This window comes from Monodelphis domestica, chromosome 3, assembly GCF_027887165.1.
Source record: "Monodelphis domestica isolate mMonDom1 chromosome 3, mMonDom1.pri, whole genome shotgun sequence".
NCBI lineage: Eukaryota > Metazoa > Chordata > Mammalia > Didelphimorphia > Didelphidae > Monodelphis > Monodelphis domestica.
The window spans coordinates 467,046,160-467,334,517 of record NC_077229.1 but is presented as its reverse complement, the minus strand read 5'-3'; the positions used below and the strand labels follow the sequence as shown (position 1 = coordinate 467,334,517).

Sequence of the window (288,358 nt, the reverse complement as noted above, 5' to 3'; positions counted from 1 at the left end):
AAATCTTTTGGTTTCCCTCCATGCATGTTCTTTGGCCAAACCCTTCTCCTTATGAGAAAAGAGAAAACAAACAAACAAAACCCAATCTACTCATGAAAAAGGGAGATATAAGTTCTTTGGAAAGAATCAATAATAGAGACTTAAACCTTCTAGAGTGTATAAATGATATAATGAACTGCACAGATTTTTCTAACATGAAGTATTATTAAGTAAGCAAAATACAATGGAAAAAATGAGGTGAAAATCCAGGATATTCCTGAAAACTTCTATCTGTCCCTTACCCAACCTCAAATTTATACACACACACACACACACACACACACACACACACACACACACACACACACATATACATGCACTCCACCATTACAGCAGCTGCCACAGTTAAACATTTCTGCTGTTTTTGTCTTGGTTGTCTAGACTATTTATATTAATCAAATTCAAGAAATGATCACCAATATCACCACTTTAGATTGCCCAGTCTAACTCATGAGTGGGTCATTTTTTTTTCATCTAATCATTCTCCTGATTAAAAAATCATAAAATATAAAGCTGGAAAAAACCTACTACTTACTTTGTGGAAAAATAAAATTTCAATCACTTTGAGCAAGGACCCATGTCTTATTTTTCCTTATCATTTATTACCCTCAGTATTTTGCTCCATACCTTGCACATGAAACAAAACCCCAGTTTAATAGAGAATTGCAGAAAATTAGAGTCACCTCACAGTGAGACATGGAAGAATCAATGACAAAAAAAAAGACAATTTCAAAACAAAAGTACTGAGGGAATTACTTGAATAAAAAAAGAAAATTAGAATTTGATTAACACAGTTGGATGGGACTTTAAAATATGGTCTTACACCATGTGTATTTTCTTCATAATTTGAAGGAATTGTTTAAAAGCATAGGATTTTAAGCTATAAGGGATCATTTAATCCAACCCCTTCATTTTAAAGATGTTAAATGACCTTGCTAATGTCACAAGATTAGTGAGTTGCAGAGACAAAATTAGAATCCAGGTCATCAAATGGCAAACCAAGGTCTTCTTTCACTAATTCCACAAGAAGGTTTCTCATATATTTAAATAGCTTTCTTAGAGTAAAATACATATTATTCTCACCTTCAGGCCAGAACCTCCATTTCACATGAGAAAATAAATGTTTCTTGCACACACAAGGAAAAGTAATGGCTCTGATCCTGATCCCTAGATCCCCCACCTTGGAGGAGAAGGGAAGAGTAAGTGATTTGATCCCTTTGACTCCCTCATTTTAGATATGTGGACACTGAAACCCTGAGAGATTTGTCTAGCAAGGTCCAGGCATAATTAGTAGTAGAGCTAAAACAAGAATCCACTTCTGATCTCCAATCCAACTGACTTTCTCTTATTGATTAATTTACTGATATCAGGGATTTGGAAACTATGTCCTAGAGGCTGTAGGGCTATTGTGCTCTCCATTCCCATCATTACTCATGGCTGCTTTGGTGTCATGCCATATCCTACACTCCTAATGCCAATTGTCAATAGGATAGAAGAAGAAAACCATGGTAGCCTTATTAGATAATAAGGAGGATAGCTAGCATTTGTTCTGGGATTTGTGTGTTTCGCTTGTCTTTAATCTATAGAGATAGAAGATAAAGACTAGATTTGTGATTCCACTGGTATAGGGAACTACTATTGAATATATTCCTTGGACCAATACAAGTTGGTCCCTTCTCTGAAACTTCCAGTTTCTGAGAGCTGCCTACAGCACAGAAAGGTAAATGGTTTGCTTAGGGTCACACAAACTAGGGCAGAGGCAGTCCTTAGACCCAGGTCTTCTTGGCTCTGAAGCCAGATGCTTCTGGCCATGTGTCCATTCTTCATTTATAATTAACGAATTTTCAAGATAGGAGGTACAAGAGACCATCATATAATCCTAGCACTGTTTTAAAACTTTATTTAAATTTATTAGTGACTTAAACTTTTAGGACTCGCATAATAGATCTGATAGATAGGATCTATCACCATTAAAACACCATTTAAAAGCAAATTCAACTTTCTTAAAACCAATCAGGACTTCAGTTCTGTTAGTGATAAGGTGTGAGTTTTCAGTTGATTTACTGAAAAGGGGCAGTAATCATTTCACTAGCACAGGGTATTCCCAAGCAAGTAGACTTTTATTTTTACTAATAATTCAGGTTTGTACTTTATACCTACACAAATTTGGTTTGTTAGAGCACTGGGATGACTGTCTGGAGTCACACCTTAGAGAGCCAGGACTATGAGGACATAGACTCTAGGTGATCACCCTAATGCAAATATTCATAATATGGAAATAGGTCTTGATCAACTACACATGTAAAACCCAGTGGAATTGCCCATTGGCTATAGGGTAGGGGGAGGAGGGGAGAGAAAGTACATGAATGGAAAAATGTTCTAAATTAATTAAATAAAATATTTCAAATAAAAAAAATAATGTTTGAATTTCCACTTTTGTTAAGGGGGAGAGAGAGAGAGAGAGAGACAGAGAGAGACAGAGAGAGACAGAGAGAGACAGAGAGAGAGAGAGAGAGACAGAGAGAGAGTGTGTCAGGACTGGCCAGAAGTGGGATTTGAACTCAGGACTTATTGATTTCAAAGCTAGTTCTCATTCTCTGATACCACACAGTCTCTCTGTTATCAGATGTAACTCCTACAAAGAGGATCGGAATTGTGAATAATTGTATAGAGTAGTTGCTCTAACATTTATTTGCCAACAAATTTCATTTACCAATTGTTAAAAAAAATCTATAAACTAAAAAATAAATATATTAAAATATTTACATGTTTTTAGAACTGAAAGCACAGAGAGACTTTATGAAGATTCTCTGGGTAGTGTGCCTTGGGGTATGTGGAAAGAAATAACATCTACCCCCGCCCCCAGTTGAGCTACATTCGATTTTACTTCCCAGTAATAAAACTGTCCTTGAAACTTCATTCGGCCATGGGTCTAAAGCTCGGGGCCCTGGCATTTAGGAGGGTTGCCATTTACGTAAGGACAAAAGGCAAATCAAGAAGCTGTGGGTTCCTCGTTTTTGACGCAACCTTTCTGATCAATGCCACTAGGGCAAATTCAGAGGCAAGGGGAACTCTTCCCAAATGAGTAAGTCACTTAAACATGCAAACTCAGTTTTCCCTTCTGTACAATAAGGGAAATAACAGCACCTACCTACCTTACAGAGTTGTGAGGCTCAAACAAGACAATGTTTTAGAGTGCTTTCCAAACTAGAGCCAGCTTCAGGGAAGCCTGGCCCCTCATGAAATTACTGGATTGGATGAAAATTGTCCATTAAAAATGGGTCATTTTCCCTGAGCTTTGATGGGTATACCCCAATAGAGCTTAGATAAGTGGCAGGCACTTAAATAGTTCAGAAATAGGGTGCTGTCCCTAAGATCATAAGCAGAAAAGTCCTACAAAAATATATAGCTCACGGGAGGGAAAGAAGACGTCTTGCTACCTATTAGCCACCCATCCTCGCCATTCAGTTTGGGATTGAAAGCGTTGGCTTGCCCCTTCCTAGGAGAAAGGGAAAAGGGAGGGAGCAGGCGATGGGAAACTGGCCTCCCTGAATCATAAGCGGATCAGCCACAGCCGGGTCCTGGAAGGGAGCCATTGCATCAACATCAGCGTAAGGGAACGTGACTCCTTCAAGGTAGACATGGGAGAGTTAAGCGGTTCCTGTAAGAGGAACCAAAGTGAAGTAAACGACGGCAAGCAGGGTGGGCAGAAGAGATGCCTTTCAGAAAACCCTGAAAGCAAAACTTCTAGTCATGCAGTGTTGTTTTGAAATGCCAGGAAACCACAGCAGCAAACAAGCCAACTAGGCAAAGAGGCAGCCCCAAATAGGGTGCTTCCATCGCCCACCCCACCCCAAGTCTATAAGAAGCCTGTCACAGGGGGCCTGCGAGAAGCACCCTGGGAGGGGGGGATGGAAAATAGCTGCTTTCCCAGCACCAATAGCTTGGCTGGTCTTAGAGGCCGTCTTGCTCAGGTTCTTTCAGGATCTGAATGTGAGCAGAGCGGAGCCTGGGGGGTCTACAAGCTCCCAGATCATTGAGGGATGTTCCTCTAGCTAAGCACACCCTTGCCCTGGCTTTCTCCAAAGGCAAGAAAAATGCACATAGAAAATCTGGAATGAGGATCAAGATGCTCCTTGAGGTACAAGGATTTAAAGTGTCCATTTGCTCTTCTAGAAAATTGTGAAGAGTGTTTCTAGATGTAGTGATTAGAAAGGAAGGGGACAAGCTGTGGGCTGTATAAGGGAGGTAAGAAAGGTTCAGCTGGGTGGCACAGAGGATACAAGGCTGGGCCCAGAGTCATCTTCCTGAGTTCAAATCTGGCCTCAGATACTTACTAGCTGTGTGACCCTGGGCAAGTCACTGTTTGCCTCAGTTTCCTCACATGAAAGTTGACCTGGAGAAAGAAATGGAGAATTGCTTTTGGATTTTAGCCAAGAAAACACCAAATGAGATCATGAAGAGTCAGACATGACTCAATATTGACAACAAAAAAGGTTCATTTCCTTGTCCGATTAGATAGACCAAGCTTCTGATTTATAATCCTGTAATTTGATCTCATCCATCATATTTTTGCAATTTAATATTAAAAGTCTAGGAATACTAGAGCAGCGTTTTAAAGGAAGATATACTTAAAAAAGAAATTTCAAAAAAATACAGAATTTGATATATTTTCTTTAGGATCTGTGATGTGACACTGTCTTCTGTTGAAATAATGCTCTATTTGGTCATATACTATAGTGGATAATTTGACAGCAAGGCTCAGGCATAGGAGCTCAGAGCCAATATCTAAATATGAGCACAGAGATAGTGAGTAAAATATATCACCTATAGATACTGACACAGTTGGTTTGAAATTGTCAGTCTATGACATACTTTTCAAAATGGTAATAGTCCTTATTATACCTTAACATTCAAGAAGTAAAATGAGGGAAAACAAGAAGTTCAATTTCAAAATAAATGGGAAAAATATCTTTTTAGATTGTTCATCCAGCAAGTCACTGGTAGTGTTCTCTTACCTCAATGCAATTGTTAATAAGCTGCAAAATATTAAAAGTAAGAATTTTTTGAAATGAGAGCAACTAAGGACAAGGTAAAAATGATTGGATTAGTTTTAAAACCTAAAACTTCAGAGCCATAGTAATATTCCTAACACTTATTGGAAATAACAAGGGCTTGATATTATTAAACAGTTTTCACTATTATAAGGAAAACTAGTTATTTCTGCTGAATCCTGAAAAAAATCCAATTAAAACACTTAAAATTATTTTAGTCCCTTCACTTTGAAAACTAACAACTGCTTTACTTTAAAAAATTATTAGTAAAAAATGAGATTAAGAATCTTATGTTCCTTTTCCCCCTTACTATATAACATCCATTTGACTAAAAGTTTCCCTTGAAGGAAGACTCTAAACCTAAGACATCTAGCAACATAAATAAGATGCTGCTGTCTGAATATTGTTTGAAATTAACAACTATTTTCCTAGAAATACAATGAGAGGAAATAATTCCAAAGTAGTTTCGTGACCTTTATCTATGGAGAAAATGCTAATCACATTTGGGAATTTATGTTGTGCCTTCCATAGTGGCAGGTATGTCTGTACCAATGAGCAGCACTTCAAGGTAAGTAAACCCTCCAAGCACAAGCATTCCTCTTTGGAACTTATATTTTTGGTATCCGTGAAGGAAACACACTCAACGATTCTGACAGTGAGTGCTACTGAGGTCTCAACTCTAAATAAATAGTTCAAAATAAAAGTTGGATAAATATCCATCTGTGCCAATGATGTGGTTAGACAGGGAGTGCTGTAAACACGAAGTAAATTAAATGGGATCTACTTTTGTGGGGGTAAATAGCTACTTAGGCTAGTTATTATAGAGAAAATTTTGTTGTGTGGTGCAACAGCACGTACCCATGCTGCTAACCTACAACTGGTAGAAGAAACAAATCCCACCCATACCTAGGAGCAGTGCCATGGCCAGACCACAATTCCTATGAGGGATGAACTTAATTTGCTGCAAATGAAGCCCAGGCACTGCTTCAGCTCGTTAGCTGGTTACAGACATACTGCAAGAGAAGAAAGTGGAATTTAGTAGATGGTCCAACTTCTACATGTGCTGTGAATAAAACAGTCTATTGTTTTTTGATAAAGAAGTATTGTTTTGAATGTGCAGAGTAACCAAGTAAAGCCAGAGGAATTTTTTAGCCAAATATAGTCTCTTGCTCACTCCTAAAAATCCTAGATTTTAAATTAGGAGCTGAAGTCACTGAAAGCAAAAAAAAGCAAAGAGGGAGTGAGAGACAGACAGACAGACAGACAGACAGAGACAGAGAGAAGAAAAGGAGAAGGCAAAAAAAGACAAAGAAAAACAAGAACAAGAACAAGAACAAGAACAAGAACAAGAAGAGAGAGAGAGAAAGAGAGAGAGAGAGAGAAAGTTTACATTCCTGTAGCCTGCTGCAGCAAAGCCAAACAAATGTTTGGCTTTAAACTCACTAACATGTAACTCTTTCAAGAGCCTCCCTTTCTCCAAAATCAAAGTCAGAAAATGTTATTTCCATTATCAAGTTTCTTTGTGCCAAAATGTGCATTTGGGGGGGGGGGGGATCCTTGCACGGATACTCGGAAACAGCACTGTAGGGGGACTGTAGTGGCTTTATTTCCTGCTGGCCATTTTTAAATTTAAAGAAATCATGGTCTCACAGTTTCTGGCATATGAAATTCCAAATCATAGTCACAAACTGTGACTTTTTTTTAAAGCATCATCTCCTCAGTGAATGGACAAGGAGTATGTTATTTTCAAGCACAGTCTCTCTTGCCAGCCCAGGTAATAAAAAACCAAAGGACAGGGGTCAAGCTAAGAAGGATCACTTAGGCATGGAACTGCTCACTTGCAGTACTTATTGCCATAAAAGTAACAATGTGCCTCATTCTTAAGCCCGGAGCACAGACTGGGCCCACAGAAGATTTGTGAATGGAATGTGGCTCAGCTGATTTGTCTTGCTCAGATATTAATAGCCAATTTTCACTCAGCCTATTGGCTCGACCTTGGGGCACCTGGAATTGACCATAGAGGCTCCTGAAACTATGAATGGCTTATATTTTGGATCATTTTAAACAATTTTTTTCTTTGAAAAAAAAAAGGCCAAGTCACATTCTAATGAACTCCAAAGTTTTCTCTTAATGGAGTTTTGTTAGAATGAGTACCTTGCCAAAAATCTAGGTTCCCAGACGGTGGGAGCAGCCCAAACTCTCACTACCCAATTAGCGAGTGAAAGAAAAGTACCCTGAGCCTGACACAGAAAAGTGGAATGTATAACGCGTTCATACATTCATATCCTCAACATTTTTTCTTTCCCCAGTTTCTGGATCTTTAAGCATCATTTTAAATTCTTTCCTATATATTTGAGGATTTAAAATGTGGACTTGAGAGTCATGAGTTTTGAGATGTTGTAGAGGAGATATGGGGAGGTGATAACAATAAGTACCTGAATAGCAAAGTAGAACTTGGAATGGCTGAGTTACTGCATTAACCAGCTCTCATTGCCTTCCTCCTCCTCCATTCTGAAAAGCAGCTGCAGAAATCAAACCCTTTCATCATCAGATGCTACTTTTACATGGATGGGGGCCAAAGGAAGCACTGACTTTAAGGACACATCATCCTCTGAAGATCATTCCTTCTCACCCTATTAACAAAGCATTTTTTTTAATTTGTGGATCATAAATGTGGATATGCAAAGAGCTTGTTTCTTAGATTCTGTTCATAGAATTATTGACTTATTTAAGGCAATGTGGGAGCTTAGAAATCATTTAACTCAAAGCCCCTCATTTTATAAATGAAGAAACTGAGGCCAGGAGGATTATTGAGACTAAATTCATATACATTTTCAAAGTAGAACTAGGGTTTAAGCCAAGATCCTCTGACTCTGTACCCAAGACTTTTCCTAATGCAAGTCTATTTTTTATGATGAGATTTTTACCTCTATGGATAGAACCACAGTTTTATTTCAATGTTAATTGTTTTTTTTTTAATAATCATTCAAAAAAAGGCAGAGCTTTTCTACTTCCCATTAGTTATTATGCCTATATTCTTTTATATATGTATAGGTGCATGCCTATGAAAAATGATGCTGCCCACTTATGGAAATGGGGTGGGAAAATATGTTGATACTGCTTTGTGCATAGGAGATTTTCTGGTGCGGATTATAAATAACAATATGAGTGTTCAGAATTCACCCAAGGGAGAGGTCCAGACTTGGCCTATGACTCAGCACAGTGCATAATTCCTTTGGCCCCAGGATGTCTTTCAGCTCTACTTTGCCAAGTCAATGGAAAAGTGGGGACAGGCCTATTGAAGAGTACAATTTCAGAACTCAAGAATGATTCTGAATTAAGAGATTTGTGTGACAAAGAGAATGGAATCCCAGGCTTAGAGAGGTCCCTGGGCCTTAGACCACAGGGAATTCCATGGAAGAAGGGATTGAGGTGACTTCAACATTAAGGACTGAAGCATACAGGAAAGATCTCACTAGTTATTTCCAGGAATGTCACTCTTAATGGAAGGGCTGAGAAAGTGGTTTACAGGGGACCCAGGGCAGAGAAAATGCTAGATAAGGGGATAAGGTCAATGCCAGGACCTGAAACCTGGGAGAGAAAGCTATGGGTCTCAGATAAGGAGAAAATTTTTCTCACTAGAAATGAGAGGAACTGGAGGTGTATTCCCAGGACATTGCTAATTAGTTAGGACAAGGCACCCCAAGGATTGTAGAAGTAGAAAATAATCTAAGTAAAGGAGCTAGCTACACCCTAGAATCTCAACTTCCAATTAAGGGCTTGAGGAGCAGGTTTTTTGCCTCTACTCAGGCATTTGCCACATAACAGGAACTAAATTAAAGGAATTTAAAATTAAATATATAGCATGGCCAAGGACAGTGAGGAAGGAGGGATCTTAGGAAAATGAATATTAGTTGCTGTAGCTAGTGCTGAAGATCAATGTCAAACTAAAAAAATCATTGACACATGTCAAATTGTTACTTTTTTATTTCAGTCAATAAAGATTTATTAAGCGCCTACTATGTGCCAGGGACTGTGCTAAATAGTGGGAATACAAAGACAAAAGACAGTACCTTTGTTCATAGACAACAGGTAACCAACTACCAACAAACAAGGTTTAAACAAACAAACAGAAAAAAAACAACAATGGAGATATTCAACATAGGGAAGGCACTAGGATTAAGATGGATCAGAAAAGGGTTCCTATAGAAGGTGGAATGTTAGCTAGGACTTGAAGGAAGCAAGGAAGCAGAGGTGAAGAGGAAGGCAATTCCAAGTCAATTATCTGTCATTGTTCCCCTATTATCATTTTGACTTGTGGTACATTGTAGAAAACCTCTTTTTAAAATAGCTAGGTGAAGCATTTGTGTGCTGCAGTGACAGCACACACTCATAGTTCTGGTCTTAGGAACCCAGGAAAACAAATGGTGGAAGTTAGAACCCCAATAAATGGTGCCAGCTGGCTGTGCCTTAGGCTGGCTGATGTAAAAGTAAAGCAATATTGAGATACAGAGGGGTAACTGGCTATGAACCCCCATTCTCTGACCCTGGGGCTGGTAGCACTTTGCATAGTGTTTTCACTAAGATAATATATGATGGAAAGAGTACTGCTTTAGGAGTCAAGATACCTGAGTTTCAGTCCCATTTGTGACATAGACTTTCTTCATGGCCTTCAGAAAGTCTTTTCTCCTCTGTAGATTTCCATTTACTTCTGCATAAAATGAAATTATTTTATTATATCCCTAATATTTCCTCCAGCTCAAGTTTCAAGTAGGAGAGAAAAAATTCATACCCGGGTCCATATTTTTTGCTACTTTACATGTTACCTTTTCTATGGCCCTACAGTATTTTTAATTTCTAAATGTTTGGAATCATTACTTTACTTCCTAACCTTTTGGCTTATGTGTAGACTGTCACCAGTTATTCAAAAATACTTCCCTTAAGAAGTGATAGAAGCAGGTAACCATGCTTTCACATCTTATTTTTGTGTGAAGGTGCTACTGCCCATTGCTGGTTGGTTAGTTGATGGGACAATAATGACACCTTCCCCTCTTCTTTGGTTAGTGAATACATCTGCTTCTCCTAAGATTATTCTTCAGATCAGAACAATAAGAACTAATAAACTCTAATTCAAGAATGCTACTAGAGGAACATTTAGAATGATGCACTGAAAATAGTTCTTTATCTGGAAACTGTACCATTTCCCATCACATTTCTATAAATCTTAGAAAAAAGGAAAACTCCACTCTTTCCATTGGAGAGAAAGACCAAGAGTACCAGAGAAGGTATTTAGATAAGTAGATATAGACATTCCAACCACAGACTAACCACATACATTCTCATCCATCAACCATTGTCTTTGACTTTTATCTAAACCTCAGGGAATTCACTCCAGAGGGGAGATTAGTGGAAGTAAAGCTTTTAGATATTATGATCAAACCATCTCATGTTATGTCTAGGACTCTTAAATATGTCCTGAAATTATCAGGGAAGTCTCAAACATAACAGAAACGTAGCTTATGCTGTCTCAGGAATGCCTTATCATCATGGACTAATCCTCATCCAAAAGTTGACCTCCAGCCATGAAGGAGGTACCAAGTATAGCTTTAATATACAAGGTGCCCAAGGGATGGGGAAAACCAAAGCCACATGCTCCCTTGACAACCATCTCCAGATATCAGAAAACACAACACACACACACACACACACACTGACATGGAGAAGGCTCCCAATGATCCCAAACAATGCAGGTGTCTGGAGTCACATACCACAAACATTATCTTGGGTGCCAGTTGCTCTTTGCAAACAAATCAGCCTGTACCCAAGACTCCACAGGAACATCAATTGTTAGAATTCAATGGTTCCTCCTCCTTAAATGTTTCAACTACATGCTACTTTATATGTCCGTAATGGTGAACATAACTCTTTATCAATAGTGAGTAGCCTATATCCACTGCCCTAGAAGCAACTGATGAAATCTGAACTCAGATGGAAGCATACCATTTTTCATTTTATTTCTTTCATACATTTTTTCTCCAGCATCAGCAATATGATGAACATGGAACTATATGCCGCATAATAGCACATGTACAAACTATCTTATAACCCTGCCATTTGGGGAAGGGGAAGAAGTGAAAGGGAGGGAGAGAACATGGATTGCAAAATTTCAGAAAATGATTATTAAAAAATGTGTAATCAGGAAAAAAAGTGTAAAATAAAATTTACAAACAAACAGACAAGCAAAAAAGTAGGTAGACTAGCCCTTTCTCTTGTCCTGGTGCTGATCTGAATCATTACTCTCAAATGCAGTATTCCTCTCCCTGCCAACAGGGTCAGTCAGTCAATAAACATTTATTAAGCACCTACTCGGTGACTGACTTTGTTTTAAGTCTGAGGATACAGGAAGAAGCAGAGGACAATTCCTGCCCTCGAGGAATGCCTAATCTATTGGTGCTGGAAGCTTGCACTCCCAAAGAAGGTACCAACAAAGGATCCAAGAAGAGGAATTATCATCAGTTCTAAATCCAGCAGAATCTCAATTATCTGTAATCATCAAGGAATGAAATATGTATGCTCCTCCATGGCAACTGCTTCCTTTTTGTCTTTGTAGTGCTAGTACCTGGTACAGAAGCATGTTCATGGTGTTCACTTGACAAATATGTGTTGAGTTGATTTGAATTCGATGCAAAAATTTTTCCCAGATAAATCATTTTCAAAATTGCTAAAACATTTTATCCTAATCATTTTGATCAAAAATCTTCTTTAAATATTTTGTGTCCCCATTCTAATAAACAGAGATTAAATATAACTTCATCTTTTCTCTAGAACGAACAAATGTCCATATTGCACTGGACTAAAATGCAGAAGTTACATATCTTTTTTTAATGTTTGTCTCTTCCCTCAATATTTGGCTGATAGCTATTAAAGCCTGCCAATTTTATCTTGGTGGTACCTATCACATATGCCCCCTATCCACCTCTGGCACTGTCATTACTCTGGGGAAGGCTTTCATCCCCTCACATATAGATTGTTGCAATAGCAAAATATCTGGGTTCAAATCTGACCTCACATACTTCTTAGCTCTATGATGCTTGACAAGTCACTTAACCCCTATTGTCCAGCCCTTACCATTCTTCTGCCTTAAAATCAATACTTAATAATAGTTCTAAGTCAGAAGATGAGGGTATAAAATTATAATAAAATAATTCTAGGAGGCAGCCAGGTTACACAGGGGGTAGAGTATCAGACTTGGAATCAGGATGATGTAGATTCAAGTCTCACCTCAGACATTTCCTAGCTGTGTGATCCTGGGCAAATCACTTAACCCAAATGACTAACCCTTATGTTTCTTCTATAGAAATGATACTAAGAAGATAAGGGTTTAAAATAATAATAATACTTGTGATTACCTCCTCACAGAATTATTGTGAGATTCTGCTTGGCAAACTTTAAAGTGCTATATAAATGGTATTATTATTGTCTTCGTTCCTCTCCCGGTAGCACTCCACACTTTTTCTGCCCTGTCAGGCTGACTAGAGTTTCATTCCCCTTTTATGTGTTCCCTTTCCCCATTAGAAATAAGCTTTTAAAGGGCAAGGACTGTCTTTCTAAATCTGCTTGTATTTGCATTGCCCATGCTTAGCTATAGTGCCTGAAATATTGGAAGAATTTAATAAGTATTTTGATTTGCAATAATCCCCAAGTACTATCCAATATTTTAAATTTGTCATGCCACTTATTTACACAACAATTTTAAATGCAAAAAAGAAGAAAAAAACAACAACACAGAATTAGTGCAGCAGTTTTGCATTTCACCCTGAATATGGATATCCAACAGTAGCAAACATAAATTTAATCTATAGGAAGGTGTGTTTGTACCTTTCTGTGGCTCCCAAATCCAAAGCATAACAAATTCACTGCCTTGGAGAAGTGAAATAAATGTTCCCCTCTGTTTGAAATGAAATGATGGAGTGTGTGAGTTGTGGGGCCACTAAATAAAAATAAATGCATTGGGTTGTATAGACCTTGGCTGATTAAAGAACTTGCATAGAAAGAGTGCCTTGTTTGGCTAATGAAGGCACTACCTTAAGAAACCAAAAATCAAGAATTATATAAGCTCAACTTTTCTTTTCTTCAGTGTATATTAAACTCAACCATAACTTCAGCACATTTCCTTTATTGGTCTTTGGAGCAGTCAGAAATGTACTCGCATTGAAAAAGTATGAGAAAAAAATTAACAGTAAACAAAAGTAAAAATTTTCCACTGGCATAATAACAGAGGGTTAATATGGAACAGGAATAAAGGATTATAAATCATTTAAAGCCCCCTACACACACACACACACACATTAAGCATTTTGAAACAGGAATCCTGATACTTTATGGCTATCACTTTTCCTAGAGAAGAAACAGGAAAAATCATACCAAGCCCAAAAACAAAGACACATTCAAAGAAAAGCAGGAAGCAAGTTGGCAAGCATCCATAACTTGATCAATCAAGTGGCAATAAGAATATGGGGAGAGCAGATTCATAGCCACTGTTTTGGCAGACTAACTTTATTGATCATGTAGTCTTCACAAAAGCATCATTGCAGGTTTTTAGGAAAGTGTCAGATCAAAAAGGAAGTGTGGTGGAAATTTCCAAAATAGTCTCTGAGGTTAGCCACAGAAAGGGCAGACTTCTATATTGAATTACTGGGCTTGGGTGGCCAGTCTGCTGTGATCACTGCCTGTCAGGGATATACTTTGATGAGTTTATGATGCACTAACTTCTCTGATGAATGGACAAATCCATTCTCCCATACCACTTATTCTTAGCTTATCCATCTGAAGAGTATTCTTAGCAGTCCTACAAACTCACACTTGGTGTATTGTTCAAAGGATGGTTATGTGTGAACTAGAAATGTCCCACTATCTCTAGCATGGAAAAATAGCAACAGAATGGGGACTGTATGGGGAATGGGAATATAGGGAAAGGGAACAGAAATGACTGGAAAAGGAAGAAAAGAGGAACTTAGATAAAAAACATGCTATTCACCAAAATGAAATTTTTTCTCATATATCATCAAGACCATCTAGAACAATCTGGCTAAAGCCACAATGTTCATCTATAGGGTAAATCTATAGGTGAGAATAGCTTAGATGTAGAATCACAAAACTTAGGTTTAAATTCAGCCTGTCAGTACTCATTTTGTTTGAATTAATATTTTTTATTTTAATAACAAATTTCCACATAAGTTTTCCAAAGTTTTATGATTCATAATGTCTCCCTCTTTGTTCCCCCCCTCCTGGAACTGACAAGCAATTCAATCTGGTTTATATATGTATTTTCATGCAAAATATATTTCCACATTATTCATTTTTGTAAGTGAATAATCTTATAAACCTAAACCCCAAAACACATACCCAGATAAATAAGTGACAAATCATATGTTTTCATCTGAATTTCTATACCACCAGTTCTTTTTCTGGAGGTGGATAACATTCTTTTTCATAAGTTCCTCAGAATTGTCCTGGATCATTGTAGTGCTGTTAGTAGCAAAAGTCTATCATATTTGATTTTTCCACAATATTGCAGTTATTATGTATAATGTTCTCCTACTTCCACTTATTTACTCTGCATCAGTTCTTGTAGGTCTTTCCAGTTCTTTCTGAAATCATCCTGTTCATCATTCCTTATAGCACAGTAGTAGTCCATTCCTGTCATATACCACAATTTGTTCAGCAATTTCTCAATTGAGGGACAGCCCTTTAGTTTCCATTTCTTTGCCACAACAAAAATAGCAGCTATAAATATTTTTGAACAAACAGGTCCTTTCCCATTTTTTTAATCTCTGGGATACAGACCTAGTAACAGTAGTAATGGATCAAAAAGTATGCATTGTTGTATAGCCCTTTGGGAATAATTCCAAATTGCCCTCTAGAATGGTTGGATCAGAAATGTATTAATGTCCCAGTTTTGCCAAATGCCCTATAACATTTATTATTCTCCTTTATTATCATATTGGCCAATATGATAGGTGTGAGGTGGTACCTCAGAGTTGTTTTAATTGCATTTCTCAAATAAAGAAGGATTTAGAACATTTTTTTCATATGATTATTGATGGTTTTGATTTCTTCATCTGAAAATATCTATTCATATCCTTTGACCATTGATCAATTGGGTAATGACTTGGATTCTTAGATGACTTAGTTCTTTATATATTTGAAAAATGAGATCTTTATCATAGAAATTTATTATAAATTATTTCCAGTTTGCTGTATCCCTTCTAATCTTGGTTGCAGTAGTTTTGTTTGTACAAAACTTTTTAATTTAATATAATCAAAGTTATTTATTTTACCTCTTGAAATATTCTCTGTCTCTTGTTTGGTCATAAATTCTTTCCTTCTCCATAGATCTGACAAGTAAACTATTCTTTGGTCCCCTAATTTACTTATATTACTCCATGTTTAAATCATATACCCATGTTGTCCATTTCTTGGTATAAGATGTGTGATGGTGATCTAAATCTAATTTTTGCCATACCATTTTTCATTTTTCCCAGAAGTTTTTTGGTAAATATTGAGTTCTTATCCCAAAAGTTAGGATCTTTGGGTTTATCAAACACTAGATTGTTGAAGTTATTTACCCCTAGTCTATTCCATTGATGCACCCTTCTATTTCTTAGCCAGTTTTGATGATTAATGCTTTATAGTATAGTCTAAGATCTGGTCAGTACACATTTTGACCTTGAGTCTGTCACCTAACTGCTTTAGGACTCAATTCCTCATCTGTAAAATGAAGGTTTTGGACTAGATTATTATTATTATATATTTTGGACTAGATTATAGATAATACAATGTCCTATGAAGAAAGTTTGATTATCAGCTCCCATTACTAGTTTTGAGACTCTGGGTAACACTCCAGACCATTTCCTCATCTAAAAAATGGAGATAATATTTGTACCCATCTACTTCACAGGATTATTTTGAGGAAAGCACTTGATTTTTTTTCCTTGCAGGAATGTTTCATTTTTTTTTCCAGTCATGTATAAAAACAATTTTTGGTGTTCATTTTCTAACATTTTAAGTTCCAAACTCTCTCCCTACCTCTTTATCCTCCCACCTTCCTGAGACAGTAAGCAATTTAATATTGGTTATACATGTGTAATCATGCAAAATGTATTTTCATATTTGTCATGTGGAAGAAAAAACATTTTTAAAAAGCATGAAGAAAATGAAGTGGAAAATGGTATGCCTTGATCTGCATCCAGACTCCCACATATCTTTCTCTGAAGGCAGATGACACGTCATCATGAGTCCTTTGGCATTGTCTTGGATCATTGTATTGCTCAGAATAGCTAAGCCATTCCCAGTTGTTCATCATACAGTATTGCTGTTACTGTGTACAATGTTCTTCTGGTTCTGCTCACTTCATTCTTCATCAGTTCATGTAAGTGAGGAAAGCATTTTTGAAATTGAATTGCTCTATATAAATGGATGTGTTGTCATCATCAATGTCCTTGCCACTACCATCACCATCATTCTTTCCCTCAACATTATCCATACCAAATAACAGACTGACTTAGTGATTGAATGGCTGAGATGCTGTTTGTTAATGGTGGGTTACCATCTTGGTAGTATGTTGCTGTTTGAGAAAACAGTGCATATAGATTACAAGTGCAAAATATATAGCTCTTAGTAGCAATTGCCCATTTGACTTTGTTTTCATTTACTTTCAGTCACTTATAGAAATTTACAAGAAGCTACTATGGCTTACCTTTTATAATTAGCAACCAAAATTAAAATTGTTGTTTTTGGACTTAAAATCTGATATTTTGACAATTCAGTAAGTTTTCATAATGTATTTAGCAAACTATTGGGTTACTTATTCATTATTATTAAGATTATTTCATTATTTATGTAGATATGTAAATGATAGAAATAGATTAGATAGGTAGGAATAGATGGATAGGTGTATATAGAGATAAATGGATAGATAAAGATACATAGAAATAGATGAGAGGAAAGAGAGACAGAGAGAGAGAGGGAGAGAGAGAGAAGTAAATAAATAATGCCTGATCCTTAAAAAAGGAACCAATATATTGGTTCTTACCCTTTCCTGTATATTTTGATACAAATCTATGGATGACTGAAGCAGCTCTTGTTCAAAATGTTTTCAAGTCATGATTTCTGAAATTCACCTCACTTATCACCATGTCAGAATATTTCTCCTCAGTCCATTAGAAGCAGGTTTTCCCGTTCTACTCCTTTCAAGTATTCCAAAGGTTCACTCACAATGTCAGACTACAATAAAATTCAGTGTAATGTAAGTCACTCTGTGATATTGCCTTTTCTTATTGCCTTTCAAGTTACATGGTTCTAAATGCAATAAAATGGAAGATATTCTGAATGGGATATACAGAAGAAAAATGAGTATCGTTCCTTGACTTGAAAAAAGTCACATCCTGTGATACTGCTAAGGATAGTGTTGCTTGTATTGGGAACTAGTTATGCATGTTTGAGCAGTTGAATGATTGAAAAAGCAAACAAGATTTCCTATTTCAGATGATCACTGGCATTATGATTGCTTATATTCGATCTCGATAGCATACTCAGTACAATGGGCAATAAAGCAGAAGGCAGCCAAGTGCTAATGCTGCATATCCATGAATTTTTTTCAACAGTCAGCCTAAGCAGAGATGTGGTCATGGGAGACTGGAACCAAGGACCACTTGCTCTGCAGAGCAGTGCTCTGTGAGTCTAAAGCTAGTCTTGTTTACATAGTGACTTGACTCCTGGCAACAGGTCATAGCCAGTAAAACAAAGGTTGCTTGAAATGTCAGTTAGGGGGCCATAAACCCAGAAATGCCCCCCAGATGATCTTAAATGGTGGGCTCACCTACCACCTTGGTAAATTACAGACATTTCTCTCTAGATCGATTAGCCCAAGGCAAGCTTTCCCCAAGAGAGCTGGAACACATCAAATAGGACAAATCGTCTACTTCTTCCTTTCACTTCTAAGGCAAGTCATGCCTTGAAGAAAGAAGTATTGGTTATTTGAGGGCTCTGCTGAGAATGTCCAAATGTGAGCAAATTAAAAAAAAATAAAAGGGAAATAATGGATATTTTTCTCTACAATTTTCTACATATTACTTCATGGAGGATGGGAGAGAGAATTTTAAAAAGAAAATTGTAAAAGGTGTTGCCTACAAATTCCCTTCCCACCTAGTCATTATTATAAGTGTTTCCCCCCTTAAATAAATGTAAATATAAAAGACATAAAATATCATTTCATGTGTCACTGTATTCATATTTTAAAGTAAATTGCCTTAAGAATAGGAAGGGTTCCTGTTGCTAGGTCACATTTTAAGACAAATTTTCATTGTTGTGCAAGGGGAGTCTTATGCAGAATGCCCACTAATGACCCCCTTTGCCTCATGCTTAAAATATACCCAACCATTCCTGCTCTCAGAAATAAATCAACAAAAAGCTCAATGGCTGCAATAAAATTATCCCTTGTGACAAGAGTGAGTCATCTGTGCTACTGTAGGCTTCCTCAGCTCACTGCTTTCCTGCTAAGGTAGCCTGCATTGCTGGAATAGAGCTGAAAAGCAGAAACCTAAGCATACTCTTGGACTCTAACCTGTATATTAGATGCAGTCGGCAATGAGTGTATAATGCTCATATCTGGACAAAAAATCTTCTTCCATCCATTACCATTGTAATTTTAGAAGTTTGACTCCAGAGACAAAAGCTGGGCCTAAAAGTAAATAAATTACGCAATCAAGATGTGTAATATTTGCTTCATAAAGATTCTTTATACTGTTCTAATGCATTCTTTTGTGTGCATTTATTCCTGTCTTGTTGATTTACACAAATGAGTTAGTCAAATGTTCTTTGTAGGCTTAGTAAAAGGCAGCTTGGCAAGTAATCTGACTGCAAAACAAGACAGATCTGAGTTCAAGACCTACTTCCTGCACATACTAGCAGTGACCCTGGGAAAGTCACTTCTCAAAACCATAAGGAATTCTCTAAGACTATTATATAGCTACCTATATTGATAGGGTTAGTATCCTCATTAGTGAATTTCCTCATTAGGTTTCCCATGCCAATGAAATCACAAAGGTAAATATGTCTATGTATATATGTAGGCATGCATGTGAATGCATACATGCATCCAGGTATATGTGTGTGCATATGTGTTATATGAGGTGTACTGGGAAGACTAGCACCTCTGATATGAGGGCTTGCCAAGCCCTTTTCAGGGCTGCTCATCTACCTTTGGTGTCCACCTTTCACCCAACTCTTACTTGCTCCATTGGCAGCAACCATACACCACCACCAACAACAAAAAAAAATCTTGGCAGACAGGATAAGCCACGTTTAGAGTAACCTATAGGTCTCATACTCATTGGTGGCTTAGGGTGACGTTTCTCCCAAGTATGTGAAGATTTCCTCTGATGGAATGGGTGGAGGAGAACAATTTGTTCCAACTGCATGAAGATAGCCAAACTAGGTGCTGTGGAACTCTCAGAATTTGGTCAGATGTTGAAGACATCAAGGTCATCCACTGCATCCTGGGCCATTGCCAGTCATCTTGACTCTTTCCACTGGACTTTAATGCCTAGAAGAAAGAGTGATGCTGACGTCTTTGTACAACTCTGCCTCACTTAAATCCAATTCACTTGCAAGGAAAGATATCACCCTGCAATATCATTGGTCCTTTTCAAAATGAAGGGCAAACAACTATAAACAAAAACACATACACATAAACATATATACATATGTATGTGTGTGTTGAATTGCCTAGGGTTCTAAGAAGTTAAATGAATTGTCTGGGATCATTAGCTAGTATATATCAGAAGAAGGACAGGGGAATGAGGGCAAGTCTAAGTATATACTACTATCTAAATTTAGTTTTAAACAAGTTTTCACTGATGTGTGACACTTATTGAGTAAATACATTGGCTGTGACATTGTTCCTAGTCTTCTTTTGAAATCCCTTGCTGGAAAGTCATAAGGAGTCCTTTTTGTGAGATTACTTACAACAATGTTGACTTATCTACATGCATTTGGAAAATGTTAAACATTATATTTAACACTTATTTGCTTAATAATATTAAAATTTAGTGCTGAGAGAATCAATGGATGTCATAGAATGCAGTAAATTGTACCTGTTACTGATTCTTCTACAGCTTTTTTCTATTCCTTCCCATTAGAATGGATAATTTGCTAAGAGTATCAACTTTTACATGATTTAGTTCTACTATGTACCACAAAAATCATAAGCTGATTTCCTATGCTGTTTGATTTACTTATGGAAAAATCATTCATTGTGGATCTACTGCTTCCAAAGAATTGTTCCAGTCCTTTAGAACAAGATTCCAAAGGTGATTTGCTGAATTGGGGAACGTTCAAAATTCATTTTTCTAGCTTGTTTTAATTTAAATAGTACTTCTTAAACACCAATTTTAGACAGGGCACTAAGGGCAAGTTCTTGGAATAGGAAGAAAAATGGAAAACCAGTTCTTCCCTCCAGGAGGCTACATTCTGTTGAGGGGTTTAGCTTTGATACAGATTAACAAATGTGGGATAATTTGAAAATGGAGAGAGTTCTAATAATTGGTTGGATCAGGAGAAGCATTTGAGTCATGCCTGGAAAGAAACCAAAGATCCTAATGAACAAAGGTGAAGAAAGAATGTATTGCAAGCTAATTCAATATGAAAGCAGAGAGGCAAGAAATAGAATGCTAAGTCCAGGGAATAACCAGTAGTCCATTTTGACTGGAATGAACAATGAAAAAAAGAGAATGATGGCAAATAAATTTTAAAAGATGAGCAGGAGCCAGACCAAGAAGGACTCTATTTTATTGAATCCTTTATTGGAACTAGAGGACTACATGAAAAGAAAAAAAAAAACAACCCAGGTACATTTTAATGGAATTTTTATCAAGAATATCCAAACTGCTAGCATATCCTCTATCATACAATTTTAAGAAACATAATAGCAACACCAAGATAAACTCAGAATTTAATATAAAGAAGAAAGCTATAAGTAAATTAGGTGAATACAGAATAGTATACATGTCAGATCTTTGGGAAAGGAAAGTCTTTAAAACCAAGCAAGAGCTAGGAAAAAAATCACAAAATGTAAAATAAATAATTTTGATTGCATTAAATTAAAAAGGTTTTCTACAAACAAAACCAATGCAACCAAAATTAGAAGGGAGGCAACAAATTGGGAAACAGTCTTCATAACTAAAATCTCTGACAAAGGTCTAATTACTCAAATTTATAAAGAGCTAAATCAATTGTACAAAAAATCAAGCCATTCTCCAATTGATAAATGGGCAAGGGACATGAATAGGCAAATTTCAGTTAGAGAAATCAAAACTATTAATAAGCACATGAAAAAAATGTTCTAAATCCCCTATAATCAGAGAGATGCAAATCAAAACAACTCTGAGGTATCACCTCACACCTAGCAGATTAGCTAACATGACAGAAAAGGAAAGTAATGAATGCTGGAGGGGATGTGGCAAATTTAGGACATTAATTCATTGCTGGTGGAGTTGTGCATTGATCCAACCATTCTGGAGGGCAATTTGAGTCTAGCCTTTTCAGAAAGAGCTTTTCTAGACCCTCACAGTAGTACCCAGCAGACACCCTGAATAAATGAAGCCCGGAGGTATGAGTTACTCTTCAAAACAAGTGTCCCATCTGCATATGTACCCCTCCTCATGCATCCTCAAATGCATGTTTTCTATATATGTTCCCTCTTCCTACCTATGGTGCTTATTTGTGGGAGAGTGGCCCCTAAATAAAGAGTTACAGCCATGTTGCAATGAGTCTTCCGAGTAGGAATTCAAGGAAGATATTTTTGTAGTTTGCTTAAGATAATTTTAACTTTCTTCGATAATTCATGATAGTCACTATGAATCTTAAATTTTTAGAAAAAATCACAATGAAAAGTGGCATTCATGCCCACCTTAAGAGATCTTTAAACCAAGTGTACAACATAGCCTACAGAGTGGTGTGCTCAGGGCCCAAATGATTCCAATCTCCTAACCTTTTTTGAATTCTTGCCTTTGATAGTTACATATCTTTGTTCAGCCTCCTCCCTTGATGTTAGATTGTCAGCTGTCACTGTGCCTGTCTCAGCAGCAACCCCCCCCCCCATCCCTTCTTGCTTCTAAATTGCTGCTTTAAAAGCATAAAAATCAGTTACATACTGGGAAACTAGATAACTAAGCTTGTTCAAGTGTCTTAAATAATTACTTTGAGCAAAGTTCTGAAGGCCTTGCCTATGACAACAGTATATGGTCTTTCCTATATGTATTTTAGAGGCCCTAAAAGTTTCATCCTTTCTCCCTTTTCAGAAATTTGAATACCTGAGTTTGTAAAATAAGCGTCCTCTGAATTAGTGAGGAGCACCTAAATACCAGTCTTCAGAGACCTTGTTGTCTATCAAATTTAGGTCTGGAACATAACATATTATTTTAAAAACCAGAAATACATATGTAATTGATTTTCTTATATTCTTTTTGCAGCTCTAACATGCTTGAATTTGGCCTAAATATACAAAGTATGGCTCATAAAAAATGAGAATGGCTTAACACAAAACCTCTTTCTAGTCCATTGATATTTTCTACTTTTTACTTTAAATTCTTAGGTGCTCTTAAATATCTATGATACAGTGAGAGGATACTTTGAAGGGGGACAGATTTTCTATATGCTCTGTTGTACCCAAGGAAAAAGATCTGTAGATATTCCTAACCTCATTAATGCTTCCAGAAGTAATATTATGCTTATGGATGCCAGAGAATGCTCAAAAGCTATACACACATCTCTCTCCTTTCACATGCCCTCTCTCATCTTTCAGTTAGAATCAATAATATCAAACAGTGGAATAAATGGCCTGTAGCAATAATAGTACAACAAAATTTTAGGCCAATTGCCTTAACTAGCCTCATGAGATACTCACTTTAAATCATATATATGGTTGAATAGAATAGAAATGATCTTTATCATCCCAATAGTAAGAAGCAGACTTTGAGTACTTATTGTTAGGGAAAGAGAAACAGGGTTATGGAAAGGGGGTAGAAAGGGAGATAGCATAAAGTGTTTGCTCTTAGAAAAAGAATCTTAAAGAAATCTGAACAGACCTAGAATGGACTTGGAATACTGTCTTTCTCTGTGTCCCTGTCTATCTCTCTATGACTGTCCCTCTTTCTGTTTCTGTCTCTGTATGTCTCTGTGTAGCACTATCTCTCTCTGTCTCTGTCTCTCTGTCTGTCTCTGTCTGTCTGTCTGTCTCTCTCTCTCTCTCTCTCTTCTCTCCCCTCTCTTTCTATCTATAGTATGGTATGTGAAGAAATTACTCAAAAATCTTGTAGAGTTCTTGAGTCTCAGGACATAGAAGTTAGAAAAGAGCATCCATCCTGTGATTGGGGTGAGATGAGAAGGAAAACCCAAAGCAAGAATACAATACTAAGACTTGGTAATTCTCAAAACTGATGGGTTGTTTCTTATTCTTTGATATATCATTTCTCAAGTGAAAAGGTTATTATTGATATATGCATGAAGGATTAGAAAAAGAAAATATGTAACAAAAAAGAAAATATTCCCTAATGTCATTATTTCAAGGCTCATCCCAATTGCTCATTCTTCTCTTCTGATGCACATTTTACTGATTTGTATATACTCCTACTCAACATTAAAAAGCCATGCTTGCTTTTCAAGTATTTTAACCAGAGAATCTGTGCAATTGACAAGAAAAAAAATTTCCCAACCATCCTCCTTCCCAACCCCCCAACTTTTTGAAAATAAAAATGTGAACTCACTGAAAAATTTTGTGCAGAATTTGGGTTTTATATATATGCATATATATATATATATACATATATATATATGCATATATATAATTTGACAATGTTAAAGAGATAGGCGTTAAAGGTTAATACAATTACATTGACTTTTGGTTTATTTCCATTGGCAACATTTTGTTACCTTTTCAAAGAATGCACTGTTGCTTTGACCCATTTTTTAGATGACTCAAAGGATCTGAAAAGCAGTAATTTTGGATTTTAAATCTGAACTTTGAATGCCTGTATTTTTAGTACAACCTAAAGATGCTTATAGAGAAAAATGTAGATCTAGGTTAGAAAATAAAAAGTGCTTTCAGAGAAAGCAGCCATCCCTTTCAGTTTGAGTCATTTTTCATCCTTAATTATTTCTAAAGGAGCTTTTCTTTATAAGCTAAGTATGTGATAATGGTTTATCACATGGACAGAGGAATCATCCTCTAGTATGAATGAGACTTTCTGATTAGGTGCACATGTTACTGACAATACTAAAAAATAAAAAGATACTTAAAGTAAAAATGAAATAAAATATCACAAATTTCGTCTCCAATTTCCTTTTTAATTTACAACAAATTTTCAAATATGTCACTATCTGTATATGTCTTTTCTACTCCTGTACAAAATACTTGAAATTCAGGAACCATGAAACGTGCTTAAGTTCTTGGAAACTATGTGTCTGCTCTGGTGGCTGTCGGCTCCCGTGAATGGAAAAAAGGGGCCACAGAGAATTTCAACTAACATGAAGCAACTGTTCTTAAGAATGTGGCTTAAGATTTTCAAAGTGAAGTCAGACCATTAATGCACACAGCTGTACTAGAAGATGATCGAAAGCAAGAATAGACAAACCAAATAACACATGTATCCTTGAAAGATAGGTTTGAAGTAATATCACTTTCTTTTTTTTTCTTTTAACTTGCCTTTAAAACAAAATGTCATAAAGAAACTCACTGAATTAAAAATGTGAGCCCTTCATTCATCCTAAAAACAAAATAGAACTTGAATTTCGAAGAATGGTATGAGGTCATTAAATGCTTGCTAAATCATTTGCTTAAACACTGAAAGTTCTAATGTAGCTTGAACTCATGGAAAAGATACTGAAATGGTAATCAAAAGATCTGGCTTCATATCCCTGTCCTACCACTTGCCATCTCCCTTCCAGCTCTGAATCTTTGAACTTAAATTGAAGTAAAAGAAATTCATTATATTTCAGTATATTTCAAAAATATAAAAATTTAACTGGACAATTTTAAAGAATTAATTAATTTCTATTAACTTAAACCTAGAAAGTCTTTGAAACGTAAAAGTCTTAAGAGAATGCCTTCCATGGAATCACATTCATCAAGTAGAATAAAAAGAGGGTAGCCCTGGAGGTCTGAAGACAGACAAAATAATATACATGAGTGTTCAACTATCTTTAATTCCATCACTGGTGAATATAGTTTACTATCTTTAGAGTAAAACAATCTTGACCAATATTACTGTCAATGAATATATGAGAAATGAAAGTCCTCCTCCCCCCCCAAAAAAAACACCTCCTTTATCTAGAACTTTAGGTCAGCAGCAGATGTTGGCAAATTCCTACAGAATGCATATCCGGAGGAAAAAAAATTTAAATGACAGAAATCTGCTAGCTATTCTTGCCTTATCTGCAACAGCTGAGCAATCTTTCAGTGCCACACGGAGACTGAAAACTTGGCTCAGATCGCCCATGGACAAGCTTGCCGTAATCACATCGCTCTTTTGCATGTGTACCAGGACATCAACATTGACAGTATGAGAGTAAAGCAGCCATTTGCTGAAAACAACTGTCAGTGTCATCAAGTTTTTGGAACCTCTTCTAATGGGATTTGTATGACAAATCTCGTGGCATTTTGTTTGTCAGCAAAAATAGTGAATTTCCATGTATCTGGTAAGGCTAGAAGACTGTTTGGAAGGGTATTCAAAAAAATTTTTTTCCATTAGGAGGTGATATAAGAAGAAAGAGACCACCAATTTTTACATGATGGATTTCTAACACTTTTTTGAATGCTATAAAAAAGTAATTTCATTTGGAAATGTTATAGTCCTGAACTTTTTTTCTGAAGAAAAACAACCCTTCAAATGTTAAAGTTGTCCTCTGTTTTCCTTCAATGCACAGTAGGTTATAAAAGCTGTACCTGTTTAAGAAAAAAAAAAGGAAAAGAGCATCTTCTAGGACTCGAATCACTGTAGTGATAATTACTGGGTTGTGTTTCTAAGTGACAATACGAAGGACTCAATCCCACCCTCAAGTACATGGTGTACATTGCCATATATCTCAAAAAAGCAGTTATAGAAAATATACTAAAATAGTAAGCACGTACCTTAACACTTTACATCTTTCCTTTTTTCCTACTATGAATTATGCTCATTGCATCACCACTACAAAACTCATTTTTCAGTATACCAACTAGACTGAGGGTTCTTAATCTTTCTTTTATATTATGGACTCCTTTGGCCATCTGGTGAAGCCATCTCATAATATGCTTTTAAATGCATAAATAAAATACATAGGACTGCAAAGGAAACCGATTATAATGAATTAAAGTGACCAATACATTTAAAATATATTTTAGATATGGTATTATATTTAGTAGAAGCTCTGATTACAATGGTAAATTCAAAGTAATGATGCTCATGAACAATATTTCAAGATACTTGTAACAACTAGATATGACATATCTGTAATTTTAATTGGTGACAAAATTGTGGGTACTACTAATACTACTATAGTTTGTTGCCTATATTCATAATTAAAGGAAAGCTAAATTCAGTTAAATATTAATGAAAATAAAGATTTTTTTTCCCCATGCCAGATGATGGATCTCCTGAAATTTATCCATGGAAGGGGCCCATGGATGACAAGTTAAGAATGTCCAATCTATACTCAGTTTGTGTCTACATGGAACAAAAATAGGCCAAAATATTGTATTATTTAAAGCTAAATATCCCACACCAACCCAGGTTTTTATTGATGATCTGTACAACACAAGATGTAATGACTTTGCAATTAGTTTGCATGTCTGTGGTGACACAAAATACAATAGCCGATTCATGAGCATTCATGGTTCACTGTCTTTATAAATATCTGCTACGATAATGATGATACTTCTTCCTGGCTCACCAGAGCTTAAAATCTCAATAAGAGAATTTGATACCTATCACACCCCCTTCACAGACCCCAATGTAGTGACATCATTGGTGTTTGCATTTCCTCTCTCCCCAGAAGTCAACTAATTTAATAATAAAAAGGATATATAGATATATAGATATATAGATACATCAAGTCATAATATTCATATAGATGTAAAAGCTCAGTGTTTTTCTCTCTTACCTACTTATTACCACACTTTTCATTGTCACTTCTTTTCGCTTCTTTCTTAAAAAAAAAGTACCAGTTCCCCTCATTCATTAGCTAGCTACATGACCTTAAGGAAGTAACAACCTCAGAGGGCCCCAATTTCCTCATCTACAAAGTGGTATTCATCCCTCTTGCACTACCTACTTCAAAACATTATTGAACAGATTAAAGGAGATATTATAAACAAAGGTGTTTTAAAATTATATCATAATATATTTATATTTGACAGTGTCCTATATAAAAATATACAGTCACATCATTTCCTTATCTCCTCAGATTAGAATGTTGGTTCCTTTAAGGAAAGAAATGGGTTTTTGTCTTTTTTTGGACCTCTAGCTCTAAGACCAGTACGTGATATTTAACAAAAGTCTCCAGTAAAAAGTATAGATTGGATGATAGACTCTAAGATGTAAGGCACCTTGGAGATCATTGCATCCGACCCTTTTATTCTACAGATAAGGAACTTGAAGCAAAGGGACATGAAGGTGAAGTGATTTGGCCAGGATCACACTGCTATGTCTAAGGTCTTTCTGACTCCAAGTCCAGTGCCCCGCCTATTCAAACAGATGGATGGGTGGATAGATAGATAGATAGATAGATAGATAGATAGATAGATAGATAGATAGATAGATAGACAGATAGATAGATAGATAGATAGGCACTTTTAAGACACTTGTTACCATCACCATTATTACCCAAAAAGGATTTCTCAAGCAATCATCAACATATGGTATATTGCTATGTCTAGCAAAAAAATAAATAAATAAATATGAATAATTCCCTCCCTTTAGAAACCTGTGCATAAAATAAATAGCGTAAAAGCATTCAGGCCCACAACCTTCCTAGTTGACCTCAGAGCAGGAACTACTGAGACAACAGATGTTAAGGACTCTTGATTTCCTTTCCCAACCCAGGTAAAAAGTGTGTGGACTCTTCCCGCTGCCCAGCATCCAGACTTGGTCAGTCATCAAAGTAATCCAGATTTGTAATGACAAGAGTGGTAACTGCAGAAGTATTTAATCAGCTGTTGCTCAGGTGACTAGCATCGCCCCTTAGCAATCTGAGCCTCAGCCCAGGCAGGGTTGGGGATTCCAGAAGCCCAGAGCTGGGAGAAGGGGGCTCAGCTGCCGATAGAGTGAATTCAGCTGAGAGTAATGGAAGGCTCAGCTGTTATTGGTGTAACCAGTAGCTGGTGGCCCAGTGGGAACCCTAGAAGAACAGTTGATATAGTTTATTTTGTTTTGTTTTATCTAGGCTACTACACAACAATAACAACTGAAATTTAACCCCAACTATTTAGGATTTAACTAGTTCTTCAATTCTTTGAAACATTCAAGGACAAACAGGTTTTCAGTTCAGTCTCTTCACTCCACAACAGGCCAAGGCAGAATCCACAGAGAAGCAGGTACAAGAGCAGTTGGAACATCCTAAAAGTTTTAGGAAGAATTCAGAGGTTATGAGGCTTGAATGTCATGCAGAAGGTAGCCTGGCCCCTCTGTCACAGCTCTAGAAATGATTTTTAGTCGAGAGAAAGTTATTATGTTTACAGCATATAAATATACCATAGATAGAGTGAAAGGGAAAACTTTGTATCAAGTCAATTTTCTGGCTTCTCTAAGCCTTCAGGAAATAAAGTAGCATCACAAATATATCAGGCTATCCGCATAGGATACATACAAGCATGATCACATGGACAAAACTATGCTGACTAGACATTGAGGAACTATGTTAGCTTGAAAAAGCTCCTCTCAATGGGGCAAAAATCATCTAATTCAAAGAGTATTTTCACATGGATGTTAAGTCAGACCTTACAGGACTTGCTTTGTTTAATTATTGTTACTCCTCCTAATGTCTTCATGTGCCCATTTTTCTCCTGCCTGAACAGTTGCTTGACCTCCGGTTAAGAAACCATAGAGCAGTATATTTCCTTCCTCTCTCTTTCTCCTAAGCACCAGTCCTGAAAGACATCATCCCAATTTTTTTCTCTGTCTTCTCCCTGAATTTCTTTTATGTGTAGCATGTGTTTTGGACCCCTTTGGAGTTTAGCCGAGTGTCATAGATATGCAGTGATAAAAATTGGGGCCTCTCTACCTAGATCTATTTTAATCATTCTGCTGATCTCTAGTTCTATATTTACTGTTTATGTGAACCAACTGCTTGAAACTGTCAGCTAGCTATCTATGGTACAGTGCATTTGTACAAGTCCCTGTCTCCTATTTGCAAAGCAGTCTTCCTTTCACTTCTCAAAACATCCCTTGCACAGTAGATTCTTCCTTCCTACTTCTCTCTTCATTGTTGTTTCTGAATTACATCACTCTGTTTCAGAATAAATCCATTTTCAGACTAAAGCTAAACTTTATACCACTTCCTTTCTTTATCCTTACTCAAGAGCAACTTATGTTCAATACTGAGCACACTGCAAGAATTAGCATGGCCAAAGTGACAAGTGGAAATCCCACTTGTTATGGAATCCAAGGACTTGAGTCCAGAGCCCCTTATGTGATCTTAAATAAGTCATTTGCTTTTTGAGACCTCAGTTTCCCTGTTTGCAAAATCAAAGAGTTCTGCTAAATTGCTTACAGTTCTATGAAGTATGGCCACAGGTTTAAAATAAAGTATGAATTGATCTCGTGAGCCCTCGATGAGTCGATAACTGATCTCTTCTAGAGTAAAGTAATTAGCTTTAAACACAGTTCTAAGCCTTGTGTTTAAGAAAATCCTTTCTCAATATAATCTTCACCTCAACTTCAAAAGATTTGTCTTTGTATCAGCTGCAGCCCTCCTGACTAGTCTATCTATACTGATTGATTTTCTAACATATACTTGCAATGTCTGTGGTATCTCATCATGTGCTGTACAATTATTGGTATTTATCTAAAGCTTGGGGGAGATTTTGTGTACAGAACACATCTGGCCCAGAGTGTTTCATAATTCCCAGGAGAACATGAGGCTCTGGTGTTTGCTGTCAAGACTGAATGGTGTCTTACAGCTAATGTGTTTGGTGGCCAGGGGCTACAAATAATTCTCTTGTCCGAAGCCAGGGTTACTCAGCTGTATAATAACCTCTAAAGTCTCTACTTCAAAAAAGACTCAGGATTCATGAGTTTAATTTTGCCACTGATAATATGAAAACTGTACTCCATAACAAGCACCCACTCTCTGCTTCCAGTATAATGAAATTCTAATTGTTTCTAAAGTTTGGGGAGGATAAAATGGTTAATCTCCATGATGACAAAAGGAAGCAGGGAAAATAAAATGACACACTTGAATGAACTGTGAGGAAATAAAGTGCACAACATGTGATAATGCCATGACTCTGTGTTATTGCGCATTTCTGGGCTGAAAAGATATGGCTTGATGGGTAATTTGTCAAGCTGTGCAACAGAGAACAACAGTAAAGAGACTTCAGACAGAAGAAAATTACACAAATAGTAGGGTGGAAAGGTATAATTGAAGATGGCAAAAGATTGAAAGAAAGACATTTAAAATTACTGTACTGACCTACTAAATGCACTTGGGCGTGGAATCCTGGCCTCACATGAAGAGGCATTAAACGTCTGCGGGCTGTGACACTGGTTCAGGATGATGCCAATCTCCCTGTTCTCAGGAAAGTGAACTACAATGCACAGCCTCCCTGGCTAACACCCGACCCACAAGAAGAGTCCTGGCTTCTAGAAAGTGCCCTTGGAAAGGAAAAAGTTACCTAAACTAGTTTTTTAAAACTACATGTACAATAACCCATTGGCATCAGAGCTCATCATCACTCCTCCCCTTGTTAGAAGTCAGAGTATCCTCTCCCTGTTGAAGTCAGAAAACAAAGAGTTGGGAGCAGTTAAGTGGCACAGTGGATAGAACTCTAGACACAGGAAGACCTGTGTTCAACTTTAGCCTCAGACATTTACTAGCTGTATGACCCTGGACAAGTTATTTCACTCCTGTTTGCCTCAGTTTCCTCAACTATAAAAATAGGGATAATAATAACACTTACCACCCAGGTTATTGGAAGGATCAAATGGGATAACAATTGTAAAGTGCTTAAGATAGTGCCTAGCATGTGTAATAAAACATGCCTGGAATAATACATGCCTAGTCTCTTTTGATCTTCACAAGAACCTTGGGAGGCAAGCACTATTATTATCAGCATTTTACAGTTGGCAAAACTGGGGTGAACAGAGGTGAAATGACTTGCCCAGGGTCTGAGGGAGGATTTTATTCAGGTCCAGCATTCCCCTCACTGTAGGATATATATAAGTGTAAGTGTAAATGTATATGGGTACATGTGTGATATATAATGTAGCATGTGTGGTATATGTATAGGCATGTATAACATATACAAACATACATGTATATGGGTCTGTATATGTACATGTATATATGGCTATTAGCTATTATTCTTAAAATGCTTAGCATAGTCTCTGAACATTGCAAGTGCTATATAAATGTGAGCTATTATTATTATTGTGCCTAATATAGTGCCATTAAATAAATATTAGCTATCATCATTATTGTTGTGGGTTGGGCATTTGTTGTTTTTCAGTTTTTAAATAATAATGATACATGTATATGATGCCTCCCATAACTGGTCATGTTTCTTCAAGACTGGAGTAATCCAGAAGCAGGTCAATCAATCAACAAGTATTTTTAAGTGCCTGCTATGAGCCAGGCACTCAGGAAGAATGGGAGCATGTCAAAATCCCAGTTGTATCACTGACCTAGACTAGAGCAAGTTGTTGAATCCCTGTGAGCCTCAATTTCCTCATTTATAAAATGATTCAACAAGGATAGTGAATCCTCTCCTTTAAGAGACAAAACAAAGGGTTGGAAGTGGCTAGGTGGCACAGTGGTTGTAACAGAGCAAAAGTCAGGAAGACCTGTGCTCTAACTAAAAATTTTATAATTATATGCAAAACTACATAATGGATGAGTTTACCTATCTGTAGAGAGAAGTCTATTTATTCCTTAGTTATTTTTATTTGCAAAATGAGGGAAATGGTAGTTTTCTTATTTACTATGTACAATTGCATGGGAATTATATTAGGAAATGAGTGTCTCAACTGACTTTATGTCTGATATTTGAGGGACAGACAAGTGAAATTCTGAGGAATTCATCATCAGGTCATCTAAAAAATCTTGTGATTTTGAGAAGGATTATGGAATCCTAAATTTAGAGTTAGAAAGGACTTTAGTGAGAGCTCATCTGCTCTAACTCCATATTTCTTGCAAATGAAGGAACTAAAACCCTTAAAAATTAAGCAACTTACCCAAAATCATGTTAACAGAATTGAGATTTGAACCCAGGTCCTCCGACTTGACTTAACTTCTCTAACACCCTTTCTAGCTCTAAATCACAGATCCTGATATTTTCTCATCTCTCTCAACATCTCAAAATATCCTAGAAACATTAACATTCTGCTATCACAAAGAAATAGGGATGCAAGAGACAAGCATCTGTAATACTTTCTGATCTGTAATAAATTCCAATAATCCAATAATTTCCAAGGAGGGAATGCTTTCCCTTCTTGTAGAAATAATATAACTATGAATTAAAATGGGGGGAAAATTACTACCAGATTCAATAGAAGAGCTAATGATAACTGTGAAATGATTATAAAAGGGGTTATGGGGGAATTTAGATTAAAAATTAAAACAATTAAACAGAACTTGGAAGTCATGGAGGAGAAATTCATCTCCTATCTCTGAAGATAACTAATAAAGATAATTACTGAACTGTGATGGCTCAGGTAAAATTGAACTCTAACAAATGAATCTAAATAAACAAAAGACCAATTATAACAGAAATACCAATTACAATATTAATACTGGTATAAAAGCCTTCCCTCAGTCAAATTCTGAAAAAAAAAATCAATGATTTTGGGTTTTGTATGAGTTTTCTTTTATCTAGTCTGATCTTACAGTATTTTCTTTAGAAATATTTATGAATAATATTGTGTAGAATAATGTAATATTATGAAGAATAATGGTGCTTTCCCAAATGCACCTCGTTCAAATTTCACACAAGGCAGGAATAAATTAACCACATTTCAGGATGAACATTAATAAGCCGGACAGAGTCCAAAAGATAACAAGAGCTTACATGAATATAATAACAACTAACACTTAAAAAACACTTGAAGTTTTGCAAATAGCACTGCACCTACTGTCTCATTTGATCCTCAAAAGAGCCTTCAGAGACAAATGCTATTATTACTTTCTTCTGTTCAGGAAACTGGGGCAGACCAAGGTTAAATGACTTGCATAGGGCCACATACCTAGTCAAGGCTTGAAGCAGGATTTAATATAGGTCCAGCATTCTACCAAATAATGGACAGAATGGTAAGGGAACTAGAGATACTGAGGAAGCCTGGAGAAAATGCAAGAGGGGATATGATAGCTCTTCTTCTAGGACAAATGAGTAGAAGAAGCAAGAAGCTTAACTTGGATCATAGATACCAACATCCAGAGATACCTCAGGATGTAGTGTGTTTGCTCTTACCAGAAGTCATCAACAAAGGATGAATGACAACTTGTATTTTGCAAAGGGGATTCTCTCCTCTTTTTCAGTTTCTTTTTCTGTACTGTCTTCCTGTACTAAAATGTAAGACTCTTCCTCAATCAACTGATGCAGAGTGAAATGAACAGAATCAAGAGAACATTGTACACAAAAAGTGAAACACTGGGGAACTATCCAGTGTAATGGACTTTATTACAAGTATATTACAAGTAGCAATCCAGGACACTCCAGAAGGACTTAGGAGAAAGAATGCTATCCACATTGAAAGAAAGAACTATGGGAGTGGAAACTCAAAAGAAAAATGTATGACATCACTTATCACTTCTATATATGGGTATATGATTTGGATTTTGGCTTTAAAAGATTGCTCTAAAGAAAAATGAATAATATGAAAATAGGTATCAAGTGAAAACATTTGTATGACTCAGTGGAATTGCTTGTTGGCTCAGAGAGGGGGAAAGGAAAAGGGGAGGGGAAAATGTAAACCATGTAAATGTGGAAAATAGTTTAAAAATAAGTAACTAAACATTTTAAATAAATAAAACATAAGGTTTTTAAGGAGCAAGGACAATCCTTTTTGCTTGTGTTTTTATCTCAGTACTTATCACAATGCCTGGCATTTTTCCTACCTTCTATCCTTCCCCTTTTCCTTCTTCCTCTCTTTCTTTCTCCCTCTCTCTCTTCCTTTCTCCTCTCTTTCATCTCCCCTTCTCCCTCCCTTCTTTCATCTCCTTTTTTCTTGCTTCCTTCCTCTCTTCCTTCTTTCCATCTTGCTTTCCCTTCTCATCCTCAGATTCTGTTACATGAAATTTCTTTTCAAAATGTTCTTCAAAATAATTTCAGAGTGTTTTGTTTTATTTTAAAAGTCAGAGAAATTTTCTGGATGGCACTAGGGGAAAAATATGCAATAGGTCAAATTTGTTTACCTCCAGCTTTCTCCATGACCTACCCCCTGTTGCAACCCCTCCTTTCCCTACAAGTGCTCTACCTTTAGGTTCTTTCTTCTCTTGCCCACTGCCTAAACCTGCTCTCCAAAAAGGATATCTCTCAGAAACACACCAATTGACCAAGGTATTTGCATTTAAACTCAGAGCTAAAAGTAAACCAAAAACAAACAAACAAACAATAAAAGAAACTTGTACTTCAGAAATTCAGAAGCTCAGTATTCCTGTCCCTGCTTCCAACATTCCAAATGGTCCCTCTATGTCAGAATCCTTCCTACATATGAGATCAACTGGAGTACTTCCCATTGGCTATCATGCCCAACATTAAAGCAGTCCCCAAGAGGGACAATGATTGCCTCAAAAGGAAGGATAGTAAATATGCAAGTCTTAGTTGCTAAAGTTCAAGTATTTTCATGTCACTCTCTCACTCTTTCACCCAGGAAACTCCAGTGTCTCCATATTACCTCCAGAATCATATACAAAATCATCTGTTTGGAATTTAAGATTCTACACAAACTTGCCCTTTCCCACCTTTCTAGTCATCTGACATTTTACTTTCCCTTTCCATGAATTCTACAACTATCATGCTCCACTGTCCTCCTTACTGTTTCTTTCACACAGCTCTCCATCTCCAGATTTACCCTCTCTGTCACTAGTCCTGGAATATTTCATCTAACTCCTGGCTTCTCTAGCCTTCTAAAAATTTACATCAAATTCTACTTTTCTGCAAGAAGCCCTTCAATGCTCTTTCTCCTCCCCTCAGCTAACACCTTCCCTTGTATCTATAGAGTTGTTTGTTTGCAGGTTGTCTCCTCTGTTAGAATGCCAACTCTTTGGGGCACTGTTTTTGCTGTCTTTGGTAACCACAAAACTTTGTGCAGTTCTTGGCACATAGAAAGTATTTAATAAATGCTTGTTCATTGATGAATGAGCAATGTGGAAAGTTCCCTACAAGCCAGACTTTGTTATCCCAAGAATTCTGATCAGTGGACTCACTGGAACAAGATTCAGTAGTGTCTATTTACTTGAGGAGAAGAAGAGTTGCACAATTGTAAAAGGTGTTTATATTGAAATCTCAACAAAGGTCAGCTAAATAAATTTTAAAAATTTCCACTCTCTTACACTGAAGTGACATTGGGGGTTAAAGGACAGAGATATTAGAATAGAAAGAGTCCTAGACTAAGTAATGACCTGAGTCCCATTCCAACCTCAGACTTTGAACTAGCTATGTAACTGAGAAAATCACTTTACCTCTCTCTGCCAGTTTCCTCATTTATCAAATAAGGGAGTTGGGTTGGATGGCTTCTAAGGTCTCTTCCAGGCTCAAATCTGTGATCCTTTGATTTACAGGTATATGTGATTTTATTAATAGAGGAAACTCCTTCTATCAGTACAAGTCGACACCTTCTATCCAATGGCTAGTCTTAGAGAGCTGCCTAGAGCTCTGAAAAGGTAAGTGAATAGCCCAGTGTCACACAGGCAGCATGGCTTAGAAGCAAGTTTTAAAGCCAAGTCTTCCTGACTTTGAGGCCCACCTTCTACCTACACTTCTAAGTAACTGGACATTGGGCTACAAGCTCCAATCTCTGAAAGCCAATAGCTTACATTTCTTCCAAAAGCAAATGGCCTTCGATGTATCTAGATCCATTTGAACCCTTGGCATTTTAAAACTGTCCTTGATACCCTTCTTCCATGGATTGACCCAGGGCCACCTTTATTCCCCAACATAAGAGCATTGCATTGCACACCTCAACAGAATTGCCTGTATATCCTTAATGTATCTTCAAGCCATTTTTATGCAGTCAGCACCCTATACATTAGGGAAGGAATGGATGTGTACTCTATGAGTTTCCTAGAATAGCCATGAACCTTCCTAATCAGACTCATTCCTTAATTTTGCTTACTTTTTTATGCAGCAGCATTCATACTACATCGCCAGACAAAGACAATGATGAACATGACCTGAGTTAAAAACAATGCAGTCATCCAAGTAACAAGTGCTGAGTTTGTGGAAAAAACAGCTCTCGTTTTATTAAATAATATTGTTCATGCTGGGATGTCTGAGGTACTCTGCCAAGCTAATTAGAACAGATCAATGTACACTTACCTCTGCAGAAGGCTGAAAGGTGTGTAGTGACTGGGTGTCATTAAAAATTTACTTGACCATGGGCATCAAATGTCCATGAGAGGATGACCCTGGTAAGCACTCAAGTTTCCATTTTGCACATGTCACTTTCAATGCATTGAAAATGCCATGTGCTCCATTACTATCACCCCAGCTTCCTAGCAGCTGATGTTCTATATATGTTGGAGAGGGTGGTATCAATTAACTATATTATCTATAAAGCCATGCTTGCAATTACTACCACTTCACAATTTATCATTAACACATTTGACAGATTTTTTCTAAAGTAACATTTATTTAAAGGTTAATCAAAATTCTTTGAACTGCATTTATTATAATGTGATTTTTGATAATTGGCTAAATCAGTGGCTCTTAGAGAAAACACCCTTGTCTCGGTCCTATTGCGTATACACCACAGTACCAAAAAAGCAGCAAAGAAAAGGAAATACATATTATAAATGTTCATTTCAGAACTCGTCATGAAAGATCATATATTAATGCAATCAGGTGGTACATTTACATGCTCATTAGTAATCCATCATTAGTCCAAACTATTAGGAAAAAAGAACAACTGGGTGGTTATTCAGAACACTCAGAATAGTATTTCAAATTTAAGCACTCTGAAGAAGAAAATTGGAAAAGTTCATAGCTTCACTTTAGTCTTTTAAAGTCTATCAATAAATCATGAATCAACTCTATCAGAAACTGACTTGATTTCCCATGCCACCATTCCTACCTTAAAGGAGAAAGACCCAGTCTCCTAACTCTCCCTATGTAGCACAAAAGACATTTTAAAAGAATTCCTGATGAGCTATGTGTTTAAAGATCACATTTTAATATACTGCATGCTGATTTAACTGAAATAGCCGCTTTATTCTATTTAATTGTATGTTAAATCCTGTCCTTGCATGCTGAGGTGGTTTGATTGCAATCTTATAAATCAGACAATTAATAAAAAGGAATAAATACCAAGTCACATTAATCTTTTAAATACAAACCACAATCCATGCATTTAGTCTAAAGATGCCTATTAACTAAGAGCCAACACACAAGAAATAACTTAGAAGAAAAGCTATGTGAGTGAATAACTGATTTTTAAATACTCTGATTTCTTAGTCACATCATGGATCTGTACTTCAAAATGCTTAACATGGGCAAATGGAAATGCAGGATAACCTAGGTTATCTCAAAGAGCTCACTAGATATTTCATCAACTTATGTAGTATACATTTCTATAATATGACAAAATCTGTCTCAGTAATGGCAGTACTTTTTCCACTAATTTAATGGGAAATTCTTTTGTAGCAAAAACTGGAGTGTTGGAGGTGCTCTGCCAGGCTAATTAAAACAGGTCAATGCACACATAAGATAGGATCATAGGATGTGGAGTTGGGAAAAGCTTGAAACTTAATTTTCTCAAATCCCAACATTTTAAAGAAAAGGAAATATAAGCCAAGAAACTAAGGAAGCATATAGGTTGGTATACTGTCCAGAAATAAAAAGGTTTGATAAATTATTGGTCTATTGGATAGAATCTGAGAACAAAATTCAGAAGATGAAGAGACTCACCCTAGTTCAACTCAACAAGAATTTATTGATGTAATTCAATTAAAATTTCACAAATATTTATTTATTAGGCATCTGCATGCACAAAATATTTGCTGAGATATAAAAAGGAGTAACATAAAGGGGATATTCCATAATCCAATTACTGTCATTATAGAAGGCCTAGATACTCTATTGAATTAATCAAAAGTATAAATTATATATGAGAGTCCTTAATCAACTTGTGAGAGGTTAAGTACTTTGATCATTGGATAAAACCAGATCACACCAAATAGGAAATATATTGAGAATGACTGAAGATATTAGACACACCACTAGACTGTAAGTTCATGCATATCATACCATGCCAATTCAGAATCACATATTCAAGCAAAAACATTCTAGCAATTTGCTAGTCTAGTGGTACTGATGAAAATTCTGTATTGGGGTAAGGATAAAATTCTCTCTCTTCCCACTCTCTGACCACCACTATATGACCTTGTGAAATTTGTAGTCAGAAGACATAGATTTCTTGTTATCAGTGGTATTTGTCCCTGGAGTAGCTGTGGTTAACACTAGTAGCAGGGGATAAGAGACTTACCAAAGGCTGTTTGCATTCTCTACAAAGGCACTAACCATAGGAAAGATATGATGAAGGGGAATTTCATGAGGAATCCACAAAGAAAGAACTGACTTCCAATAATTAAGAGCTGTGCCCTTGCCCTTTGGTTGAATAAGCTCTATAAACTTGAGTCTACTCTCCCCAGGAACTTGAGAGAACTCTTGGTTTGAGGGACATTTCTGTGACAACTGTTCTGCCTATATAGTAAATACCCTTTTTAAAAAAAGCTAATGGTCAGTAGGAAATACACAAAAAGGAGGTATTAGAAACTATAGTCCAGGAGAGAAGAGTATAGTCAACCACCCTCTGGGACCCACCACACCCTTGTAAGTAGGAATTGAAAAATTGGAAAAGTAGACCTGGGTGCTACATTTTTTTTAAATGTCACTACCCTCAGGGCAGACATAGGAACATCAACAAAGAATAAAGAAGCACAAAGACAAACCTCTGGAAAATCCAAGGAGTGAGGAATTATTTCTTTCTGGAAAGTATGGAATCTGGGCACTTTCTGGTCAACTTGGTCTCTTTGTCATTTGGAAAATGAGGGGTTTGGAATTAATGACCACAAAGGTCTAAATACAAGAATCTATGGGGAGTCATTAGAGTTATACCTCGGAGGATGAGCAGGGCAATGATATGATTTTGAGAAAAGGTATTGATATGATTAAAGGTATGAAGGAATAAATGAATAGATAATGAATAAGCACTTATTAATCTCTCACTGTGTCAGCCACTATGCTAACTGCAGGGCATACAAATATTAAAGAAAGACAGTTCCTGTTCTTAAGGAACTTACCTTCTAAAAGGAGAAGAAAATATATATTGTGGAGGAGTGAGTGGTCATGAAGAGGATTTTGATCTCAGAAGTCACAAGAATAATGAGTGGAGCCATAGAGTAATGGATTAAGAAGTTATTTCAAGAAATAAGGGTAATATTCTTCTCTTCCATGTAGTGTTTCAAAAATAAGAAGTGGAGAGTAGAAGTTGAGGGGAACCTAGAGCAAATGTTCCCAAGTTCAACAGTAATAATATAGCAAGAAGAGAATTGGGAAGCGTGATAAGGGAGCTGGGGCCAGCTAGATATGTTAAATTCTTTCCAATCTGAACAGTGTGGCATCTGGACTGGAGCTGAAGTATTAATGGGACCTTAGTGTACACTAAGTAGTAGCCACTAGGGCTATATGCCTTAGCAAATTTACTCATATTTCTATATAGACTATATTGGAATAGTGGAAAATAGCAGTAGAGATTATAAGGGTGGAGATATGAAAGGAAGTCTTTCATCTTGAGTAGTGGTCGTGGTAATGGAAAGGAGGAAACAACCTGGAGAAAAATATCAGTGGTGACGTTACTAGAAATGGACAAGTAATTAAATATCATAAAATCATAAAAAGGAAAGGAATCTCAGAGGCCACCTGGCCCAACCCATGTGCCCAAAAGTGGTCATCCAGTCTTTTCTTAAAGACTTCACCTGCAGGAAACAGGAGAACATTGCACACAGTAATTGCAATATTGTACTATGATGAACTATGAAAGTCTGAGCTATCCTCAGCAATACCATGATATCCACTTCCAGAGAAAGAACTGTCAGGGTTGAAATTATTTTCCACTTTAGTTTATTTGCATTTGTATTTTAGGGTTTTGGTTCTATATGAGTATTCTCCTACAATAATGACCAATATTGAAGTAAGTTTTGCATGACAATACATATATAGCCCAGATCAAACTGTTTATCATCTCAAGGAGGGGGAAGACAATGTGGATCTTGTAATTTCAGAAAATGTATGTTGAAAATTGCTACTACATGTAATTGGGAAAAATTATTTGAAAATTGTTTCTTTTAATTTTACCTACAGATGAAACAATTACCTCCTGAGGCCGCTCATTCAGCTTTAGGATAACTTTAATCATTAGCAAGTTTTGCCTTACTTTAAGTCAAAATCTGCCTTTCTTGGAGTTCTACTTGAGAAGTCTGATAGTTGGATTATGCTTTTGAAAGATAGCACATGATTTCTATGAATGCTCTCAAGAGATTTGACCCACAGAATGTAATGTATACATGGCAATTGATATTACCATCGAGAAATTCAGAGAGAAATTAAGTGCCATTTAAGTCATTATAAACATACCAGAGATTCCAGCTCCTTGGTTTTGTGTTTAATGTCAAATGCACCACATGTAAATCATTTCAGCATCATTCAAATGAAACACTGAATTGAGTATCTGCTAATTCTTTTATCAAAGGAGCGATGCGAGACTGAATTTGGTGTACGATTTCACAATGTAGACTTGGTCAGTTACAATTATGCTGACCAGGGTCAAGGCCACAAATAGGGTATGGGTATGAATGTCAAATCATCATGCACATACATTTCATTCTCCTCCCAAGAATGTCAAATTAGGCAGAAAACGTTCATAAAGACTTTTGTCCAGTAACTTTTTCCAATAACTCATTCAGCCATCTAGGTTCTACGCCACTTGGGGAAAAGCTGCTGAGTTATTCAGATGTGGAAAGAAAAAGGGTCTGTATAGGAAGCAGGATATCCTAGTGCCACCCTGTGTGGTATGTGTGCAAGCATTCATGGATTCATAGAAGAGAATACAAGATTGAAATAGAAGCTGAGAGCCAGATTACTACAATCTCTTGAAGAAATGACTTCACAGTCAATATGACAAGGGAACAAATTCACACTGAGCAGCTTTTCTACTACTTTCTACTAAATACAAATAAAAACATGATATATAGATTTTCTCCAACCCATCAGAAATAATGAAATATTTTCTATTTAGTACTGAAGAAGAAAAATATCTGTATCACTTAAGAAAACTCAAAATATGTGTCAATCTGTCACTGAATTGAAATGAGCAGCAATAACAAGTGGCTGCTATAAAACCTACTCCTGCTGTGAATCCTCCACACACAAAGACTATTTCCAAAATGGTTAGAGTAGAATATTTTCCAGCTAATTCTTTCTTATTTGTTCTAATGGACAAGAGCCAATCCAAAGCACAGGATGGTAGAACATATACATTCATTAGATGCTTACTGTGTGTTTCATATTTTGCTAAATTATCCCCACTTCCATTTTTAAAAAGTGATCTAACAGTCCTCATAAATCCCAATTGAGTGTAAAGGTTTTTCAATCATTTTTTGCTCTTTTACTATCTTTTTAATTACTCTAATTAGAGGAGTGGAGAGTAGAAGACTAAACTCTTCCTCTCTAGAGAACTGGAATCTAAATTTTCTAAGTAACTCTTAATTTTTCAGCAGCAGCTCTTCTTAGTCTGAACTCCACAGAACATTATGCCCACATGCCTGGTACCTTGAAGCCTCTCCCTAGGCCCAAAACTTTACAGCTTCCTTTTGTTTGTTGTCTTCCCCCATTAAATTGTAAGCTCCTTGAGGGCATGGACTATATTTCTTTTTTCTTTTCTTTTTCTTTATTTTTTCTAATTCATATCCATAGCACTTAGCACAGTGCCTGGCACAAGTCAATGTTTATTGTTTTATGTCATATATTTGAATATAGGTTAGAACTGCTACCTTCGAAATTCATCATAAAGTCACATTAAGAGTCAAATCATGGGGGCAGCTGGGTGGCACAATCAATTGAGAGCCAGGTCTAGAGATGGGAGGTGCTAGGTTCAAATCTGGCTTCAGACACTTCCTAGCTGGTTGACCCTGGATAAGTCCCTTAACCTCCATTGCCTAGCCCTGCTCTTCTGCCTTGGAATCAATATTGATTCCAATATGGAAGGTAAGGCTTTAAAAAAAAGTCAAATCATGACAAATTCGTATTCATATATTCATATAGACAGAAAGTCCTTCATTCACTTATTAATCATGTATTTCTTAAATACTGGGTGCCTAGCAATCTGCTCCAAAGTTTCAGTTTCATATCTGTGATCAATTCTTATATTAATCTAAGCACAAGCTTGTTATGAACAATACTTTCTCTCTAGGTTTGCTTGCTCTCTAGCACATGCTTTCCTAAATAGGGAGGAGTTACTTCAACGTTTCCATTTTTAAAGGAGGCAACCTCAAATGCCCTCTCTTAGCTTATCTGGCTTCAGGCTACAGCTCAGAGTAAGGGGGAAAAACTAGTTGGTAAAAAGAAAGGCATTTACCTTAAGAGAGGAAATGACAATGTTACATGGAATTAAGACAAATCATCATGATGGAAATTATCCAGGGTACTACCATTCTTCCTGTCATTCAAGTTCAAAAGCACAATCATCTTTGACTCTTCTCCCTCATCCACTCAGCCTTGTCCCCAAATCATGTTGTTTCTTTTTTGAAATTCCTGTCTCTTCAATCCTTTCCTTTCCATCATCCTGCCACAAACTTAGTCCTATCATCTTGTGCTCAAATTTCAGGAAAGGCCCTTACTGGCTTTCTTATTTCCATGCTTTCCCTCTTTCTCCATAACCCTAACCCTTCACATTACCACAGGTCATCTTCCTAAAACATTCAATTTACTTATATTTTAATTATGTTAATTATGCTCAGGAATCTACATGGGTTTTACTTTTGCCTGCAAGATACATTCTAAATTCTTTAGCCTACCAGCTAATTCTAAATCTAGTGTAGTGATGAGGTAGGCAACATTTTAGATAAGTCCACAGGAGCTGGAGACTTGGGAAAAATCTCCTCCCATTACCTACTATCTTCTTTTGTCTTGGGTTCATTGCTCTGGATTTGCCTGATTTCTCAAAAATGAACCAAGGCTTCCTGATTCTAACATTTATTAGCTCATCATTATCCTCCACTTCACAATCCCAACAATTGAAGAAAATTGTTAATTATAGTCATAATTATAGATTTTTCATAACAAGAGGATGAGAAAAGTGTCCAATGTACCAACATGAAGCATATTCTCTGAAACCTTTTTAATGAATATAACCAACTCTTATGTATCCATTAGGGAATTTATTACTTTGTTTCACCTCGTATCAGGGTCATAGAATTTTAGAGTTGTAAAGGTCCTCAGAGATGATCTAATCCAATACAATGTTGAATTAATATTCCCCTTTTTGTACTTGGGAAATGGATTTTTTGAACCCAAGCGTAAAAGTTTACATTTATTCCTTTTGAACTTTACTTTGTTAGATTTAGCTAAATACTCTAGTCTGTCAAAATCTTTTTTAGATTCTGAGTCTGTCATCCAATGTGTTAACTATTCCTCACAGTTTGTGTTATTACAAAAATGAAAAACATAATTCTATATTTTAATTCAGTGATAAAAAATTAAATAGTACAAGACCATCAAACCTCTGGGACATTTAACTGGAAATCACCTGCTAAGTTCATATCATACTACTGATGATTAATTTTTGAGCCTGGCTATTCAACCAGTTCTAAGTTTATTTATTTGTACTGTTGCCTACCTCATAACTCTCTTTTCTATGAGACTGTAAAATATTCCATTAAATGTAGGTAAACTAGGCCTACAGCATTCTCCTGCTCTGCCTGACTTAGGAAGAAGAAGAAGAAAGAGAAAGAAGGGGAGGAAGGAGAAAAAGAGGAGAAAACATTTCATAAAAGGGCAAATGGATTATACTGTAGGTAGAATAAGGAAGCTGTTTACATTTATGTAACATCTCCTAGTGATACTCCATTTCAGAATTTCAGCTAAACATTGATTTCCCCTCTTTCAGAACATGGGATAATTTCCTCTGATGCATTTTACAGACACTAATTTTCATAAAATACATTATAAAGTGCATACATGGCGGAAGAAAGGAGGTGACTCAAGCATGCATTTATAGTGAAGGATGACAAATGCCCCTCCCCAAATATTTTTTTTAAAAAGGAAAGTTTCTAGCTCATTGCTAGGATCTTCAACAGAAGATAGGCTATGTTAAGAGATACAGATAAAAGTATCACAATGAATAGGAATGTGTAGAGGAGTTGTTGTTTAACGTAGTCAGAGGCGAAATGACCTTAATAAGATTGTGAAAAAGTTCTGCATAGTTCTCTTAATATAACACAGCATTGGCCAGAGGTGAATTAGACATTTAATCTATATTTAGGATGGGCAGAAGTGAATGGGAATGATATTCCTGAGGGAGGGGGTTGTTGACTGATTTAATTTGGCTCATTTAATTCTGAGCAGATTCTTACCTCTAGCCCACCTCTGTTTATTCTATCTTTTCTCTCTCCTAATCCCTCTCACTTTTTTTCCCCATTCTTCCTTTCTTCCTAAAAACATCAGATGAAAGGTATAAGGGCAAGGAAAATATCAGATTTGGTAAGATAAAGTTATTCCAGCTTATTTTCTATACTTCAAGAAGTTTTTTTAAACATGTTTTTTTGATGATGATAATGATGATAAAGATGCTGGCAACTTCTGGAAGGAGTCAAAAAGGGAAATGAATGATGATTTCTCAAGAAATTTGGAATCTACTGGGGATAAGGAAAACACACAAAAATACAAAGAAAAATAAAACAAATGTTACAAACACATGAGGAAAAGATCAGTGCTTTCACTGAGTTATGTGCACAGCTCAGAAGTGAGGAAAATTCTTTTACTAATTTAAGTTGGACCCTTCTTTGCAATGTATAGTCTTAGAGAGGTATCTAGAGAACTGAGAAGTTAAGCAATTTCATCCAGGGTCACAGCCAAGAGGTATCAGAGGAAGAACTTAAACCCAGGTCTTCCTGGCATTGAGACTGGCTCTTTATCCACCCCACCACATTGTCTCATTCTTCTGTGTCATCGGCACATAAACACATAAATAACCAATTTCATTTGCATAGTAATATATACTACATAACCATAGACTTTGTTTTAAATTAAATTTTCTTTTTCAATCAAGAAAATTCTGACTTCTCTCCTTCTCACTTTCCCCGTCCTGTAGAGAAAGAAAAAGAAATGCCACATATATATCATAGTTGTTGCTTAATTATATGTTCCAGATTACCTGCCAATATGTTTTTAATAACTATTTTCTGATATTTCATGCCCCAAGGTCTCTCCCTTCTTCCCATTCCTCCCCACTCCCCAAGCAGCAGGCAATATGATTTAGGTTGTACGTGGGTTTTCATGTAAGGCATATTTCTATTTCTATCATGTTGGAAAAGATAGAGATTGTGTATACTATGTTGTTGTTGTTGATGTTAAGTTGTTAATCATGTCCAACTCTGTGATGCCATAGACTATATAGCACTCAAGGCCCCCTATTTCTTGAAATATGTATGTGTTTATATGTGTATAAACATTTATATCTTGTGTAAACCTATACTTATATTGTGTATGTTTACATAAAATATACATACATGCACACATCATATATGGGTATCCTTATTTATACATATCATGTTTGCACACATACATAGATATTTTTGTACATACATACATACACAGCTTCCATGATATTTCCAATGCTGCTCTTCACTTTGCCTAACTAGATAGGATTTATTTTTGTATATCTGCACTCTTAGTCCATCACCTCTCTATCGAGATGTGTGTAGTATGTTTCATCATGAGTTATTGGAAATCACGAGGGCTGATTGCATCCTTGCATTACTCATAGTTCATCAGGCTTTCAAAGTCATTTGTCTCTACTATATTGTAACAACAGACTTGGAAGTATTCTTTAGTCCAATCCCCTTATTTTCTAGCTACTGAAGCACAGGCACAGAGAAAGTTGTCCAAGTCATGCAGTAAGTTAATAACAGAGGTAGGACAAGAATCTAGTTTTTTTCTTACTCCCATTCCAGTAAATTTTTCATGTCTCACAAATGGATTATTAAAACATAAATATATGATATTCATTCAAAAACACTGTGAATGAATGAATAAACATTTTATTAAATTCATACTCAGTAAATTAATGGGGGGGAAAGATATGAAGTCGGTCTGATCCCAAGGAGCTCATACTCAAATTGGGGGAGACAAAACACACACACGCACACTGAGTGATAAGTCACAAATCAGATAGAAAGGCCCAAGAGTACTATGGATGTGCACTATATCAGATGACGAGGTCCAGGGTTCCTTAGGTTCTATCAAAAGGATAGAGGCCCTGCAAAGAGACTGTAAGGCATAGAAACAGAGTAGGCAGTAAAGCCTAAAGAATTTTTGGAGATAAGAGCAAAGTAGATACTTTAAGTCCTGATGATCCTCCATTTCATCAGAAGGTATAAAGTTGTTATTCATTGATTTAGTCAAATCTATTTTACCTATTCTCTACTATCTCTCAAAGTCTGTCTGATCTCATGTTCATTGCTACCATGACATTATCTGTCCATCTCATCTTTTGCCATTCCCTTTTCCTTTTGCCTTCCCTCTTTCCCAACATTAGGGTCTTTTCATATGGGTCCTCTCTTGTCCTTTGGTGGTCAAAGTATTCAAGCTTCATCTTTGGTATTTATTTTCTAATTAGTCTGAATAAATTTCTTTCATTGACTGATTTGATCTCCTTATTGTCCAGCAGACTCACAAAATTTTCTCCGACACCACAATTTGAAAGTGTCAATTTTGTGGTGCTCAGATTTCCTCATGGTCCAGTTCTCACAGCCATATATTAGTAGTAGAAAAAATACACTTTGATTATAGGGACCTTTGCTGGCAGAATGATGTCTATTTTTTTGTATACTGTCCAGATTTGGAAATAGCTTTCCTTCCAAGGAGAAGGCATCTTTTAATTTCATGGTTGCAGTTACCACTGGCAGTAATCTTTGAGCCTAAGAATATAAAATATGACACTGCTTCCATTTCTTCTCTCTCTATTTGCTAGCAAGTAATGGGACCTCTTACCATGATATGTGTTTTTGTTTTTGTTTCAATGTTAAGCCAGCTTTAATACTATCCTCTTCCACCTTCATCAAGAAACTTCTTAATTCTTCACTTTCTTAGGGAAGAGAAATGAAAGCAATGCAAGAAGAAATGAAAAATGAGAACCAAAAGCTGATGGAAGAAAATCAGGCCTTAAAAATTAGAATTAAGCAAATAGAAAATAATGATGTAATGAGAAATCAAGAAACAACAAAACAAAATCAAAAGAATAGGGAAGAAAAAAAAAAGAAGAAAACCGGAAGTGTCTTATTAAAAAGACAACTGACCTGGAAAATAGTTTCAGGAGAAAAAAATTAAGAATTATTGGACTACCTAAAAGCCATGATCAAAAACAAAAAAAGAAAAAGCTTGAACATCATAATATGATAAATTATCAAAGAAAACTGTCTAGATATTCTCAAACAAAAAAAAAAGAAATTGAAAGAATCCACAGATCACCTCCAGAAAAATCGTTAGGTGTCAACTTCCAGGAATATAATAGCCAAATTCAAGAGTCTCCAAGTCAAGGAGAAAATACTGCAAACAGCCAGGGGGGAAAACAGTTCAGAGACCATAGAACTTCAATCAGGATCACATAGGACTTAGTGGCTTCCACATGAAAGGATCAGAAGGCATGGAATATAATATTCAGGAAGGTGAAAGATCTAGATCAGTGATGGCAAACCTATGGCAGGATGCCAAAGATGACACACAGAGCACTCTATGGGGACACATGGCTGCCCTCCCCTACCCATTTCATTAGTAGAAAGGCAGAGGGTCTCTGGTGGAGCTGCTCCCCTCCCCCTCTCCACTGCACCTGATGACATTTTTCAAATCCTCCACCCCTCTGTCCAGCAACCCAATGGGAGTGCATAGGGTTTTAAGGTGGACAGCTCACAGACAGCAGAGTTGGAGGGGAGTGGTACTCTTGGGCTACTCCTCTCCCCCTCACTACACTCACAGAGAACATTCTTAACTTCACCCACCTCTCCACCCAGTACCCCAATGGGAGTGCTTTCTCCCTCCCCTTTATGGGGTACAGGGAGGAGGGTGGGTACCTGGCACTCATGGGGAAAAGAGGCATTGCACATGGTTTTGGGGGGCAGATGGGTATAGCACTTGATCTGGAGGGTGGTATGGGGATGAGGCCTGGCACTCTATCTCTAAAAAATTCATCATCACTGACCTAGGTTTGCAACCCAAAGTCACCTATCCAGGAAAACTGAGTATATTATTTTAAGAGAAAAAAATGGATATTCAATAAGATAGATTTCCAAGTATTCCTGAGGAATAAGCCAGACCTAAACAAAATATTTGAAGCCTAAATACAAGACCTAAAAAGAAGCCTAAAAAGGTAAATAAGAAAGAGAAAATTTAAGCGACTCATTAAGGTAAAAACTGTTTGTATTTCCACATGGAAAGAGGATATCTATAATTCTCAAATATTATTCTTAGTAGTAGAGTAAGATGGAAGGAATATACTTAGAAAGAAGGGGGGAAAGTAAGCTGATTATGATATATGATATATAAAAAAATCAAGGGGCATAAAAGAGGATTGCCTTGAGAGGAAAGGGAAGGGAGAGATAGAATGGGGTAAATTATTTAACATAAAAACACATGAAAAATTATTACAGAGAGGGGAGGATGAGGGTGGTGATGGGCAATACTTAAACTACTCTCATCATAACTGGCTCAGAGAAGGAAAAACAAATATACTCACTGAGGTATATAATTCTATCTTACCCTACAGAGATGTAGAAGGGGAATAATAAAAGGGAAGGGGAAGGTAATTGGAGAGAGAGGGAAGTGGAAGAGGGAGTACATAAAAAACAAGACAGAGGAATGAAGTGAAAGGGAATATAGCAGAATCAAAAGGGGAAAATAAGATGGAGAGCAATACACAGTTATTGATCATAAGTGTGAATGTAAATGGGATGAACTTACCCTTAAAACAGAAGTAGATAGCAGAATGAATTAAAAACCAGAATCCTACTATATGCTGCTTACAAGAAGCACATTTGAGGCAAGATGACACACAGATTAATGGTAATAGTCTAGCAGAATTTATTATGCATCATCTAAAGCAAAAAAAAAAAGCAAAAGTAGCAATAATGATATTAGACAAAGCTAAAGTAAAAATTGATCTGATTAAAAGAAATAAGGAAGGAAATTATATCTTGCTAAAAGGTACTATAAACAATTAAGTAATATTAGTACAAACATTTATGCACTAAATGATATAGAATCCAGATTTTTAAAGGAGAAATAAAAGGAACTTAAGGAGGAAATATATAGTAAAACCATACTAGTGGAGGACCTCAAACTTCCCCTATCAGAACTAGAAAAAATAAATATGAAAGAAGTAAGGGAAGTGAATGAAACATTAGAAAAATTAAAGTTAATAGATATCTGGATAAAATTGAATAGGGATAAAAAGGAATATATCTTCTTTTCAGCAGCACATGGTACATATACCAAGATTGACCATGTACTAGGGCATAAAAACATCACAAACAAATGCAGAAAAGCAGGGTAATAAATGAAACCTTTTCAGATAATACAATAAACATTATAATTAATAAGTTGTTCATGGCAAATTTAAAATTAGTTGAAAACTACATAATCTAATCCTTCAAAATAATTCTTCACTTTCTACCATCAGATTGTTATAATTTGCATATCTGAGACTGGTGATATTTCTGGCTTTTGATTCATACAGCCTGGCATTTTTTCATGATGTGCTCTACATATAAGTTAAATAAATAAGGTGACAATATACAGCATTGTTGATGTTTTAATCTTTTATCCAACTTACCTTAGTTTATAGATCTTACATTCCATATACCCAAGAAAAATTCATCTCATTAGTATCAGAAATGTCTTTCATTATCAGATATATCTTCAACTAAGCTTCCTGTTAGCTTTGTTCCAGTTATTTCATTCTTTCTGGAGTTACATGAATTTGTCTGCTGCTCTTCCCCAGTAGTGCATTGGAGGGGCTTATCTTCTGGTGTAATCAGCTTTATCACATCAATACTGTCCATGGGGTTCTCTTGGCAAAGATACTAAAGTGGTTTTTTATTTCTTTTTCCAGTAGATTACTTTTTTGTCAGAACTTTCCCCTATGATTTGTCTGTCTTGGATAACCCTGCAAGACATAGCTCATAGTTTCATTGAGTTACATAAGTCCTGCTGTCCTAATAAGACAGTGATTCAGGAAAAGGATGTAGAGTTAATGACTCCCAGTTCATCTGAATTCTGTAGCTATTAAGCATCCCTAAGAAGGGAGAAGGAAAAAAGAGAGGGTACCCCTGGTGGTAGTAGGCCTTTAAAACTTCCAGCTGTCCTGGATGACTTTTGCAACTAGACAATGAAAAGTGATACTGTCAGTGGCTTTACAGAACTTACATTCCAATGAAGGTGCCAACACATAAGCGAATGGTGAGCAAAAAAAAAAAAAAGGGTTTTGGTATGTAGAGTTGCAGGAATGATGAGTTGTACTATAGAGGAGCCTGTTGTTATATTCTCTGTGGCAGCAGAAATAATGTTTATTGTTCATTGCATAGTGAATGGAGAATTTCTCTCAAAGCCAAGAAGACCAAAGTTAAAATCTTACTTTTCCCACACAGTGTTTAACCCTGGATAAATCACTTGAAGTATAATTATTCTAGGCACTTCTTCAAGACTGTAGATTGCAAAGAAGGCACTAACCTACATTTATTTGAGGGAATTTTCACATTCAGAAATTCCCAATAGATATAAGGAAGTAATTGGCAAAAGTAAGGGATTTTGATGGTGAGATGAACCACAGGGAAGACAGTTATTACCTTTATTTTGGTAGCAACACAAAATTGAAGTATCAGGGATATTACTTTTCCTACTTTTCTCAAAGTGAGAGTAAGAAGTGGAAAGTGGAGTCTGTACATGACAGCAAGGCAGATACAAGGGGCTGAAACTGGGTAAGCTCTGGCTTCCCAGTTTATGGATGAATGCAATATGAAGCATAGTCTGGGACCAGCTATGTACAGTGGGTTAGATAATTTGTGTTTTTTCACCCCACCGATCACTCAGTCAGAGGTGAAGCACCAAACTTAATGAATTACTTTCCTCAGGGCAGAATCTCTCAGGATGATTGCTGTTCTAAGTGATGAGAAGAGGGGCAAAAGCAAGATAGATGACAAGATGCCCACACTAAGTAAACCTTCATTTTCTGGAGAATAGAATGTGTGTTGAGCACTGCCAAAGACATCAAATCAATCAATAAATATTTACAGAATATATGCAAAGTATTCTAATAGGTCCATGTTAAATAAACCAATTTCAAAGTCTTTGAACTCTTTATGGACCAGTTACCATGGCTTTGCTTCACAGATACATCCACAGTCATCTTACAGATACAAATATATGACCCTGGTCACAAAGAGGCTGAGAAAATCTGGATTCATCGGATAAATATGTCTCAACTATTAAAGAAAAAAAAGAAATACAAATTTAACATACCCTATTAATGTTATCTCTGTATCCAGAAGTCAGCACATAGTCACTGCTTTTGAAGAATGAACCAAGAATGAGTGCCCACAGTAGAATACCTGCTAATTCTGTAATTGGAGATAGTGTCTTGTTTTGGGAAGGGGAGAACTTTAAGCAGAGTTTTGAAGAAAGTTGATTATGAGAAAGAATTATATTCATAAGTAAATGTTATGGAAAAATAACTCCTCTTCAATTCCATGTAAAGGTTGTTGGATTCAGAAATATTTTTTATTTGTACACAGGATAAAAGAATCAATAAATCAATTGGCAAGAATTTATTAAGTACCTACATTGCACCAGGATCCAGCAGATACAAAAGCAAGGGTGAAACAGTCCCTGACCTTGAAGTACTTTCATTATAATAGGAAGGCTACATATACCTAATTTACATATAGAATATACAAAGCAGGTACAAAGTAATCTGGAGGGATAGCTCTAGCACTTACAGAAATGCTGCAAAAGGTAATACAAGGACCCCTTTCACATGGGAGTGGAGTTAGAGGTCTGACCTCTGTGTCTGGAAAATCCATGTAAAATTTTTGACCCTTCATTTGTACCAGAGAAAAAGTTTATTTTTTTCTCTTATAAGGTGTTTATAGTATCTTATATGCATTCATGAATTACTAAACTTTTTAAGATATCTCTACATTTTTAGTCTTCCTGTGTCATCTGCTGGCTTTTGTGTTCTTTTTGCAAACTTTTTTAATTTTAAAAAAGAAATTTATATATTTATAGTATTAAAATATAGAATGTGTTGATATTATATAATGCTATACATATATTTTATGCATTTCTAACTCTGTGTTGTCTGCTGGCTTTTGTGTGTTATCTACAGCTTCTGCAAAACTCCAAAAATCCCTCTTAATTTCTTATGCTGACCTGCAATATATTGAAACCACAATGGGGAAAGTCAAAACGTGGAAGGACACTTGTACTTTAACTGAATTTGAAGGAAACCAAGAACTAAAATTGAGAGATTGAGAACATTCCAGAGATGGGGATGACCAGGGTGAACGTCCATCATAGATGAGAAATGGAATGCAACATGTGAGAAATAGCAAGGAGGATAGTTTGACAGGACTATAAACTGTATAATGAAAGTGATGTGAAATAAGGCTAAAAAGAGAGTTTAGGGTCTTATGTGTCCAGCAGAAGAGTTTATTTTTAATTCTAGAGGTAATAGGAAGGCATTGAAGCTCACTGAATGGGGGGGGCAGGAGAGCAAGGGTTGACATTTTCAGATCTACACTGTAGTCAAAGTTTTTTTTTTGTATGATGTCAAGCATGGATTGGAGTGGGGAGATTTGATTAAGTCAGGGAAAGCAATTAAGAGGCTATTGTAATCTTCTTAGTGAGAGGTGATGAGGTCCTGAACTAGGATGATCACTGTGTCAGTAGGGAGGAGACATGAGAGAGATATTATGGTGATAGAAGTGTCAGGATTGGCAACTGATTAGATATGTGGGGTGACAGTGAGAAATCAAGTATACCACCATGTTTAGGAGCATTATGACTTTAACAATGGTAGTCCCTTTACAAAAATATGGAAAATATAAAACAGGCCTATGTAAATCATAATATAATTTTTTTAAATCATCATTTAATGCTGTAGCTACAATTTATCACCTAAGTATGTCTAAGCAAATAATTAGAGTAAATGTTCATTGTTATCTTCACCTTTACTCTATACTATAAGGCATTGTTTCCTATTTTTTCACTTCAAAAATGGACATGGACTTTGATCACAACTGTTTTTGTTTTTTTTTTAACCCTAGCTTCCATCATAGAATCAATTCTGAGAATAAGTTCCAAGCCAGAAAAACACTGCGGGCTAGGCAAGAGAGTTTAAGTGACTTGCCTAGGGTCACAGTGCTAGGAAGTATTTATGACAAGATTTGAAACCAGGACCTCCTGCCTCTAGGACTAGCTTTCAATCCACTGATCCACCTACCTATCCCCCACAACACTGTTGTAAATAATATCTCTAAGAAGTATTCTCTGACAAAACTCTTTGTAATCTTACCAGTAGATAATGACCTCTTTATATAATCCTTTATTTTCAAACTCTCTAATGAACTTAACATGTATCAAAAATTTTTATAGTTCTGCTTTGATATTTCATCTTCCTACTATAAGATATATATATATATATTATCATCATCATGATAACAAATATATGATATTTGAGAACAATAACTGAATTTAATCTAAACTTAATATCTCCTCTTGGCACAATGCTCTACATGCAACCCATATGTTGTATTGCTTTGCATTACATTACTCTGTAAAGAAAACTTATATTTCAATAAACTAATTTAAGAAAAGCCTGACTTTTGCCAATTTATATTATAAATTACCCACACCTTGCCATCTTGTATGATTTCTGAACATGCCATCACATAAATCCAAAGAACCTTTAAAAAAGTTTTATTTAATGTGCTAGGTCAGTGATGGCACACAGAGTGTTTCCTGTGGGCATGTGGCCACACATACAAACCCCCAGCTCCAATTCATTACCAGAAAGGCAGAGGGACTCAGGTGGAGCTACTGCCCTCCCTCTCTCCACTATGCCTGATGACATTTTTTTAATATCACCTCCCCCCTGTCCAGCAGCCCAATGAGACCACTTTCTCCCTCCTCTGTGTGAGATAAAGAGGGGTCAGGGCATGCTTGGCACTCATTAGGGGGAAGGGCATGGCACTTCATCTGGAGGGTGGCTCGGAGTGGGACTAGGGACTCCATTTCTAAAGGGTTCACCATCACTGCTCGAGATATTTTCTCTAAGGCTTTCCCCCTACATTATCAATAGGTACCAATAATGCCTATAAGCTACTCAGGCTGTACATCTTTTCTCTTATTATTATTATTGCTAAATGATTAACAACTTGATTTTCTGCTCAAACTTTTCCCAGGTGCTATTTTTCATACTATTTATTGCAGTCAAACCACTGTGTGGATTGTGCCAGACCCTTCTAGATTATCAAATACCATTTCCACAAATAAAATATTACTTAGCTACTTTTTCATTGTTAAAATGAATAATTGATTTTCTTCAACTGTTGAGAGCACAAATGGTCAAGATGGAACTAGAGCCTGAAAAAAGCATTATAGAGAAAAATATTATGATCAATAACATTTTTCAAAATTATATCCTATGATCTTCCAGATTAGAAACTGTACAATTGATTTATTTTAATGTTCAAGTCTTATCTCTAACATCTGTCAATTGTGTGAGCTTGGACAAGTGACATCTTTTCTGAGATTCAGCTTCCTCTTCTTTAAAATTAGGAAAATCAATTAATTAATAAGCATTTATTAAGTACCTACTATATGTCAGGCACTGTGCTAAGTGATGCAGATACAAAGAGAGGCAAAAGACAGTGTCTGTCCTCAAGGAGCTTTCAATCTCATGGGGAAGAGAATGTGCAAACAAATATACACCAAGCAAGCTATACAGGACAAATAGACTATAATTAAAAGGGTGTTAAGAAGACTTATTTTAAAAGATGGTATTTTAGTTAGGACTTAAAGGAAATCTGGGAATCTCAGTAGAGAGAGTATGTTTCAAGCTTCAAAGACAGTCAGATAAATATACTGGAACAAAGAGATGGAATATCTTGTTTGTACAACAGCCAGAAGGCTATTGTCACTATACTGAGGAGTATGTATTGGGGAGTAAGGTATGAGAAGACTGGAAAGGTAGGAAGAGGCTTTGTTATGAAGGGCTTTAAATGCCAAAAACTATTTTGCAATTGCTTCTAGATGCAATAGGGAGACACTGGAATTTATTAAACAGGGGGAGGGTAAGATTATCAGAGTTTCATTTCAGGAAAATCACTTTAGTGGCTAAATGGAAAATGGATTGTAATGGAGAGACACTTAAGGCAGGCAGATCAAAGAATGTGCTATTGCAGTAATCAAGGCTTGATCTGAGTACAGAGGTAGCAATGTCAGAAGAAAGTAGAAACTATATTTGAGAGATGTTGCAAAGGTGAAATTGTCAGACCTTCATATCAACTTGGATATGGGAGTGGATGTGAGAGATAGTGAGGAATCCAAGATTACTCCTAGGTTTTGAGTCTAATGGACTAGGAAAATTAAGTTGCCCTCTACAGTAATAGAGAAGGCAGGAGGCTGGGAATAAAGGTGGTTTCAGAGGGAAAGATTATGAATTCTGTTTTGAATATATGGAGTATAGAATGCACAATGGACATTCACTGCAAGATGTCAAAAAGGCCATTGGAGATATGAGATTAGAAGTCAACAGACAGTTTTAGTCAGGAAAGATAGATTTGAGAATCATCATCATAGAGATGATAATTAAATCCATGGAAACTGACGAAATCACCAACTGAAGTAGTATAGAGGGAAAAGAAAAGAGCCTACAGGACAGATCCCTGAGGGGCATCTATAGTTAGAAGGTATGAGCTAGAAGAGGATCCAACAAAGCAGACTAAGGAGTGGTACTGCAAGCAGGGGAAAAACCAAGAAAGAATAGTATTCCCATATCCTAGAGAGTATCAAGGAGAAGAGATTAATCAGCAATCACAATGACTACAGTGAGGTCAAAGAGAAAGACTACTGAGAAAGGGGATTGGATTTGTTAATTAAGAGATTATTAGTAACTGGAGAGAGCACAATGGAATAACAAAGTTAGAATGCATTGTGAAAAGAGAATGAGAGGAGAGAAAGTGGAGACATTTGTTGTAGAAGATCTTTTTGAGGAGTTTAGCTATGAAGGGAACAAGAGATATAGCATAATAATTTGATAATAAGCAAGGATAGAGAGATTCAAGTGAAGGTTTTTTCAAGATAGAGAAGGCATGGGCAAGTTTGTAGGTGGTAGGAAATGAGTTAAATAGAGGAGAGACTTAAAATGAGTTGAAGAGTTAGAGATGACAGGGAAGAGGAGATTAAATGGAATGAGATTTGTCAAACAAATAGAGAAGTTAGCTTTGGTAAGGAGTAAGGTCACTTCATCATGTGAAATAAGCGTGAAGGAGGAAAAAGTGGCAGAAGGCACCCGAGTGACTTCCATTTTTTCTGTAAAATATGAAGCAAATTCTCAATTGAGGGAGTATGGGGAGAAGGAGACATGAGAGAAATGAGATGGGATAAAAAAGTTTGGAAGAGCCACCGTGGAAAGGGGTATAATAAGTTGTCAAGGAGTGTGCAATAGGATTGCCTACTGCCAGTGAGGGCCCAGTTAAAGTTGGGTAACATAATTTGTAGAAGGCCCAGTTAGAACCATTGAGTGATTATCTCCTCCTTTCTTCAGTAGTATATATATAAAGCATAGCTGGTGATACGATGAGGGAGCTAGAGTCTCAAGATAGGAAGACAGGATAAAGTTAAATTGGTTCAATTTGAAGTCAAGATGGATGAAAGAAGACAGTATTACAATAGTAAGAGAGTGTTTTATAAATTTGAGCTTTTATTATGATCCCTTCCTCTGAACTTTCCCAAAGCATTCACCTTACCTAGAAAAATCCCATTCTTTGCTTCATTGCTCCTGCCTCAGTCCCTGCTCCATTTCCATTGACTCAGTCCTTCAGATTCTTCTTGATCAATCTCTTATTGTTAGTTAGCTAAACATGTTGATCTAATTAATTAGACAAACCCCTTAAATACCAGAAATTTTATGTATCTTATCCTTTTTTGAGTATTTTAGCATAGTAACTTGCAAAGAACAGGCTCTCTATACATATTTACTGAATGATTGGTTAAAAAATGAAGTTAATTTTAATATTCTTCCATATGATTCTGTGGTGGCTTATATGATCTCTGTAATTTTGCATTATTAATACATAATAGTATTATTATGCACCATAATGCAACTATTAAATGCACAATGAGGGACAAGGAGTCAACAAGAAGACATGACTTTGCTTGGGAAGTAAAATCAGCTATGAGGTCTTAAAATGAAAGAAAAAAAAATGGGCTGGTAATTTCTTGAAATTATTTGCAAGGCTTTACTGAAGAAAATATAAATGAGACCTTCAAAATATTTATCTCCACAGATAGAAACTTCATTACACTACCCCTTGACTTGACAGTCTTGTTTATAATAGCCATTTTAAAAGTTGCAACCTAAGACTCATAAAGCAATGTTATCACATAATGTTTTCCCATCAACAATATTAAAAACATTCATCTCCTGGAAAATGTTATAAAGAAATTTCACTGTGATGATAATTCAGGCATTAAACTAAATGTAAACAATGATTCCATGTGAAAACATATCCTGTTGGGAATGCTTTGGAAAGCCAATTTTATTTTCTGAAAAAATTAAATATTTCTTTTGAAATTTTGTTTACTAATAACCATTTTACTTTTTTTAATCTTCTTTTGAGAAAATTAAATATATGCTAGGACCAAGGTGTTTTGAGTGTTTTGAATGAATGTTAATAGGAATGATGTATGTTTATATGATCCTCCAAACTTAGAGTGACTCCCTCCAGAAATCACTTTGTGTTTACTTTGGGCTTGTTTTCTCTGTGTTTATATTTGTATATGTTACTTTCCCACAGTAGAATATAACCCCTACTTCTAGGCAGAGATTATTTCTTTTTTTTTTTTATTTCATATCCACAGCCTAGCACAGGTCTGGAAAATAGTAGGTACTTAATAAGTGTTTGCTGCTTGATTGAGATTAGAAAGGAAATATCAGATCAGTTTATATTCCACTTATCCCTGAGAATGACAAATCAATATACCTATGGGAGAGAATTTACATGCATACACATCCTATTTTGTTTCTATGAATTTCTACCCATCCTATATAGTCTAAAATCAAGCACATGTTGAATATCTTTTGTGGAAATTTATATTTCAATGTAAATAGGTCAAATTAGGCCAAAGGCATTTCAGAGTAGACTTCCTTTTCCTTTTGGCTACAAGCAGGATGTATTTCAAAGGATGTCTCCATTTCCTGAAGGCAGTGAATGCTAACATTAGAAAGTCTTTCCCTTCATCTGGTGTTTTCTTTCTTTTTTAAGATCTATATAACCCCACCCTGTTTCCCAGTTCCCTCAACAATAGCCCAGGGTTCATTTTGAAGCAAGGAATTCAGACCAAGCCTAGGAGGGAATACTTGAAGGCAGGAACAAAGCTTCTTTCTCTAAAATCTGAGATAATGTGCTTCTGAAGTTTTTAACTAATGTAAAGAATATATTGTATAAAACAATATCCAATCTAGAATAGAACTCCAAAGAGATTTGATGGAGCCTCAGACTATTCCTAATTAATATTTCTTAGTCTAACAGAAAAAAAAAATCACCTCCTAATGGAGCAAAGTTCTTTTGTAAAGTTTAAAAATATCTTTCTAAGTTGAAAATATACATATATAGAGATGAAGATATATACATACACATCCATCCTTACATATATATTCAGAGAATAAACATATAGCATTTTATATAGCTAAATCTGAGATAAAGTAAAATGTTATTAGAATTAATGAGTTTAATTACACAGAGTTTGCAAATGTCAATCTGATTTACTTCAAGAAAATAAGGGTCAGAATGCTTTTACCATCAGCAACCCATAGAAACTATCCTGGTAAGGACAGGTAAAAAAATACCATAGTAGCTAAAGCAAATGAAACCGTTCATAGCAAATAGCATCTCCCCACCAGGAAATCAAACCAGGAGTATTTAAATAAAACTCCAAGTACTTGATGAAAATAAGGAATACTTTCTGATTCAGTTCTAATCATTTCTTTATGTAGCAGAACATTTCATTCATGAAACTGATCCAGATGGACAAGAGTGATTTATACTTACATAATTAGGTCAATATTTAGAGTCACTGAATAAAAAAGTATACATAATAGGAACTAATCATTCCTGAGGAAAATTAAATTGTACTTAAATTATTTTTGATCTTGAAAGAGCAAGCCAATGTTAAAAATAATTGAAATCTGATTGAGAAAATAATGAAGTAAGGTATTCTGGATATGAGTTTTCTGCAGGAGATCTTGATGCATTTTGTCAATATCTAATATATATAGAAAGAAAAGTATGGTCCATATTTAAATGATTTTGGTTAATGTTCACAGTGCCCTGAAATATCATTTAGAAGTTAGTTTCATAAATATACTGTCTTTGTACAAGCATATACAAGGAAAGAAAAATGTTTTAAATTATGTCAGAAGAACCCCAAATTCCTACTTCATGTTTGCATCTCAGTGATTAATCTTCAATGTCTAATGTTTATACTGCTATTATTTACTTATCTATTCGATCACTTTCCTAACCACACTTAAAGTAAAATAAGTAGCTACAAGTGTTTAGCAATAAAACAGACTGTTCTAACTAGTGATTTTTCTACATTTTAGACAGAAAAACAATTTATTTTTACATTAATTAGAGCATTGCTTCTAGAACAAGAACTTTGAGGCATTGTTTCTCAGACACTAATGGGCCTTGGAAAAGTTCAGAACACTTATTCATTAGCACTTTGAAAAAGCTATTTTGTACCTAAGAATGAGAATTGATGGAGAGATTGGGACCGAACACATAATTTTATGAAATATAAGGAAAACATAAGAGTTTTGTTATGACGCACATAACAATCAGGAACCTGTTTCTTTTTAGCAAGCTCCTAAAAAGTACCTCCTGTATAATTATTAAATAAAAACACTCACTTATTCAGTACTCAGCTAGCTTTTAAACCCTGGATAAGAGAAGTACACAGTGAGAGAGGTACTTACATGGTTTCCTTGGATACTGGATGATGCCAATCAGGTCTATGTTTTTATCTGAAAGTGGTGCCCCTGCAGAGAAATAAGGCTTGGTGAGTGGCTGTTTATACATAGTAGGTAAATAGGAACTTTGTTTATTTTACAAAGCATTTTTATTTTGACCTAGATTTTTTTTCTCATCACACCCCACCCTTTCAAACAGCAGCCATGTGGTACAACAGGTAACCTGCCAACTCTCTTTCACATCACTTGAGAACACACACTTAGTGAAGCTGGAGCTCAGGAAAGATGCTTTTGCTAAGTCCTTTGCCCTTAATGTTGCTTTATATATCATGACTACTCTATTTATGTCAGACATATCAATGAAAAGTGCCTACCTCAACTTCATTCTTTGAAAGGAAAATTTTCCACACCATCAATAAAGGAATTAATCTAAAGAATCCACATAAGTGATGAATATCATTACCTTAATCCAACAGGATAAGAAAGCTAACTTTAGCCAGCTTCGAAATATCAAGGGCTTCCACATACATTAGCTACCATTTTTAATGCAGTTGGATCCTAGATTCTCAACAACATCAGTGCTATGAACATATAAATTTGACATCCAGTCTTTCAACACTACATGCATTCTAATTTTGGTAGCATGATTAATAGCTCCTATTTGAGAAGTTTTAACCTTCTAATATTTCTCTAAATCAAAAAGAACAAATGGCTTAGAGTAAAGAAAGGCAACCAACTTTAAGACAACACAATTTAATAACTTGAAATGAAATAAGTGTGTGTTATTCCCATTAAAAAAGTTTCCAGCCAGAATTAATAGAACAAAAACTTGTCTTGTTCTGAGATTATTCTTGGAAATATAATTTAAAAGTCTACGTGAAAGAAGGAAACTTGTTTTGCCATATGAAAGTAATTTCTATTTTTTTTAGGAGTGATTTTGGATAGGACTACTGATTTGATATTTTCCATTTGATCTTGCGACATAGTTTTGGGGGGACAGTAATTCTGTGTTCTTTTGCCAGCGCTGACAAAGGTCTAGTTGTCAGTGATACCATTTACAGCTAAATTTACTCTAGAGTGGCAAGAACAGGTGCATAGAGTCCTGCCAGACACTTGTGCACAGGGATCACGCATCTTACGACTCAACAACCAAAGGGGGAAAAGCCTCTGTCTTCATAGAAAAGGAGATCGGAGCAAACACAACCCAAACTGGGGGGTTTCTCTTCAAAGCCAGCTGGTCTGGCTTTATTCTGCAGGAATTTTTTTACCTGTCAGAGTTTCAACAACAAAACCCTCAGCAGGTGCTGACGGGTACGACTTCCTGGAGAAGCATAAAGGCACTGGTGAGTTTTTATGAACAAAATTTATTTTTAAGGTCTTTAAAAGTTGATTTTTATATGTAGAAAGAGACATTCCCTGCGTATCCATCTTCATGGAGGTGGTGAAACTACAGGAGATGAGTACTACTCCACTCCATAATCAGCTTACATCCTGTTTCAAGTAGAGCTATCCTATCATTCTACTTATCTATAAACTTTTTTAAGTTTTATTTTGAAAAGCAAATAGTTAATTCCTGAATATGTAGTTTTCCATTCTCCAATATTAGAAGACTGAAGTGTTAACCCAAATAGTTGTATTAGGTAGTTTAAACAAATAAACAGATTTTCATTCTATCTTTTTGTCTAATTCCAAGCAATTTTAATTGAAAGTAACATTTCAATTAATGTGAACTTAAATATACATATATATAAATATTTCAAACTATTCTGTGTTTTAGGACTCTGTGTGTGATAAAAAAAACATTTTCTGAGAGTGGAGATATATAACTTTTTAAGCATTTTGGAAACACCTTATAAGACTATAAACTATTAAAATATAAAAATATAAACTATTAAAGGGAAATATGTTCTTGACTGATTATTTAAAATGCCTGAGGCATAAGAAAAGAAAATTTATTTTGAGTAAAAGCATCATCAGATATCTTTTTACATTTCTTTTCAAAGTCATTTTTTGTAGTTTTTATTGTTTTCTTGAATTCAAAAGTTTAGAAAAATACTTTCAGAAGAATATTGTAATTAGTGGAAAACAACATGAAAAATTAAACCACATTAGGGTATAATTTTTAAAGTAATTCTTTATATACTTCTATTTACGAATTCATTCTTTCAGGTATGCTTCATAGCATTTCTTACAAATTGTTGTATATTAAAGTAAATTAAAAACATTTATTTAAACAAGAAAATGAAAGGCTTGAAGCAGAGATTTTACATAGTAAACATATGAAATCATTTCAATGACCAAATCTCATGTTTACCAGAAATATATCCCAATGAATGTAGAAGCTATAGCAGAATATATTGACCAATAATGCAATAAATTACTGTACAATCAATTCTTTGAGTTGTTAGGACTGAGTTCAATACCTTAAAAAAGAAGCTAACTATCAATACAAGTGACTCTTCTGAATTTGCTTTTTTGATTTGATATTACTAGACATCATTTTACATTACTATAGTTAATCTGAATGGCATGAAGTATAAATTAATTAGCTTAAACTTGCTTTGGGGGGGCATAATAGCAAAAAAATAACTATAATTACAGGAACATGCCATTTCTTGGCAAACTATTCCCCAAAGCTCATACTCTTCTAGTCTGGCTTGATAATTGTTTAAAGTAATGTTAATAGCTTTGTATTGGGGGTTTTCTTTTAATCATAAATTATTGAATAACCTTAGGAGACAATGCTTTATGTTAAATGGAAAAAAATTATCTGACATTTTTATGTTTAAGACATATTATCTGCATTTATATACATTTTAGTGATAAATGATTATATATTTAAATAACTCTAAGCCTGAATATTGTTTATTTAGAGAATAGTAAAAGCCATTTATGTATTTTGGATAATATCTACAAATTTGCTAAAGAAAGTAATACAATGTGCTATTATCTCCAAAACATTTAATTATGTTCTTGCTAGAGTCTGGGTTACAATAATTAAAAGCAATGTCTTACATGAATTTATTATATTGTAAAAAGGCAAACCTGTAATTCAGTTCACTTGAAAATCATTTTTAAATTTCCTTTAAATATTATACTAATAAATGTTAGGGTCATTTAACTTTCAAAATGAAGATTGTGACATAAAAAATTATAGATCAAATCATTTTCAGAAAAAAAAATTAACTTTACTGCAATTACCTCTTAATTTTGTTAGCATTTCTGTTCATTTTGATGATCAAATTTCTGTATCAATAATAATACAAAAAATCTGAATAATTAGCACTTTAAAATATGTAAACATTATAAAAATCTTCCACCTCTTCATATGCTTTTTAATCTACTGATTCCAATATTTTCCTTTTTAATTATGAAAAACCTCTAGATTCCTTATCATGAATAACTTTAAAATCCATTTTACCTGCAAATTTGACAGAAACCATAATAAAAGTGACCAATAATGCCCTCTAGAAATAATTGTAGAGTTTAAGAATATTAACACTGGAATTTATTTGTAGTGGATACTACTTTTTGATAAAGGTTACAGATACTGGAGAAAAATTAAACTTATTCATAAATTATTTTAAAACTATATAACTCAGAAAGCCTTTTGAAAACTTTTTTTAATTCTAAAAAGTATAGTTTCTAAGCTTTCAGCTCCATAAGGCAATACCCCATGTTATCAAGGAACTAACATACACATATATACATTCGGGAAACTGCCCCAGAAAGTGGGATGTATCATGTAAAATTGCTTAGTCCTAGAAAGATGAATCTACCCCCCAAAAAATGGTTAATTGGTATGTTTTGAGGAGGACAAAATAGTTAGGATTTTTTATGTGCAATTTACATGCATATTAACATATGTGATCCCATTGACAGTCCATCTGATTGACAGTTATCAGCTGTCACTGGATAATATGTAAATGAGTGGTTAAAAATTACATGTTACTCAGCAGTCCTTACCAAACCTTTAATCCAGTGGGATTTTGATTAGATTATATTCAGAAAGGGGTAAAGTTTCTATTTCCCATCTTTCCCATTCTTTCTCCCTCTTTTTTCCTTATCTAATTTATTTCCATCTTCCTATTTCACATATTTAGCTCACATATTAAATATTGCTTTGTAATTTCTGAGGCATTTTCCTTTTATTTTCTAATTCTGTCTTCACAATTAACCCTATGAGGCAAATATCATCATTCAGTTTTCCATGGACTATCCTCAAATTCCATAGATTTAGAGATTCAAGGGTCCTTAGTGGTCATGAGGAGACCAAAGCTCAAATACTTTAAGTTATTTGCCCAGGATCACATAACTAGAAATTGGCAGATCTTGGACTTGTAGTTTAAAGTAGTTTAACTCTGAATTAAACATACTTTCTCTTTTATTGCAACCATTTTTTATTGCAACACAGAGACTTTGACAATATTTTCCATATCCTAGTTCAAGTAATTTTCATCTATAGTATATTGAATGTAAGACTTAAGTAAAGCCCAACTCAAGGAAAGCCAATTAAAGATTAAAATCCTTGATCAAATTTATTGATAGGGAATTTTAGCTACCCCCCCCTGCTTCCCCATCTATCATAAAGTGAAAACAATGAGCAAAAGCAATGAGTTTTTTCTCTTCTTTATTTAGCCTGCCGTAAATATTTAAATTAAAATGAAAGGCAATTAATTTTCATGGTAGTTCAGTAGATTCTCCTGTGCTTCTTGTGGCCTACAGAGAGAGCAAACCAAGAAATAGTATTGCTACCATTGGGCCATATCAACATGCCCCTTGTCAGCTTTAGCAAGCCCCCTTCCTCCAGCTGTAAATACGTTAACACATTAATAATCTAAGTGACAGATCATCCCACAGAACAACATTTAACTAGTAAAACCAGTGGAGAACACAAAACAACTTTTAGTCCATTACTGACCCAATAGCCATACTTTCCCAGCTTCTGATATAATGGACAGAGTACTAGCCTTGAAGGCAGCATTGTACTTTACTAGCTGTATGATTGTGTTCAAATGTCAGCCTTCTGAATCTCATTTTTTTTTTTCATGTGTGAGATAAAGATATTTAAAGTTTCACTATCTAACTTACAGGATTAAATGTGAACCACTCTTCAATGATTCTATAAACTTGTCTGCAGGATATATTCACAAGTCTCCTTTTAATAGAGGGTACTCACTATACTGGGAGATAAAGGGGGCAGTTCTTACTAAAACAAAATCCAAATTCCAAAGCAAACACAAGGAGATGTCGCTGACAAAAGTACAGCTAGAAGGTAACAATTAATAATATCTTCTAAGACATGGACGAAGTTATAGCTAAGGAGTATGAAACATGAGGGCAAAACATTTCACAATTAACAGAAATAGATTTTTAACTTTAGAAGTAGCTTTGGAGAGAGGGATAAGGCTGTAATGGATAGAGAGGTCAGCCTTAGAGTCTGGCAGGATTGAGTTCACTTCTTGATTCTGACTCAGAGTAGTAGAGTGACTGTGTGCAAGTCAGTTAACTTCTCACTCCTCTACATGATTATATAAACTTAAAAGTCTATAGCTATACGCTTAAGAAAAAAAGGTAGGATGGCATAAAGAATGCTGAACTTAGAGTTTGGAAAGTCTGGATTCAAATCTAACTTTGACATTCTACATATGACTATGGAAAAGTTGCTTAGCCTCCCTGAGGTACAGTTTCTTCATCTGGAAAATGGTATCTTCCAGGTCTGTGTCTGCTTATGTTAAGTATAAGAAAAGTTAAGTCAGTAGACCTTAGCACCATGACTGGCACATAGTAGGTGCTTAATAAATATGTAAGGGTCATATAGATAGAAAGTGTCTGAGGTCAGATTTGAACCCAGATCCTCCCAACACCAGGTCTGGTGCTCTATCCACTGTGCTACCTAACTGCCCCAGATTGTTTGAGATACCACACATTGATGAAATCATCTCTACTTTCACTATCAATTGTTATGAAAACTCCAGAGAGAGGATTTAATTGTAATAATCACTTAAATCCAGTCCCTAAGGAGGAAGGCTTAGTTGTGGCAAATTATTAAAGGTGACAGAATATAGAGATTTGACCTGACCCCAAAAAATTACTATCATACATAATTTTAGAAAATTGAGACTTGAGAATAGGGGGCTGGGGAGGGGGAAGATTTTAGGACTACTAGCATTTTAGCCTTTAAAAAGTTGGGGGATTACTTTTAGAATATTTAAAAAATACATATTTACCATTTTCATAAGCCAACTCGAAGATGTTTGCCCAGAGAACAAAATTGCCATTTACTGAATAGCATTTAAATCCAGAATGAAGAATACTTGAGAAAGTTTTTCCTTCCTTGGTTCTAAGCTCTAACAAAGTGCTGGCATTACATAAAGGACTTCAAGTCCATTTTGGCTATTGGGTGCCACGTGAAATAAGCTGGGTGCCCAAGAATATATCCCTGTGGTAGCTCTGAGGTAGACTGAGGTGGAGAGGCCAATTGTCTATTGACTGCTTTGAGGATGATGGTAATTACTAGATGCCTAATAGGATTACGAATCAATGAAAGGCTTGTTACCCAAGAAACAGCAGTACTTTAGTAAACAACTGTAGTAAAAGGATGACTTGGATATCAAGATGTTCAAGGTTGAGGCAACAAGCATGCATTTATTGTGTACCTCTTACATATTAAATACCATTATAGGAACTGAAGAAAAAGCAAGTAAAGGTTAAGAAATGGCATCATATATCCGAGAGGACTTCAAATATGATTGAATTGGGAAGGCAAGCCAGGGAAGACAATTCGGTGGAGAGAAATGAGCCCTAACCTGGCACTCAGAAGATAACTTCCAGCTCTGGCACTCATAAACTATGCAATGTTGAAGAAGTCATTTGGCATTAGTGAGGTTTAAATGTCTTCATCTATAGAAGGGAAACAATGATATTTTCACCACTGCCCTCCTAGACTGCAAATATAGTATAAAAATGAATACATAAACATTGTAAGATAGGAAACATTGTAGAAATGTAAGCTATCATTAATTAAGAACTTAAAACCTGACTTTATGAAGTCTAGCCATAAAGAGATTAACAAATATTTCAGAACTAATCATTGAATTCAATAAGCATTTATTAAGCAGCTAGTATTTGCAAGGCACCATTCTAGGTGAAGGAAATAGCAAGATGAAAATCTGAATCATAGAAATTTCTGCTGACCCTCAAATACTAGAAAGCTTTTTGTTTCAGTGTTGTCTTTTCTCAAAATATTTTGAAGAGGCAGCTAAACATAGCACATTGGGTAGAGGGCCAAGCCTGGAGACAGGAGGGCCTGGGTTCTAATCTGACCTGAAAGATTTTCAAGCCATGTGGCCTGGGCAAGTCACTTAACTCCAGTTGCCTAGCCCTGAGTACTCTTCAGACTTACAATCTCTACTTAGTATGAATTCCAAGACAGAAGATAAAGAGTTCAAAAAACCATATTGAAGATCCTCTTTTCAACTGTTTTCAAATTACGTGAGAAAACATTTCGTTATTTTATAGACATGTCTTTTAATTTAAAAATTATTTTTTGTTTGATCAAACCAATAAAAATAAAGCACTTTATTGAGTGCTTACTATGTGATAGGCACTGGGATAAGCTCTGGGGATGCAAAAAGTGACAAAAGACAGCTCCTGCCTTCAAGAAGCTTACAATTTAATGGGGAAAACAGCATATAGACAAATATATACAAAGTATGTACAGGATAAATAGAAAATAACAGAGGGAAAGGACTGGAATTAAAAAGGGTTGGAAAAGTCTTGCTGTAAAAGATGGAATTTAATTGGTACTTAAAGGAAGCCAGGTAAGCCAGTAGGCAGAGTTGAAAAGGGGAGAGCATTCCAAGCATGAGGGACAGCCAAAGAAAATTTCTGGAGTAGTGTCATGGTGTTGTCTTGTTTATGGAAGAGTGGAGGAATAAAATGTGAAAGGACTAGAAAGTCGGAGGGGCTTAGGTTATGGAGAGCTTAAAATACTGAACAAAGCATTTTTTTATTTGCTCTTGGAAGCAAGAGGGAGTCATTGGAATTTATTGAATGAGTGTGGGGGTTGAGGATGACATAGTTGGACTTGAAATTTAGGAAAATCATTTTAGTGGCTGAATAGGGAACTGGTTGGAGTGGAGAGGGAGTTGAGGTAGGGCAAACCCACCAGTGGGCTATTGTAATAATACAGGTGTGAGTTAATGAAGGCTTCCACTATAATGCTGGCAAGGGGGTGGGGGGGAGAGTTTGTCTGAGAGATTTTGAAAAGATGAAATGGATAGGCTTTGGCAATAAGTCAGTTATGGACAGTAAAAGATAGTAAGGAGTCAAAGACAATTCCTCCATTTTGTCCTCTATAATAATAGAGACAGTAGGCTGGGTAGATATGAAAAACGGGAAGAGGAATCAGGAGAAAAGATAATGAGTTCCATTTTGACTCCTTCCAAAAACCAAATCTACTCTCAAATAAGGAAAATTTACCACCAGTGAGAATTTTTCCAAACAAAATTTGAAATCAATTCTGAAGAGGAGCCCCAGAAACTTTGGGGACAGTAGGTAGCAAATTATTAAACTCACTGAAAGTTGTTTGATATTGGAATATAAGAAGCCCTTCCAAATATCTTTACAAGTCATTTGGAGGCATCATGATATATTAGACAAACACTGGATTTTAGAATAAGACTAAGGTCAAGTCCTATTGGTAGACTTACTGGGTAGATAATCTAGGACGAGTTATTTAATTTTTCTTTACCTCAGCTTCCAATTTTTTAAAATAGAGTCTTTCATATTTATATAACATTAGGGTATTCCCCTCTCAAACACTGAGCCCTAAAAAGGTTACCCTAATTTCAAGTAGGTCCATAATCCCTCAAAATTATAGCTCACAAACTCTCATAATATGTTTACTTTTAATAGACAGCAAGAGGACACAATTAGTTCAAAACAAATTAATAATAGGACAGTAATAAAAATAGCAATTGAATATTATTTCCACATACTGAGGTTTCTGGCACATAGCCACCAATGTCTTCTGATGATGTCACTGAGTTACTTCCTGTTACTCTTTGCTAGTCATGTCAGTCCTCTGGTCTAGTATTTGCCGCTTGTCTTGAGGCTGTGGTGGGATGCATCATCTCTCTACCCGTGAGACCAACAGCAAGTCAGTTTATCTCCCTGGTGCCCTGCTTACTCATCTATAAAATTAAATGGTTGAACTAAACTTTCTAAAGATTCCTTCTAGATTAAGATATTTTATTCCATCATCCTAATATTTCTATCAGGCATGTCTATTAATCAATTTGGGGCAGCTGTGCTGAGTTCACATGGTCACTGACCTTCTCTGTCTTACTAGCTATTGGATATCATATCTTTAGGACTGTCTACTGGACATCTTAGCTCCCAACTGTTAAGGCACAGTGACCAAAAAGTGATGGATCTCAAGTCATATATAAAGGCTAAGAGCCACCACATCCAGGTAAGGAAAGTGTCAGCAAAGTGCCACTATGATAAGATCACATCATTTTCTTTTAAATTCTTTTATCTAGAGACACTGGAATTGATGTCTTTTATCCCAGTTGAAAACTTAACAGGGTTGGAAATATTCTATTATCCTGAAATACAAAACAAGATTCCCCTCTGCCCCGCCCCCCAAATGGGAAAATGTAGCTTGGCATGTTAGTACACACAGTAGTAGTCAATGTATTGCAAATAGCATTTAAGGAGGCTACAATCTACAGGCAATAAAAAAGTAACAACTCAGTGAGTCTTTTTTTTCCCCTCAAACTCACTGAAATTGTTCCTTTGAATTTTTGCAACCCTCTTTAACTTTGTGAGATAAAAGGAAGGCAGGATGACTGGAAAAGGAGAAGAGGGGAGTAAATTTAATAATGAAAAATGAAGAGGTCAAAAGGAAAAATAAATTTCCTCAGACAAAAGAAAAAATTATTGATTTGTAATTATATTTATTTCTGACTACTTAAAGAGACACTTTTATTACATAAAATAAGCATACCTACACAATTCTGATGTCATATTTACTCCTCCTGAAACACATAAAGGGTTCAATTCTTCCATTTATGCAAAATAAGAATTTTAAGTTTATGACGTCCCGGAATGGAGAGATTCCACTGTGATCTTGACATATATTCTTATTTATAAATGGGAAATAGCCTGTGTTGACACTAAGTAACTTTTAGTAGAGTTTACTGCTAAGCGTATACTTTTCTTAGGTGACACTTAGTAGCTCTTTCCTCATGGGGACTTCCATGACCATAGTTGTGGGAAGTAGAAAAGTGTTTCTCCTTGTGTCAAACTCAACTGGCCATACTAACCATGAATAATGCAATTCCATTTAATTCAACAAATATTTATCAAGCTCTGCTATGTGCAAGACATTGAAGTGGAGAAGATAAAAAATGGCAAATATCTGCCCTCAGGGAGATTATATCTGATATGTTAACCTGTGATTCTAATATAAAGAGGGAAGAGAAGAAATTGTTTCATCAATAAGGGTATCTGGGGAAAAGGAAAAAGATTGTCATTAATAATTTTATTTACTATCTTTAACCTCCTGAATTCTGTCTGACTTCTGCCTTCACTTCTACTCCACTGAAATTGGTTTCATGACAGTAAGCCATAATCTGTAACAAATCCAGAACTCTTTTTTCAGTCTTCAGCATTTTCTCTTGTTTTGTCAGTATCTAATCTCCCTGAAATTCTATCTTTACTTAGGTTCAGGGTGTGTATATTCTATTGGTTTGTCATCAGCTTTGTTGACCACTCATTCTTTGTCCTGTTTCCTCTTTTTCCTTCTTCCACTTCCTAATTCATAAAATTCATAAAAATTCTATCCTTTTCTCTCTGGATAAAGCCATTTAGTCCTGTGACCACAAGTACCACCTCATGAAATTGACTCCCAAATCTATAGTTCTGGTCTGGACCCCTATGCTTAGCTGTAATACAGCATGCCTACTTACCTCCTAGAAATCTCAACCTAGATTAACTGCATTCCCTTCAAATTCATACCCTTCAAAATGTCCAAAACTTTTTACCCAAATCACTTCCTCCTAACTTACTTATTTCTTTTAACAGTACCATCATTTCCCCAAAAACTTAGGCAAGAAACTGCAGTCATCTTGATGCATTCTTCTCTCTTCTCTACGTTTTCAGCTAATCACCAAGTCCTACCACTTCTGTTTCCATAATGCCTCTCCCAATTGTCCAATCATATCCTACTGCCACTATCCTAGAGGTGGTTCTCATTGCCTCTCAGTTTCCTAATTTAAATATCTGCCCCTGATCTGCTGCTTTTCACTTATGATACATACTATATACCCCCTGAAGAATAATTTTCCAGCAGCAAATTCAGCACACACACAAACACACTCACCTGACTCAAAAAACCTTAATTAATGACCTGCCTCCTTATTGCCTACAAAAAGTATAAATTACTTAGCATAACAATCACAGTCTAACTCCAATCAGTCTTTATATCTTCATTTCTTCCCTTCATGAATCCTATGCTCCAATCAAACTATACTACTTGACATTCTCTGAATACACTTTATATGTTCCCAACTCTGTGTCTTTGCTTATACCATTCCTACTACTACTGGTAATGCCCTTCCTCTTTTTTCTGCCTTTCAAAATGCAATCCTTCCAGGCTATTTCTACATTTCCTATGCCAATCCTTCCCTATCCCCTAAGTAAGAAGTAATCACTTCCTTGTTTATTTTCCCACTGCCCTTTGCCTGACCTCTTTTACAGCATTCCCGTAACAAAATTTGTTTTTTTATTACATCAGTCTGTGTACTTGTCCTATACTATAAGCTCCATGGGGAAGTCTCTGCACCTTCTTTATATCTCTGAAATCTTATGCATAGTACATGCTTTAGGAAAATCTGTGAAATTGAATTTTAAAATACTTACACTGCTTGTACTATTGAAGTTACTTTTTTGAGATAGCATATCACATCTGTTAAGTTCCTTTAAAAAAGAACTTTAAGGAGAGAAGAATTCAGCATTAATATATACAGGTTATACAATAATATAGGTTGCCTTCCTTGCCACATTATCACTTACACATATAATTACATTATAGATATTTCAAAATAAACTTAGATACTTGAAAAATAACATGAAGAAACTACATGTAGTATTGTATGTTTTAGGAAAAATACATTTATACATTTCCAAAATTTATCCAGTTCTACAAAATCCATAAAACTATTTACAATTATGAGGCAGTAATAGTTGTTCAACAGATTAGTCATTTGCAAGCCAAGAAAGTAGAAGGCTAAAGAAATGGCATCTAGAAAAACATAGCACATAGAGTAATTGGTTAGGAAAGGCAGAAACTTATATATAGTTTCTTATTTGATACTCACAACAACCCTGTGGGGTAGTTGCCATTATTATTCCTATTTAAAGATGGAAAAAAATGAAACTCAGAGAGGGAAGGTGACTTGCCCTGGGTCACAGAGCTAATAAGTATTTGAGGTAGAATGTAAACTAAGTTCCATCAGGAGATTCATTATACTGTTTGTGTTCTACTGGAAGCAGTGTTAGTGTGTCAAAACAGGGATGGAAAAGAGGGAATCAACAAATATCACCAAGTGAAAGATCAGTTTGGGAGAAGTTGCATGGTATTTCTCTATGAAAATATCAAAATAATTATATTGCTGCCCAACATAACTCTCTAAGAAGTGGGCAAATTCCTTTGTTCGGTAGTTAAACAAATATATACTCCCACTTATCATTATTTGTTTTTGAGAAAATAGGATGGCAGGTAAAATTGTAGCTCATGGAGTGATTGGTTTCATTGTGAAAATGATATAAATAGAAGGTGCATTCCTGAGCAACCAAAATGAGTACTACAAAAGCTTAAAAATCAGTCTTTATGTGAATTGGAGAGTATATTAGAACTAGGATGGGTGGGGCACCTAAGATAACATTAGAGCTCTGTTAGATTGGTAACTTTATGGAAATATACCTGTAAATAACAATGTTTATAACTCTTATTGCTTCTTTAGCTCTCTATGGATTAGTACTTAGAGACTAGTTCAATAAAACTTCCAGTGACAGTAGTGTTTGTAAGGATATTTCAAAAATAACCAGTCAAGTAAATAAACATATATTAGTGCCTACTATGCCTGGGCCAGTATAGTAAGTGCTAAAGACACAAAGAAAGGCAAAAGATGGTCCTTGCTTTCTAGGTGCTCACAATCTAATGGAGGTGATAACATTCAAACAACTACATCAAAACAAAATCAAAATGCATATTGCATCAGTTGGAGATAAAGCAGAGGAAAGGTATTAGCATCAGAAGACATTTGGGCAAGGCTTCTTGTAGAAGGTGGGATTTTAGCTGACACTTGAGGGAAAATTGAGAGAGTATGAGAAAGATCTAGATAGAAAAGTGTTACAAAAGTTCATGAGATCTTACATTTAGAGCTGGAAGGGCTCTAGTTAATCCCTAAAAAAATCAGGCTTGGGTATTCCCAAAAACTATAATAGACACCTCACATAAATCAGTTATATGTGAATAAAATAAATTGGTTATATGGGAATACAAATATATATGATTTAATTAGTTCTACATGGGGTCCCAAAATACCTTAGAAAGGTTTCACCCAAACAGTGGAATATGTCTTTTCCCCCTCTAGTGAATAACAATATGTACTAAAGTATTCACCTTTTACATCAATCAGGCCCACAGGAAAGTATCATTTCTACATGGTATTTTCCTGTTTTTTTTAATAATAATCTTATATCATTCTTTTTAACTCATAATATAATTATAAGTTATGGATAAAATTATTATGAAATCTTGAGAAATTTTAATAATTTCTCAATTAGCAAGTTATATGTAGAAGAATACCTTTTAAAAACTAACCACAAATAAAAGTGGGGAAAGATCTTTATCCTAAATTCTGTAAAGAGAGTTAGGGTAAATGCCTCATGTAAATTCTTCAAATAAACTCTCTGAGTCAGTGTGCTTCTCATGATACATATTTGTAACAACCATGAAATCAGTGGGAATTGCCCCCCAAATGGGAAAGACCCCAAAAAAGTTTTAGTAAAATCAATAACATGATATGGTTTCAGCTACTGTGGGTTGTTGGGGGGGGGGTGTTTGTTTTGTTTTGTTTTTTTTGAGAGTTGGTGAATATACTACCCTTCAGAGCTGTGGATGTTGCTGATCATGAGCCCAACAGGGAACTACTCCTGGGTTGCAGCAGTCACAGAATGCCACATTAGGCATTCCACAGACACTCGCTTCCCAGCATGCTTCTGCCCAGCCCAATTGCCATAGATGGCCATCAGGCATTTGGAATGACATCAGGAGACACTCTGAGCAGGTTCTGCCCTTAAAGAATTTAAGCTGGCAGGGGGCTGAAGATATCAGCGTCTTCCTGGCTGACAGAAGCATTCCAAAGGTCAGCCAGGGAGAAGAGGGGTGAGGCTTCGGGTTTCCTGTGTCTCTTCATCAACAAAATAACTCTCAAGTGAAAAGAGGCACCCCTAGAAAATGACAATGAGAACAGGGAATATCCTACTGGTATTTGTGTGTGTGTGTGTGTGTGTGTGTGTGTGTGTGTGTGTGTGTGTGTGTGTGTGTGTGTGAAAGGGACAATGCAATCTTTTCAAAAACAAACCTTCATTTCCATTTTCCTACACCCTTAGTTCTTCCTGTTGTGGTAACCCCTATACATGATATTGAGAGCCTCATTATATGGGGTAAGAAATTAAAAACTCAAGAGGTCATTTGCAGGAAAATAATTCATATTCAGTCCCATGGGCTGTTCTAAGGCAAGCCAGATTGTCTTAAATTTGACCTTGGAAAATTGAGAACCTTCAGAAAATATGTCTATTTTCTGGACAGAGATATACATATATACACATGTGTATATAAACAAAATGATGAAGATAAAAGCAATTCATAGTTTTGGAAAATAGGAAAGATAGCTGTGGAAAATAATGATTAGTTCAACATCTTCTCCCAACTTCATTATAAACATAGGTTAGTGAAAAACATTTCATATTTAGTAGGACTTAGAGTCTTCCTTTTTTCACAAACTGTGGCTTTATTTATTGTAAAATTCATCTAATCAGACAATATAGATTTGAAATTTTTCATAAAATAAGAATAATAATGTGGCTAGAAATTATTTAATTTTCTTCCTAAATATTATAGGGGTTCAAATGCAAAGAATAAGGATGATTAGGATGAATTATCAGTTTTCATGAATAAGTCTAGGAACAGGAGAAAAATCCCACTCACCTTAAAAAAATGATAAGCAAGTCAAACAATAAGCAAATAGAGGAATGGTAGTACTTCTTTTTGTTTTGTTTTTTAACCCTTACTTTCTTAGAACTGATAGTTCAGTCACAAAGCAGAAGAACAGTAAGGGCTAAGCACTTGGGGTTAAGTGACTTGCCAAGGTTCTCACAGCTAGGAAGTGTCTGAGTTCAAATTTGAACCCAGGACCTCCTGTCTATCTATCAAGTCACCTAGCTACCCCTATAGTGCCTTGCTTTAAATTAACTGATCAATGAGCATTTATGCATTTAGCACATACCAGACACTGTGCTAAATGCTGAGGGTACAAACATAAAATAATAAAAACATTTTCTTCTCTGAAACTCTATTAGGGGCAATATGACCATATGTGTATCTATAGAACACTTGCAAAATAGTTAAATACAACTATTTAGGAGGAAGGATACTAGCATTTAGGGGTATCAGGAAAGTCTTCACATAGAAGGCAGTGATTAGCTCTCTCTTGAAGGAAGAAAGGGATATGAGGGGTAGGTTAGGAGGGAGTTCATTCCAAGCATGGAGAGTACTTATACAAAGATAGGAGATTGGAGAGGGAAGCCAGTTTGGATGGACTGCACAATTAAGGGAAAGGGAATGATGGTGAGAAGCAAAATATACATATAGTACTCTGCAAAGTTAAAGTTTTATGCGTATGTACATACATATGTGCAGGTATGTGTATATATATATATATACACATATATTCATATGAGCTATATGTTACATTGGAAATTAAGAAATCTAGAGTATTTTCTCAATATTTATTTACAGATGTTTGAGTTGAAATGTATGATTTGTATTGCATGTACAATTGAAATTATTTTTCCAAATGTTACTCTAAAAAAGATGAAACGTAGATGTGTCCAAGTAATGTGTCATATATATGATACATATACATGTTATATTATATTTCCTTAAGAAATCCAATCTGAATTTAGTTAGCAATCTTCTTTTCACCTGAGTGTTTTAGACAGCCTCTAAAACAATAATGATGACAATGACAATTGTATGATTAAATCTTTTTAGGAAAGTTATTACAAAAAGTTGTTTTATAGTCAAATATAATTTGCTAATTTGATTGGGGGTCCCTGAAATTTATTTTTTCTTAATTCCACTTTATTGAATCTAATTTTTTCTGGAGTACCACTATAAGTAAATAGCTTAGTATTTTTAAGCTTGAAGGGGAAAAATTTGTACTCTATTCTGAAAATATAAATTATGACAAATTTCTGTAAATTCATCTAACCCAGAGATAAACTACCAAAGACTAATGGTAGTAGAAATGTTGAGAATGTTGAGAAACTCTAAAATAAGTTTTGGAAGCATAAATTGCAAGCCATCTCGTTCCTCTTCTGTTGCCTCTGGAGGACAGTTTAAAAAACAAATATATACTGTATCCAAGAATGTTTTGATTTTTTAAAATCATTCCATTGATGAATTCAGTTTTAATCCAGCCGGAAAACTTCAGTATTTTGAGTGCAAAGTAGAACTCGTGATGATTTCTTGGGGCAGACCAAACAACCAGCTCTCTTGCTTTCACAAGCAAGAATTTTTTTGTTTTGTTTTGTTTTAGTGATGACATTTGTGCAATAACTATGATACCACACCAGTCCTGCATGTTTAAGAAAAGAGGGCGGGAGTGAGGGAGGGCGGGGAAAGGAAGGGACAGACTACTCATTCTTGCCCACCAACAGTAGCTTTCTGCTCTCCTATTCTGAGAAGTCTTTCTCGTTGGCTCATCGCTAGCAACCACTGCTGCTGCCGCCGCCGCTGCAATCGCCAGCTGTTTGCTTAGTAGTCCCAGAGGTGGACGACCCGAAACAGCGAATCAATACCCTGAGATGACAACAAAGTCGAGGTCCCAAAGAGCCCAAGACCATCTCCCTATCCATCTCTTCCAGCCACATACTCTAGAGATGTGCGTGGGAGAGGGGTCGAGAGAAAGGAAATATGGCGGGGGTGGGACTAGGGAGGGAACTGGACTTTTCCCTAGTGGCTCCCACACTCCAGAGGTTCCTGTATAATCCTGAGATGACTTCCGATAGGCAAGGCATCTAAACCAGGACCGCCTACAGCTGGCAAAAGGAACGTCAGCGGCGGAGCGTGGCTCGTTTCTTTCCGTATGATTCTGGGTTGCCTACGCTGCTCCCTCCGCTCTCTTCCCTTTCAGTTTTAGAGTGCGCACAAGCAAACGAGCACTCTGGAGAAGTTATTCTGATTCGAAAGCATGCAAGGTAGCCCAGCAATTCCGCAGCTTTTCTCCCGGCCACCTTCCAACCCTTCCCCCATGCCCACCTAGGGTTTCTCACTCCCTGCATCCCCATTTGTACGAAGTACTCGCTTCTCAAGCTTGCAATCAATGCGGCATCTTCTTTTCCCATTTCTCGCTTTAGTCAAACGCGACACTTTCTACCTCCTCCTGCCCCAGCACACACACACACACACACACACACACACACACACACACACACACACACACACACACACCTTGACACACTCATCCTTTCCCAGCCCAGAAACGGCCGTAACTGGACCTTTCCTTCCTACTCCGCTCCTCCCGACCCCCAGCACACCCAGACACTAAGCCTTCCTTCACTCCATGGTCCCACGTGGCACTCACCCCCTACTACTTTGTGCCTCAGAGCTTTAGAAGTGACACAGCAATGAGACCGTTCCCCAGAGCCTTCGCCTTTAGCCTTGGCTGAATCAAAGAACTGGGACCACGAGGGAAGGGGGGTACAGGGATGGGGAGGAATATGTTGGTGGTGGAAATTAAGGAAAGGAAGGGGAGGGAGAAAAATTGGATGTCTCACAGCCAGAGCGCTTTTGCTGAACACAGAGTCAGCACGGGTGAAGTGGCCACACGAATTATTGTGGTGGGACTGCAGCTGCCTGCAATCAATAACTCAGTGGAGAAGAGACTGCTAAAGCTAGAGGCGGCCCTTGCATCTAGGTCTTTAAGAACAAACGTCTGAACAGAATCTGTGTCCCATACCTTCCACGCAGAGTCTGCGTTCTTAGTTCTCTCTGACCCTTTCTCTGATTAACCCCCAACAGGGAAAAGATATTTCAACAAGTTAAGAAAGAAATATACTCCCCACAAAATAATACACATAGGCGACTTGATACAACTTGTATGGAGAAAGAAAATATTTGACAGAACTCTCTCAGGGAAGTGTGAAAATTCATTCCTGGAACTTGGTGTCTGTGACATCTCAAGAGATGAGATAAAAATCGGTTTCCTTGTGAACAATTAAAAGTCTTCTAAGGAAATGAAGTCAAATGAATACCTTCCCTGATTCTGCTCAGTCTTCTATCTTTTCTCAAATTACCTCGGATTTAATTATCTCCATGAATGCTTTATTCCTCTGCCATTCATTGGTAGAAGGCAAACTCCTCGTGGGCAGGAACTGTGTATTTATCTCTTTTTAATCTCAATGCTTAATACAATGTAGGAGCTTAGTAAATAAATAACTCCTGAAGGGAATTGTTGCTGGATTAAATTTTAGTTAAATTCTCTAATGTGTTTGTTTATACTTTAGTATAAATATATATGTATATCCAATATGTATAAAATCAAATTATTGGTCAGGTCACATCAGGGCACTATGTTATTGGCTTCAGAATAAATGCCTTATTGCTAAAGACATTTTAAAATAACATAGCCCCATTCTTTATTGACTTTGCTCAATAGTGTCAACATTCCTCTGAGGTAAATGATTGCTTAGCTATCATTCCCTTTTTCTTCACTATAAAATTTACCTCCTGGATGGTAAAATCATCTCAGACAGGTCAAATAATAAGACACAAGATCCTGTTACTAAAGAACTTATGAAAAATCAAGTACATGTTACACTAGTTTACTTTGGTCCTGCTGTGAATTCCTGTTGCTCATATCTCCTTCCTAAAACGAACTGGACAGATTGATTAATCTTTTGTAATTGAAAGAATCTTAAATGATTTTAAAAATATTCATGAATCTTTACCAATAAAAGTATGATTATTTGTGGGATAAAAACGTTTATCTAGATGGAGCTATTGATTGACAGAGCCCAGAAGAATTCTATCTGTCTGAAAACAATCCATTTTTGAAGCCAGAGAAGATGATAGAAAGGAGTAATATTACTTGCCCAAGATCATAGGGGCAGGCTTAAAGTAGTGATCTCTGGCTCCCATTTTTGCTCAGTCCCATAAAACAAACTATGAGTAGTAATAGGTCATTTTGGAAAGTAGAAGTTAGAGCATGTGTTGAATTGAATCTATATCTATTCCACGGTATTTAACAAAGTATGTTATGAAATCACATAGTGATAGTGTTCACATATATTCCCTAATGTAACAGGGACAGCTTTTGTAAGCTTTGGATAAAATCAACATAATTTCTCCCCTTTAATTATCATGGTCACCCCAGCACAAAAGTAAGGGTAAACATGTAATGCTTTAGAAACATGCCAAAATGATATTATTAAAGATTAAATGTATTTCCATATATTACAGATTTTTGCTTGATACAGATTTTACATTCATAATCATTTCTTATGGAGCAGATTTACTGTTTGTCTTCTTAGGCACCATCTAGTACATTAAAAAATGCAAAATGCTTGGCAATATTTCTGCCCTGAAAATTGTGTTTAGGAAAATCCTTAATAATAATTGTGCTAATTAATAGAAATATTGGCTAGTTGTTAGAAATTAAATGAGAATACAAATATATATCAACATTTATTCAAATTAGTCATTTAAAACTAAATCTATCCAAATATACTTTCTCACTAATGAATACCTGCTTTTTAACAGGAAACATCTCATATATGTTCATTTTTAAGGTGCCTAAGAAGAGTTGAAAACTGTGAAGTAACTTCCATGTAAGAAATTAAGTAAAGAATTGAAGGCCGATGGTTTTGAGAATAAAGACATGAATGTGGTGAGTGCCTGATAGTCATCATATTATACATATTGGAGAGTTATTTATTCAAAGTTGAGGTAACAAACAACTGCATTATATTCTTAAAGGAATTGCATTGACAAAGATTTTATATCATCATTACTTGCTCTACATTATACCATTTTCATAATGGCATGCCATTTTATTTAAAGTTCATGTGTCAGCTTTCAGTGCCTACCTTTGCTAGTAGCTTTTACAATTAATTCATTTCACAAAAAGTTATATGTATCCTTTCTCTTGTAAGAATCAAAGAGATTATAAAATATATTTAAATTAATGCCATTGGAATCTATATCTTGTTATTTTTAAACATTCTGAACTTTTATGTTCAATTATAAAGTATATGCACTGAAAAAGTATTCTGACTGAAGAGCAAATACTGTACCGTTGAATAATCTTGAGGGGTAGATTAATCTATAGCCTTTCTTCATCTCAGGGTGGGTTGCTGTGGCAACCACCCCAGCTCACTTTAAAATAATTTTTTAAAGCTCACTTCAAGAGCTACACCCAGCGTGGGCCAGGCTTAAAAGCAGACAGGCAGTGCACTGCTGTTTTAATATAGAGAGGTAGGAGGAGGAGAGAGAAGGGTGGAGTAAGATAGGCCAGACCTCTAACCAGAAAATGTAAATTAACCTACTGTAGTGTGACAATCTAGAAATCATTTCCCCCAAGCACTTCTATGGCTTTTATACTTAAATATTGTATTGATGACTTTTTGTATGTAGGGAAAGAAAGGTATAGACAAGTTGGTGAACCCAGGTGAATCAGCTAAAATCATTAATCAAGGGATATTTGTTGATCCAACATAAAAATCACATTTCCATGGCAAGTCATCCCAGTGGTGGTCATGAGGCAACTTTCAGTTGATATATCACATTTTGTTCAATTGAAGAGACTCTAGGGATTACTTAGGCTAAAAAGAGTGTCAGAACTTTTCAGTTTTAATAAAATCATAAAGTTGTAGACACCTTAAAGAATAATTAGACCAAATTTTGCACTTTATGAAGACAAAGCCCAAATGAAATTGTGGCAGTTCACAAAATAGCTTCAACTAGAACTCAGATCATTTTACTCCTAGTCCAATGTTGATGCTCCAGCTCCAAGTCAAGCAGTGTTAGTTCTCAGTAAATTGTAAAAATGGGGTGGTGTAGATAAAGCAAACAAACCAACTTAGAGGTACTTTCTGAATAAACACATTCAATTCTTGGTAGTATTTTGTGGACACATTGTGTATTATCCACGAATAATTTAAAATCTCAAACTAGATTGTTCATGACATACTTCTTGTTATACCCCTCCCCCACTTACTTTCAGACTACTAAAAAAAAAAGAATATCATTTTAATGTTAGCAAAAACCAAATATATTTAAGAAGATAAGCATTCTGGGGAGCAGCATACTTAATCCACTGATGTCAAACTCAAATAAAAAAAGGATCTGAGAAGGATCTGTTGACTTAGAAAACTACAAATTAACATTATCCATGTTTTATTGTATTTCTAATTGTTTTGTTAAAACATTTCCCAATTATGGCAGTTGAACCAGTTGTGAGTTTGACATTACAAAGTCAGAGTAGATACACTGGGAATCCCTTGTTTAAAATCTTACTGTCCACTACTTTGAATTATCTGCCTATATGTACATTTTCATTATGGTGAATAATTGAATGCCAATTGTTAGATAAATTTTAAAATGTGTTCAAAATAGGATCATGCACAAAGAAAAAAAATAATTACTTTTTTGAAGGAAAAAAAGCCATATTTGAAATCAGCTACAACCCAGAATATCAGGAATGAGGTAGTCACAATAATATATTTTTATACACTTATTAAATGATTGCTTGGAAGGTGGATTTTCTTTGACATAGACTACAACTATATTGTGTATTAAGAAAAAAAGAAAGACTAGGCAAAACTAGTCCATTCATTTTATTGCCAATGAGGCAATAAATATGGATTGCCATTAAATTGATATGGCTCTGGTAATCGGTACTATCATTTACAATGGCCAGATTATAAAATATTGACCAGGTTTTAGGATTAAAAATGCCTACATCTTATAAAATTCCTTTAAGTAACTGTCCTCAGTGGAAACAAACCGTCTCTTAATTCTGTCCTAGTTAGTGAAAATAATTAATTTTAGTCAGAAATTCTTAAAAGAAAAAGGAAGGAAAGAGAAAATGTTGATGTTAATCTACAAAGAAAAAGAAGGGGGATGCGTTGCAATGTCAAATTACTGTAACAGTTTGTGTTGCTTTTTTGTAACAAAAATAAGTATTGTTTCTTGACTATACTAAGAAAAATATGAAAGCTGCAAAGAAACTAATTGGATTATATCTATAGAAGCCACCTTCTCCTTCCATCTACAGTTCTGGAGACAGTTCCAGTATTTAGTGCCCAGACTGATCTAAAACATCGCTCTTTAAATCAAGATGGTCACTACCTAATGAAATTACTGAAATGGGGGAAGGGGGGAGAGGTGTATTTCTGTGTCATGATGACTTCAAATATAAGAATGGTGGCTGACAGCCATATTTGAGAATTTAATGAGTAATGTTAATTATTAAGTAGATAATGATGAATAAATATTTGGAAAACTTAATTGTCTAGACATGTGTGCATCTATTGTGCACTTTTGCCCTTAAAACATTGTTGTTTTTTTTACAAAGTCTGACCTCGTTTGTACAGTATTTGAGGTTGACTATTTTATAAACCTTTAGCCCATGTTATTATAAAAAAAAATTATTTCTACTGGCACTGAATATCTTCCTTTCATTTTAGTTTAGTTGGTAAATGAATGAATAGAAAGGGTTTTTTTTACCTAATATATTGAAAAAATAGAGTGTTTGAAACATCATTTATTTAAAGCCAAATACCATTTATTTTAAAATATTATTTATGTTACATTAAAAAAAAGAAAAAGGAATGCAAGTTGGAATGTTTTAAACTTTGTTTCTGTCATTCCTGGGTCTAGTAGAACTGAAATAGATTTGGAAAAGTGAAGTCATCAGCTATTGGATAGGGGAAACTTAATGATTTAAGGAAGTTGTTTTAGTTTACGAGCTTGGAAAATGACCAATAAAGGATAAAGACTAATAAAGGTGTGAGAGAGAAAAAGATCGTGTAAGAAAAAAAAATTTAAGCACAGAAGAAACTACTGGATGTTATGACTGTTTCCCCCACTTGAATAGAGAAAGTTTATGTCCTCGACCTGATTTGGTGCTTAAAGGTTTAGGTTATTGTAATTATTCTTATTCTGCATATCATTTGCACCCCATGACACATTTCAGCACTCCTTTCAAATCATCCGATCCTACAAATGCTGAAAATCTTCAAGCCTTCGTGCAGAGCAGCTTGCTGGAATCAGTTCTGCTGGGATGCTGTACCGTTGCTTTTAAACGACTGAGAAAGTATTACAGTACTGTACATAGAGACGCATGAACTGTAGAGGAAATGAAGTGGTTAAGCGTCACAATCACGAACAAGACACATGAGTAACTCTTTATATTCCGATAATGTTGGTCAATGACAATGATTATGACTTTCGGGGGACTTTAGCGGTCGTTTCTCAGTCGCTTTCCTGGCATGCGTGAATCCTAGGATTCCAATTCTTCATCGAGTTTCTGCAGTGATCTGGTGTCCTCCTGTTACTGTACTTCAGAAGAAATATGGAGTTGCTCGCCGTGTTGTCTTAATTTCGCGTAAAAAAGAATTGTCATTAGGTTTGCGTATGGCATGTGCCATTACCCCACCGTAAAACTAAAATTAGCAAAATGTCAGGAATGGAAAGATTGATTCACCAAGATGCAATTATCATTTAAAAGTGCTTGATTGAGGTGCTGATGTTCAGTGATTTATTCTGCATACCATATACATAATTAAAGTAGTGTAGTGGAGTAATTTATCAATCTAAGTTGAGACTGGATGGGGGTAAGGAAGGAGCTGCTGTATGTTTGTTTTATTAAAATGCTTTGGGATGTAGTCCCGCCCCCTTTTGCAAGAGTGAAACTGATTATTTCTCTAGCTCTGGAGGAGTGGAAAGAGACAGTGAGTGCTTCGTTTGGGATTGTGGGAAAAGGGAGAGAAAAGGGCAAAGAGAGAGAGGAGGAGGAGGAGGAGAGAGGGGGAGAGAAAAAGAGAGGACCGTCGAGAGAGAGAGAGAGAGAGAGAGAGAGAGAGAGAGAGAGAGAGAGAGAGAGAGAGAGAGAGAGAGAGAGAGAGAGAGAGAGAGATTAGACGTGTGCAGTTTTGAATCTCAGCCTTGCTTGTGCTTTTTTCCCCTCTTAATTCTCTCACTCTCTCCTTCTCTTTCTCTCTTTCCTTCTCTCTCCTTCCCTCCTCCTCCTCTCTTTTTTACGCGATGTTTCAAAAGCTCTGAGTTGCTCTCTTATTCTCATTTGTCTTCTTTCACTTCCTTCCTGGACGCTGTTTTCAGGACGAGTCCGGTTACTTTTAATCTGGCCAGCGGCAGAGAGCTACTTTCTCCTCCTCCACGCTGCACACACGCGCGCGGACGCGCGCGTGCCCGTGCGCGTGCCCACCCAGACACAGACACACACACACAGGCACAGACACACACATACACATACAGAGACACACACTCCTCTCTCTCTCTCTTTCTCTCTCTCTCTTTCTTTCTCTCTCTCTCGCTCGCTCGCTCGCTCGTTCGCTCGTTCTCTCTCTCTCCCTCAGTCAGTCACTCATAGATACTCGAACACACGCACACGCACACGCATACACCCAGACATCTTCTGGCTGCTATTGGATTGACTTTGAAGGTTGTGTGTGGTTCGCCGAGGCTGCACGTTGAATCAGGTGGAGAAAAATTTTAAAGACTGGACGAAGCAAAAGATCATTATTATTACTATTTTTTTTTTAATTCAAGAAAGGAAAATATTCCAAGGACTAATCTGATCGTATCTTCCTTCATGTAAGTACCCTCTTGACATTTCTAGAGGAAACCTAAGTAGCTTGGTTATTGTCTCTGAGCTCCGCATCAGTGTATCCGATTGTAGCATATCAGTATCCAATTGCATTTCTTGAAGGCTGAAGTTAGGATAGGTGATCCACTTTGCTCTTTCAATTACACAATTTTTGTGTCGTTTGCTAAAAGTAACTTTTCTGACAGTCTGAATACAGCTGGTTATATCACGGGTTATTCAAATCACTACTTTTCCCTGTTCTCAACCAGTGTGTTTAAAGTTTCATGAAGTTAGTTCACATCATTAGCATGGTTGAAATGGAGCTTGTGAAGCTTAGTGGATTTTAATACATGAGAAAAGGCTATGTGACCTTGCAATGCATGCTTCCAGCTTTATCACATAGTTCAATGAAGAAAGATGCTACCATTTTGCAGCTAAACACTTTAAGGGTAGGCATGCTTATGTTCTCTTGAATTCTTAGGATTACTCTGGGATAAAGCAAGCCTGTCTGATAGGGCACATACCTTTGTGCATCTCATTTACTCACTGAAGTGTTAGATTGAGAGCAGGCTTCTTAATTGGCAGTAGGGTAAGAAGTCATTCACTGTTAACTGTAGTCTACATGGTTAAAAGCCCAAGTCCTAGTTGTGATACTAACGTACACATTGTGGTTTATATCAAGTCAAATGCATAGCTATACAGAATGGTGTAATTGCTCAGTTTACTCTCTGCACTTTGGATGAAAGTTATCAAAAGTCACCTTTGAAATATAGATCACTTATAGATATTGAGCTATTATTATTATTAACCTAATCTTTTTCTATAGAGCAAGAACTTACCTTTTGCCCTATAACAAGATTTTATGCCAATGAAAAGGTGGCAACTGAGATGGTGCAAAATGAAACTTTAAATCTGAATCATTTTTGACAGCTCTAGCACCAGTAATTATTTTCCTTTTATCCTCATCCTTTTGGGACAATATTATTAAATGAATGCCTTTTGTACAAAATACCTTTATATGTAAACGCCTGCAGCATAATTAAAGAGAATCAGGCTTTCTGCCAGTATTTTACTGATCTTCAGTAGAGGATTGCTTTGACATAATTTGTATTTTGCTATCATAGATTTGATACTAATTTCAGTCATTACTGGTTTTAAAAAAAAGAACAGGGATTGAATAGTTTTTTTTTTTTAATTTTTTTAAGGTGTGAAAACAATTCCAACAGTTCCATTATACTAGTCAGAAAAGTAACCAGCCTTCTTTTCAGTGGCACCTTGCATGGAATTGTGGTTGCAGAGTAAAGATGTTTATGTGGAGTAGAATAACTCTAATCCCTAGAGACTTGGCAGGATATGGAAATATGACCACCTGTGAACCCATTTTAACCTCTGTATTGCATACTAATTTTAGTTTTAAATATGCAGGCAAATGACAACTATGAAAGTATAGCATTTAATTTGATTTTTGAAAATAATGATAGTCTTGGTTATTCTTTGAAGAGGCTAAGTAGAGAACACCATGTCATAAAGTGTCTATTTCTTTGACTTTTTTTAAAATTTAGAGCATGTAATTAAGATAGCATATTTTTGTCTCCCTATTATCAACACATTTAGATAAAGACACATGAAATTCTTTATTATATACAAAAGGTAATTCCAAAATACTTCATTTTGGAAACTTGAAAGGTAAAATATAATGTTCCTGAATCATGTACCATCTCAAAAATAAAACCAGTTAAAATATTCCACCTAACAAATAGAAAGTATGCTACTATTAGTAAATGAATATTGTCTATTAATTCAAATTCAGATAATGATTATTCAAAAAGTTTTAAATAAAAATGTGGTTTAAAATGTGTTAGCCAAGTAATGAATGAAGTAGTTTAGTTTTGTATATTTATTGTTTTGCCGAACTTTAAAATTTTCACTTTAGTGTTTCTTATTTAAATTAATATAGTAATGTTAAAGCTTTTAAGTATTTGTGCCTTCTTTGGGATGGGATACTGTATAGGATCACTTTTGCAAGACACTAGTTTCCATTATGTATTATTTAAACTAAATATCTCTTTAATTCCTGTGTATTGCATAGTATATTAGAAAAAAACAGATTTAACGGTTTGTTCTTAAGTTTAAACATGAATTTTTTACTTTGTGAGAAAGAATCAGCTTTTCCATATCTTTTGTAACTTGTTCATCATTAAAAAATATAAAATGAAAAATCTTACTTTTGATTTGGAAAATATTGGCAAAAAATTTAGAGAATGAGTAGGAACTGGAAATTATCTCATCAATCCTCCTTTCTTCTCCTGGTAATAGAACTATTTCCCAGATGTTTTGATAAATACTTATATATTTGAAAAATAATTCATTATAATATTGAAAGATCAGCCTACCATAACTAGTATAACAGAAGCTGAGAATGTAACATTGAATCTTCGGGGGTAGAGGTGAGGTGGGGATCCCTTATTTATAGTCTTCACCTTGTATATTTTTTCTTTGGCCTTCATTAAGTTATCAAATTACATAATAACATAGGTATACCTTTCTAAAAATGAATTTATGTCATTTCTGAGTCTCTTAAAAGAAAAAATATGAGCTATCAAGGTTCCACAAATTTACAAATTATGGGTAAACTTAAAGGGTATTTCAAAGAACTTTTTGTTTATTTTATTATATTGTTTGAAAATTTTATGAAACTGAGTCTATTACCTTTCAGTATGTGACAAGATGAGGAAACATCTCTATAGTAATATTTAGGCTGCACCATAGCTTAAATATGCCCATTTTAACCAAAAATTCTAGGTGCATAATTCATAGGAACATGAGTCTAGCACATAATATAAGGGTCACAGAAACAGACTTTAAAGGGGTTAAAATTAAAGTTTTGTACTTTGTTTTAGTGATACCAACCACTTATAATACAAGGGACATGGGAATTTATTTGTAATACAGTTGTAATAATTACCTAGATCTTCAGGAAAGATGTAAGCTAAACTGAAAAAAATGATGATCAACATGAACATGTGAACAGGTGATTAAAATTTCCCATCTTCCATACAGTACCTCAATCTAGAGTCTCATGACTATATAGTACAGTCAGTAAAGCTTGGTTGTTCACTGAGATCTGTCATCTTTAGGGAATCAGAACAGCTTAAAGAGGCGAGTCATAAAACAAGAATGACACGGAAGTCTTATGTACCTTACAAAAGAAGGATTAGTCAGTTCATGTATTATTTTGATAGGTCATAGATTACAGCTGATTGCTGTATAATGGCATGGCACATTCCAATCTCAATTGATTATTAGATAAGGAATCCTTTTGCTTCATCACTTTTGAGAGCAATTCAAATAGTGGAAAATTCAGTCTTCAAAAAATTGCCTTTCATTTGTTAAGTTCCTTTTTACATTGTCATCAAGAATTATTCATTCTACTATTACTATACTAATGTACTAAAGTTGATTGTTGTTATACGATACCTTATAAGGCCTTAATAGATTAGACATTTTCAAAAATGCTATAGACAGCTCTACATCTATACTTTGGTAGAAACATGAAATATGTGTTACACATACACTTATGGTATTAAGTGCCTCCACTCTCTAATTGCACAGAAAATCTATAACAGTGAATATCCATATCCATTATGTTATTTTGTTACCAAACATTATTCACACACAAACACACACACAATATAATTATTTAGCTGAATGAACGTCCAGACATCATAAGTATACCTTGATAGTTACTTGGCAAATTCTTGTACTTTTGACAAGTGTTGGAAGATTATCACACTTTACAATAGAACATAAAGTTCTGGCAGTTGGTTCAGTGAATAAAATTATGGTTTACATAATAACATTTTGAAATATCCAACTTCTTTAGCTATCCAGTTCTATGATCATTTCTTACTTCTTCTAAAATTGAACTCCTTTTTTACCCAACTGATGCCTCCTAGTGTTTCACACAATAAAACACTAATGAGTCACCCATAAATGTAAACATTGCATTTTCATTGCCTTCATCTTGTATGATACATAAAATTAATATTTATGTGTTTAATTTTGTGTGCATTGTTATAATCAGATAGGAAATTTCAGAGAATGAAGTGTTTCATCTGAGTGAATATTGTGCACATATTTACAGGTTTTCTTTGACCATAACTATATCCTACTGAGTTTTAGTAAGTATATTACCTTCATGTTCCAATTTACATTTCAGCTTTACATTTTTTCTTTTATTTCAAATGAAAAACATGGGCGGTAGAGCTCAACTCTCATTTTGTAGGCCTAGAATGTAAGAAGCAAAGAGTTCAAAAAAATTCAGGAAAATCTCAGCATAAATTTTAAAGAGATAGTTTGTAATGACAACCAAAACAATATAATTTTAAGAACTAAATATCATGGGGCAACAGTCTTTCCTGTTTTTCATTTTAAGTCATCAGATTCTATCTATATGCGGAATATAGACTATGAGAAAAGAGAAGAAAAATAGAAATACACAAGATTTCCACAAATTTAAACTCTCTCATCATTACTGAAGAGTAGAAAGGTTATTGTGGCCATGTGTTGTTTTGTAAGGGGAAGAAAAAATTTGTTTACATGCATATTAAGTAATAGGTTACATTTTCTTATTTCTTTAGCAAATTGCCATAATAAATTGTAACTTATTGGACTCCAGTTTTTTCTGAGTATTATCAGGCTTAATACAGAGGAATTATTATAAAATAATATACAATTCTTAGGGCTTTCTGTATAGCATGCCAGGTAAGAAAAAAATGCTTAAATTTTGTTATAGTGCTATTATAGATCTGATGGTATTCTTATAATACTGAATTTCTATGTAAATAAGTATTCACCCTGATAGGTATCTGGGGGTCTTAATGCATACTATATATACACATAGTCTGTATAGTTAGCATTTTCCTGCTTTAGAGTGAATAGCTTTCCAATGTAGGCTGTCAGTTAAGGCACTCTAAACTGGTCAATACAGTACTTTTAAAACTCTGTGCATGTTGGACACATTTCAAAGAATGTAAGGGGGTGGGTTCCTTTCGTCCAAGGAAGCAAACATGTAGAAAGGGGTGGGCCTTTCCCACAAGAACCATATTTCTTTCCTTGGAGATATAAGGCAAATTTTTAGTATTTACATGAATAGCAGCAGCCAAGAGGAAGAAAACTTTGTAGAGAAATTTACTATAGTTTGCAAATGGGGGGGGAAATGCAAAGAAAACAGAAAGTTGAACTTTTAAAAATATTTTTAAAAGATTATCTATGAAAGTTCCATTGTTTTGTTATTATTTAGACTATGTATGAAAAACTGTGTGTATCAGAATCAGTTTGTGATTCCTCTGCACAGATAAATAAAAGAATTTAACACTCCCATTTTACAGATAATAAAACCAAGGTACATTGAAAAAAAGAGACATAGGAGTATCATTTCCCCACTTCTGATTGTTTACACTAGTAAATAATCTTACCATTTTCATTTACTTTATTTTACTCTATTTTGGACAAAGAATTCAGGTTGAATGGATGGATGGATGGATATATAGATGAATGAATGAATAAATCTAGTGAAAAGCAGAATAATTGTAATCTAATGGATCTCTGCAGGCTCTAATTGCTTAATAAATATGTCTATGATATTTCCTCAAAATTTACATTGATCATTGAATTAATGAAATTAATTAATGTAATAGACACATAATTCAATCATGGTAACTGCATTGACAGCTGTTGTATTTATTACTAATATAAAGTACACGGCCTTCTATGGCAAGCGGTCTTTGCATTTACTTTTAAGTAAAACCATGAGAATTGTTCAAATACACCAAAAAAAAAAAAGGATGTCTAGGGATGTCATAAAGGAATTTGGTAATGTTGTAAGCAACAATATAAATTAAACCTGTTACAGGCAGATTTCTGCAGGAATCACTACTCTTTAATAATGCAGAAAGGCAAACATTATAGAGGCTTTATTAAATCTTAATGTCGTAAATTTGGAATGAAAGAAATGTTTTTCATGCTGTAGTGTTAAGATTTTTGTCAAATGGTAGTGCATATCTTACAAAGATGATTTAAATAAAATGACTTAAACTTATTTTTATAGACATGAGAAACTAATCTTTGGAATGATCCCTGGTGAGATTCAGCTTTGCTCAAACAGCATCCTGAAAGTGGTCTGCTTATCTTTTGTCCTTATGTATAAAATGCAGATGAAGAGTTCATATAAATTATGTCAGGGATTATGGGTTTCTTGGATATTGTCTTTAAAAATAGGTAGGTGTTGTCCTGTGACAGTATATTAAATATTTAAGTGGAGAGTAAAACTCCTTTTTTTACATATATTTCTGATGATGTCATCAAGTCAGAATGTTAGAGAATACATCTTTCCAGTAAAATAGAAGATAAGCAACCTATCTTAATCTAAAACTAAGCTCTCTCTGTCTGTCTGTCTGTCTCTCTCCCTCTTTCTTTCTCTCTCTCTCTTTCATATATGTGTAACTGTAGGTATACATATATACATATCTGTGTTGTGTTATGTGTGTCGGTAAAGCAACTACAGGACAGAAGATTCACCAAAAAATTAGAAATAAAAAAATAAATTTCATTTATTTCCTTATTAGCAAACCTTTATATAAAGTCTAAGACCTAAACTTTATGTGGAGAGCTGTATTTATTGCTTAAAGTAGCATTAATAATTGATATTTCTTAATTTTAAATATAGTGATTATTTAGCAGAAATATTCACTGGAGCATTTTATTTTTAGAAATTGTGGTCAAACAAGGAATCCTTTATATGGCTGACTTCTAATTGCAGTCAAAGATCTGTTTAATGAATATACGGATACATTTTGAGAATGTAATGGTTCTATATTTTAAAACATTTTTCGTACTTTCTTTAAGTCTGTAGAGAACTTACATGTCTTAGCAGATGTTTTAAGTTATATCCTTCATGTAGGTGAGTCTGCAAATGGACCGTTTAACTTAAATGGCTTTGTGGGAAGATAGATTTTGGTGTAGTTTTTAAAATATATAACTGTAGTTACTATAGTTTAGGCTCTTTCATTTTAAAAACAGTAATTATACCCAATATAAAGAAAGAAAAATAAACTCATTCAATTCATTGTAACATTTAGGGTTTCTGAGGTAGGGTTCTGGATGTATTTTTCTTTCTGCTTATGAAGGGTAGACAGTGGCAACACTGCTACAAAGAGGAAACTTCCTGGCTACAGACCAGATACAGTACATGGTGCCACATCATAAAATTCTTTTCTTATGTTTCTAAGTGATTTCAGTCCTAAGCAATTCCCCTTTTTATGTTCTGCTACATAGAAAGCTTGATCCTTTAGCTCATGACACTTCCTGGAAACAAGTTCCTGAGTTTTAATAAACTCTTGTTAGTTATTTTCTTTGTACATGATCCCCAAGAATTAAATTTCAATCTCTAAGTCACTATCTGAGAGAGGAACTCAGGTTAGTCCCTCTTCATTCCTATATAACAATGTTGCTAACACATTAATGATGAGATCTCCATCTGCCCCTCCCCCCAGTGTATCCTCTAGGGCCAATGTTCTACCTTTCTTCTCCTTTCTCCACTCCTTTGCTGCCCTCCCCCCAAATCTACCATCTTATATCTTCTGCATTGTATTCCCACTATAGTAAATCATCTTTGAAATGAAAATAAATGTGGAAGCATTCTTGTATTCACTGCTGAGGGGGAAAATTATTCTATCTCAGTGTATCTCACTTTGTAGACAAGCATTAAAACATTCTTTTTCATTATTATTAGAGTCAAAACACATAGTACAAACAGGTGCAAATGTGAACTTTCAGTTTCGGATTTTACTTATGTTTCGAGTTGCAAAAAGCAAAGCAAGTAATTCTGTACATTATAAATTCATTATACCTAAAATGGGGATTTTTTTGGCATGCTTGGATTTTATATTAAAAATATTTATCGCTGAAAATGATAGTAAAATTCATTTAATCTTATATCCATAGTTATATTTTTTAAAAGAATTACCTAAGGGAGAAAGAAAGAATTCCAGGAGATAATCCTTCTGGAAAAAATAATCCCTACAAACTTTAATATCATTTTAATCAGCAGTAGAATTTTTTTATAGGTAGAAGTGAGATAGACATAATATTTCCAGCCTAGCTTTTTAAAAGATTACTTTTTTGTAAATTCATTAAGTGAGAGCATTTGGTTAAAAGCATTAATATGTAAAAAACATCTTTTATAAATTTAACTTCAAATTAAGTATTACCATACAAGTAGTTAAGTTAGCAAATTAAAAAATGGAATTTAAAAGTACATGTATTATATTGACCAGACTAGAATAGCTATTAAATGTAAGTATATCAAAATTAACAGAAAACATCTTATACTCTGTCCAGATTTTATAATTTAACCTTCATTTATTTGTACTAGGTACTTACTATCTATTTATGAGGTTACTAAATAGTATTTGATAAGGAAGATAATTATCATTATGTTTAATTGCTTTATCTTTTAAATCTTCAAAGGCAGGCATTAGACACTGTATAGCAACTACAGGACAGAAGATTCACCATGTATGTTGAATCTAATTTTTCAGATATATCTGATGAAGCTAAAACTTTAAGATATTAAATTCTATTTTTTTAGAATAAAAAATGTGATCAAAATGATCTATTTAACTTTTAGGAGTAGTATACACAATCCTAGTCCTGATGCACTGACATTTCTAAAGACCTGATAGGCCATAGCTAAAACTTTTACAGTGTCGTGCTTATGAAAATAGTTTGACAACAAAAACTAAATTCTATATTTAATATTTTACCTTTATTCGGTGTGTGCATTGAGATTCTTTCTTTTCAAAAAGTTCTACAAAATATTGGGTCAGTGTGAATTAAACAGACAATTTCAGGATTTATCATCTTTTGAATTTTTTTGATCTTATTTGATTTGTTGATGTAGTTTAAAGTCTATCATTTCATTATTTGATTATTACCCACTATGATTAACTAAAACATGACACTTTTAGCATATTTCAATGCTTTCTTCTCTGGATAATGATGTTAAAGAACACCACTTAAAAAGTGATATTTTTGAAAATTAACAATAATTCTTTAGGTACCAGATTTTTCCTCTTCCTGTGTGTGTGTGTATGTGTGTGTATATATGAAGACTTGTTGAGTCATTGGGTGGTCTTTTAGGAGAAGGTCTATGGGTTGGCAAGCAGATCTTCTTAACAAGTTTCTGGAACCGTTAATGTTAATATGCTGAATATATCAGTATAAATGCAAACCTTACTTCCCCTCTGGATTATTATGCTTAACTAAATAAGTAAAAATAACAAATTTGGTTTTCAAAAAATGTACTGCTGTTTATTCTTGACCATTATTTATCTAAGAACTATTTAAACTCCATATAGGTTGTAAGATACAAAACTGGTTTTCACTTTGAGTTTTTCCCTTTCTCTTAAGTGCAAAACAGTCTCTTTTTACATAAGCCAAAAGGAAAATTCACACAGAGATATTAATAAGTTTACTAAAAAGAGCTGTTTAAGATCCATTGCAAACATTTCTTGTTTCCTTGTAAAGGATGAAATGTGTTGTCAACCTTTCTGAGTAGGTCTATTTTGGACTTAAGTTAAAATAATGGATTTATATTGCCTTTTATTCTCATTTACTCTTAAACCATAGCTTAAGAAAATGAATAGTTTTTCTTAATGCTTTTAAATTATTTTTATTTTCTCTTTTTTCTTTTTCTCAAAGGGTATCAGAGCCCTCTCAGACTATTGCATTGACTAATAAATGCTTCAGGCATTACAGAAAGATATTCCAACATTTGATAGGTGTGTATCATTCATATGACTATAGTCCCTATCCCAAATGAGTTTCTCATGACCTTCAATCATCATGGGCAAAGCCTCTTTGTAGGTGAGCGGAATAAAGCTCTGAGAAGTGGAAAAGTCAGGGCACAACTTAACAGTTTGGCTCTTGTTAAACATTATTACGCTGGTCTATTTGATAAATTCATTTTTCTAAATATAATAAATAATATTTTAACAATGTAACATTTTAGTCAATAAATCTTTAGGCATATTGTGTATGTGGTATATTTGTGAGGTAGAGACTGACATATACAGATAAATATGAAAAAAAGGAGTACTTGGGCCCCTTTGCTTCTGAAACACGAATATCATGTATAATAATTTGAGAAATATCTTGCTCTTTAAACATGTGTAAAGTGTTCTATTTGTTGGTTCATCATTGCATGTTTACAACCTTAACCGTAAGTATAATATTAGTGTGGAATTAAAAATAAGCCCATAAACACACACACACACACACACACACACACACACACACACACACATCCTTGTGGCATTGATGTCCTTCCACCCACTGCCTCTGAGCATTTTCACTTCTGCCCCCTATAGCCAGAATGATCTTCCTTCTAATTTCCACCTCCTGGTTTCCCTCCATTTCAACAACTCCTAGATAAAATCTTCCTGTCCCTAGGACATCTTTTCTGGGATTTTATAAGTTAGTGCCTTCTCTTTGTTGATTATCTCTGTTCGTATATGTTTTTTAACATATTATCTTGCCAATTAGACTGTGAACTCTAAGAACCTGGACTGACTTTTTACCTTTCTTTGTATGCCCCACATTAAAACAGTAGGTGCCTAATAAATACTAAGTGGCACAGTGGATAAAATGCTGAGACTAGATTCAAGAAAATTTTAGCTCAAATACAGCCTCAGATGGTGTTTGACCCTGGGCAAGTCACTTCATCTCTGTCTGCCTCAGTTTCCTCATCTGTTAAATGGGGATAATCACTATATAAATGTTAGCCATTGCTAATAATAATAATTTAAAGTGTCCACTATTAATACATTTCTATCATTAATTTTCATTTTATCTCCTGTGATTGTTTTTAAAGACAGAGGAATGAAAAAAAAATAGAGGTGAACGAGATCTCAGAGATCATTTAATACAACTTCATTTTTATAGATGAAGAAATTGAGGATGAAAAAGGTGAAATGACATGTTTGAAGATAAAAAGATGCAGATTCAATATTTAGACCAAGATCTAATTATTTCACAGCTAGTGTTTGTTTCCATTATACTATGATGCTCTGGCTTTTCCGTAATATGGCTTTCTTCCAAAGGTGAATATGCAGAGATGACCAGTATAGGTAATTGTCATTAGTCTTTGAGGCAAGGATATTATAGTAGCATTCACCCTTTAAGGAGGAGTAATTTAGTTATACTTCTAAAACTGGACTAGGTACTTGGTTTTTAAACATTCTTCAAGAAAACAAAATTTCTTCATTATTTAATTAAGCATTACTTACTTTCACAAAGTAAGAAGAAAGTAAGCCTATGGAAGAACAATTTTATCAAGAAAGTACAACACTATAGGAGAACCAAAAGTAGGAATAAAGTATAGTTCAATATTGTGAAAAACATTTATTGTTGAATGTGTTTTCAAACTAGATTTTTTGTATTGGGGGGGGCGGTCCAAAGCATGGAAAAACAATCTGTCTACCATGTACTTGCTATGGAATTTTAATCATGAAAAGTTTATGCAATATGAGTATTATTCTCCTTGTTATGGTATTTTAGTTACAATATTACATATTTCTAGTTTCTGTATTTTTTTTTACTTTTAGAACTTGTTAAATTACTGTATTACCAGAGATTATGTCTAATTTATTATTGTATGTCCAACAGTGCTTCTTTGTAGTACTTTCCACACAATAGGCACTCAATAAATATTTATTAAGTGAATGTATCCATAGGGAAAAGATTTGTGTTTTTAAACAGTTGTATAATAGTCAAGTCAAAATTTCTGACTTCTACAAAGTTATTAATACTTTTTTTGAGATAGATTTTTTTATTCAGTTAGAACTGCCAGTAGGAATTATTGCATTATTAATCTTTTCCTTTGTGTTACTGTTATTAAAAGTTGTTAATAACTTTTTAACTAAAAATATAAGTTAATTCATAAAAGTCAGAACGTGAATGCACTCCTAAAAATAGAAATGAAGGCTGATATTAGTATAAATGAAAGAATGAGTATCTCTGAACTTAAGACATTTTTTAACTATTTTCCAGTGTTTGATCACTCTTCTCTTGGTTTTTACTCTTTTCCCATTTCAGTTCATTTGTCATAAAAATTGGCATTTTAGATGTTTAGGCAATGATGATAAATCTTATTCTATTTATCCAATCTGAGTTTATTTCAACCTGGGTTGAAAGCATTTAAAAATCATTCTCATGCTGCTGAATTGATTTACTCTACTGTGTGCCCTGTGTTCAATCTCATTTTCCTATAATATATAATCTCTTTCAGAATGGACATGCCTGTAGTAAAAAAAAAATCCCAACATGGACAGCTCCCTACTCTGCAATCAAAGATTTCTCTAAAAGCTTTGAGTCACTAAAAGTAATTGTAATAATAATATTAATAATAAATCTGCATGAAGAGAGAGCCTACTAAGGCACAAGGGTTTTGAGAATTATTGCCATCTGCACTCTTCCCCTCTTAGTAGCCCCTTTCAAAGGTTATGATTAGTAGACAAATGACTGTTAATCACCAGGATTTTTTTTACTGCAGCTGCTTCAAGCATACTACTAATGTATTAAACAACTTTGTCTTCAGTTTTAAATTTGCATCATATGCTATATAAAATAGATTTTCATTGTAATTATGGCATCCAAAAGAATTCTTAGATATAATTTATTGAAACATATTAGATTTATATAGATTCTTCTCTGATGACATTGTTCCAATTGTTAAAATAATGTTGGAGTTGATCAACATATGATAAAAGATCATGGAATAAAGCTTTGTCTTTTTAAATGTAAGTAACATTGGCAATAGTCACATATGAGGAATATTCCAATTACTACATTTTCCATGCATTAAAATATCGGTATGCATCTCATATACAGTGATGGAGGCCTTAAGATATTTCCAAGATTAACACATAAACTAACCTGAAATTTTATACCTAATTAGATGTAGGTATAACCTTTTATCAAACTAATAATAAAACTGTTGGTTATAATTGGTTTTGTTTTGCATCAGATCATAAAATGATTGTCTTAGGATTCCAGATATAGTTTAAAGAAAATTCTTGAATGTAATTGTGTCAAACTTTTAAAGCTTAGATGAAATAAAGCAATCCTCATTTTTTAGGATCCTTTAAAAATACATTTGTATATGTAAAATAGGCCATGAAAGGTGCTTGGATGGTTTTCATCTTATTGGAAAGCACTCAATTAAAGTTGAGAACTTTCTATTCCAGGTCTTTTTTTTCCCCTACATTTTTTATTTGTTGTGCCAAGGTATCCATGTGCGTTTTTTTTTCTACTGTCATCTGGCTCATTCCCAGCAGATGCACACAATCTGTTCTGCTGTCACTAACAGGGTTCAGTTTATGAAAAGAATGTGTCAGAACATGCCACTATAGTCACTCTTACAGATTTTTTTAAAAGAGTAACTGAGAATATATGCATTGCCCTAGTTTCATTGTACTCAGTCCTAACAAGATTTCTAAGAAAGTTTTGTAATATTCATAAACTATGTGCTTTATTCCAAGCACACTTCTTAGCCAAGTTATTTACTTTCTTTTTTGAATAGTGACATTAAAATATTCAAACATAAATAGGCATAAACATAAGGGTGAATACATATTTTTAAAAAGTCATTCATAAGGTGTCAAATTAGAACCTTTTTTCTTATTAATAAGATTAATGACATTTTTATCCAACATAAAATTTGTAAAAAATACACTGTATACCATAGTATCAAATAAAATCTATGTCTATCACGTTAACTAATTACCAGTTTACCAGAAATTATTTAAAAAAACAACTCAGGGGTCAAGTTTAAATAGTCCTAATTTGGTTTATTGGTTTTGTATTTAATATTGGGGTCGTTTTGATCTTTGTCACAGTTAAGATAAATATATATTTAAGTATAATCTAAATGTCAGCATGAAGGAAATTTCAATAAAATTTTAAATCCCAAATTATCAAAACTTTTATACTTAACACTTGGTAAAATATTATGTAATAATTAGATGGGGGCATGGTATATTTTAAAGGTTTTTTTAAATACTGCTACCTATGTCCTTAATAATAAAACTTATAACTTTTGTTGCTTTCTTCAGACAGTAATTTCTCTAGCCCTCTTTTCCATAATAACAAAAAAGTCACCAACAATAGAAATTGTCATTCATTCCTTAAGTCAAAAACTGATTCCTAAGCATGAACATGCGCGCGCGCACGCACGCACACACACACACAAATATTTTAGATGTTTTAAGTAATTTGTTGCGTAAGCATATGTGACTAAGAATTCTCAAAAATTAGAAAATTAAATATAAAGACAGTCTGTGAATTTAAAAAAGAGTTAAGGAATAGTCGCACAATAAAATGAACAATGTTTCTACTAATTTAGTCAATTTTATGGTAAAATGCAATCCATTCCAATCTAATAACATGTATTAAATGCGTATGATTTGTAAGGCACTGGTATTAGTCACTGGAAATATGAAAACAAAAAATAAAAAATAATTCATTTCAAAGAGCAATATGATGGCATAAATAACATGTGTGTAGATAAGTAAATAGCAAATATTTGAAGAAGAAAAAGACGGCTCAAGAATGAGGGAAAGTTTCATGGAGAAGGTGGCACCTAAGATATATCTTGAGAGAGTTAAGGGTTATAAAAGGTGAGATTAAGGAGCAGGTGAATTCCAGACACAAGATAAAACCCGTGTCAAGGCACAGAAAAGGGTGACAATGCCAAATACAGGGAACAGCAAGTCTGTTAATTTGGCTATAATGAAGGGGAATGAGGTGAAATTAAATGAGTTTTCATATGTTAGTGCAATGGAAATTTACAGAATATATAAAAATGTACAATGTATCTAAAGATTTATGTATCTTATGACTTTCTCAATCTCATTTTGCATAATTCACTAGCATAAAAATAATCTATAGCTTGGAAATCTTCAGCCAAGGCATCATGATGGTTATAACAACTGCCAAATAATTTATGTGTAGCCTCATTAGTCAAATCTTATAAGATACTTTCCTGCTCTAAATTTCCATAATTCCAAATTATCCCTGAGAAGTTGGTCCAATATAATTCAAATGCCTTGAACCAGAGAGAAAGGAACAGACAAATCTGAACTATAATCACCGTAAAGTATATGAATGTGTTCTTTTAAATTATCTAATGGTGTTGGTCTAACACTAAATTGAGTTTTTTAAAATTCCTACTTCTTCAAAGAATATTCATAGAGATTAATGATTATTTAGAAAGAAGTAAAGAGTTTTTTGCTGAAGAATTTTTGAGTAGTGGGATTCTAATGAATTCTGTTATCTCATTTATGCTTAGTTATTACTTTAAAAGAAATTGAGAAATAATTTCATTGTGATTAGACTTCTAAAAAGGAGGAAAAAACTGCTTTAAAAACTGAAATTTTCCTGGTGCCCACAGGATATGAAGAGTGTGGGCATTTTCTCTTAAAAATACACTTCAGCACTTTGCCAGTGGCCTCAATTTCCGATGTGGAGGGGCCACCCTCCTCAGTGGTTGAGAGGTAATTCTTTCTCCATGTTAGCTTAGTCATAGGTCTTTCTTGAGCAAAGAATCTATTTTTGTAAATCTGCCCCCAAAATATGTATTATTTATAGAATATGTGATCCAGTAAAAAGATTCACTGCACATGTAATGATAGGTTGGACAGTAAGGACTAGTATATCCTTGGATAAACTTTCTTAGAGTATTTTAAAGATACATCCATTTGCAAGATACTTGCCTCTCTCAACTTGAGTTGACTAATTGGTTTCAATAGTTGATGCAATGGTGTTTGGACGTAGGTATGATTTATTATAAATAGATGTGAATTCCATATGTGAACAAAGGCATCATGCTTTGACATGTACTAAGTACCATAATACATTTTCTAGGGTAATTCTAACCATTTCTATAATTTTTAGAGTTTTTCTAATAATTCCAACATTATGAGTGCATACAATTTTCAAAACAGATTAAAGATATTAATTTTAAGCAGGTATTCCAGGGTCAAGAGGAGAGTAGGCATTTAGTAAGCAGAAAATCATTACATCTTTACTACATGTAATTATTTTAAGGAAAAAAAATAATTTTTTCATATGCTTGTGATTTTTCAAGAGTTTATTAGCATTCAGGAATTAAGCATACTTTTCAAAAAGTTGGTGGGCCAGATTATTAAAATTTTGTTATAACTATGAAGTTATAACATATATATGTATAGAAGCATATGCATATGCATGTTTACATACATTTACATGTATATAAATTTAAAGCTGGATGGAACTTAGAAATGATCAAGTCTAGAAACTCATTTTAAAGAGGAGATAACTCAGAAAATTAGGTGACTTTCCCAGGGTTAGAGTTAGTAAATATCTGCAGCAAGATCTGAACCCAACACTTCCAAATCTATTACTCTGTATTATTTTTATATTATATTATATTGCATTCAAAATAGAGATTTGTCATTTTTCATACCATAATATTAGCAATTTCAAATTGTCCTAATCATTCTTAACCTTTACTAGCTAGATAATACAACAGCTTTGTTTTGAGGTATATGTAACAACATCTTTGGCAGTGACTATCAATGAAATTGAACTTGAATTCTACAATTATAAAATAGAATTTGGTAAAGATATAAAACACTTCAGGATAATAAGCCCAAGCAGCTGTTTACCTCAGGAAGAGATTTTCCCCCTCCAGATTTTTAGGAATTTGCTTCTGATATCCACTTTGACTGTACACATTTAAGTTTAGAAAGCATAGAAATCAACTGAAGATATTAAATATTGACGTTTCCTAGAATGCTTTATCAAAAGTAGAAAAGGAACACCACATTCGGTAATTCAGTGAAGCAGAGGTTTTTTGTTTGTTTTTATTTTCAATTTCTGCATATGTCTTTAAAAAACTATTTGAAAGAGGAAAAAGATCATTTTTAGCTTTTAAAAAACAGGATTAACAATACGAACTTTCTTTTATCTGATAGTTTCCTTGTTTCTCAAAAAGAAAAGTGCTCAGTTTTAGACTATGAATGAAGACAGACTAGTTGGTTTTAGGTCAAATTGGTCTCAGATATTACAGAATAGTGAAATGAAATTAATATTCTTTACATGATGAACTTAATAGTTACCATGGACTTAACGTCATTGAATTCTTTTCCAAGCTTGCATAGAGTATTCTCATTACTGAAATGGATTCCAACTATTACTTAGAACAATTCCTTCATCCCTTCCTTTCTCTACCTTCCTACTTCTTTCTTTTTTGTTTTTCATTCTTTTCTTCTATCTTTTCTTTTCTTCTTTCTTTGCTTCATTCCTACTAACTCTATGTTAAATATTATGTTATATATTTTGGGAACGATTCAAACACAGATAAGACTCAGTCACTAATCAACTTAAATTAACATAACACCAAAATAATTTGTATATGCTATACAATATATGCAAAAATTATCATATTAGAATCATGAAATGTTTCAGAAATCATGTACTTTTCAAAATGTATCACAATAATTGATTAACTCTCATAGTTATTTTTTCCTCTACTTTCCTGTCTCTCAGGGACATGTCATAGGCAAATATTGTGTTTTACAAAATCATTTACTTGTCTGCTAATTTACTTCAATTGGTTTTTTATTGTTGTTGTTTCCAAAGCTAATGTAACCATTCTTTAGAAGTATGAATAAATTATAGCAACTACAATTTATGCTTTATGTCTTAAAAGAGGTATTTGTTCACTACCTATCTCTGTATTTTGAAATAATCACAAAAACCATAGGTGTCTGCTTTAAAGATCCATTAAATTTTGTACTCATGAATTATAATTTCCAATTTAACTCCAAATTTGAAGAGACTAAGTGCCTATAGAATCCTGGAATCTCAGATTAGGAGGAACATTGAATGGTATGCAATTCAATGTTCTTTCTGGCTCATTAATTCTCTCTATAATATTCCTGAGTGGTGATCCTTCCTTAACTTTAAAATAAGTACCTCCATTTCATCAGTATTCCTTTAAAAATTCTAAACCCAGAACTACACACAATATTCTGTAAGACAAGGTAAATTAATCTGTCTCTTGCTTATTTAATTAAGTTCAGCAAATTTAATAAACATGATATCCAACTTATGTCTTTATTATTTATATGTTTGGAGTGAGACTGGACAAAGGACAGTAGTGGTATACTATTTTCACATTAATATTAATATTTATTAAACTCATTATATATGGAACACTGTGATAAGAGATGTGAATTATAGCTAATGTATGAATTCATAGCTAAGAAAGGAATAAAAGCATAAAGTATTATTATTATTATTTCTATATACTATTACATAATAAATGGATTTAAGAGTTCCAAAACAGGGTACTATGTAAGGCTTGAGAGAGAAAGATGTTATCAATCTGAGGGAATCAAGGAAGGAATCATGGAGAAAGTCTTTGAGTTAGACTCTGAATTTCAGCATATGATGAGGAAGAGCAAGGATATTCCAGGTGTGGGGAATACTGTGAAGAAAGGGAAGAAGACAGGAGATCAGAGAACATATTCTGAGGAATTGAGAGTAATATCATTCATTCATAGTGTAGAGTGCATGGAGGAAGAAAAATGTTAGAGGTTATTGTAAATAAAGGCAAGTGATAAAAAGAGTCCTTAGTGGTGCTACCTCCTACTTGAGCCCTTTTCCAATCCCTCTAAATGCAGCCTCCTCTTTCCCATCCTGATATTACATATTTGCTCTATTGATATTTTGTATTTACATGTATACAATTCTTTCCTCCAAAAGGATGCAAACTCTCAGAGAGCATGGACAGTTGCATTTTTGTTTTTGTGTTTTGTATCCCAGCATAGTCCTTGGCACATGTTAACTTTTAATAAATTCTAATTGATCACTTGATAGTGAGAATTAAAAAGAAAGTATAGAAGTGAGAGATATGATGGAAGTGATACCAACAGAACTTGATTACTGATTACATATGAAAGATGAAAGACAGGGAAAAGCGAACAATAATCCTGAGAAACTTGAAGAGGAAGAGAATATAAAACTGTCAAGGACAATAAACAGAAATTCTTATATGGAATCATATCAGATTATAGATCAGACTATGTTCTTAAAGGTATCTCTCACCTATGCACATATATGACTATAATGTATTTATCCTTTTGTTTAATTTAGAGTAGTTGGCAAAAGACAAAATAAAGAGGAACAGAAAACTTATACTGAGTTTGTCACTATACTTGAACACATGGAAGTGAAATAAAGAAACATCTAGGGAAATAGGAAGATAGAACTAAGGAAAATCACATGCCAAGTCATTAGATACAGAAGTAACCCTGTACTAAAAACACTTTTGTCTACCTTGAGAAGTTTCCCTATCAACATGTCCTCTTCATTTGGGGGACAAGGCTCATTCCTTTCTCTGAAATTAAAAAGCACTTGTGTAAAGAGTTTTACTGTGTGCTAGTTCTTCAGTCAACACACATCTTTTTATGTTAACTAGGTGCCAGGCACTATGCTAATTACCAGGGGTATACAGAAAGGCAAAAAACACAATATCTTCTTTCAAAGAGTTCACATTTTAATGGAGGAGGCAATATGTGAATAGTTTTGTACCTACAGGAAAATAAAGTCTGAGTGGTGGTAATCGAATAGGGGAGGGAAATTGAGTCCCTCTATCTATTGGGCAAAGCAGCCTTCTGAAAAATATGAGTTTGACTACTCAACTTGATTATATAGTGCAACATTCCTGGAATTTCTAAGACCCTCTGAAGGAACAGAAAACAAGGGCCCCATCTTTTTTTCCCTGTCCAGAAAAAAATTGTCCACAAATCTGTCATGAATGTGAAGTTCCACAGGAAACCTAAGTCATAGGTGAGGTTAGAGAAATATGTTCAGGAGGTAGTTGTAGATGGACTCCCCCATTTGATTTAAAGAACCCTAAGCTAAACTCTCCCCCTCCATGCTTCTAGACGCAGCTGAAGGGAAAGATGTTATGATTCAATTATTCCTCTGCATTCTTCTATTTTGGCAAGGTTTTATAGAACAAATTATGAATGAAATAACAGATTATTAAACAGATTATTATAAGAATAACACATGTAGTTTAGGAAAATGTGGTGTAATAGAGAATAAACACTGGGTTTTAAAGACACATTTTTGATATAGTCAAGTCTAGATCAATTGATGACCATGTAATATTGGACAAGTTTTACCTTCTTCACATCTCAATTTCCCTATGTATAAAATGGCAATGAACTTGTTCACATTATTCACTTCTTAGGGTTGTAAAGAAAGATATACATATACATCTACACTATATAATAATAAATTATTATTGGCAGAAATATGCTTCAATATGAAAAAGATATGCAAGAAGAATGTCAGTAGTGGACATTCATTTAATATACACACACACATACACACACACACACATACACACACACACACACACCACTTCAGACATACTAGAGTGTTGGAAATTTTTTGGAAGAAAAATGGACTTTATAATGCTGTGTATATCATACAATCAGTTTAAAGAGAAATATGAGACAAAGCAGAACACATTCCTGTTGAAATAAAAAGGCAATGTTTTTTAAATCACATACTATGAATTTTAATTTCTGCTATGACATAAAATGACCCTGTAAACTTAGGTAAGTCTCTAAACTTTACTTTCTGCATACGTAAAATAGGTATAATGATTTTTAATACCTATATTATATTCTTTTGTGATGTACATGCTTTTAAAAACTTAAAATATTAAAACACTAATATTCTATTAATATAATAATAATACTTATAATAATAAGTATTAAAGTACTATATAAATTGAGTTTTATAAATTTTAAATTATTATTGTTATAGATCATACAAAATCAAAGCTACTGAATTAAAGTCCTTCTAATTTTTCACCTCTGCATCAACTTGGATGTGTATAAAATATCTAAAATGTAGAAGTTATGGCAATAAACCAGTGAAGTTGATTCTACAAGACATACAGGAAAATCTGCTTTTTACTTTGTAGTCACACCTTGTATATAAAGCCAAAAAAATGTAAATGAGGAAGTTTTATGGAAAACTAAAATGTATATGTTTAAGGTGGGAGACTAGGTAGTTATCCTCACTTTCCAATAAAACATTAGACTTCTGCATCTTAAAATATCTTCATCTCAACTATTAGGCCTCTTTTGTCTAAAAGCCAATTGCCCTTGCTTAAGATGGTATCAATATAAGAATATCTCTAATTACTAGAATCATGAATTAAATTACTTGTGACAGGTTGGTAAATTTGGTGTTACTTAAGTTGATTTTTCAGAAGTCATGCAATTTATTCTATTTGATGTTCATATAATACAACAACATTATAAATATAATCACAAAATTTTCTTGAATAATCTAAGTATACAGTATTGAAGTCTATTACTATACTGTTATACATTTACAAGTTAGTAAACATTAGTTGAGATATGTATCTTTAAAAGAAACTGGAAGGAGAGAGATTCTTTAAGTTCAACATGACTTTGTTCAGAATTGGTGATTTTTTTAAATGCAAACCCCAACCCCAGAAGATTCTGGATGCTGGCCCTGCAGAAAGGTGCCTTACTCATCAGAATTGCTAACTAACTAATACCTATGATATAATTTATAATACTACTAGTATAGTCATTGTGTAGTGGAAAAAGCACTGGATTTGGAATCAGAGGACCTTGGTTTGAATCTGGACCCAAAGCTATGTAATAATGACAGCAAACTTAACTCCTATGTGCCATAGCTTCTTCATCAGTAAAAGAATTGTGAAAGACTGTTTCTAAGATGATCTAGCACTATAAATTCTTTGAATGAGGGAAGTCATGAGGGGTGAATTATTTTTCTTACTCCATGAAGTAGCTATATTTTTATTATATTATTATTTATTTTATATACTTATTTATATTTTAAGTGAGAATTAACCTTTATCAAAATGGGAAAATTGGTAAATTTCAAGCATAAGTGTTTTTAAAGTAACTTTGTATTTATATACTGATATGGACCACACACACGCCAACATTTTTCCCCATAATAAGTCATTAGTGAACTATAAGAATTATAACTAAACACCTATTTATAATTTTGTTTCCATGGAATTAAAAACTTTCTATCACATTCTTTCATGTGGCACCTAATGGCTTTTGTAAGAAGCAACTAACAAAAGATAGATAGGGTATGCCAATAATGCTTTATATTTTTACAGTAGTTGGACAGTTTTCAAAGTCATTAGTAAGTTAATATTCTCAGCATGATAGTGAAGTAAGACACAAGAATTATAACTTCCTATTTGAAGATGAGGAAATTGAGAAGGGGATAATAATTTATTTTATTTATGTTGAAATTTTGTAATAGTAAAGGCATAAGATGAGCATCTTCCAGAGATATTTTTCTTTCTATAAGATCAATTACATCAGTTAAGTTTCTAAATTATTAGAGTATCTACAGATGAAGTAACAGGGAGCATGGAGAACTTTATAAATAAACTTTGCCTGAGATAGTTGGCATGACAGATCAAGATGTAGGCGGTACTGGAAAAGGACTTTAGCTTGGGCAGCAGCCCAGGACAACAGTTGCTAAATTCCTGAGATATATTGATAGAAAACTGTGTCTAAGAAAAGAAAGGGTAAAATCCCCTTTAAACTTGTAACTTGTCTTTTCCTCCACAAAGTGTGATCATTTAAATTCAAAGGGGGACTCAAAAGGACACCTTCTTTTGAGACAATTTCAAAACGTAGCACAATAAACTGGAAGGACTTAAAATACAGTTGTTCTGGGTTTGCTGTGGATCATTTGAATGTTCTGCATGGGGTGAAACCAATGCGTCTAGATTATGGTTGCCTGGCACTGCTATATAGATCAGCTGCTGCAGACTGAATTTGACAGTCCCAATGGTTTGTCATAGATGCACAGATATGACATAAGGCAATGCCTTGTAAAATTTCTTCAGTGTGGCATCTTTACATGAAAAAAAAAATTACCATTTCTTAAATTTGAAAGAAAAATCTTAATTTTAGTTCATGATCCTTTTGGAATGTCTATATGATACATAGCACGATATAAAGGAGAGAGAGAGAGAAAGAGTTGGAGGAGAATTAGGCAAAGTATTAACCTCTGGTATGAAACAATATCTAGTCATTGGTCCCTAATAATTAAAAGTTACCAAAAGAACTTTTCTTTTAGTTTAAAAAGATATACATAGTGGAGACTTGATTTCTTAGAGAAGTATGCTTCCATTCATGTTTGTTTGAAATGCTACCTTACATAAGACCAATGGTCTTCTCTCCTGACTCTCTCTTGTTTGATATTTTAAAATGTGTAAAATGTGTATGTTGGGGGGTAGGGAGGAAGAGAGAGAGAGAGAGAGAGAGAGAGAGAGAGAGAGAGAGAGAGAGAGAGAGAGAGAGAGAGAGAGAGAGAGAGAGAGAGAGAGAGAGAGAGAGAGAGACTCAGAAATTAGGTAACAGGTTTTATGCCTTAAAACAGCACAGTTATAATGCAGGTAAATGGTTTGATGGCCTGGCCTGGAATCAGGAAGATCTGAGTTCAGACTTGACCTTGGACACTTAAAGCTATATGATCCCAGAAAAGTCACTTAACCTCTATTTCCTCCAATTATAAAATAAGGATATTGATAGCATCTACCTCCAGGATTATTATGATCATCAAATAAGATTATAATTGTAAAACTCTTAGCATAGTTTCTGGTACATAGCAATGATTATAGAAATATTAACTATGTATCATTATTATTATATTGCAGGGCAGATGCCAATCTGTATTAGAAAATGAGTTTACTCACCAACTTTCCTGTATCAATGAAATCACAATGCTCAGTAATATACATGGTATATGTAAAATATTTTAGAACTAAATTTCAGTCCATAAGATCTGAGATCCCATCAGCCCCTTCACTGGCATGGGTCAAAAACCTTCAATTTTTCATTTTCTATATTATTTGTCCATTCATTTCCATCAATCCTTCATAGAGAGCCCATTCAGGACTTCCTGGAATTGCATACATATAAAAGTCAATGACTTTAGAGAAGAAGAAAAATGGTTTTAGATTTTAAAAGATTAATTTTAAAAGTCAACATTGATTTAGGAATTTCTTTTTGTAGTTGTCCTGTGTTTCCTAAAGGTCTTTCAGCAGAGATTCATTTGTGCTCTATTAAAGGAGAACAATCAAGTATGCTCCATGTGAACTTTGGGAGAATTACTACCTCCAAGAAGCATTACAACTGCATTATCATACAGCAGTTAATTTGTTACCAAATTTCTAAGTTATGGCATTTTTATCCATTTTGTCTAGCTAGCTAACTCTCTTTCTAGCTATCAACCTATATATTTTAATTTACAGTTAGATTGAGAAGGAAAAATGTATCTACTATATATATGTATATTTTTAAATAGATTCAAATGTGACATTTTAAAAATCTGACAAGTACAGAAATGATGCAGTGAGTCTAGACATTCAGTTATCATAATCTATTGAATTAGTAAAATTTTGTTCTTGACTTGGTTCTAGGAATAAAATCTCTCATGGAAAAGAATTATATATGTCAAAAATAAGCATAAATATATCAGGAAAGTACAAATATGGTCATATATTTTTGTATACTTACTTAAAACAGAATTCTAACTCTGAGCACAATTTCTAAATCTATAGAAATGCTTATTATGATCAGTTATTCCACATAATAAAATATTTTATACTTTATTATTGCTTTGCTGGATCTCTGTGTGTGAAAACTAGAAATTCCATTGATATGGATATTTCCTCTACTAAAGCAAATAATCTCTCTATACATTTTTGTCCTAGGTGAGCCTTGTACAAGTTATTCCATAAAGCCATCCAAAACAAAGTTATTGAAAAAAACTAGGTTTCCCCCTTGTTTGATATATTTGGAGAGGGAATATGAAACCAATATAATACTTGTATTAATACTTTTCATTTTTGCAATTTAACCAATTTTATTTTGCTGTTATTTCATGGCTTTGGCCATCTTTTTTACTGTTTTTTTCCCATTCAAATCCATTTTTTTAAAACTTATTTTCTACATAATGAATAAAAAGGATATTTTCATGAATGGCATTACCTAAACACAGTGGCAGTATTAAATGCTGACATAGTTCATCTACAAAGAGTCTTTTAAACCTGTATCTTAAAACAAATATTTTTTTTAAATGAGGGTTTTTGGGTACAGACAGGTGGTTCAGTGGATTGAGAGTCAGGACTAGCAATGGAAGGTCCTGCGTTCAAACTTGGCTTTAGTCACTTCCTAGCTTCGTGATTGTGGGCAAGTCACTTTATCCCCATTGCCTAACTCTTGCTGCTTTTCTGCCCTGGAGTCAATGTAAGTTGGAAGGTAAGAGTTTAAAGAAAAATGAGGCTCTACTCTATTAACAGAGATATACATATAGAGATAGCTTTAATACATTATATATATATATATACACAATATATATATAATTGTGCAAACAAGTGTTTTATTTATTCAAATTTATTCTGACCCCCAAAGCTAAAATTTTGTTAAATTTCTAAAGATAATTTATAGATGTCCCCTCCCTTCTTCACTCCCTCCCTCTTCAATTCCCAACTTTTCCATTACTATAGAGGGTATTGCCACCAGCCAGTCAACCAAGCTCTCAACCTGTTTCATCTTCAAATCTGTATTCATATTTACCTTGCATATTCAGTCTGCTGCTAAACCTTGTCACCTTCACAACACCTACTATATATGTTGCCTACTTTCTGCTCACAGTCACCATCTTAGTACAGGGGCTCATCACCTCTCTTGCAATAGCATTCTTTTCTTTAACCCTTTCTTTCTGCTTACTATTTACTAACAACTCTAAGATAGAAGGGCAAGAGCTAGCAAATGGAGTTTAGCAAATGGCCTTGCCCAGAGTCTCACAGGAAGTGTCTGAGATCAAACTTGGACCTGGGTTCTCTCAACTCCATGGCTGATGCTCTATCTACTGAGCCACCTAGATGCCCCTATATTCCTGCATACTTGTCAGTATTCCTCCTTCAAGTCTTTGTCCATCCCAATCCACCCTCCACTCAGCTACCAAAATGACTGTCATGAGGTCCAAGTCTAGCCTCTTAGCTCTCTAATCAAAACACTCAAATGGCTTCCTAGAACCTCCAGAGTCAGTAAAATACTCTGTTGGGCACTTAAACCCTTTAAAACTGCTCCTTTCCTATCTTTTCAGGCATGTTACACTTTGCTGACAGTGGAAGCTATGGCTCAATGGACAGAATACTGGGACTAGAGTCAGGAAAACCTGAGTTCAAATTTGACTTTAGGCACATCCTTAGCTGTTTGACCCTGGGCAAGTCAGATAGCCTCTGATTATCTCACAAAAGGGTCTACCACCACTGGATCCACTGGAGAATGAAAAAGGCAAACCACTTCAGTATCTTTACCGAGTAAATATCATGGTTAGCAATGGTCCACGAGGTGACAAAGAATTAGACACAACTGAACAATTCTTTGCCGTATCTGAGTTCTAATATGTTTATTTTATAGTATGCCCTACCTAATCCCTCACTTCTAGCACTTTCATTTCTGACATTACCTTTCATTTGCTTTCAATATATCTTTCACATTTGTAGTTTCAAGCCTGTTGTTCCCTGAACTCCTCACCCCATTAGAATGAGAGGTCCTTGAAGGCAGGATCAAGGGGTCTTTTTTGCCTTTTTTGTATCTCCAGAGCCTAATAAGTGATAAGCACTTTTAAAAATCCTTATAGATTGACTTTCTGTCTGACTTTCTACATCTCCAAATTCTGCCCATTCTTTTCGGTCTTACCAAAGTCTCATTTCTTTCCTATGGAATTCACATCAGGGTTCACACCAATCTCTTCTTGCTCATCCTCTGTGTACTTATTGTCAGGAGTTGACATGGTGCCACTTAATAATGGTCTTATATTGCCCTCTAATTGTTTCCTGAATGTAAGCATTTGTTTACCTAACTCGAAGTAAGCTTCTTAGGATCATTGGATTTAGAGATAGAAGGACCTCAAAGGTGCCAAGCTGTTCCTTTTATAGATGAAGAAACTGGTATCTGACTTATCCAGAGTCATACACATGGGGGCAGAATCAGAATTTTAACATACTGCCTCTGACTCCAAATCTAGTATTATTTTGCTAGACCATCCTTCTTAAAAAGTATTAATTACCCCTATATTACAAATGAGGGGCCAGGTTAAGGAAGTTAAGTAACTTATCCATGTTCATAAAGGTACTAAATGTTCAGGCTGGGATTTGAACTGACAACTTCTGGCTCCAAGTCAAGGGCTCTCTGTACTATACTATGTCACCTTACTATTTTTGTAGGTATATTTTTGTATTCTCTTGGCATCTAGCCTTTTTAGTGGCCAGACCTAGGATTATGTAGGAAATTCTTGGTGAATAAAGTCATTCCTATGGTAATAACGAATTGCTTGAGACACTAACCATGAAGTTAAGTGACTTAACCAAATCTATTGTAGCCAGTATGTGTCAGAGGCAACTGGGTGGCTCATTAGATAGAGTGCCAGACTTGGAGTCAAGAGGACATGATTTCAAATCCACCCTTAGACACTTACTAGCTCTATGACCCTGGGCAAGTCACTTAACCCTGTCTGCCTCAGTTTCCTTATCTGTAAGTTGAGCTGGAGAAAGAATGGCAAGCCACTCCTCTATCTTTGCCAAGAAAATTCAAAACGGGGTCACAAAGAGTCAGGCACAACTGAAACAACTGATCAAAAAGGATCATAGATAGCAGTTGAACCTGGGTTTTCCCAGTTCTCAGCCTTCTTTCCAATTCTGTTTCTATCTTGTATAAAACCAGTTATATAGCTGGTCTTCAATAAAGTCATTTTGTCCAGCATAAAAATTGATCTTGTCTTAGAAGTTTGTTTGTAAGGTAATTAATTGCTAGCCAATCAGATTATATGTTCCCTTAGAAATAATGTTGTAGGGTTGTTGGGTCTCCAAGCTGGTCAACCAACATCTATTCACTTCATGATACACCTGAAATACTATTCCTTTATCATTTTTTTCTTTCAAGAATGTTCAGCTATCCTTTTGCAAAACTAAGACTTATTATATAATTTAGGTAATAATGGGCAATTAACTGACCTTCTCTAAGGCTGCGTAAAATTAGAAATCAATTCCTATAGTACCTACCTCTCAGGATTGTCATGGGAATCAAATGTGTGTAAAGCATTTGGCAAACCTTAAAGCGCCTTGTGAGTGTCAGTCCTAATTATTATTACTTATATTGCCTAGCAACTTACAGCCCTAGTTGTGAGGCAAATGGTTTGGAAATCATAAAATATTACATGACTAATACAGCCAATTAAGCAAAACAGAAACATTTAAAGAAAAAAAATCATTTATTTTAAATGCTGGTGTTTGATGAAAATCAAGTTTAATTAGAGAAGAATTAATAAGTAATTTGAAATAAGGGGGAAACAAGAAAATATCAAAGTTGGACTTCCTGACACTTTGGGAGAGAGACTCCTAGATCAAGAACTGGAAAGGGCTTTTAAAGCCATTTGGCCCAAAACTCTAATTTTATAGAGGAATAAACTGAGGTCCAGGGAGGGTACTTATCCAAAATCACACAGGTAGCTAACAAAGGTAGCTTTCTTTTTCCTTTGATAAAAGATTAAAAGAACAGGATCTCCTGCTTATCAGCTGAGATTACCACTTTTTTTTTTAACTAACAAATGGAATTGAGATTTTCTTTGAGATAACTAGACCAGAGAAGAAAGAGGAAGGTGACTGAAGAATGTTTTGTATTTCTAACAAAGAGATGGAGAGAAATATATTTAATTGAGGTATGAAAAATGGAAAAAGGAGGAAAGTATTTAAAATGGTACATAATCCCATTAAGGAGAAGAAAGGAGAGAATAGAGAAGAGAAATGAAGTGAAATAACAACTGTCTTGCAGGCCACTACGTGGCATCATCATACAGTTTGGTGACTTCAATATTTATAAGTAGATGATAGAAGTATGCAATCTCTTTGTACAGTGAAGTCTACTGACTGGAATCAAGGAAACTGAATTTAAATCACACCTCTAGGGGGCAGCTGGGTAGCTCAGTGTGCTGAGAGCTAGGCCTAGAGATGGGAGGTCCTAGGTTCAAATCCGGCCTCAGATACTTCCCAGCTGTGTGACCCTGGGCAAGTCACTTGACCCCCATTGCCTAGCCCTTACCACTCTTCTGCCTTGGAGCCAATACACAGTATTGACTCCAAGACGGAAGGTAAGGGTTTAAAAAATAAATAAATAAATAAATCACACCTCTAATAATTATTGTACATGTGAACCTTGGACAAGTCACAATCTCTCTGGGCCTCAGTTTACTCATCTGTAAAATAAGGGTATTAGATTGGGTGGCCTTTATTATTCGATTAAAGAACGAGTTAAATTCATTTAAATTCAATGACAAATTTTTATGAACTTCCTGGTTTTTTAAGCCCTGAGTTTAGATTTTCTATACACCTGTTAAAAGAAATGTTTAACACGTGTGTGGCTTTCAGAAGTGTGCAGCTTTTAAAATGGATGAATGAGTAAATGAACAAAATTTAAAAACTGATAAATAAATGCAACTCAACTGAGAAAAATATTAAAGAGTAATTTTACCTCAGTAGTAATTTTACACCACGCTGTAGTGAATAAATGGCTAGCCTAAGAATCAGAAAGAACTGGGTTCAAGTCCTGCTTATTACAATTGTATAATGATGAAAATCACATTTTTTTTAGTGACTCAAAACAATCATCAATTGTGATGAATTCCATGGGAATTACTTATCTGTATCAAAGAAGGGGGTTTCCATCCTGAGGGCTTCTTTACACTAATAAAATCAAAGCATACCAAAAAAAAAAAAAGCACAAGACATATAAATATCAATAGGAAAATAAATTTTGAGCTCTTTTATCCTGAAGAAACATTTTTTTCTGGTAAATGAATGTTAAATTATCATCAAAACATGGATTTAATTAATAATCCCTCATGACTTATTTACAAGAAATCTAACCAAAGTTTCATTCCTTTATTACATAAAGAATAGATAAAATTCAGACAAGTCTGTCAGAACAATTCATGCATTTAATTTCCACAGGATATTGGAAGGTAAACGACCAAGCCAAAAAAAAAATCTCTCTGAGGTTTCTATCATCACATCCTCAACCAATTTTACCAGATTTAAAAGTTTGATATTGGAATTGTGGCTCTTCAGCTAAAGCATCTGCTTTCTAAGATATTTGTGTATGTGTATGTGTGTGTAGATATATATGTGTCTGTGCTGTAGTTGAAGGTAAATCTTTTCCAGAAATGAACAATAGTATTCATTCTTGTGGGGCATTTTCTCTATGCATTATTTCCACTGATGAATTTTACTCTGATGAATTTTACTTGTTATAATAAAATAGTCACACAATCTCTACTACAATACCCTTGGCATGTCTCATTACTTTCTGTGATATGGAATTCCAGTGTTGATACTTATCTTATGAAAATTACTACCTTGATTTTATAATTCTTCTGCCCTCATGCCTCACCATAGGAAAAGGATTTCTCCATTTTAAATAATTCCTCCAGGTCTGCAGAAATAGACAACAGTTGGCTCCATGACACCTAATCTATTTGTCATATAAGGCACAGTCTTATTAATAGTATTCCTCTTTGATTATAAAATTAGATTTCTTTAAAAATTGTGACTTCATTAAATGCAATAGATTAATATGTTTGACTTTGTTTTTATTATGAACTGCCCTGAGACAGAAAAGTAATGTTTTTGTAATTGACAAAATATAAGAGAAAGAAAATAATTATGATTGGTTGGGAGGTGTACCTTTTAAAATACTTGTTATACAAACCTTAACCCTGATTTATTCTAATATTCTATTAATCTCACATTGTGTGTATATTAATGCATTTGAATGATTATGGTTTTTATTTATTTTAAAGATGTTGAATAATTAAGCAAATAAGTTTTTAGAAGTCAGATTTATCATTTAAAAAAAACTTCATTAATATTTTTGTTCACATTTTCTATGGCAGCATTTTCACTACAGTCATGTATGGATTATTTAGGAATTTACAAAAATAATTGTTTTTCTACACATCTTATAGCTAAAATGACTAATCATTTTGTTGCATGTTGATAATTCAGTATATGGCAACAAAGGTCAAGGGAAGATGAATTTAAATTAGCCACTTTTCTTATTTGTATAGACTTTGTAAAAGGGATGGGTTGAGAAAGTGGCTAAAATGAGTGGCATTTTGATTATTCATGGATTTTATTCATACATTCAATTTCCCATTGGCAAGGCAATTAAGAGGTTATTATTACTACATTATTAATGGTCAGTATTTTTTGAATGTCAACATTAGTCTAGGGAAAAGGCAAAATTACCCCCTATTTCATCAGTATTCATCAAGAAGACATTAACTCATATCTAAGATCTTTTATAGGCACATAGAATCATATAATTTTAAAGTTATAGGGTTCTGAGATCATCCAATAACAATAAATCATATTTCACTCTAATAATAGTAATGAAATACATTTCTAGATATATATATAAATATAGATAGATATAAAGATTAATACATAGAATATTTATTAAGCATTTACTGCGTGCCAGATATTCAACTAAGAACTGGAGATATAAACATAAGGAAAGGAGACTGTCCCTGCCCTCAAGGAAATTATATTTTAATAGGGTAAGACAACACATAAAGGGGAGCAAGATGGGAGACTAAGTTGTATAGGGCATTAGCATGGAAGGGAGTGATATTAAAGACAAGATACCAGCAGAATAAGGCAAATGGACACTAATCAAAGTCAAGGGTCTAGGTCACCAATGAGTGGAATTTGGAGGTGATTGTCAAGTAGATGAAAAGATCAGGGGGGAAGTAGTTATTAAGTGCCTACTTGATACCAGATGTTATACTAAGCATTTTAAAAATATTATCTCTTTTTATCCTTACGATGGCGTTGTGAGGCATGTGCTAGTATTATCCATATTTTAAAGTTGAGGAAACTGAGAATTTAAATATCTTGCCTAGGGTCACTCAGCTAGTAAATGTCAGAGGCTGAATATGAACTTAGGTCTTCATTCTAGGCCCAGTGTTCCATCTGCTGTGCTTCCTAGCCAGTTTAAAAACAAACTTAAGAAAACTTGTTCATAAAATCTTAAACGTTTTGCTTTAGCAGTACCCTGAGACAAGCATGTTTTCTCTCTTTTCCCATTCCACTTAGTAAATTCCCTGAAGCCAAAGCCATTGACAAATTACTCCATCATACCCATAAATCAAGAACTATTGTTATATCCATTGATCTAGCCCAATATTCCTAAGGTCAACATTCTTATCCTTCTTAATTATCCTGGTTCAGGGAGGAAATACTATTAAAATGAAAATTTCTAAATTTAAAAAAAAGCTTTACCAACTCTAGAAAATACCACACTTATGTTTATCAATATTTGTACAACCAAGAATATGGATATTTCTTTGGTGTTTATTTTAAGAAAAGATGATTCATAAAATTCAATCTTATGAAAGTTTTCTATTATTGCAATTGTTTCCTATATTTCTCTATTTTTACTTTTGTTATTATTATTATTACTTTCCTGAGGAATATGTTACCAACTAGAGAGGATAAGGAAAATTTTAGGGAGAAAATGTTATTTCACCTGGACTTGAAAGGATGAGCAGGACTCTAGAGGATAGAGACCCAAGAAAGGTACAACATGGAAAAAACTCCAAACTAAAGTAACACAAATGAAGGCAGAGTTAAGAAAGCATGGAGTCTGTACCAAGGGCAATGAATAGCCAAGTTTATCTAAGGGTAGAGAAAATGTAGCATTTGGGGAAACTGGAGAGATAGGATAGCAACAACTGTGGAGAGCTTTGAATGACAGAACAGAGTTCAAACTTCACTTAGTAGGCAGTACAGAGCTATGGAAGGGTTTTAGACAGAGGGGTGAAATGACTAGATCTGACATAAAGAAAATTATTAATCTGGAAGAGGTACAAAAATGATAGACAAAGAGATTGTCTTTTGCCTCTTTTCATATTCCCAGTGCTTAAGGCACAGTGCCTGGCACATAGTAGGCACTCAATAAATATTTATTGATTGATTGTTGATTTATTTATTGAAGGAAGATTGGATTGAGAGACTATCTTAAGAATTCAAGTTAGTAGAATATACTAACAGTTATTTTTGTTGTTGTTCATTCATTTCAGTTGTGTCTGACTCTTTGTAACCTCATTTGGGTACTTCATGGCAAAGATACTGGGATGGTTTGGAATTTCTTCTCTAGCTCATTTTACAGATGAGTAACTGAGGTAAAAAAAAAAGTTAAATGACTTGCCCAGGTTCACATAGCTAATTAGTGCCTGAGGCTGGATTTGAACTCACAAAGATGAGTGTTGTTGACTCCAAGATAAATGCACTACCAACTTGTACCACCTAGCTGCCCTATTATGTAATATTATAATGATGTACATTTAAACAGGAGGATGGCATGACCAGACCTCTGCTTTTGAAATATTACTTTGGCAGCTATGGAGTTAGGTTGATGGTTGGATGTTATCCTTTATCTTAGACAAGGACAAATATGGCATCACTGTATGTCCAACTGTGTAGCCCATCAGACCAATTTAAGTTTGGAAGGCTCTGCCACAAGTCAAGTACAAATAGCCCAAATGAACATTTGTGATGGAGATGAACCAGAGAGAGAAGAGACTTCAGCCAGACATATCATTTAGGAGGCTATTCTAGTAGTCTATAGAGCAGATCATGATCTGAATGGTGGCAATGCTAGCAGAAAAAAGGGAACTGACTAATTTATTATTTAAGAAACAAGTTCGTTGCCCTTCTTTTGTAAATAAGACATATTTTCTGCCAACTTCTGTGCATCTGGCTCTTACCCACATGATTTTGGAAATTTGTTCTAAATTCTAAAAGGTGTTTGAACCCTTGAGAATTTGTTGGTAATGCTCTTAACCTTCAAAGTGAGGTGACTTGGAATCAAACAAAATTAAAAACTTGTTAAAGGACAGTTTTCAACACTGGAATATATTTCTAGATGTTTTTCAAAATGGAAGTGTCTTCTGCATTATCATCAGAGAAAACACTTCCAAATGGCAGCTTTTCTATTTACCATTGATACATTTTGTATTAACATCTTCCTCTAAATTTATTTCTTTTTTTCTATTATAGTCAGCCATGCTAATGAAATAGCCATTTCATTTTTTCTTTGGCTGTTTAATACAACCCAGTGAAATCCAAAAAGGATTGGAGGTATCTTGCAAAATTTGAATGCATCTAAAATAAGAACAATTATAAATAAAAATATTTTTAATTTAAGGAGCAAAATCATCTTAAAATACAGAAATTCATTGACCAACCTTTCTTTGGAGTCTTAAAAGATAATATTGAGGATTTTTATTTTATTCAAAGTAATTGGTTTATATAATGTATGTCAATCAACACTGTTTAGAGGTGACATGGAAGGATTATTTTTAAGGTTGTTCAACCTCTTGGTTGAGATCCAAACTTTTTTTTAAATGTTGATTGTAAATGAGAAAGAATTTTTTCCCCTTGAGTTATAATTGACTGAAATACTTTACAGTACCAACTGACTGCTCCAAAGTGAGAAATCATAGCTGTTGAATTTTATAAACTAATTATATTCCTTTTCTGACCATTCTCTCAATATTTAAAAGGTCAAATGCATCAATGGGTCCAATTGTCTACAGGTGGTAAAATCATGTTTTATAAATTATGGATGATTCAAATAGGAAAGGTAGAAATATTCCCTAAACATCACTATTATGCATAAGTATGTATTGGATAGAAATTTTGGGCCCAGTAGGCTTTCAAGGTCTTTGCAACATAATCCTGGATGGCTTTAAAAGTAAAGATTGCTATTCAGATAATAATGACTGATATTTATAAACAACTTCATAGTTTGCAAAGTAATTTACATACATTATATCATTTGAACTCCTATAGTAATACTATGAGGTAGGTACTGTAGATATCATGACCCCTATTTTATTAATAAGAATATCGACACTGAAAAGTTCAGTGACTTGCCCGTAGTCACATCACTAGTTAATTGTCACAGTAATATTTTAACTCAACCCTTTCTGACTCTAAGACTAACCTTCTATCTTTTTTCCCAGACTTATTAAACTGAGAATTAAGGAAGTAATAATATGTGCTCTGCTAAAACTATTTGTCATCACAAATTCCTTGAATAGTCAATTATGATAATCTAGTTGCTTTTTTATTCCCTTACCTTTCTTAGCACCTTTTATTGTCCATCGGCATTTCCACCAAAGTAGGGGAAATGAGATGAAATTCAAATCGAGTCTATTATACTATAAATTCATAGCTGTGGTAAAAAATTTAAAAACACTGTTAACTCAACTAAAATAATAATAGTAGCAGCTAAAATATATAGCATTTTAAGGTTTTCTAAGAGCTTTATAAATTTTTTATCCTCACAACAACTCTGGAAGATAAGTGCTATTATCATCTATGATGAGGAAACTGAGGCAAAGGGGTTAAGTAACTTGTCCAGAATTCCACATCAAGTAAGTGTGTGAGGCTAGATTTGGACTCATGTCTTCTTGACTCCAGGTCTGGTATTCTATCCACTACATACCAATTTATATTATCCTTGAATATCAAATTTATATTACATGACCTCCCTTCTTCTCCTTGTTGGAAGTAATTAGCTGTCTTAAAGTACTTTGAATATACTATATTGTTGGTTTCAAATGATATCATTTAAATCTGTAACATATTTTGAGTTATTTATAATTGATATAATGATTATACTCAACTTTAACTGATAGAAACATTTTGGCTAATCTTTTATGGCTAAAATTGGTATAGAAAGTGTTAGTATACATATATATATAACACTAATCAGATAAATAATACTTTTGTTATTAAAACTGTGGATTTATATACCAAATGCTGTTTTCAGAATCTATTTTTTATAGTAATCTTTACTTTTTATAATTTTCACCTTTTATAATTTTATTTAGGTGTTCTTTTAAAATAATATTATAGACCAAGAGGATTTGTATTTTGTTTTGTTTTATTTTTTTATAAATGAGTTAAGAAAGAAGTGGGACTAGAGGAAATTGATATGGAGATCTGAAGCTATACACAGCCCTTTTTAAAATCTTCATCTAATAATAACACTCCAAAATATTCTTCAGGTCAGCTGATATATGGGCGGAGTAGTTGCTTTTTTCAAATCTTTTTCTCTACCCTTTCATCTTTAGTGGTATTTTTGATACATTATAATAAGTAAAAGAAAAAGAAAATTAGATAATAGTATCTCTAATTCTAAATGGAATTTTTTTTTACCATCTGATTCTCTAGACAGTTGTTTAATTTATTGTTAATTGTTAAGACCTTAAACTGAGATCTAGGAAGAATGTGGTAAATTTTTAATATTGATGTCCATAATGAGCTAGTTTTATAGTGGCATCCTAGAATATAATTTATTCTTTTAATTTATGATTTATTCTACTTAAATATATAATTGGAAAGAAGCTATGTTAATCTATTTTTTATTCAAAGTACATAAATATGTCTGCTACACTTTAGGAACTAGATGTATTCAGAAGCCAATATTCATATACAACTCACATTTGTTCTGTGGATGATGAATAATATTGATAAATGAAAGCAACAGATCTGCAATAGTGCTTAACTATTGAACACTAAATCATTCTGTTACTAAGTGTGTTCCAAAGAAATTTTCTAAATAAAAAATGTCATTCATACATTTAAAAATATTTATATGAATTTTCAGTAATATAAGCAAATGTGCATTTGTAAGAAAATTCATAATGCAATCACTAATAATACTAAGATTTTTAGTACTGCCTTCAAATGATGCAGTTTTTAGGTTGGAGAAGAATATTTAGGACCTCTTCTCTGCCAAGATTTGCGTTCTACTCATTTGGCAGAATTAAAATAGAAAAGTGGAAGAATACAACTCTCCTATGTGTATTTTGGAAAACTCATTCACTCACCTCAATTTGTCAGTGTGCATTAAGAGGTTGGCCATTATGCAGTAGAGAAGGAGGAAGAAGGCAGCTTTAACTCAAGAGACTGACATATGCTTCACATGGCTGTTAACAGAAACTGACAGTGACCTTGGCAACATTACAGGATAATCTTCTTGTAAGGATAAACTCTTTTTGAATGATTTTCTGTAATATGTTAAGTACAAAAAAAAGCTTCTCCTTTAACATTGTCCTCAGATCTTTTCTTCTTAATTTCCTTTCATCCAAAAGAAATGTTTTGAAAATGATCATCACAAACTTTCCATTTCCTTACTTCTCCCTATAACCATTACAGATTATCTTGGGGCACTCACTCATTGTTAGAATTTAGTATAATGGTCTGTTTTTTGTCTTGCAACAGACAGTATTTACATGAGACCAGAATAGTTTCAATAACATATGGCTGATTTTTACTCATAGCATAAAAACTTTACTTATATTTTCTCATTTAAAAGTTTGGAAAGCACAGGCAGAGAAGTAAAGTCAGACTACTGAATAGTTATCATGAATAGATAATTCTAATATGATTATTCATTAGGTGCTAATAGACATAATATTCATTTTCATCTAAAATATTTTATGTAGAAAAAAGGAGAATCTAATAATGGGGATTTTTCCTGCACTTTTTATTCAAATAATGATAAATATAATTTCCTCAAGTAATTTAGCTTCTTACACATCGACTATCTACAGAGTATAGAACACATGGATATATGAAGGAAGAAAATCATAACACAAAAAAAAATTATCACCATAAGATCAGATGTTTTTGTCATTTTAGATTGAATGATGGTTATTACTCCTCAAAAAAAAAAAAAAACTACCTTTGATCCTTGTTTACCAGTTGATCCTTTTCTTCTCTTTCAGTCTAGTTAGATTCAAAACTGGATAAATGATCGGATGCAAAGATTACTAATTAATGAAATTGATGTCAACAAGGAGAGAGGTTTCATGTGTAATGCCCAAGGAATCTGTCTTTGGCACTGTGGTTTTCAAAACTTTTAGCAATTTCATGTAGGCAGAGATGGCATATGTATTGAATTCATAGATGGTACAGAACTAGGAAGAAGAGCTAACATTTCTGTTAACAGAAACAAGATACAAAAGGGTATCAATTGTCTAAAAGAATGGCCAGAATCTCATGAGATGAAATTCAAGAGATATAAAAATATATCAAGAGATATAAATGTAAAGCCTCACATTTGGATATAAAACCCACCTTATTAGTTTAAGATGGGGGAGGTTAATACAAATTTAGACTGCCATAAGGTGTGTCTGGAATAAACAAAAATAATGCTACTTTATTCATTTAGTCCTCATTTATAATATTTCCAATTCTGAGCACTTCATTTTAGGAAGGCAATTGGTAAGCTGGTGTGTATCAATAAGAAGGCAACCATGATAGTAAAGAGACTGGAAATTCTGCCATATGGTTAAAGAGTTTTTTAACTTGAGTGACAAACACGATAGCCATCTCCAAATGTTTTAAGAATTGTCATATGAAAAGAACTTAGACTTATATTTCTTGGCTGCAAAAGACTGAGGTAAGAGCTATGGGTTAAAGTGTAAGAGAGGAAGATTTTGGCTCATTATAAACAAAAATAACAATTAAGAAGAAGGGAGAGATCTGCAAATAAAGATTATATGTCCCTTATTATGGGACAAGTGATGGCTGGATGGATGTTGACTTGTTATGGGGCTTATAGAAGGAATTCCTATTCAGGAAGGATTTGTTCTAGGTATAAGTCCTTTTAACTCTATGACTTTGTAATTCTTTGTCAGATAACTAAAAAGAGTCTGTAGTTATTCTTTCTGACACTTTAACACTCTAACACTCAACTACTCTCTGTCTTGAGTTCCTTATCCCAAATTCCAAATACCTATAGGACATCTCTTTTGGATGTCCTGCTGGCACCTCAAACTCAATATATCCAAAATTGTCAAACTCACCATTTTCTCACAATGATATTTTTCTTTTTGACATCCCTGTTTGTTAAAAAAAATCATTTCCTAGACACCTAGGAAGGAATCATTACCTAGAAAATGAAGCAATGCCCCTTCCCTTTCTCCAAGTTCCACTAATTGTTGTCAAATCAATTCTATTCCCATAATCTCTCACATTTGTATAAATATAGCAATGTACACTTGATTCTAATTCAAATGTCTTAAATCTATTACTTGGTTATAAATTCTTATTATAAATTCTGTTTCCTAATTGTATTTTTAATTGTATTTTTATTTTTTTATTTTATTATATTTAATTGTATTTTTAATCTCCCTTAATTCAGCCATGCCATCCTGAAACCATATCTCATCTGATCTTGGAAGCTAAAGAGGGCCAGGCTTAGTTAGTACTTGGAAGGGAGAACATTTAGCAATACCATAGACTGTAGGCTTTAGAAGTAGCATAGTATTAAATAGTGTTGTTACTATTTTTGTTCATTTTTTCAGTCAGGTCTAACTCTTTGTGACCCCATCTTGGGTTTTCTAGATACCAGAAAGATACTAGCGTGGTTTACCATTTCCTTCTCTGATTCATTAGACATATGAGGACACTGAAGCAAATGGGGTTAAGTGACTTGCCCGGAGTCACACTCTGGGCAAAATATAATGTCTAAGGGCAGATTTGAATTCATGAAGCTGATTTTACTTGACTCCAGGCGAGATACTCTATTCACGGTACTACCTAGTCCCCGTTTCAAAGCCAAATAGACTTGTGTTCATGTCCTGCTTCTGACACATATTAATTATATGACCTTGGGGAAATTATTAGGCTTCTCGATTTGGGTAACTCTCTAAGACAAGAAGTTGTAGGGATGGTAGAGTCCTGCATTTGGTAGAAAGAGTTTTCTAATATATATATAACACTATCCCTATCTTCTTTACTGTGCCTCATATAATTTTTTAACATGTTGAAGTAGGTACTACATAGATTTGTGTTTAATAAAAGTTTTCATAATAACTAAGACAGGAACTGTTCCTCTGATCCCTTAGACCTGGTTACTGTTTCATTTTTGTCTTTCTGTTACTCCCTCCTCCCTAGTACAGTATCTTTTAAGCCACAGATTAATAATAAATGTTAGCTGAATTGAATAAGTTTTAGTAAGCAGGTACAAAGCAAATATTTTGCTCTTCCATAAAAATTAATCTTTATATCTAGAAAGAGTTTTGTAGTTGGTTTTCAAAAGTGCTTTCATCTCTATTTACTTTATGAACCTCGAGGTTACTGTTACACACGTACAGTTCCTTTTTATAAAAAAAATAGTATCAAAACTATAATAAAAACAAAATGTACCAATTTACTAACTAGGTAGGCATGTGTAGTAAAATCTAGGTCACTTTCATTCTTATTTGCTTATATTTCTCAATATAATGGGGTACAATGATCTTTGCCATTATAAATTTCTAATATACTAGAACACCCATCTCTATACTCAGTATAAAGGTAGAAATACAATACCTTTGAAAATTTTATAAATATTAGTTTATTTCAAAAAGGAAAGATACAGATTTTTATCACTGACTATAAATTTCAAAAAAGTCTGTTTTGGAAACAAATAACAGTGTTTTGAAGCTCAGCCTTGGAAAGAGAATTTGTCCTTGAAGTTATTGTAAATAAAATATTCTTAAGTGTAGAATCAAATCAGAGGTAATTTTAAGCCTCCTGAGATTCTTGAATTTCAAGTGTTTTTGATAAGTTTGACCAAATTTTCAAAGGATGAAGTGGAAAAAGCAAAAAGCAAATGATTAAAAAAATCCCTCCACTACATTATTTTATTAATTAACTTTGGAATTTTGTTTTTTCATATGTAAGTCTGCAAGATATGTGCACATTCAACACAAGTTGATTCCAACTTAAATGAGTTTGAAACTTGACATTTTTAAACAACTCTAATGCTAAAGCTGTCTTTGAGTCAGATTATGATCACACATGAAAACTGAAAGGAATAAGCATTTTGTTTTAAAGGACTAAGATTTTTAATTACATATCTAGTGTCTTCTTGCACAAACTCATTAATGCTTTGTTGCTAAAATTCTAGATTATCAGTTTTCCAAATTTGCCTTCTTGAAAAGTCTGTAGTCTGAGAGAGAATAGTCTACACTGACCATTATCTGGAGCATGGGAATTATTTAATTCAATTTTATAGGTTATAGTTTGATGTTGAATCATAAACTTTTAGAACTAGAATTAATTATCAAAGTAATTTGTCTGATCCCTTCATTAGTACAACAATTTTTTGTTACACATGACTGAATGACATGTAGAGAAGGAATTTCAGAAAGCAAAAAAATGTATTGCAAATATACACACATACATATATGTGTAGTTATATAATATGTAATATCTTCATAACAGTTGGTCCTTATATTCTTTTTTGCTATGGATTTCAGGGTAAAATTAAGAATAACATGAATATTTCTTAACTCATCAATAATACCTGGTTGGTATATATTTGGGCATTCTAGTGGCACCTCAAAATAATTTCAAAAATTAAACTAATTTTATTACCCTCTAAAACCTGCCCCTTCTCCCAATTTTTCTCTTTCTTTTGATGGTATTAACATACTTCTAGTCACTCAGGCTGATTTGGGATAAAGGAAGCAGAGAGAAATCTAGTCATGCTAAATATTATGTTTCAAAGAATGAAGTAGTAATTTAGAACAGAGAATTGAAAGAAATAGATAACATAGGAAAATAAGTGATGCTAGAAAAATACTTCATAAAAAACTAAATAATCTAAATTTATTGAGAAATTTTGGAGGTGAAGAAAGATGGAGAGAAAGTAAAAAGAGTTATACAATTTCAAATGGGAAAAGGCTAATCCTAAAAACTACAGTTAAGTAAACTTGGACACTTGAAAAAATCTTGCACAATAGCAGGGAAAGGAAGGAGAGAGAAAGCATGGGGTTGAGGGGAATGTAAGTGTAAACACTTTGACAAAACCCATGGTATAAGTTAAAATTATAATAGGTCCATAGGAACATTTTGATCCTTGACAGCAAAACAAATATGGAAAATCAAAAATAAAAAACTGGACCTTAGAATTACAATGTTGACATTGTAAGATGAATGATTTTGCCTTTGATACTTATCAATGAATTAGTGTTGTACAAATAAAAAGAAAAAATGTAGAATTATAGAAAATAACAAGTTGGTCAGAGTTTACAAGGTGTTGTTGCCATTGTTCAGTCATGTCCAATTCTTCATGACCCCATTTGGGTTTTTATTGACAAAGATACTGGAGTGGTTTGCCATTTCCTTATTCAGTTCATTTCACAGATGAGGAAATTGAATAACTGAAGCCAGATTTTAACTCACGAAGATGAATCTTTCTGAGTCCAGGCACACTATCTACTGAAGCACCAAACTGCCCTTCAAGGTGGTACTACACTTTAAAGAGTAAAATATAGGATTTGATTCATTAATAACACTATAAGAAGGAATATGAGACAAACTGTTCCTGGTAATACACTTTCTAGAATATTCCAGCCTATTCTAGATTTCATCATTAAAGAGGGTAAAATGAGGAAAAGTCAACTGAAACCCAAAAAGGGTGATTAAGGGATAAGGAAAAAACAATAAGGGAAATGTTTTAAAAATTATAAAACTTGACTTTGGATGCATTTTTTCTTTTAGTCTTCTGTAGCCTAAGGGTCTCCTCTGAAACATGCTATCACTAACTATTGTGCTTGTTTTTCTCATTAAGGACAAAAAAAATAAGAATAAGCTTACCTCATTACGGGATGGATTAGATAGTTAAAAAAGAGTTCTCCCAGAGTGAAAGTTGTGAGATTTCATTATGGGCTTGTAAGGGACTATATGTCATTTCCTTTGATAGAGATGCTTAAAAACAAAGATTAGTTAAATTCAGGGTGGGAATGATATTAATGCAGTATATCTGAAAGAAGGGACAAATTTTATAATTTTTCCAACCCCTCTACAAAAGTGTTTGTTTAAAACAATTTCTTATTCTTTTTGAGGTGTCAGAAAATATCTTTCTCTAAAAGTTTTGTTTTAAGATTATTAATAACCCTTACAAGCCCATTCTGAATGTCAAACCCCAAATTATTTATGTAACACTTGACATCTTTAAGTCTTTTATGCCAGTTAATTTTCTCCATAAGAGTTTTGTGGCATTGCATAACTGTACTTATTTACTAATGGGGGGGTAAAGTTTCTGGGTAAGTCTCACCCATAATTTATTAAGACATATGGTACTGTAATTCACCATTAGTCAGTATTATTTAGCTCACTCTGAAAATTTCAATTATCAGGTGTGAATCTAGACATTTTTAGTGTCTAACAATGATATACAGAGTTATTGTGAATAATTTCTATGTAATTCAATTCAATAAGCATTTATTGTTTACTGTAAGCAAAGTGACATAATAGATATTAAGGAAAAAAGGCAAAATGAAAAAGTCTCTATGTTTGAGGAGCTTAATTTGGGATTGGGGGGGGAGAAAGGGAAAAAGAGAATGAAATATTTATATAGTAAGTAAACGCCAGATAAATGGCAAATGGGAAAGAGTAGCAGCAACAGCAGCAACTAAAACCAGAAAAAACCCTTCTGTAATAAAGTGGCATCTAATCTAAGCCTTGAAGGAACAAAAGAATTCTAAGAGCTAGAGTTAAGTGAAAGCATTTCCAGAACCCCAACAAGTTCTGACTATAGCAAGTATGATTTGCTAATGACAAAGCATTATTGCATCAATTTGAATTATGGTTAGTATTATGATGGTCTCTCCAGGATTGTATTATTTATTCCATGAGCTGCTAGGTATTTGATGGAATGCTATTGAGTTTCTTGCGCATGGAGAATATTTTACTTTGGCAGGTTGTTCTCACTGCTAAGAGTATTCTTATTAAATTAGTAACCTCAGATGATTCCTTGTTCACTAAGAATCCTTTTTGAGGGTGTGGCAAATACCATTTGTGGCTTTCATACTACTCTGCTACATGGTGGATTAAAATGAACAGTAAGCATTCCAAATTGAACTCAGTGGTTGAAATGAGTAGGATACTATCTGTTATCTCCATGGGATTTTCTGTACTGACTCAATCCACCACTCTCTTTAAAAAAAATAATAATTGTAACAGAGAAGCATGTGATGTCTCATACAGCGGAAGGCAGAAAAACCTAATATATGCTTGTAATACTCTAGATTGTAATTTCCTCACATTGCATTAGCTCTGAATTTTTAAAGCTACATAATAAGCTGTGAAAATAATTACTTCTACAGACTATGTCACAAAAATTCACTCTTAAAGCTGGAAATTAATTTTTCTTAAAAGATGTCAATTGGTTTTCTCCAAGAAATTTAAATACCATGCAATCATTAGATTTTTCTAACAAATCTGCTTCGTATTAAGCAAAAAACAAACAAACAAAAGGCCAACCATTCCATGGATCAGTGTTATATATAAGAATGAGAGTAATGATTAATCTACAATTCCACTGATTTAGGCAACTGCTATTGGGTGCTGGTTGAGTTTCTTCTCCGCAATTTATAGTCTTAGCTACCTAAGAGTATTTAAAGGTTTAGTGATTCTATTGAGGTAAACTGATAGCACTGATAAGGGTGAGGATGAAGATAATTTCATATCTGCAATAAACACAAGCACTTCTTGCTGTCTTTCTGGGCCAGGCAGGTGTCCAGACTAAACTCTACCAAACTAAGTAGGTATGATAATAATACTGTTTGTGACATGGCATATATATATATATATATATATATATATATATATATATATATCAGAAGCAGGATTTGAACCCTGTGTCTTCCTGGCTTCCAGGTTAACTTTGTTGAAGAGCTAGGCCACATTGTCCTTCAAGCACTATGATATGGTTTAGTCTGAAGAAAAAAATAAATGTTAAAAATCCTCTTATGGAAACCAAGTCTAACCTGGAAGAAAATTTGAATTTATTTCACAGAAAGTCATATTATTAGACAAATGTAATTTGGTGGAGTTTAGTCTGTAATTCTACCTGACCCTGAAAGATAATTAGGTATTTGAATTTATTGCAAACATGGTATCATCATTATCGTCATCATCATCATCATCATCAATTCTGTCTTTCATAAAGAAAGGTGATCCTGTGGGGAGAAGCACTTTGAGTTATTTTTTTCAGTATTATCAATGCATCATTGCTAATCCATTCACACTCACCTTTTGTGAATAGCAGACTGTGCAAGAGACTACTTGGTTATTAGGTGAGCAGTTAAGCATTAACATAGAGTCTGTCCAGTTCAGATTTCACCCTGATTTACTACTTGCTGAAGGTAAATAATTTATGGCAAGAGAAACCAGAAGATGGCAGATGAGCAAAGAATACCCTTTAAGAATAAACTACTTCAATTACATTGGAGAAATCAGAACCCCATAATTTCTGCTTGACATTTCATTTTTGAAGTCCTCCTTTGTAAGTGTCTTGACAGTACTGAGGATGATTTTATTGCTAAGTATCTGGCCTTAGTTAGTACATGCAAGTTACATAATGTAATATCTAGTCATTGTGTAAATGTCTTCATTTCATGGAAAATTCTTAGTGGATGCTATGATTTGACAAGTAAAGGGAACAACTTTTTTGGGGGGAAACAGTACTTTTATGCAATTGGATAAGATTTTCAGTTAATTTTGTATTTTTGTAAGACTGTGGCACTTTTTAGGTAACCAATGACTTTGTTTTTTTTTTCATTTTTGGACTTAATTAATGAATGGATTTAGAGCAAGAAAGGAATTTTGTAATTATGGAGTTCAACCTCTTTAATTTACAAAGGTACAGATAAGAAAACCGAGGCTCAGAAATTAGCCCAAGATCACAGAACTAGTTAGTTGGTGGCAAAGAGATTTGTCTAGATTTCCAGTACTCTGATTTTTAGTTAATCATTCTTTTGTTATAGCCTCTTATTATCGTGAGCTTTGAAAATGAAAAGAGGGGTTCTTAACCTTTTAACCTAAAATCCATAAACTGGTATATAAATATGTATGTGTGTCTTGCTCCTATATTTATATAAATAACTATTTTAATATAGTTGGTTTCTTTTATAAACTCATGTATTTTATTTTATATATTTTGAGACATTATTCTGAGAAGAGGTCCCATAGGCTTCATCAGACTGCCAAGAAGGTCTGCTTAATAATTCCTGTTCCAAGTGCTAATTATAACTATATATGCATATATATTTACTTTATATATTTGAATGTTCATCTGTTTTCATATTTACATTACTTTGTGAAATCAATTCCTACAGATATTCATAATGTTTTACAGCTTACTGACAGTATATCTTAGTTTGGGTATTATAGCAAGCTAGCCTATTCATCAAAAAAAGGTCAATCAGTCAACAGACGTGATTTCCTTTCATTATTCACACTGGGGCCATGAAGGCCTACAAAGAGAAAAATGAATAAGTTTCCTTCTCACCTGTGTTTTTCATTAGCTTCTGGAGAAGCTCCAGAAATTGTTAATATCTGATTAAGATAAATATTAATAGATTTTTAAAAATTCATGATATTTCATTTTTTGTGTCCTAATAGTGTGGCCTACCTAGAGAAGTGGTTGTTATAACAGAGTCTGTAAGCTTGTTTTAAAAAATAATTTAAAAGTAAATTTCAACATAATTGATTTCCTTTGTGGTTCTATGTGTACTTTATTTTATGCACTTAAAAACAATATTCTGGAAATAGGTGAATAACCTTTAGATTGTGAGAGAGATCCATGACATAAAAATGTAGAGATTTTATGACTTTTATTTCAAGATTTTCAAGTATAGTCAACTCTACATCTGAATTGGGTCAGGATTTTGCAACATTTTTCTTGCCAGGGTCCCAAAACTACTGGCAAAAAACACATTCTTAGTGGAGAAGTAGCTAGAGTCAGTGTTTTGGGGGGATAAAGAAATCCTGGTGTTGATCTCTTTTTTCCTCTTCCTCTCAGTCCTAACTACAAATAGCAAACACACATATGCAGGAAAACATGGACCCACAGTAACTGATCACAAATCAGCACAGCACATGAATGCCAATCAATCAACCAATCATCAAGCAATTATTAAGTACTAGGCCCTGTGAATGGGGAGAAAGATAGAAATTGGACCTTTGATTTCACTGATATGGGAAACGTCCAGAAGAAATTCCATCTAACAATACAGATTAGTGCCTCGTTTGCAACTTTTAATCTTACATAGTCGACTAGTAGTATTAAAGTCTTGGGTTATAGTTGAGGCTAGGTATACAAGACAAAAAATTAAATAATTATTTTAAGAAAGAAAAATTCTATTGACCAGATAATATATGCATCATAATTATATACAAAACTTATACAAAAATAAATGCAAGGTAAATTTGGAGATGTACTTGCAAGTAGGAGATGCAGAACAAGGTCTTATGTGATGGTGGACTATTCTTCGCAAGAATTCTACAAGTGTAAAAGTTAAAATTAAATCTCAATAATAATATTATATTCTCAAAGATTTATTAATGATCATTAGAAATCAAGGAATAAAGAAGATACAAAATAAAGACCACGGGCCCATGGCTGATTAGCTATTTTTAGCCATCCCCACTCACCACCATCACTGCTGATTCTACATCAGAGAGGAGGAGCCTCCAAAGCCCACACCCTTTATCCTCTATCTACAGGAAGTACATAATGACAGGAAGTCAGTGGACTCTTAGGATATGTAGTTCTTTTTTAGGGTAAGAGATTTTCAATCATACACAAAGCAGATATGTGAAGGGAGACAAGTAGTATGTCATATGTGAGGAGCAGCAAAAAGTTCAGTTTCAGTGGACCACAAAGTTTTTGTAGGTTGATAAATATAATAGTGGGCAGTTAAGTGACACAATGGAGAGAGCAGAAGGAATGAAGTCCGGAAGATGAATTCAAATCCAGACTCAGACACTTAATAAATATGTGACCCTGAGCAAGTCACTTAACTGTTTGCCTCAGTTTCCTCATCTGTTAAATGAGAGGAGAAGGAAATGGCAAATCACTCTAATATCTTGGCCAAGAAAAACCCAAATGGAACCACTAAGAGTCAGATACAACAGAACACCAAGAATGTATAATAAGCCTTGAAAGATAGGTTGGACAGAGATTGTAAATTACTTTAAATGCCAAATAGGGACTTGTATTAGTAAGCCACTGCAACTTGCTGAAGAGTAATGATATCCTAAGGTTTTTGCTTTATGAATATCACTTTCAGGGGACAACTGGGTGACTCAGTGGATTGAGAACCAAGCCTAGAGATGGGAGATCCTAGGTTCAAATCTGGCCTCAGACACTTCCTAGCTGTGTGACCCTAGGCAAGTCACTTAAACCCCTTTAACCTAGCCCTTACTGCTTTTCTGCCTTAACACCAATATACAGTATTAATTCTAAGACAGAAGGTAAGGGTGTAAAAAAAAAAGCATATCACTTTTGCAGCTATATAGATAATGGACTGGAGGGAATGAGACTTGAGACATGGAATCCAATTATGAAGTGTTTGCAATAATTCAGGCAAGAGATAAAGAAAGCCTGAGTTGAGTGGTGTGCTCCTGTGAGTGGAGAGAAAAGGAAGGAAAGATGAGATGTATAGCAAGGAGTAGGAATCCAGCCATTAGTTACTGCTGCTTAATCATTCCCAATAACCTCACCTGGCTCCTCCATCATTTTATCACTCTTCCTAAAGAACCTTTTAAAAATCCACAGAAAATACTAGAAGCTTATCATTCCAGACTAATCACACACTTCTATTATTCACTCTATGTTCCAGACAAATTTATCTACTTGCTTTTTCCCTATGCACAATATTCCGATCCTGTGCCACATGCAGGCTACCCCATTGTACCTACAATACTCTTATTCCTCACCTGTGCCTTGTAAAATTCCATCCTTGAAAGCATATCTGAGGCACTCCCTTTTCCCAGAGGTCTTTAGGAATCTCCCAAATTATCCATGCTCTCCATGGAGCTCTCTTGTCTTAACTTTGGGATAGTGATTATACATTTATCCATGTGAGGTAGCTTATGATAACTCCAGCATAATCTCAAAAACAGAAATTTTGGACTTGGTGTTGTTTACCCAGCAAATAATGGCAGTAGTTGGTTTATAGCAGATTCTAAATAAATGTTGGAGGACTTGAGTCGAATTGAAATGAATTGGTGTTTGAACACACATGGCCTAAGGGGAAAAGTTTTAGATCTGGAATCACAGGAGTATTTAGTAGCATTGTCTTCTTAGGGCAGATAGGTGGCACAGTGAATATTGCACCTGGTCTGGAGTCAGGACGATCTGGGCTCAAATCCAGTCACAGACACTATATGACTCTATGCAAGTCACTTAATCCTATTTACCTCAGTTTCCTCATTTCTGAATTGAGCTGGAGAAGGAAATGGCAAACCACTCCAGTATCTTTGCCAAGAAAAAACCCAATTGGAGTCATGAAGAGCTGGATGTAATTGAAAAAGACAGAGTAACAACAGTGCAGTAACCTCTTAGGAAAAGTCTCCAGAAACCTTACACAATTCTTGCATGAAGTTTGCTTCATCTATTTTACCTGCATCTACTTCTTTTCCCTTCTGTGTTGACTCAGCTTGTTTGAACCCAATTGGTAACTTGGGCTTTTCTTGGTAAAGATACTGTCGTGGTTTGCCATTTCCATCTTCATCTTATTTAACAGATGAGGAAAATGAGTCAAATGGGGTTAAGTTCTTTGTTCAGGGTCACACAACCATTAAGTGTCTGAGGCCAGACTTGAATCCAAGTCTTTCCTGGCTCCAGGTTCAGTATTCTATCCATCAGGTCAACTGGCTGTACCATTTTGGTAACTAAAAAAAAGATGCTAGTGTGATGGGCAAATGGTTATAAATTCCGAGATTACAGGCAATGTGAAGTAATTGAAAATGAAGGGGAAGATAATCATTTATTAAGCACTATGTATCAGCACTATACTAAGTACTTTACAAACATTATCTAATTGGATCCACACAACAATCCTGAGGTAAGGGCCATTAATATCTCATTTTATAGTTAAGAGATATAGATGTCAAGTGACTTTCCCAGGGGTCATATAGCTTAAAAGGATCTGATCCAGATTTGAACTCAGGTCTACCTGACCCTAGACACAACACTCCATCCACTCAGAATACATGACTTCATATTCTAGGGCTATGCCTTATTTGTCTGACTTAGGTGTTTCCTCTCTTTAGACCCCAGTTTCCTCATCATAGGTACTGAATGGGATCCAGAAGCTCTCCTTTCTCTTAATCCTAGGATGTCTTGAGGTTATATCTTCCAGACCCTGCTTCTGCACAATTTTTGCTCAATGTTCTATTTCCCCATCTTACTAATTCAACTATACTCCTCTCCACAGGACTGACATGGGAGAGGGGGGAGAAGGAAAGTGACTTTTAAGAATACTTTCCCTCTTTCCCTCACTAGTAAATATATTCTTTACTTTCAACCAGGTAATACTAGACTCTATGACCTCACACTTTCTATTAGAAAGCAAATGAAGCTAAGGAATTAAGAAGCAAAAAAGGTGGAGTAAGGTTGAGCATGTAGAGAATAAACATGTATTTCCATTCTGAGTACAGTCATCCTTGGGATTAGAGGGATGAAATGGATGACCTCTAAGAATCATATTACCGTGATAAGGAAGAAGAGAAGAGTGTAATACTGGTTATCACTGATTAGATAAAGGAAAAGTACTGTACAGTGAGGTTTTTATATAATAAAGCTTCTTTCAAAGTACATGGAGAAAAATATTGAATGCTAATGGTTTAAAATTTTACTTCTTGTAAGATCTTTGCTTAGTTCTTCCTGCCAATTGTAGAATAAAACAGATTTAACATTAAATGAATCTAGTTAAATTGCAAATTATTTCTCTCTTTTCTGTTTTATTTTTAATGGTATAATTATGTTCACGGTATTAAAATGATTTGGAGTCAGTATTTTATTTTCTCAAGAACTTCACTAGAAAGAATTAAATATACACCATCAATATTTTTTTGAGAAAGAGGAAATCTATAACCATTCATCTTTAAACTGAAATGTTTTTGAATTAGAAATTTTCAGGGAAAAATGGAGAAAAAATTTACTTGCCCTGGTTTTGCATTGGCAATTTTATTTTATACTTTTATAAAATACATTTTATGGTAACTTGATTTTTTAATTTTAAAGTCTTACTAAAATATTTTCCTCCTTAAAATGCTATGGTGTTAAATGCATTGGTATTACTAGGCTAGTTCTTCTGACTATTCAGTACAAACTGGAAATTAATCTATTTGGCTTGAGGCTTAGGAGTTTACTCTCATTAATCGGAGATGTCCAAAGATATGTGAATATTTCAGCGATAGTGAAGCCTTGGGATTTTCAACTATATGCTGAGATCTTAATCAAAAATGTTGCTGATTGCTTGGGACTTAGGACCCCTGAGAGGCAAAAAAAAAAAAATCAACATAACCTGAAGACTATTTAAGTTACATTAATAATTGTCATAAGACTTTCATTTGCTAATAGTATGAAATAGTTGGTTTTGCTTTAGAGTTGCTTTTCTCTTTTTTATAGAAAAAGTATATTCATTTTGAGATTTTTAATATTTACATAGTGATATTAATATCACAATGTTAAGAAATTATTGTTATTAAAATATATATTTCTATACTACTATTGCCACCAGTAGTCATTTCCTGTTTAAAATTCCACACATTTAAGGGTAGGGATAGCTTAGATTAGAATGATATCATTATAGCTATTGCTTATACTTATCACCTTCAGGATCAAACTCAAACTCCTCTCTTTTTTAGTGTTCAAAGCTCTTCATGACTTTCTCATCCCCTGAAATTTCCAGTCTTCTTATACATTATCCCCTGCCACATACTATTTGACCTAATGACACTGGCCTCTTTCCTGTTCTGAGAACAAGGGACTCTATTTCTCCCATCCAGGAATTTTTCTTTGACTTTCTCATCCTTAGCATTTTCTCCTTCGTAATTTCTTCCTCCTGGCTTCCCTTGTTTCCTTCAAGTGCCAACTACAGTACCATTTTCTGCATGAAGCCTTTTTTTAATGCCTCGGTTCTAATACCTTCCCTGTTTTAACTATTTCCTATTTATCACATATATATATATATATATATATATATATATATATATATATATATATATATATATAGTTTGTATAAATTTGTTTTCTCTTTGTTTCTTGTGAGTTCCTTGAAGGCAGGGACAGGGACTGGCTTTTGCTCTCTTTGTAGCCCCAGAGCTTAGCCCAGTGCCTGATGCATAGTAGGTCCTTAACAAATGCTTGTTGACTGACTAATCACTGTCAACACTGGTGCAAAACATTCCTTAGGTTTTCTTTGTTTACATAACCATTAAGCAGAAAACAAGTTTAAAAACCTCCTGAATTCCTTGTTGTTTTATTAGTCTTGCTTTTAAAAAAAATAAGTATTTCATTTTACACTCTGATGGCTATTTAGGGGCTAGATAACAATAATCTGTGTCAGGGATAGAGAGGGACTGGACCTAGGATTACAAAAGTGAAGGGGAATTCTTCAGTGACATTATACCTGCTACCAATTCAAGTGAGCAACTTTTAGGTCTTCAAGAATTGCCCAGAATAGTTGAGAAGGTTAAATTACTTCCTCAGGAGCATCGTGTATAGATAGATAGATAGATAGATAGATAGATAGATAGATAGATAGATAGATAGATAGATAGATAGATAGATAGATAGATAGATAGATATCAGAAGTGGGACTAGAACTAAGGTCTTCTGAGTATCCACTGCTAGGCAGCCAAAAGACTTAGAGGATAGAGCCCTGAACCTGGAGTCAAGAAGACCTGAGTTCAGATCCAAGCTCAGATAATTCCTGGGTTATCATTCAACCTCTATTTGCATTCATCCGCTGGAGAAGGAAATAACAGAGCTCTCCAGTATCTTTGCCAAGAAAATCTATGGCCAGCATCAGCATGCTAAACCTAGGGTCACAAAGAGTCAGACAACCGAACAACACCAAACAACTCTATTCACTAAGTCTCTCGGTAGTACGTCAGACATAGTACAATTAATAGTTACATAATTTAATAGCAAGAACTCCCAAAATCTAAAATGAAATGCTTTAAGAGAAAATAATATCAATAATTGCATTTGTATAGTGCTTAACAACAGAGCATTTTCATAGATATTATCTTATTTGGTCCTCAGAAGAGGGTTTTTTTCATAGTATCTGTTTTTAATTTGAAGAAACCAAAACCCATAGAGTGTCTGAGATTTGCCATGGTAACATGGTTTGTAAATGAAGGAGCCAGGATTAGGATCAATTTCTGATGCCTCATCCAATGTACTTTTTCACTATTTGTCATTTATTATGTAGAGAAAAATAATCATCATCACTTTAACTGTACTAAAGTCTAGACTGAGATTTCTTTTTACAAATGTATACTTGGGACTTGGGGGGATTGGGAAAGGAGCATATTAAATAAAGACCATTAAAAAACAACAATGATTTTAAAGTAAAATACCTATTTTCGAAACTCCTTATGAAATATATTTGTATTTAAAATAATCTTATTACCATGTATATTCGAACCATTAAAAACATTATACTGACCCTCACTCCTAAAAATGCACCCTACAAGGTACAGGAAGGAATATATCAAGTGCCTGAGTACTTATTTGTATTGCCCTAGTTGTGTGTTTGGAGTTAGGGTGCCTGGGACTACAAGGCCTCCGCACTGGACATTTTGCCCAGATAAAGATAGAGTGGCTATAGATTTTAGAGGAATGATTTGACAACAGAGTGTATCCTGAAGGCCATCCAGCTCACAATGAAGGTCTGTATTTTAAAATAGATCTATAACAAAGTAACTACAGAATTTTGGCAGGGTTTTAAACTATTTATAGCACTCAAGTAAGGCATAGTAAAATGTGCTACAGTACCCAAGTTCTCCTTTGCTGTAACCCCAAACCTAAAAGAAATACTATAATTATCTTTTTTCAGCTGTTTTTAAAGAAAAATCATAGTAGCCATTATCAGTTTAACCATACTAAAGCCCAGGCTGAGATTTCTTTTTAAAATGCATAGTTTTGATTTTTCAACAGCTGCATTGGGTCTTTAATCATATATTATCTTTATGGAGCCTTTTCCTAACATATGTTAATTGGCTGTTTTCTGTGACAAATTATGAGCTCTTACTTTGATGAGGTTCAATTGCAATCATGTTGGAGTCGAGTATGTAGAGTTTCCAGCCCCCGCTGGCTTCTCAAACCACTACAAACATCTGCACGTCACTGCAGTGCTGAGTAATGGCAAGATTTGGGCTGGTCTGATTTCTCTACAGTTTTTTTTTCCACAGGATATTTTCAGCTCTTTGTACTAAATCTGTTGCAGGGTTTGCCCTTTTTTAGCAGAAGTGTGCTCTAAAATTAACATCAAATCTTATTTAAGATTACCAGAATACAGTGAGAAATACTTTATAACACAATACCCTTAGCATCTGTTTTGCCTTACCAAAATTTCAGTGCATTTCTTAAATATAAAAAGTCAGTCAGTTGTGTGGTTAGTTACCATTTTCTAGATGATCAGTATTTTAAGGGGACATTCTCATGTAGCGTTTCCTATTGTCTTGTAACATATGTATAGCTTTATTATTTTGGATTTTTTTCCTGTTAGGTTTGATGAGTGAGAATTCTATTTAATAAGTGAATTTGTAACCAAGAAAAATATCCTTTTCTAACTTAAAGGAAGATTATACTTTAATATCTATATTTTTAGAAGTTTGCACAGTAGATTAACAATGGGATTATTACACAGTTTCTTTACATTTCCAGCATGTTTTTATATTTGCATCTGTTGATCCAATAATGAAAAAAATTTTTCTAGCAAGGTTAATGAGCTGTGAGATACATAGCATATATTTCCCAGGATAGTCCTTGTGTCAGTTCCTTAAAATATATTATTAAGAAAAAAAATGCATAGTAACTCATCTGTGGAAAACTGAATTTTAGGACAGTTCCCACATAGATAGATGTTCAGTAATTCTGATCAATAAGATAAATAGAAACATTTAAAAATAAAAGAGTATATACATTGAGAAAGAACACCAGATTCGTAGCCAGAGCACTAGAGTTCAAATCCCATCTCTGATACCACCTGTGTAATCTTGGGCTCATTTCCTCAATATCCCGCAGCCTCAGTTTTCTCAACTGAAAAAATGGAGTTGAACTAGATAGCCTTTCCGGTCCCTTCTGGCTCTGGATCTATGATTCTATGAAATTCAGAAGGTAATCCAGCTATTCAACTCACTTGAACAAGACCTTTAGAAACTGTGTCAAACTTCAATTATATTGCAATTAATTTAGCTGAACATTTAATGATTCAGCCTTGACCTAAAGTGGATGGCAATAGATAAATCTGTTTGTTCTTCAGAGCAGTAGATAGGGGTTAAATTTCCAGGCAGGTGTGAGAGTTTAGAATCAGATGGGCCAGATGTGAATAGGAGCTACTTCAGCCTCATAGGACTGTTTTTAATTCAGCCATTTCCCTAGAGTAGCTTACAATCAATGAGCTCTAAATCCTGAGGCTACCTGCATTTATGTGAAGGCCTGAGAACACTGTTCCAAAGCTCACCACTGAACATATGTGAAAAAATTAGAGCAGAAATTAAGGGTAAAACAGGTTAACTTCAGAAGCCATGCTTGGATACTACATTCTTCAGAGAAGGTTATAAAGAAACCACTTTAAATCATAAAAACAAACAAAAAAATAAACTCGAATTTTAAACATGAATTCTATCCTGAGATCATTATAAACAATTGAAATAAAAAGTGATTGACTTAAAATTAATTTGCATTGTTTGAACCTGTGAGCCGATTTAAGAATGTTTACCTAGTTTTAGTACAATATTAAGTTACTAAGTCCAAAATTTCTTTTTCCTTTCATAACATCAAGGTGAATTAACATAGCCAAAGGGCTGTCCAATATTTCAGTGTGTCTGTAAAGTAAATTGATGCATTGTGTCTCAAGTATAAAGAAGTTCAGTTCCACTTGATGACACATGCTTAATTGGCCTTAAGAAAATAAACTAAGATTTTAAAAAAAAATACAATGCGTAAATAAAGTAGAGGAGGACTTGGTACTTTACTGGATATTGAGGCCTGTAAGCTATGTGTCTTAATTGGGGCCAGTTGGGATCATTTAATGATTGCTGTCAGAAGATCAAATTTAATTCTCCTTATATAAAGACCACAGTGGGATAGAGTTAAACAAATTGTCATCTGAGGTTTCAGATGAACAAAGCCTTAATTAGGTTGATTAGGATGCTGTAAAAGAGATGAAGAAATAGAAAAATTAATGAATTACTCCTAACTATGTTGAGTTATATCAAGTGGCAATATCAAATATCTTTATTCTGAGATTTGTAGGCTATTTTATAATAATCTCTGTATTGTCCTATAGGGTTTTGATATAAATTATTATATATGCTTGATACATTCCTCAAGTTAGAGGCAGAATAAATGGTATACTATGGTTAAATCCATCTGATTTCAGTGAAGCATTCCTCCCCCCCCCCTTAAAAATCATTTCAAATTGTGGTATTATGGGTGGAGAAGAGGCCCTCTTGTGTTCTTCACATTTCAAGGTCATCTTCAAATACTCAAATTAATTGGGAAAGATACATAGTGACAAAAGGAAATCATTTTCAAAGAAAGGGCTGTACATCGTTCATCTTTTCATTAGAATGAAACAAAATCCTTTACTTGGAATTTCCTTTTGACCACTGGAATCACACTGTTAACATTCCTGTAAATGATCTACTCTTAATACACTCAGGTCGACTCAAGTATCTTCATGGTGAACTTTTAATCATTATTACATCCAGTCACTGAAATAGTCTGAAACAATGAATTTTATCCCCACCACTGGCTATAATTCTATAGTGAGATGTCCAATGTATAAGAGCAAGGCTCGAATATGCCTTTATTACACCTAGACTTCTGACTACTGTCCCTGATTTGTTGTTATTGCTGTTTTTACTAAATTCTGACTGCTCCAAATTATTTCTAAATGATAAGTACTGAAATTTAAGAAATGAAAAGGGATTTTTCAAATTATGAACATTTTTTCCTCACTTGCATGTGGCAAGGAAAGACATTAGGTTTTGTCACAATAGGTTGAATATAAACAGAAAAATTCCCCAATTTAATCATGGTTTATGTTGAGAGTAGACCATTTCAGCTCACACTGATCTATATATTGCATACTGTTGGGATCATTTGGGAACCTGCTTTGTTCTCTACCATCCCCTCCCCCCCAAAATAAATCCAGCTGCATGTCCTTTTGGAGTGGTTACAGCTGAGGAACAGTAAGTATTCTATGATGTGAAATAGTGTCTTCTGCTTTTTCCTAATGTCAGATTCACCTTTTGATGAGCACTGCCTCACCAGTAAAGGGCTTTTCCAAGAAAACAGTTATGTGAAAAATTAGGAGAACAAAGTCATGACACATCCCCAGATTAATTATTTGATTCATTGTGGAAAGGCTAAAAACCTAGTGGCTGGTTGAATAACAGGCTTTTGACATATTTAGCCTATTTGTAATTACTTTGGCAAAGAAAATCCTGGCCTAAATGCAATGAGGAAAAATAAAGTGTCCAAGATCAGATAAACCACGGGTAACTGTGACATAGTGGTTATGCCAAGAGTTCACTAAATTGTCTGTAATACAATGCAGTTATTTAAAGGTATGCTTCTTTCCTAATTTTTGGAGCTGTGTAAACAAAATTACTTGTGTCAGAGATAAACACAGGTTATTCCTACCTGTTAAAACTAATTGCAGGGGGTTTTCAAAGAGGTTTCTTTTTTAGCCTTATTACATCTCTGACATACATTTCATCTCCTTTTGTCCTTGGGGAAAGATGTTAAAGTAGGAATCGAAACATTAATGTAGAGTTTTCAGCTGTCGTGGTCACTGGGAAGATTGATATATTTCCCTTGCCATTTCTGCATTTTGAGCCTAAAGCAGTCTCTTGGCAGACAGTGGAGATAGGAGAGCCCTCTTAGTTTTTATAACCCTGTTAAGTTTTTTCATAGTACTCTAATTCCTATCAGGACTAAATGGAGTATAATCCAATAATGGGTCTTCATTCTTTGCTCTTTCGAGTGGATACTTGCTTTACATGAAAGCCACAATTTAATTCATGACCTTACCATATGGGCTCAGAGTTATAGCTCAAAATGTAAATAGGCTTATAAATAATACTGAATATCATTAGTATCATTAATTAGCATCACACATTTATCCTGAATGCAAGATGCTACACAAAGACAGAAAACTATTAGAGGAAGTGTGCATAGAACCATTTTACGTCCATATAAGTAACTGATAGGAAAATTAGTCTTCCATGTAAATAACTAGTATGAAAATTGTTCAAATGTTTTTAGTAGTCATTAGAAAATAGAGTGGAGGAAATGTATCTTTTAGTACAAGATACTTTAAAATAGCCTAAGCACTTATTTTATAGCCAACTATGTATTAGCATGATACGCAGTACCACAGTTTAAAAATTACACCAAAATTTTATCATGCTATAAGTTACACCTTGGAATATATTTGGAAATTTTAATTGGATGGTTCTGCTGGGGTGATAAAAAAAAGCAACATCTTTTTAGAAATATGGAAAGGTGACATCTATAATCACCATCAGACTGAGTCTGAAAAGTATATATATTAAAGAAAGTGATAGTATTTGTATCTTTACCTTTCTAGTACAGGATAGCAGGTCACATCAAAAATAGTGAGTAACTTTCAGAACTATGGCTATATTCATAAACTTGCTAAATATTGTGTAACCAAATACCAAAAAAGAATGATAATTGGCTTACTTATATTGAAGTTGTGATACAAAGTAATCAGTATAAATATTAAGTAATCAGTACACTTTCTGCTTTTCCTGTGAACTTTCAGCTATGCATATGCTGCGTGGCTTCAAACTGGTAGTAAAATAGCCAAATTAATGCTCTGAGGCTCACCAATATGAGTAAAGTTTTCTACTTTAAATGACAATGACTCATTTAAGTGTATGAATCAGTCATACAAACAGTTTTGCAGCTGGTGAGCTCATGACCATTTTTTCACTTCGTAAATGTTTAGTTTGTCTTTCTTTGTATTTGTTAGTCTTGTTATGATGGTTTGTTGATAGCCAGAGAGTTTTTGTAGTGTTTGTTGGGAGTGTATGTCAATGAAAGCATTATTAGCTAACATAAGAAAAAGCAATTCAAGTTTCTCGTTTGCATATAGACATCATACATTTGAATGTCTTATCTTTATGCATATGCTCTGTTTTAGTTAAAGTGCCTACATGATGAGTATTGTAGCGAAATCTATGCTTTGCTCAGATAAATTTAGGAGAATTGAATTAATTTCTTCCCACATTTTTGATGTGACAGTTGGATTTTAATAGCAAAACATATACATGTAGGGTTTGTTTAATTTCTAAATCAAAGTTCTGTGGGCAGATGATTGAAATCTGAAGATGACTCAGATTCACTTGATATGTGGATTTCTTCCTACAGAAATGTTACTGTAGACTGTACCATTTTTATGTAAGAAACACCATAGCAGTAATGAGAAAAATAAATGTAGTTTTAACATGCACTCAAAATTCTGTCAATTGCTTTTTTATCTAAATCTGAATTAATAGACTCTGTGGGGACTTCAGTAGTAACCTTTCAAAATTTGCTGTAAAACATGTATGTTATCAGTAAACAATATCATTAAACTTGGGAAGGAATACAATGCTTTGCAACTCTTTGTTTTTTACAATATACCTTGACCATTCAGTACTTTTGTAGGAGCATAAGATCATAAACAGTGTGAAAACATTATTCTGCAATGGTTAATTGTTATAGTAAGGGACTACATAACCACACCAAGATGAAAATATTTTCATTTTGCTTATATTTTCTATTTTATAATCACTAAAATGACATTGAATTGGATTTTTATAATTTTTAATAGAAGTTAAACCCTACTTGGCTATTCCTTAATATCCCTTATCTTAAATGTTCAAAGGCCCCTCTGTGTGGGGTGTTACAGCACAACAGAATCGGACAGTTCTGTTCAGAGAAGGAAGTGGAGAGTTTTGGTTCCCATTTTACACTTCTGGAACAGTTTAGGGAAGGAAGCACCTTTACACCTTTTATTGTTCGTGGTTGCTGACATCATATCCTTCCCTGACCACTCTGTGCGTGTTTCCTGCCATTCTGTCAAGATTCTTACAGGGAGGGATAAGGAGGGAGGGAGGGAAAGAGGAGGGGGTAAGAAAAGAAAGAGGGAGAGAGAAAGAGGGAAGAAGGAGAAGACAGAAAGGAAAAAAAGAGAAGATAGGAGGGAGAGGAGGAGGAGGTGGGGGGGAGTGGGGAAGGGGAGAGGCAGGAAGGAGGCAGAGAGCATGTGCTTGAGTGTATATGAAACAGAGAAGGGGGGATAAATAATCTGCTGCATCTCTCCACAATTTTTCTCTACTTGAGTTTCAAATCACTCTTCCTTCAGAATATCTACTTATGACAAATCATATAGTGAACAGAAGTCCACCATAATGAAGTTCCTCTTTTTAGTAAGCAGTCTGATTTTATTTTTCTTATATTTGTGATTGAAATAATAAAAACATGCTGAAGACTATACGCGTAATGATGGCAGAATTGTGGAGGTTTTTTTTTATTATTTCTGATTGTTTATATGTAACTATATAATTATCCCAGGGTGTCTTTTAGGTGGAAAGTTATTTCAGCAAAGGTTTTGAAATTATTTTAAGTTTCTTACAAATTATTCATAGAACTTCTAGGCTAGTATGAAATTCAATTAGAGTTGACTATCTTGATATCCTCTATTTTCATGTAAATTTAAAAAAATGTTGTAGATTGAAAGATTTTGTAGATTGTAGATTTGTAGATTGAAGAGGCAGTGTTGTTATCTGCCCTATTCCTGTCCAATTTAATATGCTTGAAATTATACCCTTATGTTAGTTTATACATAAAACTTGGAGTCAGAGAAGGAGTTGTGTAACTAAAACAAGTGGTGGCAATTGTTGACCTTTCTAATTCATAACATTCTCACTGACAACCCTGGAATGTGGTGACCCGTGAATCAGATGTTCTAAACCACACACTTTAGGACCAACACACTTTGCTGGGTCTAGATAGCTGCTGGTCATATCCTCATTGCCATATTATCACTTTTACACGGAATTACATTTAAAAAAAATCAAAATAAGCTTTAAGTAGATACTAGGAAGATAATATAAAAGGAAACTGTACATATATTATCTTCCAGGAAATACACATTGTAATAGGAGGAAAGATGACAATTTCATTTCTTGAAAGTTATACTTATTTCTCCTAGAGCTACCTACAAATCATTATCAACCTTTTTTTGATGAGAAAGTGATCTCACATAATATTTTCATCTAGCAATATATTTTGAGATATAGCCTTTAAAATAATAATTATAATCCAATTTAAAAAGATTCCTTCTTCTGGGCTGTTTGAAAAATGTCTCCCGTTTAAAATATTGGTGTGAAACATATGGTCGCTATGGGAGGGGCTCTTCATAACTTGAGTTCATCAAGAGCTGCCTATGCTCCTCTTGGAAGACTTTCAGAGTCTCGGTGCTTCTCTACTCATTCAGTTTCAAAATCTTGATCTGTAAAGGAGCTCTTCTTCTCACTAACCCTGTCACTAGCACTCTAATCTGTCCACCCTGACCTTCCACCTTGAAGTGAAAAAGAGCTTAGACAGGCGTAGTGCTGTAAGCCGATAGTGCCACTGGCTTCAGTTGAATGAAAGGAAGGGAAATTGTTCTATGTGCTTTTGCTGTGGATTCGTGTGTTGGCTTTACTGTTACACAGAAAGCCTGTTAGTTTCTTTTGGTCCTTACATGTGTTTGGGAAATACTATTCTAACTTGCTGTTTGTTTTTAAGGTAAGACTATAGGAAACACAGGAAAGCAATGCAGTTGACTGATATTTAAGACTTTCTAAAAATAGATGGATATTGTTTGGCAACAGTGAATGTGTGATATAATTATGTTTTGCAGGTTTTCATATTTTAATGTATAGCTTTATACCTTTAACAGCAAATGTTGGAAGACATTAGAATTATGACTATGTCAATGTATGTTATTTGTATGTCTGAAAAAAATTGGAACTATTTCTAGCATCTAAAAAATAGCTCTAGTAATAAGTTTGTGCTTATCACATCGTGGTCTTGATGTTACTCAACCTATATATACTCTGAGCCAAAACTGAGCATGGATTTCCTACAAAAGCGTTTGGCAAAAGGGAACAGATACTCTTAGTGTTTGAGCACTGTTTAATCCACTAGAACTAATTATATCATAATAGCTATTGCAATTAGCTGATCATAAAAAAACTTAATTTTTTAGACATTTATTCAAGGTGATAAAGTATGTAATAGTTAATACAAAGAAATCAAAAGGTAACTGAATATCAGAAGAAGTGTGTAACAGCTTTTCTGCTCCAATAATTTTGAATTGGAGCCAAATAATAGATTAAATAGCCAGGACATTGGCTTAATGTTACATAACATATTGTAGGAATTTATCAGCTTGCTTGTCAGAGCAGCAAGTAAAAATAAACAGGGAAATTCCAAGCCATGTGTAAAATAGTTAAATATTCCATAGGAAAATAGATAGGGGTCATAAATTTATTACTTCTACATAAAGAGTCTAGTATGAAAGGGTGTTTCTTTATTTACCTTCATATTTTAAAGAACCTTCATTTCCTCAAATAAAAACTTAAGAAAAAGTACTAAAGATACAAAGGAATATGCAGATTCATAAGGTTCTGTTTTTTGCTTTTAGCAAACTTCTATAAGTAATCTTTTATAAAGTTGCTGCCAAGCACTGTTTTGGCTTCTTCAACCAGTAGGTTCGTGGCTTTATTAACATAAATTAAATATGTACAAGTATTTTCATTTATATAACTTTTATTACTGACCACTGCTTTCTTTTTTTAAAATTGATTTTGTGTGTATTGCAAGACTTCTCCAATGTAAAACAAATATTGGTACTCAAATAGAGAGAAGGTTTTTTTTTTGCATATGTACCAATACATAATTGGTACATATAAATATGTATCAGTGTAGCATATTTTGGAAAGTCATAGCATTATCATTGACATATCCCATATTGTGTTTTCTGGTATTCTCACAAAAGGGTTATATGGTGGTTTGTGTTTGTGTATGTGATTTTTTAAAAATGAGATTAAAGGATTTAGATTTAAACTAGTTGACATTTCCATATATCAAATACCACTTTAATAATGGTCCATCCTATTTGCATAACTAGGGACGTTATCACCTCTGCTGTCAAAACACAAGATTGTTTTCTCTTCAGAAATGAATTAGCTGGCCTACTTAGCATACTCAGGTATAGAAAGGTTCATTAACTCTCTGATTTAGGTACTTTGTCATATTATAATAGTGAATAATAAAAAAGAGACACCTAATTCCATAAAAGCATTAAGAAACACTTTGGAAGAGATATTATTGAAATATCAGGCTTTAAAGCATAGTTTTCATAATTTTAATAACTTATTAAATTAATTATGAGATAATTTTAATTATAAAAATAAACTGTTCATAGTTAATATGACTTTCCATATGATATATGATAGGATTTTAATAAATGCTTGTTTTTATTTATTTGTACAATTCCATATTATCTCATTGATAAAAATAAGACATAATTTTATGAAGCTAACTTGATTTTTATTTATTTTATGGTAATGTTTAATTTTTCTGTGTTTTATATTTAGCAGGAACGAATGCAGGGATCTGTGAATTGAGTAGTGCAAGTGCTGAAGAGGGAGGTTTGTTTGGAGGAAACGGGAAAGAGAAAGAAAAGAGAAGGAAAAAATACATAATTTTAGGAACGAGAGAGAGAAGAAAAACGGGGACTATGGGGAGAAAAAAGATTCAGATCACGAGGATTATGGATGAACGTAATAGACAGGTAGGTAATTTGAAATTTTATTTGTATTATTGCTTCTGCTGGATTATTTGCTTTTTTCTCTGGGGTATTTAAAGTGTTGAAAACATTTTGAACTTAAATTGCTGAGTCCATAAATTTAACGTAAGAAAAATTTTGGCACATTAAGAGATATGATATTAGCAATGTGTTCTATTTTCTATTATGAGCTGCTTGAATTCATTCTCTCATATGTATAGGAAAAGTTATGTTGCCTTTCAGGAAGATAACTATATCATGTAATTTTTTTATATTACACCTTCCACGTCAATATGGATTCAAATGGGAGTAGTACTATCAAGCACATGTTTAGCTAATAACCAAGAGTTAATAAGCATAATATTGCTAGATTACATGCATCATCAAACAAAGATCCTCTTATATTGTTAGGAAGCAGATTTTCCGTGATTTAAAATTTAATGGTTTGTGAATTCAGGCAACTAGCCTCCATAAAGCAATGTCCATTCAACTCACTAGGAAGTTGACTGGGGGCTGGATGCAACAATAACATTTTAGCATTTCACTCCTTTAATAAAATATATGTTTCAATAACTCAACATGAACAGAAAAAAATACATAACAGTTAATTCGATTAAGCCTCTAATATTTTGGAAAGTATAAAAACAGCAAGAGACAATTTGGAAGAAAAAAGTTTTCTAGGGACCCAGTGATGATGGTGTGCACATAACTAGAGTGAACCTGCTCTGAGTATTCTCTGCATCCAAATAAAGAACCTAAATTCATCAATGGGTATGTTTTTATGATATTGTGAAAATTCTCATACGTTTGATTTTTGAGCCCATAATATGTTTTTTGAACATTTTGCAAAGCACTGTGCCTTAAATAGGGAATATGAGTGATATAGAGATGTGTTGGGTACAATCTCTGACCTCAGTAAGTTAACAATATTAGAAGGGGATATAAGTTTTAATTGCACAACAGTGAAATTTTGTAAGAATGAGTAAGGATGAATGTGATGTCTTCTTAAACATTCCATTATTGAAAGGGAGAAAATTATCTATGCAAATTGGCATCATGTTGACATGTGAAAGTGCTAAACTTTATGCCATAGGGCAAGGTTTGTGTCAGGCAAAGAATGTTGGATTTGGACTTAGCAGATGTGAGTTTCAACCCTGTCCCTCTCTGTGTGACTTGCTAAATCACATAACTTCTCTGGATCTCAGCTTCCTCTTCTGTAAACGGATGCTCTAAGACAATGAATCTTTATATTCCTTTTAGTTCTAAATCCATTCTCCTATTACCTCAATTATGTCTAAGCTCTGGGACCCTCAGAGGAGGCATAGGCTATGGAGGGAGCAGGATAGATAGATCTGCTATAGCAACACTATAGTTAGAGTAAGGAGAGCTGATGGGATATTGTTTGCTTTTTAATGTTTCTGCATTCCCTAATTTTCCATTTTTCTCAAGTGAAAACAGTATGTCTCCCTTGAATATACTGTGTGCCCAAAGAAAGGCATGATATAGAGTACCTTTCTGGGGTTTAGAATTTAAAATGTTTATCTTTAAGTTACTAAAAATCAGAGCACTCAGGGGGGAAAAAAAAGCAATGCAAAGGTGTTTTTTTTAATCCCTCAGTTTTCAAGCTTGCCTTACACTAAATTTCTTTACTCTTTAATATATGCACAACTTTGGCTATTTGTGGCAGAAAATAAAATTTAAAAAGCACATGATGGCAGGATTCATGAAGGACATAGTCTGTATTTTCTCCACAAATTGTTTAATGCTGTTGGCTAAGCCAGAAAACCATAATTCTGTCTGCCATTTTTATTTTAATCAACTAACTGTTTCAAATTAAAGCTAAAAGGTTGATAAGCATATATCAATAATCCTTTGGACTCTGTATGTTTCACCTATATCCTTATTGTTTGTTTAAAACTATCTGAATTGATGTTGTAAGAGTAGGAATTATCCCAGTGATTTTATTGGTATAGGAAACTCTCATTTGAAGAAACACCTCTATCACTGCAGATTGGGAGCTCTAAGTCACTTCCAGTGGGGTTTCCAGGGTCACAGATCCATTGTATGTCAGAGGCAAGATTTGAATTCATGCCCGACTGGGTCTTTATATATTTTGCCAAGTAGTCATTAATAATGAGAGGTCATTTTTACATTAATAAGATTAACTCAGAAAGATGCCTTTAATGAAATGAGAAGATAAGTCTCATGGATAGTTAAACCACTGACATTCATGACCTTTAAATGGGCCTTGTAAAGAAAGCAATATAAAATTCAAATGGCAATTCAAAATTTTTAACATTATCCTTCAGAGCTAATCACTGAAAAATTTTTGCTGGATTTAAATATAGTTTCAGTTACAGATGCTTATGCCACTCAGCCATAATATTGAAAAATTATATTCTAGTGTGAAAATAAATAAGGCTTTTATTGGGAGAATGGAGAATGTTTTCTGTTGTTTTTAAGAGGCCAGCTAATATTTACAGAAGATATTCTTAAGAACATTTATTCTTTTCTACCTAGCTTCTTTTGGGAAGGGGCAATAGACTCATATTTGATACTAATAAGTTAAATCAGTAATGGAACATAGTAACTTCTGTTCTTCTATAATGTATATCTAGTGGTAAGATTAGAGTCTATCTTTAATAGAGAAGTTTTCTTATGCATTGATGAATAGTTTGTTGTCACCCCCTTCTTCCATGGAAATGATCAGGAACCACTCGAAAAAGGCCAAAAGGATGGGACTCACAAGATCTCATTAATATACAAGGCAATTGCTGCTGTGCATTACATCATGACATGAAGTGTTCTTAGCCTTTCTCTCCCTTAAACTATTTCTTAATACATTGTAAGGTAGAGTAAGGTGTTATTGCCATTTGTTACCAACCTTCTCCTTCCCCTTCCCGATGAGCCCCATAGTGGATTGTCCAAACAAAAACTTAGCTGTCATATTTTCTTAAAAATAGTGTTAGGGGAAATAGGATTTGAGTGATAATATATGTGTAACACAGTGAAATTGCTTGTGAGCTGTGGGAGTGGGGAGGCAAGAGGGGAGGGAGACAAAAAGAATCATGGAACCATGGGGAAAAAAATTTAATTAAAAAAAATTTCCAAAATAATGTTAGAAGTGCTTAGGAAATTAAAGGACTTCCATTTGGGTGCACATATAGAAAAGTGTTTTCTTACCATTATTAAGAAATAGAAACATAATGTATAAACAAAATTTTGAGGTAAAATGTAAACTATTTAATATAATACAATAAAATATTTTAAACTATATTTTATCTTTAATAATAGAGATACCATGTAGCCAAAAGTCTAAAACCTTTCATGATTCTCCTTTAGTATGATGAATGTTTTAGACAAAACAATTACGAATTCCATAGGAAAAATAGCTAACGGTATCAAGGTTATTAACTATTTATAATTATAAGTTTCTAACCTGAATGAAAAAAATTGATTTTCTTCAGTTTACACTTTAACAGACATTCTTTAAAAAACCTGAGGTAGCACTATGTAGTGGAAAGAGTACAACTCTAGAGTCAGAAGAACAGAGTTCAAATCCTTCTTCTGATTCTGACTTCCTGTGTGACACTGAATTTTTTGAGCCCTGACCTATATTTTAAGGAACAGTCTGAAGCCTGGTGAGTTCAAAGGGATGAGCAGAGTAGTAGAAAAGGAAGATTGCTAAGAACTTATTAGAGAACTTAGGAATGGGCAGAAGCCTAGGAATGATAATAGAATGAAAGAAGGCTGAATGCACTAGAGTTTTGTGGATAATGGTGGAAAGATTATGCAGAATTATTGTAGGGAAGCAGATGGGGAAGCAGATGGCCTGTTGGGTGAGTGGGAAGGGGTATCTTTCCACAAGGCTTTTGGGCCCTGACTTTAAACTTACTGTAATGAATAGAACACTTTGCATACACAAATTTATCACAATACCTCACCAACTATGTATTCAAAAAGATTACAGTGCAGAGCTGTCACAAGGAATTTTTGTACTGGGGCAAGACACCCTCATTTTCTGAAGTTTGGGAAAGAAGATAAAGATACTATGAGGCTAATGATGTGAAAAGGAACTAACCATCTTGCCCCCCAAGGAATGCAGTCACTTGATAGCTTCCTTTTTAAATTAATTATTTTTGATCACTAGGTACACAGGTCAGTTATTTCTTCACAACTGGTTCAGAAAAAAGCTCAGAGGCATTGGGAGAAGTTTAAGAGAGGGAGTGATTACTCATAGCAGATAGAAAAAGAGGTAGATGGCTTTGAAGAGGGACAGGGCTTAAGTAGAATTTGAGATGTCAACACACACACATTAACAATAATGCATCATGTTAGAATTTGAAGGGACCTAAAGAATCAATGATTGATTTTACAGAAGAGAAAAATGATGATCAAAGGAGAGGAAGTAATATCCAAAATTAGAGAGGAAGGCACATTCAACTTAGTCAATTTGTGGCTACGCAGAAATAGAATCAAATAAAGCACAAATCTCATCATTTGAGACTGTTAAGGTTGAAATTTCCCCAGTACTCTTATGGAAGAGACCCACAGTCAGTTTCAGAACAATAGCAAGCATTTACTTCTTTTGACTCCCAATTTACCATTTTCAGTAAGTTAATTGAAATTTTGCCTCTCTGGGAAATGGAGTCACTGATCCAGATTTGTTGTTGTTGTTCAGTTGTCTGACTCCTTGTGACCCCACTTGGGGTTTTCTTAGCAAAGATACTAGAATGGATTATCATTTCCTTCTGCAGTTCATTTTACAATGAGAAAATTGAGGCAAACAGAGTTAAATGACTTGCCCAGGGTTGCACAGGCAGTAAGTGTCAAGATGAGTCTTGATTCCAAGTCTAGCACACTATCCACTGTGCTACCTATGCTGATTATTGTCATGATATAGGACCAGTAATTCAGGCAGTAATTGCCTTTAGGTTCTTCAAGATATACTTTGGCGTGGAGCACCATCAAATTCTTTACCCCACACTCCCCATGAATGCTTAAAGAATTTGAGAAAGCAGAGCTTGGAGGGGGAAAAAATTCTCAAGGATTGGGGGCTGTAGGGGATGATTCCCTCCTCCACATTGCCCAGAATTAAGTACCCACAATCAACTGCCTTCTATTTCTGGGCAGAGCATACTGAGAAAGTGAGGACTCCTAAGCAAGAGGACATGCTTTCACATTCCCTAGGAACCCAAGTTCTAGCAGCATCTAAAGTGCCTTTTCATCTCCTTGTAAGGTAGCCTACATTTGAAACTCCCAGCCCCCTAAGATTTTATGATGCCTGGGAAAAGGGCATTATAGGTATAATTCTTAGCCTTTTCTGTGTCATGGACCTCTTGGTTAGTGTGATGGAGCCTATGGACCTCGTCTCAGAAAATTGTTCTTAAATAAAATACATAGGTTTACAAAAGTAAACAATTACATTAAAATAATTTTCAGAATACTTTTTTTAAGTTCACAAATGTCAGGTTAATAACCTTTTCTGGAGGAAGGTCAAAGACCATGGAATGAAGTGACAGAGTGATCCTTAGGAAAACATCCCAAGTATTCTCTTCCATTCCCTACCTTGTATCCAATCTGGTCCCATTTCCATGGACAAGATAGGAGGTACAGAAAAAAGGGACCCTTCTTGGGCTGCATCTAGTCCCTGAGATTCCAGGTGGCATGAAAAGCAGCTACTGTTTTAGCTATCAGTTTACTAGACAAGGGATGAGGTAGTGATTCATTAGGGATGGACCTTTTACTCTAGCCCTAGGCTGAACCACAGTTTGGGTCTCACCAGATCCAGCCTTAGGTCAGTCAGAGGACTAATAATTCCTTAACCTCTCAATGAAAGTCTACTCTCCATCCCCAGTCTAACTCTTCTTTTGCTTGTTCTGCTCAGCTACAACTCTTTTCCTCCCACTGGGCTCTGTCCCTGCCCTTTTCCTTAGAGGAATAAAACTGCTGTCAGCTATCCTTTAAATCTTCCCTAAGGCAGATTTCACCATCCTTGGACAATTTCCAACCCTGGGTCAAAGCTTCTATCAACCTGCCCTAGTTACCACTAAAATTTCAATAGCAAATAACAAAGATCAGCTTTCACAATCTTTAAAGGAAAAAAATTAAGGCAGCCTCGATCTTATCTTTCTGGTTGACTTTTTGATTTTTTTTTGCTTTGAATTATATCTCTGCTAATATGTGACATTTAAATAAGTTTGATTCATCTAGAGAAAGTATACATTTCACTTAATTCTCACATCTGTCCACATTTCAAGAATTTTTCTTTCCTAAATAAAAGGTGGTTGTGAAACAACTAATAGCGTTTTTTTCTAATCCTAAACCAGTTTGTGACTGGTTTAAAAAAAAAATTGAAAAATGAATTTAATTATATGTGTATGAGAAATATGTGATGAATTGGAAAGTTAGTGAGTACAAAGGAAAGACAAGAAAGGGAATTTTATTGGTAGCTTTTTAAAAAATTAGTCCTTAGAAGCATTCTAATATAAGAGCCTTGGGTTTTGAGTGGGTGGGGGGAAATCAGAAAGACTTGGGTCCAAACCCCAACCCTAACATTAATTAGCTATATACCCTTGGTTAGTCTCTTTGTGATTCAGGCTAATTCTCTGAGACTTATCTATCAACTGACAGGTTGTGGTCTGCTTGAGTATATACTACTTACAGTATGAAAAACCACTGGCAAGAATACACAGATTTTACAGCTATTACGGGCAACTTTTCATTTCAGAGAGGAATATGTGAGTCAATGAGGCCTGGACATTGGTTTCTTCACAGTGAAATCAAAGAGTGTAGACCAATGTTTTAGAGATGTACTGTTTGAACTGGTTTGTACTTAAAGCACTATTGCTGGTATCTAGTGAAGAAAATTAAAAAGATGTCTTGGAGAGCTTATCTTTTGTTTTATGGAAAGTATCTACTGGGTTAACAGTTATATAATGGGGAAATAATAAAAACATTTGTTAACAGTTATAAAATGGGAAAAAATAATAAAATAAATAATAAAAATAACAAAGACATTTATTTGTTAACAGTTATAAAATGAAGGGAAAATAATAAAGACATCTTCTTAGAGATGTGAGCAAAACCTTTAGCCTAATAAAAGAACTGCTGTTAGATATATAGGAGACAATATATAAGAACAGTTTACTCATCTTCCTTTTCTACTTTTTTCTCCTTCATTAACGATTTCAAAGATAATTGAAAAATAGTAGGTAAAAATTCCAGTCCAGGTAGATAAGTATAATTATAGCTTCTTAGCATTTTTACGTATTGATAATGCCTCAATTAATTTCTAAAGTAATTTGATGTTCTCCCAAATAAATAAAATATATTTATCAGACACCATTTTTAACCCACACTGTTCCTTTGTTCAAGGACAAAGTTAAATATTACTATTTAAAATAGTATAAATATAAAAACTTTCTTCTTTATTTGTAGCCAAAGGTCAAATCATGGTCAACAAAAATTAGCTGAATGTTTCATATTTTCCTTTTTTTCTGATCTTACTTCTTTAATTTTTAGCTTTTTCTTATTACATTAAGCATCTTTAAATATTTCAAATTTTAAATTAAATGCAACTCATATTAAAAATACAATTTTAAATTACTATGCATGGGAAGGACAGCTTTAATGCTAGATTATACATTCTCAACCTAATCAGGGTTTATGAAAAACCAATATCCATATTTCAACTTTTTGGGAAATCAAAATACTTTTATGATATGAATTACCAAAATAGTTTATGTTTTTATAGAATATTCATCATGATAATTTTTTATATCACAAAGCGATATGTTCCAAATGCTATATGTTCCTCATTCTACAAACATCCATACTTGTCAGTAAATTGTTTTGTAAATGGCACAGTGAAAAATGGTTGATTACAAATTCTGCTTTTACTGTTTACTTCCTATCTGACCTTGGACAAATCACTAGACCTCTCAACCTCAATTTCCTCATCTTTTAAATGGGCAAGTTAAACTAAATAGCCTGGTAGGTCTTCCCCAGCTCTTGATATATGATCCTAAATTGAACCATCCTATGTTATTCATTTATTCAATAGTAACAGCTTAAATCATGTGGAGGACAGTTTTATCCATGTTAGTTCATTATTATGCTTCAGTCCTATTTTTACCAGTTATGTGGCCTTGAGGAAGATTTTACTCCTGTATAAAATGATGGCGTTGGATTGGATGAACTAAAAATTCCCTTTCAACTTCAATATTCTATGAACTGTCCAAAAACTCTAACGAGAGGTTTCAAAGGGTAGTGAATTCCTCTTTCCCAGAAACCTCTAAGTAAAAATTAGATAGCTTATCAGAGAAAGTATAGCTAGAATTCACATTTGGAATCAATTTAATTTGGTTTGATAAGCATTTATTAATCAATTACCATATTCAAAGCACTGTACTAGGAACTAGAGATACAAAAGACAAAAAAAAAGTAGCTCTTGTCCCATAAAAGCCTACATTTGCCAATGGCTCCCAATCATCTCTGGAATCAAATATAGAATCACTTTGTTTAGATTTTAAAGTCCTTCACAGTTTTACCCTAACTTCTCTTTCCAGCTTTATCCTTAATTACTACTTTTTTCACCTACTCTGTGATTGTTGTTGTTCATGACCTCGTTTGGTGGTTTCTTGGCAAAGATACTGGAGAGGTTTGCCATTCCTTCTCCACTTCATTTAGCAGATAAGGAAACTGAGGTAAAAAGGACTAAGTGACTTGCTAGTATGTGCAGGAGGCCAGATTTGAACTCATGAAGATGAATCTTTCCAATTCCAAGCCAGTACTCTATTCACTGTGCCACAGAGAGCTGCTATCCCTACCCTACCATCTAAAAAAACTGACCTTCTCTCTCACATACAGTATTTTTTCTTCGTATTTATGCCTGAACTGGCAAACCCCAAGGGGAATTCACTCTCTACTCACCTCTGCCTCCCCAATCTCTCAATTTCTTTATGATGAAGCTTAAATGCAGCCTTCTTCACAAAGCCTTTCTCAATCCTCCTTTGAGTTCCCTTTATCAAACTATGTCTCTTTTGTTTAAGTGCTTGCCATTCATTCAAATTTATGAGACTATCTAACGATCTTTCTTTTTATATGTACTTATCATCTCCCCCATTAGAACATAATCTCATTGTAAGTGGGGATTATTTCATTCATTGTATTTGTATCACCAGTACCCAGCACAGGGTTTGGAATATAGTAGATATTTAATAGATGCTTGTTGATGGCACTCTGAGGTCCCTTCCAACCCTCAATTATACAACTATGTGATCCAAACTTCAAAATAAAAAGAAGTGTTGAGTCATTTCATCATTGAGAATTCTTTTGTTCTTTTCTTTTAGAACTTATTTAATAAATTTAAAATTAAAAACAACCCCCTCCCAAATTTAGAGATCAAATCATCTCATTTTGCAGATGAAGAAACCAAGACCCAAAAGGTTAATAATTTCCTCACAGTTACAGAGAGTATATAGCCGCCAGAGCATAGATAATAAATAAGTAAGAGAACTAGGATTTAAATGCAGGATCTTTGATTCTAAATCCATTTTTATTTCCTCGACAGCAAGCTGACTACTTTAGTATATAATTTATAATCTTCCAAGAAACCTCTTTTCCAACTTTTTTTAAGCGTCATAGTAAAAATGTTTTCAAAGTAATTTATATTACTGTAATCTGATTCACCTTTGAAAGTCATATCATACTATTATAAAAGACACATATTATTTGGAAAACTTATTTTCCAACTACCATAGCTACACTTTAAGAATAAGTACGGATTTTAAAAATATACATGTTTATATTATGGCAAAATTTTATTTGTATGCTAGACTGAAGTGCAATTGTGTTTCTGCAATACTTTTGACCATTAATAACATTAATAATAAAATTCTATCAGCTACAAATTTAGAAAGGATAGCTTTTAATTTGAAATAACAATCTGACTCCAGAAATCACAGTAATAGACATTTCAACAAATACCACTGTGTTTGGAAACTACAGCCAGAGACAGCCCTCTCTGCCTTCTGTCTTACAAGGATTGATTTGGAAGGCCCTGAGGGAGGGAAAAAAAAAAAAAAGCTGTAGTTAGGAGGTAGAACTTAAGCCATTGTGGAAAGGAAGAAGTTACATTCTTCCTGTTATGACAGGAAATGCAGACAAATGTGCTTCCTGACCATTTGCTCAGCAGGGAATGAAGCATTCTCTGACCTTTACCTTAAGTACATTTTGACTTGGTTGAGCTAGTAAACATGTTTTTTTTTTCCTTACACACCCCCTCCACTATTAATCCACTCTTTTAATTTCCTTAAATAAGTCTGTCAATATACTATTACATATTTGACTCGAGTGGTATGTGTTTTCATTCTGTCCTTCATAAAAGATGAAAATCCAAACTGTACCAAGATAATACTTGTAGGATTTTTGTAAAGTGAATTTTTTTTTTAAAGAACTAAGCTTATGTTAAGTGACATTTTTAGACGAGACAGAGCTCAGAATGAGTGGGAATAGAATCTTGTGAATACTAATAAATTTAATAATTTGTAGGTTACTTCATCCATTAACTAGCACATCCGTGAAGTATTCTTCTATAAAGACAATTGTCATACTAGAAATCAGTGGCAATATTTTTAAAATTCAAAACCGAGGTCAACTTAAATAAGAATTTGGTTTATTCATTGCACAATTTCATTTATTCAATATCTACTCCATGGTGAATATGCTAATATACTTAAGATACTATGAAAAGACAAACTTTTCCTCTAAAGCTCTAAAGCACCAGTTTGGAAAACCCCTTATTTTAAACTGTTTATCATGTTCGTGATTTTAAAAACATCCTATTTGAAAGTGCTGCTCTTTAGAGTTACTATGGCATTCTAGCAAACTGTGGCTCAATATGCTCGAGGCTATCAAGGACAATGGTCCTATTGGTAGCATAACACACTGCTGTCTCATCCTTGTAAATTATGCTGGAGGGTTACAAGCACATGGTAGCAGTCTGCTTAAAGAGTCCCTTAATGCTCTTTAATGAGCCTTTCATTTAATACGGCAGGCCTAGGCGTTGCATAAAGGAAGGCTTGTCTGAAATACCAGTCTGCAAGGATACTACTTCCTTACACCATGTGTAATCATGACGGCTTGAGCTAGCAAGCCTTTTAATGGCAGACTGAGTTAAACAAAATAAAAGCAAAGAGGTGCTTGAAAATAGCTGCACCATGAAGCGCATTACTTCAATCAGAATATTAGAGAAAGAAGAAATTCACATTTAACACAAAACTTCCCATTTGCCAGTTAGAGATCATCAATCCACACATCTGATTCTTTTTCTTACCCTTTACACACATGTAATATCTATTTAAATGATGAAGAATTTCTATTCTTTCATTTTATTGCTGCATCAGATATTAGATTTTCTTAATATGAGAGTAGGTTGTTTCTTAGGGAGTGGAAGTATACACACATACATACACACAAACACCTTTTTCTGAGTTTGTTTCTTTGTCCATAAAATGATGGGACTGGTCTAGATATATCTCTCATGGCCCCTCTGTCTCTAGAGCTTATACACTTATGATTGCAGATGGTATAAAAAAAGATTTTCAATTGTATTTGAGTCCAGTCATCTGAGGCTAGGGCTAGATTCTTCTTCAACAACATAGCGTAGCTGCTGTTCCATGAAGAATTTTATTTTACCTGCATTTATTTTTTATTTATTTTTTACCTTTTACCCACATTTATTCAGAGACTTCTTGATCATCCACATGGATGGCAAAAAACTTCTCCAAAGTCGAAGCTGTTAATGGGGCAAAGTCATACCTTGCTTGAAGTACCCTCTCACTAACTTTTAGGAAATAATACAGAACTTATCTTCTGTTTATAGAACTTGTTTTTTGCATTGCCTATGTTTCATTCACATCCCTATCTTCTTATTCACTCAAGGCTGTGAGCAGAAACTTGTATTTTCTACCAACCAAAATATTTCTCATTTTGTTTAATTTAAAACAAATCCATGAACATAGAAATAATATCTTCCCACTGGTATAAGCATGTGGTTCCCATTGGCTTCTTTGGGCACCTCCTGAGCATCTGAGGGCAATGTCTTCTGTTGAGTCCACATAAAATTGGCTTCAGCTTGTGGTTGGAACCTCGAAACCATCTTGTTCCCAATTTTAATATTTTTCTTAGTTTAAAAAGCAAGTCTTGCATTCATTGATGAATATTTTATTTTATACAACTTCAGAAGTCATCAACATCCCTAAAGTTTAGTGTCTTTATTAGCAATGTAATACGTATTTAATATATATATGAGAGGCATTTAGTGAACATTTGTTGAATAGTATAAATGAGGAATGTGTTTTGCATGTCTTCAGGCTACAATACACTTTATAATGGGAGACAACACTGTCTAGTAGAAAGACCAGTGAATTTTGAGAGAGAGGGATTCTATTCCTAGCTCTTCTAGTGACTCATTTTATGACCTTGGACAAAGAATTTCACATCTTTATTTCCAGTTCATCATCTGTGAAGTGGGAATGATAAACAGTGCCTATCAGTTACTTCAAGGCGATAGTGTCAAGTTTTGTGAGATAATGTATTGAGAAGGCTTTGAAATTCTTAGAATAAAGTTCCTGTGCAAAGTCAAAGACATCAATAAAAGCAGTATTATGATCATTATTATCTGCTCCATTTCCAACACCAAAACCACACAAAAAGATAGACACATCTTAGTTTTTCTTATGTTCCCCATTGTAGCTGATGTACAGTGGCATTAAAAATTACAGTTAAAAATGAACATGTTGCTTTTCCCTCTCATTGGGAGGAAAGCTTCCAGATTATACAACTTAAACATGCTGTGTAAGAAATTTCTATTTATTGCTTCATTCTTGAGTCCAGAGAATGCATAATTAATCAGGCATATTTACTCGAGATAGCTCAGATTTGCCTATTTGCTATTTTTAATGTCCTTTTAGTGCCACACTTTGGCACAACTGTGTAGTCTTGATCACATTAGACTTTAAAGATCTCTGATTTCACTGAAGTGCTTACTTTCTTCATTGATACAAATCACAACCACACTATACTTTATTAGCCTTTCTGCATGAGTTGTTATGGCAGAAAAAAAAAAGTTGTCACCTGATGGGTAACCTTCAAATGAGAACCTCTCTGGTTTTAGATGGGCTTGTTCTCCACTGGCAGACATATAGTCTCTGGGTCTCATAAGTCTCATACATGAAATGTTTTCAGGTTGTTATGATTAGAAATGAGACTGTATATTAATTTATAATGATTTATTAGTAAAAGTCAGAGATAGGGAGAGAAAGACCACCTGACTACCCTTACTAAAAAAAGTCTCCAAGTTGCTCCCAGTCCTGCAAGCCTTGCACCCCTTGGCAGGTCAAGATCACCAAGGCAGATAAGATAAAGTCAAGCAGTAAATGCTCCAGATTAGGGAGAGACAGAGCTGTGCCAAAAGAGAGACCTTGATACTCCCCAGATCCCTTCCATATAAGGCCAATGATGTCTCTCCTCCTGCATCTCTGATTGACCAGGTTTAGCTTCAGTTGTGTCCCCATCCTAAATTTCAGACATGTCACACTTCCACTGGTGAGGAACTAAATTGCTACATGACAATTCAGTCATCTGACTCAATGGTACCCTACCTAATGCGGTGAGTCTGCTAGAATAAGGGATACACTTTAAAATACATTTACACAGTTGGTAGGAAGGACCTGCTTGACTGTATTCCATTGAATGAACCCCTTGGGTATCAAGTTATTGTTTATACATTTCAGTCATGTCCAACCCTTCATGACCACATTTATGGTTTTCCTGGCAATGCTGCTGAAGTGGTTTGCCACTTCTTTCTCCAGCTCATCTTACAGTTGAAGAGTTTTAGAAAATGAGACAAAATGACTCACCCAGGGTCACACAGCTAATAAGTGACTGAGGCCAGATTTGATCTCAGAACTCTATCCACTGGACCACCTAGCTTCCCTTTGAGTATCAAGAATCACCTCCATCACATAATATGGCATTAAAGTGGGAATTTGGTGAATTTTATTAAAGGAAGCCAAAATACAGAATTTCCCAGAGCTCTGTTTTCCTAGATCTCTATTCTTCCAACTGTACATCTCTCTCTGTCACAAGTGAGTGTTTAGGATTCTCAGTTTTCTTTAGAGAAAGTGATGACAATATAAGAAGTCCAAGATTTGACGGTAGTCTTAATGATATATTGATAGGGTCAATCAACATAAAATTGAAACAATAACCAATGAAATTGGTCAAAAAAGATTATGCTGATTTGATTCATACTGTCACATATCATCTTGCTTTCAGATCACCAAAAATTTTAAATATTAGTTCATGTAATCACAAAATCATAGAATTGAGGATATGGAGATTACAATGCAACTTCTGATCCTATGTAAGAATCCTTTCTATAACATAATTGAGATCTTCCATTTAAATAAAGCATCAAATTTAAGGAATTTCTGGATTCTTTGACCTTAGTAAACAAATTTAATCTCAGTGGAAAGAAATTGAGGGGATAGATGAGATGATCTCTGAAGTATCTTCCAAGTCTAAGATTCTATGATACTATATTAATAGTGAATAGGCACTTGCTACCTACATGGTCATCTTTTCCTTTTTTTTTTTTGTAATTCCAATGATTATATGCCTTATGTTATACTGAAATATGCCTCCCTTCAATTTCTACTGATGGGTTGGTCACCCCTTGGAGTAACATAAAACAACCTGGCTGTCTCATCCCTGTAAAAATCTTCAAGTGAAAAATACTTCATATAAATAAATAAATAAAAATAAATAAAATAAACAAATAAAAATACTTCATAAAGTTATTAAATTTTCCTCTAACTCTTTTCCCTTTAAAATATTTCCAGTTTCTTCTGGCATGTCTCAGATGACATGGTTTACAGACATCTACTATTCTATGACCTTCTTCTAGCTTTTAATGAGCCTCTTAAAATGTGGCAGCCCAAACTGAATGCTAAATGTTGAAAGTGGCCGGATAATAGATATCACAATGGTTCTATGATTTTCTGTAACTGGGATACCATTACATTAGTGAAACCAAAGGTTGTGTTGTCTTTTTTATATACCTGTCGTATTTTAGGCTCATACAAACTTTGTGGTCAGGCCTTTCATTATCATCATCATCATCATCATCATTATCACTATCATGTATATAGTGCCTACTATGCGTCAGGCACTATATAAATGCTTTACAAATATGATCTCATTTTATATTATTATTGTCTTTAATTTTTATTATGTTTGATTATATATTATTTATTAATAATATCTGGTATTATTAATATTACCTTCATACTCACAATCACCTTTGGAGATGTATGCATATCTTCCCATAATGCAGTTGAGAAAACTGAGGCAGAGATTAAGTGACTTGTTGAAGGATATATGCTAATAAATATTTAAGTCTGGATTTGAACTCAGGCCCAGAGCATTATACATTGTAGCAAAATGTTGGAATTGTTTTTCCTAAGATTTCTATTATTTTTGAAACTGATATAAAGCAGTTCTTTGTCAACCAGAATTAAAACTGGTCTTATAGCAGAATTGTCTGTCCTTCATTCTAACTTCTGAAAGATGACATTTTTCAAAAATAATGTATCAAAAACTGTTCTTTGAGCAGCATACCTTCTCAGAACATTCAAACCTCAAAGATGGCCTACTTTTAACCTTGTTTCAGTATCACACTATCATGATGAAACCTCAGATTTCAGTAACTGACAAAATTAACCGCCTTTAAAATACTAAATTTTGGAATTCCATTCTCTAGTCTGTAACATTTCCTCTGAGCTTGTTCCTCTAACCCAGACTTGCAGTGGCAGAGTGTGTGTGTGTGGGGGGGGGGGGGGGGGCAACTGATACTACTTCAAGGCTTCTAGCCAAAGACATTTATTCAAATGACACAGCAAAGAGTTACAAATCATGTACCTGAAGTGGGAATCTGGTCTCCCCCAAATACACAGAAGTCCATGGGAGAAAGAGTGAGCATGAACTGAAGGTAAATGTGATAATAATGAGGTACCCCTAGGAAATGTGGGTGCACAAGGAACCTCACAACTCCAGAACTGTTGGACTTCAATGTTCCTTTTTCTTCTCATAAAGTTCTCTTGGTTGCTCTGCTGCTCCTACGAGCTGGCTCCTCACAGAACTTAGCATCTTTGTGGGCTGGCAGCTCATCTTTAGTGGCTCCATACAGAGAGAGGATGGTGTCTCAGCTGGATGGGTCAGTCCAAGGCTGGACTAAGACAATTCACTTTTCCTTGGACTGCTGCAGGGCTGGTCCTAGCCCGATACTCAGTTACTTTGCAGCTGCTACCAGACTGGACCAGGCAGGTCTCTCAGCTGCTAGGGTCTTCTCAGGACACAAAGTCTCTGCTAGACAGGTAAATCCACTGTATTTGCTAGGTTTATTCTTCATTGGCCGGCCATTGGCTTTAACCACATTTAGCCACTGGCTGGACTGGATGACACTGTGCTGTCTTCAGCTGGAGTGTTACAGTACTCTTTTCAGCTGTGTTTCTATGTTCTTTCAGCTAGAGCAATAACCCGTAGCCTAGAATGAGAAGAAGCCTCAAGCCTCTTCTCTTCAACGGCATTGAAGCCACTGCTCTAAAGTGTAGCATCTCCAAGGAGGAAGTACGAGGTCTAGTCTGTCTTTTTTTTGACAAAATTTCCTGGTTTAAAGCTAGTTCCCTCAGTAAGATACTCCACCTTAAAAGACCTAAAGTGATGGGCTTCGCTGCCCAGACCCCTTTTGGAGTCTTATGCAGATACTTAACTAGATACAAAGGTAACAAGCCAGTCTGTGCCCTTGAGATGAGTTCATTGGTCTTTGCTGGTCTTTTCATTTGCCACTAAGCTATCCAAGCCACAGATCTTTTCTAGGGTGTAGAATGTTTATTTTTTATCTGAACCACTTCCCCTTAATATTTAAGTATCTCTGTCTTTTCACTTCTTGTGACCTTCTTTTGCTGAAGTCTTGCCAGAGCACCCTGTTACATTTATAACTATTGCCATCGCTCATACTGAGCCTATATTTTAAGGGATCTTCAGTCTCTTGACTGAAGCTGTCCCTATTTCTCCATTCCACTCTGGCTTAATTTGCTTCCAAAAGCAGCTTGAACCCTATGTTCTGTCACTTTAATATTTTACTATCCAATACCCTGGAATTCCTTGCTTCCCTGGCACTTCCCTATTCCTAATCTATTAATCTTCATTCGTAAAGATTGGTTCAATAAAAGCAATTCCTACAAGCCTCAGTTCACTCACACAAGGCTCTCCCATGATTCCAATATACTCCCTCCTCATTTTCATCTCTTAAAATCTCTATGGGTTTTCATAGTTTAGCCTAAAGTTTTAAATTCCCTGTGAAGCACTCCATGATACCCTTCCCATATGGTGTCCACCTTCTCCATCCTTAAGTTATCTTGTGTTTATGCTGCTTATAATGCATTGTCATCGCTTCAGTAAAATGAAATCTTTACCCTTTGACTTTTCTGCCCCAGTTTCCAGACTGAAAGAATCACCAGAGGTCACAGAATAAAGCAGATTTCACCAGTACAGATTGGTAGAGCATAAATTCAGATAAGATTTCAATGCTTCTTTTTAATTATTAAATATAAACATTTTAATGTACAGAAAGGACAAAAGGAGGACTCTGTGAAATTGTCAGTTTCTTTTATGTAGTTTGTTTTCCAAGTGTCTATTAAATTCTAAAAAGTAGTAGCAAAATGGCCTCTTCTGTGTCCCTTCTGACCTTTTTGTTTTCTTCAGTTCTCAGTGCTTCTTGACAACAGTTTTGATCTCTTCTTCCTGAATTTCTCTCTTATTGTCCCACAACACCTGTTCTGGACCTTTTCCTCTCTCCTACAAGTCCCCAGGCACGCCTCTGCTTTCTGCATTTATAGACTCCTACTTCACTGATTCACTAATCTTCTGATTGAGGCTAATTGATGTAAGCTTGCTCAACCAACCTCCTCCATTCTTCAAAACTTCTCTCTATTGTCACCTACTCTCCTTTTTTTTCTGGTCACAGAAGAAGAAATATCACGATTCTTTATTCATTCTGGCCTCCTACAGAACCTGGATCCTGCAGTAATTTGGGGAATTGAATAAGATAAAACTTAATAGAGATTTTAAAAAATTCTTGGTATGTGATATGGCTCTATAGGAGGTAGGGGGATATACTACAAAAGATAGATAACATAAAAACATACATATATATGATGTATAAACATCTAGACACATCAGATCTATACACATACATAAGTATGTGTTTTTGTGCATATGTTTATTTATGTGTATTCAAACTGATAAAGATAGCCTGACATAATGGGCATTATGCTCTCCTGAAAGCCACAAGGCTGTCTATTCAAGTCCTACTTCTGACATATACTGACCTTGTGACCCTGAGAAAATCAATTAATCTCCTAGTGACCTGGGAAACTTTCTAAGCTGCTGACAAGGAGACTGCTGATACTGGTAGAGGGAGTTTCTTTATCCAAGATTTCCCCACACCAATAAAATCACAGATCTAGTCCATATTCCTATCCTATCTGGAAAAACCTAAAGAAATTCAATAGAAATATTTTAGAAAATATAAGTGATGTTTAAAGAAAAAGGTGTTCATGAAAATTAAAAGAAACTTCACTGAGACAAATTTAAAGTTTTATACTTGGGTTCAAAAATAATTTTACAAGGGTAATATGGGGAAAATATAATTAGATAATGCTTCATATAAAAAACTTTTTAGTTGACTGCAAGATGAGCATAGGAACAGCAGTAAAACACAATAATAAATAAAGTTAACACTACAAACCAGGAACCAAAACAAAGTATGTCTGCCACATCAGAAATGTAGATCTGGGACTAAATCTCCAGTGTTATATTCAAGACTGGGCACCCAACTTTGGAGTAGTTCCAGAGAAAGACAAGCAGAATAGTTAGGGGCTTTAAACAATGCCATCAGAAGACTAATTGAAGAAAGTAGGGGGGCATTTACATCAGTAAAGAAGAGCCTCAATTAAGTTCTAATCACGGGAACAGAAACTCATATCTTTTGATATCTCATCAGGTCCTATCTGGGGAAGCCTATTTACCACTTCTCAAAATATTTTTAAATTCATAAAATTGCAAAAGAAGCTAAAGATGTTAATTATATTGAAATGCAGTTATCAAAGTAATTTTTAAATTTATAGAACCCAGGTTAAGACTCCCTGGTAACCAGAGGTTTTCAAGTAAAAGTTGCCTTTCCACTTGTTAAAGACACTTTAGGGGGGATTGTTGATTAGGTGCAGGTAGGACTAAATGGTGCTTTTAAGTGATAAGATGTTTGATTTTTTTCAAAAGCGGCTCAATCTCATCTCCTATTAGTCACAGATGACTGTCAAACCTGAACATCCAGCCCTAATCTCTCCTGAATTCTTGTTTCATTTTGCCAACTCCTTATTGGATGTCTCAACTCTGTCATCAGTTTTGAATTCGATATGTCCATCATCTTCTCCCCTAGAGCTTTTCCTTCTCCAAACTTACAGAATTCTAACAAGAACACCCATATTTAGTCATCTCTGGCTCTTTGCTCTCTTTCGCTATGGTATATCCAACCAGTACTCATGTTCTATATCTCTTATATCCATCCTTTCTTCTCCATTAGCTTCCTCATCAATCTCCTTGTTCTTATATGCCGCCATGCATCTCTAACCCATTGGACATACAAATGCCAAAATTATCTTCATGAAGTTCTTTACAACTTTACTTTCTAATACTTGCCTTCTATTGGTCCAATTCTAACACTCAGTGTTAAATTGAACTTAAACAGACACCCTCTCTTGGTCACATTTCCAAGCAACTTGATTCTGAGAACTCTGAAAAAAAACAAGCCTGACCACAATACTTGGCTAATCAAAACCTCCAGTGGTTCCCTATTGTGTCTAGAATAAAAAATAAACTACCCTATCAAGCATCTAAAGGTCCCCAAAATTGGATTTTAACTTACCTTCCCAATCATTTCATATTACATATCTTCGTATACCAAACATTCCACTTATATACTCCTGTTTCCTAAATTCAAAATTCCATCTTCCACCTCTGTCTATATGTTTAGACCATCTCTCCATGCCTGAAATGCTGTTCAATTGTTCAGGAGGTCTGGCTCTTCACAACCCCATTTGGGATTTTCTTGGCAAAGATGCTGGAATTTGCGATTTTCTTTTCCAAATCATTTTACAGATGAGGAAACTGAAACAAACAGGTTGAGTGACTTGCCCAGAGTCACACAGCTAGCAAGTATCTGAAGGTGGATTTGAACTCAAGTCCTCCTAACTCCAGGGCAAGCACCCTCTTCACTGCTCTATCTAGCCACCCCACCCCTGTGCCATCCACTCTGAAATTTACTTCCTCATCATTTCCACATATTAGAATGATTGTTTTGCTTCAAGAGTTATCTGAGATTCCACCTACTCCATGAAACCTTCCCTGATGACCTCAGTAGGTAGTGCTTTCTCTTAACTCAATTTACCTTGACATAGAATGTAACATTACCTCATTGAAAAGAGCTTTATTTAGGTCTTTTATCCTATGAACTGAGCATAATGGTTTGATTTAATATACCTTAAATATACATATGTATAATAGAATAGGATGATCTGAACTTTGTTTATTCTCGCCATCTAAAATAGTACTTTTCATACTAGAGATATGTAATCTAAATTGTAGAATTGAACTTAAAAATATATATATTTCAATTGGAAAGTCCAGGAAATTTTTTTTCAGTACTTAATTAGAAACCTCCTTAATCATCTCCTTGGTTTAGCCTGGCTTGAAAAGTATTTATGTAATCTTGCCATGTCCAGAACAAAGATGGAGAAAATGTACAGAAATGTTCCATCAAACTATTAAACAAATGAAAAAAATCATTAAAATCATTAGAATCTACTGAAATTGTGGGTATGTCTATACTGCCTAAAGGAAGTTTTATTTTAAATTAGTGGTTTTGATTTTAAGCATTGGGGTTTTGACACTATTTATGAGGAAATATGCCATTGGCAAATGCCTTTATTTTATATTGTATCATTTTATTTAAAATAATGTGCCTTATTTTTTTTAACCTCAAGTATGCATATGTCTGATTTATAGGCAGTTTTCCTCTTGAAAAGCCTTGTTTTAGGACTTAATATAGGCAGAAGCTAAATGTGGAATTTATTACACAGGAAGAGTTAAATTTCTAAATACTTAATATTGTGTCACCTTCACATCTGAGGCTTTTAAAATCCAAAATGTAAAGGAAGCTTAATAGTGGTCAATATCTGTAAACTGATTTTATTTTCAGTATATATCTAACTTTTAAAGCTATCAGAAAATTGAAAAATAAATTTTGTTGAATTGTACCGCTCACTTATACATTATTGGATTTACTCCTTGTCACTATGCATGCTTATTGGAAGCATTCTTTCCTCTTAACTATCTTAAACAATTTCCTTGCTCACCCAAAGTTGAAAATACTATTTTTGAAACAGAAATATGGACTGTTCCCCATTGCAAACTGTTGTAAAAGTATGAAAAATGTAATCATTATAGTACATTATCATGTTTAAATGTAAAAGCTCTGAATTGCAATCTTTGTCATTGAGTGGCATATTTTAAAAGAAGAGTAATATCCTAGATCTCTTTAAGAACATTAATGCTTAAAAACAATTTTATCTAGCTATGAACAATGGGGAAAAGCATTATGAAATACATTTGGAGAGATGTTATGAAGAACATGAACATAATACTGAATTAAATTTAGAGCAATTAAGAGCAAAATTTGAAGATTTTCTTAAATGGTTTAATATATTTGTCACTCAATCTGCAGTTTCAATAAAAAACCATATGCATTGCATTTGTGATAAGTGTTATTAAGTATGCATCATTCTGAAGCCTATTTGGTTAAGTTAAATGTATAGGAGTACCAAAAAAATAAAATAAATAGTGGGTTTTAAAGTTATTTTGGTACTTAGGTGAACTTTGATGGCCAGAAGCTCCAACGTGCAAAATTCTGAGGTTTCTATTCTACAGAAACCATACAGTATGAAGATTGTCCATCTGCAATTTTGTGGTCACCAAGTCTGATTTAAAGTGGTTTTAGATACATTAAAGTATTTTGAGTCAATACAGTCTATATTTTGCATGTAAGATGTTGCCTATTTCACTTATTAAAATAATACTGATGCATAGATATACTCACGTAAATGCCTCTTTTCTTCCTGAGTGGTTGCTTCTTAATGGCTTAAAGATGAAAACAGTTGAAGAGCACTTGTATTTCAAAGAGCTGCAGATAAATAGAACAGTAAAATCTGGCCTCCCAATTAACCCTACCCTCTTCATTTTTGTCTTTGTATCCCAAGCACTTAGTCAGGAGCTCACAGTCTAAGGGGAAAGGCAATATGCAAACTATGCACAAACAATAGATATGCAAGTTAAAGTAAAGATAATCCAAGAGAGAAGATACTAGTATTAAGGATGTTCAGGAAAGCTAATCATAGAGAGTAAGATTTTACCTGGAACTTGCATATTGGGTGGAGGGTTAAATAAGTGCTTTTAACTGAATGAAATTATCTGAATATGTACTTTTAAGACCTTGATAGTAATGATATGTATAATGATTCCATTATTTTTCATTTGTTCTTTTAAAAAAAAAAAGCTCTACTGCTCTATTTAAGTCTGAATTTAGTAATAGTTGATCTCATACACATGCAAGATTAGGAGCAGGTAACCTTGTTTTTGAGGTAGTTCTGTAATCAGACATGAAAATATTATAAAATCTATATTTTCCATAAGCGTTTTGGGAAGAGCTACAAATATAATACTACAGAAAGAGTGTGTGCTATTAGTATGCAGTGCAAAGAAAAATACAGAGAATAGACACGTAAAAGACATTTTTGAACTGAGAGACTATCTGGTAGGAATTAGTAACACATAAATGTCAGGTTCTCTGTGGCATGACCAGCAGGGATTCCAGGGTAGGAAGAGGTTACATCTAGTATTAGTTTGCATTAGGAATTCTAACAGATTAAAATACTTTATAAATTGCACACATTTGAATTCTTCTGCCAAAGCACTAAACCACCAATTCCCATGTAATTGTAGACATAGTATTTTGTTAATGTTCCCATCATTTAAATAAAATATCTTCCATGCATACTTAATAAATTTAAAAAATAAATCTTTTATTAATGAAACCTATATTTTTATTTACCTTAAAGAGGCAGGGGGAGGGGGGTGACCTGGCTCTAAATTACTTTAAAAAATCATACAAGGGGAAAATCAATGTCTGTGATTATTTATAGCACTTATAATTGAGGTTCTTAAGTGTTTTGTATATCAGACTCCCAAAATTTTTAGAATGCTCTAGATTATCTCCAAGAAATCTTCATGCTTTTTCCTTCCTTTATTGTATTTATTATTCCATGGTGGCAGCCAAATAGAGCTCCTCGTCTTAACATCTTACAGTAGACTTTTTTATATATATAAGAGCTGGAACTAGAACCTGGCTGGAATGGAGTTTTCTCAGATTCTGATATCCAGGGAGATTCAGGCATGGCTACCTCATAAGGGGCATTCTTCCCCATCCCAAACCGCTTCCACTGAGTGTCCCCCTAAATGGATACACTCCAGAGTTCCATTGCTGTTCAGCTTCCACTGTAAGGTTTCGTCCACTCACCAGGGAGTTGGCCCCAGATACAACACCTGACCTGCACCATACAGATCCTGCCTGGGATCTTCTGAAAAAGCAACCTCTCTGTCTTTCCTAGTAAATTCAGTCCTAGTATTCCTCAGTTCACATCCTCTTGTCTTCTCTGTTTTATATCATTTTGAACTCTGCTCTATTAAACCCCACTTCAGTCTAAGCTCTCTTTTTTCTTGCTTTCCTTTTATCTTCTTGTAGATACAGAAACCTAAATAATGTCTCAATATTGTCTCTGAGAATGGCTTCTCCATTTCTCACACTCCTTGACTTATCAGGTAATCAGAAGAAATCAGTCTACACCTTGCTCCTCAATGCCCCTTTTAAATATTCCTTCTGTTACTATTACTCAGCAACTGCATCTTATCTTTTAAAGTTCACTCCAGTCTATCTAGGTCTTTGTCGCCTTCACCTATATCACTCCGGTACAAACACATCCCTTAAAAATTAGTTGACCTGCCCTGTTCTTCACTAAACTTATTCCCTTTAAATATCCCAACTCCCACAAACCCTGTCTCTAATTTGCTTTAGCTATACACAGGAATGTTCATACATGAGATCACTAGCATCCCACCCTATCAAAATTCCCAGTTATGGTTTAACTTTAAAACATGACAAGTCTTGGGCAGCAATAGGTTGGAGCACCAGAATAGGGAGTTCAGCTATACAGGCAAAAGTATAGTAGGTTTCATCAATTATGGGAGCCAGTTATCAAACCTGGGAAATCAGATAAGGGAAGGAGGGAACAGGCAAATATCATACACAAGCAAGAAGTATACATTAAATTAAAAAACAATGAAAGAGAGAAGACACTAACATTAAGGATGTTAACACTTTCAACTCCACATGATGGTAAGAAAAGGAAAGAGGGAAGGAAAGACAAGAAAAGGGAAAGCAAGAGAAGGCAAGGGAAAAGCATAAGTAGGATGATATATTTGGGCAAAATATGCTCTTTAATGAAATTTTGTTAATAGGTGGTCCCAAAGGTAGAACATTAGATTGTGGAACAACAAAAACCTGCCCTGATTGCCTTCATAAAAACATGCTACATTCAAAAGATGCATTGAGTTACACATATTTCTCCAGGTTAAAACCCACACATTTTTACCTTCATTACTTTAAAAAAAAAACTTCTGGATTTCTTTGCTACCCTTCTGAATGTAGGAGTGCTGGGAGACTATGACAGAAACGTCATTGTTTTAAGAAAGAAAAGTATGCTTATTTTAAAAAATACATATGATTTCTGAAAGACTTGTTTTCCTTTTTTTTTCCAGGTGACATTTACAAAGAGGAAATTTGGGTTAATGAAGAAGGCTTATGAGCTGAGTGTTCTATGTGACTGTGAGATTGCGCTAATCATCTTTAACAGCACCAACAAACTGTTCCAGTATGCCAGCACGGATATGGACAAAGTGTTGCTGAAATACACAGAGTACAATGAGCCACATGAGAGCCGAACAAATTCAGACATTGTTGAGGTAAGAATTTAGGCTTTGTGAGAGTAGAGCTTTGACAGAACCCTAGAACATCTCACCAAATGTTTATATTGCTTCTGAACTACAGTACTTAATTCTCTTTTTAGAATGTAGTCATGTCAAGAAGAGTAAAAACATATTACTTAAAACTGATGCTATTACAATTGATCTCCTTAACTTTTGTTTCTTACTTATATCATTGGAAGAGGAGAGGAAATTTTTATTTAAAATTACATCATTTGATCCACTTCTATGAAATTCTAGTACACATTCAAGATCCAATATTTGATGAATAAACAATTCTAAATGTTTGTTATAGCAAAGTATTTTTACAAAAATTAATTCAAATGTAATATACTAAATTAAGAATTAATGGGCAGAGCAGCTGGGTGAAATCAGATGATTGAGAGCCAGGCCTAGAGAGGAGAGGTTCTGGGTTCAAATTTGATCTCAGAAACTTCCTTGCTGTGTGACCCTGGACAAGGCACTTAATCCCCATTGCCTAGCCTTACTGCTTTTCTGCTTTAGAAATAATACACAGTATTGATTCTAGGTTGGGAGGTAAGGATTTTTTAAAAAATTAATGTGGAAGATTTCCAATGCAACAAATGTTGTAATTGTCTAGCAGATTCAACACCTGAAAGAACTTACAGAACAGGAGGGAGACTGATATCTCCATGGAAATCTATGATATGCAAGTTAGCATATGATTAAATTCAGAGTAAACACTAAAAACAGTAGCATGAGAGATTCAAAAAGAGAGGGATACCTCAGGGAAAACATTGTAGAAGGGGTACTGATAGCTGAGCTGGCCTTGAAAGTGAGATCCATAAGATTTATGAGCTGAGTGTTCAATGTGAGATTTCAACAGACAGAAGAGATCTTTGGTAGAGTCTATTCAAGACCAGAAGTCATAAAGGGAGGGGAGCAGATAATATGTGAAAATGTACATGGTTGTGGGAGAAGGGAAAGAAATGACATGACACATGCAAATATTACCAAACATTGAGTCTTAGTAGCAAGAATAACAAAATTTTATTATAATCTATTCATAGTTGCTCTGCTCCCACCACGTTTAAGTGTTGTAGTTTTTAAATGGCTCAAATCACCTGCCACATAACCTCAAGGGTTTTTATCCATGAGCAGAAAATATGTGGGAAATAAAGTAAGAGATGAGAGTTTTCCTATTTTTCTTATCTTTCTCTTGTTACCCATCTTCTCCTGAAACTCAATGTTTTTCCAGCTTTCCTGGAATATTTTGAAAAATTAATTTACTGAAATCATTCTGATTAAAGTACATATCATTCCTGTCATATTTAGTCTGGGTCTATACTAAAGAAATAACACTAGTATTCAATCAAATAGAATCAATTACCAAATAGTTCGCCCTCCCACATTCTTCCACCTTTCAGCAGTTAATTATTTTTAACTTTACTATTAATAATTATTATTGAAAAAATTATTTCAAAGTTTGCAATGAATTTTGAAATTATAAATGTTATACATTTCAAGATTAAGCAAAAAAAGATATCTTTAGGAAGTCAAAAGTAAATTTTAAATAGACTTTATGCAGGATGCACTTAGGAATTTTTGCAGGTACACATTTTTCAAATTCTCCCTTAAAATATTAAATTAAGTGTTTATACTTAATTGAAAAATATTTTGTACATAGATGAAATAATAATTTTACCTGCTATCTCCTGGAAATAGTATTATATTCATATATATGCCTGTATACATATTATGAATTTATTTATGTCTTTTTAGATAGAGAGATTGATGGATGGATGGATACAGAAAGATAGATAGATAGATAGATAGATAGATAGATAGATAGATAGATAGATAGATAGATAGATGGATAGATGGATGGATGGATAGATGGATGGATATAAATGTATAATATAAATATCTTTTTTTTTTTTGTTCTGGACCTGAAATTTCATATATATCTGGGAACTCTCAGTAAGGAAACTCCCTCTAATAGTGCATATTGGTAACTCTTGTATAACTTTCAGGTTAAGAAACTCACCCAGTGACAGACTGTCAATATGTGACAGGTCCTCTGGATTCCTAGGCTGGCTCTCTATCCATGTTACCACATTGTTTCTGTATGTAAATATATAAATATGTGACTCTATGAAAATAATCAGTTTGTGGTCTGGTCCATTCTTAGGCTATTCTTATTGTAAGTGTCTACCCATACAGATTAAACATATTATATCAATGTCAGCCAATAAGAATTTATTAAGCACTTACTGTGTTACAGTCATTACATAAAAATAAGCTAGATACAAGATAATAAAAAATAACAGAAAGAAGACACTAGTATTAAGAGAGATCAGGAAAGACTTCCTATAGAAGATAGCATTTTTACTGGACTGAATGAATCCAGGAAATACTATCGGGAAAAAAACTTCCATTTTTCAAGACCGTAGCTCATCTATATCAAGTAATATGTAATGGTTTAATGTTTCATCTGGGTATGAAGGTAGCATTAAGTTCTCAAAGGCTATATCATTGAAATAAAAATTATGTTCCTACTAAGATGGAAAGACTTTGAATATATGCATGATTATGTTTATCCTCTCCTAAACTCAAAGAAGATCATGAGGAGTAGTTAAATGACTCAACTGCTAGAAAACTAGTCCTAGAAATGGAGGTCCTGGGTTCAAATTTGACCTCAGATACTCCCTAGCTGTGCAAATCTGGGCAAGTTACTTAATCCCCGCTGCCTAGCCCATATTGCTCTTCTGTCTTGGAACTGATAATTAATATAAATTCCAAGACAGAAGATAAGAGTTTTTTAAAATAAGATCATCTCCAAAAGTTTGACCAAAAGTAGATGAATCCTTTGATCACAGCAACTCATGGGGACAATCTAAGACATCAAGGAACATTGGTCTGCATCAATGGAATAATGATCCCATCCTCATGAAATTACAGATTGTAGAAGTATTAAATGTTTTAAAGTGTAGAAGTTCTAAATAAAATTCAACAACAAAAATTCAAGACAAGACAGACAATTGTTTAGGTGATTGAAATTTTTTTTAATAGGATTTGACTTTTGTTGTTTGGGCATTTTCAGACATGTCTGATTCCTCATAACACTTTTCAGGATTTTCTTGGCAAAGATATTGAAATACTTTGCCATTTCCTTCTCCAGCTCATTTTACAGATGAAGAAACTGATGCAAACAGAGTTAAGTGACTTGCCCGGGGTCATATAGCTAGTCAATATCTGAAACTGAATTTGAACTCAGGTCTTCCCAACTCTGGGTGTGACACACTATCCACTGCACCATTTAGCTGGTTAACACCTAGCTATTTAAATTTTACCCTTCTCTAAGGATGAAGCTAAATATAGTAAGATTATTTTGATTCAAGTAGGGAGATACTTCTGCTTCATGTGTATTTTGCGGTTGATTTTTTAAGGATTTAAGACATAGTGAGGTCTCTCTTTGAGGACATAGTTAATGGAGTTTACAAATCCTCCTAAACAGCTTAGAAGCACTTAAACACTGCTTATTTTCCATTTCCTTTTACAAATGGAGATTTGGAAGGCTTAGGATACTAAAAAGGTAGCTATAGTTTCTTCAGTTGAACATCACCAGATTAAGCCTTTTGAACCCAGAGAAGGGCCAGTCTGGGACTTCTAGGTCACCCTTTCAGAATGACAATGGATTGTACATTGTGAGATACTTATCTGATAATGTGCAACTAACTTTTATGACTTGTCAAAGCAAAATTTATCTATAAGATTTTTATTTAAGACTTAAAGGTGAATTAAATGCACTGAGACTTCTCAACCTAACTTTTTCCTGGCTTCCCTGACTTTCTTCAAGCCTCATCTAAAATCACTCCTGAAGGAAGTCTCTAAGATTATTTGCAAATTAATCTTCCATGTGCCTTGCTTGTAAATATAGCCATTTTTCAGGTTGTCTCTGCCATTCAATTGTGAGCTCCTTGAAGGCAAGGAGTAAAAAATTAAAACAAAACAAAAACTCTTCTGGGCTTTGCTCAGTGCTTAACACGTTGTTGGTTGGTCGTGTCTGACTCTTGTGACCCTGTGGACCATAGAATGCTAGGCTCTTGAACTGATGAGCTCATCTTCTGATGGCATGTATTTTAATACTGTTTTTCTGTCAGAAATATTGGTGTGGTTTGCCATTTCCTTCTCCAGGGGATCACCTTTTGTCAGAACCCTTTGCTATGACCTTTCCATCTTGGGTAACCCCACACAGAATAGCTCATAGTTTCATTGGGCTATACAAGCCCTCCTGCCACAACAATGAAGTGCTCTAAGAAGGGGTTGACCCATGGAAGGCACTTATTAAATACTTGCTATCTTGTTTATACTCTAACATGGCAAAGGTTTGCTTTTACCAATTTTTAAAAGTAACTGGAGAGGAAGAAATGGAGATCATTCAGGGAAGGGAGAGGACAAAGAATGGAGGTGGAAGAATCAGTCACATTCATGGGATTTCTACACTGGGATAGAGATGGATCATGACATATGAAAGACCTAGTGAGTGCCTTTGGGGGAAGAAGGGCCCTAAGAAATGAGTTTCCATATAGATTTTACAAAACCCTGATACTCGGTGATCTTGCTGATACTCAGCAAAGTTCAAAATCTTGTTTATTTGCAATGAAAGGATTATAATCGAATGGAGTTAAACAGCAGGAGAGCTCTAGCATGAAGGGTCATTTGTTATGCCTCTTCCCATTTGGACTATTACCCCTACTCCCAACCCCCCAAATTAGTTTATTCACAAGGAAAAAAAGAAAAACCACCCAGTTTCCTACATTCAGACTGAAATATAAGATTCCTGAGCCATGCTACAGACAGTGTTGCAGGGTCAGAGGAAATTGTGCAGTGCGTGGGTGTTGAAAAAGATTCTTCTCTTAACAAAAAAGCTCTGCGTAATTATCATGTCTTTGCTCGATAATTAGCACTACTGTTACAATGGCACAAAGACTCACAAAAGCTTAACGAGAAGACTGCAATCCGTTTTCCCCCCCATTCTGAATGCAGTTTGAATATATGTTTAGATACAATATATAAATGTGTTGGATTTGGTAAATGTGCTAAATTTTTAATCCATTGGTTTAAAAAACAAAAACAGTCCTTTTATTTAAAGCATTTCCTTTGAAGGAAGTCCATTTCATTTAACTTTACTGACATTTAGAAAGAATATTTACCTTTGTGTATAAGGCTATTAAAATGCTATAAGAATTCTGATGATGTTAATGAGCCGTGGCTTTCCCCTCTCAATTGTGTTCAACAATCCAAATTCACTTAACTGCCTTATATACAGAAAATGGTTTCGTTTACACAAAGCACCATCCTAAACATTCTTCCCCAGTTATCTATGGGGCATGCTTGCTGTTCCTTCAGTATGCATTATTGAATACCAACTGTGTACCTAGCAGGATACTAGGTACTGTAAGAGAAACAAAAGAAGCAAATGTAGAAAATGTACAGCCCAGTTTGGGCAACAAAATACAACATATATTAGACAAAGTAGCTGCTACCCCAATGGTAGAGCTAGAAGAAAGAATACTAAGAAATTCAACTAAATTTAATAAGCATCTATTAATTGCTTTCTGTATGTAAGTCACTCTGCCCACAATGGAGATAAGGGGGGGGGGGGGGGGAATAGTTAAGCAGCTTCTATCCTGAGAGAGCTCACATTCTATGCTAGGTGACTCCTTAAGTCCTTTTTGAACCTTTTGCCTGTGTTCCTATGGTCCTATCACTGGGAAGAGAATCCTTTCCATGACTCAGAAGCCATTCATGCTTATATAGTTATTGAGACTCATTCCAGTAGGCTCAACAGGCAGCTAGATAGCACAGTGGATAGAGTAGTAGACCTGGAGGCAGGAAAATTAACTCAGATCTAGCCTTAGATGTTTATTAGCTTGGGCAAGTCATTGAACCTCTGTTTGCCTTAGTTCCTCATGACATGATTATCATAAAGTGCTTTAGCACAGTGCCTAGTTCTTAGGAAGTGCTATATGAATGTTATCTATTATTTTTTAAACCCTTAATACTGTGTATTGGTTCCAAGTGATAAGAGTGGTAAGATCTAGGTAATAGGGGTTAAGTGACTTGCCAGGGTCATATTAGGAAATCAAATTTGGATCCAGGACTTCCTGTCTGTAAGTCTGGCTTTCAATTCACTGAGTCATTATTATTATTATTAATTATAAATAATGGAGTGGTCCAACCAAGCTAAGGTTTCAAAATGTTAAACACAACTTTTCTGTTACTTAGGACAATGAAGACTCAGATAAAAAAAGCACAATGGGGTGGCGATTTTCTAAGGAGATATTTCCCCAATCTAACATATCCTTTATACAACCATTATTATAAACTTCAAAATGTTCATTTCTAGTCATGCCACTCCCTTGCTCACCAACCTTCAGTGGCTCTCTGGAGCTCAAAGGATTAAAAAAAACTCATCAGCCTTGCATTGAACATCTGCTGAATTTTAGTTCCTTCTTCTCTTTCCAGCCTGATTTCATTTGTGCATTCACCTTGCCATTTGGGAGCACTCACTCACCCCCAGTCCCAACTTATACTTTCCTGATTAGCTATTCATAAAGGCCATCATCCCCCACATCCCCTGATATGCACTTTGTTCCCCCTTCCTTCCGTGGTTGCCCAGCTCAGGTACCTCCTATTTCATGAAGACTTCTGTGACCCTCAAAGTTAAAAAGTTATCTCTTGTCCTAAAACAATTTAGAGACCTCAGTCTATATCATTCTTTTATCCCTTATTTCCTCCCTGGAAGTCCCAAAAATCTTAGTACAGCTTTAAGCTTTAGTAGCTTAAAGATGCACTAAGACTTTTGAGGCACTCTGTGTACACAGTGGATTCATTCTATTCAACTATAAGTTCCTCAAGCACGGAGTGGTGCCATTCCTTTTTTTTTTTAACTTTGTGTACCTGGCACAGTGACTTGCACATATAATAAGATCATAGATTTAGAAGTGGAAGATACATCAAAGGTCATCTAGGTCAACCCTCCCAATTTTGCCTGTAAGAGAAGTCACTCCCCAAGGTCACATAGGTACTAAGTGGCAGAACCAGGATTTAAACCCTGTCTTCTGATCTCAAAGCCAGAAACATTTCCACCAATACCACACTACCTATCAGTAGCTAAGGATAAGGAATAGATATGATGTTTCATTGATATTGAGAACTTCCACATGAACTCATTATCCTCCCAACCCTTCTATCACCACCATTTTCCTTCTACCAATGTATCTTTCTAACACATCTTGGACATCTGCCTGGAGCACTAAGAAGTTAAAGAACTTGCCCAGGGTCACTTAGCCAGTGTATGCTGAGGTAGAACTTGAACTTTGTTCTTCCCAGATTCAGTGCTCTCTATCCATGTACCATAGTATCTTTATTAAAATAGCCTGAATTGTTATCACATTGACGATACTTAATTCTATTATCCAGGATTCTCACATTAATCAACAAACATGTATTAAGTGCTTACTGTGTACCAACTGCTAGGCTAATCTCTCAGGATGCAAAGAAACACAAAAATCGGGTTCCTGCCTTCAAGAAGTTTACAATCGATGGAAATAATATGCAAATACCTGTGTACATTCAAAATACAAACAGGAAAAATGGGAGATAATTTTAGAAGGAAGACCCTGGGTACAGATCTACTTTTCAAGGAGTAGAGCTTTGAAAGGAACCAGAGAAGCCAGGAGGTAAGAGTAAGTTCAGTCAAGATATAGGGAGCAGCCAGTTAAAAGGCATATTTTGAGACATCTAGAAGGATACTATAATTGGATCACAGAAGTCCTTGAGACAAATAATGTGTAAGAAAACTGGAAAAGTGGAAAGGGGCCAGGTTGTAAAGGTATTTAGATGAGATTTTCTGTTATCTGCTTCTGGAGGTAAGAGGAAGTCATTGGAATTAATTGAGTAGTGGGACAACATGATCAGACCTATACCTTAGGAAAATCACTTTGTACCTGAGGAGAGAATGGATTGGAGTTGGTTGAGTTTTGAAGCATGGAGATGTAAGAGTTAAAATTAGGGAAACTGAGGCAGGTAGAAATTAGTTTCTCTCTGCAAGGAGTATAATATTTTTAGAGGTTTATTAAAGGTTAAGAATTTAAGAAAAATACAAGTAAGAAAGGCACGTGCCAGGTGGGCCAAGAGGCCCAATTCAATTTCACTCACATCATGAGAGGCGTCTGCTTGCCAGCGGAGACAGGAAGAGAAGAGCCCCCAGAAGCTTTTCCAATCAGGTTAAATACCCCATCTCGATCTGTGCCCAGGTGAGAATTCAGGGATATTGCAAAGCATTCTGGGGAAGTGGAGCAAGGACTTCTGGGGATTGAAGTCCTGGATTCAAGTCTCCATTTTTTACAGAGACTAGTTTGAAGGCTGATTGCAGTGATTCAGATGAGCGAAGTTATAAGACTCTATACTGTGTTGGTGACTGTGAATGGAAGGGAAGGTATATATAGAAAATACAGTGAAAGGAAATGTGACAAATTTGACATAAGATTTGATGTGCAAGTGAGGAGTCAAAGATGACATCACGGTTTGAGAGACTGGGCACCTTGGAAAATGGTGGTGATAGAAGGGTTGGGAGGATAATGAGTTCTGATTTGGACATAATGAGTTTGATGACTTCAGGACATCCATTTTGAGATGTTCCAAAGACATTTTGGAGATTCACAATAAAAGTTCAGGAAAAAGATTATGGTTGGTTAGTTACATAGGTATCAGGATCATCTTCATAGAGATAATATACATATGGGACAACCAAGTGAAACAGTCTACAAGAAGAAGAGAAAAGCCCAGGACAGACAGATATTGCTAGTTCATGGGCATGTTGTAGATGGAGATCCAGCAAAAGAGATTGTGAGAAGTCAAACAAGTAATAGAAGAAACAGAAGAGAGCCCCATTGTCATGAAAACCTAAAAAAGAGAGGGTATCCAGGAGGACAGGGTGATTGATAGTGTCAAATGCTGAAAATCGGTCATTAAGGGTGAGGACTGAGGAAAGACTGTCCAATTTAACAATTAAGAGATCATTGATAATGTTGGAAAGAACATTTTCAGTTGAATAATGAAATCAGAAGCCAAATTGTGAAATTTAGAAGTGAGGGAAAGTAGAGGAGGAAATACTCTCCTTAGAAGTGAGACCTGATAAGAGGAAGACATGAGTTCAAATCTGACCTCAGGCACTTACCAGCTGTGTGATCTTGAGCACCTAACCTCTTTCTATCTCAGTTTCTTCTTTTGCCAGATAGAATAAATAATAGCACATACCTCACTGTTTTTTTTGTGAGAATTAATTCAAATATAACACATGTAAAAATGTTTTGTAATCCTTAAAGAGCTATATAAATGACAGTGGCTTATTATTATCATTATTATTAGAAAGTAACTTACTAATTATGGCTTATTGGAATCCAGTGGAGGAAAAGTATTCATAGAATCACAGAAAATCAATTTTAAAGGACTTGAGGGGACCATCTAGTTCAACTTGTAAGTAAAGCATGAAACCAGTATGAAAGCATCCCCATTAAAATAATTATCTAGGCTTTGCCTAAGGATTTCCAGTGACAGGGAACTTGCTAGTAGAAAAGTACTTGACTTAAGGTCAGGAAGATTTTAGTTTTTAATTTCCCCCTCTGCTACTTAACTAGTGGAATACCAGGGGCAAGGCACTTAACTTTCCTGAGCCTATTTCCTCATCTGTAACAAGAGAAGAATGTCAATAGTACCTCATCTCATAGAGCTGCTTAGAGGACCAAAGGAGATGATTTATATAAAGAGCTTTGTATCATTTTTATCATTTTCCTCTCCTAATATTGCCTATTCCATTTCTGATACCTGCCATTATTAGGTATTACTTTTTATGTAGTTCAAATTTGGCTGACTTTAATTTTTATTTTTCAGACCTAATTATTCTTTCCAACCAAGCAAAATAAGTACAATCTCTCTTCCAAACTGAAAATCCCTTAAATACTTAAAGACACTAATAACAATAACAGCAACAACTGGCATTCATGAAATGTTTTGCAAATCATTTGCAAAGTGTTTTACATATGTTCACTCATTTGATCCTGAGCTATTGCTATTATAATCTCCATTTAAAAAGATGAGAAAACTAAGACAAAGAGAGGTTCCATGCCCTGCCAGTCTCGGATAGTGTATTCTCAGTTAGGTTCCAAGCTAAAATCTTCCTGATTCCAAGCACTTCAATCTACTATTTCACATTCATAAAAGAATTTCATTAACTTTGGTTTGAAATTAAATGCCACTAAAAGTTAAGCCACATTTTTCTCCATCAATAATTTCACAATCAGTCTTTAAACTTTGTTTCTGTTGATAAAGCAGTTATCAATCATTTTGTTAATTATGAAAAATCACAAGGTGTATATAAAGTCTGATTTTTCTGGTTTGCAAGAAAAGATACTGGACTGTTTTCAATACATATTATATTTACTTAAGGTAGCATGGAGTGTCTTAAGTTGGGGAACTGATTAAGTAATGTTTTCAGTCAAAAGAAAAAAATTCCTGGGCAAAGTAATTTGCTCTCTTTTGAAAAAAAAAATTAAAGATTACTATTCTCATTATTTTTTGGAACAAAAAGCATGATTTCATTGTTTTAGGGAATTCTCAGAGAGGAAACTTCCTCCACCTATGCAAACTGACATCTCTTCAATTTATAGAATTAAAGAACACTGAGCGTTTAAGTGAGGGTCACACACACCCTCTGATTAGCAGGTAAGATTTAAACCCAGGTTTTCCTGACAATGAAGTCAGCCTTTCAGTGTTATCCATATAGATTAAAACTTGTCCGCTACTTATTCTATAAAAAAGGATAAGTACTTCAACAAAGTGCTCTCTACTCTTCATCAATTTCTTTCAAATGCTCACTGAATTCAGTAGTTCCATTCAGAATCAAAAGTTCATAACACCTCTGCACTGAGAATAATAGTTACCCATAAAAAAGAACATTTTTAAAGGGGGCTTTATCAAGTAGATTCATCCCTTTATCTCCCTATGTTCATTTTTATTCATAATTATAACATGTTTACGAGATCCTTATATACCATTCAAACATGTTTGTACCACAAAGTGTAAAATGTTAGATAGCTAAAAATGGAAAAGCTATGCATGTACACATACACATGTGACACATGTATATACATTTTTGCATATACTTAAACATTTAGAAAAATATACATTTGTGTACATAAGTGGCATTATTAAAAATAAGAATATATCTCTGAATTAAAGTATGTAACAATGTGCCCATGTGTACATCAGTTATAAGTTATATAAGCATAGAATTTATCTTGGGGCATAATGAAACATACTTGTAATCTCTACTATTAGAAAGGCTAAGGTCAGAGAATTTTTTGAGTTTAGGAGCTACAGTAGGACTAAAGTGGACTGATTGTATAAATTAAGTCTCTCCACTAATATGGTGAGTACCTGGGACTCAGAGAAAGATAGAAAGAGAGCTATATAGCTGTACATATACAGATATTCATGTCTAGATGTACCAAAAAAAAAAATATATATATATATATATGCTCTGCTCCCCTCCATCTCTGCCTCCTGTGAAAAGCTCACCTTATTCCCTGTGTCCTCCCATTGACTGCTGGGCAGAGGGGCAAGGACTATGAAAAATGTTGTCAAACACAGTGGCAGGAGGAGGGGAGCAGCTCTGCCAGGGCGGGGGGGGGGGGGAGGGGAGAGCAGAGAGAACTCTCTGTATGCCATTTCTGGCACCTGTACCATGGGTTTACCTTCACTGCCCTAGGATTTCTTCCAACTTACATGGTCTATCTGGATTCTATATTCATGAGAAAATTAAATTCCTTATAATTCTTGTTGTCTGCTTCTAATAGATTGTTGGAATTAATCAATGTCTAATCATAGTAATGATAGTCCCATATTTCAGGCAAACACAACAGGGAGTTTTACACAATTTTGTTTTAAGTGATATAATTCACTAATATAGACCTGGAAGGGCCTTTGGAGACTTGCTAGTCAATCTTTTCATATAACAGATTAGGGAACTGATATCCAGGATTATTAAGTGACTTGAGTTCCCCAAGGTCACACAAGTAGTAAATGTCAGAGGGGAGGATTTGAACTTGGGTCTTCTTACTAAAGCTAGTGATCTTCTCTCTGGATTCTGATTACCAATGTTATTATTCCCAGGCCTTCAGTGAACCAGGGAAAATAACATTAACAGGTTAATTTCCTTTAGAATAGGGATTCTTGATGTAGAGTCCAAGAACAAAAAAAAAGGAAGAAAGGAAAGAAAGGAAAGAGGGAGAAGGAGAAGAGAGAGTGAGAAGGAAGGGGGAAAGAAGGGAAAAGAGTAGGGAGAAGGAAGGAAAGTCATGTAGTCAACCCATAGCCATACCAGAGGACCAGAAAATTTTAGGAAACCAATTATAAACAATAATTGTCAGAACTAGAAGACACTGTGCTAAGCATCAAGTTTACAAAGACAAAAATTAATCTTGCCCTCTAGGAGATTAGCTTCTAATCTGGAAATACTAGAGGTACTCAGATAAGGAATACTAATTGTATTAATTATGTATGTAATGTAAATACTAATTGTATCCAAAGTGATTTCAGAAAGAAAAGAACTCTCTCAATTGGAGGTATAAGAAAAGACAATGTAGGAGGTAACTTTTGAGTTGTGTAGTAAGGTAGTGATATTAAGAGGTGGCAATTACAATGGTCTGCATTACAATAGAAACAAAAGTTAAACTGTCATAGACAGGAAACTGTTAACAGGGCAATTTACCAAGAGTTCAATTCCATACTATTTGAACTAACATCTATTAAGTGCCTGCTGTGTACAAGATACTATACTAAGCAGGGGGGATACTGAGACAAATTAAATAATCCATATCCTCAAGGAGTTTGCATTCCCTTCAGGAAAAACAGCACATACCCTTATAAGTGAACACAAAATATATAAAATCATTTCTGTGAGGAGAGCGCTGGTTGGAGGTGAAGAACAATTTGTTAGGTATAGAATAAGACACAATGGAAGTTTGGGGAAGAGTGAGATAAAGGGACCTAGATATGAGACTGGCATGAATAGATTTGTGGGAGGAGGAAGTAGTGAATGGAAATGCAAGAATTAAATGGAATTTAACAAATATTTATTAAACAACTCCTCCATGCTAAATATTAAGCACTGAGGATGCAAAGTAAAAAGAGGCCCAGCCTTTAAGGAGAATATAAAGTAACCCTAGAAGTGTAGGTGAGAACTATATAATGACAGGTAAATGTTGGAGGAAGGAATTCATATTTTATCATAAACATAATAGCGAGCCATTGACAGTGCTTGAGCAGAGGAGTTTTTCTTTATGGAATTATTACTGCATTATACTTTCTATAAATTTTTAATAGAAGGATATGTGTGTATATTTGTTGAAAGTCTATTATGAACAAAACTGCCTATCATTCAATGAAACTCATAAATTCTGTATCTATTGCTTGATGGTCCATCACAGATAGAACTGGTCTGTGCTTACCTCATTTGCCTTGGTCTCAGATAATGTGCTGGGAAATTCTGACATCAATAGTAATTCCCACTAAACAAGACCTTGATCAGTAAAAAAAAAAAGGTTAATAATTAGACAATACTATTCAGATAACAAAGACATATAGGTTTTTGACAAACTATACAGATAGATCATTTTGAGGGAAACAAATGCTGTAATCCCATTTTACTGATTCATTGCACATGATCCTGCCAAGATGTCATGCATGTAGTATGTTCTTTGTAATGCTTAAGTTTAGTCACCTGGTTGAAGTTCTGAATGAGGAAAAAAAAATCCCTTGTCAATTATTTGTAAAGGTCACAGAGTTAATGACTAGCTGGGAGGTTAATTAGATTCTGAAAGCCTCTTCATAGCAATTAATCTCTTATCTTTATGTTTTTAGTAAATAAGCTCACTTACTGTTTAGATATACTATTTCAGGTAAGAAACACTGTAAATAGGAAATTTTAGTCTCTATTCAATGTGAGGTCCCCCCCTTAACATAATCTCAAATATCATTTGGGTAAGAATTATTGCTAAAGAATTCATACTTGACTTTTTATATAGGAATGAATGAAAATTTCCATACAAGACTTTCTGTATTTTGTACACTTTCCAGATTTTTAAAACACTATATAAATTGCTTCACAGTCATAATTAGAGTCTCTCAGTCCCATAAACATTTCTTTAAACACCTACTATGTGCAAAGAACTATATTTTATTCATTATTAGATCCATTTTCTAGATGAAAAATGTCAGTATATTGTTGTCAATTCAGAATTGAATTAGAAATGAAAGAAACAGGCATTTATTAAGTGTCTACAAGTGCCAGTTCTCATCATTCGGTTGTTTTTCAGTTGTGTATATTTGTGACCTCATTTGGGGCCTTCTTGGCAAAGATAGAGGAATGGTTTGACATTTCCTTCTTCAGCTCATTTTGTAGAAGAGGAAACCAAGGCAAATAGGGTTAAGTGACTTGTCCAAGGTCACCCATCCAGTAAGTGTCTGAAGTCAGATTTGAACTTACTGACTTCAGACCCAACCTATCCACTATACCACCTAGCTGGGAGGTAGATGTTATTACCGCATTTTGCAGGGTCACACAGCTAGTAAGAGTCTAAGGTCATTTGAACTCAGATTTTCTGATTCCAGACATAACATCCTATTGACTACACAATGTAGTTGCTTCTAATTAGAAACTAATCTAGAAAGAGTTCAATTTTTCTGCCTTTTGTTTAATTCCAGATGACTATAATCTTTTCCAGTTCGAATTGCCCACTCCCTTTTCTGAAAACAAATTGTACACTTGAATTCTATAGAAGATATCAGCTATGAAAATGTGCTTCATAACATAAATCTGCCTGTCAGAGGTTTGAGGTATTAGGAATCTTCCAATAGATCCAGGGTATTAAATGCAGAAATTCAGGATAAATCCTAGAATCCAAATTTTCATCATTGGTGTTGGATTAAGCAACTGAGAGGAAAAGTGTCTGTACCCTCAGAGGAGATGACTATCATCAGAGATGCATTTTTTTATAAAACCCTTACCTTCTATCTTAGAATCGATACTAAGTATTCGTTCTAAGGAAGATCGATAAGGGCTAGGCAGTTGGAGTTAAGTGACTTGCCCAGAGTCATACATCTAGGAAAGTGATGCATTTAATAGTTGCCAATCAAAAAGTTGGATCAATTACCAAAAAATACCCTAAAAAAGTAGGAACACAAGACTAAAATTTATCAAATAAATATAAAAGGAAAGAGAATAAGAAAAGGAAAAAGTGAGAAGGAACAAAGAAGGAATTTTGTAGTTTCAGTGACAGGGAGGCTAAAATCTGTAACAATGCTGCCTAATATACATACACACATACAAATACTGAACATTTTTCTAGTAGTTAGGGAAGGAATTTTATCTTCAAACAGGTTTTATATTTGGACCTTCCTTCTTGCACATTTTGAGATTACCCCAAATTAAATTCATATGAAGAAAAGAAAGTCTAATAGTGAGCTGATTTTCTTGAGGTTGAGGCATTGTGTATGGAGAATTCAGTTTCTCCAGCAATAAGCATTTGGTTTTTATCAAGTGACTCATAAAGTACAATCTGGAAAGCAATGTGGTATATGATATCAGACTGAAAGAAATCGGAAGCCTTAGCCTCTTCTCTCAGCTCTGCAGGTTACTAGCTCTGTGAAACTAGATGAATCATTTAATCTTCAACCTTTTTCCTTCACTTATAAAATTGGGATAATAATACCTGCTCTGTTGTGGGGATTCAGTGAAGCAATGAATATAAAGTTATTTTAGAAATTTAAAAGTATTGTTAAGATATTAGATGCTCTTATTTTAATACCAGTAGAAAAGTTTAACTACTAAACTTTTGCTATAGCAGAAGAATGGTTGCACTGAATGCCCAACATTTGAAAATGTTAACTTTTTAAGTCTTTCCCCCACTAAGACCTTCCTTTGGTATCATGTTAAGCAAAAGATGTATAATGAGAAACAACAAAAATGAAGCACTATACATAGTCAAGGTAGATAGATGATAGAAGGACAGATGGATGGATTACTTCTTAAGTTTCCTCTTTTTTATGTACGAGTCATTTGTAAGTGTCTTGTTATAATTTCAACAGAAACTCCATGAGATTTTGCTTCTGTAAAATATGAAGGGCTCGTCATTGTCTTTAAGTATGATAGAAGGTTCTCTTGCTGAAAACTGAAAACTGAAACCTGCATCCTGGTTATACTTCACAGCTGAATGGTTTTTTTCTCCAAAACATGATATATCTGGCTGTAAGGCTGGAAAAATTTTACATGTCTGTGTAACATTCTTATAACCTAATAGCTCCACGGGTTTTCTCCCAATCTAGTCATTGGAGAATGTTCTTTGTTTTTGTAGTCACTGTTTCACATAGTAACAGCTTGTTGTATTTTGGTCTGTTTGCCAGAGGGTAGGTTTATTTTTAAAACCTTGAACTCTGAATTTTCTTTATTTTTCCAAGATTGAAAGCAGCTGAAATGCCTGGAGTTACAGGTTGAAGGCTGCTTTACAATATGTGAAGGGAAGCTTCATTCCCTCCCCCCTTTGTGTTTTTTTTTTAATTTTTCCTAACAAATGTCTTCTAACTGGTAGTTGTCTAAAAATAGAAAGCCGCCTAACTAAAAATAGCTTGGCTCTCAGGCTTGCCAAGGAAAATGGAGAGGAATAGGCGTGGAATAGAAGGCTGAGTAATCCAGTTCTATTCATTCAGAGATCCCTTTGAGAATGCAGGCGATGATAAAGTGCCCTCAAAAAACCACAGGCCTGACTTGCTCTCTTCAGACTTCTAGGTGCCAATAAACATTTTAGCCCAAGGATATATTTTTTTCTCATAGGTCGTAAACACTTTCTGAAAGACAAGGCTTTGTTTCACAAGGCCTGACATTCTGTCAAAAAATAGCCACCTTTCCTGAGGTCCCTTTTTTCTTTCTTTTAAAGAAATTTCTCTTAAAATTTTTGCTTATATTTTCAAATGCCTATCTAATTATGAGATAACGTGTCTACAATGGCAGTTTTTTTAGTTGTAATAAAAATTGCAAACTGCTTGTGACTTCAAAACTTTAAAGATTTTCAAAGAACAAATTATTTCAGAGATTCTTTAAAAACAGTGAGCTAACAGCTGATTTATTACTTTGTAGCCTAACAATCCCTAAATAACACAGTATCTCTTGATACAAGCACTATTTAGCCCTCCAACCTAAAACTAGACAGCAAAATCTCCCTTATTTCTCTCTTTTTCTCTCCTTTGAGTCTCTTTCTGTTTGTCTTTCACTGTTTTTTTCTTTCTCTTTTCCTATCTCTTCCTTCTCTCTTTCCCTCTTTCTCCCTCTTTCTCTGTCTCTGTCACTTTCTTCTGTGTCTATGTCTATGTTTTCTCTCTATCCCTCTTTGTGTCTCTGCCTCTACCTCTGTCTCTTTTTTCTCTCTCCCTTTCTCTTTCTCTTTCTGTCACTTTTTTCTGTATCAGTGTCTATGTTTTCTCTCCCTCTATATCTCTGTTGGCCTCTACCTCTTTTTTTCTCTCCCTTTCTCTTCCTTCTCTCTTTCCCTCTTTCTCCCTCTTTCTCTCTGTGTCACTTTTTTCTGTGTCTATGTCTATGTTTTCTCTCTATCCCTCTTTTTGTCTCTGCCTCTACCTCTGTCTCTTCTTTCTCTCTCTCTTTCTCTTTCTCTTTCTGTCACTTTTTTCTGTGTCTGTGTCTATGTTTTCTCTCTTTTCCCCTTTGTGTCTCTATTGGCCTCTGTCTGTCTCTGTCTCTGCCTCTCTCTGTCTCTGTCCCTCTCCCCCACCCCCCATATACTCTCAAGTATTGGCTCTCAGTTTAAAGGATTATATTAGAATTCTGAGACAACTTTAAAAAACATGACATAGGCCTATTTTGCAATCGTAATGCTTTTTTTCTTTTCATTTTGTTTTGCTTGAGTAATCTGAATAACCAGGTCAAACATAGCAACAGGGTGTGGAAATGTCAGCACAGTTCATGGGGTTATTTGGGTCTGAGTATTGTTATGTTCAGTTCCTGTAATGTTGCTGGTGATAAGGCTCCTGAGACAAAGGATGATAATTGATGGAAGGAGACTTAAATCATTGCAAAAAGAATCAGGGTCCTTGTATCTGTGTACATTGACTCTTCTGGTCTCCTTCCGTCTTGTACAGCATTTTGTCTTTTTGCATGTTGGCCCCCTACTGCTCTTTGTAATGGATGCAGACCACAAGTGATTCCTTTATGCAGTACACAGGGTGTAATTGTGTCTGTGTGGTGTATTAGTAATTACCAAGCTGAATTCCCATATTGTATCTTTACTGCAGGCATGGAAAAATAGGACACACAACCCTGCACGACCATTTTCAACCTAGATAGTGAGCCACTAATAGCTATATTCCAGGGACAAAGACTTTTGTAAGCACATACATGCTTCGTTTTCTTTGTCAAATCATCTGTTATGTAGAATAATTTCAAATTTAGAATTATTTCTCTGGGGTCCTATTATATTGAGAGATTTTCAAATACTGTGAATCCCCTAAATCATAGAAAATGTTTATTACTTTTAGCAGTTGAACACAAAGTCAGATTAATTTAATATTACTAAATATATGCTAATTATCTTAGAGTTGAGTACCATATATGGAGTATTAAACTGTAGCATATACTCAAGATATACTTTTAAGAGAAAAGCAATTAATATAGTTATAATTTCTATAATATTTAGCATTTTAATTTTCTTAATAATGAAGATTGCTTTCTAAAGGTAATTTGACAAATTTGGCACAGAGTCAGTTAAACTTCAAAAAAAGCTGACATTTGTTTTTTGTTACAGTAAACAGATATAAATTAATTATTAATTTCCTTGCTATAAAATTTACATCCAACCTTATGTATTATGTAACATATTGATTAGTCTACCATTTACCTCCGATTCATGGAGGTTTTTAAATGTCTAGAATATGATTTATCTATAAGAGAAGTTAAAATAATAGAGGCTACTCAATTTAATACAGCAGAAAACTTAATATATTTATGTTATACAGAAAACATTTTAAGCAAAGCAATGTGATAACTACTTACAAACTGGCAAAATATATTACTATAGTTTCCATTTTGTACTGAAATTAGTGATATTTAACTCAGCAGTGTTCGTTCTGTATAATAATGTGAAATGGTTTAAAACATAAAATGTTTTATATTTCCACTTCCACATATGAAAATGTGTCTACTTTGAACATTCCATATTATTTTTCCATATTAATTTCAGTCAGACCAATGTTTATTAAGCACCTCATAGGCACAGAATACTGTGCTAAATCTAGGAAGGATTTTTTTTAAAAAAGGATTAAAAAGCACTGCTTGCCCTCCTGGAGCTCATAGCTTCACTGAGGAAAAAGCTCATGAAACATAGGACAACCTGTTACATGCATGGAGCCATAGAACAAGAAGAAAAATAATCCTTGTTCTGCTTGACCCACAGAAGACAGAACCAGGAACACTAGGTGGAAGCTGTAGAGAAATAGATTTAGGTTTGATGTAAAGAAAACCTTCCTAATAATTGGAGCTTTCCAAAAGTTGAATGGACTGTATTGTGAGGATGCAGGTTCCCTTTCTTCAAGCAAAGACCAGGTGACTAACTGTCAGTTATTCTGAAGAAGAGATTCTTCTGCTATAATGTGGCCTAAATGGTCTCAGAGGTACTTTCTGAATCTGTAAAATGAACTGGAGAAGGAAATGGCAAACCTCTCCAAAGTCTTTGCCAAGAAAACCCCAAATGGGATCACAAAGAGTCAGACATGACTGAAATGAATGAACAACAACAACAGCCCATGAAGAAACTCAGAATGTATGGAGGAAAATATAGAGACATTCCTTATTAACTAGAGAAGCCCTATTACATATTCATGAACTTTAGGATAGGAAATTCTGACATTTTCTTCACTGGCATCACCCTGAAACCATTATGTCCTTGGAGACAGTAGACCTTAGTTCTAATTTGAACACTTTCATAAAGAGGAAGATATTGTTTTATGATATCAAAATAACAGAACCAAGAAAAGGAATCACTGCATTCCCATTGCCTTGCTTAACATATTGAGTTTATTAGTGGCTGAGTTTATTAAAATATTCTCAGTATTTCTTATTATTTCATTGTGAAAAGGAACTCCCAGTGTGATTTCTCTTCCCTTTGTAGAACTGAACCTGTTCTGCAAGCTAGAGTTTCCTAGAACCTGGAGGGTAGATGATTTGTTAAAGATGATATCATCAGTGTAGGTCAGAGGCAAAACCTGTTCTACCTTCCTGATTTGGAGACCAGGTCTCTATCTATTGCTCTGCCCTGCCTCTCTGACAAGTACAGACCCATCAGCATTTAGAAGGTGGCTCACTGTTCCCAAATTATTTATCATTTATCAAGATAATACACATAAAAGCACACTGACATGCCACAGAATTGCCTCCAGTTTTAGAAAAATCTTAGGTCTTTACCTCTGTCTTCTCAGACTTTTAAAGTGATCACAAAACTATGGTTATACATCCTCTTGCAGATGACTTTAGTGTATTGCATAAAGGGGTACAGCTTTAGCTTTTCTCCATTCCAGCAAGTACTTTAATGAGTCCTTAGGAACAGAGTTCAGAAACTATGTAAACCAATAATCAATACATATTGATTGCTTCTGGATTGTTGTTCAGGTTGTTCAGTTATATGACTTTGTGACCCAAGGACCATATTGTCTCTAGGGTTTTATTGGCAAAGATGCTGTAGCGGTTTGCTGGTTCCTTTTCCAATAGATTAAAATAGAGATTAAGTGGCTTGTCCAGGAACCCAACATTAGTGAATGTCTGATACCAGATTTAAACTCAGGTTTTCCTGACTCCAGGATCAGCACTCTCTCTACTGAGCCACCTAGCTGTCTCTAAGACAAAGATCACAAAGCTAGAAAGTATCTGATAACATATTTGAACTCAGATCTTCCTGACTCCAGGTCCAGTGCTCTATCCACTGAGCCATCTAGCTGTCTCCACCTAGCTCCTTCTGGGTAAAACCCACAATATCTGCCTCGTGACAGATAACATTTTCAACAATATAGAATCTAAAAATCTCAGGGACCAACTGAACCAACTTATAACCGAACAAGAATTCCCTCAACAGCATAAGCAACAAATGGCTTTGTGGTCTTCACTTGAAGGCCAACATGATGGAAGAACCTGCTCTCACAGCATCAACCACTTTGGGGTAACTTAATTTTTCCTTACTATGCCTCAATTTGACATTTTACAACTTATGCCCATTGTCTCTGGTTCTCACTTTTGGGGTCAAAATGCAAATTAATTAATAAGGGTTATAACTCTTAAAATACCTGATAACATTTTAACATGTAGCCTCTAAATATTCCTTTCTCCAGACTCATGTGCAGTGGGTACCTAACATACTGTGGGCAATTTTAAAAGATATACTAAGAATGAAAACTCACATACTCCCATTTTTTATTAGCAAGGGGTTCACTGTGGATAGAGATCTGAACTCTGTCCATATACATAAATATAAATACATATATATCCAACTGTCAATTAATCCATAAATATTTACTTAGCACTTATTATGCTCTCTTAGGCTACAAAAAGAGGTAAAAGACATCCCCCGCCCTCAAGGAACTCACAGTCTAATAGGGGAGACAACAAACAAAGAAAAATGGGCAAATAAGCTACATTCAGGATGAAAAGGAAATAGTTAAGACACAGAAGACATTAGAATTAAGAGCAGTTGAGAAAGGCTTCTCTAGAAGACTCCTTGGAATTTTAGCTGGAACTTAAAGACAGACAGTAGACAGATGAGAAGGAAGAAAATTCTGGGAATGAGGGGACAACTGATCACACCTTCAAAGATTAGGCCAGTCTAAGAAATTGTAGGATTATTAGATAGGAGCTACAATGATCTTTAAACACTTGGAATTGTGAGAAAGGAATTTGTATTTTGATTTAGACTTCCCATCCATTCGTTTTGAATTTGGGTCAATCAGCAACCAGGGAATTGATCCCACAGGCACTGCCCCCTTGGGTGGTGCCAGGCTAATTGAGGAATTGTGATTGGTTCCTGGGGGAGGGGGGCATAATGAAGAAGAGCTAGTGGGTGAAGGGAACAGCATATAAAGTGAGACCTGGCAGGAAACAGAGTAGGATTGTTTCTGAGGCTGAGATTTGAAGACAGACTCTGAGTTGTTAGGCTTTAGGCTGTTTAAGGTAATTATTTACCTCCTTTCTATATTTCTCTTATTATCTTTATATTACTATAATAAAGCTATTAACAGTCTTGCGACTTAGGGTTAATTTCTATAAATGGTGACCCCAACTTTTTTTACTCTTATAATTTAGTCGAGCGCCCGTTGAGACTTGAGTTAGAATCTTGCCTCAGATATGTATTAATTATGTAACCCTGCGCAAGCCTGAGTTCCCCAACTATAAAATAAAGAAGTTGGACTTATTGACCTCTAAGGTCCCTTCAAATTCTAAATCTACAATTTCAGTTCTACAATCTCAGCCATTCTATCTATTTATTTCATAGGAGAGAAGACCTGGAAAGGCTATGGAAGGCTAAGGTTATAGAGCATAATAAGAGAGATAAGATTCAGACCCAGGTGTTCTGATTTCAAATCCAATTCTTTGTCTATTTTATGAAATTTTGAATTACTTCATCATAGAAACCATAGCTTCTTTCCATAATAGATAATTGTAATATATTTTAAATGGCCTAAATAGTTTTTCACATTTTTTATAAAACAACTAAACATTTGTTAAGCACTAACTATGGGCCAAGCATTGTGACAGGCTCCAGGGATGCAAAGGTGAAAAATGATATATAACCAACATCCAAGATGACTAGCCAAAATGGAAAATATTGATGTGAGCACAATAGTATGAAACAAGGTAGAATATGGTAGGGAAAAGGAGAAATTAAGGCAAAATGATCTATGAAATTTTAAAGTAAATAGAAAAATCACTTTTTCCTTAGAAGATCAAAAATATTCTCTGGAGGGGGTAGCATTTAAACTAGGCCTTGAAAAAAGAATATTTCAGTAGGAATTTTATAATACTTCATGTACTATTTTAAATCATTATTATGATAAAATGAAAGACTACACCTATACAAGTCTAGAAAGGAAATAAAGTGAAGGAGAATGGGATGCAGGTTGGTTGGTCCATCTTGGTTAGAAAAGAGGGTTCCTGAATGAAAGAAATATAAAATGAGGCTAAAAAAGGAGGTGAGAGCTATACTGTAGAAGATCTCAATAGTAATAATGAGTTGCATTTATACAGCATTTTAAGGTTTGCAAAATGCTTTTCAAAGATTATCCTTAAAAGACAAGCTAAAGAAATAATGTTTTTTGTCTTACACACAATTGGGAACCAGTAAAGGTTACCAACCAAAAAATTACCCAAAAAAATCTCAAGCAGAGATTGTTTAAATTAGTATATTAGCAATATTGTTTTTGAAACTTTGTGAAGAGTGGCTTGGAAAAGAGAAACTGTAGAAAGGAAGGGAAATTAAGAAACTATTACAGTAGTGCCAGTTAGAAATAATGAGGACCTGAACTGGGATAGAAATTGTGTGAATGTAGAATAGGGCTGAAGACAAAGAGATAACATGGGAAAAGCTTCTCAACTGATTAGGTGTTGTTGCAAATGAGAAAGAGAAAAAATCAAAGGTAACTCTTAGATCTGAATGTTTCTCTATCACTTTATGGATCTACAGCACTTTATTATTTGGTTGGTAACCTTTACTGGTTCCCAATTGTGTGTAAGACAAAAAACATAAGCAACACCATAACCCAAGGAGAGCGAAGATAAGGATGTCTAGAGAATGAGAAAGAGTCTTCCAAAACCCTCATTAACTCATTCTTTAATTTAAAGCATACACAACCCATATATATATATATATATATATATATATATATATATACACTCATATATTCAGTTATTGTGAGTTTATGTATTTTCAAATGTATTATAATGCATTTTCAAACAGAAGAACAGAAATCTACAATTAAATATCCCACTGGGCATAGTTTCCTAAATCATGTCAGTACTACTTGCCATCATACTTTTGGCTTTAGCTTCAATACATATGAAATCCAATTGCCAATAATGAGTTTTGTTTTGGGTGACTTTTGCCCACCTGTCCACACCTTCATCTCAGATTCACATTAGACTGAAGAGGGGAGAATAAAGTAATAGAAATAAAATTTCAGAGAGCAGTGTCTCCTCTTTTAATGATAGTATTCTCTTCTCCTTTATCTTTTAATGTGTTTTTAATAAAAAGAGAGATTTGTATCCAAGATGGTGGTTTATTATAATTATTAAATGTTTTTAAAATTATATGGTTCATTTATATGTTCAAATGAAATATATGCTTCAATGATTTTTTAAAAAATATGTCCTGGTAGTAAACATCCCCTAACTGTTCTACAACTTGGTATATATATATATATATATAAATATATATTTTTTAACCTCACTTTCTAATGAAACCATTTATTTGCGGGACTGTGGAAAGTCTCCAAAGAAAACAGGAGAACTCAGCTACTACTGCAGGAAGTGGTGTCAGGAGCTCTGTGGGTGGTATTTTCTATGCTGAGTCAGTACCATACTCATTTTCCAATATGTTTTTGCTAGTCGTGCTGACTGTCTGACAAGATGCAAAATTGAAGTGTTGGAGGTTCTGCAAGATCTCCTGCAGTTTTCCCTTTCCTCATTCCCTTGGGGAAATGCCATTGAAGATGATATCTCCCTATCTAGTTTATCCTTATCATTTAAGGTAGAAAACAATTTGTAAAATATTCCATCACCATGCTTATCAAAATAAGCATCTTTAATCAACACCTTAAGATGACCCAATATTGTCAGAACCATTTTAAGGAGGGAAAATGAGGCTTTTAAGAAAAAGTTTTAAGTGTTTCAAGATTAAAGGATAACAATAGCACATGATTAATGTTTTAATTTTTTAATAATTAATTATTAATTTAAAAAGCAATATGCTTAGCAATATGATTAATCCTTGCTTCTGTTAGATAGGCTACTGAGGAATAGTATCTTTCTCCCCAAAAAAATATACATTTCTCCTCCTGAAAATAAAATGATAAGAGTCCTAATCCTAAATCAGCTCAGCCAGAGTTGAGTTGGGCGTTGCACTGTTACCAGGTGAACCTGATTAATATGAGCAGCCAAAAAAGGAACTCCAAGATATAAAACTTTCTTTTATTAAGTATGGAAACATTTGCATCTACTCTCTGAATAATTTCATCAGCCTTGCTCCTCATTTGCTCTGGGCAGACAAAGTTTATTGTTTAAAGGTACATCTTTCCAAGAGTGTAAACTGACAGAGGTAAATTTCAAGGAGAAAAAAGTATTCCTCAAAGTAACTAAAATAGCTAGAACTTAGATAGATGGACAGATAGATAGATAATTTAGATGATCTCATCTTTTCTTCACAACAATTCTGGGAGATAGATGCTATTATCATCTCCATTTTATATAAGATGAAAGAATAGATAACTTGCCCAGGGTTACATAGCTTATAAGTATCTGAGACTAGAGTTGAACTCAGGCCTTCCTGACTCCCCCACTTTATCTACTGTGTCCTGGTATATACTTTATAAATAAATAAATATATATATATATATATATATATTTATACTTCATTGACAACAGGGAAAAAAATAAACTGTCAAAAAAGAGGTGAGCTAAAGGCTATATGTATCTGTAGATTAGGATGTCTTTGGGTGCAAAACAATCTACATAAATTGAGAAGAATAATTCTCAGCTCTGCTTCAGTTAAGTATGCAAAGTTGAGCTGGATACCCAATATGTTTCCAATTCTAATGTTTCTAGAACTTAATTCTAGTTCTTTATGCCCCTTGATTTGTCTTTGTCTATATTTATGGATCTAAAACACTTTATTTTCTTTTTAATACTTCTAATGATCCATGGTTTCATTTGGTTTGGGTTCTGCCTCAACAAAAGCAACCTAAACTCTAACAGTCTTCATGAGTCCTGGCGGTCAAAAAAATCCACCACTCAATGGCCAACTTTCTGGTGATGCGGTTCTCCAAACTTAGACTGGTTTTTGGACAACAGGCACACAGTTCATTGCCAGACCCATATTCAAAGCCTTTCCAGGTTGGTAGGACATGCCAGAGCTTCAATGTTCCCTTGGCATTGACTTCGAGAACCCAGAGTCGCCCCCATGTAGGGTTTTATTTTATAATAAACATAAAGTCAAGTATTTTAGGGTTTTTTTAGAGTTGAGTGAAAATATTTGCTGTCAATGTACCAGGTATGAAAGAGAAAGGCAAAGGCAATATAGTATTAAGAAAAAGAGGAGTAAAGAAGTACCTTTGTGAGTTACAAAATTTATTTTTTAAATGGCGCCATATTCCATAATGAATTCAATTGAACCCAGTTCAATTAAAAAATATTTATTACATGCATGCAAGACTGTGTACTAGACTTTAGAAATAAAACAGGACACCCTCCTCACTTGGGTAGCAGCTCTACCATCAAGGAACTTACATTTTTATTGAGCAAGGAAGAGAGAGAGGCTATAGCAGATACACAGATAAGTAAATAGGAAGCATTTTCAGGAAAGAGCACTAATAATTGGTCCCAGAGGAAGAAGATAAGTATAAAAAGTTTACATATATCTAGAATGGTAATGAGAATAATGTCAAAGGTAATATATTTTCTCTCATTGTTTTTTATACCTTTAAAGAAAAATTTCAACTAATATAACTAGGATTCCCCCATATAGATTTGTATCAATTTAGAAAAGAAAAGGAAAAGTCACCAAATCTGTTTTAATTTTTAAAAATGTACAACTTTGAAAAATATTTCCTTTGAATAATTGTTCATTTAAAAATAATATTGTTTATAAACAACAGAAATTAATGAAAATTTATCAGTTATATTAGTTCTATCAAATCAAAAGCATTATGCATTATCATTTATTTGTTAAGTACACATAATATGATAGCTATTACATTATTAGTAAGTTCAGAATTATGAAGTAATAAATGCTTTTTTCATAATGGTAGCTCCATTTAAACCAAGATTAGAATTCTCTTTGCTAATATTTCATTTTTGATATCTTCTAACTAGAGGGAGGCTCAGTTTTGTCTTGTGGACCTCTTCTAAACTTCCTATATAAAATTCATGTAGCTAGAGTCCAAGAAATCTAGAGAAATCCCCCTGGAGATTTTCCAAGGTCTAGCATCATGGACTAAATTGGTCAACCTGCCCACAGATAAGCTAATACATATATAGGAAGTTCTAGCAACCCGCTGCCAAGTTGTAAATCCCATATTATTTTGCAACTGTACAAAAAAATCTCATAGTTGTCTTCTCCGTATACTTCAATAGGGTTAAGTAACACAGACTATAGAAGAGACTATTGTATAAAAAGGAAATCTAAAAATGTTTATGATGGAATAAATTTTAAATCACACTGAAGTTCAATGAGGTCAGAGAATTGATATGTGAAACTTGAAAATCAGGTTTCCAATATGAACAGCTTTTTTTTCTGTCAACAAGTAAAATTTTTGAGAATATAACAACCAAAAATAGCAGACAATAAGCCCTAGTCTATAGAGATGTAACAGAAAAGTCCATCTATGGCCATGCTAGAGAACTCTCCATTTGGATTGGTTCTTGTCTTTTGGCCTTGCCAGTTTAGACAACAGGTGCAGGCACTGACAGGTGTGGATATCTAGGATGAGTCAAATTGCTGATGGCTAATGACATGGCTTTATTTCAGATCTTCAACTGCTGAGCTCTGATACAATGGGAAGCCAGCACACATACTTCAGGGTCATTTGATGCCCTCTCCTGCTTATTCCCCACCCCCACTCTTTCACAACTCTCCATGTCTCACATTGAACTCAGTATTTCTCTCTTTCTCTGATCCTTAGGCAGTGCTTTATGCTATTTCTTCTTTCCTTCATCCCTATTCTTTATTATTCCTATTTTTGTTCTAGCTTTTGAAATACCATATGAAGTCCCAAGTGGCTAAATTCAGACCCATCAGAACTTGAGAATATTCTTATTTAATATGAATTTATTAACTGAGAATTTACCTAAGACTTTGCTCACAGAGGCAGGTAGGTAGAGTGTGGGGCTGGAGGACAGGAAGACCTGTGTTCAAATCCAGTCTCATATAATTAATAGTTATGTGACCCTACACAAGTCATTTGACTGCTGTTTGCCTCAGTTTCCCCCTATAAAATAGAGATGATGATAACACCTACTTTGTAGGGTTATGGTGACTGTCAAATAAGATATCATTTGTAAAGCACTTAGCACAGTGTCTGGACCAGTGTAATTTCCGTATAAGTTGTTATTATTATCATTGTAGTGTCAAGATTTTTCAAGCCTTCTTACTGGGTCCCTATGACAACTTGCAACTTGAGATTCAATATGAATGATTTGATATAAATGACCATGAAGCCAATTTAAAAAATTTAGTAACAAATGTAATGTTGTCCTATACATGGTAGTACAAATGTTAAATATTGCAGAAAAAAGAAAAGATCAAGCCCCCTTTTCTGAGGGAACATGAGAAGAGGCATTTTCTGACCTTGTCCTATTTAGGTGTTTCCGTGTCCTACTTGATTTAACCATAGTCAACTCTTGGTTATCTCCAGTGAAAGAGGAAAACTGACATTAATTCTATTAACTCTCTAAAAGGAGATACCACATTCTAGTGCCTGAATCTCCTGCAAACAGACTGGTCATATAGCAAGTAAGGGCAGGAACTCAGAAGTAGGCTCTAAGAAGGAGGAGGAAGAATAATAATTCGGACTTTTGTTTCACTTCTTGGATGCCTGTCCTCTAACTAATAAAGAAAAGAATTGAAATTTTTATCGGGAAACAGTTGAAAACGATTGTTGGAAAAGCAAATACAATATTTTTGATAGACAATTTTTTACATAAAAGGAGAATGAGATAACTGGTTTATCTTTTTGCAAATAGTCTTCTCTTCATGTCTACAGATTAACATTCTGAGTATTATTAGCTACTCCAACAGGGACTTTATGAAGTGATAGAAGACAGCATTGATAAAATAATTATCCCAATAGGGAAAGCATACTAGGTAGGAAAGGTAACTGCAGAGTGATTAGCAATAGGCAAAAAGGCTACTTTCTCTTGACTCCCAAATAAAAAATCATGAATTGATTCTCTTAAATAAGAAAGATTATGTACCTGGATACATTGGGAAAGGAAAATAATTTGATCTTGCCATTATTACTTAAGATGACATATGTATCTTCTTTTGTTACAGTCATAGTCATTGATAATTTATAAAAGATGCTACAAAATATTCTTATAAAAGGAAAATTGTTCCAAGAACCTGTTTTTGTTCCTGAAACCTATTTGCAAGTAAAATTCCATAATCTTTAAAAGGTTAATATGTGGAGTTACAATTATGCTTTATTCCTTCAAAGCTATTGCTCCCTGATGGCTGTTAATTTACTTTTCTCCTTTATTCTGTTTCTCAGCCTTTGTTTCACTTTAAACTTTGTCCTAGCTTTTTCTCCCACATATGGGCCTCCAATAAATTAAATTCTTCAGGAGTTCCAATTAAGTTGATCTTTTATCTTTATTAATTCAATTCACCAAGTAATTATGAAGTACTTACTATGTATAAATCACTATTCAAGATGCGTAGGATAGAAAAGGCACCACCCACTTTGACCAAGATAGAGCCTCAGGCAGGAGAGGGCCATGGAACAAACATGACTTCCTCACATCCCTAAAGAAGCCTCAATCACTTAATGGATTCTAATACTCCCTTGGTTTCTCAGGAATCCTCCATCCAAGGGTAGATCCAGAACATGACCAAAGTAACACTTAGCTAAATGAAGTGGAATTTGTAGGACTTTTATCTTAAAATCGCACTTCCTTCTAATTTAAAGTAGCAGATTCTCATTTGAATGTTGTTTTGCCTTTCCTTGCTTCCTCAGTGCTTATTAGGTCAGCGAGTACAATAAGAGTGAGCACTTAACAAATGTTTGTTGACTGACTGACTAATTGATTTAATACTGTATCTTTCTACTTCTGATTTATTATTTCTCTCATTTCTTTTTCCTTCCCTTCTTTTCAATCTGCCTGAAACCTTCCCTCTATTTTATTCCTTCCTCCATGCTTTCTGCACATTTCAGGCTGATGTGCTCATTACTGTAATGATTTTCTCACATCTTTTGGCTATTAAACACTTTCTGAAGATTCACATCTCTTCTGACATTTTATCTTTGAAAAACTGAGACCTCAATTTCTAAAAGCTTTATGATATTACATCCCTGAGTTTTAATTAGTTTCAAATTAAGTGGATCACACTGTGTCTTTAACAAAACCTTAGGAAGATATTACCTCTGTTACACTTGACTGAACTCTACAGTACTCCAAGGATCTATGACTCCCTAGGAACCCCTTCTATTGATGAGGATCATCCTTTTCCCTCTCCCCATACACCCACATCTTAATAGATGGTCTTAGAAAGACACCCGGGGATGTGTCTCTTCAAACTTAACTAGAATAGTCTCTTGGGCAACAGACAGAAAGCCCTTCTAGCTCAGTAAGGACAGCTGGTACCTGTGCTCCATCGCTACAGCTCTCAAGAACATAAGAGTCTGCCTCTTGTTAAGATAAGATGTCAGAGTAGGACTTTGGTGAAAGGTATGGCTGATGGTCTCCCAAAGCAGTAGAATGTATAATGTTATTCTCCTCAAAAGCAAACAACCAAAAAACCCATATAAGACTGTTCTTCCAAAAACATCAAATCATACAATCATTGCTTTAAAAAATAAATTTAAGGTAATTATATGAACAGTATCCTCTCTAAAAAGAGAGAGAATCAGCCCTAGCGTCATAAAAACTTTGTGTTCTTCTGACATCTATTGGCCGCTAGACCTGGGGCATGCCACTGGCCCCATACAAATGCCCAAGACTCTAAGTTGTAGAAGTTCAAATCTACTTTAGTAGAGGGAATTTCTAAAGCAGGAGAACCCTACACGAATAAAATCATCAATCTAGATAAATATGTACAAACATATGTGAGCAGGAATATATTTCACCTTGGACCAATCCATTTTATTTTTTACCAAGAAACGTGGGGATTAGGACGCTGGTGCCCCCTTCAGTCGTAAAACTGCCATCACTTCTCTTAACTGAGCCGGCCCCTCCAAACCCATTTTGTTGCCTAAAGAAAAGCTCAAGCTTTCTTTGCCCCATTCTTTTCTCTTGCTAACAGTCTAACCACCAAGAGTGAAACTGCCATCCAAAATGGTTGTTTAAAAGGGTGCTGCCTTCTCCAAGATAGCCTAGAATAATCTATTCCATGTGGGAGAAGCTATGATATATTCCTATTTGAATATGTTTTCATCAAAATTTAGCCATTAGGTAGCAGTAGTTCTAGAATTGCCTTCGAACTTTAGGAACCTGTAATTAAACTCTTTTATCTTCACTCCTCTTCTAAAGTCCGACTTTGCTGCCTCATCATGATCTGAAGGTGACTCTCCATTCTCTAAGGCTCTGATAGAAGATGCTAAGCTCTTTTGAGCCCTCCCAACTGGAAAGGCTTTGAATACAGGCCTAGAAATGGACTATGTCAATAATTAAATTTTCACCAAATATTTATTCACAAAGTGAGAAATTTCTCTGCCACCACAAGATTAGCGGTAGAAATAATGATAATAATAATTGCACCTTTTTATAGAGCACCTTTACGTTTGCAGAGCATTTTAAATATATTATCTCATTTGATTCTCAGAAATGAGGAGCTTTAAAAATCATAACTATAAATTACTATCCTCATTTTACAAGTGAGGAAACTGAGGTTCATAGAGGCTTTCCCAGGGTCACCCATCTAATAACTGTCCGAGGCAGGATTGTAAGCCAGTTCTTCCTAATTACCAAGTCTAGGGCACTATCCATTAGGGCATATTGCCTCTTAAATTAAGAGCTAAGACTTTGAGTGGTTATAGTCATCTTGGGTATAAGGAGTAGCCAGACCAGTGAACTAATGGTTCATTTGAATATTTTAATAAAACCTTTTATTACTTGAAGATTTTTCTAAATATATAATGTAAAAACTATACTAGCCTATCACAGTTAATTTTTGAAAAGGTTTTTTAAAAAAAAGTTCGACAGCCTGGGAAAATCATTAGCTTTCTGTATACTACTTATAGTGAGAGGTAGTGTGATTTTTCTGGGGCAGTGATCAGCAGAGGTGGGAAAAAAATACTGTGGTGTGGTAGCATTATATTTTTAGTTATTTTTTAAAATTCTTGCCCACAAATTGATTCCTTTCTAAATAAAATTTCATTTTCTTCGTATCCTGAATTGTAGGAGTTTAAGATGATTTTCACGAGTTAAGTTTACAAATTAATTGGGTGCAGTTTTGTGCTTTGAAATTCAAGAAGTGCTGATTAGGCACTAAGTATGCTACATTTGAATACATCCTTGCTATTTTCATATTAAGAAGAAACTGAAAGAACCAAACCAGGAAGAAGTAGCCTAATCTATATTTAGAGCTTTGATGATCAAACTCTAGGAATAAGATGGCTCTTGTCATGCAAACTTTCCCTATCCTGAGAGACCTTCAATGGGAATGCACAGAATGTAAACCATAAGGAAAAACCAGTGGGATACTGTAAGATTGTGTTTTTGTGTGGTTTGGGGCCACAAGGTGGTATAAAGGTAACTAGATAGAGTGTCAGACCTGGGGTTATGAAGACTCATCTTCCTGAGTTTGAATCTGGTCTCAGACACTTACTAGCTATGTGACCATTGACAAATCATGTAACCCTATTTGCCTCCATTTCCTTATCTGTAAGAGGAGCTAGAGCAGGAAATGGCAAACCACTTCAGTAGCTTGGCCAAGAAATCCTTAAATGGGATCATAAAGAAATGGACATGGGGGACATAGAGGGCATCTGGGTGGCTCACTGGATTGAAAGCCAAGTCTAGAAATGGTAGGTGCTAGGTTCAAATCTGACCTCAGATATTTCCTAGCTGCGTGACTCTGAGCAAGTCACTTAACCCCCATTGTGTAGCCCTTACCACTCTTCTGCCTTAGAACCAACTAAGACGAAAGGTAAGAGTTAAAAAAAAAACAGAACTGGACATAACTGAAACAACTGAACAACAGCAATGATGTGGTTTGGTGATATATGACAGCTCAGTAGTACAAAGGAAAAAGTGTAGGACTCAGATTCAGGAATCTCTCTAAGCTTCAGTTTCTTCATCTATAAAATGGGGATAATAATAGCACCTACCTCCCAGGGTGGTTATGAGGATCAAATGAGGTGGCATATGTAAATCATTTTGCAAACTTCAAAGCAGTATATAAATGTTGGCTATTATTATTATTACATTGTCTATTAGAATTGTCCATTACCCATTCTTCTGGTTATCATGTCACAAACCATATTAACATGGTGATTGTCTAGAACCAAATAGAGCTTTCAACCTTGAAGAGACTCCAAGACTCCAGTCCAAAAATAAATAACATTTGTGGGATATTTGAGTATTTTGCTGATTCAACAAGGGATATTTACAAAATGTTATCCAAAATCCCTAAAATGCCATAAAATATTTCATTTACATGTAATATGCATTTCAACTAAGCCTCTAAACTTATAGGAATTTGCCATTTATTAAAGATTATTTACTTTCCTATGAGTTGGTTCTGATCTCCTGGGGAAAGTGCTAAAGGCAGTAGAAAGCAATCTATAATCAGGTCAAGAGAGAGACCTTGTTAGCTAATAATGTTGTTTTTTTCCCATGTGTTACTCTTGTAATGCACTTCTGAATGGTTATGCAGACATCAATGGGGTAAAAAAATAAATGTTTCTTCTATATTGAATAAAGGAGGAACTCATGAAAATCTGAAATTTTCACTTAAAGATACATTTCTAGCTACTCTATGAATTAGCCAGAAAAAATACCAGGTTTTTTTTTAGTTAGAGAACTTGGATTCAATACCCAGTTCTTTTTACTCCAATTGGGACTTAATTTCCTGATCTGTAAAATGAAAGACTTGAATTACATTATCTTTAAGGTCCTCCTCTCTATCTGGCAATCTATGATCTCATGAACTTCAGTGAAAGGAAGGATGCCCAAATTTTGCCTCTTCAAAGACAAAAAGATACCAGAGAGGGGAAGAAAAGAGTAACCATTAGTAATGGAAATAGTGCTCTGAAAGCATCTAGATTTTCCAGAGATAGCACTATAGAAAGATACATTGCTTTATGTAATTAGCAAGTACTAGTGACTTAGAGTTATTTCTTTAGCTAAGTAGGCAGTAATTAAGGAGGAGGGACCAGTCTGGGTGATTGTATATAGGAATGACTTCTCTAGATGATAATGCTTAACACAGAAACTGATGCTTGTATCTGATTTTTCTCCATTTCTATTCCTTTTATATGACATCTGTTCTCTAAATCTATATATTAGAATTTTCAGAGCATTTATCACCTGTCAATATCCTGATTTGCAAAGATATTTTAAAATGCTTTAGATGAATACTTCTAGTAAAATAGAATCCCTGTGTCCATATATTTGTGTAGGGGGGGTTGCATATAGTTTATGAACCTTTTCCCATTTATTATTTGGAGGGTGTCATCTTTAGTCAATCTAATTGCCTCTATAAGAAATGGTTCTTCCCAGCTCAGGGTATGACAATTTGCTGTCTTATGAGAAAATTTCTGAAATCCTCTTCATTCAATTGAACTATTCCCAAATCGTCAGTCTCTTATGGGAGAATGATTTAAATACAGGGATTTACTTAAGACTTACAGAGCTCTCCAAAGGAAGAGTTTCTTTGGACACAAGAGCCAGGTCACTTCAATACATCATTTTATTTGTCTTGACACATAGAAACAAATCTTTTCAGAATATTAAATCAGTCAGCTGAGAGGCACTGAAAATGCACTTCTGGGCCCCATTGCCTCTAGGAAAGAATAATGATAAGTACCTGCATGGCCCTATAAATGAGGATCTGGAGATGTTTCTGAAAGCCAGCAGCCATAGAAGTTGATTTTGCCTGAAAGGAACCTGAGGGGATTGTACTTGTTTTCCATTTGGTAATGCCTTTTGTTCCTATTGACTATGCACTACTGTGATAAAGATAGACATAGCAAACTCTAACATTATTTTCTTTGTCATTGCCAAAACAGTTGTAGTGTTTCAGGGTAATGAAGATAAAACTGTTATCCTACTACCACACTCATGTATCATGTTCAAAACTTTGTCAGCACTTCCATGTGTCCAGGGGTTCCTAATTTATAGAAAAACAGAGACAGAAGAAACTGTTTCCATAATAACAATATTCCCTCTGCTCTCAACCAAGAAGGTGTCACACAGTCCTTGCTAGAGTACCTCCAATGAAAGAAAACTTGGCACGTTGGGACTACTAAATGTTTAGACGTTATTCTTCACATCCAGCCAAAAATTTAGCCATAATCATTTGCTCTGGATAGAAAATGTCTTACAAGTAATCAGGTTAAAGATAATATTTTAGAAGGTTGGATACTATTGTGCTATATGAAATGATAAACAAGATAATTTCAGAAAAAGATGGAAAGATCTACATGAATGATGCTGAGTGAAATAAGGAGAACCAGGGGAACATTGTACAAAGTAACAATATTGTACAATGATCAACTGCGATAGACAGCTACTCTTAGTAAGGCAATGACCCAGGAAAATTCTGAGGGACTTATGACAAAGAATGCTCTCCACCTCCAGAGAAAAAACTGTTGGAATCAGAATGCAGATCAGAACATACTATTTTTCATTTTTAATTTGTGTTTTTTGAGGTGTTGGTTTTATATGAGTATTCTCTTATAACAATGCCTAACATGGAAGTAAGTTTTGCATGATAATACCCAGATCAAATTGCTTACCATCCCCAGTAGGGGGGAGGGAAGGGAGACAGGAAGACAATTTAGATCATATAATTTCAGGAAATGTATGTTGAAAGTTGTTGTTGAACATAATTAGGAAAATAAAAATATATTTAAAAAAAAAGATAACATTTTGGGTCTTTTAGTGCTGTATGTGGCTATAACCTCTCAAGTAGATCACTGTCAATTTCTCTTCAGTTTTCTATTTGTATATCTAAATTTCTTTTTAAAATTTTTTTATTTTAAAAAATATAAATGATCACATAAATATAAGAAATCATAACAAAAATTTTAACTATTGGGGTCATCACAGTTAAATGTAGTGAAAGAAAATGAGACCATATATACATAGAGTTGGATTTTGAAAGAATTCTCTATATACTACTGTGTTGTTTTCATTTTAGCCTAATGATACCTCTCTTACCTACCTACTGGTTGAACTTCTGATGCTAATGCTCAAAATGAACAGAAACTAGAAACAAATACTATAGACAAAAAGAAAAAGAAAACTGGCTTTTGAAGCTCTATTTGGGAAAGAGGAGTAGATTAAAAAAAGATAGGACTGTTGTTGCTCAGGGTAGATGGAGCAATGCTAATGGATGACAGAGTTAAAATAGAATGAATCAACTTCTTTTTTACAACTACTTACTACTACTCACTAAAGTTTTATTTTGGTTTCATGGCATGGAGATGACTCTAGATTCCCAAAGGTTATGCCAATGAAAAATAGATTCTGGAAAGTTTGGCCAATCTGGAAATCTTTCAAGTAGGAACCTAGTTATAGATTGAACTTCTGTTGACTATGGGATGAGCCTACCTAAGTTTGGAGAAGTTATCTATAGCATAATGAAATTTTTGGCAACAGTAACTCCTGAAGATTTTACATTAAGTTATATAAGGGTTGTTTCTGCATCAGCAGGCGAAATTATAGATTCTTAAAGTAACAAAGTATTTATCTGCCAAGGGACAGCATCATTAGACTGGAAAGAGAACAAAAAGAGTTAACAAAGGATTGTCAACCAAGATAAGTAAGAAGATAATGAGAGCATCCACCTCCTCTCGATGAGTTTAAGTTAGGAGCCCTGAGTCTTGAAAAAACTACCATGTGTTTGCTAAGCCATTCTCAGTGATCTTTGAAAGAGTATAAAGAATGGAAAAGGTGCTATTGGACTGGAAAAGGGAAAATGTTTTCCTAAATTTTGTTTTCAAATTCATATTTTCAAAACAGAGAAGACAGTTATATCTACAAATTGTAGCCTAGTGAGCTTGATATTTTCTGACAACATTCTAGAATATATTCTTAAAGATGGGTTTGTAAGCAAGTTAAGTCAGGCTAGAATAACTTCATATCCTTTTTTTTGACAGGTCACTATATTGATAGATGAGGGGAATACTATATGATTTGTTTCAGCAAAGTATTTGATAAAGTCTCTTGTGTTAACCTTGTGGACAATATAGACAGATTGGTGTTAGATGATAATATTAAGTTGGATTTGGAACTGCTTGAATGACCGAGTCAAAGCATATGTTAATGGCTTGTTGTCAACTTGAAAGGTCTCTGGTGGAGTGTGCCAGTGACTTGTCCTTGACCAACTTTACCTTTGCTGTCGAACATTTTTATTAATGACTTGTTTGAAAGAATAGATTGCATGCTTATACTACTTGCGGAAGATGTTAAGTTATGAGGGATGGGCAACATATTGGATGACAGAATCAGAGTTCCAAGAAACGCTTCAAAAGCTGGGACACTGGGCTGTAGCTAACAAGATGAAATTTAGTCAGAATTAACATAAAGCCTTACACTTAGGCTCAAAACCTCAAACTCCACAAGTACAAAAGAGAATGGCTAAAGAGCAGTCGATTCAAAGAAAAAACAATACTTTAAGCTCAAGGTAAATCATAAAAAGTATAGCAAAAGCTCTTGAGATTTTTATACTTACATAGACAAAGTGTCTACAACATAGGAGAAAATAGGATCTTTTTGTACTCTGCTCTGGTAAAATCGTAACTGGAGTTTTATATTGAGTTTTTTGGGGTACCACATTTTAGGAAAAATATTGACAAGTTATACTGCTCCTAAAGAAAGGTAACCAGGATGGTAATGTGCTTTGAGATATCATATGGGGATCGGTTGCAACAACTTTGATGGTCTCTGAGGAAGAAAAAATAATAATAATAACTAACAAGTATATAACACCTACTGTGTTCCAGGCACTGTGCTAAGTGCTTCATAAATATCATCTCATTTAAATCAACAGCCTTATGAGGATATACCCTCATGGCATTACTCTCTCATTTTAATATACACATGTAGTAGACATCTAATCATAATAATTGATATTTATATAGTGCTTTAATGTTCATAAAGCATCTTACATATATTACTTCATTCCATAGTGAGAAACACTATGAATATCATATATCTCCTTTTAAAAATGAGGAAACTAAGGCTGATAGTAGTTAATACCTTGAATATAATCACCAGATTAGTACTGTGACAAATGAGATCTAAACTACCATCTTCCTGACTGAATCTATTACTCTATCCTCTATACCATTCTGGCTCAGATAAATGATCTGCTAGTATTTAAGAAGTTAAGCTTATTCTACCAGACCTGAGAGGTCAGAACTAGGAGTAGTGGGGGAGGTTGAAGAGAGATTGATTCTGGTTCAATTTAAAGAAAAAGTTCTACTAATTAGAGCTATTAAAATCTGGAATAGGCTGCTTTGATAGACGAACGATCCCTTTTTATTTGAATTCTTCAAGCAAACACCAAGCAACCCTCTCATTGAGAATGTTGCAAGAAAAGATTATTGCCCATATATGGATTGTATTAGACAGCCTCAGAGGTTTCTTTTAACTCTATGATTCTGTGACTTAACATGTATAAAATAGACCAAAAAAACCTTGGAATTTTTTATCTATTAACTTATAAACGTTTTTAACTTACTCATAAAATTTTTTGCAATTTTTTTGCACATTGACCAACATTAAACATGAAATACATGACTAATATTAATATTATAGGTCACAATTTAATTTTTTAGTCCATTATCATTTTCTTCTAGTGCTTCATTTTTGCGTAGTGTGGGTTCCCTAAAAATAAATCAATGAAGCACAACTTATAGAATTTGGGCCTACCAACAAATTTTTATCCTTGAGGAGGGTCAAGAGTGCAGAGTCGCTAAAAGGTTAGCCAATAAGTCATGAACTGCTTCACCACAGAAACTCATAAAACCATCTACTGAAGTCTAAAGGGAATAATCTGGGCTGTGGGAGGATTTCCCACATTGATAAGATCACAGATATTTTTAAAGTATTCTCTGCCCCCAATTACCTCCCTTCCCCATCATTTTAGTACCCTGAACCAGTGCTGAAGGGAGGAAGAAGTGGGAAAAGGATTTATATTTATGATTGGATTCTTTGAGGACATAATATAATTTGGTGCCTGCTATGCAAGGAACTACCTGGAACATGCAAAGAGTATATGTCAAAAGCAAAAATTGAACCCACATCTTCTTTATCCACTATACTATTATTACCTCTAATAGATCTGAACCTATATTAGCCATGAAAGACTGAAACTGGGATTTATCATCTATCTTGATTGCCTCACTCTACAGATGAGGAAACAAAGGTCCAGAGAGGTTGTGACTTGACTGAATTAAAACACTAGCAAACTTCTCTACTAGCACAATGCAATGATCCAGGACAGTTCTGAGGGACTTAAAAGAAAAAAAAAACCTCTCTCCACATTCAGAAGAAGAACTGTGGGAATAGAAACACAGAAGAAAAACAACTGCTTGATCACATGGGTCAATGGGGATATTATTGGGGAAGTAGACTCTAGGAAATCACCCTAGTGCAAATATCAATAATATGGAAATATGTCTTGATCAATGATACATGTAAAACCCAGTGGAATTGTGCATCAGCTATGGGAAGGTGTGGGAGGAAGGGAAGAAAAGAACATGAATCATGTAACCATGGAAATTTTTTCTTAATTAATCAATTAAGTAAAATTAAAAAAAAAAAACACTAGCAAACAACAGAACCAGAACTAGAATCCATATATCCTGATTCATGATCCACTGTTCTTTCTACTAGACAGATCAGTCTGACTCTTCTGAGTTAAATGGAACACTTGGCCTAAAGAAGGGTCCTTAGAAGCTGCAGGGGAGAACTCTGAGAGATAATGAGTTAATAGCTCTGAAGGTCTGTGAAATAAAAATGCTGCATAAATACAAAGTGTTACTGAGATTTACATTTTTGTGAACCAAACATACTATCTCCCTGCCCAAAAGATTCATAAGAATATTTAACACCCATGTATGTACCAGATGGATGGTAATGACAGATGATGGGTCCTTCTTAACCCTTACGTTCTGTTTTCAGAAACCATATTTCAAAACAATTCTAGTTCTTTGTTAAGAATTATTGCGTAAAAGCTTAGTATATACTCTGAAATTTTATTAGCCAGGATTTTAGAGACGCTTAATAAATGAGTCACTTATTCATGAATAAATCTGCTATATCTACAGAGCTATAAGCAGGTTGATGATGACAGTATCAGAAGGCTATATATATTTATTAAATCTTAAATATATTGCTATGTAAATATATTTCTATAACTAATTATTATGGTGTGTAGGATCATTATGATGTATAAGATATCATTCAATATCCACAAGTACTTATGAAAGACCCAAGACATAGAGATAAAAATATGTTCATAGTACATACTCAAAAAATAATAATGTGAAATGAGAATCAAAATTAAACAATTACTATTTCCTCTGGAAGAGACTTTAATGGAGAGAGATACAAAGAAGAAGAATAAGTGAAGGAAAAGGAACCTGTTTTAAAAACATTATAACCTCACTTTAAAAAATAGTACTTCTCTTTTCTTATGAAAGAAGAAGCAACAGACTCATGGTAGGGGTCCAGGTGGCCCCACCAAGTATGAAATCCCCAGAATCGTAAAATGTATATTTATCGTCTCATGTCAAAATATTCATTTTAATATTCAAACATTTATGCCACATAATAAACTGTAACCATATGTTTATTTGTTATATTATACCACTATAACATAAATAAATATTTACAGAGAAGCAATACAGTCATAGCAATATTAGAAAAGATTCTTTTTTGTGGTTTCCTTTTTAAGGAGAAGACATCAGACACATAGAAACTCATTTTAAATAATGTTAAGTTTGTTACACATTGACAAGAGCTGAGGAGTTCAAAATTTTAAGGCTGACACTCCCCCTTTTAACCAATGTTGTTTTATTTATTTTTTCCCCAATAGTGTGCATTAAAGATGGAGTGTTATCTCAGCTTTGAATTTCCTGGCTTAATGTCACAGCTTTAGCTTTATTTGAATGTACTATTCAGTATTTAATAAAGATGAGTTACAGTCTTGAGCTTTCATTTAAGCAGATACTTTGGTACATAGCCTTCTTTTCCCCCAAAGTTGGTGTGGTTTGGGTTTTTTATTTTTTTGCAGTACTGAAAATTTCTAGACTTTTAGAATATTTATCAACATTTTCAATTTAAACATGGTTAAAATAGCAAGAATAATTTAAGTATAATGTTAATATATCTGAAATACATCCTTGTAACTTTATAAAATATTTTATATAATTAGTCAACAACCATCTTTAAAAGAAATGAAAATAAATTCAAGCACCCGGGCTTATCAACAATAGTACTTCAGTATAGAATTTGACATCTGTGACTAGCCTTAAATCTACATCCAGGAAACAGGAAATTCAAAATAAGTTACTGACTTTTCCTTTTAATGTGTCAGGAGATTGTCTCAAAGAACTCTTTACTCAAGATGGATCAGCTAAAAAATTCATTCCTAAAATAAGAAGGAATCTTTGCTTGATTATTAGTTGTTGATTCAATTACCTAATTTTCAACATTTTTTGTCTCTAGTAAGCTTGTTGATAATGTAACATTAAATTCAACTGTTTTGAATTTTCTTCTAACATATATTTTAGCAACAAATTCCTCCGTATGTTAAGTGTCATTTATGTGGAGCTATAACTAGATTTTTTTAAGTTCTCAAAATGAACATAGCATGTGAAAGCTCATAATCACTGCACTCCTTACCTCCCTTTTTTATTCTCTCAAGAGCAAGTAATTGGGAGTGGTAGGACACCATTACTGTCATGAAATGCATTATGTTAAATCCAAATCAGGGATTCGTATTAAACAATTGTTTCAGATCCACAGGTTCTGAAATCATTGAACAATGTCCTGCTTTCTTGGGGGGGGGGAGGTTGGCTAATAGAAAAGAGGATGTTACAATTGTAGTTTTCATTTCATTAAGCTATCATAGTCTCTAATTTGAGTAGCAAAGTATGGCCTCAATATTAAACAACTTGGACCACTTTTACTTCCATCATTAATTGACTGAATCTCATTTTGAAAGTTTCCCTCTTTGTCATTATTAACCAATTCTTCTATTGTTAATTCACTGTATCTATATAAAATGTTTAATATATAATGTCAACCCTGAAGTACTGGGCAGTTTGAACCCCTCTCATACAGGTGAATCTTTCTTACATCCTTTGTCAAGGTTTGAACTTTCCAAATTATGTGTTTCAGACATTGAGAAAGAAGGGGCTTAATGGTTGTGACAGTCCAGACCCTGATGCAGACGATTCAGTAGGTCACAGCCCTGAGTCTGAGGACAAGTACAGGAAAATTAATGAAGATATTGACCTAATGATCAGCAGGCAAAGATTGTGTGTAAGTACCAAGATCGCCCTTCGTTTTTTTTACTTCTGATATTTCTCTGAACCTGGCAGGCATTGAACAAGAAAGAAAACAAAGGTTGTGAAAGCCCCGATCCTGACTCCTCTTATGCACTCACCCCACGCACTGAAGAAAAATACAAAAAAATTAATGAAGAGTTTGATAATATGATCAAGAGTCATAAAATTCCTGTAAGTACCAAAGGGAGATGAGATGACTGGTCTGCTGACAACTGCTGCAGTAACAAAACCTTAACCCCTTCAGTTCTGGCTTCCTCTAGTCAGTATTTAAGAGAAAAACAAACAAAAAAAGGCTTACATGAAAATAATAATAAACTCACATAGCACCCTAAGGTTTGCAAAGTTTGATTGACAGATAAACAGAAGGATGGATAGATGGATGGATGGATACATAGATAATGGATAGATTCATAAATGATAGGTAGACAATAAAAATAGATAATCTTATTGCCAAAGATTTTTCATTTCATTACATTTTCAAGGTACTCTCAGAATATGAGTATTCTTTGATGTAATGCTATTTTATTTTAAACAGTGGGGGTTTAGGAAGTTCTTTTTAGAGCTAAAGACTCACAGAGACGAAATAGGGATGTCACTTGTGACTAAACTGGTACGAGCAACTCCCAGATGCAGAAACTCTCTCTACCAAAACAGATCAGTGCCTGTCCTCTAACTTTCAGCCTTAGAAAGTTGCCTAGAACACTGAAAGTGACTTGACCAGTCACACAGTCAGCATACATGCCAGAGAAGGGACTTGAGCCCAGGTCTTCCTGACTCTGAAGCAACTCCTTATGTTCTGTAAAATGTTGCCTCTCCTAGAAGGAAGTAAAACATTCAATATGACATCCCCTAGCTTTACATGACTCTTCTACCATAAAATTTTGCTCTTAACACACTGAAGGAAAATATTAGAAATCTTCCAGGAAACAAGTTGAAAATACTTTCAGTGTTCACACGTAACCAATATACATTTGAAACTGAAATTCTCTCAACTCACCTAACAAAGACATCACACAAACATTTTTCTCCTAATAAGATGAGATCCTAGGACTCTGTGAATTTCAGTAACAGCACTGAAGGGTTAAAGCTATTTGCTCGCTGCAGAGAAACAGACTGCATGAAAACCTCATGGTAAAATTTGCACCTGTCTGTGTGCTGGGGTGACGTTACAGCTTGATCAGGAAATTTGCTTTGCCAACATCACTATTTTCCATGCTTTAACATTTGGCTAAATTTTGTCTTAACTAAGTCAAAATCTCTAACAGTCAGTCATATGCCTTGCCAGATACTTGAGAAATAACTTTGCATGTGCTATTTTGTTTCTATACAAAGGTAGAAGAAAATACATTCCCTGGTTCAATATTGTCATTATCCAAATAATCTTAAGTTTGTGATATAAACTGATGAAATTCAAAGCTGATGTGCTTTTTTGAATGTCTCTTTTAATGTCACAACCTTAATCTTATTTAAACTTTATAGGTGGTATTTAATTTCTCTTTAAAAAGTATCTTTTCATTTAACAATAGCAACCTCAACCTGAAAAAGGAGATAGACTGGTCTCTGTGGTGAGAACATGCTAGACAATTAATATCTATAAATGCCTATCATAAAAGGAAAGCTCCAAACCAAATAAGTGCACTCAACTTAATTGGTATTATTTTAATTATATTTATCATGTAACACCCATTAAATTCATAAAATTTTCAGTTAAGTGGATTTTATGTCAACAGAATTTTTGTCTTGTTGGACCTATTCTTTTTTTCCCTTCATAACCATTACTTTTGTCTTAAAATCAAGCTTTGTGGTAGAAACTTTTCCAAAGGAAGGTATGAAAAATGGCAGTCTTCAAAAAAGCTGAATTTGGTTCTCTCTCCATAAATTCAATATTGCTGTAGGGAAAGAGCCCTGGAGGTCCAGGCTTTGTCATTCCTTAGACAAGAGTCTGTCCTACCCTGTGGGGTACCATTTGTGTGCTGTCCTGAACATATCGAGGTTTTGAATTGTTGAATACCAGTTTCAAGGAGAATATCATAAACTTCTAGGTATATGGGCAATTAACCACTCTAGGAAAGGATAATATGCTAATGATTCCTGTTTGGGTGTATTTTTTCCTTTGTTCTTTGTTATATATATATATATATATATATATATATATACATATATATATATATATATATATATGTTTTCTGTTCAGAAAACTACTGTTTGGTGACTGTAAACCCTGAAAAACAGCATTACTTAGGATCACTTTGTAGCTTTGTATATAGGTGCACTCCATCTCTAAAGATGCAAATAATAGTTAAAGTATCTCTGTATTCCCTCACTATATATCTTTCTTTTGTGTGTAAAGTTTATGCCACATAACTTCTCAGAAAATCCAATAGTAAATAGCACAAGAGATAAAACTGAATTTGATTGATTCAAAAAACATTAAACGTTTGCTCTGTTTAGGGTACTGTGCTAAGTTTTAGGTTATTTTGTCACATATACACAAATGTGAGAGTGTGTTGTTTCCATTGAAAGTTCCTTATTTTTGTCTTTGTATCATCAGTGCCCAACAAGGTGCTTGGGAAACAGTAGGTGTGAAATAAAAGCATGTTGACTGGTTGATAAAGATGAGATCTTTTCTACTGGGTCCTAAACTTTTTATTAGATGAATATACCCTAAGTTTTAAGATGTTCTAAAAGAAAACTATTTACAGCAGCTTTGTGACAGAAACTTTACAAAATGTAGTTCTCTGTATCAAAGGAAAGTATGAAAAATGGCAGGCAGTCTTCAAAAGTGTTGACTTTAGTTAACTCCATAAATTAAATCCTGATATAGGGCCATGAGAGAATTTATCATCTTATTTTTCAGATCCTGTCTCAATCTGTCCCCTCCTCTCTATTCACAGTTACAACACATATTCTATTTAGTATTCATCTGGACTATTCATTCCAATTTCCTCTCAACAGGATTTGCCACTTCCATTCTCTCCAACCTCCAGTTCATTCTCCACACTGATGTCAGATTTTTCTTCCTTCAGTACAGACACAGTCGTATCATTACTTTATTCAAATTCCTCTGGTGACTTCATAATGCTTTCCAAATTCCTTAGCCTGTGATTTAGAACCCATCACAGTTGGGTATCACTCTATCATTCCAACCTTATTTCATACTACCTACCTCTCTTACCACCACCACCACCACCACCACTATTACTACTATTACTACTACTACTACTAACAATAATAATAATAATTCTGGCAGCTAAGTAGAGCAGGGGATAGAGCACTGCTGGGCTTGGAATCAGGAAGACTCACCTTCAGGAATTCAAATCTGGCCTCAGATATTTACTAGTTGTGTGACTCTGGCCAAGTCACTTAACCCTGTTTGTCTCAGTTTCCTCATCTGTCAAATGAACTGGAAAAAGAAATGGCAAATCATTTCAGTATCTCTGCCAAGAAAGTCCCAAATGCTGTCACAGAGAACACAACTGAAATGAACATACTACTACTGTTAACACACACACACACACACATACATACACAGCATCCTACACAGAAACCAAATTGGACCACTTGCCATAATAACATATTCTACCCTATCCTGTTTGTGTGTTTTTCTTTACTCTCACATCCTTTTACTCCAAGAACTACCCTTTTCCACCCTCAAATCTTTACTTAATGAAATTGTTACTCTTTTAAGGAACTCAAGCTCAAATTCCAATCCCTTCATGAGGCTCTCCCTCGTATCCCCACCAGTACCCATAATGATTCTTCATTCCTTGAAGTCAGTCTGTCAATAAGCATTTATTAAGCATCTAATTTGTGCTAGACATTATGCTCAGTCCAGGAGGCACAAAGACAAAATACAGCCCCACCTTCCTGGAACTCCTAGTCTATTGTGGGGGAAACAACATGTAAATAATTATGTATAAAAAGGTACATACAGGATCAATTGGACATAATCACCAGAGGGAAGGAACCAGCATTAAAGAAGATCAGGAAAATCTCAGGAAATATGGGATTTTTGTCAGGGCTTGAAGGAATTCCAAATGTATCTTCATTTTTTACTAAATTTCATTTAGTTATTTATGTAGACATGGTTTTACCTACCAGATTGTGAACTTCATGAAGAAGGTCACAATTAAAATAAATTAAATAAGACCATATCTGATCTGATCTTGGTTTGTCCTCCAGGAGCTGAGGTAATGCTCTGCATTTTTAGCATTTAACAAATATATAAATATATATGGAAGCTATTAAAAAAGACTGGCATACAAATAATTGTAATCTGTCTCAGAATATGATAATAATAATGAAGAGATGCAAAACACAATGGAAGAATTCAAGAATGAAAAGAGAACTTTCAATTCAGATTTTAAGAGAACTCTTCTTAGAGATGATAACATCTAAACTAAGTCTTAAAGAATTTCAATAAACAGAGAGAAGGAGAAGAGGAAAATTTTAGGCTTGCAGGATAGTTTAAGCAGGGCAGCTAGATGTCACAGTGGATAAAGTTCCAGACCTGTAGTAAGGAAGACTCCTCTTCCTGAGTTCAAATCTGACCTCTGACATTTACTAGCTATATGACCCTGGGCAAGTCACTTAACCCTGTTTACCTCATTACCAAAATGAGCTAAGAAAGGAAATGGCACACCACTCTAGTGTCTTTGCCCAGAAAACTCCAAATGAAGTCATCAAGAGTTACAAGTAACTGAAATGACTGAACAGCAGCATAGATTAAGCAATAAAATAGGAAAAGATCAAGAGACAAAAGAAAATTCTTATCAGTTTGATTAGCTCTCTAAATCTGAGGACTGGAGGAGGAAATATTGCAAAAGATAATTAATGTTCAGAGAAGTAGGAACAGAACAATGGGAATATTCTTTGGTCAAAGGTAGCTGGGTAGTTCAGTAGATAGAACACTGGCCCTTTAGTCATTAAGACTTTGAGTTCAAATCCAGCCTCAGACCTTTGTGTGACCCTGGCAAATCACTTATCCACTTAAGCTTGCCTTAATAAACTAGAAAAGAGAGTATGAGCATGTCTATAAGGTCTATAAGGTCACAAAAAGTCAGATGTGGCTGAATGACCAACCACAACATACTATCATCACAGAAACTAAGAAGGGGAAGACTTCAAGAAGGAGGGCATCCAATATATTAGATAATGAATAGATATCAACGAGGATGCAGACTGAAAAAAAAAGGTCATTGAATTTAGTGATTAGGAGATCACTAGGAATCTTAGAGAAAACAGCTTCAGTAGAATACTGAAGACTGAAGGCAGGCAAGGCAAGTTTACACCTAATAGGAGCTTAATAAATATTTGTCAAATGAAAGCTGAGTAGAACACAAACATCCCTGTACACTGACAACACTATGGAAAGGTACAGCATAGCTTCCTTATTACTTCAGTAAGTGCTTTAGTTTCCATAGGGTAAAGCACTGTGGTTTTGTCTAGTGCTTTCAGTTGCTGTAGAATCCCTCTTTAAGTATGTTTGGGGAAGTTCAAACAGCTGCTAAAATGTTTAACATGGTGGCAAGTATGGTTTTCTTTGTGTAAATTAACCCAACTTTAAAAAAAAAAGTTTAAAAGGAATTTTTTTTTATTTCAAAGACAAACCTGAATAACTTCCCCTTTAAAGGGAAAAAATTAATATTTCAGTTTCTTACTTTTGTGATAGAATTTATGTGGGTTGTATAATATCTTGGACCTAGCATCCTGCCAACATTTTTCAATTACATAAAAACTGAACTATCTACAAAGGATTTCTTACTTCTTGAAAATTTCCAAGTTATATTGGGACTTACTGGGCTGATTTAGGGGTTACTGCTGTTTGTGGGGGAGGGGAGAAACAAAGGTCTGGCTAGGCTTTGAACAGAATTCATTACAGCAAAAAGAAACAACCCCTGGGCAGTTGGGTGGCTCAGTGGCTAGAAAGTCAGGCCTTGAGACAAGGGGTCCTGAGTTTGAATTTGGTCTCTGATACTTCCTAGCTGTGTGACCCTGAGAAAGTCATTTAATCCAAATTGCCTATCCCTTATCGTTCTTCTGCCTTGGAACTGATACTTTGGTATCAGTGAAATAGACAGGCAACGAAGGAAGGAAGGAAGGAAGGAAGGAAGGAAGGAAGGAAGGAAGGAAGGAAGGAAGGAAGGAAGGAAGGAAGGAAGGAAGGAAGGAAGGAAGGAAGGAAGGAAGGAAGGAAGGAAGGAAGGAAGGAAAGAAGGAAGGAAGGAAGGAAGGAAGGAAGGAAGGAAGGAAGGAAGGAAGGAAGGAAGGAAGGAAGGAAGGAAGGAAGGAAGGAAGGAAGGGAGGGAGGGAGGGAGGGAGGGAGGGAGGGAGGGAGAACATAATCTTGCCCCAGTTTTGAGTGCTCAGCAAGTCTGAGACTTGGCTATACTCTTCTTACAAGTTTAGTGAATTTGTTTTCCAAGTGTTATTATTTGACTGCTTTGTGTGTTTTTATGTCTTTTAAAAATATGTTCTGATATCCTTGATCTGAAAGAATAAAGGGGGGAAAACTGACACTTTAAAATAAATAATCTGAACTAATATTCAATCTCCACTCAAAAAACCCCATAAAATTATAGAATTAGAAAGGATCTTTGAGATTATCTAGATTGACTTCTGCCTCTCCTCCCCCATTTTACTGACAAAATGAGCTAGAAATGGAAAATGATGTCCTAAAATTATGCAACAAGTTTAGTGGCAGAGTTGGAACTACCTATTGGGTGACCTAATTCTTTACCTAGTTTTCATTCCATGACGCCATACTTTTCAGTCAAATTACTTTTAACTTGTAATTTTATCTCTCACTTTAAAATGTTTAATTCATGAAACAGATATGAAAATGAAGGAAGTAATAGAAAAGGTGTGAAAGAGGTCAACTAAAACATTGATTACATATCTCGTCAATTCATGAATTCAAAATTCCCAAAATATGTTCTCCTAGTCAAATAATACCTATTTCTGATCTGCAGAGTGCTATCTGGATACACAAATCAACACTGTTTCATAGTTCATAAACACCTAATTCTGAATAATTACCGGAGGAAAGCAAGGAGGGTTTGGCTACACTACTTAGGGCAGTCTTGCACTTATTAGATGCTTGTGAAATGTTCATCTCCTTTGAAAGTGTAGTCACAGCTAACTACCCTTTGCCCTGATGAGACCCCATCAGCTTTCAGAAAATCAGTATTTTTATGGTCCTTGGGCCATCATGAGATAGTAATTGCATATTTATTGGTAGTTATAATGAACCATTATTAGCATGCTGCTGAAAGTATTTTTAATGAAAGTAACCACAGGAAATCAGCTCTTAGTAAATATGGGGGTGAGAGAAGAAACAAGAGGAGGAAGAGAAGGAAAAAAGACAGGTGTATGGGTATTCATCTCTGAGCTTTATTCTTTCCGGGGCTAAAATAACTCCCAGGTAATGAGATAGACATTATAGAGGATAGATGAATAAGAGTTCACTTAGTGCACTACTTCTTCACTGCAGAAATAATCTTGAAAAAAAAAGTTTATGTACATCCCAAAGGAATTCTTTCACTGTCAGACAGCTCCATGGGCTTGGGGGAGAATGACTATGTGTGCCAGTGAATACATTCAGCATGTATTCACTGACAATGATAAATGACCTTGGTAAATATTCGTACTCAGAAAGATTGCAGTTTTATCCCTATACTTGTGCCATATGAAGGACAGTTCCATCCTGATGTTTTTCCTTTAAAGTCAAGTCTATCTACTGCAAATTACAGCAGAATCCCATTACACCTGCATCTTAAGTTTTCTGAGTTAGTGTGAGAAAGATACATTATGGTGAATTTGAACATTATTTGCCCCTCAGTATCACTGATTCCCTAGTATATAGAGATGTACTGTAGAGTGGGGGGCTGTTTTACTATATATATCCACCCTTACATTGAGCTAGGGGGTCTCTAAAATGTCAAAGCTCTTGAAATTTTAATATTTTCATAGAATCAGAGATTTCAATATGGAAGAGATCATAGTGTTCTTGAGTCTAACCTGCTAGTTTTATAGATGAGGAAACTAAAGCTGGCAGGTTGACTAGCACAAGGTCATAAAACTAATAAATATCTGAAATGGGATTCAACCCCAGGTTTTTCCTGCCCAGCATTGTGTTCACTATTCCATCCTGACTTTCCAAAGATAAAGGTAATACTTCGTAGGTAAATTTAGAACCTAAAAACTAATATATGGGAAATATAATGAGAGGCTGTGTGCCATGACGAATAGTGTTGGACTTGGAGCTAGGAAAACTGATATTCAAATTCCAGCTCTGATGCCTGCTATCTGGGGGCAAGTGACTTAACTTCCCTGGATCTCAAGGGGCTGTCTTAAGTTTATACGATTTGGTTGAATCTCAAGCTAAGGTGGCAGAGGGAATTCTCACATCTGTGAAACCATAAAGCCTTAATATAGCAACATAAAATAATCATTTAAAATAAAATGAGAAAAAAACATTTTCTCTTTTCTGTCTATGTGGCATAGAGAACAGAGACTACTGGACATCTTTTTTTTTAGATTTCTCTGGCCCCTTGACAGCTGGGAAACTTTGGGGAGTTACCTACAAAACAAATATCTTACCTGTTCTATCCTGCTCCATACTTGTCTTAACTGATGGCTCTTTCTTAGGGAGAGATTAGAATAAATGCCATTTGGCTATTTGAGCACTGAAAAGGAAATTTTATTAATTTCTATTTGTTTATTTTATAGTGTTTTATTTGCAAAAATCATATTGTTTTCTCAATGGGCTACTGAGATTTTGGTACATGTTATTCTTTGGTATGTTATCAACTAATGAAGTTTCTTATTTCAATGTAAAAATAAACATGGTGTCTTTATAAAGTAACATTTCTTCTTCCTAACTTACCATGAGATAAGGTCTATTAAGAATAATTTTAGCAGGCAGCTAGGTGGCTTAGTGGATTGAGAGCCAGGCCCAGAAACAGGAGGTCCTGGATTCAAATTTGACCTCAGGTAGTTCCTAGCTGTGTGATCCTGGTCAAGTCATACATTTCTCATTGCCTAACCCTTACCATTCTATTGCCTTGGAACCAATACTCAGTATTGATTCTGACAGGGGAGGTAAGAAAGATTTTTTACAAATAATTTTAATATTCTGATTGCTATAAACTTTTCTCTTCCTCTGAATGATGAGGAATCAAAGAAATAAGAAAGAAAGAAATTACAAAACCATTGCCATGCCCTATAAGAAAGGAGGAGTAAAGCATTATAATAACTGCAGGACATGAGAGACACCATATAATAAAATGATAAGAATTGGTCAGAGATAATATTATAGAATGGTTGGGAGTTTTCAGAATTATCCTAGACCAAACAAAAATAAATGTGGGAGTTAAGGGGGAGAAAGCAGCTTCATTTTTTTCCATTTTCCATTTTCATTTCCATGTACATATGTATTTGAAACAAAAGCTTCACGTGCAAAAAATATTTATAGAATATTAATTTTACATGGTTTTCATTTTACCTAAAGACTACATATATGTATGTCATTGTATATGTATAAATGTATATCTCTCACACACACATATACACCATACTATTTATCTTTTGGCAATGCATGCAACCCAAATGTTAATTTCATATATAAAAAGATGTAAATGACCCAAGAAATACAATTTTGGTATGTTATTCAAAGTTGTTAATGAATATCTGGATAATTCAAAAAAGAAAAGCACCATCACTCAAAATAATGTTTTCTTAACTTAAATTTCCCCCCAAATAGAAAGAAAAATCAGAACTTGGGACTAAATTTCCTAATTAGCCACCTACATGGCATCATCTTACAAATAAATGCAAGCTCTCTTTAGGTGATATAGAATTATAAATCTTACCATTTTGTCCATATTAATATTGTCTGCAATAGAATTAGTAAAGTCTGATCTAAACCACCACTTCCCCAAATCTGAAAGGATTAATTGGGAAATACCATTAGTAATCTGTAGCTTCATATGGACCCTTCTTTCATCTGCTCTCTTTGTAGTTATTTTCAAAAGGTGAAATTCATCAAAATGTAATAACATATATGCTGTTAACATGCTAGGAAATAATTGTATTATTAAAAATGTCTTAATAAATATATTTTTAAAAATATTTACAATGAAATTTCCCTTGTGTATCCTCGTCCCCACTTTCTTGTGGACAATGAAGTCATCAGCATCATGTGTCTTTGATCTTGTGGTCATTTGTAATTCCAGATTAAGATATCACAGATGAATAATTATGACTTATGGTTCCATTGAATGGAATAAAAGAAGATTAAGCCTAATAAAATGGGGTTTTGTTTTAGAAAAAACAATTTATAACATTCACAAAGAAAATGTATTAACTGTTTTAAAAGTCAATGTATGATTTTGCCATCTTAAAAGCCTTGTTTATTGGTCTAAGATGTAACTACATAGTAATTTCTCCTCAAACCAAAAGGAAAAAAAAAAACTTTTTAAGAGCTTGAACCACAAGCAACAAAATATTTGAATTAAAACAGAAAAGTTGTACTTTTAAGACTATTGAGCTTCTGTCCTATTTTTGTTTCTTCTCCTTCTTATGCTCATACAGGCTGTTCCACCACCAAATTTTGAGATGCCAGTTTCTATCCCAGTGTCCAATCACAACAGTTTGGTATATAGCAATCCAGTCAGCTCACTGGGCAACCCCAACCTTTTGCCGCTGGCCCACCCTTCTTTGCAGAGAAATAGCATGTCTCCTGGAGTGACACATCGGCCTCCAAGTGCAGGTAACACAGGTATGTACTGTCAAATATTGAATGTCAACAAATAATTTTAAGAGGTTACTTTTAGCAAAAGTTATGATATTTTATTTACTTTGTATGAAGACAAGGTGCCATCTCATCAATTCCAACATTACCCAAGTTATTAAGGAAAAAATCAGAAGCTAAACCATTTCTAAATTCTATGCTGCATAAATCTGTTATGTATTTATATTGGAATCTTTTGAAAGAAAGCTTTGTATAAAGCATTTTTGATCACCTTGGGCTCCTGGAGCTACATTATAAGAAATTAAGCATTTTATTCACATTTTAAAAGTTTTTTTCAATTCTTTTAAATAAGTAGCCCATAAAACCTAAAGAAATGTTTCTTACCTGTTGATTGCTTTACACTTTCAAAATTTTTAAATGCATTGAAATGAATCCATATATCTCTTTCCAGTTCATAGAAATTTAATTGAATTTCACACTTGATTAAGTGAAAACTAATCTCAAAATGTCAACCTCTTAAAGTGCATTGTTTTCAATATGATTGTCTTAAAATGGAACCACTTGATTTAAAAAAAATAAAATGAGAAGCAGCTAGTGAGCTATCTATCAACTATCACCTGAGGAACAAAAGTAAACATGTCTTTTCAAAAAGAGAAATATCATCTTTTTTGAAAGAAGAGGGAAAAAATAGAATTATAGTAAGTAGATCTGGACTGAGTCCACACTCAACCTCTTCTTATTTGTGGCCCCTGAGCAAGTCTAGTCTCTTCCTTAAGCTCTTTATTTATAGAATGAAGAAATTAGACTACTTGATTCCAAAGTTCCCTCGTGGTTCTGAAGATGATGAGACCATGAAAACTATTGATCTGGCTACTTAATCCATACAGTAATCACAAGAGCAGGAATGCAGTATTATATGACAAGCTCCAGCATCAGAAAGCTGGTATTTAGACATTACTTACAACACACATCATACTTGTTTGATGTTGTATGACTATTATGTATCTCAGTTTATTCATTTGTAAAATAATTACTATAATTCTTACCCTATATATATCACAGAGTTTTGAGGAAAGCAAATTGTAAACATAAAAGAGAACTATTATTATCCTTTCCACATTTTTTTCCTTTGAAATTGAAAATAAATATGATAGAATAGACACTGGACCTGCGATTTCATCAGTTTAAAGGAATCACCTCTATTGTTACAATTTGGTATCTTCTTGGCAATTTCCAGTCTTCCAGAGTTGACTAGACCACTGAGATGCTAAAGACTGCCCAGAGTCATACAAGCATGATGTGAATTTTGGTCTTCCTGGTATTGGGATTAGAATGCCTGTTGAGGGTTTCTCTTTGGTTCTTTCAAACTAAATTTTACTCTGAAAATAAATTTTGCCCATATGTTTTAAAATCAGCTATAATGGAGCAAATACAACATTAAGAATCATGTCTATAAATTATTAATTTAAAATGGACAAAAACATTTTTTAAATTTTCTTATACTTGCTACACAGACTTTATTTGGGAGGAAGGGGGGGGTTACATGATTATGACACAATAATCACTTCTCAATGAATGGTCTTTCCCATGGTATCTGCCTTAGAGGAAAAAACAATTTAGCAAAACTTTAACAAAGAAAATTCATTTTCTTGTTGCTACTGCTATAGAGATGCCTGTGAAAAGGATAAATAATGAGTAATCAATCAGTTTGCATGGTTAGTTGATAAATTAAGGTAGCTTTAGTTTTAGGAATGTTTAGGAACATTAATTGTGTAAAGGATCCAACACCAAATGTACCATGATAAATATTTATTGATGCCTGCCTCACCAAACTATTTAAATTGCCTTTGGTTTTTCTAAGATGATTTTCTTAAAATAATTATCTTGACAAAAAATAAAGATAAAAATAATCAGACTATACAGATATGATATTTTAAAGTGTAAATATTCTTGGACAATGTCAGTAGTAAGAAAAAAAATGATCTTGGCACAGTGTCAGCATAGAATGTATTTTTAATGTTTAAGCTCAATACATCATGAAGAAACAAATATGTCAGCTGTTGTATGACTTGGGGTTCTCTACAGTTTCATTATTATTTGGGGATGGAGTGTTCATGATGCTGAGGATAAAGCTTTTGTGGGATTTTTTTAGACATTTCTGTCCTAATAATTTCCTCTTAATCCATAGGTGGTCTGATGGGCGGGGACCTCACAACCGGTGCAGGCACCAGTGCAGGTAATGGAAACAATTTTGTATATTCCAACCTATTTTTGGTGGGGATGGATATTCTTGTTATGAAGGGTTTACAGTGGCATAATTCACAAGGTAAAATGTTAAGGTTTGTGATGATAAAAGGCAAAGCCTGCCCTCCGAACTGTCTCTCAGATAAATAGTGTTCTGAGGCAATTGCTTATTAAATGATGCCTTATTAATATACCTTTTATTGAATAGTACTTATTTAATAAAACTTCAAAAAATATGCAATATATAAGCAATGGACCTGGGCATTTGGAATATAAGATTAAATTCTAGGCATCATTGTAAGGAATAATAAGGGAGCTATTATTAAGGCATATCATTTTTAGTATTGAATATCTTAGTCACTGAATACTTGAATACTCTCTGCTCCCAAAGATATTCCTCAGGCCTAAGGTAAGAGAAAACATCATCTCATGTATTTGCATCATACATAATAACATAATTTATAAAATAAAATCATAGTTGTCATTAAAATGAGCATAGCTAATAAATAAGAAACGTGGAGGTGGGGGGTGGACTTTAGTTTTGTTTCTACACATTTGAGTCCTTTATATTGTGACCAGTGGTCTCAGTAGCACATTCCATCAAGGTTCAGTATTAATTCATAATATTGTGATTATTAAGATATTGATGTCATTTTTGATGCAAAGGCAAGAAGATACAGTACTTTGAAATGCCAACTGCAGTTCGCCGTTGGTATAGGAAGTAACCATGGCAATTTTTCTGCAGCTGAGAATATGCTGTATGTTTTAAATTGCAGAGAGTGTGCATGAATGACATGAGGTTATGTTTGAAATGTCAGAAAAGGATTCAAGTTTATTAAAATATTCATGGATGATCTAGTTAAAATATTCTGCCAGGGTCAGATGTAATAAACAGCTGATCATAAGAAAAAGGGATAGATTTGGGGCTTTAGCCTTTACACCCCTGAAAAAAATGCACACAAAACATTTGTTTAACTCTATCCATTCTAGAGTGGTATCCCATCTGATTTGAGTTTTTCACTGTCTTTCACTAGCTGACCATTGCATCCAAATCATGAATCCATAACAAGAATTTCACTCATTTGTTGAACACCATGCCCATATCACCTCCTCTTTTCAGTGAACCAAAAGTTTTCTTTTTAATTTTAACCAGGAAAATGAATTTGAATCAGAAGCAAAATTACCTATTTTCTCAAATTATCTAATAACCTAGAATAGTAGGACTTTGTATGCTTGATCAAATTTTGTGGAATAAATATTATACCAATGACACAACAAACCCAGAAAATCTTAATCTAACTATTTTACAAATTCATGCTTTTAGTTCAAGTATACCAACATGTGAAGTTAGGAAGAACTGGTAGGAGCCTAAGAGACCTAAGAAATCAGGCCCAGGTTTCAAGATTATACATTTACCTTATTGGCATGATAATTATGACATTAAGAACTTGTTCCCTTGTCTTATCAGTTTCAATTCAGTACTGGTCCAATAGATATACTGGTCCTCAAGTAACAGAAAATGCACTGATTTTATGTTAACTCTATGGGAATCACAGGTTTAATTTTACCACTCACTGCAAGACCACTAACAGACTGATAAATTCTATTCAACATTAAAAATTTCTAGGGAAATTGATTCTTTTATTAAAATTGCCTTATGGATATTGGTCAATATATACATATATATTTATATAGAGTAAATATATCTTGATCAACAGAAATTGGTTCTGGTAAGAGGAAGGTACTTATTTCCTAGTTTCTACTGGGTTGTGATACAGCTATCATTCCTTTGGAATTTTTTCAATCAGGACTTGGAGGATTGTAATTCCTAGGAACACCTGTTGTAGATGCCACTTAAGCTTCAGCTTAGCTATCAGGTCCTGCCCATAAACGGAGCCTTCCTCCCTTCCTTCTTATACAAGATGGGATCATATGTCTAGGCTGAATATATCTCTGTTGATGTCAGAGTGTCACATAGCACCAAGGGGAAAAGAGGCCAGCCAGGATGTCTCTAGGTTTACAGAAAGGGAAAACTCCAGCAAAATAATGAGATATCTTATGAATTCTGAGCAGTGCCATTGAAAAAACTGGTCAGAAATAAAGATGTGAACTCTAAGGTCATGGCATAGGCATCTGCAGAATTGTTTTGAAATGTTTTTTTTAACTTGGTGGCTATTTTAAAATTTTATTTGAACATTATAAATCCTCCCAGTATGTTTTCAAGTCCCTACAGTGGAGGGTGAGATTTCAACAAATCAAATAAGCCTTCATTGCTGAAGCCTTCTCTTAATATATCTCCACTGAATAGTGAAGTTGTTGGAGAGCAAAATATGAAGGTGCATCACTCATAATTAAATGCCATCCCCTTATACCAAAGCAAAAGACCTGCAAGTTGAAAAGCAACCCACAGAACATCAAAAGTAGAAGGGAGTATACAGGTCATCTAATTCAATCTTCTCCTTTTAAAAATTAGGAAACTTGTTCCCAGAGAGAAGTGAAGCAACTTACCTGAGGTCACACAGTGGCAGACTTGGGATAAGAGTCCACTGTTTCTAGGATCCACTATACCACACTATTTCCCTGGTACAGAATATTTGCCTGAAAAAAAAGACCAAAAGATGCAAAAGAGAAACTATGACTTTCATAGCTAACCCTAGTTTATACCAAAGGAAAGTCAACTGGTGTCAATTTTGAGCAACAATAATTAGGAGAATAAAGATGGCACCCTGTACCTTAACCCACATAGAACTAGGCTTGTTTTCCTAGCTATGATTACCCACTTAGAAGACATTGCTTTTTGATGCAATTTGATTGGAGAACCCCCTCATGCCTTGTTCTCCTAGTGGGTTCAATGCCTCTAGTTCTAGATCTGATCCTGTGAGAAGCATAGACTATAGCATGGATTTTGCTTCTGCTAGTCACTGAGTCCCCAAAGCACTTTTCATTGTTCATCTCAAACTTCTCATTCAAACTTTCCTTACTAGATGCAGTAGAATCATATCGTCTGTGACTTGGTAAAGATTTAGCAGACGTTTTGTCTAACCCCTACACCAAAGGAATTCCAATTTTAACCATAGATCTAATTTTTACTTAGATTCTTTTGACTTAGAGATCATGAATAGACTGGTGTTCCAAATATTTGACCACCAATAGAATCTGAAATAAGAAGAGATAAAATCCTGAAGAGAGCAACTAATCAGGAATTTTTAATTTATTGGCATCCATTTCTCTACATTTGACATTTATATTTTCAACCCCTTTCTGAATTGATTCACCAATACTTTTGGTTCATGTTTATTCATGTAAACATGGTATAAAAAGTTCTGTGTGACTATTGGTCAGGTTTCATGATTCCAAGAGGAGTTAACTGGCATACTGATCAAAGAAGGTTCTGGTCCAGATGTGAAGGACCAACATAATTGATATAAACATAAATTTTGGGTGGACCTATGATTCCAGTGGTATAGAGAACTCGTGATGATGATACTTCCTCTCTCTCAATGCAGACAGATATTTTTTTTTACATTTTATAGTGTTAGAAAATTGTCTATATCTCTGAGAGCTCAAGCAACTTACCTTGTATCACAGAGGCAGTGTGTATCAGAGGTATACCATATTCCAAGGATTTCCTGTCCCCCAAGGCCAAGTCTCCATCCACTGGAGCCCATTTAATGGAGCCCACTCTCACTTAATGTAGAATAATTTATGTAGTCAAAAAAATTAGGAGAACTGGGAACTTCCTAGACTATCGATGAAGAAAAAAATTGCTTTATCTAAATTGTGATTAGATATTTAGAAACTATTTTGACTTCCCAAAACTGAAAATGAAAAAAGGATGAGTATAGATCTCAGGGTAGTAATAACAACATTTAATCAATCATTTCGATAAATTTCAATCAATAAACATTTATTAAGCACCTACTACCTACTATGTGCTAGGTACTATACATTTATATAGTGATATAAAGTTTGGAAAATACATTCATAATCTCATTTGAGACTCACGAATCCTGTAAGGTAGGAACTAAGTTTATTATCCCCATTTCACAAAAGAAGTCTCGGAGAAATTAAATGACTTGCCCATGGTCAGGTGAGAAGAGCATGTGCCATGTCAGTCACACAAAGTTGCACACATTTTCCGAATACTGCTAAAGTTCTGAGTTTAAAACCTCAACATCTTATCAAAAGTAATCCCTAAATTTGGTTGCCACTTCCTTTTTTAAAATTGTTATATTGTTGAAAGAATTATTTATTTTCATGATAAAGTGGTTATGAGAAAGTGACTATTGGACCATATGTTTGATGTAACTAAAAATATGCTGAGAATTTAAGTATATAGTTAGTAATTGTATTAGGAGATTTGGTTAATAATTATTCATCTACAATACTGGTTTGAGAGTCCAAGTGTCCAGGTTCAAATTCCACCTCTGGCACTTAACTATCTATATATCGTGTAGAAGTTTCTGTCTCCCTGGACCCGAATTTCTTCAGCTGTAAAATGACAAGGTTGGACTAAATCACTTCTAAGTTCCCTTCCAGCTCTAGTTAAGCGACACACTGATGCTATGGATGACTTACTCCTCCTATCTCAAAAACCACACTGAGAAGCAGCAGATTCTTTAATTATTAGTTTCTTATAGTTTGTCTGCAAAATTAAATCTACAAAGTGCTAATTTTTTGTAATACTTGATAATTGAAAGCTCTACCTCTGGACAGCTCCCTTAATGACTCAATTCTATAGAAACAATTTCTATCACTAGAGTAGGGTTACAAATTAAGAAGGAATGCCTACTGATTTTTTTAATGTAGTTCTGTTTGCTGGCATTTTAACAAAGTTGCATAGCAGTTGGTAGAAATGAGAAAGGTGAACTTTATTAAATTAAAGATTAAAATAACTAGTGTTCTAAGTGATTTCCAGATCAATGATTGAAACAAAAAGGAGTAATGATCCTATAGAGAACTTATGAGCATTTCACAATCCAAAATAATTTGACACCAAGGCCAGAAATGTAATATTTGATAATCTAATATCTATATGTTAATCTAACATCTAAATATTAATTGATTACATGACATTTATTATAAATGGAATATAATTTTATAGAAAAATAATATATAGAAAAGAAAAACACATTATTTTATTTTATTTAATTATTAACAATTAATTATTGTTTTCTAGCCAGTTTATGCATTTGGGTACTAGTACTATAATTTCTTAAATGTTTAACCAATATCATGTTAAATAGCCACTTAACAACAAGAAGGGTGATGCAAAAGGGAAAAAATTGAACTCTATATTTTAGTTCCAGCTATGCCACTTCAACTGCTACTCCATTGCAAAACTACTCATTCCAATCTAATAAACATTTATTTAGCATCTACTGTGTGCCAGGCACCATGTTAAGTACTGAGATACAATTAAGAAAAAGGACCCTTCAAGGAGCTTAAGAATAATGTTTTTGTTGTTGTTGTTGTTGTTGTTGTTGTTGTTGTTGTTGTTGTTGTTGAGTTATGTCTGACTCTTCATGACCCCATATGGGATTTTCTTGGCAGAGATACTAGAGTGGTCTGCCATTTCCTTCTCCAGCTCATTTTACAGAAGAGGAAATTGAAGCAAATAGGGTTAAGTGACTTGCCCAGGGTCTCACAGCTAGCAAATGTCTGAGGCAGGATTTGACTCAGGAAAATGAGTCTTCCTGTCTCAAGGACTGGATCTCTCCATTCTCTGTACTACCTGCCTTCCCAAAAGGGACTTTAGAGGTCGTCAAATCCAAGGGGATAATCACCTGCAGTGCAGAAACATTAACTGATAAAAGGAATTACTTCCTAGCAAATCATTCAGAACTTTAATTTCCTCAAATATGAAATGGGGATAGTTGTACTACTTACTTACTCTTGTAAAACATAAAGAAATATATAATGTGAACTTTATAGGGAACCTCAAGTGAGGAAATTCTCTCAACTGGAACAGGTTGACATGCCCTTTGCAACACTCAGAGAGTTACCTTGATCACTGAGAAGTTAAGGGACTTGTTTTTAATCATATTACATTGCAAATAATAATAATAATACTGCAGTTAAAATATAATTTTATTATTATTGTATTTGCTTAAGACCATATAAATAATTAATACCAGATTTGAGTGCAAAATGCAGATTTCTTGAAGTTCAATTTGCCTTGAAACAATACCACTGTTTTAGGAAGACTTTGCTTTTAAGGATAAATATAAGTATTGTCTGTTTTTGTCTTCTTTTTCTAAATAATACACAGAAGCACCTATAGAGTTCTCAAAAGACAATCATAAGAGTTGGTCAAATGTTCATAGTATTAGCCTACTAGAGTACTTTTAATCACATATAAGGATAACAAATTTTATATATTTGTTACAATCCAAAACTGTACAAATTTAGATTAAAATGCTCAAGAAATAAAATTAACTATAATTTTGTCACTTCTAAATGAGAAAATGACTTATAATTGCTAATACAAGGACATAATTGTGTGTATATATTGCTTCCACAAAAGACATTGGTGGAAAATCAAGTGAAAAAAAGAAGCCATTTAGATCAATAGTTGAATCTGTTACTTTGTTAGTTTGGATTATTCTCAGCAATAACCCTGAAGTCATCTACAATTTTAACTTGGGAGCCAACCCAAGACATAAATAAAACCCAGGAATACTGCTTGCTTTTTATTATTATTATTATCCTGTGCAATTAAATATGAGTGATATTTTTAACTAAAGCCAAGGTTATCTCAGGATTGTCAGAGAAAAAATTATTTTGTCATCTCTCTGGATACTCCTACATCATATGATGTGTGACTGCTATCAGCAAAGTTAGCATTCACTCCCCATTTATGATAGCTTTCAAATTATAAATATAGCACCTTTCTCCAGAGATTTCTATTTGGAATATTGGGGAACAGAGTGGGAAGATCAATAACTCAAAGGACCAGGTTACTCTTTTGTGAAGTCTACCTTCCTGTATCAATGTTCTTTCTACATTTGATGCCAAAGTAAACTATAAGCAATATGTTACTTGTTGACTCAGAGATATGAGGAGTTTCCATTTTTAAGGAAAACACATGCATTTAAAATACTGATGAGGATTGCAAATTCTTACTTGCTAGAAAGTAATTTTAAAACTCTTTAACAACATAGAGGTTTATATTCATTAATCTAATGCATATTCTGTTTTCACCCTAAATGATGACTTCCAAAGTTCCTTATAATTTTTTTCCTTAAGATGCTTGACCAAATAATTTCAAGAATGTGATTCTCCATTCCAGTCCATTTACTTAATATGAATGTGGTTAGGTTAGTGGTAAAATTGGGCTTAGATTGCTCTAATTGACTGCTGTATTTTTTATTGTTTCAAAATCCATACAATCAACATTATTTCCATCAACTATCAGTATACCTCTTTTTGTGTGTTTCTCTATTTCCTAATTTTTCATTTCAGCATTATAGTATTTACCTTTGGGCAAATGTTAAAAGAAAGGCATTTTAAATATTATAACCAGTATGAGTTTGTGCATTATGGCAAATTCTCTTCTGGAAATCAAACTCTCCATATCAGGGACTATCTTACATGGGCCTTTCAGTTCTCTGCCAGCAATGTAATTTGCTGATGTAATGAAGCTCTTCTCACTCTTTCCAATTACTTACTTTTTACTAATAGTCTCACAGACTATTAAGTTAGAATTTGAAACCCAAGAATATCTAAAGAGATGGTATATTTTATATTCAGAAATAAATGCCAAAAGATCATTAGAAACTTCAAATTAAAGGAAATGAAATCTATGTCTATATGGTGCCAAAAGCTTGGGAAGCAGAGGAGGATAGGAGCAAAAAATTCAATTAATCGATGTTTTGTCTACAAGATGTTAAACATCCAGATACTTAGCCTTGCATAGAAAAAACATCCAGATGACTGAGTTTTTTTTTCATTTTCATCCAGATGTTTTGGTACCAGCCTATTAATAGTTAAGAGATTGGATTCATTTGGTATTGCCACAATTTAGTTATATTAATTGAACGAAACTCAATCTTTCTCCCATTTTTTCTCAACCTAATACTCCCCCTGAAATAAAATGGGTATAAATATTTAACACTAACACCAGCTGAGGAAAGAAAACTAACAAACTGATGTTTGTAAAGTTGAATTAAAACTTAGATGTAGAACCCCAGAGCATTCTTCCTGGGAATTTTTTAAACACACACACACACACACATACTTGCTAGTGTGCTAAGAAAAAAAGGTGGGAAAGTTTTTTGTCAGCATGTAGTTTTGCAAATATTTAAAGAATTTATTTTAGATTTTCATATAAGTCAAGGAAGATGATAAACTATATTTGCAGGTAACTAGAGTTAACTGTCTAATGCTAGTCACATTATATGTTCAATATATATTCTTACCTGCTGAACAGAAATTTGACTACTTAACATGCATTGGGTCACTGAGGAAAGGAATTGGGGACAGAAAGAGGAGGAAGAGTATGAGAAAGATATTTTGTAACAAGGTCAAGGGAAGGAGAATGGATGTCTGAACTATTGAGATATGCCTTCCTCATCATTTCTTGGAGGGGTTTAGCCTCAGGGTCAGAACATACAATGTACAGTCAGATATGCAAATCTTGACAAGTTTGCCAGTGTTCATCATTTGTCTGGGCGAATGCCAGCACACAGTGGCTGAATTAAAGAGATACTTACAATAATAATAGCAAATCTCATGTATAATGAAGATAGCTATATATTTGAATTGTTACCATTGTAAAGGAATTTTTCTTAATCATTTGTATTAATTGAGCAACACCAAGAACTACAAAATTTGAGTCATGATATAAAAAGATGTCACAATTTTTTGGTAAACCGTTTCTGAAGTGCGATTGGAATGAGAAGCATTTTACAAAATAATTTTGTTTCATGGTATAGATAATTATTAAAGTGGGGAGTGGCTAGTTGATAACACTGTAAATTCAGAAGCTTTATCAGTTTTTATATCCTTATTTCTTCTGCTTGCCACTCAAAACAATTTGCAACAAATATTGTTTTGATTTCTCTAAACTTCTCATACATCTGTAGCAGTTGTGTAAATATTAAAAAGACAAGCAATTATTATTTCTCTAATCTGTGCCATGTCCTCACTCCAATTTACACTGTCTCAATATTTTTATTTGTAAAAACGATTAAGGAAATAAGCAGTCATGTCAATAATGAAAAACATTCTGCATTGCTAGTAAGGTGAAAGGCCCAAAATCACAAATAATAAGTAATTAAGGAGATCTTAAAATCTATCACTCATCGTTAAATGGAGTTTTGAGTGATATTAAATGTTTAATTTCATCTTCATGAAGCAATTAAAATATTCCTTCAGTAAACTACTGCCAAAAACAATAGCTCTGAGTTATATTTTGTGTACATGTATGTTGTGGTAGCATCACATTGTCAATTTTGTCTTTATGCTGCAAGCTGCATCTTTATTCAGAGATAGAAAATATATGGATGCATTACAAATTAGAAAACATCTGGACTTCGTGCTTACTCTTGAATATTGAAGAATATAGTTTAGGTTTCCTCGATCTTGGAATGCAGCATTATGTATCTGCTCCAGGGTAGGAAAAGAAAAGAAAGAAATCAGGGCACGCATTTAAATTCTTGTTGCCAAAAAATCCAAAATTAGTGCATTGGAGCATTAACAAATCAAAGCTCTGAACCCCTACCAAGTGTAATATGCAATCTATCTCTTTAACAGGGCTTCTCAGTTACTATTTCATAGGCTTCACTAGCTGGCCCCAGCTCCTACAAATTAATATGCTCCACTAGTGATAGTTGTATCCGTTGCCTAAAATGCTGAGCAAAACTGGGTACAAACTAGTTTGCACCATTTTATACTTTCTACGCAAAGTTCCAAATCAGGTTAAAAATACTTTAAAATAATAAAAAAAAGTAATAAAAATAATAAAATAATTAAACATAATAGTTAAAAATAATTTTAAAAAATCAGGTCATAAAACAACCACAACAAAAAATAGCAGCAGCAACAACTACAAAAAGGCATTGTATTGACTTTCCTGGTGAAAGGCAGGTGTGCCTTTCACTCTGAAAAAGCAATGTGCTGTCAGAAAGTGAAGAAAAGGAAGCCATCAATATTCTGGATCCAGTAGAGATAGTGTATGTTGTATGTTGAGGGCAGAGCTCCCTCTCTGAAGACTGTTCATTTCATGAAAGACCACTAAACAAAACAAGACTGGGAAATATTCAGAAACAAGCATCCCAGACAGAATTCATGTGACACCCGCATAGCTTCCAGCATGACATGGTCAAGCAGGTCCAGAAATATCTTTTTAGATTGTCTGCTGCCCTCTAACTGGTATATCTAAGAATAGTTTCTTGGCTTTGGTATAGTCTTGGGTTCCCCCTCCCGTCCCCGAGAATAGACCACAGCAGTCACTGAGGTTTTTCAAGGGTTTTCTTTGTAGGCTAACCTTATACATTATCATTTCCATGGAGAAAACAAAGAAAGGGTGGAGACCTCCTTTTATGTTAAGAATCTATAATCAAAAGACTTTAGCTGCACAAGAAACTTGTCTCACTTTCTTGCCCCTTTTGCATTGGGAAGCCATGTAATTTTTCAAATAAAAGTCAGTTAACATTTAAAAAGAAATCCAGAATTTCCGTATTTTTGACCCTATCTGTTTCATGGTTGTCTTTTCCCCTAATTCTCTTTCATGAAAAAGATCTAATTTTTTTCAAAAAAACATTAGTGATTCAGAACAGCTGAAGAAGTAGATATATTGCCTGAAGCTTTAAAAAGGTTTTCAGGCAGTCAGGATGACTGATATGAATATAAGAATATAGACTTCATTTTCATAATATTTTTTCTCCTGATAAATTCAAAATAAGATTGTCTTTTCCAACATTGTGATATCTTACATAAGCATGTTTACTGCATACTATATAATATTTGAGGAACAATCATATAAAAACCATTTTAAATTTAATTTTAGATATAAAATACAAAGCAGACCTTGGTTTTTGCCCACCCCCTGGTAACCTGACTTCTCTTTCAAAATTAAAAGTACACAAAATGCATTCCATATTATAGTGCTATTATTTTTGTCTAAACCCCAAGATGAATAAGTCAGTGAGTTGCAAATGTTTTTAAACTATTCTAATAAAAAATAAAAATTTAATAAAGGAAAACATTTTGCTGAAGTGAAAACAAACAAATCAATACCATTAGATGTTCAGCTATAAGAAACATAATGCTTTCCTGCATTAGAGCAATTTGCTCCCAAATTCCCAAAAATCAGATGCCATTAACAAATTACTAAATAGAACAAATTATGTACACCTCTATAGATTAGAAATTGTTGTTGCTCACTGAGAGCATAAAACTCCTCAAAGCTCAGCTGTACTGACTGCAGAGTGGTTCTGGTAAAAGCGGATACTTTAAATTGACAATAAATGGATAATCATCTTTACCCTTTGAATCTATTACAGGGGAGAAGGTTATTGACCAAATTATGATGAAACCTAACTTTAGAAACATGCTGTTTTAAATAACTTCCCCAAACATTAGACAATTGTTCCAGCGTCCAACTTTTCTGAAATTCCATTTGCATATTTCCATGTACATTTTAGGAGAACAGAGAAACCATTCCAAATTCTTAGGCTTATTCATGAGGGTTTTCTATCACTTTCAGTTGATCTGATTTTCCCAGTGCAGTTTTCCTTATTTTTGCCTATCCACCAAGATATCTACTTCAAGCCAGATTCCTCATCATGATTATTTTCCTTTATTCAGATTATTCAGATGAAAATAAAGTACCTTATTTAAACCATGAAAGTACTCAAATATTCACTATCTCATCCATGCGGATGTTCTAAACTCTAAACATTAAGATTGTAACCCATTAAACAAAGAACTATGCAGGAAATTGAAGAAAATACTAAATCTGAGGTGCCCAAATATCCAGATGACCTCATTTTATTATATTACTTGGGATCAATTTTCCCCTTACTGCCCTTCATATATGCTAAGTTCCAGGCGGACTTAGCTATTTGATACTTATCCTATGTACCAGATGAATAAGCTCTCCTCTAAGCCTTGAATTTCCCTCCACTTGTTAACATTCTTAACCTCTCTCTGGACTCAAGTGCCAACATGAAGCCTTTCTTAATCTCTCTTCCCTAACCAAATCTCTTCATGTACCCCAAATTACTTTAAATTTCCTTTTAAATTTCATCTTAAATTTAAAGTTTGCATTGACTTAACTTTTTTTCCACCCTATCTCCTTATAGAATATGAAAGGATGGGGGATTATTTTGTTTTTATCTTTATCTCCAGAGTCCTGGCACAATGACTGCTACATAGCAGGTGCTTAGTAATCAGTCATCATTTATTAACCTAATAAAAATTTTAATGAGTGTAGAATGAATATCTAGTTCAACTTTCTAAATCACTTTAGTCTAAGAAAAACATATGACCTTCCTGTATGTCACATATTATCATTTGCCTATTAACCAAATAATAGATTAGAAATAATAGCATTTCTAAAATGAAGTCTGACTGGTATTGGAAAGTATGCATTCTTCAAATCCAGATCATGTTGGAGTCTTCTGAAGAAATGAAAAATAATTTTTAATTTAGTACTTCTCTGATTGTGTGGTCTTGCTAATGGATTCCAAGCATGAATAACCATTTGTTAACATTGCCTAAACTCATTTCCTACATTTACAGAAGAGATAAAAATAAGTGATAACTTGAATTATAGAATTTTAGATCTAGGAGGTCATTGTATTTCTTCTGGACCAGGCCACCCATTTTATAGATGAAGAAACTGAAACTTCAGGAGGCTGAATGATTTTATGTGCAGTCCCATAGTGGTAGATCTGCAGTTAGATCACAAAATTCTACTTTCTCAGCCAAGTATTCTTTCCACCACACAATGTAGCTCACCTTCCATTTATTGGTATCTATCAAAAATCATTATTAAATCTGTCTTAAGGTGGGCATAGCATCTACCAACAGTCAACTCTGTTAATATGAAATGAGAAGCTATCATCTCACTTTTAAAAAATGTTTCCTTTTCATTGGTGAATATCTTGAGTCTCCCCTTGGCTTTAATTCTACCACTTGCAGTTAGCCAAGGTAATGTACTGTGAAATGATGAACAGATGCAACTCATGAAAAAGAATCTTCAATTAATTCTACATAAACAAATAGAGTAGGTGGGCATTTGCATGATTTCATATCTTAAACGTTATAAAGCTAATAGCCGTTTTGTCTCAGTGGTGGACCATGGGGTCTATTTTGCCTCCCATACATATTCATTACCTGAAATACAAATTCTGCACAAATATCACCAATAGAGACACCTAAATCCTAAAAGTATTAAATGTTGTAGGGTTGCTGTTTTCCTGTATAAAATCTACCTCTTGGTTTTAGTGTAATTTTGAATGATATCCAGTTACCATTTTAAAATTCTGTACACAATTCAGATCATGCCATATAGCTCTGCCTAGGAAAAGGCTTCTTAGCTTTTTTGGGTGTCCTGGATTCCTTTGTCAGTCTGATAAAGTCTGCAGATTCCTCAGAATGTTCAATGCATAAAATATAATACATAAGATGACAATGGAAAGCAATAATACTGAAATGCAGTTATCAATTTTTATTTTTTTAAGTTCACAGACCCTAATTTGAAAACCCCTGTCCTGGGAGAAATAAGCTTATGAAAAGCATTTCTACTTACCCAGAAAAGTAAATTCCAAATATGCTTCTCTCAGGAAGATTGGCAAAATTCAAGCTTCTTTATGAGAACCTAAAGACTTATATGACAAAAATCTATGGCCAGATCATGCTGTCATATGGGAAAGATCATGGGACAATAGGAGCTCTTCCTCCAGAGTCAGAGGACCTAGGCTTCAGAGTCCTCCCTTGATGCTTTCTACCTGTATGACCTTGACTTGGACTCCCAAGGCAACAGTTTATTAGTCTCTGAAAGGAAGAGGCTGGTCTGGATGGCATCTATAGTAACTTCCGACAGACATACTAAAAGTGATTCAGAATCCTTTCTACCAAGAGATGTTTTTGAATTAAGAATCTCCTATAGGTTTGACCCTAATCCGTGAGAGAAAGCTTGAAAAAAAAAAAAGCTTGTTGGGCAAACAAAAAAAAATGCCATCTGGAAAAGAAATTTGCCCAAAGAATTTTATGAGAATCTATTAAGTCCCCATTGTGTGTTTGGTGTTGTTCTAGGTACTAGAGAAGATGCAAAAGGAAGTTTAGAATTGTCCCCTATCCTCAGGGAGCTTACTTCTGAATTCATTTACCATAAACAATTGGAGAACAATTATGTACAATAGGAATTCATAGGAAGGAGAGAAATTCATAGAATCCAAGGATGTAGAGCTGGAAGGAGCTTTTGAGAACAACTTCTTTTATAGGTGAAAAGACTGAAGTCCATGGAGGTTAAGTGATTTGCCCAAAATTGTGTACATAGTTAAGTATCAGATTTTAGATTTAAATCAGGACCTCCAACTTCTCCCCAGTATTAAGGTTTAATGGAGATAAGACTTGAGATGATCTTTAAAGAATGGGTAAGATTTCAATAGAAGAAACCTATTTCAAGCAGAAAAAGAAGTCAGACAATTAAGTCAAGTCAACAAGCGTTTATTAACCACTTAATATATGTCAAGCACTGTACTGAAATCTGGGACTATAAATGCAATTGGAAAGACAGTTACTACCCTCAAAGGGCTTATATTCTGGTTGGGGAAGGCAACACATAAAACGAAGTTGGGGAAGGTGAAGAACAAGCACATGGGAGGTGATGGAAAATGTTTGGAAAGCTGAGAAGAAACAAAGACATTTTTTCCTTAAATGGGAATTCTAAGAGGAACAAGCCAAACAGGAAAGGCCTAAAAGGGTGGCATATATTTCCAGTGTGAGAAATCTAAGAATGGAGTGAACTTCCAGGGTGAAGAGGTTTCTGTGGCAAGACAGAGAAAGTCCAGAGAGTCCAGAGTGAAGCCTGGAGTAGGACAGGTCAGATAGGGGCAGATTATAGTTGGCTTTGGAATTCAGGCAGAGGTATTCTAGTTCCACTAGTTCATGATAGATGGTAGAGGGTAAATATTCAAATTCCAGGTAGTAGATGAACCATTGCAAGTTCTTAAGCATGAGCTATCATAGTAAAAGCTTGGATCAGGAGTACTTATCTGATTCCCCTGGCAAAGGTAGGTATAATGGGAAATGAAAAGCAGGAGGCAGAGAGACCGTGCAGAGCACAATGCTCTACTCAGAATAGATGCTTATTATTATACATTTACTGAATTAAATCGAGATGAATGAGATGTAAATCTAGGAATAAGAAAATAAGAACAATGGCAGCAATTCAACTAGAGAGAAAAATAAATCCAGGAGACATTTTGGATGAAAAATAATTGAGCTTGGTAATAATGATTGATTATAAAGAAAGATGGAAGGGCATCTAGGTGGCTCAATGGATACAGGGTCAAGAGAAGAGACAGTGGATCCTGGGCTCAGATCTAGCCTCAGCTCCTTCGTAGCTGTGTGACCCTCAGCAAGTCACTTAACTCCAATTACCTAGCCTTTACCACTCTACTGTCTTGGAACCAATAGCATCAATTCTAAGACAAAGGCAAGGATTGTAAAAAACAATGAATGAAACAGAGAATAAAGTAAGAGATGACAACAAAGCTTTTCTTTCTTGGAAAATATGAAGAGCTATGATAACACTGACAAGGACTCTTCAAAGTTCAGAAAGATCAAGGTAATTTCCATTTTTGAGGCACCCATGTTTTTAAATGAAAATACATGAAAAAAATCAGGCATCAAAAAAAGGGACAATTTGAAATTTTTATTTACCCAAAGATTTTCTAGCCTTTTTTCTAAGTAAATATGCTGACTAAATGGGGGAAATGCCCAGCTTTTATTCATTGCCATTATTGGTATGAAGCATTTACTCTTAAGGTGATTGTTTAGCTACTCCATTGGAAGTCTCATTTTACATTGAGACCAAGGGAAAATGGCCTTATTGGCCTCCACGATGGAGAGAAATACTTTTTGTTTGCCGGTTTTATATCCTTGTACTTGTAACCAAGGACTGTGGAACAGACAAGAAGCAAATAAAAAAAAACTCTAATAATAATGCCAGGCATTTCAAGTAAGTCTAAATTTCAGTTTCAGAACTTTGAGCTGGAAAGAAGCTCCCTGCTCAATTGAGCTCTGTGAGACAAGGAGCAAATGTGCCCCTCATAACATCCTTAGCCAGGAATATGTTCTTTGAATTTATAGCTTCTTAAAATAGGAAGCAACTTTTTAAAAAACGGAAAAAAAGAAATAAGTATTTGCAAGTTAACTTTGTAGAAAAAAATATTTTTTCTCCTGAGCTTTACATTTCAAGTTCCATGAATTTGCACAAATTTTATTATGACTATTTTAGAAACTTGAACACCTAACTTTCTTTTTCTTTTTATTCTGAATAAATTATATTGGCATTTCCTAAATTATTTTATTTGGAGGAATACTTTTAATCAAAAGAAATTCTAAAATGAACTGGTTGTAAAATTCATCTGTTCTTCATTTTCTTATAATCTATAATCAGGAAATCCATTCATTCATGCTATATAATTTTTGTCCTTTAAAGTGGTTAGCAGAATGTGACATTCTGAATGCAGTCACATCTAAATTGATAATGGTCTAGGCGGAGGGTAATTTTAAAGTACAGGGTGAAGAAAAGGTTTAATCTGTATGTTAGAAGGTTTTGAGGGCAAGATTTTTGCCTTTTTGCTGTATGTCGTGTGTGTGTGAGAGAGAGTGTGTGCGTGCATGTGTGGACACCCTTTTGTTTATGATGGTTTGTGGGGTTTGGGGTCTTGAAATGTAAATGGGCCCATTTTCTTTGGTGAATTTACCTTAAGGTGGGACAACTGCTTCAAAGCTGGCCACAGCTTTCTGAGTGAGGAGGAGGATGCGGTTTCTGAGCTGGCTTAAATGTAGGCTCTCCTTAGCTATAAACCACACGCATGTATTCATCATTGATTTTCAAATGATAGGTTTCTATATCACTGGTTTAGGATCCACAGCTTTGCATTCCTGAATCTATATTATGCCAAAAGAATAACAATTTGGTGGCTGGAAACAGAAATGGTTATTATATGGCTCCAAAATGCTAGCTGGCATAATATGCCAAAAACAGCAGGAATCAACTAGTAAAAAGCAGATTGTAGTAGTTCTTAAAAATAACACTATGTTCTAAAAATATAAATCAAAAAGTGTCATCATTGTTCCAAATATTTTACATCAGCATGTCAATGCATCAGAATAGGTGACCAAAGTTTTAGAATGGTATGTTCTAAATGATGGGAGACACCATTTAGTTGTGTATGTTATCCACAGAAAGCTAAAATGTAGTTTATTTTTTAAATACTTTTTTTTATGTTTTCTGCTGTCCAAATGTGAAATTGTTGGGGGGGGGGCAGTTAATTGGGCAAAGAAAATGGAAGTTTTGCTGGAATTTCTCAAAAAGTTTACTATATAAAAAGTTGGGAATGGGGGAACAACTTATTACACAGCCACTCTGAAGCATTTCCATTTTCTCACATTGGGCCAGTACTTGTCATATCATAGGACAACACATTTCACAAGGCAGTTTTACTTCCTTTTAGCAAAATAGCTCCTGTATGCAAACCAAAGCAGTATCAGCACAGAACAAGCCTAGGCTTCCATTTCTTCTGAACTATTCAAGCTTCACTGCACTACTTAACTGACTTTTTTTTCTTTCTTTTGAAATTACCCAGCTAATTTTCCATTTGATTGTTTACTTAAACCAGATCTCACATGGGGTTTAATAGCTGAGTGACACATGTTCAGTACATCAGTATGAATTTCAATTGACAAGAATATACAATGCAAAATTTATCTTGGATTTCATTTTACATCTTCCTTAGTAAATTCAATTAAAATTTAACGATCAGATTCACAACTGTTATTTACTAAGAAACTTTAAATGTAGAATTCTTGTAGACTGAAGGGATTAAGGGATGACCTCACATCCCACATTTTTAGACAAACATATTTTGTTTTTTATTGATCTCAGTGAGATTGTTTCAATAATAGGTGTAAGTAGTTTTTCTCCATACAAAATAACTCCTATATGGGCATTTTCGTTATTTCCTGGCTAGCTTTACAGACCTAAAATAATCATCTTGAAGTTTTGTTTTAGTGAACTTTTTTATGTTTCAGAGTTGCTCACTCGTTTTGTTTTCTTTTCCCCCCTGGTAACTTAAAGAATTCCAACATAGAATGCAACTGACCCATTTAATCTTGTGGTAGATATGTTCTTTGTGGGTTTGCAGCCAATTTAGTCTGGCATAAAATAAAGCAGGTAAACGAATAATGTATAAAGACCAAACATGCTTTCTGTAGTTTCTTTCAAATATTTTCCAGTTCAAGACATCCAGAAATATTATTTTCTTTGTCTTTCCCACTGTTATAGGGTCCAAGACTATATGACCTTGTACCCTTGCTCTAGCAGTGTTCTCCTAATTGATAACCCTCAGTTCTATTCTCTTTCTCTTCTAATTTATCTTATGCACTACTGTCAGAATAATCATACTAAAGGACTGCTTTAATTACTATTACCATTTCTTCTATACCTTCAGTAGCTCCCATTGGTTATAGAACAAAGTCCAGAATTATTTTTTTTTAAATTATGCATGTTTATTACAAGGATTTTTTCTTTTCTTTTCTTTTTCTTTTTTTGAGGAGTGGAAGAGTAGGGGAACAAAGGAAGTGGGTGGAAGAGAAACAAATGCTCATTAATTGAAAACAAAATTTAATTAAAAAAAATAGTTAAGTCCAGATTCCTGATACTTACATCCTGACACTTAAAACATCACAGAATTTAAAAATTGGAAGGGATTCAGCAACCATCAGGTCTATCCCATAGCAATTCAAGGTCCTCTATGAACTAGCCACAAATATAACATGGTAAAATGGAAAGAGTAAGAGTCTCTCTATTGGTCTCAGTTTGTCATATGTGAAATAGATATTTCCTAAGATCTCTTCATCTTAATCCTGGTCTCTTGTGATTATGCCTCTCCAATATTATTTCCCCTTCTCCAACAAACCATTATACATGGTCCAGTCTCTAATGTAAATTGTCTATGAGCATTATTGATGTCTTTGCCCATCCCTTTCTCCTACCTGTAATAGTATCCTTTTCCTCTTTTTTTTAGCCTTCAGGTACAAATTTCAAGTCCTACCTCTCTTGTTAAAGCTTTTTTGTATTATTTCAGTTTATAATAATCTCTTCCTCCTATTAATCTGTATACCTATCTCCCTTATATCCAACTTTATAGTATTATTTTTCTTTTTTATACCTTGAGAACAGGGATCATGTCTTTCTAAATCCTCATATTTCACGAATTTCCATGCACATAGAAAGCATTCAATAAATATATGCTAATAATGAAAAACGCCTCCTTCGGGGCTCTCACAGAAGAACCTTCTTTTTTTCTTATCTATTTATTATAGTTTTAGCTAATGATAACTAAATCTGTTTCAAATCTAAAAAAAAAATCATGCAAGCCAACATGCATTCATCCAGAAGTCATGTCTAGGGACAGCTAAGTAGTACAGTAGATAGAACCCTAAGACTGGAGTTGGGAGCTCTGGGTTCAAATATGGCCTTAGACCCTTCCTATCTGTGTGGCCCTGGGCAAGTCACTTAATCCCAATTGCCTAGCCCTCACCACTCTTCTGTATTAGAATGGATACTTAGACAGGAGGTAAGGATTTAAAAAATAAAGAAGTCATGTATGTTTAATCTCATTTCCTTTTCTGACACTTTAATAGATTGATACATTAGGAGAATATAGACCAAAGACCCAGACTTTACCGAGATTTCAGAAAAACGCTGGACATATTTCATTTTCTTAAGAGTACCCACAATATTCTTTTGAACAAGAATGGGAGATGTGGATTAGAACCTAGTGCAATTAGGTGAATCCAGAACCATTTAAACAACCAGACCTAGGAAGTGGTGACTAATGGTCAATGACTAATCACTGTAAAATTAGAGAGATTTCTAATGTGAGCTTCCCAGGTTTTTGCCTTAACTCTGCCTTCTTCTGTTTTTATCAGTGATGTAGATGGAGGCATTGATGGAATCCTCATTAGATGTGCATGTGGCAAGAAGCTGGAAGGAAAAGCTAGCACAAAGCAGCATCATAACAATGCATTCAAACTCATGCCACCTTATACTACTTTAGAAGAAACATATTTTCCACAACAAAGAGAGGTCATAGTCCTGTGGTACTCTGTCATAGGCCATTCTGGAAATACAGAGTTTATTTCTAAGTACTACATCTTAAGAAGGTCAATAAACCATATTGCTTTCAAAGGAGGATGACCAGGAAGGGGACTAGACTATGCCCTGTAAAGATTGTTTGAAAGAAATACATATATTTATCTGGATAATTATGTGGGGGAGAAGCATAATGGGGGAAGAGAATTATCTTTAAATATCTGAACCTTTGTCACATGAAAGACGGATTAGACTTATTGAACTTATGCCTGAGACAGCAGATCCAGGAAGACTGGCAAAAAGTCAAGTCAAATCAACAAGTATTTATTTATTAAACATTGACTATGTTCCAGTCATTCTCCTAAATTCTGGGGACACAAGGAAATGAAAAATTAGCCCTGGATTTCAAGGAAATTATATTCTAATGGGATTAGCAAACATGAAACATGAAAATAGGTACACACAAGATATATACAGGACCAATTGGTGCTAGAGCTCAAAAGGAATTGGGAGAAACAGAAAGAGGAAATGGAGGAGAGACTTGAAGGAAGAAAGGGAAATCTGGAGGGAGAACTTTCCAGGAAATGGAATTCACAGTGGGTGAAAATACCTAGAGACTAGTCTTGTGGAAGAAATAGCAGAGGCTAGTCTGTGGAGGGGTGTTAAAATGTAAGAAAAGTGGAAAGGTGGGAAATAAAAATTAAGTTGCGAAGGACTTTCAAAGCTAAATAAAGGACTTTCTATTTCATCCTGGACGTAATAGGGAGCTACTAAAGTTAGATTTCAGCTCAATATCAGGAAATTGATGTGGTGGGGAGCTCTCTAAAAGTAGTGTTTTGTCTCAGGTTCTTAGTGAGTTTCTTCTAATTTGAGGCTGAAGGATCACTTCTGTGGATGTTGTAGTAAAGATACCTGCTCACATACTCGCTGTCCTTGGTGGTCTTCTGTGTGCTCCCTCCTAATTCAGATTCAATAATAATTTCATGGGTTTGTCTGTTCCTGCATTAATCACAGCAAAGACCTAGAATCTGGTTTCAGAATTTGTTCTCATGCTGGCTTAGATCGTATCCCAGATGGTATTCTCTGGGGCCATGCATGTCGTTGAGTAGGAAGTTAAGGTGGCAACTTTTCTTCATGTATTTTGAAAAACAGGATAGCAGAAACCTTCAAACATCCATTTTTCCCCCTGATCAACTCAGGCTAAACATCTAAGATTTCAGAACTCCCCTATTGCCTTATGAGGTGGCTGCTCCCTTACTGTGATGAATCAGCATTTTATGGCAGCCTCAGCTCACTGCAGCTACTGGGCAGAAGTGCTGCTGCCCTCTGAAGTTCTATGGGAGCCCAGTCAAAAGAACCAGCCCATCGGAGTTATTATTAGAACATACTGAAAAGGGCAAGAGGGATTGAAGAACAACTGGAGGGAGAATTTGCTCAAATAAAAGGGGGATTGAATGACAAAAAGATTTAAGAATCTTCCTGAAGCTTCTCCTCCTCCTGCACATCCTAGAAATTACAGTCTTGCTCTTATACCCTTGTTTCATTTGAGAAGGAAAAAAAACACCAGTGAAGTAAAAGGGAGTGAGTCAGGAAGGAAAGAAGGAAAGTCAGACCCCTGTGTTGTGCCAGTCGATTAAAGCAAAGCACAATTGTATGCTTTTCTTAGACCATAAGACTGTCTGACTTTCTTCCTGACTTTTCTAAATAGTGAAAAAAAGTTATAAGGACACAAGTTCATCTTAGTAATCTGCTTCGTAAAACTGCTATTAGTAAACTTCTGCTTTGAGTCTATTAAGGAATTGTATGAATTCATTTTCAAAAACAGTTTCAGTATTGCTCACAGTAAAGGCATTGCTTTTCTACTCTTGAAACTTTACATTTTTGAGGTTGGGATCAATTGTTTTCTTTTTAATAAAGGTGCATTATGATATCTGGAAATATATTTGAATGTGGGTTTCTTTTTAAAAAACTCTTTTTTAAAACAGGGAACGGGTATGGTAACCCCAGAAACTCACCAGGTTTGCTGGTCTCACCTGGAAACTTGAATAAGAATATGCAAGCAAAGTCTCCACCACCGATGAATCTGGGAATGAACAACCGTAAACCAGATCTCCGAGTCCTTATTCCACCAGGCAGCAAGAATGCAATGCCATCAGTGGTAATACTAGACTGCATTTTAATGCATTTTTCTGTTACCTTCTCAATATTGTGCTTCCTATAGTGAATTCTTCAAATATATTCATTTTTAACAATTCCTCCTACTCAACCATAAAAACAAAACAATGACCCTTCTAGTGGTATCCAGCTACAGCTTCTGTTATCTAGTTTCCTTTTTTTTCCTTTTTAAGTAGTAAAAAAAAAAGGCAAAACAAAACACGTGTTCAGGAAGGCCCATTGATAATGCTAGTGTCAAGGCACATGGACAATATCCTCACTGTGTGGTGTGTCTAGTTTTCATTCATTCTCCATCACTAAATATTTATAAAAGATATGCAGTCAGTGAGAGAATATTAAGGTACACATGGCCTATTAACTCACCATATTCATTATAAATATTTTCAAGTTATTAAGACTACAAAATATTTTCTATAATTTCTAAAAAAGACTTTTTTTTCTTGTTAGTTGAAGATTCTTTTCTTAGATTTATTTCAGTAAGGATGGTTGGGTTGCTTATACTCAGTTTAAGCTTCCATGCAAGTAATATAATAGCCAAAGACAAAATGCTTTTAAATCTCATTCACTCTGATTATAAGGGTCATGTTTTACAGTGATTGAGAAATAATAGTTATTTCTGAGAAGAAATAAAATAATACATAAAGCATCCCAGGGCCTATGTACATTTCTGACTTCTGCTTATACATGACAGCCTCCAGGATATTAGAGCTGTACTAGATTTGACAATAAAAGACCTCACAGCTATGTTCTTCAGATTAACTTAGCGTAAGAGTTGAAAACATTAGAAACACACCTGATTTATTTTTTAAAGAATTCTGTAAACAGATTTAGTTCATGCTATGAACATATTTCTTTTTCCTGTTCAGTGACATATCAGGGCAAAAATTGTATTGTGAGCTGATTAATATATTATGACATAGTACAGATTAATTTTGAAAATCACCTCCTTCCCCTCCAAATCACATAAAATGGGGTGGCCCCTTTTGAAATAACTGGAATTCATAAATACGATCTCCTACAGGGCAGTGACAAGCTGTCTCTATCAATGATTTATTCCAGGGCTCTTAAAACTGAGATACTTTCCAAGGGATTCTATCTCTGAATGGCCATAGCTCTGGCAACCAGGTGCCACTCTCCAGCCTCACTGGGTGCCCCAGCGAGTCTTGGTAGTGTCATCTTTTCTGTAGTAGTGAAATAATGAATGCTGGAACAATGACCTGTGCTGAAAACGGGCTAGATTGTCTTCACATTGGAGACAAACATCTCATTAGAGGAAACAAAGAATGCTTTTGTAAGGAGTTATTTTTATAGACTGGATTCAGAAACTGTTTAAATTGTTGTGCCTATCAGAAGTTGCTTTTCATTATGTTGAAAGGAATTTGCCCAATGATAAATATTTACTTGCACTAATTATTAATACTCCTTTCCTACGCTCTCAGTCTGAGGATGTCGATCTGCTTTTGGTAAGTGGTGGTAGTGCCCCCTTAAATTTAATCACGCTAAGAAACTGATGGCTATTTTTAGATGGACTTGGTGCCTGTGGTGAAATTGAGAAACGATAGAGATGACCACAAAGGGTCGATATTGCTAAATTTTTAAATATTTATAATTTCCAGTATCTATCAGGGGTGAAAAGAACATTGGGTCGTTATAGTTTTCAGCTTTAACCTCTCTCTGGGTGGTGCCAAGTTTTAAACAATATGTCTGTTTTGGAGCATGCAAAAGGGACCTAAAGCTCTCTGGTTAGGTATTTTATCCTTATTATAATGTGTTTTTTCTAGTAATTAGGTTTCTTGAAGTCATTAGACTTATGTGGACCTTAACCCTTCTTGAAGTAAAGGAGTTAATGATAAATGTTAACTGCTTTGCATCCTAGTTTGAAAGAAGTTTGTTGGAACCATAGTTTGAAGGAATGAAGTGGTCAGAGCACCATCTGCTGGTCAAAATTTGATATACTGCATTACTCTGGTACTGCTTATAGACTTTCACATAAAAACCATTATTGTTGACTTTAATGAAAAATTTTTTTTGCATTTGAATGAGGACCGAAACAATGGAAGTACAGTATACATATTTCATCAGTTTTCCACATGGTCTGTTTTTACCCACAATAAAGCTATCCTGCTTGTTACTAGTTCAGTTGCCTAGGAGATACTGATGTAATGGGTTACTATGGCAACAGCTGGTCTCTTGAAGGATTGTAAATGATAGGGTTGGCAGAGTTCAGAGAGGCACATGTTAAATGATTAATTTCACGAAATTCATACCAAGATATGTTTTTATATGAAAACTAACACTGAAATCTAATATGTTTAATTTATTTGAAATCAATCAATAATACCCTTTTTATTTACTTTAATAGAATCAAAGGATAAATAACTCCCAGTCTGCTCAGTCATTGGCCACCCCAGTGGTTTCCGTAGCAACTCCTACTTTACCAGGGCAAGGAATGGGAGGGTATCCATCAGCCATTTCAACAACATATGGTACTGGTGAGTATCTTCATAAAGTGTAAATAGTACATTTAATAACAAGAAAGAAAGCAAGACAAAAAATTCTATCTTTTCAATCTGTCAAGAACGTCTATGGTGATCCTTCATATGTGTATTATACTGAACCATCACCTATATTTCTAGTAAGATCAGTTAAGATCTTTGCTTTATTAAGTGGTTGAAAGTCTTATTAAACCAACTTGAAAAATGAGAAATGTCAGAGAATACAAGAGATCGCTTTATTGTTTTACTAGAAAGGACATTTCTTATGAGCTGTGTCCCTTTAAACATGAGTTAGGAAATCCTTCCAGTTGATCAAATCTAGCAGTATGAATAATGCATATAGATATGGTCCAGCACTGTAATGATAATGCATCCTAGAAATTTCTAGTTTTGAAATGGAGAAGGTTTTATCTAGGACATTATTTCCCCCCCAAATTTAGCACTTTTTAAAAAATTTAGAATGACTTCTTTGTCTTTCTGAAGTGAAAAAACTGCAGTTGTGAAAATTTTAGGAAGTAGAAATGTTAATGCTAGCCACTATATAATCAGTTTTAAATTAATTATTTCTCCATAATTATCTTTTTCCCACAATCTAGAGTACTCACTGAGTAGTGCAGATTTGTCATCTCTCTCTGGGTTTAATACAGCCAGTGCTCTTCATCTTGGTTCAGTAACTGGCTGGCAACAGCAACACCTACATAACATGCCACCATCTGCCCTCAGTCAATTGGGGTAAGCAATATTATTTTTGTATTATAATCTTCTAAGGGATAAAGCAGGCTTTTAATATTTATTAGGGTATTATAGCCCATCAATCTAGAATATATCATTATGCTATAGCTGTCATCATCATCATCATCATCATCATCATCATCATCATCAAAACCTGAAAAGAAGTATGAGATTAACACTTTTTTAAAGTATGTAGTTTAACTTAAGAATAAAGGGAAATTTTTATTGACAGCTTAACTCTTTTATTTATATTAGCAAGAGGCATTGATACTTCTTTTGGCATAGCATAAAATGAAGCAGAAAACATTGTTTGTGTTTTTCTCCAAGCAAATTAAAAAGTTCACTTGAGATAGAGGATAAATTTGTGGTTGTAAAATCTATAAAATGTTTCAAATATAATTGAGACAAACTCATTTAGGATAAATGAAAATAAAATTTTAGCATAGTAAAAAATCTCCTGATCATAGAATTGTCATATTTCCATCTGTTCAACTGACATGCAGGCTTCATATATTTGTAACTGCCTTGTAAAAATATAGCCTAATTACCTAAATCTGGATAGAATACTTAATTTTTGTTTTCTGAAGTCAGAAAATGTGTATCCCTGCCCTCTTGTGGTGGTTTAAGGATATTTCTTCAGTACAGGAGTACTGGTATTGTTAGATTATAGAGAGCTTAAAGCCAAAAAAAAGTCAGGCTCACACTTCTAACTAAACAAAGAACAAGGAAATGCTTTAATCTAGAAATTTATTTTAGGTATTACTAACATCTCCATATTTGCTGTTTCAATATACAGAAAAGAAGTGTTTAGTGGTTTGCTTTTGATATCCTAGATCCCTGAAACTTGATAATATTATAATGGGCTTTTTCATAAAATCATTTCGTGTAAGCTATGTATAACATTCATGTACAAGGTAATAAATTGCCCAAATCCGTTAATTTCATAATGTTGCAAAATTCCAAAGAAAACAAAATGAAAATGCCAAATGCTCAACCTGTACTTAATCAGAGTTATTTCCAGCAATTTATTATTTAAATGTAACCAAATATTAGCCAAAAAAGGATACAAATCAAATCCTGAGTCAGCTTTGTTCACTTTTCATTTTCTCATATTATCATTTCCTAATTCATATCTTTAAAAAGTTAAGTGGCAAAGCAGGTTAAGAACTTCAGTACCTCAAAAGCCACATGATTTCATCCATATGAATACTTCTCCAGCAAAGCAAATCACAACCCCTCTGTGATTTAGCAGATGATTTTTTTGTGAATTGTTGTAGTTAGAAAAAAAAAATTCATCCCCTAGTGGCTATCTTTCTGGAGATAAGGCTCTCTGCATGTAGTTATACAAGAAATATAGTTCCTTCCAGGCTTGTAGAAAAAGCCTTTCTACAAAAAAGCCTTTCTACTTTGGCCAGAGTTGGTATTTTGCTTATATAAACTTCCAGACTCCAAGATCAATTCCTTGACACTTGGAGGATTAGAGATTTAGTAAAAGAAATTATCAGTCAATCTAATTTTTACATAAACATAGTAGTGCCTATGAAGTACTATTAAGGATGACATCAGAAACTGAAATCCTTAATCTTTCTGTGAAATAAAAATAGTTGAACCCTAAGCCATAGAGGTCTTCCCTCAGCAATTCCAGCCTATTTTTGCCTTGAAAAGCTAGGGAATGCTTTCATGCTCTTCCAGTACACTTTCAAATGTCTTCTGAATCCAGAAAAGTTAGCTGGATCTGTGTGTGTGTGTGTGTGTGTGTGTGTGTGTGTGTGTGTGTGTGTGTGTATCCAGATAAATAACTTTTTAGAAAAAATAATCAAGGTTAAATTCAGATAAAAGAACCCAACAGTTGATTGACACTGATAACTCTTTTCTAATAAGCTACCAATTCCTTTTACCTTTCAAATGACTGATTTAGACTGAAGATTAGAAGTGGATACACAACATATTTTCTCATGTATATTCTAATTTTTATCATTATCATTAAATATCCAATAGAATCTTGCATTCAGTATGTGCATATCTTAAAATGCCAATTATATGACTTAACTCCAACTCTTCTAATTACTTCTGATAATCTTTAAACATAGAGATAGTTCAAATACATGGTGTCACTAGATTTCTACTCATTTGGTTTTTTCACTAAGTCCAGGAATACTAATTTCTCAAATGTGTGTTATTTTATCATGACAGTGTTCTGATTTAAAATAAAGTATAAAATAGCAACCAAACCCAAATAAATCTTTTTTCCCTAAATATAGTATTGCATTGATATTGTACAACACAAAATCTGTTGTGCCAAATATTGTCAGGACAGGTTAACTTTTAAAAATTTTTAACCAAAATGATTACCCAAAGATTTCCTTGGAATATAATAATTTTCCAGATACCAGGAATAAGTCTAAAGCTCCCATTACTAGCTACAAACATGACTTTATTTGTGCATGAAGGAAATATTTTGTCATTTCAGGTTATTTTAAAGCTTAAATTCATGTTGTTAAATTCCATCATTCTTTGTATATAATTTTTTTAGAAAACAACTACACTTTAACACCTAGATTCTGTCCTAGCCAATAAGGTGAGCAAAGATTTCAATGAACTGAAATAAAAAATAAGGAAAACAGATTCAGACTAGAGAGGAATTGAGAATTAAATATATAGAGTCAAGGGGAAAAGTGTGATTTTGCACCAAGTTCCTTTCTATACTTTTTTTCATCATGTACATCTTGTGTGAGAATTTATCATACAAGTTTTCATTGTCTTTTAAATACTAGATATATAAATGTTTCTTGAATTGAAATACCTGGATAATATAGAATATACAACCCTTCTTCATCTTCTATCCAAACATTATATATGCCTGGGTACATGCACACAGAAATGAACACACACATTTAGAAGCTCTTAACTCAGTGCCTGGCACAAAGTAGATACATAATAAATGCTAGTTGACTGACTCACACACACACACACACAAAGTTGTCATCATTTTTCCTACTTTTTCTATAAATAATTTCTGTCTAAAAAAATCTTCCTAGAAAGCTAAATAGCTTTAAAAGGAGTTACCATAAATATACTAATTTGACATAATTAAGTTACATGAAAATTATTATAAATAGTAAAAATTCTCTCTGCTATATTAACATCTCTATCAAATCAATCATTTCAGCCACTCAAATTTCATAAGAATCTTTTAATTGAAAGGCTTCTGGAAATCAGATTACTGTCTTATTGGGTCATTGGGTTAAATCCAAGACGACAGGTCTGGCGTTTCAAAGAGAAGTTGTTTAATATTTTGGAATGTCAGCTGAGCCAAAATGAATATTGGCAATGTTGTGTAATTATCAAAGTGTCAACTGAATCCATCAATACTCTACCAAAAATAAAGACAACAACATGTGTATTTTTTAAGTGGAAATATCTTTAGACCTTCACAATTACACTTTTTAAAAACTGCCTGGCATCTGATTTTACCAATCCAACATAAAGAATGATTCACTTTGGGTCTCCTACACAAGTTCCTGAAGTTGGTGGGAGCTTTATATAGAGAGTAGAGCTGTGGCAGAAGAACCTGGCCCTGAGAGATCAGTGGGAGTGATTTGTGTGACTAAGAGTGAGCTTTTTAAAAAGTGGTCATTTTCCATCAAAGTTACCTTTCTTCTTTAAAACTCAACAATGCCAATGGGCTTTCCATAGGAAATGCCCCTCTATATTTTAGGTGCTTTTCCTGTTATCTAAAAAGGCATTGTTGCTAGCAGCTTCAGACATCAATTCTTGTGATATGGGTGTGCCAGGGATACTGTAGAAGGCTATTTGTGGGTACAGGCAACTTTCAAAAGGTTAGGTAAAAATAGGTCAGATACTCTAATATATTTTACAGGCGGAGGCAGTAAGAATTTGAATAAAACTGTCCAGTCATATTTGATCTCTGATCGAATACGGGGAAAGGTAGGTGTTTTCCCAGTTCTAAATCTGGCATCAGTAGTAAATGATAATTTTCAGTGTGGATTTTAATGTGAACAGCTTGCAGATCAGGCTTCTTCACTCTCCCACATCTATTTAAGGGTAGCACATATTCCTCATAATCATCTATGTCCACCAAAATCATGTTCTAAACAAACACCAAACCACAAATTTTGGCTGTTCCCCAAATCTGACTCTGGCATGAATAGTGCCAAATGAAGTGGTTGTTTTTTAATTGACTGCTCTTTATTTTCCAGAATTATTTCTCTAAAAAATAAGACTGACCAATTAAATTCCTTAGTTATTAGTCACACTGACATACTATGTATTTGTAACAAAGTAGCTAACATAATCTACCATTCGATAGACTAAAAGTTTCATGTTTGTGTATTTATTCCCCAGAACTTTTAGAGACTTTTCTCTATCAAAGGGTTTGAAAGATGTTTTCATGATGCCTTAAAATATCACTAGAAGTCATATTACGGTATTTCTATGTATACATTTAAAACAATAGTAGCTCACAGGGTGTTTTCCTCACAAATGCCCCATGGGGCAGATAGAAGGAATGCCCTCACTCCATTTTACTGCCAAAGAATCTAACTGAGAGAGTGTGTGTGACAGCACAGCCACATGACTAATGAAGGGCAGATTCAGGATTTATTGACAGGGAGGGATCATTAGTGTTCCACTCTTTACCCAAAAAAAAAAATGGGAATTATGTCCAAAGAGGCTAATTGCGTATGAAAGTTGAAGAAATTATACAAATAATGCAAGCCCTTGTTCAGATCACACCCCATAAAAGATATTTTTATGATTGAGTAAAAAAGTTTATGGATTTTTTTGAGGGACTGAAGATCTATTGGGGTTCCTGATTTGTCCATCTTAGCTATTGTCTTCATTGATCCAGTTCATAAAATAATTTTTAAATTCTCTATTTCTTTTTGCCAGCAAAGACAGAATTTAAAGTACAGAGAAGTAAAAGACATTTATTGCTATAGCACTTTAATTTCATATATTCAATGTTATTAAGTATACGTTTGATTCACACTAGAAGTATTTAATTAAATTTTCATCATATAGGCTAGCAAAAATCCTTCTCCCAAATTCAAAAGATGGTTTTCTTCTTCCTAGAAGGCAACAAGCATTTAGTAAATGTTTACTCTGTGCTAAGTACTACATAAAATAATCACCAAGTAAAGCTTAAACTAAGAGCAAATAGCCCACCCCTGAAATGTAAGATATAGTGTTTTGGTTATTGTTATTATTGCTATTTTAATTTCTCCCTGACTTAGAGAGTCTATATAACTCTCATCTAGGAATATAGTAAGACTAAGATAGATTCTAACATAGTAAAAAGTATTTAAATTGCCCAAAGAAAATATATCCGAATCATCATGTGAAGTCAGTTTAGTGTTTAGATAGATGTCAAGGCTGATTTGCTTCTATAGAACCACAGAAGTTAGAGAAAGAAAATGTTTATTAAAGAAACAAATCATTCTCCTTTCAGATTATTTCCTGTAATACATTATACATTAATAAGAGAAGGAAAGTAATTTTTTTGCCAGTAGGTGGTGCTTTTGTACAAAACATCACTCATAAACTTGTCTCATTTCTGCCTAATTTCATATTCCTATACCTTGTTAGCACTTATTGTATCTCCCACAAAGCTACCTCCTTCTGTCATATACTTTCTCCCAAATTTTCATGAACATACACATTCACAACAAAGTTTAAAATAGCACTGAAGTCTTCTTCTTAAATTGGAAAGTGAAATAGGAAGGAGCTCATACTGGCAAATCTGGGGTCCCTTTGTTTGAGATGGGTGTGTCTTCATGTACAAGGCATTGCTTTTGCTCTTCCTTCTTGGGGTGGGGGGGCAGGAAGATTTTTGAAATTCCCTAACAAGGCAGGTTGTCCAGGATCGAACAGCATATGTCAGCATTCTCTGCCATGGGATATAGACACCTGGTGTGTAGACCAGCAAGCCTAATGCTCACAATTTCATCATTCAGTCTTCTATTTGGGTTCTCTTGGCCAATAAGAATTTGTCTATCTGTCTCCTTTGAAAGGTTGGTTTAATTCTTATTTTCCAAGACCTGTAGCTTCATCATTTATCCCCTATTTTGAAGGAAGTGCAAGCTCTTGAGGAATACAATGAGGAACAAATGTTCTGAGCACAGCTAAATCACCACCACGCCTTTCTATAGACTGTTTCTCCCATACAGTCTCATCTACCTGACCATATATGCCATCAGAATATTGGGGGACAGCGAGGGGCATCATTTTATTTATTCTTGTAGATTCGTGTACTTGGCAGTGCTTGACTAACATTAATGAAAGTTGAGGAAAATAAAGTTTTTTAAAATAATATTTCCATCACATATGGTTAAGAAGCAATAAAGAATTTCCACTTAGTTATATGTCCGATCACAGATAAAAAGCTTACATTCATTTATACCTACCTATAAAATATCAATAGATACATTCACCTTTCAGCTCCTGGCCTCCTTTCCTCTCTCACCTCATCGAAAGAAAAAGATATTTATTGTCTGAAAAATTCCATGGCCTCCCCTTCACCGGAAGCTTGACTTTCCAGAAAGAGGATATAACTCAATTAGTCATACTGTCACCTGGTCAATACATAAAGCCTCCATCATAAGTCTTTAGGTGTATACATATTTTTTAAAAATCAGTCTTGCTGCTCAGACAGGTCTAATACTAGAGCCAGACAGACACTCTCTCCCCCACCCCCTTTAAAATGTTGAGCAAAATGTCAAGGACAGAAAAATCTCTTGGGCCAGGTTCTGGGCACTGCCATGCAGAGCTCTCTGAAAGCTCCTCGGTACCCTGTCAGAGCCTAGAGACAAATGATGCCTAAGGTCTGAAGCCCTGAAATTGGAATTGCTGCAGGATTTTTGTTTGCTTTTGCTTTGTTTTGAATAGCATCACATTGCATTACTGAGCAAGTGATGCTTCAGTCCCCCCCCCCCCATCCTCCCCATCTCCTCAGGTGCTCTTCGCCCGCCCTCTTGACATGCCCGAGAATGGGGTGGAAGTCTTTAAAAACTGATGTTTTGTGGATGTGAGTGATTGTGCGTTCCTGGGGGCTCCAGGCCTCCTCAGTCTGTAACTGGGTTTCCTTTCCTCCTACAGAGCTTGCACTAGCACTCACTTATCTCAGAGTACAAATCTCTCCCTGCCTTCTACTCAAAGCCTCAACATCAAGTCAGAACCTGTTTCTCCTCCTAGAGACCGTACCACCACCCCCTCGAGATACCCACAGCATACGCGCCACGAGGCGGGGAGATCTCCTGTTGACAGCTTGAGCAGCTGTAGCAGCTCGTATGACGGGAGCGACCGAGAGGATCATCGGAATGAATTCCACTCCCCCATTGGACTCACCAGACCTTCGCCGGACGAAAGGGAAAGTCCCTCAGTCAAGCGCATGCGGCTCTCTGAAGGATGGGCAACATGATCAAATTATTACCTACTAGTTTTTTTTTTTTCTTGCAGTGTGTGTGTGCTATACCTTAATGGGGAATGGGGGGTCGATATGCATTATATGTGCCGTGTGTGGACAAAAAAAGTCAGGTACTCTGTTTTGTAAAAGTACTTTTCAATTGCCTCAGTGATACAGTATAAAGGTAACCAGAAATGCTGAGATAGGCTTAGCACTTGAGTTGTACAACAGAACACTTGTACAAAATAGATTTTAAGGCTAACTTCTTTTCACTGTTGTGCTCCTTTGCAAAATGTATGTTACAATAGATAGTGTCATGTTGCAGGTTCAACGTTATTTACATGTAAATAGACAAAAGGAAACATTTGCCAGAAGGGGCAGATCTTTACTGAGAGAGAAAGCAGCTGTTATGCAACATATAGAAAATGTATAGATGTTTTGACAGACCCAGCAATGGGTGGCCACTGGGAAATGTAAGAAACAGAGGAGGTCACCTAACATAGCAATGATGCTCCCAAACATTCAGGCATATCATTGAAGTATGGCACTCCGTTAAAAGGATCAAAGACATTTAAAAGAGGACCATACTTAGAAAAACGTGGAGTTTGAGGGCAAACGTATTTAATTTTTAAAAATTCTGGGTCTGCATCACTTATTAAATAAAAATATAAAAATATGTACATTACATTTTGCTTATTTTCATATAAAAAGTAAGACAGAGTTTGCAAAGCATTTGTGGCTTTTTGTAGTTTACTTAAGCCAAAATGTGTTTTTTTTTCTTGATAGCTTCGCTAATATTTTAAACAGTCCTGAAAAAAGCAAAAGGGACTTTTTGTATAGAAAGCACTACCCTAAGCCATGAAGAACTCCATGCTTTGCTAACCAAGATAACTGTTTTCTCTTTGTAGAAGTTTTGTTTTTGAAATGTGTATTTCTAATTATATAAAATATTAAGAATCTTTTAAAAAATCTGTGAAATTAACATGCTTGTGTATAGCTTTCTAATATATAATAATTATGGTAATAGCAGAAGTTTTTGTTATCTTAATAGTGGGAGGGGGGTATATTTGTGCTGTTGCACATTTAAGTAACTATTTTCTTTCAGTTTTCTTTTACTCTGCATACATTTTACAAAATCAAAATCAGTTGTCAAAAGGATAGCCTGTGGGGTTAGAATGACCACATCATAACAACCTAAATCATTTCAAAAACTACATTTGCAATCTATTGGGTGAACGGACATCCATTGTATATATATATATTGATTAGTTCTTTCAGTTTGGGATTTTTGGGTTTTTTTGCATTTTACCAAATGCAGGGCCCCTTTTCTGATCTTAGGTATACCCCTGTGCATCTTGGAATTAAGTAAGCATCACAATTTGACCTTTCTCCTAAATCATCTACTTGGTATTCAGCCCACTCTAATTTGATACAGAGTATTTGGTTTTTAAAATCTGCCTGGAATGGGCTATAAGTGGTGGTACGTTATGTCCTGAAGATATGTCAGAAAAAAAAAAGATGTGATCAATGTGGAGGTAACCCAGTGAATAAGTTCTAATCGCCCACATTCAGAAAAAATACAAAGAAACGATGCTACAGAAAAAAAAAAGAAACAGGTACCCAGTTTGTATTATTTTAACCTGTACTCAACTAAACCTTGCTGATATCATAAGGCAGTTGAGCTAGCCCAGTGTATCAGGCAACCCCAAAATGTCACTTCTGCATAAGGCATGTATGTCCTATTTTTTCCTTCGATAAAGAAAATTACTAGCCAATACAAGAAAATCCATTTAAGATCCTCTATGTCCCTTTCCATTCAAAGAAACAATGACTTATTGAACATATGTCTCTGGGGATTATTTTCTGGGTCATTCCATTCCTTTTAAGAAGTTAGTGCCATAAGAAATGTTTATATTTCTTCTCCAAGAGTAGTTTCAGTTTTTGAAAGGATATAGGAACAATTTCCTTCTCATGGTATATGGAGATCCAGTTTCATCTCCCAATCAGATGCATTGACATTAGCAGCAAAAAAAAAAAGTAAAAAAAAAGTAAAACTACAGAAGTGATGCAGTCAGCACAAACAAATCCACACTAAGACCCATTCCCCATCAACGTGCATAGTTCTGTGTATTTCTCATCATAAGAGGCTGCCGCTGGGTGGCAGAAGCCAAGAGATTTTACTCACTGGACTCTATTTTCCTAACTTTATCTGAAATTTCCAATTAGTTCTCTGGTTTGTGCCTGACTAGGATGCCAGTCTGCCTTGTGCCCATATTTTGTATACTCTAAGCAGAATGCAATTCAACTAATTCCTCCATCCTATTTGATAAGATGACCGTGGAACATGGAAAGAAAGCTCTTTATGCAGAGGAAAAGCAGAACTGGATCCCTGACCTATTAAATGCAAACACACATAGACACACACGATATTCAAAGCCACTCTCCTAACCTTAAGCATGATCCCATTCTTAGAGTCTCTGGCTGAGATTTTTAACTTGACGTGTATAAAATATGCAAATATGTCACAAATGTGCTTTGTCATTTCAAAACACTTTGGGTTTATCCGAGTTGTTAGTAGAAACTTGTCAGCGGGTGGGGAGGGGGTCAGTCTATGAAAATACGAAGAATAGCCATATTAATAGTTTACCTTGCAATTTGCCTCAGCAACACAGGAAAAAAAAAAGGAAAAGTGAGTTTCTAAGGGGGTGGTTGTTTAAAGTAAGCTAAAGAACCAGCAGAAGCTAGGGCGAAGCCGAAGCCTTGGCTATTTATAGCCGTTCTGACAATGGTTTTATAAGAACATTTCAAAGAATAGAATCACTTGAAAATGGATGCCAGTCACCTCTTGTTCCCACCACCGAGTTCATAGCAAGTGGTGGCAAGAGAGTGAAGGGCTAATCGGAGAATTTTTCAAAGATGATTTAATGAGAAGAAGCACAACTTTGAATATGATGAGTCACTTTCTGTCAACAATAACTGTCTATCTTTTTTACCCTTGTACCTTTCTCTGTAATTTACCATTTATTGTATTTGCAAAGCTAATTTTGTTTTTTTTTTCACAGAGATTCCTTTGTATGTAAGGAGTTTGGGGCAGAGCCCTGAGGGAGTATTACTTTACAGAACCCAAGCTGCAGAAACCTTTTTTTTTAGGCAACACTCTTCATTGCAAGTTAAAATACCCCAAAGTGGCATTTTGTTCACTCGCAAGGATTGTCATTGCAAATCCTTATTTTAAGAGATTTTCAGCAACATCACTGAACTTAATTACTGGTGACAATGATATGATGTACAGGAGCTGCACGACCTGTATATGGTATGCATTGCTGCAGCCTTTCATTCTGATGCTGTTCATTTCAACATTTCGGAAAGTTCAGTTTTATAGCAAAGAGGCATATTTTTTCCCAAAGGCAGAATCTGTTTTGTAATGATGAATATGAAAATACCTGTCATCTTCAGCTCATTTTCAGGTTAACTAAAGTGAGAATTTTTAAAATAACAATGTCAATTCTCTCTTAACAAGAATGTCAGCCCTCTTGTACCTGGACATGTTTGGTTTAGCTTTCCTACCCAGTCTTTAACTTAGGGAGAGAGTTTTTGTTTTTGTTTTTCTTTTTTTTGCCCCTTTCTTCTTGTATTTCCTTCAGAAAGTAAATGCTTTGTATTTCTTTTTTTTAAGCCACTTGAAACCTCAATAAAGGCTGTTGCCTAAACATGGAATACTTCATCTGTTCCTGTTTGTGCCATCTGCTGTGATGTCGTCACTTATATGGCGTTAATTTCCTGCCACTACAGATCTTTTGAAGGACTGATGGGATATTGGTATCTGTTAGAATGCTTCAGATTGTAGATGTAATAAGAGGCTTTTGTTAATATGTTTTAACCAAAGATGTGGAGCAATCCAAGCTTTTAGCCACATACCGTCTGCATCAAATTTGTCCATTTGGGTTATTTTGATAATCGGGTGTTACATTTTGCCTTCCCTACGCATACCTCAAATTGATCCATACCTCACTTTCATTCAGAGAGGTCAACTAAATGACAGATTTCTTTTCTTTCACGCTAAATGCTAGTACCTGTGGTCTCTTAGAGTAGAGCAGAAATGGGTCACTGTAGGCATAGTACTTGGATTGCTTCAGATGGTTTGCTGTATCTTTTTTCTTCTTTTTTTTCTTTTTCTGGGGACTTGTTTCCATTAAATGACAGTAATTCACAAGTAGCTTGTAAATGAGGGCATACAAGCATTTGCAACAAATATTAAAATAGAGGCTCACAGCGGCATAAGCTGGACTTTGTCGCCACTAGATGACAAGATGTTATAACTAAGTTAAACCACATCTGTGTATCTCAAGGGACTTAATTCAGCTGTCTGTAGTGAACAAAAGTGGGAAATTTTCAAAAGTTTCTCCTGCTGGAAATAAGGTATAATTTGTATTTTGCAGACAATTCAGTAAAGTTACTGGCTTTCTTAGTGATGCAGTGTCTATGGTGCATTTCTTTAATTAGTGTTCTACTGTTCAAATTTGTTCTATTTTGCCACATTTTAAAAAGTAATTCTTTTTTAATTAGTGTTTAGTTTTAAAAAACTAATTCTTTCTACCACAAGGACACCTCTTTATTAGACTTGACAAATTTTATATACAGAGAGCTTATACAAAGATAGATTATTTGTATAAATAAACATACTTATCTAAATTCATTATTTAGGCAAGTATATGCCAGCATGGGTTGTCAATTAGATCTCATGTTCAGGAAGATTGTTCATAACACCAATTTAAGAATTAGGTGGCCCTCTCATTGGTTAAATACTTTATTACTGTGATTATATGACAGGTCTTTGATAACAAGTACTTCCTATGGATTTTTTTTCCTGAGGTTAGTGAAGGGCCATATCTAAGCTAATGGAAACTAGTGTTGTTTTGTGTTTGTTTGTTTGCTTTTTAACATGAGATTCTAAATGAAAATCTCTCACATAATATTTCTCTTTCTACATGGCATTAAATTTAACAACAATGGTGGAAAAATACAAATTTTAAATTATTGGAGCTAGTTAATAGTTAGAAGAGTCTACATCTTTTCATTACTATAAAAAAGCACATTGACTATGGAAAATGCAATTATAGTTTTTGAAAGACATGCAACTAGGGAAGTCAACATGCAAGACTATAAAAGAGAAAAAGGAAAGATGGAAGAAAAAGAGAAGGGAAAAAATAAGTGGAAGGAAGGATTTATTAAATGACTATTATGTCAGGCAAGGTACAAAGTGCTTTACAAATATTACCACATTCGGTCCTCTCTACAACCCTGGGATATAGGTATCATTTTTGTCCCCATTTTACAATTGAGGAAAGAAGGCAAAGGTCACTTGCCATGGGTCATGCAGCTAGTCAGGCTAGATTTGAACTCAAGTCTTCTTGACTTCAGACCCAGCACTCTATCCACTGTCCCACCCAACTGCCTGTAACAAAAATCCTAAACCACTCAATGAACTGGTAGCATAAGCAAGTTGATCTCTAAGCTCCCATACAACCCTAAATCTTAAGAGCTAATAATCCTAGATATAAAATGATCCCAGTTCTGAAAATTCAAGAATTCTGGTATAACACCTACTGGATACAAGGCACTGAGAGTGATACAGATAAGACTGTGGTGGCTCTTGCAGAGCTTGTGGTCTAGGGGGAAGAGATGCTACAGGTACAAATAAACATAATGTGAGATGGTATGTAATAAAGGTCATAAGAATTAAAACATTGTGGAAGCAGAAAAGCAGAGAACAAGCTTAGGAAATAGAATATAAAAGGGAAGATTGGGAAACAAAACCAGAGAGTGAGGATGGAATAAGAGAATGTGAATGTCACTATTAAACTAAGGTTTTACACTTCATCCTAGTAGGAATGGGGAACCTTTGAAGGTTTTGAGCAATGAAGCAAGATAATCAGAGCTGTGCTTTAGGAAGATTGTCCTGGCAGTAGTGCGTAAGATGAATTGTATCAGCAAACTAGGCAAAAGGAAATTAGGAGTGAGGACTTTTGGAAGGAAAAGAAAAAGCTGGATATGAGCAATTGAGTAGTTATATAATCAATGAAACTTAACAACTGAATGGTTATGAGAAGTGATGTCTCATATAATTAGAAAGAAGAATCAGAGAATGCTAAGGTCTCATGCCTGGGTGACTTAAAGACTTCTGGTGCCATTAACAGAAATAGGGAAGTTTAGAGGAGGAGTAAATTTCCTAGAGGAGATGGTTTCAGTTTGGAACAAGTTATGTTTGAGTTTGATATACCAGTGCCACATTATCCAGCAAGCAGTTGAAAATATGGTACTAGAATTCAGAAGAAAGGTTGAAGATGCAGATCCCAAATTAGGTTGGAAATAATATATGTACTCCATAGTTGAAAGTCTGGGAGAAGAAAGCACAGGTAAGGGAAAAGAGGGAGAGACTGAAAGAAAAAGGGTAGAGGGTAAAGGAGCAGAAAAAAATGAAAGAATCCATTGAATTCACAAAGGTAAAAAGAAAGCCACATAGAAAAAGCAAGAGAATCTGAATATTCCGATGCCATGGAAGCCAGGTGAAGAAATCATTTGAAGAAGTCAGGAGTACCTAACTATCAAATATTACAGAAAAGTCAAGGAGAAGGATAAAGAAAAAAAGGCTCTTGGGTTTGGTGATTGGGTTCCATTGTTCATTTTTGAAAGAGCATGGACATTTTGGGGGGGAGGATAAATTGCAGGTAAGAAATTGTAAGGAAGTTGAGGCCATCATAATTTCTGAAAGAAGAGAGACTATACTAAAGTGTTTAAGGAAATGATGTCTAGTTGTTAAGAGGGAGAATAAAGATAAAAGTGTTCAAACATTACATCTCAGCCAGTTTAAAAAAAATATATAGACATAAGACAGTTAGATTAGGTCTCTTAACTGATGAAGTTTCTAATTCTAAAGGAATTCCAACAGACCTGTGTTTATCCATATATAACCTACTTGTGATTCCTTTAATCAAAGGTTTGCTTACCCCTTATCTTAAGAGGCACCAGGCCCCTCCAGATAAAACCACACAGCCCCTAATATCTTCAGGTCATCTAGAACTGGTAAATTTCTTGGATAGTGCTGGTTAGCTGTGTTGCATGAAGATTCATTTCCCCATCAGCAACTTAGATTCTTTGGAATCCTGAACTTCATAAAGTTAGCAAACAGGTTTTAATGGGTGCCAAATATCAATTAGCCTATGATTATGTATTTCATCTTTAATGGCCTATATCAAACAAGTTAAAATACTTCGAAGGAGGCATAAACCAAGCTCAACTTCTCTCCCTTTAATATTAAAAAATGAAGAATTTAAGTCTGAATTTTTAGACCAACAAAAATCTGTCCTCCCCATCTGTTTCTCTTCATTTCTGTGTTAAAAGGTAAGATTTCATACCAGAAGAGGGCCTTCTTTTGTAATTATTGGCTTTGAAAATAACTTCTAAGAAAAACTCAATGAAGAAAATTGAAACTACATTTGCTATAATAATAATAATAAACTAATATTTTTGTAGTGCTCCTTATGTGCTTCTTATCTGGCTAGTCATTCTAATAGTAATGACTGAAAAGCCAGTATGTCATATCTTTCCCAAAATAATCTGAGGATAGTTAATCCTTCAAGGATCTGTTATTTCAATAATGTGGAGGCTTACACTTCTAATGCAAGCTCACAACCCCTCATTTCCTCAACAACTTGGTAGATGATACGTGAAAGTTGCTATAAAAAAGAAAGAAAGAAAGAAAGAAAGAAAGAAAGAAAGAAAGAAAGAAAGAAAGAAAGAAAGAAAGAAAGAAAGAAAGAAAGAAAGAAAGAAAGAAAGAAAGAAAGAAAGAAAGAAAGAAAAGAAAACAATCACGCTGCAGACTATCTAGTGATTCCACATTTCAGGCAGGCTTTTTCTCAGATGTATAATTTGCCAATGAGCTCCTTTCCATCTTAAAAGAACCTTCCTGTACAGAAACCTTATAGAACCTTCCCATCTCAGTAGATTCTATGTATTAGACTATAGTCTCCAAGAAATCAGGGTCACCTACACACCATATTTTGGTGATTTTCAAGTCCATGGTATAATAGAGGAAGAAATACAGCCTTTGAGTACTATACACCTAGAATGTAGTTGAGGTTAAGGATTCTAATATTGGCTTTCCCAATGGCCTGCTTCATAGCTTTGGGATAGTGATTAATTTCTGGGGTTACCTATTTGCCTGAAAGTACAGTATCTATTCTTGTTTTCGTTGAGCAGGGGTGTCTGACTCTTCATGACCCCATGAACCACACTGTCCATGAGATTTTCTCAGCAAAGATACTGGAGTGGTTTGCCATTTTCTTTTCCAGTGGATTAAGGCAAATGGAGGTGAAGTGACTTTCTGAGGGTCTCACAGCTTATAAGTAATCTGAAGCCAGATCTGAACTAGGTCTTCCTGGCTCCAGGTCCAGTGCTCCATCCATTGAACCATCTCTCATAATCTCAATTAACTAAGAAAGAATTCATTTGTTCTCCATCTCCTCTCCCAACGGTATCCTCTCTTGCTATGTACTGCCCCCCTCTCATTCCTATTCATTGCAGAGAAATGAATGAAGAACATTCTGTTCCTGCTTGGCCACAAATGGACAGGCATTTGTTCCAGCAACAACCACCAAATAAAAGCCTTCCATCCTGTCTTACTTAGATTTGACAACTTTCAGGACCATAAGGAATCAATATGATCAGTCCATACTTACCATAAGTGGCAGCAGCCAACTCAACAGCCAGTTCAAGGGTTCAAGGTAGCAATGATCATTTGAATTTGGTAACTGCAAAGAGAAATGAGAAAAGAAGCACTTTTCATAGAAAAGGAATTAGAAAGAGAAATTCTTTACCCACTCATCCAAAAGCCAGGAATATTGGTTTCGTGCCAAACTACTCCTTTGTCCTGGACCTCTCCACCACTAGGAAAGCACAAGTATTCAATGAAGTAACAATGTCAGAGAAGATACCTGGAAAAGGAAAAGATAGGTCATTGATGGCATGATGTCACATTATAATATTCTCTGAGAGGGGCAGCTAGGTGGTTCATTGAATAGAGAGCCAGGCTTGGAGACAAGAGATCCTGGGTATAAATCTGGCCTCAGACACTTCCTAGCTGCATGACCCTGGAAAAGTCACTTACCCCAGTTGCCTCGCTCCTACCACTCTTCTGTCATAGAAATAATATTTATTATTGACTCTAAAGTGGAAGGAAAAGATTTTTTAAGATAATAATAATGTCCCCTGAGATTGGAGATTGTTTGCCAAGGGTTTTGATTTAAGGTTTGATACAAGACAGTCTTCAAGTATAATTTTTAAAATGTCATTTTCTTCTGGTTCAATCTATCTTTACTGTTCACTCAAGTTCCCCAAATTATTTGAAGTCCTGCAAATTCATCACTTTCTTGGGGTTTTATGATCAGAAATGTGACCATGCCACTTTAAATTGTGCATCTGAATTTTATAATTCCCTTGACTTAGGCAGTGATGTGAGCACATTCAATTACTCATAGGGTCTGTTGGAGTAGATTGGAGTAAAAGTAATGGTGGGGCATGACATAACAGAAAGCACCGACTTGGGAGGTCTGGTAGCAGCGCAACACTGACCTCCGTCAAATAGACAAAGATGTCTTGTGGTTTTCCATTTTTTCGCTCTTACCAATACAATCCTTATGATAGTTCTTTGAAGTAACAACTCACTTGTGGTTCCAGCTAAAATGTTTATTTGTTGTTGAATGTGCTTAAGATTATCTTGAGAATGACATGACATGCTCTCAAGAGGACATTGAAAGATATTCAAACCTTCAATCAGGATTGCACCTATTTCAGTAATTGGTGGTGCTCCCACAAGAGGGATACGGTGAAGAAGAGCTGTTAAGTTTTCCTAAATAGAAAAATAGACAAAATACTCATCTCTCCGAGACTGCTAATTTCCATCTTTATCAACATAAGCAGCCTGCTAAAAGCACTATAACTAACAAAGATCGTTTTCTACAAAATGAATGACTATCATTTCCTAAAGGTGCTTTGGTTTTCCTTCCTAAAGACCATTTACCAGCTAATCCTCCTCGGTAGTTCATAATGCATACTGTAAACTTAAATATTCCCTTTCTGATCAAGGAAACTTTATTTTCCCTAATCAAGCTACAGTGCTGCCAAATTTTGATATCCAGGTCACAACTGTCTTGTTACTAAACTTGGAGTTATCTTGTGTGGTGTGGATATCATTGTGATCTGCTCACTAAGTAAAGCAGCCTTATTGGAATTCACCATTTTTGACCATGAAAACATCTTATTAGAATGCCACTGATATTGACATTTTTCTGGAGTTCATCATGAGATGCATTAACTTCTCAGGATCCCAAGAGTGAAATTTGTCCAGCTCGTCCTTTGACAGGTCAAATCCTGGTGTATATTGGCTGGATTTAGCAGAACCCACACTTGTAAAATATATTTTAAACCTTTCTTAAATCAAGAACAAGACACTGATTAATTATTGGAAATACGTAGATAAAAGACAAAATAGTTCATGTCCCCAAAAGGTTTTCTATTTTGAAATAAGGGAAGATAAAACTACATGAATAAATATTTTTAAAATTTGAAATAATTCAATGCAGAAGAGAGCTCCAGTAGTAGAGTGGCAATATTGGAAAACCATAAGGTTTAGAGCTCACAGGGATTTCTGAGGTTCTCTAGTCTAATGCCTTCATCTTATGGATAAGGAAAATATCCCAGAGAGATTAATTGATTTGCCCAATGTTTGTAAGTAACTGAACCAGGATCTGAACTGTGGGCCTCTGACTTCAAATCCAGATCTAGTTTCACTGGGCAGCTGTAAGGTATATGTTGTTGGTATGCATCTAATATAAATATGGTTGGTTGGACTCTGGATATCTAAGGGGGATTTTTGGAGAATAGGAGGAGACTAAACTAACTTGGTTAATCTTGGATATTGTACTTGAATAATCTTTCCTAAATTCTTTTGGCCCTAATGGGGTTTAAAATATACCTATTTCACATCAAATATCTATAATCTAAAGCTAGGAGTTCAGAATAAAAGTCTGGTCTCAATGGGAGGGTGGCAGTTTATTTAATCTCAACACTTTAGCTCCCTTCCACCAAATGCTGTTTGCAGAAAAGACCATCATCAAAACCAGTACACTTTATCATCATAAGCATTAAATAGACATTGTGGACGTTTGCAGACTAGAGTAAATGAAAGCATAAATAACAATAAATGAGGGGGGTAGCTAGGGACCAGAGTGGATAATCGCATGCCAAGCCTGGAATAAGAAGAACCTGGGTTTAAATCTGAACTCAAACACTTCCTAGCTTTGTGCCCTGGGCAAGTCACTCAACCTCATTTACCTAGCTCTTACTGCCCTCCTGTCCTATAGTTGTTGAAGTGTTTTTTTAATAGCAAATGCACTCTTTCCCTGAAAGCGAGTTAAAATCTCAGTTCAGTCAAGGAGACATGGAATGACCTCACAGGTGGAAGGTCCACTCAGCAGTCAACTTCTTTCAGGAGCTGAAAGTCAAGGGTCTTGTTGTAACTTCACATGTCTTCAGCTCAGAAGAGCTCTTCTTTCCTCTGTTCAAAAATCTACATTTGCCTTTCTTTGCCTCCACATGTTTTCCAGAAATCACTCCCAATCTGAAGAAAATCCATTCTCCATTTATATAGGTCAGAAGCTCAGAAGATAGTCAGGAAGCCTTGGAGTTACACAGTATTAACTAGTTAGAAAGCTACCCCTCAGGAAAAAATAAATGCCCCAAACTTGGGCAGAAATGGAATAATATAATGAAGGGGATGTTTCTAAATTGAGGCAATCAGAGAAGGAGACAGAGGTTGCATCTGTCAATAACTGAAATCATAACTGACATGTATATAGAACTTTGAAGTTTGGAAATTATTTCATATATTTTATCTCATTTTAGCCTCATGACAACTATCTGAGGTAGTCACTAGAGGTTTTGTCACCATTTTTAAAATGAGGAAAGTGAGGCTCAAACAAGCTAATTGATTTGCCTATGGACACATAACTAATGAATGTTAGATTTAGGATTTGAACCCAATTCCAATGGGATAAAATTATAAAATAGTGAATAATTCAATCCAATTGTAGTCTAAGATATGTTAAGAAGAAGAGTGGAGGGGGGAGGGCGGAAGGACTGGAAAGTGAAAAGATTAGAATTAGGTTGCTCCTATCTGCCAAGCTACAGATGTTATAGTTTATTCAAAAGGCAATGCTATACAACGAAGTGTAAGTGTTTGGGGGTTTTTTGAATCAAAGAATGATGTGGTCAAGTCTATTAGGAAAAAATTGTTTTAAAAGTACTTATGAAACATGATTGGAGAAGGAGAGAAGTTGAAGGTGAGGAAACATCCTCAATCCAGGAGGAGACCAGTCAGGTGGCTTTTACTCTGAATTCCTGGTCTAGATAATTGATGTGAACTAGATATATTAGCCCCCATTAAAGACAGGAAAGTAAAGGAGAGACTCCCCAAGTATGGTGATCCTGGATACAGTCTGCCCCTTTCTCAATGGTGTTTTCACACCCCTCCTACTGTCCACAATGTTAGAAATCTCCCTTAGAGATCCAGAAAAGTCCAGGTAATGGACATGAGAGGTAATGAGGATCTGAACTACAACAGAGACGGTTGGAGATAAAGGGGGGATAGACTAAGATATTTCAAATGTAGAATTGACTTGTGGTATAGTGGTAAGGTACAAGAGAACATATTCATATCCTCACTTTGCCATTCATTATTTATAAGGCATTGAACAATCACTTAACCTCTGTGAGCCCCATTTTCCTTGTCTCTAAAATGAGGGAGTTGGACTAGTTGACCCTTGGAGGCTAATAAATCTCTAAATCAATTATCCTATGGGACATCTAGGTAGTGCAGTGCTGGGTCTGGAAGACTCATCTTTCTGAGTTCAAATCTGGCCTCATACATTTACTAGGCATGTCACTGAATCCTCTTTGCCTCAGTTTCCTCCTCTTTAAATGAGCTGGACAAGAAAATAGCAAATCACTTCAGTATCTCTGCCAAGAAAGCCCCAGAAGGAGTCACAAAGAATCAGACAGGAATGACAACAAATATGGAGAATAAGGGAGACAGAAGATAGAAGGATGACTCAAAGGTGTGGAGCATGAGTAAGTGGGAGAACAAAGGTACCATCCTCAGAAATAGGAAATTTAGGAGAAAGGTCAAATTTTGGGAAGAAGATAATGAGATCAGACCTGAACATGTTGAATCTGAGGTGCTGGTTCAATATCTAGATGGAAATTGCAGTAGCAAATTCAAAATATGGGCCTGGAATTTGGAAGAAAGCTTGGAGCTACAGGGAGTTGTGGGCTTTATCTGCTTAAAGGTTCATCCATTGAAGTAGGTACAATTGCTGAGGAGAGCACAAAAATAGAAACGATTCAATGGCATCCTCTTGGAGAACAGTATTCTCATGAGAGGGAGAAGAGGAACCAGCAAAGATAAAAGTACCAAATTAAAATAAGGTAGACCAATGTCTAGGCCTCCATGAGATAAAGATGGTATCAAGAAGGAAAAGGCGACTAACCATGTTAAATGCTGTGGACAGGTTCAAAAGGGTAAGGATTGGAATGAGGGCATTGGATTTGTCTATTAGATGGTCATTAGACCTTAGAGAAAGCAGTTCTGGTAGAGTAGATGATGACAATGAAGAGTGGATTTGGAACTGGTGAAGTCTGGGGAGTGGTGGAAGGATAGTCTATTGTGCTCAGAGATTGGAGTTTCCTTCAGATTCTTAGAGTTTGAGTAACTTGTAGCTGGAGAAGATTAGAAATGGTTCTGTAATTTGAGATTAAGGAACTGAGAGGCTTGGGTATTAGAAGCATCAATAATATCTCAATATTGAGGTCACCATGGATAATGGCAAAGAAGAGAAAAGAAGATGGGGCAGCTGAGTGGCTCAGTGGATAGAGAGCCAGGTCTAGAGATGGGAGATGCTAGGTTCAAATCTGGCCTCAGACACTTTATTGCTGTGTGACCCTGGGCAAGTCACTTAATCCCCATTGTCTAACCTTTACCACTCTTCTGCCTTGGAACGGATACATAGTATTAATTCTAAGGTGGAAGGTCAGGGTTTAAAAAGAAAATAAATAAATAATAAAAATAAAAAAGAAGAAGAAAGAAGATTAAACCAAATGCCAAGATCATTGAAGAAGGTAGCAAAAGCGGGTAAAGCAGAGGGAATAGTCTCTTTTCGTGATCTCACTGATGGGTTGAAGGGCAATTGATTCCATTATTTCCAGCCAACTGTGGATGCATTCAGCCAATCTGTCAGTCAACGAGCATTTTTCAAGCATCTTATTATGTGCCAGACATTTAGTTAAGCTCTAGGGAAACAAAAACAAAAATAGTCCCTACCCCAAGGATATCACATTGCAGCAAAGCCCACAGTATGCAAAGAACTATGTACTTACAAGATTTTTACAAGGCAAATTGGAGGTCATCTTCAAGGAAGACACTTACCGGAGGTCATTGAGCTGTCTCTTAAGTGAAGCCAGGAAGGCTAGGAGGCAGCCGGAAAAGGGTAGAGCATTCCAGGCACATAGTCAGTGAAAGGGCCAATAGCATGGGGATGTACTACCTTGTTGGAGGGAAAACGAGAAGGTCATTGTTGCTGGATCATAGTGTGTGAGGATGGGAGTAAAATCTAAGAAGGTAAGAAAGGGCCAGTTTGTGAAGGGTTTTAAATGCCAAATACAAATGTTCATATTTCACTCTAGAAGTAATATAGAAAGTCATTGGAGTTTACTGGGTGGAGTGATGGTCCTCTCCTTTTATACTCTATCACTTCTTGATCTCATCAACTCCCATGGGCTATCCTTTGATAATCTTTATACACAGAATTTCCAGATCTACAGAACCAGTCTTAATGTCTCTTTTAGGCTCAGTCCTCCATCACCACTTTCCTTTGTTCATATCAAATTTGATGTCCTAAAGACAGCTCAAACTCTACATGTCCAAAAACAAGCTCATTATCTTTAAACCAAAGTCTTCTCTTTTTTTCAAAGGCTGCAGTGGGACAAGATGGATAGCCAATGGGAAAGGGCCATTAGATTCCATAATTTAAAAATCATTTGGAAGTTTGGAGACCAAAGTTTCATTTGGACGATGAATTCCAAAGCCATATTGCTGGAAGTTTAGCAGTGAGTTAGAAGAAAGAATGTGGGAGCACCAATTGTTTATTACTTAAATGGAGACATAAATCAATCTAACAAGTAGATGTAGCCCGTGTCAGCTCCTTTCACAAACTCACATTCATATTGGCAGGCTGGAGGCCCAGAGTAACGCTGGCTTTTGTACCCTCATGGTTCTGGGGCTAGGGCTAGGGAGTGGGGAGAGCTGTTTTAATGCTGTAGATCCTAAACACTCACTCTTATGTTTCCTCCATTGTAATCCATTGATATCAATTAGTCAGCCAGCTTTAACTAACTTTTAGAAAGAAGTATTTTTTTTACTAAATTGGTATAGTAAGAGTGCTTAATGCCAAATATTTCCCAATGATGTGTGATACAAACTCCCAGCAGTATAGAATAAAGGGAGGGGAAGAAAAGGATTTAGCTTACAGAACGCATGTAACAAAGGGGTAACTCACAGCTTCAACTTCTCATCTTGTTTGGGTCACTCTAGAAGTTACCCTTAGGTGTGGTATAGCTTTCCACTGGGCACCTTTTAATGACCTTGAAGCTGCTTTTCCTCAGTGGGTCAAACTCATCCTCAGCTCCAGATTTAGACACTTCCATCAACTCTTCTAGGGATCCTGCTTGGACGGCCATGAGAAAGTCAGAATATTTTAGACTTTTTGAAGTCCAGAGGTCATCCTCTCATCAAGGAGTTGGGCGGCCAGGTGGAGTAGGATCAGGATTTCTACTCCTACCTTCCCTTGAATGATTCCCTCTCTGGACCTTGGCCGGAAAGCTCTCTCCTCTCCCACCAGACACTGTAATTGCTTGGGTGGGAACTGGTTTGCTATTTTATAGAACACCCACAGGGAATGACAGGGTAATACATTAATTGATTGCCTTTGTTTGATTAATTAATTCAATAAAGCTGTTCTCAGATAAAATGATCAAGTTACTTTAAGAGGGGGTGAGGTGATCAGTTGACTACGTACCTTCACCCTTACATAAACAATTATTTATTAAGTGCTTACAATGTACCAGGCACTGCACACACACACACACACACACACACACACACACACACACACACACACACACACACACTGCATTTGCATCACTGAAATCTGGCATGGTCCATTGCTTTACTCATGGATCTGCTAAGCATTTTGAACTTATGACATATCTGCAGGATTCCTAGGTAAATTATTTCAACTCTCTTGTTCTCAACTTCCTCTAGATAATGAGATTAATAATTGTTGCACTACCTACCAAATGGGGTTGTTGGTAGGCAAAGTGTTTTGTTAAAAAGTACTATAAGGGGCAGCTCTGTGGCTAGGAGAATCAGGTCTAGAGATGAGATGTCCTGAGTTCACATTTGTTCTCAGATACATCCTATCTATTTGACCCTGGCCAAGTCATTTAATCCCCATTGCCTAGCCCTTACTATTCTTCTGCCTTGGATCCAATGCTTAGTATCAACTCTAAAATGGAAAGTAAGGGGTTTTTAAGTGCCATAAGAACATAATTACAAATATTAATAAAGGGATGTGTAAAAATAAGCTGATTAGGGGGAAAAGAAACCATCACCCACATGTATAGGCTGGGTATATGGAAAAAATGTTCCCAAAGACATGAAGTGCATAAATGCTATATCTAAACATAGTTGGACACTAACTCTGAACATAAGACTAGATAGTACATGTGGCATAATATAACCCCTTGTTCTTGCTAATAGTGACAGAAATAAAATGTCACTGGTTCAGACTAATTGGGTAGGAAGTCTGAACTGTAGAAGAGCTTAAAGGAAATGCAGGTGTACAGCTTCCACTACAAGAAGAGAGTCTATCTTTTTACCCAGGCACCCTCCTCTTCACAAATCCACAGAGAAGTTGCCAGTTACAAAAAAGAAAAAATACAATACATGGAATCCATCTGTTACACACCAAAAGTGTTGGCATTGGAGTAAAAAAAAATTGAGTTTAGTTCTTATCTCAGACACATCTTAGCTGTGTGACCTTGTTACTAGACCTCCTTTCCATCTTAGTTTCCTCATCTATAAAATGGGAATGATATTAGCACCTACCTCATCAGGCTGTTGTGAGTAAACATGAGTTAATATATGTAAAAGGCTTTACAAACTGTAAAACACTATATAAATGCTTGCTATTATTGCTTGTATACGGCAGCATGGAATCCATCTGTTATACTACAGAAGTGTTGGAGTTGGAGTCAAAAAAACCTGAGTTTGATTGAAAATCTGAGTCAAGAAAATGTGAATTTGTGGAAACACTGATGGAGAAGGGCAACTTATCTATAGCTTATCTTAGAGATATGCTTAGCAACCTCAAAAGGCAATGTGATTTGCCTATGGTCATACAGAAGGTGTCAGATGTAAAACTTGAACTCATCTTCCTAAAAGCAAGACTACCCCTCAATCTACTATGTGGCACAAATTAATATATTCATGGGTGGACACCTGAGAAAAGAAGTTAGAAATCAAGGGATAATGGATGAAGGGGACAGAGAAAGAGGGGGAGCACAATAAAGGAAGAAAGACTCAGAAACAAAAGAGTTCAACAACATGGACTCCAGTGTGTGTGCTCCTCTGATGGTGGAAAAGAGAGTGAGCTACATGAGTCCCCAATCTTTTATTGGAAAATCAAGGAACTGGGAATGGGAGGTAATTAATGAACATGTGACATGGCATAGGATTTGACACTGGCTCAACTGACCAAAGAGGAGGAGGTTAATCAAACATGTGACTTGATAAGGATGACAAGGTAGGAGCTATGACCCTGTGGCACCTTGACCTTTGGACTCTAGGTTTGGATAGTGGTCAGAATTAATAAAGTACCAATACATACAATGATCAAGAAATAATATGACCATGAGTCTGGTACATGAGCACATAGGTTAACATCAATATTACTTTCAAGATTGGAATATACCTGGGATGCCACATACTGGGCTGACTGCCACTCAGCTATTTGTCTTCAAATGTTTAAGTAACCCTAAGAAATACATCCTGGGCTTTTCTTAAATATCATCCTCTTTTGGGGGGGACAGGAATCTCAGAATCAAGGGGTATCTACAGTATCAAAAGTTATTTTCCACACAGCTAATAAATAAAACAAGTCTCTATGTTCCAACAAATGTTTATCTTTCATCCACCAGCCATTCAACAATTAACAAAGATAACAAATGAAAATAAACACTTTTTGCATATTTTGAGGCACATTAAGTGAAATTAAATGCAAAATCTCTCTGCTTAAGTACCCTTAAGCTCTGAAAGAAGCTCATTACTGTATGAATTTCAAACAAGTGACTGCCTATTATAATAATTGTTGGAGAAGAAATGTACATACCTGTGTTCCCTTTCCATCATCCTCATCCCCTAGCTTTAAAAATTTACCAATTAATAACATGTAGGTGACATTTTTCTGTCATATTTAAGAAGGATCCCCCTAAATTCCTATTCCAATGCCTCACCACAAAATAGAAAATACACTAAATCTCAGAAGCTATTCCCCTTAACTACTCTGGTAGATCTTACCAAGCTGGAAAGAGACTTCAAGCATGGGCTTACAATGGCTTCTGTATCTATTTCTTGAGCACCAGCCTTGTGAAGTAGAGAGGAGCTCGTCATAAGACTGGCCACCAGGCAATGAATTCTTCAGCATTGGCAGTTCACGAAATGTGATGGTGGTATTCAGTAATACACTTTGTTAGAGGAACTATCCACACAGATGAACTCACCAGTAGTCAAAAGCATCCAGATATTTAACAAAGCTGCTACATTTATGACAATCTGTTTAATAGAGATGAGACATTGATGGCCCAGTCAATATGTTCGTCTCAAAATGTAAATTCTTTGTAAGCAGGCAACTGCCATGTCTTTACTTGTGACTAGACTCTTCTAACTAGACATTGCCAGGTAGGTGATCATAAAAGTTGAGCAAATTTGTTAGCAAGTAGCAAAGCACGGGGAGAAAGATATCCTTTTTCTCATTGGCTCAACTCTTTGCCCCCATATATCAACACAGGGAATGGAGGCATTGCTAATAACCTACTATGCAGCTTAGTTACTAACTTACATTACTTAGTGATTAACTTGTATACTTAGTGATTGACTTTGACAAAGAAAGAAAATAAATAGGGCTTAGACCATGTCGATAATGACTCTTCAAAAGAAAAATTGTAAATATTTTAATTAAAGACTAAATAATCCCAGATTTGAGTAAAAGTTCATGCCTGGCACGTATATAACACTACCAAAAGTCTAAAGTCACTGTAGGGTCTCATTATGGTCTGTGATCCTTTATAATATGTAAATCATATGCTAACACTGAGAGCATCATTCCTGTGAAATTGTGAAGTCATTTGGGGGATTAACTCATATAAACATTGATTTTAAAACATGTTATGTATAGTAACTCAATATATCTGTTATCATATAATCATAGATTTTATTTTTCTATATAGATTATATAGTTGAAGGTCATTTCATCTAAAATATCTCATTTGTAAATGAAGAAATTAAGATTCAAACAGATTAAATGACTTGCCCATATTAATTTTCCAGTTTTTACATAAACTAGGCTCTAGAGATGAATACCCAATAGACTTGTAATATAATCACTAGATGCTATAGATTGTCTTACTTTATACTGCTTTGGTTGAAAAACAAATAAAGCTACAAATATGTATGGAGTTCTCATCTTTAATAAAGGTTTCATTGCACCTTCCCTGCATACTTTTACAGAGTCATTATGATGATCAAATGAGATGGTATATGTGGAAACATTTTGCAAACTATGAGGTGCTACATAAATATAAGCCATACTGATAATAATATTATTTATAGATTTAGGTCAAAGTAACCGAATTAGAAGACCTGTCTAAAAACAAATCTTTGACTTTTTAAATTTCGAGGCATAGAATGGTTGCTAGTTATGAATGTGATATTAATACTAGATATTTATATAATGCTTTTTGTGAAGTATTTTTACCTGGATTATCTTATTTGATCTTCCTGCCTTCCTGTGATCAAAATTATTTTGGATTGTGAACTTGGCAAGCTCTTTGAATATCTTCTAGCTCCATTTTGCTCCTTTGTAAAATGGGTCTAATAATAATCATCTTCATGAGAGAGTTGAGGGACTCAATTAATTAAAGTTTATTTTTTTAAAAATTTGAAGTTCTTGGATGAATGGTGATTGGTAAAGCAATAATTATTGTGATTTCCCAATTATAGTATAAGTAAAATGAGAGTACTCCACATTTTCTGAGTTCTTAAAAATTGAATTAAAACATGTTAACATATCTGACACTGAATAAGTTTCCTTAACAACAGTTGAAAACATATTGTCCAAAATTCAGTCAAGCACTTAAAACCCACATGCCATTTTTATGAATACTTATGACCAAAGGAAGCCTTAAATTTGCTCATCATGGAAATAGATATGCATGTGTATGAAGTTTTTTTGTTCTTTTTCATAAAGGGGAAAATATTATTTTTCAATTTTGTGATCCTTGACACCTACAGATTCACTGGATATGAGATATTTGTCTTGGCAAAGGAAAGAGGAAGGAAAACAGCTAAATCTAATGTTTTATTCTCAAGTAGTTTATCCATCATTTCCAATCAACTTTTAATTACCCACAGTTATGAAAGGATCATGAAAGGAATTCCTTTCCAGGAAAGAGAGTCTAGTATCTCACTAGAATTTAAACCCCTTGAGGACAAGGACTGCTTCACGTTGGTCATTCTATGCCTGATGCCTACTGCAGTGCTTGTCTTTTTTTCTTGTCCGGATCTATAATTTCATTGGCATAGGGCACTCCCAGTAAGGAAACCCTTTTTACCTAGGCAGTTTAGAGTATAGCTGTAACTGATCAGCAGCATAGTCAACTGCCTTGGTCACTGAGGGGTTAAGTGTAATTGGCCCATAGTCCCATAGTGATCAAGTATAAGAGGTGCCATTTGGACCTGAGTCTTCCTGTCCAGAGGTCTGCTCCTTTTTATCCATTTTGCCATTGTTTTCAAAAACTGGGGTTTAGACCCCCTAAAGGGCCATCAGGCAAGACCAGAGTGTTTGTGATCAAAGAGTTAGAAGTTAGGAATATGAGTGACCCTTCTGGCTATGCCATAAACCTACTTATCCTCCTCCCCCTAAGCTCCCCAACTTTATGCTTTCCTTTCCCCAAAAAAGCTCTCTCTGCTTCTAAGCCAGACAATGGTCCCTCTGGGGAACTGGGAAAATTTTACCTTATCAGTCAGCATGCCAGTCCCCTGACTCTCAGATTACTTCATTATTCATGACACTAAAAGAGGCTCAGTAATGAGAGCAGAGACCAGTTAAGGACCCACCTTCCCACCTTTCGTTTTGGGTAGGACTGAGGGAGCAACAGATGTGCTTGGGTTGCCACAAGTCCATAGATCTCATTACAGTTTCTTACAGTTAGAGTTTTCCCCTAAAACCCACACTTTTCCCAAAATTTCTTATCACAGTAGAGGGCATCGCCATCACAACCTGGGTGTCTTTGTGGAGTCTTCAATTTTCACTTCACATTTCATCCAATCAGATGCCAAATTTGAGCCCTTTTTTATACTCACTCAAGTATCCCCCTATTTTTGTACTCATCACTGCCACCTGGACAACAGTAATTCCTTAATTGTTCCCCTGTGTCATCTCACCTCATTCTAATCCATCTTCCACACATGTCAAGATGCTTTTCATAAAAAGTAGATCTGGTCATGTCACTTTTCCTACTTGAGAGCAATCCAGTGGCTCCCTATTGCCTCTAGGATCCAAAATTATCTCATCCTTTTTAAAATCTCTGTCTTTTAGAGGCAGCTGGTGGTATAGAGAAGAGGGCCCTGGGCCTGGAGCCAGGAAGGCCAGAGTTCAAATCAGGACTCAGACACTTACTAGCCATATGACTCTGAACAAGTCACTTAAGCTCTATTTGCCTCAGTTTCCTTAACTTCTAAATGGGAATAGAGCACTTTCTCAGTGGAAGGTTATAGAGAAGATCAAATAAGAATATTTGTAAATATTAGCTCAGTACCTGACAAATAATAAGGACTACATAAATGCTTATTCCCTTCTCCCTTTGAGTGTTACCATATACTAATAAGGTGATACTTGTATATAATTGGTCAATAACAATATACATATATTGGGAGTGCCGTTTTTTACTGATAACTGTGTATAAACAAAAAAGTTTGAAGATATTTGCACTATATCATGCTACCTCTTGTCCTGCATATAGTAAGTGCTTTGTTTAAATGCTTTATTGAACTGAATTGAATCATGAATAATCAGAATCTGTTCCTCTTTAGTTATAATACCTTCTATCAATCAAGGGCTCATAGGATAGAGCACCTAGCCCAGTGTCAAGAAGACCACAGTTCGGATCTGGTCTCAGACACTTACTAACTCTATGACCCTGGGCAAGACACTTAACCCTGTGTATTTCAGATTCCTCATCTGTAAAATGGAGAAGAAAATGGTAAATCACTCCAATATCTTGGCCAAGAAAATCCTAAATGGGACCAAAAAGAGATGAATGCTATTGAAAAAAAAAGACTAAACAACAAAATATCAATCAAATCATTTCTCTGCCAAGAATTTCATTCTACTTCAAAGAGCCATAACAATAGCATCTTCTCCCAGACAATTTAAGGGACTCCAAGATAATTTCTGAGGTTCCCAATGAAATTGAATATTTACTCTACTCATTTCCGTAAGCAAAAAAGAAAACGTTGCTCTTTCTGTTGGTCCACAACAACCAAAGAAGGTCAACTCTTCAGCTTTAACAACTAGAAGCTGGAGAATCTGGAGTTTGGAGAACTTAAACAGCCAAGTATAATGGAATGCATAGGAAGATGTATTATTCTGAGAATTCTAATGCTTATTAGAAGCTTGAGTTTATGGAGGTTGCTGACTCAGAGTCTCTGTTAGAAAGGTTTGGGGGGAAATCTAGGTTCCTTATTTTATATTTGTAGAAACTGAAGCCCCTCCAGAGAGAGGCCGTCAGATATCTGCCCAAGGTCAAGTAATCCCGGCAGAGTTAGTGCCTCTGCTTCAGGCTCCTGACTTCCAATCCTCTGCACACTACTCAGGACTGTAAGTCTTACAAGACGACTTTCTTTACATTTAATCACTTGATCTTCATAATAGCCTTGCTGTAGAGATAGCACAGGCATTCTCCTTGATTTTTAGGCATCGCTTCTTAACCAACCTCATTCTTCTCTAAAGCTGCCCCCTAGTGGATATCTTTCCCAATTCCCTTCAATCTCTCTTAATTGATCTCTTCCCCTATGAGAACATTCTTGATTCCCGACAGCAGGAAAAGTTTTTTACTTCTCTTTGCTTTCTCAGTGA

At 34.8% G+C, this 288,358-nt stretch overlaps 1 protein-coding gene across 13 annotated transcripts; it reads left to right on the top strand.

Annotated features, from left to right (window-relative positions):
* Window positions 1-62,215: 62,215 nt before the first annotated feature.
* MEF2C (myocyte enhancer factor 2C) lies at window positions 62,216-269,242 on the top strand. 13 transcript variants are annotated; one of them, XM_056824626.1, is made up of 12 exons: window positions 62,218-62,424; window positions 70,437-70,559; window positions 81,233-81,330; window positions 150,326-150,519; window positions 175,570-175,773; window positions 218,438-218,581; window positions 229,201-229,387; window positions 231,549-231,596; window positions 253,931-254,103; window positions 256,483-256,612; window positions 257,212-257,347; window positions 264,464-269,242. In XM_056824626.1, the coding sequence occupies exons 4-12, from the start codon at window positions 150,466-150,468 to the stop codon at window positions 264,783-264,785; spliced, it is 1,398 nt and encodes a 465-aa protein (XP_056680604.1). In that variant the 5' UTR covers window positions 62,218-62,424; window positions 70,437-70,559; window positions 81,233-81,330; window positions 150,326-150,465; the 3' UTR covers window positions 264,786-269,242. The 13 variants fall into 13 exon arrangements, with proteins under 13 accessions (XP_007487404.1, XP_007487401.1, XP_056680604.1 ...); XM_056824623.1 differs by having other exon boundaries at window positions 150,323-150,519; XM_007487342.2 differs by lacking the exons at window positions 70,437-70,559; window positions 218,438-218,581 and adding an exon at window positions 218,641-218,778 and having other exon boundaries at window positions 62,216-62,424; window positions 150,323-150,519; window positions 264,560-269,242.
* Window positions 269,243-288,358: the final 19,116 nt, after the last annotated feature.

What these genes read in the sequence shown, in the direction of transcription:
- MEF2C (XM_056824630.1), top strand. Translation starts at nt 150,466, where the DNA reads ATGGGGAGAAAAAAGATTCAGATCACGAGGATTATGGATGAACGTAAT. An exon ending in AGAATGCAATGCCATCAGTG is followed by an intron (nt 254,104 to 256,482) that starts GTAATACTAGAC and finishes TTACTTTAATAG; the next exon opens with AATCAAAGGATAAATAACTC. An exon ending in TTCAACAACATATGGTACTG is followed by an intron (nt 256,613 to 257,211) that starts GTGAGTATCTTC and finishes CCCACAATCTAG; the next exon opens with AGTACTCACTGAGTAGTGCA.